General features: G+C 50.9%; 9 protein-coding genes and 1 long non-coding RNA gene across 20 annotated transcripts; 5 read left to right on the plus strand and 5 right to left on the minus strand.

Moving 5' to 3' along the window:
* Nucleotides 1–15,956: 15,956 nt before the first annotated feature.
* Nucleotides 15,957–68,683, plus strand: FERMT2 (FERM domain containing kindlin 2). 5 transcript variants are annotated; one of them, XR_015772882.1, is made up of 18 exons: nucleotides 15,957–16,005; nucleotides 16,999–17,167; nucleotides 36,634–36,867; nucleotides 48,442–48,576; nucleotides 52,133–52,165; nucleotides 52,615–52,840; nucleotides 52,961–53,063; nucleotides 53,481–53,588; nucleotides 55,425–55,559; nucleotides 57,170–57,219; nucleotides 59,354–59,478; nucleotides 60,811–60,917; nucleotides 61,254–61,475; nucleotides 63,762–63,782; nucleotides 64,250–64,374; nucleotides 65,302–65,443; nucleotides 67,301–67,565; nucleotides 67,957–68,683. XR_015772882.1 is itself a non-coding variant. In XM_014257478.2 (17 exons), the coding sequence occupies exons 2-17, from the start codon at nucleotides 17,011–17,013 to the stop codon at nucleotides 67,472–67,474; spliced, it is 2,097 nt and encodes a 698-aa protein (XP_014112953.1). In that variant the 5' UTR covers nucleotides 15,957–16,005; nucleotides 16,999–17,010; the 3' UTR covers nucleotides 67,475–68,683. The 5 variants fall into 5 exon arrangements, 4 of the variants coding, with proteins under 4 accessions (XP_014112953.1, XP_087913508.1, XP_087913507.1 ...); XM_014257478.2 differs by having other exon boundaries at nucleotides 67,301–68,683; XM_088057382.1 differs by lacking the exon at nucleotides 52,133–52,165 and having other exon boundaries at nucleotides 67,301–68,683.
* Nucleotides 68,684–79,864: 11,181 nt separating this feature from the next.
* On the plus strand, nucleotides 79,865–87,031 carry GNPNAT1 (glucosamine-phosphate N-acetyltransferase 1). Of its 2 annotated transcripts, none has more exons than XM_014257450.2 (6): nucleotides 79,865–79,916; nucleotides 82,235–82,422; nucleotides 83,073–83,135; nucleotides 84,278–84,405; nucleotides 85,011–85,072; nucleotides 85,296–87,031. In XM_014257450.2, exons 2-6 carry the CDS (start codon nucleotides 82,251–82,253, stop codon nucleotides 85,441–85,443), a joined length of 573 nt encoding a protein of 190 aa, XP_014112925.1. In that variant the 5' UTR covers nucleotides 79,865–79,916; nucleotides 82,235–82,250; the 3' UTR covers nucleotides 85,444–87,031. The 2 variants fall into 2 exon arrangements, with proteins under 2 accessions (XP_014112925.1, XP_005528628.2); XM_005528571.3 differs by lacking the exon at nucleotides 79,865–79,916 and adding an exon at nucleotides 79,981–80,162.
* A 2,723-nt stretch (nucleotides 87,032–89,754) lies between these two features.
* On the minus strand, nucleotides 89,755–103,988 carry STYX (serine/threonine/tyrosine interacting protein). The gene is made up of 11 exons (XM_005528572.3): nucleotides 103,749–103,988; nucleotides 95,051–95,083; nucleotides 94,248–94,301; nucleotides 93,503–93,600; nucleotides 93,067–93,127; nucleotides 92,248–92,284; nucleotides 91,698–91,737; nucleotides 91,558–91,608; nucleotides 91,021–91,093; nucleotides 90,439–90,532; nucleotides 89,755–90,275 (listed from the first exon to the last, which is right to left on the minus strand). The coding sequence occupies exons 1-11, from the start codon at nucleotides 103,803–103,805 to the stop codon at nucleotides 90,202–90,204; spliced, it is 672 nt and encodes a 223-aa protein (XP_005528629.1). The 5' UTR covers nucleotides 103,806–103,988; the 3' UTR covers nucleotides 89,755–90,201.
* Nucleotides 101,705–107,096, plus strand: LOC148184053 (uncharacterized). The gene is made up of 2 exons (XR_015772872.1): nucleotides 101,705–103,176; nucleotides 106,816–107,096. It is a non-coding gene; the product is annotated as an uncharacterized LOC148184053 (long non-coding RNA).
* On the minus strand, nucleotides 106,432–117,294 carry PSMC6 (proteasome 26S subunit, ATPase 6). The gene is made up of 14 exons (XM_005528573.2): nucleotides 117,168–117,294; nucleotides 116,318–116,397; nucleotides 116,058–116,097; nucleotides 115,668–115,720; nucleotides 113,768–113,835; nucleotides 113,258–113,372; nucleotides 112,623–112,710; nucleotides 111,373–111,434; nucleotides 111,168–111,291; nucleotides 110,980–111,041; nucleotides 109,878–109,998; nucleotides 109,707–109,787; nucleotides 107,457–107,528; nucleotides 106,432–106,926 (listed from the first exon to the last, which is right to left on the minus strand). The coding sequence occupies exons 1-14, from the start codon at nucleotides 117,292–117,294 to the stop codon at nucleotides 106,808–106,810; spliced, it is 1,212 nt and encodes a 403-aa protein (XP_005528630.1). The 3' UTR covers nucleotides 106,432–106,807.
* A 1,770-nt stretch (nucleotides 117,295–119,064) lies between these two features.
* ERO1A (endoplasmic reticulum oxidoreductase 1 alpha) lies at nucleotides 119,065–137,899 on the plus strand. Its single transcript, XM_088057532.1, has 15 exons — nucleotides 119,065–119,193; nucleotides 126,130–126,249; nucleotides 127,514–127,597; nucleotides 129,027–129,065; nucleotides 130,083–130,159; nucleotides 130,251–130,324; nucleotides 130,988–131,108; nucleotides 131,503–131,540; nucleotides 133,507–133,533; nucleotides 133,680–133,772; nucleotides 134,937–135,183; nucleotides 136,041–136,110; nucleotides 136,252–136,338; nucleotides 136,634–136,767; nucleotides 137,507–137,899. Exons 1-15 carry the CDS (start codon nucleotides 119,110–119,112, stop codon nucleotides 137,565–137,567), a joined length of 1,356 nt encoding a protein of 451 aa, XP_087913658.1. The 5' UTR covers nucleotides 119,065–119,109; the 3' UTR covers nucleotides 137,568–137,899.
* Nucleotides 137,900–139,946: 2,047 nt separating this feature from the next.
* Nucleotides 139,947–154,051, minus strand: GPR137C (G protein-coupled receptor 137C). Its single transcript, XM_014257454.2, has 7 exons — nucleotides 153,589–154,051; nucleotides 146,337–146,380; nucleotides 145,449–145,677; nucleotides 142,992–143,141; nucleotides 142,362–142,484; nucleotides 142,153–142,268; nucleotides 139,947–141,277 (listed from the first exon to the last, which is right to left on the minus strand). Exons 1-7 carry the CDS (start codon nucleotides 153,919–153,921, stop codon nucleotides 141,127–141,129), a joined length of 1,146 nt encoding a protein of 381 aa, XP_014112929.1. The 5' UTR covers nucleotides 153,922–154,051; the 3' UTR covers nucleotides 139,947–141,126.
* Nucleotides 154,052–154,265: 214 nt separating this feature from the next.
* On the plus strand, nucleotides 154,266–190,816 carry TXNDC16 (thioredoxin domain containing 16). Of its 6 annotated transcripts, XM_005528575.3 has the most exons (21): nucleotides 154,266–154,354; nucleotides 159,840–160,043; nucleotides 160,995–161,077; nucleotides 161,800–161,873; nucleotides 162,670–162,744; nucleotides 163,042–163,163; nucleotides 163,680–163,770; nucleotides 165,824–165,980; nucleotides 167,031–167,197; nucleotides 167,521–167,581; nucleotides 169,026–169,164; nucleotides 169,850–169,996; nucleotides 170,456–170,515; nucleotides 176,877–177,045; nucleotides 177,370–177,506; nucleotides 181,877–181,961; nucleotides 185,104–185,242; nucleotides 185,790–185,950; nucleotides 187,718–187,908; nucleotides 188,810–189,099; nucleotides 189,429–190,816. In XM_005528575.3, exons 2-20 carry the CDS (start codon nucleotides 159,875–159,877, stop codon nucleotides 189,094–189,096), a joined length of 2,514 nt encoding a protein of 837 aa, XP_005528632.2. In that variant the 5' UTR covers nucleotides 154,266–154,354; nucleotides 159,840–159,874; the 3' UTR covers nucleotides 189,097–189,099; nucleotides 189,429–190,816. The 6 variants fall into 6 exon arrangements, with proteins under 6 accessions (XP_005528632.2, XP_014112921.2, XP_014112924.2 ...); XM_014257446.2 differs by having other exon boundaries at nucleotides 188,810–190,816; XM_088058017.1 differs by having other exon boundaries at nucleotides 154,306–154,354; nucleotides 159,863–160,043; nucleotides 188,810–190,816.
* A 16,881-nt stretch (nucleotides 190,817–207,697) lies between these two features.
* On the minus strand, nucleotides 207,698–212,772 carry PTGER2 (prostaglandin E receptor 2). Its single transcript, XM_005528615.3, has 2 exons — nucleotides 211,917–212,772; nucleotides 207,698–209,109 (listed from the first exon to the last, which is right to left on the minus strand). The coding sequence occupies exons 1-2, from the start codon at nucleotides 212,760–212,762 to the stop codon at nucleotides 208,873–208,875; spliced, it is 1,083 nt and encodes a 360-aa protein (XP_005528672.1). The 5' UTR covers nucleotides 212,763–212,772; the 3' UTR covers nucleotides 207,698–208,872.
* A 6,405-nt stretch (nucleotides 212,773–219,177) lies between these two features.
* PTGDR (prostaglandin D2 receptor) lies at nucleotides 219,178–223,983 on the minus strand. Its single transcript, XM_005528616.3, has 2 exons — nucleotides 222,805–223,983; nucleotides 219,178–219,856 (listed from the first exon to the last, which is right to left on the minus strand). Exons 1-2 carry the CDS (start codon nucleotides 223,618–223,620, stop codon nucleotides 219,590–219,592), a joined length of 1,083 nt encoding a protein of 360 aa, XP_005528673.1. The 5' UTR covers nucleotides 223,621–223,983; the 3' UTR covers nucleotides 219,178–219,589.
* Nucleotides 223,984–237,533: the final 13,550 nt, after the last annotated feature.

A 237,533-nucleotide genomic window follows, 5' to 3' on the forward strand; every position in this document is an offset into this window, starting at 1 on the left:
AGTTTCTGGAGTCAGACACCCTTTGCTTTATTTCACCATGGACAGTCTGGCTGGCCAACTTCAATTATTTTATCTCCTTTCCTAATTAGTATTATCAGCCTGAGCTGAAACATATTTCACATTCCCATACTTCTATTTTGCCTGGTTGCCACCTGTTTTTTTTCCTGATTTCCTGCTGTCCTGGTGCTCCTTTCCCATGTGCTCAGCTCTTGAGCTGCCTCTGCCGTACCTGAATCGTTGGGAATTGATTCTTTTTTTCAAGCTGGGTTCATGAATCACTGTGTCAACTGTTTGCACTGAGTTAGTTAATGTCTATTTGTGTGCCCTCTGCCAGGAGAGTTTATTTGGAATTCCTTGCTCCCCTTTTTATTGTTATTAGCTTGGTGATGAGATTTCTGCTTCCACACATCTTTTTTTCTGCTGAATTTGGACTGCAGGTGATTGACCTGTACAGGGTCACCTCCCCAGGCTCTGACAAACATCTTCAGAAAGCTTTTACACACCAAGGCCCAGTTTGATCTGTATCTAATAATAATTGCCCTCCAAAAAAATAAAAATCCCAGCCATTTCTCTTGTTTTGGCTTTTCCCCCCCTCTTCCCCACGTGGTTTTTGTGCTTTTGTCTCTTCCTCACTGCACTCCAACCTGCTCTGAAGTGCTGGGATTTCATTCTTGCCTGCTGGAATCAGCGTTTGTTTTGTGCTTTTCTGAGCCATCCTCAAGACTTTTAGGGGAAATCTTGGAACCTTCATGAACCCCAAGAGGCACATCCTGCTGCTGTGACCCCCAAGACTTCTTCTGAAAGCTCAGCACCAGCAGATGCCATCTGGATGTGTTCAGCTCCCAGGATGGCTTTGCAATGTTCTCTCTCTGTGTTTGTGTCGCTCTGGCTGCTGCTGTCAGCTCAACCCCCGGCACTGACAAAGCACTTTCTGTCCTTGTCAATGAATTTTGGCACTTCAGCCAGCAGTGGGGCTGGGCTGGGCTCTCCCAAGGCTGATTCCTTGCTCCTCATGTTTCTCCCTCATCTCTGGGGAGCCATTTGACCCCCACTTTGCTATAGAAATCCAATGTTTTGTGTTTCCCTGCGTGCCTTCACAGAAGCTCCAAAACTGCCAGCACAGCTCAGAGTGTGTCAACACCTCTCCTCTTCCAAGAGAAGTCCCAATCCATGGAGAGAAATACCTGGCTATGAAGTTTCAGGTCACCTGGGGGTCAATTCCTGGTGCCACTGGGAAGTAAATTCCAGCATCATCTTTTCCCCTCTCTCCCTCTGCAGCTCTCCAGCAAACTTTGGCCAGTCCTTCCCCTTCAGGAGTGAGAAACTCCCTGCAAAAACGAGCTGTCCCAGGAGCCATCTCTCGTGGTTTTGAAATCCTCCATGATTCATCCAAAAAGAGAAGGGTTTCATTTGATGATTCTGCGAGCATCTGCCACGGATTAACTCCTCTCTTTGTTTCCTAAATAAAATACCAGTTCTTGCAGCTACGCTGCCCTTTCCCTGGGGCCTCACTGATCGTGGCCATGGACAGAGAATCCCAGAATGGTTTGGGAAGGGACCCTAAAGATGATCTGATTCCATCCCCCAGTGGGGCTGAGATGAGAGAGGGGAAGTCCAAACTTCTCTAGCACACTCGAGCTCCAAGGACCACACATCCAGTTTGTTGTTCCTGCTCATTTTGTGGCTCTTCCAGTATCTCCAGAAAGTCAGGATCTCACCTCAGACTGGTCCCAGGCTGTGCTCTGACAGGGCAGCTCTGTCTCACCATTCCACTGCTCTGCTTTTCTGTTCCTGTTCCTCTGCCTGCAAAGCTCAGACTGGTTGGAAGCCAAAGCCATGGGAAGAGGGAAAGGAGAGCAACTCTGCTGCCCTTGGGTTTGTGTCTCGTTCACCTGCTGGTGTCTCTCACACCTCCCCAAAGCTAAAATTGAGGTTGTGCTGCCACCAGAGAATCCCAGAATGGATTGGCTTGGAAAGAACCTCAAAGCCCATCTCATCCCACCCCTCCATGGGCAGGGACACCTTCCCCTGTCCCAGGCTGCTCCAAGCCCTGTCCAGCCTGGCCTTGGGCACTTCCAGGGATCCAGGGGCAGCCACAGCTTCTCTGGGCACCCTGTGCCAGGGCCTCCCCTCCCTCACAGCCAGGAATTTCTCCCCAGTATCTAAACTAAAGCTCCTCTTGTGAAACCTTGCCCTGGTTTGGAGCGGGGCTGCCCCAATCCCTGCCCTCTGTCACTGGGAGTGCAGCTGGGCAGGAACAGCCCCCCCAGCTCCCAGCACCGGCGTTTCCTGCTGGAAATGCAAAATGGCAAAAAAAACCTCTGAAAGATGAGAAGAGCCAAAACATGCACAGATGTTTTATCTTCCCACCTTTCCATCCCACTCCTGCTGTGCTGAGCTGAAAGTCCAAATGAGGAACATCCATACTTCGAGCCTTCTAATGCCAATGTCCTGCTCTGATGACTTTCCAGGATGTTTATGACTGCAGGATTTGTCAGAAAGTTTCACATTCATAATTACTTTTAAGTGACCAGTACTGAAGTTTAAAAATAACTTGATGTACTTTCAGCTTTGCTAGAAGCACTTTCAGTATGGAAATTTAAGTTGGAGTAATTTGCAAAGAGGGACAGACCACTTCCAAAACAAACTCCACTTTCTAGGACAAAGGGGAACGGTTTTAAACTAAAAGAGGGGAGATTTAGATGGGATATTAGGAAGGAATTCCTGGCTGTGAGGGAGGGGAGGCCCTGGCACAGGGTGCCCAGAGAAGCTGTGGCTGCCCCTGGATCCCTGAAAGTGCCCAAGGCCAGGCTGGGCAGAGCTTGGAGCAGCCTGGGATAGTGGAAGTGTCCCTGCCATGTCAGGAGCTGGGACTGGATGGTTTGTAAGATCCCTTCCAACCCAAACCATTCTGCAATTCTAGGATTCCATTTTCCAGTTGCTTTTTTACAGCTGTTTGTTCCAGCAATCCCACCACTACATTCCACCAGTATTTTTCCAAATAGTTTCACAGCTTCTGGGCTCTGTGCTTAGGGCAAGGTGAGATCCTGTTGGAAAAGCAATCCTCAAGGATCTGGGATGTGGCACTGAGTGCTCTGCAGGGAGGGCTCACACTGAGACAGCAGCTGAATATTTTGTGTTTCCAAAGCCTGTTCAGATGGGATGGTTCTGTCTCTTGGCAAACTCCTTGGGAATTCTCCTTTATGCCTTCCAGGCTGCCCCTCCTCGCATGCAACTGAGTGTGGGGGGTTTCTTTTCATATAAAACTGAGGTATTAAAACCCAGCAGGAGATAGGGAGGGAGGTGAGGCTGCTTTGTGGTGGCTGCAGGAAAGGGAAGAGGGCAGAAATGTTCCTCCCAGCGCTGCGTGTTCCACTGTCACGGATCCACCTTCGTGCTGGAAACACCACATCTGCCTGGGGAGGGGAGGAGGGGGAGACAGCCCAGGCAGGAGAGGAGCTGATTAAATCAAGGAGAAGTTTGGCAGCGCTGGGGAACAGCCTGATGTGGATCCAGCACGTGTGCAGCACATGTCAGAGCTTGATGTTCCCAGGCGGAGCCGTGGGCGCGTGTGGAGGGCAGGGAGCAGGATGGGAGCCACGGACCTCCCTCCCACGAGGGCTCAGTTCTGCCACAGCACCCTCTCACTCATGGAATCCTGGAATGGTTTGGCTTGGAAGGGACCTTAAAGCCCATCTTGTTCCACCCCTGCCATGGCAGGGACACCTCCCACTATCCCAGGTTTCTCCAAGCCCTGTCCAGCCTGGCCTTGGGCACTTCCAGGGATCCAGGGGCAGCCCCAGCTTCTCTGGGCACCCTGTGCCAGGGCCTGCCCACCCTCACAGGGAAGAATCTCTTCTCAATATCTAATCCAAATTACTCTCTTTTTGTTCTAAACCATCAACCTTTGTCCCACCAGTTATTCTCATATTATTCTACTCACCGTGAGCACACCTGAGCTGAGGAATTCACACAAATTCTGTCTCAAGGCTTGTCCTGGTGGCATTTAACTCCTGCAGTGACCACACTTGGCCCAGGCACAGTTCTGCAGGGCAGCTCATGCTCTGTGTGCTTAGAGGCATCTCCCAGAGCCCACAGCACAATCTGGCTCCAGGGAGCTGCTGCTCTCTGCTCCCAGGGAACAAGCGACAGGACAAGAGGAAACGGCCTCAAGTTGCACCAGGGGAGGTTTAGATTGGATTTCATTGAAAGTTTCTCCATGGAAAGCGTTTTCCAGCCCTGGCACAGCTGCCCAGGGCAGTGGTGGGGTCAGCAAGCCCAGAGGGATTTAAAAGCCATGGGGATGTGACACTTGGGGACATGGGACAGTGGTGGCCTTGGCAGTGCAGGGGGATGGTGGGACTCAGCAGTCTTCAAGTGCTTTCCCAACCTAAACAATTCCATGATTCTGAGCCTGTCCCAGCCCTGCTGCATCATCTCCAGCTCATTTTCAGTGGGCAGCCTCTGAGGAGCAGCTGATTCCCATCCCAGAGCCACCTAAACCCAGGCACTGATGGCTTAATCCAGAAGGGGCTGATGTGGCAGCTCCCACCCAGCATCTCCAGGCTGCTTTCTAGGGATTATTCACTTCCCTTCCCAAGTCCTGGGGCTCTCTGGGAGTTACAGCTTTGACATCTGCAGCCACAGAGCCTTGGGGGAAAAAAAAAAACAACAAAAGTTGAGGTTTCACTGCTTCTTCCTGCAGTGAATTTCAATTCCAAGTGGTCTCAGCCTGGGAATGCCTGGGAAATCTGCAGCCCATGTCAGTCCCGAGCCCTGCAATGCACCCCCAAAGAAAAGCAGAGTCATTTGGAGTTTGCAGCAAACATTTTGCCAGTTTCTAGTTCTTCATAATCCTGATGGCATTTTTGGCCTCCTTGTGTTCAGGATTTATGGGGACATGTTCCCAGCCTCCTGGGGGAAGCGGGAGCTCTGGCTGCAAGCTGTTCCTGGGTAAGGATCAGGCTGCTCCTGCATTTATCCTGTGCTCTGGAGAGAAGCTGTGTGTGGAATCTGAGCAGGGATGGATTTATTTTGTGCATCAGTTACATCTGCAGCGCTCACTTGTTACTCCACAGCCAAAGCTGTGTTTAAATCAGGCCTTTTAAAGCCTAAAACCTGCTGCAAAATTTCCCCCTCTCCAAACAATTTAGTTAATTAACCAGCTAACTCAGCTCTGGCTGGCTCTCCCTGCAAATACCCCATCCTGAACAAGATTTTTCCTTAGATTTGGATGAAATGCAATGATTGAGTCATGATTTTTTTCCCTGGCTCAGTTGCCGGAGCAGGGAATGTTGTTCACAATACTGCCTGTTGCCATATGCTTTTTTCATCAAGTTAAAGGGTGCAACTTTCTTTTTTGCTTCCCCCTCCACTGACTCACTCCCCAAATATGTTTCTGGTTAGGATGCCTTGTGACTTCTTCCTGACATAAGGTTTTCTAGTTTGCAGGCAGCTTTGGGAATCGCCTCTGTGAGTTCTAAAACATCCCAGCTCCCAGGAGGAGCGTCCTGGAGGGAAGGAGCAGCAAGATGCTCAGCTGCAGTTTGGGTGCTTGCAGTCTTCAGGAGCTCTCCTGCCCCAGAAATGGTTTTTCAGAAGCCTGGAAGCCTCACTCTGATGCCCTTTGTGTGAGGATTGTTGTGCCTGGGAAATGCCTGAGGGAATTTTGAAGAGATTTCTCTCTCCTGGATGCTGTGCAGAGCCAGGAGTTGGACTGGATGATCCCTTCCAGCTCAGGATATTCTGTGATCCTGTGATTAGGTGAATTTGGCCTTTTATCTGTTTGCTTTCAGGAATGCTGTGAGTGAAGGATGGGAGATGCTGCCTGCAAAGGAACTTGGAGGGACAGACAGACAGATTTGTCCCTCCTGGAATTCCCTTAAGGCCTTGTCTTCAGGTCACCTTTTGCTGACCCCCAGAACTTCACCAGTGATGCCAAATTCTCTTGGAAAAGGTGAGTGAGGAGCCATCCCAGTGCTCCCAACATCCCAGTGGGCAGCTCCCATCACATGGCCAAGGGAAGGAAACAACTCCCCCAAAAAAGCAGCTACAAATCATTCCAGTGGCAATTCCTGAACCTGACCCTGCACCTGTCAGTGTGGGGCTGGCTGAAAACCAGTGTCCCCCACGCTTGTGGATGTGCATCCCAAAGTCCTGGAAGAAACTCCTGCCTCTCTTCCAGCTGCAGGAACTGAGATGCCAAGAGTTAAGTGACTGGCCTGAAGCCAGAGCGCCTGGAAACGAGCCCAAATCTTCCCTGTATTAGCTGGGATGTGACCCTGCAGCGTTCCTTGCCCTGCTGGAAATGTCACCCATGATCTCTGGAGCAGCTATCCTGCAAAGAACATCTCCTGCCTTTTTTTTCCCTTCCTTGAAATTGCTTTTCCTCACAGGACAACTCCCATCTGTTCGATCTTGTGGGATGCAGGAGGGCAGGAACGCACCAGCCTCTCTCTTGTAGCGCTTCTCATTTCCTACAGCCTTGCCTGGAAAGTCAACTCTGGGCTTCTCCACACTGGGAATGTTCCAGAGAAAGTTGTTCCAGCTGAGTGATTCTCCTGCAGCACGTCCCTGGGTGGTGGGTGGGTGGCAGAAGACACATGAGGACACAGCAGGGTGGCCCTGCCTGATCCTGGCACCTCTCCCAGGGAAAAGAAATTGGGATTCTCATTCTCCCTGCACTCCCTGCTCTTCCCTGTGCCACCTGAGATGTCACCTGCCACAACCACAAGCAGGTTGGGTGTGGAAAGTGGCAGCTGTTTGTCACCTGCCAAAGCCACCTGAGATGCCAGTGCTGCTCCCAGGATTTGGGTTCTCCCAGGGAGGGGTTCATTCTGCTGGACAGCAGGTCCCACCTTTCCACTGGAATCTCTTCCAGGAAGGACAGGTCATCTATCCTGGATTCTTGGAGATCCAGGAGTGAATCATGCAAGATGCTGCCTAATTTCCACGAGATTTGATGGAACTTTGGGGGTTTTCACTGTGGGTTTTTTTCCCTTATTCTTTCCAGTGCTGCTATCACTGTTTTTTCTTGTCCTGGCTCTGTCACCATCCGGTGTCATCGCTTGAGAGGAGGAGGCAGAGGTGTTTCCTTGCAAGGAATAAATGTTGGAACACACTGGAGAGCTGGAAGCAAAGCCTGGCCACTCCACAGCTTTGCCAGGAAGGACAGGGGACCTGAGGCTTGGAAAAAATACTCTGACAAAACCTCATGGATTTTCCCTTAAAAAAAAATAAATCTGTGTGCGTCAGGATTTTGGTTGTTGGATGGGGCTTCCCTGAATCAGCCAGTGCTTGGTGCAGAGAGCTTTGGGAGCCAGGCAAGGTGATAAATCCCTGACTGTTCATCACTTGACATCCCAGTGTGGGAGAGCAGCAGGGGCCTGGGTTGGGATCCCAAACTTGTCCAGTGTCCCCCGTCCATCCCTGAGAAGGTGGCACCGAACTTCCCGCTTGTTCCTTCAGTTCCTGGTCCCCAGGAGCTTGCAGATCCCAGCTGAGGGCACGACATCCATCACGGGGAATAACCACCCTCCATTCTGATGAGACAAGAGGTGATGGTTTCACACTGCCAGAGGGCAGGGATGGATGCGATATTGGGAAGGAATCCTTCCCTGGAAGGGCGGAGAGGCCCTGGCACAGGGTGCCCAGAGCAGCTGTGGCTGCCCCTGGATCCCTGGAAGTGTCCCAGGACAGGCTGGATGGAGCTTGGAGCACCCTGGGATAGTGGAAGGTGTCACCCACGGCAGATGTGGAACAAGACGGGCTCTAAGCTCCCTTCCAAGCCAAACCATTCCAGGATCCCACAATTCCATGATCTCCACCATGGTGACCTCTTCTCACCTGAACCAATTTCCCCCTCTGTGCCATTCCCCTTCCCAAGAGCTTCCTGATGTCCTGTTAAGCCACTTCAGAGCATTGACCTGATTTTCTCCTCGTCTCCAGGATGTTTCTCATCCTGCTGCCATGGGCCTTGGCTTCTCCTCCCACCCTCTCACGGCCGCGTCTCGCAGCGCATTCCTCCGCGTCGGAATCTCCGCCTTGCTATCTAAGGAGCTGAAGGATATTTCCAACCCAGCCCTGCCAGAAAATACTGGCATCCACCTCTGTCTCCCGTCCTCCTGCACACACATCCAGCTCCTCGAGCGCTCTGATTCTCTGCCATGTTTAAACAACCATCACTGACAGGCAGCTCTCGATCCAGCAGGTTATTTTCTTTCCTGGCTGGAGGGTGTTTTTCCCCCTTTTCCAAGCCCCAGCTGGTTCCTGCAGTTTCCTCTCCTAGTGACTGAGTTGGACTTTTCCTGCTGAGTGTCCTTGCTGAGATTTACCTGCAGGGACTGGAGCAGGGCTGTGCCTGGCATTAACTTGAACTCACCTTTGCAGAGAATCGCAGAATCACAGAATGGTTTAGAAGGGATTTAAAGATCACCTGGTTCCAACCCTGCTGCCAAGGGCAGGGCTGCCACATGAAGCTGGAATGAAGCTGTTGCAGCTCCAGCATCGTCCAGTTCAAGCAAGGAGCTGCCAAAGGGTTTTTCTGGCCAGAGAAGGTGGGAGAGCCCTGCTGGCACAGAGCGGACACAGCAACCACCCAGGACTTCTGTTCCTGGCTTTTAAAAACCCTCTGATGGTGGGGTCATTCCTTCATCCCCTCACACCTGAACAGCCTCCCCAAAGGGCCAGTCCGAGTCTTTCTCCAGGTGATTTGTCCATTGCTTTTTGCCCATCCCTTGTGGAAAGGCAGAAGAGGGCATTTCCTCCCTCTTCCATCCCTCCCTCCCTAGATAAACCCTCTTTTATCTACCTGAAGATGTTATCATCGTTCTTTCTTTCTCTAGGGTAAACAGCCTGAATTCTTTCAACCTTTCCTCACTGGTTACTCTGCCATCCCACCAGGATCTGCTGAGGAACTGGGACTGGGGGTCCTCAGTGGGGCCCTCCACGAGCCCCTCTGACCCTTATTTTGCAGGGAATGTGGGGCTGCACCAGGAGCACCACAGGACCCACGGCTGCAGACACCATGTGCGATCCAGGAGCTCACAAATGACCTCCATTTCACGGGGTATGAGGGATTCCCAACACGATTGCCCATTCCTGACCAGCTGAGAGCCCAGCTCCCTTTCCTAGGGGAGCTGCTGATGGCTTCAGAGTGCTCTGCACGGAGACAAAGTTCATCCCACCCAGCTGATTCAATAACATCAACCTTATTAAACCACTCTGCCCTGCTCTGTCTCTATTTTTCCAGCACTAACTGCATTACCATCCCGCTCACATCCGATCTTTCCGGCGAAGGCTGGAGCTGGAAAAGCACAAAGCCATGTCTGGGCATCATCCACCTCCCCCTTCCCCCAGCACAATAGGTTCCCAAATGTGCTGCAGCACCTTGGGGCATCTCAGGTGTCTGAGGGGCAACTAAAAGGTATCAACGCCTTCCACAGATGGATTTGTTTCCTGATTATGTTCCCCAAATCCCTTTTTTCAGCTCAGGACACCTCTCTGAGAGCCAAAGCGATCCACGGTGGGGAGATGTGGATGTGCCTGGGAAATCTGAGCTTGGAGTCCATCAGGGCACAACCCTGATGCTTCCCTGCAGCCTCCCAGGGTTAATTTCCCTTTAAAAGGAAGCAATTTGGGGTTATTTTTTAACCAATGCTGCACCCAGGGGCTGTTGTGCTTTTTCACAAAGGGAACCACTCCAGCCATCCTGGGCGGCGCCATCCCTGCTCCAGTCGGGATCTGCATCCTCAGGGTTTGTCAGGCACTGCCGTGTGTCCAGCTTGGACTTCTCCATCTGGAAAACGGGAGAAAATTCCTGTGATTCCCTTGGCTGCAGCCATTCATTGCAGGATACAATCAGGGAGTTTGGGTTGAGACCTGTGCTCTCACACATCCCCAACACAGCAAGAAGAGCCAGAATATAGAATCCCAAAATCCCAGAATGGTTTGGGCTGGAAGGGATCTTGAAGACCATCTCATTCCAACCCCCCTGCTATGGGCAGTATCACTGGTTTTGGTTAAAAACAAGACAGCAGAGATTTGGGGGCGCTGAGAACCCCATGGACACCCCAAGAGGTTTTAGGGGACGATGCTGAGTCGCTTCCCCTGGACCTGTGACTTGGGGTCTGGGGCAAATTTGGGTGCTTCACACAGGGTTAAAGTGTCCTTCTCCATCAGGACCGTGCCCCCAAACACCCCACGGAGCCCTGTGGTGTCAGTGCTCTGCTCAGGGACCTGTTATCAGCCAGCTCTCACCGACCTCTGACGTGGGAATCGATAAAAACTCTCCTTCCGTGCTTTTTGGTCTCTGGAAGCGCATGAGCAAAGGCAGCCAAAGCCCAGCAGCTCCGTCCTTGGTGCCCTCCTCCTCCTCCTCCTCCTCCTCCTCTCCTCCTCTTTCTCTCCTCCTCCTCTCCTCCTCCTCCTCCTCCTCCTCCTCCTCCTCTCCTCCTCCTCTCCTCCTCCAGCCTCGCAGTTTCCCGCAGCAGGTGGAAGAACCTGCTGGAAAACCCACCGAAGAGGGTGGGATTTATCCAGAGGGTGGGATTTATCCAGAGGGTGTGATTTATAGGACAGGTGTGATTTATGGGGCTGTACTCGGGGGGGCTTTGCAGCCTTGGAGAGCTCCCTGAACCCATGTGGCTTGCTTCAAGTCCCTTATTCCCGAGGTTTTGGGTGTTTCTGGGATCAGGCAATGGGAACAAGAGCTGGTGTTTCTGCTGCCAGCCTCTCCTTCCTTCTGGCAGGGCTTGGAGGCAGCAGACCCCATCCTTAGGGAGCTCCAGGCCACGTGGATCCTTCTCAGGATGCCACATGAAAGAAAGGTATGGGATTTTGGGGGATAATTGCTCCACAGGTGTGTCCCAACTGCTCTCCACATCTGGGTGTTCCCATTCCCAGAGCTGCTGCTGTCATACCCCTGGTCATGGGGATGAAGAGTAAACCCACCTCTGAGCATTTCTGGGGGACTGTGGGGTGGGGATGAACCCTGGCACCAAGTGGGTTGGTGATGGAGCCAGCATGGAGCATGCCAGTGCCATCCAGAGGGGATGGGTGGTCCAGGCTGGGGCTTCTGGGGATTGCACAGTAGGAAAATTCATCGCCATCCTCACATCCCTTGAGCACCACTGGCCAACCCCATCCTCAGGGCTGGATTTCCTTCTCCAATTCAACAATTTCGGGATTTTTGCCAAGTTTCAGAGCAACACCAGAGCACATCCACAGAGTGGGAGTTGTCCAGCGTGTCTCAGGGATGCCCCAGGCCTCTGTTCCCTAAAAAACCCTGCCAGCCCAGCTTCACCTCCCCCTCAGAGAGGGAAAACTGATGGGCTGGGAGCCAATTTCCCGAACCGTTGGGGAGGGAAGAGCTGGGGCTGGGGAGATAACGGGACGTGTCGGTGCCAGGGCTGGGCTGATGCTGCAGCACTGGGTGGTGCTGGCTGTGGGACTGTCCCTTTGGAATCACACAGGGTGCTGGGAGCAGTTTTCCTCCCCTCCTTCACCACCTGGAGACCTGCAGGGTGCTGGGTGCCAGCACAGGGTGAGTTCCTACAGCTCCACTTCCCATCAAGTGGCTTCCCCCAAGACGGCCTGAACAGCAGCTGAGAATAATTGAGGGTGGAATTTGGGGATTTTTTGGGAGTTTTTTTCCCCCTCCAGTAAATTATTCCCAAATAGATGATTCCCACTATCTGGCCAGAGAAATGTCAGATCCATCCAGTGAATTATTTGGAATTTTTAGTGTTTCTTCTTGCTGAGTAACAGTGGACAAATGATTCAGGGTGTTATTTCTGACACCCCAGAGTCACCAGCCCCACAGATGGTGATTGAGTGTTGCCTGACATTTGGATTTTCTTTGAGCCCCAGCTCCAGGGGAGAAATCCAGCCTTCCAGCCTGCACTTGGTATTTGTAAAGGCAGAAGAATAGGAGGCCTTCTGGAGGTGGATAAAAGCCAGAACGGGAGTGGCAAAGGCTCCAAAAATCTGATGGACAATAGAAAGTGGTTTAATGTGTTGCATATTGTGGGAGAAGAGGGGGTGTGGGAGATGTTTGAGCCTTTGGGCTGTATGGAGGCGATGGTCCAACATCCCTGAGGGTTCTGGAGGTGTCTGAAAGATGGATGTGGACAGCAGCACCTGAGAGGGACAAATTCCTGCATCTCTGTGTGACATTTACCACAGGAAGTCACCAGGTGAGGATGATGAGTGGTCCCAAAACCATCAGTGAGGCACAGGTGATGCAGAGGAAGATCAGCAATGAGAGGGATTGCTGGGCATGGCTCTTGGGAGACACTCGGGCACCAGGCAAGGAGGTGCAGGCATAATTTGCAGCCCTGGGGATGAATCAGCTTTTGGGAGAATTTACCTGGGATTTATCCAAATTCTCCATCACATGGATTCAAGTGTTCAGCTAACAACTCCCTTTGGCTCAAAGAGATGTTTTAGGATGCTCTAGAACCTGCCAGCCCTTCCAGAAGGACACAAAATTCAAGGACACTCCTGACACTGGGGACAACTCACCAGAAAATTATTTGGGGCACGTTGCTTCCTGCGTGAGCCAAAGCAAGAGTCACACTCAGTGGAAGTCACTCCTGGCAGCTGGAAACAACAGAAGGACACAGAAAAAGGCTAAAAGACAAATGACAGCACAGGAATTAATGTCAGCAGGAAACCAGTGACACAGGCCCAGCCAGAGAACCAGTGGAGTGCTGTGTTATGAAGAGCTGACTGCAGAGGAGAAAACCTCCCGGCCTGAGGCTTTGAGAGCTTAATTGACCCTGGAAATACCTGGAAAGAAGGTGAAGAGGGGACAGAGAAGAGCCCTGCAGGGAGGTTTGTCCTGCAGCACCAGCCTGGCAGGCTGCAGTGCACTGTGGCTGATTTCAGGAGCTAGAGGCAGGAAAATGAGAGGGGAATTTGTAGCTCTAGGGCCTCGAAACCTCAGCTTGACTTGCCAAGGAGGAGGCACCTCAATGCAGCTTCCTGCCTCTTATCTCAGCGTAGATATCTCTTGCAGCCCAGGATTTATTCCAGATGCTGCCAGGAGAAGTTGTGGATGTCCTGGAAGTGTTCCAGGCCAGCTTGGACAGAGTTTGGAGTGACCTGATCTATGGGAGGTGTCCGTGCCCATGGCAGAGGGAGACAGTGATCACTTTTAAGGTCCCTTCCAACCCAAACTATTCCAGGATTCTGTTCTATGATTTAGTAACCTTCAAGCATGAAGGACCAGACTGGATGGCTGTGAAAGTGTTGAATCTTGGTCCCTTGCTTTATCCCATGTGGCCTTGGCCATCAGAAAAGGGGCATGGACAAGGACATGGAGTGACAGGATGAGGGGGAATGGCTTCCCACTGCCAGAGGGCAGGGTCAGATGGGATATTGGGAAGGAATTGTTCCCTGTGAGGGTGGGCAGGCCCTGGCACAGGGTGCCCAGAGAAGCTGTGGCTGCCCCTGGATCCCTGGAAGTGTCCAAGTTTGGACAGGACTTGGAGCGACCAAATCAGAGTCACAACCTAGAAAGAGAAAACCTCCCCATCTCCTGCACCTCTTCAAGATCCTCATCACAAATATCCTTCATCATTTCACCACAGGAATACTGGATTAACTCCATGCATGACCCGGGTGGTGGCACATTTGTAGGACATGTAGCCACGACAGAGACATTGCTCTGCCTTTATATCCAGAAAAATAGCAGAGCCACGTCATGTGGATGTTTCTGAAATGACAAAATCAGGGAAGAACGAAATGTGGCCAGGAATAAACAAGGAAACAGAGTTACCCAGCATGTTTCCTCCGCCAGGAGCGTGACCTTGTCCCTGCTGGGAAATGGTCATTTGTAAAAAGGGAGCCTTGGATGTGTCCAAAAGAGGCTTGGAGGCGGAAGGGGATGAAGAGGTGAGGGACTGAAATGTGATGCTCTTTAAGGTCTCTTCCAACCCAAACTATTCTGTGATTCCATGATTTTGTGAAGAGCTTGCAAACCCTATGTGAAGAGTGGTACCAGGTGCAGTGGTGTGGAAGGGAGAATATGGGCTGAGAAGTGCAGGAGACACAAAAAGTGAAAGGAATAACAGGCATCTGCATTTCTCCTTTTTGGTTTGTTTTTTTCCCCTGGAACTTCATCCTTTTTAAGAAAGCAGCTGCAGACAGGGAATATCAAGACCCAGGTGAAGCACAGAGGCGACAGGAGCCTGCTCACCACCAGGTCAGAGCACGTCGTGCTCGGAGCATTTGAGGAAACAGAGCCTTCATTTACACAGAGATTTGGGGAATTTCTCTGTCTCTGTGTATGGAGACAGTCCAGGCACTCAGTCCTGTCGCTTTCCCAGCTCCAGCCACCCAGCAAAGGCATTGAGTAGCAGAGTCCCAGGCTGGTCACCCTGGGAAGAGCCAGTCTGACCGGCTTGCCCGGAGCAGCCAAGCAGGAACGCCAGCTGCTTGCAACAACTGCCCATAACACTTTAAAAACCAAAACAGAAATCATGAGCTAAAAAAAAAGGGACAAAACAAACTGGGGACAGGGAAATTGTAACAGCTTCACCACTGGTTTCCTAAGGATGCCCATGGAGGTGTTTCACTGGAAAAGTGTGCTGTTTCTGCAAAGAAGGAGCAGATGGGTTGGGAGCTGCAGCACGGGCAGGTCTGGTAGGTATCATCCCAATCCCGATGGAAGTGGCCATGCGCTTCGGGACCTTATTTGGCTATTGCTGCTCGTAGGAGAGAGGACTTGTTGCAAACAGTGGGAAGAGCCCTGGGGATGCTTGGCTGGCTCTGACGCAAGAGCTGCGCCGGTGCATTTTTGACCTTGCTTTGCCTCTCGGCTGAGCAGTGCAGCTCAGAGAGCCTCTCCCTCTGCATAGGAAAGGAGCCCCCCGGGATGGAGAGGGGCTTCCTCGGGAAAAGGGAAACTCTGTGAGTAGGTTTAGGAGCAGAAGGAGCCGGCAGCCTTTCCTCAGCGAGCAGCCAGCTGTACTAAAAGGTTACCAGCTCCACGGGGCCGTATCCAATTGCATCAGCTGGGAACCTCGTCCAACACGCCGGGCCGAGAGTAACCCTTTCTATTTATTGCCCTATTGTTTGAGGCTGGAGGAACACGGAGATACCATCTGGGAAAGCTTTGTTGTTACAGACCGGCTCTCGCCTGCGCTCCAGAGTCACCCTCTAAATCACGCTCCAGCTTCCACATTTGGGGGGATGGAATGGGGGTTACTCTCACCAGGGATTGAGGTCCCAGGAGGGTTTGAGGGGGGAGGTCACCTGCTGCAGCATCACCCAATTTCCCTGTGGCAGCATCAGCCATGTTAGCAAAAACCCTTGGATAAAACCTGGCTAAGTCTGCCCTGAGTGACCTCAGGAAAGATTTTGTTAGTATTAAATGTAATAAAGGTATATTAGTTATTAAAGCAGAGGAATAGCCTTTATAAATATCTCTATTATAATGGCGAAGTGAAAAGTGGAAAAATTTTACCATCCTGTTAAGAGGTTTTGTTGCCTATATGGTGCCAAAGCAACCTGGTCTAGTGGAAGTTGTCCTTACCCATGGCAGGGGGCTGGAACCAGATGGTCTTTAAGGTCCCTTCCAACCCAAACCATGCCATGATTCCATGGTCCTAAAGCTCCCATTTACTGGGAATGTGGGAATGGTGTTCATGGAGACAGTGCTGGCAGAGCCATCCCTGAGGCTGCCAGGGCGGGCACAGCTTTGTTGGGATGTGACTTCCCATCACCTGGCACGGGGCAGGATACATCCACAGCGCTGGACCTCAAACCGCAGCCCCTTCTGCGTGTTGGATTTTCAGGAAGCACGGTTGCTTGGCGGGATGTGTGTATCACTGGGTGGAGGAGCTACAGGAAGCGGATAATATTTTTTTTTCCTCCATTTGTGCCGGTTCAGACCCTTTTATTTAAAGACAGTTCCCATTTCCCATATTCACACAGATTATGAGGATGGAGGGAACCAGCCCATCTCCCAGCCTCAACGGGGGCACCGGCTACTATGCCAAGGTAGGATTTTGCAGAACGGGAAGGATTTTTCCTATGAATTTGGGGCTGGTGTTAAAAACACTCCCCAAAGGGTGCAGAGTGGGCACGGATGCCGTGGAACCCACGTGTGTTCGGGAAGCCAAGGTTCCGCCAGCCCAAATGGATGCTCTCCAGGCTGGCTCCCGAATTTCCCACTCTGGATGCCCTGGGACCAGTGGCTACAAGCCAGGCTGGGCTGGGCTGAGCAAAGCCGGGCACAGCTGGGCCAGGATGAGCTGAGCTGGAGTGGGCTGGGCAGAGCCGAGCCGGGATAAGCGGAGCTGGGATAAACTGGGCCGAGCCGGGATGGGCAGAGATGAGCCGGGATAAACTGGGCCGAGCCGGAATGGGCAGAGATGAGCCGGGATAAACTGGGCCGAGCCGGGATGGGCAGAGATGAGCCGGGATAAACTGGGCCGAGCCGGGAAGGGCAGAGCCCAGCCGGGATAAGCGGAGCTGGGATACACTCGGCCGAGCTAGGATGGGCAGAACCGAGCCGGGATGAGCCGAACCGGGAAAAGCCGGGCTGAGCCGAGCTGTTTTGAGCGGGGCCGGGCACAGCCAGGCCGGACCGGGCCGAACCGGGACAATTCCAAGGCAGGCCGGACCGATGCCGGCCGGGCCGCCCCCCGGCGATTCCCGGATGTTGGAGCGGCCCCCACTTGCTCCGTCCTTCGCTTCCATAAAAGGCCAAGGGGCCCGGCAGCCACAGGCGCGTTTTTCCTTTAATTATTATCCCCCTCCTCCTCCTCCTCCTCCTCCTCCCTCCCTCCGCCTCCCGCCCTGCCCGCCCGCGCTGCTCCTCCCGCGGCGGCCCCTCAGGAGCGGCGGCGGTGGCGGCGGGGCAGCGCTGCGGCCCCGTATCCCGCCCCACCGCGCCCCCAGCCCTGCCCCGGGGCGCGGAGCGGGCACAGCCGGGCCCATCCCGCTGCTGATCCCGCTCCCGCTCCGTGCCGGGCGCGGCCGGCGGCGCAGGAGGCCGGGGCCATGGCGCTGGACGGGATCCGCATGCCGGACGGCTGCTACGCCGACGGGACGTGGGAGCTGAGCGTCCATGTCACCGACCTGGGCCGCGACGTCACCCTGAGGGTCACCGGCGAGATCCACATCGGCGGCGTCATGCTGCGCCTCGTCGAGAAGCTCGGTGAGTGCCCCGGGACCCTCCGAGCAGCCCGGCATCCTCTCGGTGCTCAGCACCCTGCTCCAGTACTGCTTTAACTCCCAGCACCCTGCTCCAGGACTGTGCTCCATATCCCAGCACCCTGCCCAGTGCAGTCCCCAGCTCCCAGCACTCCTGACCCAGTACCCTGACCCAGCACCCTGCTCCAGTACCCTGCTTTAGCTCCCAGCACTCCACTCCAGTACTGTGCTCCAGCTCCCAGTATCCTGCTTTAGCTCCCAGCGCTCCTGCTTCAGTACGGTGCTCCAGCACTCTGCTGCAGGACTGCACTTTTGGCTCCCAGCACCCTCTCCCAGTACTGTGCTTCAGCTCGCAGCATCCTGCCCCAGTCCAGTGCGTGAGCACCCAGTGTTCCAGCACCCTGCTCCAGTATTGCGATTTAGTTCCCAGTACCTTATCCCAGCACTGTGCTCCAGCACCATCTCTCAATACTTTGGCTCTCAGCATCCTGCCCCAGTACTGTGTTTTAGCTCCAGCAGCCTCTCCCAGTGCTCTGCCTTAGCTCCCAGCACCAGGGAGCACCCCAGGTCCCCACACCCTGCCCTAGCCCCCCATCCCAGCCTTCCTCCCCCTGCACCTTCCAGCCTCCTCTCACCTCCTCCCCCAGCCAAACTTTACCACCCCAGGGCCTCAGCCCCATCCACCGGCTGCTTCACACCCAGGATTTTACACAGAGTTAGCAAACAGCTCCCTTTTCGGGCTGGGGCTTTGTGGGCGCTCCCAAAATTTACATCAAAACCTCATCCCCAAATTCCGTGCGAGCAAAGCGCTCCCGGGGCCCCGTGGGGTGATGCGGGCGAGGGAACCTCGGGCACACGGCGGTGTCCTTCCCCCCCCTGTGTCTTTTATCGTCTCTTTATGGCTCGGCTGTGTTGACTCAGCGGTGCAGCCCGGGCTGATGGCTGTAATTGCTGAAATAAAATATTAATTGCGAGGTCCCGCGCGTGCCTGCGGCTGTGGGAGTAGCGGAGCTGTCAGCTGCAGGTCCCGCTCCGCTGCGGAGCCCGCGGGTGCCTTTAAAAAACCCATCTTCCCCCGTGCTTAGCTTTTGATTTATTAATTAGCTGGGGTCTCAGGAAGGAAGAGACGCATAGAAATACTCTGGGTTTCGAAAGGAAGCGAGCGCTCGCATCAAAGGGTCTCGTCGTGCTGAACTCCCCGAAAACTCGATTTTATTCTGTTTGTTTTTGGGTTTTTTTTGGTTTTTTTTACTTTAACTGGAAAGTTTTGCTGAATTTGAGTGCTCCGTGGCTGGGGAAAAAGCAAACCAGCTTTCTAGAGGTGATAAAAATGCACTCATGAGTGCAGGAGCGATGCCGCCCTCGGTGCTGGGTGTCGGGAGATGCCGGAGCTGATCCAGGGCCGAAGCGTGTGTGGAAAGCCAGGCATGTCCGCGGGGCCGGAGCCCGGAGAGGACCTAAATTAGCTCCTGACGTAATCCATCCCCCCCGAAATGTTTGCCCGGATCCTCTCCACTTGTTAAATTAGGGATTGTATGAGAGGGAAGGAATGCGGCGGCCGCAGCAGCGTGGGGAATAGGGGATGGAGCTGCCCGGGGGGCTCGGCCCCAGTGCCTCCCTTCCCGGCATGGTCAGATCCATGGATATCTCCGGCTGTTGCCTTCCCTTTCCCCTTGGCTTTCGTCGCCCAGCCAAAGCTATACGTATTTAGTTCTTTTTAATCTTCCTGCGTGTCAGCTCTTCCAGCCCTCTCATTATTTTTATGGCTCTTCTTTGAGCTCCTGCCAGTTGAGCGGGGTGGGATGGGGCTCGTTCCTCATCTTCCCGTGCTCCTCAATGCCTCCCTTCATCCAGCCCTCTGTGCTGCCTCGTCTCCACATAAATTCATTTTGCAATTTTTCCACATTGAAACCCTTTCCCTGTCTTTTTAACCTTTTCCTCCCTGTTGTTCCTCTCTGTTTAATTCCTTACTTCGACGACTTTCAGTGTTAAAAAAAAAAATTTATTCTTCTCCTGCCAAGCAGATTTTGTGCTGTGAGTTTTAAGAAAATTTCCTAAAAATAAAGTTTCCTTGCAGTTCTGTGTTTCCCTGTGGGATCCCCCGTGGGCTGTTCCGCTTGCACACTGCAGGGGGGAGGAAGGAAGGCGGGTCAGTGCCTTGAGCTGGGGTTTGCCTGCTCCATCCTTTGGGAGAAATCCCGCAGGCTTTGGGAAGGAGATTTCTGTGGCCTGCCTGGAGTTTCAGGGAGGTTCCCATCAGTGGGAATCTGCAGCAGATGAGCCACGCTGTGGTTGTAGGGTGCTGGTAGGAGCTCTTCACCATCAGTGAACAGGGGGGAAAAAATGCCTTCCCTCCTCCCAGCAGCAAGGAGAGCTTGGAAAAGGGAAAAATCTTAATTTACATTAACACTTATTGATGCTTGTAGGAGAAAGAGTGCAGTAAATATCCTGTTGGGATGAAGCAGGAGTCCAGCAAAGTCTCTCCTCCTTAACTTCAGGGCTGCAGGTATCCATAAATCCCATGGACTCGGTCCCTGCCTGCTCAGAGCGGCTGCAGTCAGACTCTTTGAGAACAGGCAATTAAAATCCGTGGCTGATGCAGGCAGGGATTGGAGGAAGCCCAAACAGCAGATAGGGATTCTGGTAACTCAAGTGAATTGCAGTGACCTGTTGGCTCCCCTGTTATTCATCACCCGCTGGATTAAGCCACTCCGTTAATTGAGCCATGCCAAGTTCTTGGCAAAGTCATCCCTGAAAAATAAGCAACAAACTGCTGAGGTTTTAGGAGCAGCAGCATTTAGTTGCTCCGTGAGGGCTGGGGTCTGTAGTGGAAACTCCTGGTGCTTTCTCAGGGCTTTTTAGGATTTTTGCCACTATTGACTTACAAACAAAAAAAAAAAAAAAATAAAAAAATAAAGCGTGGCTTAAAATCACTGGGAGTAGAGGAAGGAAGGAAGTGAGCGCAGGTTATTGTTGTTGTCAACTTGAGGCTGTTTTAAACACATGGAATTAAAAAAATCCTGCTTTTTTTGAAACAGCAAAAGGGAGGAGCTCTGTGGGGTTTATGGAATTCAGTGGGATATATGGGGGATGCTCTGTCTGGTCGTGGGAATAAAGGAATAGCTGACAGAAACAGGGCAGGGGGGACAAATGATGTCTGGCAGAGGCACAGCCTAAGACAGATGACCTAAATGTGCAGTGAGCAGATTCAGAAAGTCTGTGGATAGAAGTTTTGTGATGGAAATGTGGATTTCTCTCTGGGATTCTTTTACAGGCAGGATATGGGTGGCAGGAGATTCCAGCTCCTGGGGTTTGCTGGGAGCACTGAGCACCTTTTTGGGCTTGTACCTGAGGAAAATAGATAAGGGAGTGGAAAAAAAAACCCAGCAAGATTTAGAATTATAGATGTCCTTCTGCACCAAAAGGGGTTAAGGATGGGTGGTGTGGTGGCATCCCTGTTTTAGTGACCTGGCATGGGCAGGAGAGCTGACATGAATAAATGTCAGAGCAAACTCTCTGCCTTCAGACAGGCTGACAATGGCAGGCTGTGATGACATCTCCTGAGGCCTTGGGGGTTTTTTTTGTGAATTGAAGCTGGGATAAGGGTTTGTGCAACTTCCATTGTTCCCTTTGGCAGCTCTTGCACTATCTCCTTTGTGTCACCTGGGAGAGGGTGGGATGTCACCTGAGGACTGGCACAGGAGTTATCCCCTGCAGTTTTGGTTGTAGCACTTCAAGCTCTTTTTTAAAAGTGGTTTCAGCCTGCAAATGTGTCTGAGATTCGCATCTGGGATTCACCCCAGGGGCTCTTTTCACCATCAAATAGACTTTGCTGTGTTATCTTCCAAGGATTTCAGCTCCATTCCTTGCAAGATCAATTCTAAATATTAGTGTTGTTCTGCCTGTGAAGTCTCCTCTCCTTAATGGACCCCTGAAAGGTTTATGAATAAAACACTAACAAAGTGCAGCGTCATTGATTTGCCCAGGTTTGTGTTTGAGGTTTTGCAGTGCTTATAAACACTCCAGGCCCTCGTGAGACTCGCTGGGGAAATTTTTTGCCTTGCAACTGGAATGAGCTCTTGGAAACAGCTTCAGGCTATGGGAGAGAAATGCAGAGTCCTTGTCCCAGCCCATTCCTGTTGTAAACACAAGGCAGGAGGGGGCTGCAGGGCTTGTCTTGTAGGTGGCTGGTTCCTTGTGCTTTGGGCTTTGCTGGAATGCTGCATCCAGATCTGGGGACTCCAGCACAGAAAGGACATGGAGCTGCTGGAGCAAATCCAGAGGAGGACATGGAGATGCTCCAAGGGCTGGAGCCCCTCTGCTCTGGAGCCAGGCTGGGAGAGCTGGGAATGCTCACCTGGAGAGGAGAAAGCTCCAGGGAGAGCTCAGAGCCCCTTGCAGGGCCTGAAGGGGCTCCAGGAGAGCTGGAGAGGGACTGGGGACAAGGGATGGAGGGACAGGACACAGGGAATGGCTCCCAGTGCCAGAGGGCAGGGATGGATGGGAGATTGGGAATTGGGAATTCCTGGCTGGGAAGGCTGTGAGGTACAGGTTGCCCAGAGCAGCTGTGGCTGCCCCTGGATCCCTGGAAGTGTCCAAGACCAGGTTGGACGGGGCTTGGAGCAACCTGGGATAGTGGAAGGTGTCCCTGCCATGGCATGAGATGGACTTTGAGTTCCCTTCCAGCCCAAGCCATTCTGGGATTCTCTGATTGCAGCCACACTTGCCAGAATTTGGTGTCTGAGCACTTGGTGCCAGGTGTGACTGGGGGCGTTTCTCCAGTCCGTGCCCACGATGTCACCTGGGCACCTTCACCTGGGACATCCACAGGGACCCATCTGTCCATCAGTTGCCACCTGAGATGAGAAGGATTTCTTCCTTCAAAATCAACACTGGTCACTCCTCAGTGTTGCTTTCCTAGTGCATGACAGCCAGGAGAGGACCCCCAAATGCCATTCAGTCCTCGGGGAGCTGTTTGTGGTCCCTCTGGGGCTGGGGGCTGAGAGCTTGTCCCAAATAATGTCACAAATGGGGGTGGTTTGGGCAGGCGCTGATCCTGCTCCAGATTTCCCTGGAAAATTTCTTCCCAAGCTTTTAAACAGCAAAACTTGCTGGCAGGCAGTGGGATAGTGAGCAGAGAGAGGGATCTGGCACCTGCTGAGCACCAAAGTCCTGCTGCTCCAGATCCAGGCAGCATTTTGGGCTGTTCTGGGTTGGAATTGGTACCCCCCTGGATGCTTCCACTTCAGCAGCATCCTCAAGGAGACCAGCAGAGCTGCTCCCATTCCCTGCATTTCCCCATCTCCACTTGATGAATCCCTTCACTTGTGGCCTGTGCTGATCCTCACCCTCCAAACAGCACATTTTTGGTGCCATTGAGGTGCCAGTGCTGTGAGCACACAGCCCCAGAGGGACCACAAACACACACATTGATCCCTGAGGGGCTGGCTCATTCCTTTACACCCAGCTTGGGACTCCAGGAAGCTCCTGTGTGGGTTCAGATTGATCATGGCTCACATAAAGTCCTCTTTGTGAGCCTCAGTGGAATATTCAGCTGAGCTGCCAATGACCAGAGGAATGCAGGGTGGGGGGAGGTAGCTCTGAGCTGCAGTCACACCAATTAATATTTGTATAATATTTGTATTAATATTTATATTAATATTTCTAGTCAAGAGTAGTGAGGATTCTGTAGGGGCCAAAACAATTATGATTTTATTTTTATTTGTTTGTTTGTTTTTAATTCTGTCAATGTGAAATGTCTGATTTGGCTGGAAAGAGCTCACGGGTCCTGGTGGGAGGGGAAGGAGCAGGGAGTGTGTTGGTGTTCCTGCACATCCCAGAGCCTGGGTTTGTCACACCACAGACAGGAAATTGTTGGGTTTGCTGCTCCCACCCAGCCCAAATCAGTAGTTTCCTCTTCCAGCTCCCTCAGGTTTCGATTTGACATAAGGCACGTGGGGAAGCCAGTGTGGGGAGTGAAAAATCTTAGAAATCATCACATTCAAACACTTCCCCTTTTTTAAACCCCCCTTTTTTTTTTTCCTTACAGTTTTTCTTCCATTTTCCTCTCCATCAGGGCTTGTGTTTCACCCAGGCATCTGCTGAGTCTGTCTAAACCATATAAAAACTCAAAGAAATTGTACTCAGAATAGAATGTCTGGGAATGTTCAAAGCCCTGGTCCATTGGAAGGTGTCTCTTGGAGTGGAATTAAATTGTTTTTAAGGTCCCTTCCAACCCAAACCACTCTGTGATTCCATGATTCAGCAAAACAGGCACCTGAATTTTAACCCTTGGTCTTTGATGTGATAAAAAAAAAAAAAAAAGAAAAAGAAAAAAAGATTGTGGATAACTGAAATTGTGGATGTGGGGAATGTTTACTGAGTTGGGAAAGAAGGGATTATTTGCACTGCAAACTTCAGTTGTTTCAACATCACCAGGGACATCAGCACCACCAGCTCCTGGTCTGGGTGTTGGGGGAGTTTTTAGTGGTGGTTTTCCTGACAGATGAGGGGAAGGAAAGAGATTTACAGCCCTTGAGGAGCTCACTGACTTCAGCCCAGCATACAGCTCTGGGTGTGACTGGGGGGAAAAGTCTGGTGGTGTGAAAACATCTTGGAGAAGCTGCATTTCTTCATTCTCATTCTGAAGTGTGAATTAACTGAGTGCTTAGAAAGGGGCAGAAGAACAAAACTCAGCTGTCAGGATTCAGTTCTGAATGTTGCAGTGGCTGTCAGGGGTTTATTTGGAATTGGAAAAATGCTGAGACCCCCCAGATTCCTGTTGGATGGAATTTTAGCAGAGTTGCTGTAATTTAGTTTTCTTGCCCAGGTTTGCTTTTGACACATTGCTCTCATCCAGGCTGAAGCTTCTGCTAGGTAGAACTGTTGGGACAGACCATGAGAAGTGCCCTGAAAAGCAGAGGAAAGCTTTTTTATTTCTTTATTTTTTATTTCTGGAGAACACATCTTGTTTTTTTTTTCATTCACCCATTTTCCAGCGAGGTTACAACACCTCTGTGGCCGTTCAGATATGAACCCCAGCTGGGAGCTGTGTGCATGGCATGGCCAGCATTGATCCCACTCTTCCAGACCAGCTGGGATCTTGAGAAACCTCCACTTTTTGGTAAAACATTGCTGAATTTGGCCAACAGGTTGAGCACAGCTCTGGGAGGGGATGCACATAAAAACCCAGCCACACCAGCAGCTGCAGAAACCTTCCCCTTTACCTCAGCTTGCAGAACATCCTGACAGCAGCCAAAAAAATCCATCTTGCCAATGGATTTTAAATCTCTTCCCAGCCCATTACACCTCCTTGTCTTGGTGGTTGTTTTGTTTCTCTTCCCTGCTCCCTGCAGGCACATGTACTTTGGGAAGGGTTCATTGCTGAAACTCCAATTCAATTAGAAAGTTGGGTCTTGTTCCTGTCTTGCTCAGCTTTCCTTGCTGGCTGATGCTCCGCAGAGCTTTGTTCAGCTCCAGAGCTTCTGCAGCAGGAATTGTCCCCATCCCTCATGTCCTGCCCCAGGGCTTTAATGCCAGGAGTTGGGCCTGTGGTGGGTGAGGTCTTTTAAAAGTGTTTTGTGTTCGTTAGGGAGCTTGGGGAAACAGGCAGAACCAAAAAGAAATCATGGAATGGTTTGGGTTGGAAGGGACCATCTCATTCCATGCTTCCATGGGCAGGGACACTTTCCACTATCCCAGGTTGTTCCAAACCTTGTCCAGCCTGGCCTTGGACACTCCCAGCGATCCAGGGGCAGCCACAGCTGCTCTGGGCACCCTGTGCCAGGGCCCTGTTCTTCCAGCCATGATCCCACACGGATCTGTAAGAGAAGGACCAGCACTCAGAATTATGGAGTGGGGTGAGGTATCCTCAGGGCTCCAAGATCACTTTCCAGGGATCCAAGCCTTTAACCAGGGATTAACCATCATTAAAACACTGGGGGAATTGCCTGGTGAGAGGTTGGGAATGCAAGGTTGGGAATTCAGGTTGCCCATCATCCTCCTTTCCCTGTCTGATGCATCATCCCTCCCAGCACACATCCCCTGGCTCCTTTGCTGGGTGTGATGTCTTTTTGGCAGGACGAGCTCCTCTGGCTTGCACATTCCATGGGGATGAGTCAGGACTGCAGGCTGCTGTCACCCTGGGACACTTGTCCTTTTTGGAGAGTGTAGGGAGTGTGATCCAGGGCTGGAGGGTGAGGGAGGCTGGGCTGCTCCTCAGGACAGCTCCCTGGAGAAGTCCTTCCCTTCCCTTCCCTTCCCTTCCCTTCCCTTCCCTTCCCTTCCCTTCCCTTCCCTTCCCTTCCCTTCCCTTCCCTTCCCTTCCCTTCCCTTCCCTTCCCTTCCCTTCCCTTTCCCTTCCCTTCCCTTCCCTTCCCTTCCCTTCCCTTCCCTTCCCTTCCCTTCCCTTCCCTTCCCTTCCCTTCCCTTCCCTTCCCTTCCCTTCCCTTCCCTTCCCTTCCCTTCCCTTCCCTTCCCTTCCCTTCCCTTCCCTTCCCTTCCCTTCCCCTCCCTTCCCTTCCCCTCCCTTTCCCTCCATTCCCTTCCCTTCCCTTCCCCCCCCTTCCCCTCCCCCCTCTTCCCTTCCCTTCCCTTCCCTTCCCTTCCCTTCCCTTCCCTTCCCGCACCTTCCCTTCCCTTCCCTTCCCTTCCCTTCCCTTCCCTTCCCTTCCCTTCCCTTCCCTTCCCTTCCCTTCCCTTCCCTTCCCTTCCCTTCCCTTCCCTTCCCTTCCCTTCCCTTCCCTTCCCTTCCCTTCCCTTCCCTTCCCTTCCCTTCCCTTCCCTTCCCTTCCCTTCCCGCACCTTCCCTTCCCTTCCCTTCCCTTCCCGCACCTTCCCGCACCTTCCCGCACCTTCCCGCACCTTCCCTTCCCTTCCCTTCCCGCACCTTCCCTTCCCTTCCCTTCCCGCACCTTCCCTTCCCTTCCCTTCCCGCACCTTCCCTTCCCGCACCTTCCCGCACCTTCCCGCACCTTCCCTTCCCGCACCTTCCCGCACCTTCCCTTCCCGCACCTTCCCTTCCCTTCCCGCACCTTCCCTTCCCGCACCTTCCCTTCCCGCACCTTCCCTTCCCGCACCTTCCCTTCCCTTCCCGCACCTTCCCTTCCCTTCCCGCACCTTCCCTTCCCTTCCCGCACCTTCCCTTCCCTTCCCGCACCTTCCCTTCCCTTCCCGCACCTTCCCTTCCCTTCCCGCACCTTCCCTTCCCTTCCCGCACCTTCCCTTCCCGCACCTTCCCTTCCCTTCCCGCACCTTCCCTTCCCGCACCTTCCCTTCCCTTCCCGCACCTTCCCTTCCCGCACCTTCCCTTCCCTTCCCTTAACGCACCTTCCCTTCCCTTCCCGCACCTTCCCTTCCCTTCCCTTCCCTTCCCTTCCCTTCCCTTCCCTTCCCGCACCCTTCCCTTCCCTTCCCTTCCCTTCCCTTCCCTTCCCTTTCCCTTCCCTTCCCTTCCCTTCCCTTCCCTTCCCTTCCCTTCCCTTCCCTTTCCCTTCCCTTCCCTTCCCTTCCCTTCCCTTCCTTCCCTTCCCTTCCCTTCCCTTCCCTTCCCTTTCCCTTCCCTTCCCTTCCCTTCCCTTCCCTTCCCTTCCCTTCCCTTCCCTTCCCTTCCCTTCCCTTCCCTTCCCTTCCCTTCCCTTCCCTTCCCTTCCCTTCCCTTCCCTTCCCGCCCCTTCCCTTCCCTTCCCGCACCTTCCCTTCCCTTCCCTTCCCGCACCTTCCCTTCCCTTCCCTCCCCTTCCCTTCCCGCGCCGTCCCTTTCCTTCCCTCCCCTGCCCGCACCTGCCCTACCCTTCCCTTCCCTACCTTCCCGCACCTTCCCTTCCCGCACCTTCCCTTCCCGCACCTTCCCGCACCTTCCCTTCCCTTCCCTTCCCTACCTTCCCGCACCTTCCCGCACCTTCCCATTTTGTGTTGGATGAATCATGGAAACCACATTCCTTAATTGAGTTTTCTGCTATTTCTCCTGGTTCCATGGAGTCAGGAGCAGCCAGTGAAATCCTCTGCTTGATGGATGGGGGGGAACAGTTGGCAAAATCAGGTTGTGAAGATCCTGTTTCGAAAAAAAATCCAATTAAAAAAATACTAATCCACCCTTGCTTTCCTTCATTCCGTGCTGAGTAATCCACATTTCTCTGGGTTCCTGGTACAGGGATTTAAAGGAATTCTACACAGCACTGGCAAAGTCCTTCCTGAGCCCATCGGTGCTGGGGGTGTTGGGGAGCTGAGGTGACCTCACCTTTCAGTTCTTCTGGAGAGTTTCCCGATATTCCAGCTGGGTTCAGCAGCACTGAAAAATTTCTCTCCCTCCTCGGGGGTTTAGACAGGATTGGGTATGGCTGTGCAAGCATTTAAATGGAATATTAAGCAACCAAATATCCAAATACCCAAAAAGCTAAAAAATACAGGGAAAATTTTGCAGGAAAACGTGATGCCACATCCATGGAAGTGTTCAAGGCCAGGCTGGATGGGGCTTGGAGCAACCTTGGATAGTGGGAGGTGTCCCTGCCCATGGCAGGGGGGTGGAACAAGATACAATCTAAGTTAATAAACCTTCAAGTAAGCTAATTGAGCAATCCTATTAACACTGGAAAGAGCTTTCTTCCTTGAGTTTACTTTAGAAAAACAGTGGCTTTCAGGCTTGTTAGGATTTGCTCTTCTCCCTGTATCCCATGGGCTGAGCATCTTGAGCCCTGCACTGCCAGGAGCAGCGTTTTGGGATAGTTGGGGCTGATGCATCAGCTCTTCAGGACTCCAGTTACCACCCCTGCCTCATCAAGACACCGACTTTCCATTGCAAAACTCACTTAAAATCCCAATAAAAGGCAATAAAAGAATCCCACTTCTTTTTCCAGCAGCGCCTCAGCGCGTTCCCTCCTTAGCAGCAGACGCTCCGTAATTTCCCTGAGCAAGGACAGGCACATGGAACATCCACATGCAGCATTGCATCCCAATGTGCTCAGTCTCCTCCACTGGGCTTTTTTGGTTTTCCCTTCCCTCCTCCTTTTTTTTCCTTGCTGTTAAATCACTCTGTGCCCCTACACGGGGGCTTTGACGTCAGGACTTTGCCACGAGCGTGTGCCCTGGCACGCCGGGATAACAGGGAGGTCTCCTGAACTGGGTCGTGCTCATGGAATCACAAAGTTTGGAACAAGGCTCCTTTTGTCCCTGTTTGTTTGGTGGTTGGTTTTTACTTTATTAAGTCAAACTGTTTTTTCATGCAAGAAATATTCTTCTGAAACTGAAATTCCAGCACAGGTCCACCCTTTTTTTGGGCACCTTTGTGGATGGGTGTGGATTTTCTCCTGAACACTTGTTTTCCTGAAAGTAAAGTATTATGAAATTTTTGCAGGGGCAGACAGTGGTAGGACAAGGGGAAATGGTTTTGAAGAGAGGAGATTTTTAGTCCCAGCTCATTCCTGTTGTAAAGACAAGGCAGGAGGGGGCTGCAGGTGTCTTGCTCCTTGTGCTTTGGTCTTTGCTGCATCCAGATCTGGGATACTCATAGGAATGACATGGAACTGCTGGAGCAAATCCAGAGGAGGACACGGAGATGCTCCAAGGGCTGGAGCCCCTCTGCTCTGGAGCCAGGCTGGGAGAGCTGGGAATGCTCACCTGGAGAAGGGAAGGCTCCAGGGAGAGCTCAGAGCCCCTTGCAGGGCCTGAAGGGGCTCCAGGAGAGCTGGAGAGGGACTGGGGACAAGGGATGGAGGGACAGGACACAGGGAATGGCTCCCAGTGCCAGAGGGCAGGGATGGATGGGAGATTGGGAATTGGGAATTCCTGGCTGGGAAGGTTGTGAGGTACAGGTTGCCCAGAGCAGCTGTGGCTGCCCCTGGATCCTTGGAAGTGTCCCAGGCCAGGCTGGACGGGGCTTGGAGCAGCCTGGGACAGTGGAAGGTGTCCCTGCCCATGTGGGACTGGATGAGATCCCTTAAGGTCCTTTAAGGTCCCTTCCAACCCAAACCATTCCAGCATTCCATGAAAACAATGGTGAGAGCTGCCCATGGTGGCAGATCCAGGAGAATTTCAGGTCCCATTCTGTGTTATTCCACAGGTGGTGGCTGCTGTACAGGGTGTTTGCCACGTGTCAAGGACACGTGGGAGATGTGATTAAAACCCCTCTCAAGTCCCATTAGCTCTGGGAGCATCAGCTTGTCCTGGCTGCAGCTTTATTACATCAATCTGATGATAATTTTATGGGCTGTTTATCTCCTCATTTCAAAGTATAATTTTTCAAGTGCTGTGACCAGAGGCTGGAGGGATTTTTGTTCCATTTTGAACTTTGCTCTGCAGTTAAATCCCCCTTGGGGGATGGAGGGGACTCTACTCCAGTGCACTCCAGAAAGACTCATACTTTCCTAAAATTACAGATTTTACCCCAAGACAGCAACTGTGTAACCCAGCAAACACACCAGCATTTCTTCTGGACTCGTGATAAATGAAAATAGCTCTGTTTTTAAATTTTTTTTTGCTCCATAATTATCCTGGAAGGAGTGGCTTTGGCATGTGTAAAAGAATCTGGGTTTCCAGAGGTCAGTGGGAGCAGTGAGGAGGTTGAAGGGAGGGAGCAATGGGTTCAGCTGTACAAATACATGAGTGCTACACTTATATATATATATATAAATATATATTTATAAATATATATATATAATCAATATGAATAACTATATATAAAAATAAATATATATATTTTAAGAAAAATCTTCAGTATCTTTGGGACCTTCAGTAACTCTCTTAGCTATTGGCATGTCCAGGGCCAGGAGTTGGGCTTGATGATCCTGGTTTATTCCTGCCAGCTCAGGAGATCCTTCTTCTCCTCCTTCTCCTCCTTCTCCTCCTTCTCCTCCTTCTCCTCCTTCTCCTCCTTCTCCTCCTTCTCCTCCTTCTCCTCCTTCTCCTCCTTCTCCTCCTTCTCCTCCTTCTCCTCCTTCTCCTCCTTCTCCTCCTTCTCCTCCTTCTCCTCCTTCTCCTCCTTCTCCTCCTTCTCCTCCTTCTCCTCCTTCTCCTCCTTCTCCTCCTTCTCCTCCTTCTCCTCCTTCTCCTCCTTCTCCTCCTTCTCCTCCTTCACCTCCTTCTCCTCCTTCTCCTCCTTCTCCTCCTTCTCCTCCTTCTCCTCCTTCTCCTCCTTCTCCTCCTTCTCCTCCTTCTCCTCCTTCTCCTCCTTCTCCTCCTTCTCCTCCTTCTCCTCCTTCTCCTCCTTCTCCTCCTTCTCCTCCTTCTCCTCCTTCTCCTCCTTCTCCTCCTTCTCCTCCTTCTCCTCCTTCTCCTCCTTCTCCTCCTTCTCCTCCTTCTCCTCCTTCTCCTCCTTCTCCTCCTTCTCCTCCTTCTCCTCCCTCTCCTCCTTCTCCTCCCTCTCCTCCTTCTCCTCCTTTTCCTCCTTCTTCCCCCTCTCCTCCCTCTCCCCCTCCTCCTCCTCTCCTCCTCCTTCTCCTCCTTCTCCTCCTTCTCCTCCTTCTCCTCCTTCTCCTCCTTCTCCTCCTTCTCCTCCTTCTCCTCCTTCTCCTCCTTCTCCTCCTTCTCCTCCTTCTCCTCCTTCTCCTCCTTCTCCTCCTTCTCCTCCTTCTCCTCCTTCTCCTCCTTCTCCTCCTTCTCCTCCTTCTCCTCCTTCTCCTCCTTCTCCTCCTTCTCCTCCTTCTCCTCCTTCTCCTCCTTCTCCTCCTTCTCCTCCTTCTCCTCCTTCTCCTCCTTCTCCTCCTTCTCCTCCTCCTCCTCCTCCTCCTCCTTCTCTTTTTTCCCTTTTCTCCTTTTTCCCCCTGTTCTCCCTTTTTCCCCTTTTCCTCTTTATCCTTGCCCTTCCCCATCACTGCTGCCCTGCTCCATGCACCAAATGAGCCATTTTTTTAAATATTCCTGAATGTTTTAGGAATATTTGTCCTCTCCCCTGGTTTTGTTAGTGCTGTGAGTCTGTGCCTTCCCCCTTCTGGACACACAGAAAAGGAAAACCCACCAGAGAAACCACACGAGGTTCCGTCCAATGAATTTTGATGGTTGGTTGTGGTGTTTATTTCTCTTTTTTTTCCATTTTCAGCCTTAAATTTCTCTCCTTCCCAAATTTTTTAATACTTTTACCTCGTTTTCCATGCCTGGAGGGCATGGAAGCAGGAGAGCAGGGTATCCCTGAGCTCACCCAGGGCATTCCCAGCTATTTATTGCTGGAAGTCTCTTCTCCTTTGAAGGACTTTTCCTCCCCCTCCAGCTTCCCAAGAGGGGTGTGGATGCAGCCAACACCCAGCCCAGGGCTTGGAGAGCCCCTTGGAGCTGTGAGGGATGGATTAAGGTGTTATCAGCAGGAATTTGTGTTTAAAAGTGCTTTAATCAGCTGCCTGCACTCAGTGCTTTTTTGTATTTTTTTCAATTCAGTGTGAAGTGCATATTCATTTTAAAATCCAAAAATCACAAAAAAAAAAAAAAAAGTGACCACTTTTATTTTAATTTTTTTATAAAAACACTCAAGGATTTTCAGCCCATCTGCACCAAACTCAGTGAAAAGGTGGAAAACTTGGTTTTGTGTAGATTATCAAATACAAAATACAAAACCATCAAAAATATCAAATACAAAAATGACTTTTTGCAAGAGGAAATGCTTGGTTTGTGAGCTGGTTTCAGTCCCTGCACTGTATATTGGAGACACATAGATAGATAGATAGATAAATATATATATATATGTTTTGTTTGTGTGTATATGTGGATATATTTTTATATGCATTTATTTTGTGTGTTTATCTATAATTATATATGCATATAATTTGGGTTTGTCTCTCTTTTATATATGCATATATATATGGGGTAAACATTTATGTGTATGTTTATATGCATATCTTATATATTTTATATATATTATGTATATTAAAATTATGTTTAAGCATACATATTTGCATTTTCTTATATTTATATTTATATTTATTTTTATTTTTTATATTTTTATATTTATATATTTATATTTATATTTATATTTATATTTATATTTATATTTATATTTATATTTACTTGAGATAATGGAAATGCATTTTGCCACCTCAGCTTTCCAAGTGTGCCTAAAGCATGGCAGGGATAATCCTGATTAAATCCACCCCTGGGAAAAAGCCAGGGAAAGCTGTGGAGCTCATTCTGCTGCTGTGGAAAACCCCCCAGTGGGATGGGTGAGCTCTTTGCTCCAGAGGGGGATGGTCCTCCTGGATTTTTCCTGTGGGAATGCTGAAGACTGGAATTCATTGCTCTAAAAGCCATAATTTATAATTAAGGAATGAGCTGCAACCTCTGCTTCCACTGCCTCTCTGAAGGTAGAGAGAATTCCAGGGAAAACAGCGTCAGCTGCAAATCCTCTGCTTCCAAAAATCCACCAAAAATCCATGATCCAACGCAGGCAGGCTTGCACAATTCCTGCTCTACCCCCTCAAGCTTATGCAGGAGCTTTTCAATTATTTATTATTAACCCCCAGTGTTAAGGTGATGCAGACATTTGCAGTGCCCTGTGGATTTAATCCTGGATGTGGGTGTGAGAGGGAATGTGCTGCCACCCCGGGAAATCCTCTCCCAGAGGTGGGAGCCACAAATTCATCCAGTGGGATTTAACTATGTGCTGGGAATGGAGAAAAAAAGAGATTTATTCTGTCATATCAGGGCTCTGTTGTCCTGAGCAGTGCAGGGAAGGAGAGCCCATCTGCAACAGGGGATATCCCAAAATAACAAGGAAAATAAAGTGTTTATACAGCGCTGGAGACTTGTATCCTACTGCTTGTAAGTCCTAAGCTGGCCCGGAGGAGCTGCCAAGTGACGGCAGAGCTCCTGCAGGAAGGAGCTTCAATAGCTGCTGCAGCAGGAAAGGGACTTAAAAAACCATGGGTTGGCAGAGGGAGAGCGTTTGGGAGCAGCCAAATCCTGGGATAAATGGGATAAATGGGATAAATGGGCTGTCAAGCAGGGCTGCCTCAGTTCTCTTTGCCCTTCACCCAGATTCAGCCTTGCTGCTTGAATGCTGATTGTGTTTGTGGGTCTGTGTGCGACAGCGAGCCCAGAATTAAAACTCACCCCGTGTGCATCCCGATTCAGGCTTACTGCTGCTCGGGTTTTAGGTGGGAATTTAAAGGATGCAGGAATTAAAATTTGTAATTAAAAGTTGTAATTCACGCTGGACAAGCTGGCAGGACGCGGCTGTGGCCAGGCGCCAGCGTGGATTGAAAGCTGAGGATGTTTCAGGTTTGAAACACTTTGCAGAGCAGCCCTTCACTCCTTCTCTCACTGTTTTGTCCTCACAGAGGTCTCTGCAGCTATTTGTGTGGTTTAAGATGCCTCTCACATTCCCAGGACTGTCTGGATGGCTTTCCAAGGGGAACAGCTCCGTGGGTTTTGCTGTACAAAACATCCCGAACGTCCCTCCTCGCTCACGTCGCTGCCTCTTGGCTCTGGGAGGCAAATGCAACGCCAGGTTCTGCCTGGAAAAAAAGAGAAAAAAAAAATCACAGCTGGGTTTGCCAGCCCTCCCAGGCTCCAGAGGTTTGGGTGCAGGCTGCAGGGAAAGGTGGGGGAAGCAAGGGAGCAGGGTTTATTTTTGAGGCCGGGAAGGAAGCGCCGTGCTTCCCTTTCCTGAGGGTTTTTCTGCTCCTGAGCCCAGCCCACGCTCCAGCTGATGCTGACAGCTCCAGCTCCCACATCCCTGCTGCTTCACCTGGGGGTTTGCTTGTCTGGAAGGGTGGCAGTGATTTCTTGTGACCCTTACATGTGTGCAGCTCGTTTTGTAGAATCCTGGGAGGCTTTGGCTTGGAAGAGGCTCCAAAACCCATCCTGTTCCACCCTTGCCATGGCAGGGACACTTTCCACTGTCCCAGGCTGCTCCAAGCCCTGTCCAACCTGGCCTTGGACACTTCCAGGGATCCAGGGGCAGCCACAGCTTCTCTGGGAATTCTCTCTTGGCCCTTCACCACCCTCCCAGCCAGAAATTCCTTCCCAATCTCCCATTCATCCCTGCCCTGTGGCAGTGGGAAGCCATTCCCTGTGTCCTGTCCCTCCATCCCCTGTAAAATAGTCTCTCTCCATCTTTCTTGCAGCTTCCTCAGGCACTGTAAGGCCACAGGTCAACTCAGAGCTGCTTTTCTGCAGGCTGAACAATCCCAATTCTCACAGCTTTTCCTCACAGCAGAGCTGCTCCATCCCTCTGATCATCTTGCTGACCCTCCTCTGGACTTGCAGAGCATCTCTGTGTCCATCACATTCAGCAGCTCAGAGGAGCTGCTGGAGCTACAAACATCACTGAGATTTGCAACCTGTAGTAAACTTCTAAATTCCAGGTCTGGGATCTCTGAGGTGAATTTGTAGTACCTGGAGACTTACCTGAGTACTGATAAATGAGTGGCCAGCTGATAAATTGATAATAATCGATAAATACAAGTTGATTAATATGATAGGTTGTATAATATGAAGTGGCCAGTGACTGGTGGGAAGAGCCTGAGTTGAAATATTCAGCCTTGTTGTGAAGCTGTAACCTCAGCAAATCAGTAACTTGTGAATTGGGACTCTGGTGAAGGTTTATAAACCTTTGATCAGATTTAACCAGGCTGCTGGCATTCCCTGGCCTGCAGGGATTGCTCCAAGCAATCCTGGATCCCTTGCAAAGCACCCGAGGCTCTCCTCAGCATGCAAAACTCAACCCCACAAAGCAGCTGCTAAACATTTGCCAGCCTCTTTTATATATAACTACCCTGTGGGACAGGCACAGACTTTCCCCTTCCTGCTAGATCCAACATCTCACTGTTAATTGAAAGTTTTAATTACTCTAAGGCCCAGAGACTTGTTTTTGTTCCGTGGTCTGAATGGTTAATCTGCAGTGTAAACCCAAATCCCCCTCTGTTAGACATAAATGTTACTGTTTCCAAATGCCTTTGTTTTTTTCCTCCCCCTGATTTTTGGTGCCAGCTGGTTCAGCTTTCAGTAGGGCAGAAGTTGGACTTCATTACCAGAGTCCATTGTAATGATTTCTTGGATTTTTTTCCGGGTAGACAAGGCTTGTGCAAGTTTGCATGCTTTTCTATATTTGGTTTTGTTTAATTTGATTGTACAAAGCTGTTGAAAAGTCCAGCTGAACGTTTCCACTTTCTGCAGTGCTGACTGTGCCATTAAACCAGGAGTTCAAAGGAAAAATCCAGCTCCTGCTGGGTTTTCTCTGTAACCCTGAGCTCAAGATCCTGGTTTGAGATAGGGACAGACAAAAGTTCATTTGTCAACGTTGTTCTCATCTCAGCTGAATTCAGATGTGGCTCCTGGGGATAATCTTCACTATCACAGGATCATGGAATATCCGGAGCTGGGAGGAACCATGAGGATCACCCAGTTCAACTCCTGTACAGGACATGAAGAATCCCAGCAGGATGTTGGTGCTGTGTGTTCCTTGGTACCTTCATTCCCTTTGGTATCATGTCTGCTGGGGATTTACCTAATCCTGGAAATTCTCCAGTTCCCTGGAATTGCTCTTGCCTTTCTGGCTGGTGCCCTGTGCTGCCAAAGGATGGAGACAGGATATTATTATTATTATTATTATTATTATTATTATTATTATTATTATTATTATTATTATTATTATATATGTCAGCTCGTGGTTTTAATTGGGGTTAAACCGGTGTTTCATGGTGAAAATGCAGGATCACAGGGGGATCTGGAGCTGGAAACTGAATTATTCTATTACTAAATATATAGTTATATTACATATCATTCCATTCTCTTTTCCCTGTGTGGTGGAAGGATGTGGCACTCTGTGGTTGTCAGAGTGGAAGATCCTCTGCAGGAATGCCAGGGTAGTGAAAAATATTCCAGGTGTTAGGGAAAATACTGTACGGGGTTTGTCTTTTGGGAGTTAATCATGTTTTGGTTCCCCCAAATACTTCCCAACCTGGAGGTGACCTCCAAGGACGCCATGGTTACATCCCTGCTGGAAGGAGATGTGGCTGTTGAGTTTTCTTGGTTCTTTGGGAAGCAACTTTTAGTTTCAGCTGGGAATTTTCTGGGTTTTTTTTGTAGAAACTGAAAGTCTTGTTGAATTCTCCTCGCAAACCTCCTGGTTGTGTTTTCCATGTGTGCCAAGGTGGTTGTGCCCACCTTTGGATAGCACAGGTGTCCTGGATGCTGGGGAAAAACCCAAGAACGGATAGTTAACCCCAAAAACTCTGCAAAATCTCTGCTGGGGGAGGTGTTGGATCACTTGTGACTCCTTGGCTTCGTGTTCCAGACAGGATCACTCCTGGGCTGATGATCCACAGACACATTGAGTCTCATCTTTATTCCCTCGGTTTCTTCCCTGCTTTTATATCCCATCAAAACATGAAAACAAGCAGTTACTTGTATCCAGAAAGTGCTGGTGGAGTTTTTTTGGATCAATAATTCCTTCTCAATTTTTAAGCACATTTTAAAACTTCTTTTGTCCTCCGAAGGCTCATTCCGGTCCCGCTTTTAACCGGAGGAAAAATGGCTTCTTTGTTGCAGATGTCAAGAAGGACTGGTCGGATCACGCGCTGTGGTGGGAAAAGAAGAAAACTTGGCTCCTTAAAACTCACTGGACGTTGGATAAATACGGGATACAGGCGGATGCCAAGCTCCAGTTCACCCCTCAGCACAAGCTGCTGCGCCTGCAGCTGCCCAACATGAAGTACGTCAAGGTGAAGGTCAACTTCTCCGACAGGGTCTTCAAGGCTGTTTCTGATATCTGCAAAACCTTCAGTAAGTGCTGAAAAACACCCCCCTGGGGAGCTTCCCGGGAGCTTTGGCTCCTGCCTCTCCTCTGGTGCACGTGGTTGTCCTGGAAATCTGATAAATCATCGGTGTTTTCGGGCTTTGAGCACCCAGGAGTCACTTGGGCATCAAACAGTCCAGATGTCCATTTTTTTCCCCTTCCAGATCGACTCTTTTATATGTAAATACTTAAATAACAGGACCAATTGAGCCAAAAAGTGATAAGAAATGCATTTTTTGTGCTGAATTCTCTTCCATGGCAGAGCTGTCCTTGGGTTTGTCTCAGGCGAGGCGGTACCAGCCCTGCTTGATGTTCAGGCTGCTGGTGTTGGTTGTGGTTCTTTTTTTCCCCCTGCAAATTTATGTGCTGGATGAAAAGCAAGCCCTGAAATGGGAAATCTGCCAGCCCTGTGGGTTGTCTTCTAGTGGAAAACCATATTAGAGATTAAGTGGTGATGCTCTGCTGTAAAACTGTCCAGTGGAGGGAAGGAACCGAGCCTTGCTGTCTCCTCTTCACCCTCATTTCCTGGTGGAGGGGAAGCCCAGGAGAAAGTAGGGATCATTCCCTACCAGGCATAACATTTTAGCCATCTTCACAAATTCCTCATCCTAAAACCAGGTGTTCCTTCCTGCCCACCAAAAAGAAACCCAATGGCAGCTACACCCTGAGGAACTCCGGGAAGCGCTCCATATTGGGATTCTCCCCTCCCAAAAGAGCCTGCAGCCCATCCTCAGCTGCAGCAAATCCATTCCTGCTCTCAGAAGGCAGCAGAGGATACTCTTGGCTGACCCAGTTATTTGGGGAGGCAGGAAGAGCTCATCCCTACGTGCCGTGTCCGGCGCACCCGTGGTTTGGTCGGTATTTTTAGCTGGTTACGGATCTTCGCCGTTCCTTTCCTGTTTTGTTGGGGTTTTTTTTTAAAGCATAAATATTGGGCAGTTTCTTCTTAAAATAGAAAAGGCTTAGCCAGCATTATTTCTGAGTGGATTTTGCTTCCCCCACCCCCGTGTCCCGCTGGCATTCGGGATGTCATGCTAGACAGGGAGGTCCCAGGCTCGGACGCTGATGAATCTCTCCAGCAGTGACTCACATCAGGAAATGCTGATATGGTTCATCACGGGACAGGAGAGCTGTCACTGATGCTGTCAGAACCTTACATGGGCCTGAAGCAGCCTTTTCTTCCAACTGCAGAGCTTTTGGAGTATTTGTGACCAAACCAGTAAAATAATCCTGATATTTAAGGGTTTGGGATGGGAGGAAAAACCTCTGGGACAGCAGAGGTTGGAGCTCTGAGCAGGCAGCAAGGACACATCCATCAAGGGTGGTGCTGACTTCCCTTCTGCAGCATCTGAAATGAAGTTCCTGATTTTGGGGAAAGCAGGGCTTTTACTGGAAATTTCACTTTCCTTTGAGTGAGTGACTCTCAGCAGCCTGAGCTGTTTGAGGACAGACACAAACTGCAGTGATGAAGTTGTTTGGCCCTCCCAGATGTGTTTACTGGGAGCCAGATGTTCAGCAGAGCTACTGGGAAGATGATACATGAGCTTGGCATCAGCTGGAGGGAAGAGGGATTGGGATGTGGGGATACAGAAGTGCTGAAGTTGGAGGGGCTGGGATATTCTTTCCAGGACCACAGAGGTATAAACACAAATTATGTACAAATACATTTTATGTTAGTGTTAAAATGCTGATATAGATGTCAAAATAATGCTATTCATATCTAATGTATTTTAACATTTATATATTTAATATATATTATATAAAAACATGTATTATGCATTAATTTAAAAATCATATATTATAAAAATATATACTGCATATTAGGAATAAAATCTTGGCTGTGAGGGTGGCCCAGAGAAGCTGTGGCTGCCCCTGGATCCAAGGCCAGGTTGGACAGGGCTTGGAGCAGCCTGGGATAGTGGAAGGTGTCCCTGTCCATGGCAGGGGGTTGGAATAGGATGGGATTTAAGGTCATTTCCACCCCAGACCAGTCTGTGACTTTGTGATTCTGTGACTCTCCTTTTTCCCTCCCCAGCTGTATTTTTCCTGCCCCATTTTTCTCCATTACCTTTCCCTGCCCTCCTCAGCTTCCCTGCACAGGATGGCTGCAGAGAGCTCTCGTATCCATATTAATTAAGCTAATTGTCTCTCCAAGGAAGGCTGAGCAGGTATTTCAAGGTGGAAGGGAAAAGTCCTTGTTTCCACAAATCCCTTCATTTCTGGGCTCCAGGGAAGTTAGGACAGAGCTGTGCCTGGGAGTTGCTCATGTTTTGGCTGTACCTGTTTGCTGTCTTTGCCCCTGGATCATTTAATTACACACCTCAGTAACTCCAACAAAGCATCATTAATGAGTAATTGAAGTCATTCCTGATGTTCTCAGGACTCTGGCTGGTTGCATTTATAAAATCCTCTCCACACAAGCAGGAACACCCGTGGATGGATTATTTAGGGCTGTCCTTTGCTTCTGTTCCCTTTAAATTGTTACCCAGAGGTGTCACCCTTGCAGAGCGTGGCTGATTTATATAGAGAAGTCTCTGTTCTTGTGCAGAGGGGAGTTATTCCAAAGGGCAGCTCCCTGGGGGGAAGATGCTGGAGCCACTTGCACACCCCTCACTTTCCTGGAGGTCGTGTGAAGCCCGAAAAAAACCCAATCTCATTCCCAGTGGCTGGATTGCAGCCCCTGGATTCCCACAGCAGCTACTCAGGAGGGATAAAGGCACGGATTGACCCCGGCAGGCACGAGGAGAGCAGCGGGCAGTGCATGGGATGGGCAGCCCTCATCCAAAGGCTGGCCTGGAATCCTGCCCAGGAGCAGCTGCTGGCAGGCAGCTCCAGCCTGAAGGGCCAGCTTTGATCTGCAATTAAAGACCAGAGAAAGAGAAAGTAAAACTTCACTTTTTTTATTTCTTTTTTTCTTTTTTTTTTTGGAACGACAGGGATTTGTTCTTCCCGCCTGGCCGGCAGCGGGACACAGGGGTTGGGATGGGATGCTCCCTGCTCTCATCATCCCACTGGGAGATAATTCCTCCCAGAAAACTGCACTCAGCACTTTATTGGTGTGAGTGGGAATATCCTCTTTGAAAGTGGGGTTTGGGAAGGTAGGAGAGACTCAGCCATCATCTGACAAAACAACAAATGGAAAAATCCTTTTCTCCTACATGAATAAAAGGGAATTCTTGGCTGTGGGGACAGTGAGATGCAGCATGCCCAGAGAAGCTGTGGCTGTCCCTGCATCCCTGGAAGTGTCCAAGGCTGGCTTGGACAGAGCTTGGAGCACCCTGGGATAGTGGAAGGTCTGTGGCAGGGAACTGGATGATTTTTAAGGTCCCCTCCAACCCAAACTATCCTGGGATTCTGGGATGGCTTCACCTGATTCCAGCCCAGTGGATGCCTTGCAGCTGCTCATGCTCTTAAGCTGTTTCCTTACAGCATTCTGCCTGTATTTTTTTCCATGTATCCCAGGAGCTCCAAGGGACTCTAGGCAGGCTCTGCTGCTGCTCTGTGAACACGTGGGACAGGAAAAGCAAACAGCAAGATGCAAGTGTGAGAGTTTTTTCCCAGGCCTCGGCGTTTCCTGCCCCGGCAATGCTCCTTCTCCTGGGGACACAATTTATGTTGGAGCTGCAGGGTGAGGGGAGATGCTGTGACAGCAGAACAGCTCCCATCCTTCTCCTCTTCAGGCTGTGAAAATTTGGGATCTCTGCTGCCCTCCAGCCTGAGAAGAGGAGCAGAGGAAATTCTGGTTGATGTTCATGAGAGGACAGCTCAGTGCCAGAGCTGGGAGGAGGCAGCTCTGGGAGGAAACACTCTAAAATTCATGACCAATCCCTCCCTACCCACCCTGAGGCTGTGCAAGACAGAGAAATTCCCTTCAGGCTCTTTTAATTCCCAGAGCCTGGTGGAGCCTCACACCCAGCTCTGTGTGAATTAGTCACCTGTTTTTGAAAACCCAGTCTGGGGAGCATCCTGTGCCCAGCTGTGGCAGTTTCCACATCTTATTCCAGTCCCCAGCTCTCGTTCCTGCACAGGGTGAGGGTGGTGTGATCCTGAGCAGCTTGTGGAGCTGAGGGTGCAGACAGTCCCATGAGGGTGATGGGCTGCTTCCCATCATCCCAAAAACCACCAGGAGGTTCCTGAGACTCTGCAGGTTCTGGGAAGGTGACACCAACCTTCCCTGCCTCAGCCTCCAGCCACCAAATGCAGCCTGAGCCGAGCTGGCGGTGGTATTTGGTGACAGTGGCACTTGGGAGTGGCAGGATGCCAGCCCAGCCCAGCCCAGGGAAGGTGACACCGGTCCCGATGCCGAATGTGACCCTACCTTTTTTTTCCCCTTTCCAAACGCTCCCTGCTCCAGGACAGAACGTCCTCTGACTCCTCAAGTATTTGCAATATTTCCACGCCCTCTGTTGCCAAAAAGACTTCTATAAAAAGCCACTGTTTGTTGTTTCTTGGAGGGGTTTTTTTTTTTTTTTGCAAAACTGAAACCCTTTGTGGACGATGTGCAGCATTCCCAGGGCTCTGTGACAGGCACATGGAGCTGCATCCCTGGCCCAGCTGCTTTCCAGGAGGCAAAGCTGTCTGGACTTTGTGGAATCATAAAATATCCTGATTGGAAGGGACCCACAAGGATCATCAAGTCCAACTCCTGACCTTGCACAGGACAAGAACCCCACCATCCCTGGCCACTGCAAACTTCCTAAACTCTTCCTTCACACCCTGCTGGTAAATAAAGGAGTGTTTTTCCAGGAATCATGGAGTCCTGGTAGATGCACATGAGCATCTCAGGGGGGAATTTGGGGAGCAGCACCAGCATTCAGGAGGAATTTCTTCATGGAAGGGGTGGTCAGGCATGGGAAGATGCCTGTGGTGGAGTCCCCATCCCTGGGGGTGTCCAGGGAAGGACTGGACTCAGTGCTCTGGGCTGGGGACAAGGTGGGGATGAGTCACAGGTTGGACTCGATGATCCTGGATGTCTTTTCCAACCGAAATGATTCTGGGATCTCGGGATACAGGCTGTGGATGCTCAGGAGCATCAGGAGGATGCTCAGGGATGATGTTCACGGGGAGACAGAGGCGGTGAAACACCGAGCATGGATTTGCTGCCTTTCCCTGCCTTGCAGAGAGGTTTGGCAGTGGCACAGCTATTTCTAAATATGTCCAGGGATTGGGTGTGGAAGGAAATCTTCCCATTTCCAGAGCCGGCCAAATTGCAACGTCCTCGGCTTTTTCAACCCAAGTGTTCCGCTGCCAACTGCGGCGTTTTCCCCTTTTATTGCCTGCCCATGCTCAGCTGTCGTGCAGCATCCAGAGCAACCCCAGGAACTGGGGTCAGAGAAATAACCAGATTTAATTACAAAGTGTCTGAGATGGGAAAAAAAAAATCCTCTGCACTCTCCCCTCCCCTGTCCCCACCCCAGTCGTGCTCTGCATGTGGAGGAGCATCGGGTTTTATGTCACCGTGTGAGTCAGTGGATTTTTTCATCCTTACTCTGCTGTTGACAGAGACCCTTTAAATAGAATTCCATCCTGAAGACATTAGGACATGCTGGCAAAGCCAGTGCTGCCTCCTTCCTTGGAATTAGTTGCATTTTTCTTTATGGGAAGGATGTGAGCGGATTGTTATTCTCTTGTTTGTGGGATTAAATTAATGGAGTTTAATTGGGCTGGAGCTGCAGTTCAGCCACTTCAGGGGAAAGGTTTGTAGTGCTGCCTGTGCTCCAGGAGACATTTGGATAACGGGAGCCTGGGGATTTCGTCCCACTTAGGGAAAAAAAAAATCCAAACATTCAAGTGTTTGTTGACTCTGCCTCTCCGATGGCTCTTTTTATTGGTCTTGCAGTAATTCTTGGCTCCATCATCACTGCCTGCATCCTCCTCCTCCTCCTTTTCCTTCTCCTTCTGGCTCTCTCTGGGTTGGTGGTGCTCAATTTCAGCTCTGGGAACCACTGGCACAATTATTCACGCCCCCTCCAAACCCCGCTGACCCCATTTTTGGGTGGTTTTGCACATCACTGCTCCCTTGGCAAATCCATAAGTCAACAGGCACTTGGATTTTCCACCCACAATTTGGGAAGGCTCCAGCAAAACCTCTGCCAGGGTCAGCCCCAGCTGATTGCACACCCCCAGCATCTCCAGAGGCTTTGTGGGATGTCCCAAGAGAGCTGCAGGGCCCCAGGCAGTGAGTGGAGAGCTTGGCTTTTACCCAGATAAATATTTAAGTTCCTGGGCATCTGAAGAACCCATAATAAAAATGTACTGAATGTACAAACCCAGTAAACTCTGCTGGGGGGTGAGGACCTGCTCCACCAGTGTCCAGCACAACCACAGCCTTATCTCCAGGCACTCCTCAAGTTATTTAAGTCCTTTTTTAGTTTCTTTTTTGTTTTGGGTTTTTTTTTCCACCTCTGGTCTGTTTTGCAGAATTTTTATCTCGAGAGAATTTATGTTGTAGATAAGTCGGATGGTTCATTCTGTAAACTTTACACTGTGAAAAACCATCCCCAGAATTCACTCATTCCAAGAAAAAAACAAGCTTTATTTTTGGTTTTAAGTCTGAAATGGAAGAAAAATGGGGTTTGAGGTCTCATTTTTCTACGACTCGTCAGAGTGATGCACAAAGGCTGTAATTTTTATGAGTCATTGGTTGGAGGGAGCAGTGATGCAGTGCAGAGAAATCCCATTTCCCAGAGATATCCCACTTCAAAACACGTTTCCTGAAGGAGGGTGGCTGGATCAGCATTAAAGAGAGGATTTCCCCTCAATGCTGTCTGTGCTAAAAGTAAATTTATGGAGTCTTTATGTTCAAGAATCAAGGAGGTGAAACAGCCCTCTGGCCTTTAGGGGAGCCAGAAATGGGGAAGGAAATTGGATGCTGGAAGCTCCTTTGGAACACTAATTTTCTTTCTACATCAAAATTTTCTTTGTATCTCATATTATTATCTGTATTTATGAGAACTGAATACTGAAAGTAGTGAAAAGTAGGAATTATTTCCCATAATTCCAATTTTTGGGGAAGTTGATCCATACTCAGCCCTTCCAGTCAGTGATGTCATGTGTTCTATATGTGGGTGATGTAAGAAAACCATAAATCTGATTTCTTGTGGGAATGGGAGCCCCTGGATCCCTTGGAAGTGCCCAAGGGCAGGTTGGATGGGGTTTGGAGCAGCTGGGACAGTGGGAGGTGTCCCTGCCATGGCAGGGGGTGGAATGGGATGGGCTTTAAGGTCCCTCCCAACCCAAACCCTTCTGGGATCCCCATCACAACACACCTCGGTGGATAAAGATGCAGCAGTTGCAAGATTTACTTGGTGGATTTAGCGCAAAAAGAGCATAATTTGGGAATTTTACACGCTGTAAGGAAGTTTTTAAATTTTTTTTAAGTCAGTTTGCAGGGTGCAGATGGTGCTTTGTGAAGGAAGAGGATTTAATCCCAGCTCTGGAGTTTGTCTCGGGGTGGGAGATAAATGGGCACAGCTGGGCTGGGTGAGCTGTGCAGGGGCTGGATGAGAAATGAGGGATTACACAGGAAAAAGGGGCCAAGGACTTCCCTTCAGCCAGAGACAGCAGGCACAGGCAGGATCTTGCAGGCAAATGGAAGAGAAGATGCTGCAGGCAGCAAAGTGGCTTCACTCCAGAGTCGTTTCTGGAAAAGTTTCTCTTGGAGATCCAAAGCCGCATTTCTGATCATATTTTGAGCTCCAAAACTCTTCCTTCCAGGCTCAGACCATTCTGTCTCCTTCCCACAGAATCCCAGAAAGGTTTGGGTTGGAAGGGATCTCAAAGCCCATCTCATCCCACCCCCTGCCATGGGCAGGGACCTTCCACTGTCCCAGACTGCTCCAAGCCCTGTCCAGCCTGGCCTTGGGCACTTCCAGGGATCCAGGGGCAGCCACAGCTTCTCTGGGCACCCTGTGCCAGGGCATCCCCACCCTCCCAGCCAGGAATTCCTTCCCAATATCCCAGCTAAACCTTCAGTTTGAAGCCATTCCCAAAGCTGCCTTGGGTGGGTTGGTGAATTCCTGGAGTCTGTGGCGCATCCATGGGGATGCTCCGGAGGGATTTGCCGCTCATCCATGGGATCCATGCTGGGATCCTCGGGCATCCCGAGGATGTGCTGCCTGCTCCATGCCCTGCTGCCACGTGCTGCTTGGAAGCAGCTGCCCAAAACTTGCCCTGGATCCTTTGTATCCCACTGGGAGCATCGGGAACAACTGAGGGGCTATAAAAAGTCTCTTGGATATCAGATGGTCAAGCCCTGGGATGATTCCAGGATTGCTTCCAGAATCTGAGCCTGGCCCGGAGCCTTCTCCTGGCCTCCCTGAGTGATTCCAGCTGAGAGGCTCCAGCACTTGCTAAAGCACCAGAAATAAACCCCAGAGCCTCAGCCTTGCTGCAAAATACCAGGGGAACTCCTCGATTTAGGCTGTGCTGCCTCTTGTCCCCGGTTGTCCCAGCAGATTCCGGCTCCATGAGGTAAGCTGGCTGGGATAAACGGGAATGTGTGCAGCTGGATACGCTCAGGCTCCGGGTATTTATTGCTAGAAATGGTCAAAAAGTTGGGCAGAGTGGGTGGTGGGGGCAGGGATGGGGTTTAGTGGGATGATGTGTGTGGAGGAATAATAAATCAGGGTTAAATGGAAGCTGAAATTAGATTAAGTTTATGTATAAAAAGGAGTAAAATAGATAAATAATATAGGAATAAATATCTGTAAATACAGAGATAAAACTAAGATATAAGTTCAAAAAGTTTACATACAAAATAAATATAAATCTATATATTTTATATCTTTTTATAGATTTAAAATCCATATAGGTATCTAAATCTAGATATTTTTAGCCCATTCAAGGCCAGATTGGACAAGGCTTAGAGAAACCTGGGATTGTGGAAGGTGTCCCAGGCAAGGCCCATGGCAAGGGGTGGAACAAGGTGGACTTTAGGGTTCCATCCAACCCAAACCATTCTGGGATTCAATGCTACAATTGAAATAAATAAGTACAAATATATAAATAAAAATAAAGCTTAAAATAAATGATGCTTTCTAAAAATAAATATATGTCAATATATGTACAGTATTTATATATATATAAATTTCATGTGTAACTACAAGAATATAAATAAATATTAAAATTAATTAATATATTATAAATATATTATAATATATAATTAAAATATAGTATAGCATAATGTAAGTAATATAAGTAATATAATTTTAAAATATAAATATAATATAATTATATTATATATATAATATATAATAATATATAATAATATTATATATTATATTATATTATACAATATAATATAATATAATAATATAATAATAATATAATAATATAATATGATATAATATAATAATGTAATATGATATAATATAATAATGTAATATAATAATATAATAAAATATAATATAATTATATTATATTATATTATATTATATTATATTATATTATATTTATATAACATAATATAATATAATATAATATAATATAATATAATATAATATAATATAATAAATATCTACTATACTATATAATATATATAAATTAATAAAATAAATTAAATAAAAATAAAACTTAAATTAAAGCTAGATATTGGTTTGGGATGGGACACCTACAATATAAAAGATGGTTAAATCCAGAGGTGTGCAACCTCTGGATTCAGGAATGCCAAGGGGATCCACCCCTGAGAAGCACCCGGCTGGGGCGTGTTCCCAGTGTGGTAATTCCCAGTTTGTTTGCAGCAGGGGATGATGCTGGTGTGGGGCTGTGTCCTGTCCCAGGCACGTGCTGGGGACCAAATTCCAGTGTTAATTTTAACCCCGTGCCTGGGAGTGCTCAGGGGACTCCCACTGCTGGCAGCACGTGGTGAGATCCCGGCCCTGGAACTTCTCCTGGGTGGGATAATGGCTGGTTGTGTCCTTCAGCATTCCCTGGGTGGGAAACACAGCCTGGCTGCAGCCAGCTGCTGTCTCCTGATCTCTCCTGAAGCAGGGATGGCACCAGGGGCTGCTCTCCATAGGGCATTCCACAGGGAAAGCTTTACAGCTCAGCCTTTTGGGGTGATGGGTACAAAAAACAGAGCAAGAAACAACACAGGAGCTTCAGCATGGACAGGCAGCTGCAGAGGAGACTCCAGAACTCCTTCCAGGCTCAGGCGTGTCCATACTCTCCAGAGAATCATCAGAGAATCACGGGATGGTTTGGATTGGAAAGGACCTTAAATCTCATCCCATCCCATCCCCTGCCATGGCAGGGACACCTCCCACTGTCCCAGGCTGCTCCAACCCTGTCCAGCCTGGCCTTGGACACTTCCAGGGATCCAGGGCAGCCACAGCTTCTCTGGGAATTCCATCCCAGCCCCTACTCACTCAACACAACCAGGAATTCCTTCCCAATCTTCCATCCATCCCTGCCCTGTGGCACTGGGAGCCATTCCCTGTGTCCTGTCCCTCCATCCCTTGTCCCCTCTCCAGCTGTCCTGGAGCCCCTTTAGGCCCTGCAAGGAGCTCTGAGCTCTCCCTGGAGCCTTTTCCTCTCCAGATGAGCACCCCCAACCCTCTCATCCTGTCTTTTCCCAGTCCAGGCTGTCTTTTGGAGCTCTCCAAGCTTTTTGCAGCCTTTCACCACTGCAGTTGATGGCTCCATGCCCAGGTGAATCCTTTTCCAGGTCAGCTCCCACACATTGACCAAGCACAAGGACTCTGCTCCTGCTCCAGTCCCTCAGAGGTTTCAGTGGTACAACAGAGAGCGGGCTCTGCTTTCCCAGGAAACTCCTTCCCACTTGGAATTGAGTGCAGCAAACCCAAAGTACTGCCTTGGTGGGAAACAAAAATTCTCTTTTTCCTTGCTCCCCGTATTCTCATGGCTTAAAACATAAAGGCAATGGGATGCTCCTTGTTTTAAATGGGTTTTATATTGTTCAGGTTGATCCCAGGCCGGAAAGTGGGAGAGGTTTGCTGTGAAAAGGAAATGCTTCAGCCAAAATCTCTTTTAAAAGTGGGTAAATTACAGGCTTTAAACTTTCCAGTCTAATGTGTAAATAAATGGTTTAATCCAATCTTGGATTGCTCCTATGGAAGTGAGAGGGTCTGGCCTGTTACCCACATGGCTGAGTATGTGTGCTGATTTTAATTTATATTATTTATATAATAGTGTGTATTACTATATAGTATATTATTTATAATTTTATATTATTAATCTGGAAGTTTATTATTTTTATTATTTATATTTAATGTATGAAGGTGTTACTAGGCTCTGTGGCAGGGTGTACCAGTGCTCACGTTTACATTTGAGTGGCTGTGCCTGGGAAATTCCACATTTTATCCAAATGTTATGTTACCTTTCCAGCCAAGGACAGTGCATGTTTCCAACAGGCTTGCAGGGAAAATGCCCTTAACTTGATTTTTAACCATTACAGAGCAGGAAATTCATCCAAGGGAGATATTGGACATTGCTGGATGTGGTTCCTAATGGAAGGATATTCTTCTTTTCCCCCTTATTTCCCCTTCTTTATCCTTTTTTTCCATCCTGCCATTGTAAAAGTGATCCATTTTCCCCTCCAGACATCAGGCATCCAGAAGAACTCTCCCTTTTGAGGAAACCCAGAGATCCATCAAAGAAAAAAAAGAAGAAGTTGGACGATCAATGTGAAGATGACACCTTCGAGCTGGAGGGGCCGCTGATCACTCCGGGGTCCGGTGAGCTGGGAAAAAAACTGGGAGCGGGGTAAAAACCAACACAGCAACTTGGGGCTGATTGAATTTCTTAAAGTCTGTGCAAGAAACAGACCCCAAATCCACGGCACGAGTCGTGGCGGGCTGCAGCACGCGGTCGCACGGATGCATGTCTGGAGCTGGAGCTGTCACGCATTCCCGGGAGCAGAGCAAGCCCAGGCTTCACAGAACCCAGCAGAGCCCGAGTGTGGCCACTTGAACGCTCACATGGTGTTGCTGAGAGCTTTTCTTACCCTGATCAGAAAGGAGTTCAGTGGAAAATGGTTCCTAGTGTAACGTTCCTGGCTGTGCCACCGTTCTACTCCGCATTTACAGCCCAGCAAGGGCAGGGTTTTATTAATTGCTTTATGCCTTACATGAACAGTGTAGCTATGGATTGTGATGTTAAATAAATCCTTTTATTGCTTGGCTAGTCTGGATTCCTGATCCAGAGCAGGATTGGGAAGGGAATTTCTGGTGGAGTAACATCCCTGATGAAGTAACATCCTCGATGGAGTTACCACAGGCAGCAAATTGATGCAAGTGTTTGCAGGCACAGGGGTTTTTCAGCTTTTTTTTCCATGGCTGCTGGAAGTCTGGTGTCTGAAGGCAAATGGCAGGAGTTTAAACCAGAATTTTGGCCAATGGGAGCACTTTATCCCAGATTGATTTGTGGAGAAAGCCACGGTGGTGAGCGGGAGAGACGTGTCTGGCTGCCAAAGCTCTTGGGTTTAAATCCAGCAATCCAAGGGCAGCAGGGCAGCTGTAATTAAAAAAACTACCTTGGAATTGTAAAATTGTATTAATTGATGTTAAATCAACTGCAGGGAAGGTCATGGAGTGTGGTTAATGCCAGTGGTGGCACAGGGCTTGCAGAAAGGAAGGTTTTGGCTGTGCAGGGTGACGTGCACCACAGTTCTGGAACAAGGAAAAATAATCCTCCTTTTGCTCTGATCCTGCTCCTTCTCCTCTCAGCTACTTAAAATTTATTCTGGCCTTGTCCTCTTCCACTCCTGGCTCAGAGAATTTGGGCAAGGCTCCAGTCAATTTTCATTTCCATTTGGCATTTTCATCTTGAAAGTCCATTCTAAGCCTTTCCAACAGCCAATCTTCACAGAGAGCACCTCTGTTAGATTAATAGGAAAGACTTGGCCTCCTTTGGGGGAAATGTATGCAAAAGCTGGGGTTTATTTTAATTATTTATGGCTCTTGCAGTGAGTCACTTGGCTGGTTTTGCTCTCCTTGTGAATGAAATCACTCACAGCAGGTTGAATTCCTGCCTGTTCAGGTGCCATTTGATAAAAGTCGTGGGTTTCATCTGAATAAATCATTTCTGACGTTGTTCCAACATCAGTTTGTGTGCTGAAAGCTTCTGGAAAACCAATTAATAATTCAGGAGGTGCTGATTTCAATGTCCTGGGAGTGTTTTGTCACTGAGCACCCCAAACCTGGCAGTGAAACCATTTAAATCCCGGTGGGCAGAGTTGTCAATACACCCACAGGATGTGTTGCCCAACATTTTCAAAAGACCTGTTGTCACTTGTTTATATAAATTAGCCAAATTTGTAGCTATTTCTGCTGGAACTTTCCATGACACCGCCTGCCTGGGGCAAATTTTTCAAGGCAAGCTTCTTTTGAGATGTTTCAGGTGTTTGGAGAAAGAAATGAGGAGAACAGTGCAGGGGAAGCTTTGCTCTGATGGAGCAGACACTCAGTCAAGGAATGTGGGGGATATTCATGGAAAAACTGGCCCAAAATTTGGGGCAAAAAGTGGGATTTTCTTGTGTTGGTCCAGTTGATGCTCAGCCTTGTGTGCTCAAGCCATGCAAAGGCTGAAGCTGCAGTGAGGGTGGATGGGGAGAGGGGAAGAGCTCTTTTGGGAAGTGGTTTATGGATGGTGATGGGAGTTTATGGCTGGTTTTTGTTGGAGTTCTCTGCTCCAGTGCTGTAACAATCCATGGGGAGAGCACCTTTCTGCTGCTTTTATAATCACAGAACCACAGGATAGCTCAGGTTGGAAGGGACACTAAGCATCGTGGAGTTCCAGCTCCCAAAGTACAGTACCTGGTCTAAAAAGCTGGAAATCATTCCTTGTCTTTTCCTTGCAAATGAAGGTGGATTTTTCCATCCCTTGACCATTTTTTTTGCTCATGCCTGGTTTGCTGGATCTGTCTTGGTGACAGGTCCCCATGGTGCTTACAGGTCCCCAAATGATTCATCCAGGCTGGGATGCCAGCAAAACGAGCAGGAGCATTAAAAGCATCCTTGTTTGGTGGCTTTCCCTCACATTTTCCACCCTCCCAGGCAGTTTAGAATCAGGTTTGTAATTATTTGGAGTTTCCTAGCCGTGATGTTGGCTGTCACCAACGTTGATGCTGCTATTTCGCACCGTTCTTCCTGCTCCTTGAGATGCCCACGGTGCAAAACGAGAGTTCAGAAGGGTTTTTCCATTGGTTTGGTCTTGGACTTTCCCAGTCTAGCTCAGTTTTCTGTCATTCCTTGGCTGTGAGGGTGGGGGGGATGGTTTGGAGCAAAGAGCTGGAGCGTGGCCCAAGGTGGTGGCTCGGGGCAGCAGCAGGAGGTGGCACAAAAAGCCTCCTTGTTTTTGGCATCTCAACTCTGTCATCACCTTCAACACCCTCAGCAGAGCTCTGGGAGGGAGAGCTTGGCTGTATCAAACTGCAGGCTCGTGGTTTAGGAAGGACACAGCCCTTTCCCAAAAATCCAACGTGGTGTTGGACCTTCTGGTTCTGGTGGGCAGATTTGTGCCCAGCGGGTGATGCTGGGTGAGCTCTGCCCGATGTGCAGTGCAATTCCTGGCATTAGGAGGTGGTGGTTGGTCCTCCCTTAGTCTAAAAATCTGGATTTTATATAAAAATTTGGTGTTCATGTGAGGTGAAGAGGGGCTGCTCCATTGAATGGTTTGGGATGGAAGGGACTTAAAGCTCATCTCATTCCATCCCCTGCCATGGGCAGAGACATCTTCCAGAGACCGGGTTGTCCAAGCCCCATCCAAGCTCTCCTGGAACACTTCCAGGGATGGGGCAGCCACAACCTCTCTGTTAAGCTCTCAGCTATTCTGAGCTATGAGATAATGAGCTGGATTTGGTTTTTTTTCCTCTTCAAATCAATAATTTTTAAATGTTTGGTTGTTTTTATATCTGCTTTGAGTCGGTACGAGCTGTGCAACTTGGAAAGGCCTGGGAATTAACGTGTGCTTTGGGATCAGTTTGGCACCACATTGCACCACTCAGCACATTAATCCTGAACTTGTGTGGCCACCTCAGCAAGCTTTTCCATCCGGGAATGTCGCATTTCCATGCCCGGCTGTCCTCGTAACGTGAAAAAAATAACGGGACGTCACTTGAGCTGCTTTGCTGCCACCAGCGCTGCTGCAAACGCTCCATTAGGGTGGTTCAACCTCACCTGTGCTGTTCTGCCCTCTTCCAAAAATGCCCATTTTTGGCTTCTGTCCTTCTCCTGCTCTCCGGGTGACTTTCTCTCGCCTTCTCACTTCCCTCCTTTCTTTCCCTCTCTATAGGCACCGATATTCTTTACATCGGCCCCGTCAAAGGTGAGCTCCACCTCAATAGGACTTTTGCCCTCTGCCTGTGGTCTCTTTGGCTGCACCTTTAGTTTATTTTCCTGCTCCTCTAAAACTTTTGACTTCCAAAATCTTTAAGCAACAGGTAATACCGGTAAGTCGGGGGCCACTCATGTCCCAGGTGCCACAGAAACTCAGGGGGCAGGAGCTTCCCGGTGTGGGAGACCTGAGTTCTTTTCCCATCATTTGGGCTGGAATGAGTTTTCCATCAGTTTTGCTCTTGGAGAAGAGCCGAGAGAGAGAGGAGAGGGACAGGTTTTCACGGGAGAACAAGCAGCGCAGCGCTTTCCCATTGCGGAAAGATGAAAAGGGAAAGTTTTCCGTCGGCCGGCTCCGGGTTTGCGCGGAGCCGGCGTGGCCGGGAGCAGGCGGGGCTTGGCCCTGGGCTAATTCCCGGCTTTTATTCCCCCCGCTGGTAGGAAATATCTATTCAAGCCCAGGACTCTATAGCAAAACGATGACGCCGACCTACGACGCCCACGACGGCAGCCCCCTGTCCCCCACGTCCGCCTGGTTCGGCGACAGCGCCCTGTCCGAGGGCAACCCGGGAATCCTGGCCGTGAGCCAGCCCATCACCTCCCCGGAGTCCTTAGCCAAAATGTACAAGCCCCAGACGCTGCTCGATAAGGCCAAAATCAACCAAGGGTGAGTTCAGGAGCTGAGGATTTGGGGATTTTTTTTGCTGATTTTTAATTGTGTTCTCGAGAGCGTCGTGGCGACTCCGCCGGAGCGTTCCGTGTGTTATCCCGTGTTGGCAATTCACAGGTGGCTGGACTCATCCCGATCCCTGATGGAGCAGGAGGTGAAAGAAAACGAGGCTTTGCTACTCCGGTTCAAGTACTACAGCTTTTTTGACCTGAATCCAAAGGTACAGAGCTCCTCATTCCGCTTGCATTTTGAAATCTCCGTCCTTTGGAGTGAGGGGTGCCTGGATCTCTAACGTGCTGTTGTGTTGGTAAATCTCCCAAAGAACGTGGAAGTTTGAAAATTGGTTGTGTGGGCACCAAACCCAGGATTTGTGCTGCTATGTACCAGGGGTTTTAGGTGTTGCTAGAGGAGCTTAAAGAGTTCTTACAGCCAGTGGCAGAGGATTTTCAGTCTCGTATCCAGGTGTTGTGTTGAGATGAGAGATCACAGAATCCCAGAATAGTTTGGGTTGGGGTGGGCCATAGGGATTATCTCATTCCAGCACCCTGCCGTGGGCAGGGACAGCTTCCATTGCTGGGGTGGTTTGTGTTGAGCTGGGCTCCTGGTTTTCCAAGCATTCCGCGTTTCTGTGCCGCAGTACGACGCGATCAGGATCAACCAGCTGTACGAGCAGTCCAAGTGGGCGATCCTGCTGGAGGAGATCGAGTGCACGGAGGAGGAGATGATGATGTTTGCAGCACTGCAGGTGAGAGACAGCCCCAGACTGCCCTGGGTTGGCTTAGACTTGATTTCGTTTGCAGGCTTCTCTGCTCATTAATCTGATGAAGGAAATTATGGAATCCCAGAATGGTTTGGGTTGGAAGAGACCACGAAGCCCGTCCAGTTCAATCCCCTTCCACTATCCCAGGGTGCTCCAGCTTGATCTTGGACACTTCCAATGATGGGGCAGCCACAGCTTCTCTGGGCAAACTGTGCCAGGGCCTCTCCACCCTCACAGCCAAGAATTCCTTCCCAATTTCCCATCTAAACCATCCCTTCTTCAGTTTAAAATCATATTTTAAGCCTCACCTTGTCTCTGGTGGGAGCTTGGCCTTCTCATGTTGGTAGAAGTTGGATCATTTCCCATCTCCAGATCCTCACTTGAGTTTATGAGATAATCTAAATATTTGCCACTGAATATCCCTCATGAAAAAGAGCTTGACCTGCTTTTACCAAACATATTTATATCTATCTTAACTTTTAGTTCTGTCCTTCTTAACCCATCCCATACGAGCACGGGGTTACTGAACTGTGCCTTTCTGGCTCTCTGCCCCCAAACCAGCTGGGGATAATCTGTGGCTTTCCCAGAACTATTTATTTATCTGCTTTATGAAATACTCAGTGTGATTTGGCATAAATGCTCCACCTGCTATTGACTTCCACGAGAGGGATGACAGGCATTTGTTCTGTGTGGTCTGGCACACCTTGGAGCTGTAGGATGCAGAAATATCCCCCTCAGGAGCAGGGCTGCCTGCTCCAAGGGCCCCTCCCAGGAAAAAAAAAAGAGAGAAAAGCAGGAATATAATGACTCAGTTTACATCCAAGTGCTCCAGAGTGGGTTGGGCACTTCCTGTGAGATTTTATGGATGTTTTGGTTTTCTGGGGTGAAAACAGATGCAAAGACATAGAATCCTACAATGGTTTGGGTTGGAATGGGCTTTAAAGGTCATCTTGTTCCTCCCCTGCCATGGGCAGGGACACTTCCACTATCCCAGGTTGTTCCAGCCCCATCCAACCTGGCCTTGGGACACTTCCAGGGATGGGGAATCTTTTGTCCCTTCAAAAACATCCATAAACACCTGGTGAGAGGCAGGAAAGGGGGTGGGCAGAGGTGCCCAGTGGCAGGAGCAGAGGCCATGGACACAGCCTGGAACACAGGAGGGTCCCTCTGCACATCAGGAAACATCTCCATGGCAGGGGGTGACCAATGGCACAGAGAGGCTGGGGAGTGTCCATCACTGGAGTTACTCCAGTGGTCCTGGATGTGGTCCTGGATGTGGTGGATGTGGTCCTGGATGTGGTGGATGTGGTGGATGTGGTCCTGGATGTGGTGGATGTGGTCCTGGATGTGATCCTGGATGTGGTGGATGTGGTTCTGGATGTGGTGGATGTGGTCCTGGCTGTGGTTCTGGATGTGGTGGATGTGGTGGATGTGGTGGATGTGATCCTGGATGTGGTCCTGGATGTGGTGGATGTGATCCTGGATGTGGTCCTGGATGTGGTCCTGGACAGCAGCTCCCTGCTGGAGCAGGGAGTGGGACCAGGTGACCCCCAGAGGTCCCTTCCAACCTCAGCTCGGTGGAAAGAGCAGCTCTGCCCTGTGGAGTCCAGAGATCTCCTTCAGGGATCAGTGCCTGGAGGCCCCTTGGACTGGAAACATCCAAGATGGTCATTCCTGACCTAACAAACCCTCCCAGGATTTGGTGGCCTCTGCTCCTGGTGTCCCACTCCCCTTCCCAAGCGTGGCAGCTGTGTCACGATGATCCCGCGGGGTCCTGGGCTCACAGGAGCATCCAGGTGTGACCCTGGCCTTGCCTTCCAGTACCACATCAACAAGCTGTCCATCATGTCCTCGGAAAACCACCTGAACCACAGTGACAAGGACGTGGACGAGGTGGACGCCGCGCTCTCGGACCTGGAAATCACCCTGGAAGGTGGCAAAACATCCACAATCCTGGTAAGGGCTGCAGGGAACTTTTCCAGGCATCCAACCTCATTTATTTCTTTTTTTAATTCTAATTCTTACGAGGAAGTTGCTCACACCCCAGTAGTATTTTCTTTAAAATACAGGGATTTTAGATACCAAGGGATAGTTCTGGAAAGAGGGAACCCTGGGCAGCATCTGGAAAAGTCTTGGAGGAGACAGGATCTTACTGATCCTCCCTGCACCAAGCCACCCTCTTGATGAAATAATGGAAAACTAAATATAAATAAAGGTGTTTTTTTTTATCCTGACTACTGACTTTCCCAAATAACTGAGTTTTCCACGCTGAGGTTCCTCTTCCACTGTTTCTAATTCACGTTTTACAGGACCTAAAGCAGCTGCTGGATTTTCAGAACTAATTTAGGCTTATGAAACCCTATTTTTATTAGACTGGATTTTAGCCTAGGTCTGTATTTCAGAGCATTTGGGATTTTTTTTTTTTTTTTTATTGAAGTCGTTTTAACACTGGTTTTCCACCTTTAAAAATATAAAGCCTGAAAATTAAAGGACATTAAAAAGACTCAGTCCTGTCAGCCTTGGCCCAGCACAGCTTTTCCAGACATTTTGCACATTTAAACCATCTCTTTCCAACCCTAAAATCTCTGAAATTTTCCACTTTTACACTTCATATAATTTTTTAAGTGTTTATGACAGGTCTTTTTGAAGCTCCATCCATCCTTAGATGCTTTATTGGCATTAACAACAGCAGAGCTTTGCAGTATAAACCAGAAATAACAAATTTTTATCACCAAGACATATTTTCTAATTCCTTTTGCAAAACCAGATTTGAAGCACATCACTGAGGAACAGTCCCTGCCAGACAGGGGTGAAGAGGACAATGATTCATCCAAAAAAAAAACCCCATCCCTTTCCATAGGGCTTTGTAGCAGGAGCCATTTCCAGATGCATTCGAGTAATTGAATTTGGATAATGGGCAATTACTGGATTGTTTGTTTAGATTCTGCATTTTTTTTTCCCCTGTGGTATCTGTAAACAGTTTCTCATTGCAGACTGAAAGTAAACTGTCTTGCTACTGGAAGCTCCTGGAGCAATCCTCCCTTTGCCTGTCCCTTGAAATTTGTTTTTATTTCCAGTTTCTGGGAATTGCAAGTGCCACCCTGATGCAAAAAAAAAAAAAAAAAAAAAAGGGAGTTTAAACTCAATATTTAAAAAATTTTGGGGCGGGGGGAAAAAACAAATCTTAAAATCTTAGAATTCCCTTCTCCAGTCAGTTCTCATCAGAGGTGCCTCTTCCCCTTTTGTTTGGAGCATCAGGAATAACTGAAGGGAGGAGAAAATTCCCTGTGCAAACGCTGCTGCCGTGGCCACCGGTGACCCCGGGGCTGGGAATTGGCTCCAGCAGCAGCAGGAATTCCTCAAAGGAAAATCAAGCCTTGTCCTCTGCTTTCCAAACAGCAGAGCTGGGCCCTGCATTTTTCACTGCTCTCTTCTCCTGGGGCTTTCTCAGGAGCAGTTTCACGACCTCTAAGCCCTGATGGTGCTCCTGGTTTTCTCCCCTGCACCACATCCCTTCCCTCCTGATCCCACTGCTCCAAGTGAGTGGGATAATCTTTGATTTCCAGGGTGACATCACTTCCATCCCAGAGCTCGCCGACTACATTAAAGTCTTCAAGTAAGTGCTGATGGGAAGAGCTGCTTGTGGAACTGGTAATGGCTGTGAATAATTCATGGTCCTGCCTCTTAATCTCCTTCTTTTTTTTTCTTTTTTTTTTTTTTTATCTCCCAGCCTTACGATACTCAAAATGTTCAATATTTAAACTTAAACAAAATTCAAGGTGTTTTCCTGCTCTGGTGCATCCCATAGCCAACAGTGTGTGCTGGGATGTTTCTTTTAACACATTTAATGCCCAGGAGAGAACAAACCATACTAAAATGAGGAGTGAAACTTAAAAACCTCCCTCAAAGATTTCTCCTGGTCTGCAGGAGGCTGGAGGAATTCTATCCAGCCAGGATCCCGGTCTCTCCATGCCAAAAGGAGCAGGTTAAGTTGATTCTGCCCCTCTCCCAGCTTGCTCAGGATTTAGGGTTGTTTTTTTAGCTTGCTTTGACTCGGTTGGTGGTTCATGGAGACCGGGAACGGCAGCGTCTGGACTCGGAGGAACATTTTTGGCAGCCACGACCGTCTTTTGCAATTTATTGCCTGCTGCAGTGAAAGTTCTGGAAGCTGGAAACACTTGATGGGATTTCACAGCAGAGCTGTAGGGTGGTGGGGGGAAAAAAACCACTGCAGACAGTGAAGTGGCTCTGGAACAAGCCTTTATTTTATGAATTGTTTGGTTCTGGAGCCAGAACCTGGCACTCTGCTCTGAAAACTCCTTCTCCCTCTCCGGAGGTGAATTAACGAGGTCTCTGCCTCTGTCTGGGCTTGTGGTCTGGATTAACTGGGGCAAGGTTTCAAGGCTGTGCCCAGCCCCTCAGTGGGTGTTTCTTCCCTCCCTTGAACAAACAAACAAACAAAAAACTTGTTCTTCCCCTTGATCTGCTGATTTGCCAATCAAATTAGGCACCACTCCGGGAGCTAATTGCCTGCACATTGGAGTGCCAGGGGATGGAGCAGCCAGAAGCTGCTGGTTCCTCACTCAGCCCTAAACCCTGGGGTTTGAGGCTGTCAGATTGAACACACAATTCCATTTGCTCCTAAAAACGGGGCTCAGGTGGTATTTTAGTGCCAGAAATCCAGTGTAAAAGGTGCAATGCTTGGAGCTGTCCCAGCTTTGGATGTGCTTCTTGTCCCACTTCAGCTGGGGAGGAGGATTGGGGGAGCATTCCTTGTATTCCATATATTTAACCCCTGTAAATGTGTCCCAGTGTGTGCCTGGTGTGGCTGTAGAGGTTTGGAATGGTTTTCTCTCCCCTGCCAGCCAAGTTACTGCTCTTGCCAGCTAAAATCATAGAATTACAGAGTGTTTTGGGTTGGGTTGGACTTTAAAGATCATCCTGTTCCACCACCTGGATAGTTCCACCTTCCACTATCCCAGGTTGTTCCAAGCCCTGTCCAGCCTGGCCTTGGGCACTTGCAGGGATCCAGGGGCAGCCACAGCTTCTCTGTGCCAGGGCCTCACTGCCCTCGCAGGGAAGGATTTCTTCCCAATATCCCATCTAAACTACTCTCAGCACTGTTTCTGAGATGAAAATACAAGAAATGCATGAGAGGCTGCAGATCCAGCCTTAGAATAAGATTTAGAACTCAGGAAGGTTAAAATACTCCGATACTTGGAGCTCTGTGAAGGCTCTGGGCTTGTGTTGGGATCAGTTCAGGGTGCTTCACTTCTCAGGGCCATCGGTTCTCCTGCAGAATCAAACAAAATCCATGTTTTCTGTAGAAAAGAACGGAACCTTTTGTGCTCTGGAGTGTTTAAAAAGAAAACAAGGAGTGCACTCAGGCGTGTGCGTGACTGACACGTCCTTGGAAGTGCTGCTTCCCCTCAGAGCTGTTCCAGTTTCATGTGGTGGCTGGAGAGGCAGACTTTGCAGTGCTTCATCTGTTTTATAGCACAGTCCTCCTGCTCCCCCCACCTTGCCCAAATTATCTCCCTGGGATTGAAGAGTCCAAACTTGGAATTGGAGCTCAACTCCTTGAGCCAGCAGTGAAGGGATGGCTGAGCCCCCAGGCTGGGTGGGAATAACCCAGGCTGCTGCCAGCAGCTTGCCAGGGCTGCAATTCTGAGGAAATGCTGAGGTTTCCTGGGAAGCAGCTTGTTTGAGGAGCTCAGGCCAAGTGAGATGTCCCTCCACGTGTCCTGCAGGCCCAAGAAGCTGACGTTGAAAGGCTACAAGCCCTACTGGTGCACCTTCAAAGATACCTCCATCTCCTGCTACAAAAGCAAAGAGGAATCCAACGGGACTCCTGCTCACCAGATGAACCTGAGAGGTAAGAGAAGCACGAGGTTGGGGTAAGAGAAGCTGCTTCTTATTCCAGGAATGGGCTGCTCCTCCTGTGTCTTGTTTTCCCGCTGCTTTATCGCCTCAGAATTCCATCCCAGGGTTGGGTAAAGGTGTGTGAAGGAATGAGGTGGATGGGATTGATATCGTGGCACAGATTTGGAATTCCAAATAGTGGCTACATGTGATCCCATGGGGAATCACCACCAGCCCCCCAATAGCCTGGGAAGAGAGCTTGGGGAACCATGGAATGGTTTGGGTCAGAGGGGACCTTCCAAACCTTGTTCCAACCTTCCGCCTGCCCTTTCTGTCAGTTACCCAAAGGGTTGCATGGCAGAAACTGGAAAGAGCAGACCACTTTCTTCCTCTGCTGCCTTTATTTCTCCCCCTCTCCCCGCTGCTGCTTGGGAGCTGCCTCACTCAAGAGCTGAAATTCCTACGGTGGCTGCCTGTCCTTGCGTCAAGTGAAACATTCCTGCTCCGGCAGCCGCGGAGCTGCCGTGAGCTCGTCTGTTCTCCCCGTGGAGGCAGGAGCAGGGGGGATGCCAGGCGACCTCAGGCTGCTGTGGGAGCGAGGCCTGGCCCCCAGGACCTTTCTGGGAGCTTTTGACAAATCTGCTGTGACAGCACTTAGCAGAAATCTGGGAGGCGGCGCCCGCGCTGCCGCGGCTGGGTCGGTTCCTCACCCCCTGTGTTTACACAACCACTGGGAATTCTCTCCAGGCACCAGGAGCGGGATGCTCACACCTCGCTGCTGGCTGCAGCAGCCAAATCATGGAATCCCTGAAAGGTTTGGGTTGGAAGGGACTTTAAAGCCCATCCAGCTCCACCTCGCTCCCACGGGCTGGGACACCTTCCACTAAACCGGGCTGGTCCAAGCCCCACCCAGCCTGGCCTGAAACACTTCATGGCATCCCATCACTCATAAATAACATAGAGGGGTTTCAGGGTGAGAGGCAGCACCCGTCCAGTCACCTTTTCCTGTGCTTTCATGAAGATTTTGGGATGTTTGCCAGCCACTGGATCCATTTCTGATTCCAGGCAGGATCCAGGAGTTCTGTGGGTGCGTGTTCGCTTTGGCTTCATTGCTTTCAGATCAGGTCGTGCTTTTCCCCCTGTTTTCCTGACACTTGGAAAAAGGGACATCTGACACAGGTGTGGAGGGTTCATCCCATCAGTGGGACAAACCTTCGGCAGCACTGAGATGCCTCTCGAGACCCTTGAGTCAGGGAGCTTGGCTCTTTTCCTATTTTCGCTTTCTTTGCCACTTTTTAAATCACAGTTCCTCACACCCTGCTAAACACCATCTTCCTCACTGCAGGATGTGAAGTTACCCCTGATGTGAACATCTCTGGTCAGAAGTTCAACATCAAGCTCCTGATTCCTGTGGCGGAGGGGATGAACGAGATTTGGCTGCGCTGCGACAACGTAAGTTCATCTCTTGGACTGGCCACCTCTTTTCCCTTTGCCCACCATCCTGCTCAGGTGCTGTTCTTTAAAAAACAAATAGAAAAATCCTCTCACCTGTCTAATCTCAGCATTCCAAATGTGCTCCAAGTCACCTGTGAGATCGGAGCAGAAAATTCAGCCTTGGCTTTGTCGTGTGGTTTTTGGCCACACGTTGGTTTGGTTTCTGCCTGTCTTTGTGCATGTTGGAGTCTCCTGAGGCTGGGAGGGGGAATGAGGGCTCCATGGGGTGTTTTTTGAGGGGCCTGCTGGTCCCCCATGGCTGTGACAGACACATGTCCCTGTTTTGGGGGGCAGGAGACGCAGTACGCCAGCTGGATGGCCGCCTGCCGCCTGGCCTCCAAGGGCAAGACCATGGCCGACAGCTCCTACGGCATGGAAGTGCAGAACATCCTGTCCTTCCTGAAAATGCAGCATTTGAACCCAGACCCGCAGCTGATCCCGGAGCAGATCAACACCGACATCAACCCCGAGTGCCTGGTGTCTCCTCGCTACCTGAAGAAGTACAAGAACAAGCAGGTGGGTGCTGCTGTTGGCGTTGGTTGGGCTGGACACGCGTCCCGGCGGCGGCTGGTGTTTAACACGGCGTGGTTTGGATGGTTTGGATGTCCTCACTCACTGGGATGCACGTGGGTACTAAAATGAGGTGGGACTGAAGGGTGTGGTTTGGATCCAGCACCTGGGGATGGCGCCCAGCACCGGGATTCTGCCGCGTGCTTTGTGAAGTGCACAGGCATGGCGGGGAACCTTCGATTGGAAATACATTTGAAATTGGGTTCTGTTTATTTTAAACACATTCCGGGAATGGTTTGGCCCCAGCTGCCCCATATCTGCCCGGTGCTGGGGTTAAAACCCCTTCCCCTGCACAGAATCCATGGAGAAATCCACGGGATCAGAGGAGTTGCAGTTGCTTGCAGTGCTTTATCCACACTTGGCTGTAACACGGTTTGCATATTTCTCTCTTTGCTTTTCCACTGCTTCCAAATGCCAGTCCCTGGAACATTGCTTTGGTTTTGAGTTGCTGTGACTCGTGCTTGAACTCCATCCACGCTCCATCTGATCCCTGCCTGACAGGGCTGAACTGTTCCACACTGGGGATAAAGGATTCTCTCAAAGAGAATTATATGTCAGAACAGCAGCAAAAATAAGGAAAGCATTGCTCCGTGGCCTTTTGGTGACTTAAATCCTTCAGGCTGCTGGCTGGGGCTGGATATGATTTCTCCAAGCCCAGAAGAAGGCTGCAAGTCAGAGAAGCCGGAAAAATATAACTTTTTATTGGCACAGCACGATGATTTCCTGGCAGTAGAGTTACATTTTATATAGCCCTTATTATTCTCCTGAATAAGCCTTTATATCCACTTGGATGGAGGAGAGGCTGCATAAATAGACTATTTTAACATATATATAGATATATATATTAATATATCTCTAAAATACTTTCTAGATTTCCGGTAAAACAGAGGCACCTGGGAAAATATTAGCTTGGAAAACTTGCTTACTGTGCAGGCATCCTGGTTTTAAAAATAAAATCCATGTAATCGTGGGGATGGGCACGATGGGGATGATCCCAGCCAGGATGTGGCCATGGTGTGGACACCAGGCATCAGCTAAGCAGCAGATTTAGGATTTTCCCTGGTGGCCAGAGGCAAAGCTTGGAGCAGCAGAGGATGTTTGCTGAGAGGAATGAGGGATAGAGGCTGCAGGAATGTCAGGAATTCGACCTCAAGGGTCCTTCTGTGGCCCCGGCACATGGAAGGAGGAGGGGGAGGAGGAGGCTGTGCAGCCCACAGGAGTGCTGGAATGAGGATTGGCGGTGGATTTATGGAGGCTCTGGGTTCTCTCCAGCCCCAAACCCACTGGGGTGATGTTTGTCTCCACATGCAGCAGTGTAGGGGTGGCAGGTTGGGATTGGAAACACCAAATCCTAAATAAAAATAAACAAAAACCAACCCAAAACAAGGATTTTCAGGGTTCCAGGTGCCCTGCCAGAGTTTGGTGTCAGAGCCAGCAAGGGTAAACACATCCCTGGGAAGCGCAGCTGATGTTCCCTTCATCTGCTTGTTATCCCAAACAACATCCCAATCATTTTTCCACATATCCCAAATAGAAGGATCTGCTGAGCTCAGAGTGAGCTCCTGAGCTTCCTCTCGAGCTTCCCCAGCCAGAGAGTGGCCTTGAGTTTGTGCAGACGTGGAGAGGAAAGTGAGGTCAGGAAGCCACGTCTGAACTGGCAGATTCACCCTCCCCTCACCCTCCAGCAGGACCACAGAGCATGGAATATCCTGGGTGGGAAGGGATTCACGAGGATCAGAGTCCAGCTCCAGGCCCTGCACAGACCCCCCAAAAATCCCACCCTGGGCATCCCCGGCAGCGCTGTCCAAATGCTCCTGGAGCTCCAGCAGTCTCGGGAATGTCACCATTCCCTGGGGAGCCTGGGCAGTGCCAGCACATTCTGAGGAAGGAACCTTTTTCTGAAATCCACCCTAAACCATCTCAGGACCAAAACCATCTTTCCACAATGCCAGGGCCCAGCTGGGATCACTCCAGTGCTCCAGCAGGGCTGGCACGAGCAGCAAATCTCTGCTGGCTTGTCCCTGCTCACATTCCCTTTGGCTGCTTTTCCACCTAAGGAATTGTGCATGTGGTTTGTTTTGGTTTGTTTTTTTTTTTTTTGCTTGAACTTTGGTTTGCAGTTAATTTACACTTTTTCTTTGCTTTGTTGCCATATTTCTGATTGCTTTTTTTTCTTTCTGCCTCCTTTTCTTTTTTTTTTTTTTTTTTTTTATTTCGCCTTGCCATCTTCAGCCAGGCTATGTAAGAGATTTGGTAAGTGACAGCAACAATAAAATTAAGATAAACTTAAAATAAACTTAATCTAGAACCCCTTTGGTTTAGAGAGCAGCGGTGAAAGCACTAACAAAACCTGCACCCTCCCTGTGACACTTGGGCCCTGGTTGGTTTTTATAACGGTCCCCAGTGATTTATGGGGTGAAACTGGAAACCCAACTCCAGAAATTTGCCTTGTTGTTCGCTCACATCTTAAAGTTCCCGAGAGCATGAGTGGCTCTTTGCCTCCAGACAGCTCTGATCTGTATTTGCTTTCCTGTATCTGGAGATGGGAAGCTCCACGTGGGCTCGGAGCAGGCAGAGCTGAAATAAAAGCTCAGGGGAGGAATTGCTGATTATCTGCACTCAGATCCTTGGGGGCTCCCAAGCCGCTCCCGTGCGCGTGACAGCGGAGGTGGCACCGAGGTCCCCTGTCCCCTGACCCCGCTGTGTCTCGCCGCCCACAGATCACGGCACGCATCCTGGAGGCTCACCAGAACGTGGCCCAGATGAGCCTCATCGAGGCCAAGATGCGCTTTATCCAAGCCTGGCAGTCGCTGCCCGAGTTTGGCATCACGCACTTCAACGCAAGGTGGGTGGGGCTGCAGGGCTGGGCCCTTTCCTTTACCCATTTCCTTAATGGGTACAGGGAGTGGGTTAAATATCCTGGAATCATCATGGAATGGGTTGGGTTGGGTTGGATTGGATTAGGTTGGGTTGGATTCAGTTGGGATGGATTGGATTGGATTAGGTTGGATTGGGTTGGGTTGGTTGGGTTGGATAGGATTGAATTTGATGGGTTGGACTGGATTGGATTGGATTGGGTTGGATTGGATTAGGTTGGATTGGGTTGGGTTGGATTGGGTTAGGTTGGTTGGGTTGGATTGGATTTGATGGATTGGATTGGATTGGATTGGATTGGATTTGATGGATTGGATTGGATTGGATTGGATTGGATTGGATTGGATTGGATTTGATGGATTGGATTGGATTGGATTGGATTGGATTGGATTGGATTGGATTTGATGGATTGGATTGGATTGGATTGGTTTGGGTGGGTTGGGTTGGGTTGGACTGGATTGGATTTGATGGGTTGGATTGGATTAGGTTGGATTGGGTTGGGTTGGATTGGGTTAGGTTGGTTGGGTTGGATTGGATTTGATGGATTGGATTGGATTGGATTTATTGGATTGGATTGGATTGGATTGGATTGGATTGGATTGGGTTGGATTGGATTGGATTGGGTTGGATTGGTTTGGGTGGGTTGGGTTGGACTGGATTAGATTGGATTGGGTTGAGTTAAATTGGGTTGACTGGGTTGGAAGGGACCTCAAAGATCATCTCATCCCAGCCCCCAGCCATGGGGAAGGACATCCCTGTGCACATCCTTGGCCGGGGAAGTTGCGCTGCAGCTGAAGTTAAAAACAGGAGCTGCGCAGATTTATACAAATGATTTTACAAATAAGCTCCACTGCTGGGTTTATGTGCCTCACACTGTTTTTATCAATCCCACCACCAGGTTCCAGGGTGGGAAGAAGGACGAGCTGATCGGCATCGCCTACAACCGGCTGATCCGCATGGACGCCGGCACGGGCGACGCCGTCAAGACCTGGCGCTTCAGCAACATGAAACAGTGGAACGTGAACTGGGAGATCAAAATGGTGAGATGGTGTCTGACACCCTGTCCTCTCCCCCTGCTCCTGTCAGTGAGACAGGCACCACTGCCAGAGTCCTGGAATCCCAAATGGCTCGGGTTGGAAGGGACCTTAAAGCTCATCTTGTTCCAGCCCCCTGCCATGGCAGGGACACCTTCCACCATCCCAGGTTCATCCAGCCTGGCCTTGGACACTTCCAGGGATCCAGGGGCAGCCACAGCTTCTCTGGGCACCCTGTGCCAGGGGCTCCCAGCCAGGAATTCCCAATCTCCCATCCATCCCTGCCCTCTGGCACTGGGAGCCATTCCCTGTGTCCTGTCCCTCCATCCCTTGTCCCCAGTCCCTCTCCAGCTCTCCTGGAGCCCCTTCAGGCAGTGGTGGAGTTGTGTGTGACCCTCAAGAAAAAGCCCTGAATCTCTCCTGCAGCCAGGAATTATTTTCTCCATCCTCTGAACCCCACACAATTAAATGAAGTGAAACCTCAGCCCTGATGCTCAGGCTCCATCCTAACCCACAATACAAACAGACAGGGCCTTCTCCATACTGAAATCCCTTTCATTTGCTGTACAACTCAGACTTTCATGTAAATAGCAAAAAAAACCCCAAGTAGGTACTTCCCCAGCCTCTGAGATGGGCTTTTCCCCTGCTGTTACATTTGGATGCACAAATTTTTGGGCTCCTTTTTGGCAGAACACACAATTAAAATTGCCAGGGATACGTGAGGGCTGCTCTCCTGCAGTTTGCAGCTCATTAAGAGTTGCTGGAAAAATTATTTGGCTTCACCCTCTGCCTCAGAGTCATTGTTTTGACTCAGTTGCAAGCCCTGATATCCCAATTATCCAGCTTGGATACTCTGCTGGGAATTCCCATCCCTCCTGCAGAGCTGTCAGTGATGGGGGGACAAAAAGAGAATGAGCATTGGTAAATGAATGGTTTGTTCAAAATTAGTTCCCCCAGCCACCATAAAGTATTTCTGTGGCCAAAATTCGACTTAGGAAACCAAGGAAAAGGAGAAAGAAATCCCAAATTTTGACAAGTCTGTGCCCAATCCATGTTTTTCTGGAAGCAGGAAAAGTGTGGCCACATGCTCAGCATGGAGAGGTGGAAATACAGGGGGATTGTTTCTGAGTCATGGGGGAATACAAGGAGTAATGGTAATTTAAATAAATAAATGAATGGATAAATAAATAGAAAACAATAAAAAAGGAAATAAAAGGTATTTCAGTATCTAAATATTTGAATAGGAGTCACAGGATATTTAAAGGTGGAGGGAACTCATAAAGATCCTCAAGGCCAAATTACCGTTCACAGAATCCTGGAATGGTTTGGGTTAGAAGGGACCTTAAAAATCAACTCATTCCAACCCCCTGCCATGGCAGGGACACCTTCCATTGTCCCAGGCTGCTCCAAGCCCCATCCAGCCTGACCCTGAACACTTCCAGGGATCCAGGGGCAGCCAGGCTTCTCTGGGCATCCTGTGCCAGGGCCTGCCCACCCTCACAGGGAACAATTCCTGCCCAATATCCCATCCATCCCTGCCCTCTGGCACTGGGAGCCATTCCCTGTGTCCTGTCCCTCCATCCCTTGTCCCCAGTCCCTCTCCAGCTCTCCTGGAGCCCCTTCAGGCCCTGCAAGGGGCTCTGAGCTCTCTCTGGAGCCTTCTCCTCTCCAGGAGAACATTCCCAGCTCTCCCAGCCTGGCTCCAGAGCACAGGGGCTCAAGCCCTCGATCTCCTCTGGGCTCACTCCTACATTGGCACCACAGAATTTTGCTCAGGCATTAGAAAATCATCTGAACAGCCAGAAAAATCGGGGAGAAGGGAAGAAGCAATTCCCTGGGGCTGAGCTGTGTCTGCCCGCGCAGGTGACGGTGGAGTTCGCGGACGAGGTGCGCGTGTCGTTCATCTGCACCGAGGTGGATTGCAAGGTGGTGCACGAGTTCATCGGGGGCTACATCTTCCTGTCCACGAGAGCCAAGGACCAGAACGAGAGCCTGGACGAGGAGATGTTCTACAAACTGACCAGTGGCTGGGTGTGAGCCCCGCCAGCCTCGCCCCACAGGAACCCCCATGGCCATATTCATGTTTAACTTTCCAAAGCTGTCCTTTGAGATAATGCTGCTTAATAAAGTAAGCTTGAAATGTATCTTTTTTTTTTTTTTTTTTAATAATTGGATTTTTTGGTTGGTTTTTTTTGTTTGTTTGTTTTTTTGGGGGTTTTTGTTTTGTTTTGCATTACCAGACCAGTTAATCTGTGTGCACTAATGAGCACTTCTGTTAATTTGCTATAACCAGACCATGTCTGGGCAGGGTGACAGTGCAGATCCAGACTCTGATGGGCAGATCAGGATAAAGATTTAACTGACTTTAAAAAGCCAATTTTTGAAGAGAACTCTAAGCCATCTTCTTGTAAAGCCATCCAGGGCTAACCTATATGAAGTCTATTTATCATGTTTAATGCATGAGTGTTTTATTTCCTTTTTTTTGGTGTTTTTATTCTGTACATTTGACCTGTTTGAAGTCGTCCTGCTCCCAAGCAAAGCTGCCATCTCTCCTCTCACACTACACCAGGACTCTGAAGGTGCCTGACATGACTTTGAGGATAGTTTTGTGTGGCCTCGAAGATGTTCTTCTGTTAATCTGTTATAGCTTGGTTTTATTTGTTTAACTTGCCTTTTGATAATCATTTATATTGTCTTTTTTTTTTTTTTTAATTTTATTTGTACACCATATTGTATTATGACACTTTTAGTATTCACCAGCATAGTCACTGTTCTGCCTCTGATATGCAAATTTTTTCATTACGATATGAAGTAAAAGGTTTATGAAGTAAAGGTTTTTGTGTAACTAATGTAAAAAAACCACAAATTTTATAAAGTTGTACAGTTTTTGTAACTAGTCTCACAAACCAGCTAGGATATTGCGTAGATCAGCAGTAACTGTAGGATGTCTGGAAGGGGTACGGGGACGAACCAATAAAAAACCCACAAAAAATACAATTTCAGCCCAATAAATTTTGATCTAAGTTCAAGGGGATTCCAGAGCTGTGCCACAACACCCTCAGTAGCTGATCCCTGGGGCCAGGACTGCCAGGTTCATTAAGCCATTCCCACATTAATGCTAACGAGGAGGGATCCCGTGCCCACCTAATGCCAAGGAAAAACCAGTGTTGTGTTCCCGTAGTCCGTGGTATCAAGACTATGTTCAAATACATTTTATTTTAAATAAAAGTCAAATCTTTTATTTAACATTCAGCTGCCACTCCTGGTTTTTGGGGTCTAACTGTGCTGTGGAAAGGCCATAAACACCTCCTGTAGGATGGAGCCATCCAGTGCCAGCCTTGGGCTCCCTCCTGCTGCCTTAGCCCAAGTTTGCTGAAACAAATGCCACAAAAAAAGCAGCAAAAAATTATAAAATTCTGGAATGGTTTGGGTTGGAAGGGACCTTAAAGCCCATCTCCTTCCACCTCCTGACATGGCAGGGACACTTCCACTATCCCAGGCTGCTCCAAGCCCTGTCCAGCCTGGCCTTGGACACTGCCAGGGATCCAGGGACAGCCACAGCTTCTCTGGGCACCCTGTGCCAGGGCCTGCCCACCCTCCCAGCCAGGAATTCCCAATTCCCAATCTCCCATCCATCCCTGCCCTCTGGCAGTGGAAGCCATTCCCTGTGTCCTGTCCCTCCATCCCTTGTCCCCAGTCCCTCTCCAGCTCTCCTGGAGCCCCTTTAGGTTCCCTGTAGATCCCACTCCGTGGCCAGGCAGTGGGAAGCAGCCCAGGGATTCAAGGAATCAAATCTAAGCCAAACTCCTAAACTGTGTCCCCAGGTGTCACATCCACAAAGCTTTTACATCCCTCCAGTGACTCCACAGCTACCCCGGGCAGCCTGTTCCAGTGCCTGACCATCCTTTCCATCAAGGAATTTCCCCTAATACCAAATCAAAACCTCCCCTGGACAAACTCATCTCCCCATTTCTGCACTGGTCCTTTCCCAGGCTGCACCCTTGCTCCATAAAATCCAGGATAAGGGGTGGCCTGCTGGGGCTGGGAGATTCCTCCCAGAGCAGCAGGGGTGGAGCAGCAGCCAGGACGTGCCAGGGATTCTCCCAATCCTGCCCCACGCCCGCGGGTTCGTTCTTTGGGATGCAGCAAGCCCGGGCAGCTCCGAGACACGCGAGCAAAGGGCGGCGAGCACGCTCCTGGCAGGGAGCGCCAGGATCTCTGGAACAGCTCCAAAGCTGGGTGTGTGATGGGGATGGATCCCTGGAAAATATTTCCCTCCTATTGCCCAGCCTGAGGTTAGGCAGGATGGGGAGGTGAAAAGATTGGGAGAAGATGCCCTCGGTCCATCCGTCCCCAGGCACCTCGGCAGGGCCCGGCCCACAGCGATGGGGCAGGAAACACCGAGCAGAAAAGCAGAGGAGGTCGGGGAAGGGCCACGGGAAGGTAGAGGCTGCTGTCAACCACAGCCCTTCCCGAGGGTGGGAGCTGGGAGAAGCCCGGTGGGAAGCGGTGCTGGAGCTGCAGGAAAGGATCCCAGGGGGTTGGAGGTGATCCGAAGGAGACTGCTGGGTTTTCCAGGATCTTTCCTAGATGAAAACTTCCTTTCTCCTTGGATGGAAAGATGTAAATGGTAATGAGATGTTGGAGAGGAGCGGGGTAAGAAATGATGTGGTTTTCCTAAAATCTGGAGAAACAGCAGATAAAATATGGCACAGATGGGAATGGCCACGGGCTGAGGATGGACATGGGTGAGAAGGAAAGGAAGTGTGAGGAAGGAAAAGGGATTAAGCAGGGAAATGGTGAGAGCTGGAGCTCATGGGAAGGGAAGGATGATCCACCCCAGGGACACGCAGCAGTGAGGACAAGGAGGTTTGTGGTTTGCTCCATGATCCTGAGCCAAAGGAAAACCAGGATGTGGTGGGCACAGAGGGTTTCCAGTGATGTGGGAGTCACAGGCCGGGTGGGTTTGGGGTGTCTGGGCATCAAACCCAGCAGCAGAGGATGAGGAGGGTCTTGGCAAGTCCCAGTTCCTGCAGGACTTCCCATTCTTCCAGAACTGGAAAAAGACACAGAAATTTATTTTGCTGACATAGGGAAATCTGGCTGTGGTTGTTTCTTTTGGGTAATCGAAGGAGTAATCCAAATTAAAACCCAACCCAAAACCCTGGAGAAGCCACCCGTGGGTGTCCCCAGTGCCCGGGGTGACTCAGCCAACACAAACCAGTGGCTGTGCTTGGGAAAGAGGAATTATTTCCAACTTCCAGTGATGGGGAGGGACATTCAAAACCAACAGAGCTGCTCAAACCTCGGTTTAACAAAATAAGTGACAGAGATGCCTGAAAATGGGACAACTCCAGCCCTCCAACAAGAGCAGGGCCAGGGGGACGATGTTCCTCCCTTGCTGACCCCGCTGCAGGGCCTTGAGGAGGGGAAAAGGAAAAAATAAATCACTTTTTGGCAAGGTACTGATGCAAACCGGCTGCCAGGCTGAAAATGCACCTCTCTGAATGCAGCACGGGATTTGGATGCCTGTGTGAGGCAGGCATGGCCTGGGGGGTCGGCTGGGATTCCTAGGGCGTTTTAAATCCCAAGTAATTTAATACCGCGCAGATGGGCGAGTGCCGGAGCGGGATCGGAGCGGGATCGGCGGAGTTTTGGATGCGGGAGAGGTTTGCACAGATATTTTAAAAACACAGCAATAAATGAAATATCCCTGCAGCAGGGAGGGGGTGAGAGCTGGGTATGGAGATATCCTGCTGACAGGAATTGATGGAAAAGGGACATTTGGGGAAGCTGCTGGTTTGTGGGGAGGGCAAGCACTCCCCATCCTTGGAAATTTTCAAAGTGGATGGGACTTGGAACAAGCTGGATAGTGGAAGGTGTCCCTGTCCATGGCAGGAGGTCAGAAAGAGATGATGTTTAAGGTCCTTTCCAACCCCAAACGTTCCGTGACTGCGATTCTCTAACACAAACTGATCCCCAGGCACTCCAAAAGGAGCGGGGTTATTCCCTACCCCCAGGACATGTGGGTTCCCAAAAGCCCTCCTGTGGATGGCCACCCCAGGGGCTTTCCTGTGGTGGGCAGGAGCTGAAAAGATTAAAATTAATCCTTAAATTAATCCGTAGGAAACCCAAGGCAGATGAGTCACCCCAGTGTCTCGAAACTGGAGACTTTCCAGCCTCCAGGCTGGGAAGGGGCTCCTGGGTGGCCACCAGCACTTCCCTGGCTGTGTGCAAAGACATCTCCCAAATTCCCAAGCTCACACACACCAAGGGGGAATGCGAGAGCTTTATCCCACCTTGCCCTGCCTTGTCCAAACCCCTCCTGGGGTTGAGCATCCCAGGGCTGGGATCAGCAGCACCTTTTACCCTGAGCTGCCCCACAGAGGGACCCTCTGAGGGCACTCAGGACCACCAGGGATTTTCCTGGAATTGATTAGGGATGCAGGAAAGCCAGACCTGGCGTCGCCAGAGCCAGGATCCAGCACAGCAGCGCTGGAACCGCACACGGATGTGGATGTGCCTGCTTCTGTCTGGCTCAGACAAACCTCATTTCCCAGGTGTATTATCCCTCATCTCCGATGCAGGAAGGGACGGTGAGGACCCAAAGCCCTCCAGAGTGACGACACCAGGAGCGGTTTAATGGGCCTAATTAAATTCAGGCGGATCGGTGACCGCGCTCATGCGGCTCCAAACCTTTCTGGAGACCAGTGGGGGTTTTATTTGTTTGCTTTCAGTCTCACAAGAGCCCCGAGGCACTAAAGAGATAAAAGATCCATAAATATCTGCTGGATGTTATAGATCTGAAACAAATAAAGTGCCCCCACCGCTCGCAGCACTTCCCGTAAGCACCAGTGCAATGCGGCCCCTGCGCCTGCTCCCGTTTCCATCGGCATCCCAGCCTTCCCTTTGAAATCCCCTGCATCCCTCCAGCTGTTCCACATATTTCAGGCTTCAGCCTCCCCCCAGAAACTGCTCCTTTAAGCTCTCCCGTCTGCTTTTCATAATTCCAGGATGCAAACGGGGACTTTTCCCAGGCCGAAGGTCTGCGATCCCTCGGGATGCAAACCTGGAGCTGCAAACTGATGGGCTGTGGGGGGAGAGGGTGGGAAACACCAGTTTAAGAAGAACTTGAAATCCCAACATGCCAAATTCATCCCAGGGAAGCTGCCAGGGAGCTCACATCAGTGTGATCGGCATTTGGTCTGATCTGAGGAAGAGGCTGCATTTCAGGAGTTTTTTTTAGCTTGACACAGGAGCAGCAAAATATTTCCCGAATTCCCAAGTGACTCGGAAAGGCCAATCCCATATTTCACAGTGGCTCAAATAGGCAGGAACCTGTCAGAAACTGAAATCATTCAGAAAATTTTCCCTTTGATCCCCAGCTAAGACAAAGAGTTGGTAACAGAGCTCCCCTGTGCTGTCAGCTCCTGGTGAAGCTGCAGATTCCCAGCTGGTGGGAAGCCTCTGCTTGCAAAACTCCCACTCCCCCTCCTCTGAGAACGCAGCAGTTTGAGCAAATAAAGCATTTGCTCTGGGTTTTATTTTTGGCTTTTGGTCAACAGCTGGCCCGTCCCTAATGAGTGAGCTGGGCTTTGATTTCCTGCCTGGAGAAGGGGGTGAGAAATGGGAGAGGATCTGGGTTAGAAATTTGACTCACACCAGTGATCCCAGCTGGGATTTACTCCCATTAGTCCTTTGCCTGGGGACACGTCCCAAAGAGAGGCACTGGAACAGCTCAGGAACAAGCATGAGGGGCCACAGGGGAACTGCAGGGGTGCCCAGAGAAAGTGAAGCTCTCTGATCCCAGGCTGTCCAAAGGCACCGCACTGCCCTCCAAACTGGGCTCAGGGAATGGGGTAACAGTGGCTCTGTTGTTCCCCTAGTGCCATTTCCTCATCATCATCACAGGATCCAAGAATAGTTTGAGGTAGAAGTGGCCTTAAATCCCACCTTATTCCAATCCCCTTCCACTATCCCAGGCTGCTCAGAGCCCCATCTGACCCGGCACTGAAAACTTCCAGGGATGGGGCAGCCACAGCTTCTCTGGGCACCCTGGGCCACCTCACCACCCTCACAGCCAGGAATTTCTTCCCAATATCCCATCTAGACTTGCTCTCTTTTCCACATCTTCTTTTGTTTCAGAGCATTTGAGGCCACTGAGCTCAGGTTTGAGCTCTCCTCCATCGGTGGGAGATGGGATGCTGGTCCCAGTGGGGTGAGCCCATCTAATTCCTGCTCACTCATCCTCATCCCGCAGGGGCATCCCAGGACACTTGGGAAAAACCCAAATCCTGATATCCCTGGTGGCTCTCAGCAGATTTAGGCAGGAGGGCAAAGAGCTGCTGTGACCCTGAGGCAAGAGTTTTGTGAGTTCTGTGAGTTTTGTGAGTTTTGTGAGTTCTGTGAGTTCTGTGAGTTTTGTGAGTTTTGTGAGTTTTGTGAGTTTTGTGAGTTCTGTGAGTTCTGTGAGTTTTGTGAGTTCTGTGAGTTTTGTGAGTTTTGTGAGTTCTGTGAGTTCTGTGAGTTTTGTGAGTTTTGTGAGTTTTGTGAGTTTTGTGAGTTCTGTGAGTTCTGTGAGTTTTGTGATTTCTGTGAGTTTTGTGAGTTTTGTGAATTTTGTGAGTTTTGCTTTTCCCCTGCCGAGGCAGTAAGGGCAAGGAGAGCTCTTGGGAATGGCAAACCTGGGAAGAAGCCTGCCCATCCATGCAGAGAGACAGGGCTCTCCCAAGGCCACCTCCAGCCCCCAGCCATGCTGTGTCCCACCCTGGGTGGCCCTCTGGAGGGACCACATCTGATCCACATCATCTCCCAGCTGAAAATCACGTGTCAGGCCCTTCCAAGGATGCAGCCGGGGGCTCTCTGGAACTCAGGGCGAGCCTCAGGATCTGGCTGACGGCCGTGGGCAGCTGCTTTATCTCCTGAATGTTTTTCCCTTCCCATAAACAGGAGGAGAGGGTGGGAATGTGTCTGAGACAGAGAATGATGGCAAGGAGGGAGAGGGGTGTAAATCTTGCGAAGCACTGAAGTGCTGCATCCTGGCAGAGAACTGGAGTGAGAACAGGGAATGTGGCTGGTGGGGGAATGTGCAGGAGATGAAGTCAGGATACCTGGCCCCAACTGCTCCCCCAGCACCCACATTGTCCCAGATGTCCACAGGACCTGGAAATGAGAGCACCTGGAAGCTTCATGCCTCAAATTGTCCTTCAAGCCCTCTGTGACCAAGTCAATCCAAACGACGCTGTTAATTAGGCAGAGTTCAAAAACAACCCTGAGGGATTTCCTGCCTCCTCTTCCTCCCCTACAACTGTGCCACAAGGCAAGAGAAAGGAGGAAAAGCTTGTAAAGCAGAATTAAGGGAAGATGCTCCATGGAGCATCCCTGATTAATCATTTTCCTTTCATTTTGAGGGGCCCTCATCCTCCCCTGGTCCACACACCCCAAAAAGCACCGCTCACCTTTCCCATCCCATGCACACAGCACATGTAAGCTCTGCGAGGTACACTGGGCTTCATTCAGTTCAGGTCTCTAAATTCCAGGGAAGCACCCAGGCAGTGGCAGGGATCTCTCGTTCTCTGCACGGTTGCAGGAGCAGCTGCAGACACGGAAGAAGCTGAAATCTGATGTGTAATAACTCCACCTAGAGGGAAAAAGGACTGGGAGGGAGAGGCCACGGGTGAGCACAGCAGGGCTGAGCACATTCCCGATCCTGGTGGCACAGAGGAGGCATTGCTGCCTGGACACAGGGATGGCCATGGGACAACACAGGCATGATCACAGAATTGTGGCATCACAGAATGGTTTGGGTTGGAAGGGACTCCAAAGCCCATCCAGTGCAACCCCCTGCCCTGGGCAGGGACACCTTCCACTATCCCAGGCTGCTCCAAGCCCTGTCCAACCTGGCCTTGGGCACTTCCAGGGATCCAGGGGCAGCCACAGCTGCTCTGGGCACCCTGTGCCAGGGCCTCACAGGGAAAAATTTCTTTCCAATCTCTAATCTAAACTTCCCCTCGTTCAGTTTCCATGCTCTGTCCCTTGGGTGTATCTGAGACCATCAGTTCCCAGGGATCCCATGGCTGGCTCCAATCCCAAAGCCACCTGTCCCTTTCCACCCCCAGGAACAGCTGCCCCTCACTGGTCTCACACAGAAGATTCTTCAAGTCCTTCCCTTGGGACAGTCACCTATATCCCTTAAATATTCCCCAATACCCATGGAAGAGGAGGGCAAGAGATCAGGGCTGTATTTCCTTTGGAGAAGCTTCAATCCTGAATTTATTGGAGCTCACAGAAACAACCTGTGGGAAACACAGCACTCCTTAAGTGTCCCACTGATGGGACATCAGGTGACTGCAGAGGCAGCCACTGGGCAAATGCCATCTTGGTGCCACCCTGGTGGAAAGGAAAAAAGTAAAAGCTGTTAGTTACTCACAAATCCAGGAAAGCAGCTTAGGGAATCCACAGTGTGCTCATTTTGTACGGGAAGATGTGTCATCCCAACTGCTCTGCCTGTGGCTGATGGGAAAATGTCCTTTCACCCCAAATCTCCGGAGTCACCTGCAACATGCACACCCCTGTACCTGCAGCACTTTGGGATCAGAAGCACCATTTGGGCTTCATCCCCCACTTCTCACCCTGAGGCCAGATTCGTGCTAGATCTGATCCCAGCTCCCATTTTTTGGGATCAGCTGATACTATTTCACTTCCCATAAAACAGCCACATCCAAAGAAGGGTGAAAGCCAAAATTAAGTTTCTTGTTGGAGCTTTTTTTGTTGTATTTTTTAAGCATTTACTTGGACTCTGAGCCAGGATATTGGAGCATTAATAAGGGGAGATGTTGTCAGCTTCTGGTAGAGATTTTCTCCTTGAAAAAAGAGTGAGTTTGGGACATGGGCAGCAAAGATGGGAAAACCTGAAGACACCAAACACTTCCAGCCTCCATGGATGGCAAGCTGGGGCTGCAACACCCCTGTGGCTCCAAACACTTTCTGGGCAGTTAAATTACATTTGGCTGCTTGGTTAAAGATGGGATAATTATTTCCAGCGAGGCAGACATGCTCCAGATGCACTTCTCCTTCCTTAACTGTACTAACACTATCCCAAACCCCAAGGAAATGCCATTTCCCATGCCCAGGAGGCCATCTGGCTGGCAGCAGAGCTTTGCCAGGTTTCCTCTTGACTTTATTAAGCTGGAGCAGGTATTTAGTTCCTCATTATCTGTCTGCAGGAAACACTTGGGGAGGCAGAGCAGCATCTTTCTCTCCAGGAGATAAACAGGATCCTCTGCAAAATCCAGGTGCCTGGAGCTGGTTTGTGAAGCTCTTCAGACATTTCCACCCCTGAGGATTTGTTTGTGGCTGGATGCATCCCTGTCTATGAGAGGTTAGAAGAACCAAAGAGGCCGATCCCTGAGTATTCCAAGCCCTGAGCCTGCTTTCAAAACAGAAAAACACTTTTATTGTGGCAAGGATTCCTCCATTCTTCCTGCTTTGTGTCATGAAGCTGAAGGAAAAGGAGAGCACTTTTTCTTCTCTCCTCATAAAGCAGGGTGTGTCAGGCTCTGACATTTACATCAAACAAGTGCATGGCTCCCTTCCCATCTTCCTGGCTGTCCCACGGGCATGGATTTGCAATTTCCATGCTGGCAAATCCGGAGCGGCCAAAGGAGATCACTTTGCTGGAGTTTTGGGATTTTTCCGCAGCTGCAACAGAAAATGCCACAGTGGAACCGGTGGAGAAATGTGGAAATGAGGAAATTGGTGGAAAGGTGTTATTTCAACTTTCCCCTTGGTCTTCAGCAGCCAAATCCTGGCCTCAGAGAGAGCAGGGAGTTGTGGATCCTTGTTGGCCTTGGAATGGATTACAGAATATCCTGGGTGGGAAAGAACCCCCAAGGATCAGAGTCTAGCTCCAGGCCCTGCACAGACACCCCAACAATCCCATTCTGAGCATCCCTGGGAGAGGCATTCACACACTCCTGGAGCTCCAGCAGCCTCAGGAATGTCACCCAGCACCCTCTGGATGAAGAACCCTCCCCTAATATCCAACTAAACTCCCCTGGCACAGCTCCAGCCCTTCCCTGGGTCCTGTCCCTGCTCAGCAGAGAAGCAGCAAAACCCATTTCAAGTGTGGACTCAGCAAAGTGGCTGATCCCTGATCCCATTTTTCCCATTCTGGGAACACCAATCAATGTAATTGAGCTGTTGGAGTGAGCCCAAAGGAGGCCACCAATCTGATCAGAGGGATGGAGCAGCTCTCCTGCAAGGAAAGGCTGGAAGAACTGGGATTGTTCAGCCTGGAAAAGACTTCAGGGTGACTTAATTGCAGCATCCAGTGCCTGAAGGAAGCCTACAAAAAACATGGAGAAAGACTATTTACAAGGGCTTGGAATTACAAGGAAGGTTTTCTCATACAGATCATCCCCCTGCTCTGGTTTAGACTCTTGCTACAAAATCCACATGCAAAAAGGTTTGTCAGCACCTGTGGTGGGAAACGGGACAGCACTGGTTTCCAGGGCTGACAAACTCAGCCTTGCTGGGGCACAGCAAGAGTTTTAACCAAAATAAAGGATTTTCCCCTCATTTTTCAACATTCCACTGCCACACAGTGGAGATCAGAAGTTGGGATACACAGAGGACACTGCTCAGCTGTTAAATCCCACAGGCCAGATGCACCTTCTGGGCCAGGATGTCCCTCCACAGCGACTGTTGGGATCAGGGAGGATGCACCTGGGTAAGGATTGTCCAAAATTCGCTGCATTCCTGCTGCAGGTCCAGGACCTCTGCTCTGAGCCTCAGTGGGGAAAGCTGGGCTGACCCCATGTGGTCATGGCCTTGTTATGGCATGGTTCTGGTTTTAAAAAGCATCAACTTTCCACTTATTCAGACAAAAATGTAAAATCTACCTCAAATCCATAAAATCTTTCCATCAAGGGAAAAGGCACTGTGGTGAGAGTTAAGCTAAACCTCTGTCTATCATTTTTCACGCCATGGAAATGTGTCCACCCTCCCAGTGTCCCTGCTCAACCAGGCAAAGCGCCACAATATAATATTCATTTTTAGCATGGATGGGACATTCCCAATCCTCTGAATCCCTCAAAACAAACGAGAAGGGTTAGGAGGGGAAACTCACACCCAGTTTGTGCCTTTCCCTTGCAGCAAAAGGTTAAATATTGTAGTGGTTCATCTGGCTGCAATCTGGGAGCTTCGCCCCCAGATTTTGGGTGTGCCTGGACCAAGGGAGGTTGGTGTGTGTCATCTGGTCACTTTGGGCCTGAAGAAGTAAAAAATAAGGAATGTTGATTGTTTCCACGGTTACAGAATGATTCATTCTGATGATAAAATAACAGGGGAGACACATGGAAAATGAAAATCATGTCTCAGAAGTGTTTTGTGTCATTTTTGCGTTCACAAGTTCTCCTGCTGCAGGCTACATGCGTGCCCTGACCTCAGCTATTCATAAAAGCGTCTCTTGAGATGATCCCAGTGTTGGGTTTTTTTACTGAAAAGGAATTGAAACCTTCAATCATAAAGTCTGTCAGCCTTGGAAGATGAACAAGGCCCACCCCAGCACAGTCCTGTCCAAACAGAGAAATGGAACCTCCAAAAACAATCCCACTGAGATAAAAATTATCAAAGTGAGGGCCTGGAGGACCAGGACAAGAAGTGATGGCTTTAAATTGGAAGAGGGTGGATTTAGATGGGATGTTAGGAAGGAATTTTTCCCTGTGAGGGTAGTGAGGTCCTGGCACAGGGTACCCAGAGAAGCTGTGGCTGCCCCTGGATCCCTGGAAGTGCCCAAGGCCAGGCTGGACAGGGTTCGGAGCAGCCTGGGATAGTGGAAGGTGTCCCTGCCCAGGGCAGAGGGTAAAACAAGATCATCTTTAGAGGTCCTTTCCCACTCAACCCAGTCTGGAATTCCACGATCTGGTAATTCCAAACCCATCAAACGGCTCAGCCTTGGTACCCCTGAGGTGCCAAAGAGCAAGGGGGGTGTGTATGTGTGTGTGTGTGTGTGAGCTGAGGTCTGTCGTGCCTCGCTGCCCTCCCCCTTCTCCTCGTCGAGCCCACTGGGGCTTCTGAGAGGGTGAAAAGACCCTTGAGGTGACGGGAAGAGAGGCGGTAGCGCCCAGCCTGGACAGGACCCACCATCACCACACGCCACCTCCCGCCATCTTGGCGGCTCTCTGAGGGCGGGGCGGGGGGCGTGGCCTCTCTGAGGGGGAAGGGGCGTGTCCACAGCGCCCCCTCCCAACCCGCGCGAGGGGGCGGGGCGGGCCCAAAGGTCGCGAGGCCGGAGAGGCGCCGAGGGGGGGCGTGGCCAGTGGGCGGAGATCGGCGGCGATTGGCCGCGGTTGGCGCCGGGCGGCTGCGATTGGCTGAGCGCTAGGAGGGGGCGGGCGCGCGCGCGCGCCGGAACCGGCCCGGCCCCGCCCACCCTGCCACGTCCGTGCGGCGCGTGCGGCGGGGCCGGCGCGCGCGGGTGAGTGCGGCCAGGGGGCCTGAGGGGCTGCGGGAGGGGAACCCTCTGAGGGCTCGGTTTGCGGAGGGGTCTCACCCCTGAGGGGCTGCTCCAGCCCGGGAGCGCTGTGGGGACACCAGCGAGGGGCTGCGCGTGTGTGGGGGGGCGTTGATATGACCGCCCCGAAAGTCTGCGTGTGATGCAACCGGATGCTCCTCCACCGAGGGGCTGCGGATGGAGTGAGGGGGTGCCCTCAGTGGGCCATGTGTGAGTTGAGGGGTCCCCTCTGAGGGGTTGGTTTGGGGAAGGGTCCTACCCCCGAGGCACAGCTTCAGCTGAGGGGAGCTCTAGGGACCCCCCGAACGGCCGTGTGCGGGGTGAGGGGGTGTGGGACCCCCCGAAGGGCTGTGTATGAGGGAAGGGGTTGAGGGGATCCCCTCAAAGGGCCATGTGTGGGGCGGGGGAGCACCTCGAGAGGTTGGTTGTGTAGTGGGTTCTGTCCCAAGGGTCTGCTTCAGCTGAGGAAAGCTGTGAGGACCCTCCAGGGGCAGAGCTGGGCTCTGTCACCCCGTCCCCCAAAACCGGGGGGCTGGCAGAGATCTGGCCAGGCACCCCCTGACCCCCCCAGGGGCTTTGGGGGTGCCCTCCAGCAGCTCAGGGACACCCTGCTCCCAACACATGGGGATCCTGGGATGCTCCAGGGAAAATTCACTGTGCACCAGGAAAAGCTCTTACTCTCTGTACCTTAATCCCTTTTCTTTATTATTATTATTATTTTAATTGACATTATCCTAAGTCACATTCCTGCCTCGAGAAAATGAGCGTAGCTTACAGGTCCATCCTGCTCCAGCTGTGCCAGAAGTAGTGGGGAAATGACTCTTAGTTGATCACTAATTGCTCATAGAGCATCAAAAATTTTATTTTCTCTATGTGCTTTTCCCTTGGTGTGCTGTAACCCTGAGCTGGAGTTTGAGGTTTGCTTTATTCTGTACAGACACTGTTTGAATGTTGATATGGACACTTGGGAATTCTGGGGGACAGAGGAAAAGCAATGTTGGACTAGTTGAGGGAGAAATCTGTTGAAATGTTTCTCTTTGTAATTCATCTTTCCTGCTGCTTCATTTTGAAAATTCACATGGGATGAGAGTTTGCGTTGCTGTTTAATTGCTATAACAGCAATGTCTTTTACTTTTATATGCAAAATTAGCATGAGAGCTGGGATTCAAAGGCCACTGTGTACCAGCAGGTGGCATAGAAAAAGATTATGTGTTGGTCTTTTTAGTTCAGAAATTTCAGTTGGGTTTCTGGAGCCACTTTCACTTTTGAGGTTCATTACACTGTGATGCTTCACAGCAAACATTCTGTTCTTTCTCTGGGCTGTGAGGTGCCTTATTTTAAAAAGTATCATCCCAAACACTTTTTTTTCTTTCTGCTGTTTATTTGGCCTGACCACTAGTGTGTGACTGCTGTATTGTTTGTGGTGCAGCTAAGGCAATCTGAAGATTTATAAAGAAATTTGAAGTTTTCATGAGCTCTGCTCATACCAGAACCCTGATCACGTATTCACAGGGGATAGAGTAAGAATTATTTTCCTTTATAATAGAATTCCAGGTTGGAAGGGACCTTAAAGCCCATCTCATTCCACTTCTGCTATCCCAGGTAGCTCCAAACCCTGTCCAAGCTGGCCTTGAATGCAATTAGGAAAATCCATCCCCTTGTCACCCAGAATAACCCCCAGCTCCCCATTCTCTAATCATTAACATGTATCTCGCTGTCCCCTTGGCACTGGGGCTTTCCCTGTTAGTGGACACTGTGGGGCTGTGCTTGGCAGCTGGGCTCTGTAAACAGACACAGCAAACAGGACAGCCCAGGAGAGGCAGGTTGGGCCGTGCCATCACCTGCTGTGGGATGTGGCACCTTGTGCCCGAGAGATTAAATATCTGTGGGGTGGGACTGGTTGGAAAAAAGCGCATTATTGCCACTGCAGGTTTTAAGTTGAACAGGAGCGCAAATGATGGTTGGACAGGTTGTTGGGAGGTTTCTTGAGGGTGATGCTTTCCTTTCCAGAGGGCCATAGATGTTAAATACCCTCCTCAAAGCCTTATCAGGCTGGATTTTTCCAGGATAAACACACAAGCTCCGTGTGTTGACTCCAGCTGACGTGTGCCGTGTCCGGGTGCACATGCTCTGTTAACCTGGCAGGTGAAGGCTGAGCAGATAAAGTGAACAGCAGTGTATTCACCTTTCTTGAAATCCCTGAGGACAATCCCATGGCATGGTACAGGGGGAACAACTGATTTAGAGACCGAAGCATGCCTTACCCGTTTAATTCATTGCAGATCGCCGTTTGCAGCCATGATGCCCGTGGCCACCGTGATGCCCGATGACACGCCCATGTTTGACCCCAGCATCCTGCAGGAACTCGACTGGAGCGAGAACACCACGACCTTTTCTCCTGCTATTTCTCCCCTGGATCCAGGGGATGGGCTGGTTCTGAGACCACTTTGCACAGCTGATTTAAATCGAGGTAGAATCCTGCTTTATCTTTGCCAGAAATGACACTGGGGGGCTGAGTTGGTAACTTCAATTTCTGCAGGAGCTCGCAGTAGGTTGGGATTGTTTGTTTTCCCTGATTTATTTTTATCAGTAAACAATTTGATGGAATTTTAGAACATCCTGAGTTGCAAGGGACCCACAGGGATCATAGAGTCCAACTCCTGAACCTGCACAGGGCACCCCAACAATCCCACCCTGTGCCTTGTCCTAACATCCCTCGGGCTCTGGTAGCCTTGGGGCAGTGACCACATCTCTGAATTTGAGCTTTCGGCATCATGGCTGGTGACCCTAAAAATTCAGTTTACTGTTTTAATCCTAAAATTCAAGTAAAATCTTCCAAATAATCCACAGGTTCCCATTCATCATGGTTTTCAAAGCAACATGAACAAGCGCCTTGGTGCATAAATTCTCCTTCAGTTCTGGAATTTGGATAAAAACTTTGGTTTGGACTCATTATTCCAGGCTTACTTGAGCTTTAGCCAGTCCTTCAACATTGTTCAATCCCATTGTGATGGGATGGTGCCTCTCCAGACAGCTGTGTTGGATTGTTCCCTGCTGTTTGGAGCTGGCTGTGTGTCTGTCCCTCACTGAGAGTTGTTTTCCCCCCTCCTTTCCTGATAGGCTTTTTCAAGGTTCTGGGTCAGCTGACGGAAACCGGAGTTGTGAGCCCGGAGCAGTTCATCAGTGAGTGCCTCATTATTCCTTGGCATTTCTATAGGGGTTGCAGGGAATCAGAGGATCCTGATGCTGACAGCAAAGCTGCTCAGGTGTGAGGCTCCTGATGCCAGAGGGAGGGATTAGTTCAGCTCCCCTGAGGGAGCCCTTGGCACTCAGCCTTGGATCCAGTTGCAGCTATCCCCAAGGGCTGCTTGGCTGGGACAGGCTTAAATTGTGAAACTGGTTTTTAGACTGAGCTTTAGATAGCTGGGAGCATGGATTTTTTGGGATGAATTTGGGTTGCTCCAAGCCCCTCCAGCCTGGACTGCAACACTCTCCAGGATAGGGCAGCCACAGCTTCCCTGGACAGCACAGCCCCTCATCACCCTCTAAGGGAAGAATTTGTTCCCAATATCCCATCTAACCCTGCCCTCTGGCACGGGGGAGCCATTCCCCTGGTGCTGTCCCTCCAGGCCCTTGACCAAATCCCTCTCCAGCTCTCTTGAACCTACTTTAGGTCCCCTTTAGATGCCACTCCTGGGCGAGACAGGTGGGGGGAAGCAGCCCAAGGATGCAGGGAATCACAGGACCTAAGCCAAACCCACCACTAATCCATGTCCCCAGGTGTCACATCCACACACGTTTTAAATCTCTCCAGGGATGGAGAATGCACCACTGCCCTGGGCAGCTGTGCCACAGCTGGAAAACTGTTTCCATTAAATTCTTCTCTGTGAGGGTGGGCAGCTCCTGGCACAGGGTGCCCAGAGCAGCTGTGGCTGCCCCTGGATCCCTGGAAGTGTCCAAGGCCAGGCTGGATGGGCCTTGGAGCACCCTGGGGTAGTGGAAGGTGTCCCTCCCCATGGCAGGGGGTGGAACTGGATGAGCTTTAAAGTCCCTTCCAACCCAGAGCATTCCATGATTTGCTGTTTTTAGCACCCATGTGCAGAGCTGATCAGCAAGGAGGGTTCTCTGGGCAGATAAGGAAAATGAGTTTGTGTAATTCCTGCTTTTTCATGGGTTAGTCTGGCTCTGGGGCTTTCATTTTCTGGGCTCCTGGGTGCATCATTCCTGTGATCCCAGAGTGATTTGCAGTCAGAGACTGCTGCAGACTTAACTGCAGTTCACTGTCAGCCTGAACTGCCTGTTCCACTCTGTGCCTGCTCCCACAGAAACCTTTGAGCACATGAAGAGATCTGGAGATTACTACGTTACCGTGGTGGAGGACACAAACCTGGGGCAGATCGTTGCTACGGCAACGCTGGTTATAGAACATAAATTCACTCACTCCTGTGCCAAGGTAATTCCTGCAGCTGGGAAGGGAGGAAAAGATCCTGTCCCTGACTCTGGGAGTGTTGGTTTTATGGGGTTACTGTGTGCTGACAACCTCAAGTTTATCAGAGGAGGTTTAGGTTGGATATTGGGGAAAATTTCCTTGTGGAAAAGGTGGTCCAGCCCTGGCACAGCTGCTCAGGGCAGTGCTGGAGCAGCCATCCCTGGAGGGATTTAAAAGCCATGGGGATGTGGCACTTGGGGACACAGCTCAGTGGTGGCCTTGGTAGTGCTGGGGAACAATTGGGCTCAATGGTGTAGGGCTTTTCAAACCTTAAAAATGGAAATATTCAAAAAATGTATTTTTTAAAAGATCAAATATTTTGTGTATTTAAAAAATATATCACATCCTCAAGTGCTGAGTTGATAGCAAACAGAACTTTGGATTTTCCTGAGGAAAAGGAGCACTTGGAGATGTGTCCCATTGTCCCAGTGAGCTTGTGAAGGAGTCAGACGTGGTTCTGACAGAGCAGATGGCTGAGGATCTCCGTGCTGGGAGTCCCAGCCAGGCTGTGAACACAGGGAGCTGGAAGGGCAATTCCAGGACTAACAGACACTTGCCTGTGCTTTCAGAGAGGCAGGATAGAAGATGTGGTGGTCAGCGGGGAGTGCAGAGGGAAGCAGCTTGGAAAACTGTGAGTATTCCCCACCTGTGCCATTCAGCAAGCCCTTCCTTACACCTCACACCTTCCTGCCAAGCACCTGGGAAGAATTCAGCCAGCAGGGATCACCAGCTGGGAATAAAATGATCTGCAGGAAAACACGGAGAGTGCTGTGAGCCCTCAGTGTTGTGATAATGTAACTAATTAAATATTCACTGACCCAGAATTTAACTCCTGATTTTTTTATCTTTTCCAGACTAACGTCCACCCTCACCCTGCTAAGTAAGAGACTGAACTGTTACAAAATCACGCTTGAGTGTCTGCCCAAAAATGTGGATTTCTACAAGAAGTTTGGCTATTTGGTATCTGAAGAAAACTACATGTTTCAACGGTTCTTTAATTAACAATTTCTAGGTGTTTTGGGTTCTTTTTTTTTCTTGGAAAGACTGTTGGTGGAGTGCTACAAACATTCTCTCCGTGGAAAATTTCTATAGTTTATTGCTGCAAATGTAACAATCCCTATAAATAATGAACATCAAATGTGTAAATCATGGGGGAAAAAAAATTACTGAGGTTTTAGAAAGGGTCCTCTGGGTTAGAAAATAAGTTTAGAACTAATTTTTACTACTGTGGAGTCGAGGTGAAGCTTTTCTGTTCTAGCTGAATTACAGAAGGACTCGTTAAAGGGATGGTTTTTAACCAAAGGTATATATTTTTATCTCAAATTTTTTCTTGCATTGTATTTTTCTAAAGGTTTGTGCTTCTTTTCTCAGTAGCCAAAGGACAGCCCCTGGGACTGCCCTGGCTGTGCTGATGGAAGGATGACGTAGCTGGGGAAGGGATGAGGCTTCTCTTATGCAGAATTAGTGACACAGAACAGGCCTTAGTTCTGGTTTTTTCCATGACATCTCATGGAAGTGCTGGTGGTGCATCAGAAGTTTTATAGGCACTGTTTTCCAAGACTGGATCTGTTACTGTTGGTACAGGTTAGGGAGAATCCTTAAAGGCTGTGCTGAATTCCCAGTCTAAAAATGGATGTGTGCTTCTCACTGCAGGGCTCCTGCACTTTAGCTGATAACTTGGTTTTCAGGATAATTACTTTTTTCTGACATAAAAACCCTAGACATGGTTTGCAGCAGGGCAGAGGGTAACTGGGAAACTGGAATGTCTGAAGGAATGTGTCCCAGATGGAGTGGGATTCTGGCTGTCAGTGGGAAGGGGATTGGGATGAGCAGATTCAGCTTCACCTAAGGGAGCTGGGGGTGTTCAGCCCAGAAAAGCCTTAGAGCCACTTCCAGGGCCTAAAAAGGAGAGGGCAGGACACAGGGAATGGCTTCCCACTGCCTGAGGGTAGGGAGAGATGGGATAGTGGGAAGGAATTGCTGATGTGAGGGATGTGAGGCCCTGGCACAGGGTGCCCAGAGAAGCTGTGGCTGCCCCTGGATCCCTGGAAGTGCCCAAGGTCAGGCTGGGTGGGGTGTGGAGCAGCCTGGGATAGTGGAAGATGTCCCTGTTGGAATGAGATGAGTTTAAGGTCCCTTCCAAGCCAAACCATTCTGGGATTTACTGAACACTCCTGGCACAGCAAAGCAGGAGAGAAATGCCCCCCTTCTGCTCCTGAGGGATTGCTGCTGCAGAGCTTCCCTCTTGCTGCAAGATTGGATCAATGATTTTAGCACTTTCGCCAGGGGTGAAAAGCAAATAACGTCCAAAGCCCCGGTGCCAACAGTGGTGTTTTGTGTGGGGAGTGACAAATCCCACAGCCATGAATAGGGCATTATACCCAGGCTGGGCTGTTTGTGGGCAGCCAGGCCCTCCACACTGTCCTGCTTTGTGCTCTGGAGAGCGACTCTACAGTGCTGGGGGCTCTGCTTGATCTTCCTGAGGGTTCTCCACTCCATCCACTGTCTCCTTGGTGATGTCTGCTTTATTTATTGATTATTTTTTTAAAGAATAGCTTTGTTTAAGCTGAATAAATGATTGCTACCTGGATCTGGACTGTTTTTCATGGAGTGAGGATGTGCTTGTTGAGCAGCAGCACCTGCTGCAGTTACCTGTTCCCCTTCCCTAGGCTGAAAAGAACACTTTTAGCAATTCCATGTGGATTTCTCTCCCAGGAGAAAGCAGATGTGCTCCTCTGACACCTCAAGCCCTGACTCTTGTTCTGTAAAGCAACTCCTGCTTTCTGCTGGCCCAAGTGACTGAGATGGATTTTTTGCCTTTCAGAGTTTTAATTAATTCAGAATTTCTACCGATTTAAAGTGGATTATTTGAATTACATGGTATCTACACCACCTAAAGAGCCCCAGGCCCTCATTAAGAGTTAATGAGAAGATCAGAGTGAGGAGCAGGTGCTGTGGCCCCGCTCAGATCGTTGTCAAGCAGCTGAATGGGGTTGAAAGCTGGGGTTTGTGGCTGCAACACAATGGCCCTGCTGGGCACAGCCCCCTCAGAGCAGCTCAAGAGCTCTTTGTTCATCCCAGAGGTGACATTCCCACCCCTCTGGAAAAACTGCAGCAGCTCCTGTGAATTTATCCACAGTGCAACAGGCTCAAGAGGGAAAAGCAAAGGCCCCTATCTATTTATTATGTATATATAAAAATAGATCTAAAATATAAATATGTATATTGTAGATGTAGATATAAAATCTATTATGGCTATGTATTTTATGTATATATAAAATCTATATATGACACATAATATATACATATTTTATATATATACATACATCTAGAGAGACTAGACATGTATATATGAATTTTATATATGACCTCCTTGAGGCAAACACCAAACCTTTCATAAATGTTTTCCCCTGGGAAGCTCTTCCCTGGACACAGAAGCATCTGGGTGCCTCTGTTTTAGATACATAGAATTATATATAGTTATGTAGATCTCTTTATATATTTCTATATAAATATATATAATCATAGAAATAATATAGATATAAAACCAGCAGTATTTGGACACATGGTTGATAATACTTGAGAATCTCAGACTGGTTTGGGCTGGAAGGGACCTCAAAGCCCATCTCACTCCAGCCCTTGCCCTGGGACACTTCCACTGTCCCAGTTTGCTCCAAGCCTTGTCCAACCTTGCCTGGAACACTTCTTTTTTGTCAGAACCAGCCCTAACAGCACTACCAGCTTCTCCAGAGGTTGAATGTTACCTCCTCCCTGCAATTAAATTTTCTGCCTAAGACCTTTCCCACCCTGAGGGAGAGATCTCCAGCTCCTTCACTCTGCTTTCCCCCCTAAGCTGGAAAAGGCAATTTCAGCCCCTCACTGAAGAGCTGTGGATTCCCAAAAATTTGGGCGTTGCAGTTTTGTGTTTGTACCTGGGAAATCAAACATAATAATTCACCCTCCAACTTCTCTTTCCAGTGCACAGTGAGGGACCCTGCTTCCAATTCCTGCCTTTAGTTCCACCCCTAAAAACAAATATTGAAACATCTTCTGGCAGAGAAACTACAGCAGACAGACACAGGAAGTTTTAAATAGACAGCTTAGTAATAGATCTGAGGAAAATTAAATCTCAGAATCCCTTAGGATCTGACAGGCAGACAGACCAGAATGACTGTAAAAGGCACCAGGAGGGGTAATGCCAGGAAAAAAAACTGGATTGATGAAAAATCCTTCGTCATGGAGCTTGTCAGTAGGAAGGGAGTGTTCCCAGGACCCCAGAGAGAACAGACCCAGACACAGAAGAGTCTGGAGAGATGAATCAGTGCCTTCCATCTGTGTTTCATCCCTCCCCTTCCCCAGGGACCTGAAATAGAGAGGGAGTTGATGTTTCCCAGCCCAGTTCCAGCAGCAGCTCGGTGTCTGGGGGCTGTGCAGGGCCAGGCACAGCCCCACTGCTGCCATGTGGGAATGCATTTCCCAACAGCCCCAGAGCATTCCTTACACAGGATCAGTTCAGAGCAGGAACAAACCCTCTACAACTGCAAAACCAGCAGCACAGGACACTGGACACTGACACAGTGCACTTCTCCAGGAGATAAAGCACTTCCCTTTTTCCAGCTGAAAAGTTCCCAAGGAAAGCATCAAACTATTTATTTATTTATTGCAGACTTTTCCCCCCCTGAAGAATGACTCTGCTCCATCACAGCTGTAGATGGCACAGGGTAGCAGCAGGAACAGGAATGTGCTGCTGGATGCTCTAATCCCCAAATCCTGAGCCCATTTTTCCCCTGGTAAAACATAGTCTGCTCACCAAACTCAGACTTCCCAAAAACACAAGTTTTTCTAACAGCCTTGTGCCTGTTTTCTAACAGCACAGTGCTCCCAAATCGTTCCAGCCCTGGCTTTTAGGCAACAAACATTGGGAATAAAGCAGATGCAGAACCAGGACTGTGCTTGCACAACCTCTGTGCTGCTGAGACAGGAGAGTTACAGCTGCACAAACCACCCTGATCCCCAATCAGAAAACCTTAAAGCACCAAGAAGTGTTTCCTTAGCTGAGTCTAAGATTTTACAAGAGCTGAGCTGAATCCTTTAAGTCTTGATTCCATCATGGGCAGTGCCCTGGGCCTCAGTTTTCAAAGAGTTTTCAGTTTTCAAATCAAATTTTTACCTTTAATTATGCCACTACTGCCTTGCAACAGCAACTACTCCTTGAAAACCAGTTTGAGGATGTTCTAGATAGTTCAACTTGAATTACCCTCTATGTTTATATTCCCACAGCACATTTCTGGTAAATACATACTGAGAACAAGGTGAATTTTAGCAAACTTTTTCTTTACTAAAGTCTCTTGTTATAAATTACACAAATAACTTTATAAACAAATCCCCCCCTGCTTGTATTTTGTTTAAAGTAATAACTTTATATCATACAAATAAAGAAATTTCAAGTATGAAAAGTGCATTATTGCAATAATACCTCTTTGCAAGTCCAAAAATCTTGGTTTAGAATAAAACTGTAAAGTGTAAAAAAGGAGTAAAACAATCAGTGCCATCTATTCATTCAAGAAGTCCAACATCTTAAAAATGATGCTTAGTGTGTTGCAGAGGCAGATTTACATCTGAAAGCAACATGTAATTGAAAAGAAGCTATGTGTGTTCATCGTTTTGCATTAATTTGTGTTTTGTTTTTTGTTTTTCCCCTAGTTTCCTTCACCTTTCTTGGCAGGAATTCTCACTACAACCAGCACTTGTCCTCAGCCATCACCCGTTCTGTGCTGCTGCCACCTGCATGGTGCCAAGGTCTTCATCCTCCTCGTGCATCCGCTTCAAACTCCCTGCAGGAGGCAAGAGGGAACTTCAGCCATGGAAAACCAGGATATTTAAACACTTCACATTAAAGTTTAAACTAAGAGGCTTGAACACCAAAGAGTTTGGGATTCTGCTGCTAAAGGTTTGCTTAAAAATCACCTCATAGCCCCGGTAGGAGAAGCTTCTCACCTGTGCTGCCAGGTGGGACTGAGAGGGATCTCTCCAGCTGCAGAGGTGACATCATCTGGATGGTTAATTTTGCTAGATAGATGGCTTCATATTCCTGGAAAGGTCCAAAAATGTTGATTGGAATTACTTTGGCATAAAGCTTTGTAAGGATGAGGAGGGCTATTTCAGAGAATATCTCATATTCAGGCACAGATTTGGGAGGAGGAGAATTCTTTGTTGCTTTGACATGAATGACAAAAACCATCAGCAAGTCAGAGGAAAAGAAAAGTTCAAGGATGACTAAAGAAATGGATTTAAGGAACAAACAACATTTCCTCTGCAGCTCCTTCAACACCAAATAAGACATTTCAGAGCCTCTTAATCACTGCACAAACCAGGATTTTTATTTCTCCTCCATTCCTGGATTTGCTTTGTCCAAAGCTTCAGTCTGAGGAACTGAGGTGCCCACTCATCTTCCTCCCAAGCTTTACTCCTGCTCCTGACATTTCCTTGAAGCATATTTGTATAAATGTCTGTTTGGCAGGAAGATGATTCATTAAATGGCTTTTCAGTTATGTTCAGGAATAAAAAAAAAAAAGTCACCTGAAGTTGATGGACAAATCCAGCATTAGGATTAATACAGAATCTTCTTTCTTGGACATAAGTAAATGCATCCCTTAAAAAGAGGAGAAAACATTTCAGTGAAAAATACATAAAAGTCTCTGTGTCAGTTTGAGTCTTCCTTCAGATTATCAGTTCTTCAGAACCTCTAAACTCTGACCAGAGCTGGTTTTTACAACTGCAATTGCTTGGCCAAAGCAGGAAGCAGCAGTTGTACAATTCTGTTTGCCCACCCCAATGCTCAGCTCATTTTCCTGTTCAACAAAGGCTCAGAACAGCCCCTGGGGCCTCTCCCAAGGTTTCATCCATGGATAGAGGCTGGTGCCCTAATTATTTTTTTAAAAAAAAAGGTGTAAACACAATTGCAGTGAAGTAAAATGGAATAATTTTATTATTCCAGTCCCTGCTAAAGTCTTAGGTAAGGCACTAAGACTGAGTGAAAACACAACAGTTTCTCTTCCCTCCAAAATCATTATTCACTCACACCACCTGAATTAAAACCTGAATAGCTCTTCTTACCTGTACTTCACCCCAAATGTTTCCATTATGTATGCAATAACTAAGGCAGCACTGGAAAAATAAAACCCAAACAAATAAATATTAGTAAAATATCTTTTAATTGTTTAAAAATATTCATATCAGGATGGATCATTTCCTACCTTCTAGAAATCCCTGCGTTCCCATGGACAAGAACTTTTCCTGAGAAGATAAAAAAAAAAAACAAAATTAATCATATTTGTATAAATTGAATAAAATTCTTTGAAATGTGGTTTTCCCTTGTTATGGAGAACCAGGCAGCAGCAAGGCACATCCAAGAAAAACAGGTGTTGTCTTCCTTGACCCTGAATTTCTAACTACACTCTGTCCTTTGGGTTACAGGAACTGGGATTCCTGCTCCTGGGAGGATTCAGAGTGACAGAATGCAGATTTCAGCTCCTGCATTAGACAGGGGACAAGAAAACTTCATACACAGAACTCAGCTGTGTTTCAAGTGAAAAAACCCCAAACCCCGGAGGTTGATTTTCCAGTTGGAGGCAAAAGGAAAGAACAATTACTCTGAATTTGTCTAATGGAGTTCAAATCAAGCATAATAATCCCCCCAAATTTAAGAAAAGCTCCTATTTGAGAGCTTCTAAAACATATCCCTAAGTTCATTTTAAGGCTTTAACAATACTTTAATAAATGAGGGAAAAATTAATTTAATTTTACCTCCACTTTGTAAACTTCCATCAATAAATTCTTTAGTCTGAAAAGAAAAAAAAATACAAGACTCAAACTTCCAGATTATTTTAAGTGCAAGTAGTAATAACACCTAAATTGGGTATAATTTTTATATCAGTCTTTATTTACAGTGACAATAATGCACTTTATGTAGACTTAAACCTCACTTCAACTGGACATATGTATTTCTTTTAATAAATAAATTTAATAAATAAATTTCTTTTCTTTTTTTAAAATTATTCCTAAAATTGTCAGTACAAAACCACTGAAGGCTCTGCTGGGTTTTTTGGTGGAAGAAGGAACAAAATCTTTTTGTTCAGTTGCAAATTAAATTAAAATAAATATACAAACCCACAGTTCAAAACCAGGGGTTTGTTCCAATAATGAGCATTGTTTAATTTACAAGTTACTTTTTAATTCCTCTGCAGCAAATATGTTTTAAGACACTATAAAACTTAGTTAATATTTTGAATTTGATGCAAGAAATGTAAATATTCTTGGGCTCAAATAGAAGTTTCCCCCAGGTCAAGGGGCCCCAGAATTCCCTCATAACCAAATCTGTTTTGAGGCTAGTCTTTTTTAATTTTTATTTCTTTTTTTTAATACCATAAAAAGAAGCAGCTCTTAAAACTCCACCTGTTTCCATACTTGTAAAAAGGAGTTAATTGCACTTATTAAAGTGTCAATAATAAAGTCAAGAGCTGGCAGCACTTCCAGCTGCCTCAGGCTGAGAATCCCAAATGTCAAAGTGGTATCTGTTAGTTCAGGAAACTCTTGGGCAATTCCCTTCCCAATCCATCTACTCACCATAGGGAAAAATCGGATTATATTCTCCACTGGATTATCTGCAATATCCAAGACTAAATACCTGCAATGAGAATTTCCTGTGAGTACACAACACCACGGAGTTGCTGCTCCTGGGAGCTGCTACAACCCCTCCACTGCAGGAGGAACCCAGCACAACCCCTTGGCTTTAATTCCTGCTCTAAACTCCAGAAATTCAACCAAGAACCTTGTGAGGAAAGGACCCCCTGACAAACTTCACCTCAAACTGAAAACAGTTACTGCCAACTATGGATAATTCTAATTTACAAACTCCTTCAGGATGAATAAAAATTCATGGTTTGGATTTAAAGTCTTTCTGCATCCCAGCACTATTTTTTTATTTTTCAAATAATTCTGACAACGTGAAAGTATTTGGAAAGAACAGAAGGAAAACAAAGGAATCTTGATAATTTCTCACCTAAATAACTGCTGGAAGTTTGGTTTAATAAAATTTGCTTCAATGTTTTGCCGTATGCATATTACATGGGTTATTCCATGTTTCTGGAGTATAGGTAGCTGTGGAAAAAGAAAAAAATATCTTTTTAAAATTATACATCATCTATTAGACAGTAATAAAAAGAAAAGCTGTGCTTAAATACAAAATAGGACTTCAGCAAGGAAATTCTGAGCTGGTTTTCTAGAATTCAAAAGAAAAAATGACAATAAAGGAAGGTGTTCAATGAACTTGTTCGTCTCTCCCCACCTTTCAAAAATTTCAAGTCCCTAAATAAGGGAGGAATTTGCAGCCAGCATTGGATTCTTGCTGAAATCAGACCATGAAAATAAGATCATTTCAACCATGAGGCAAATTTGCAAAGCCAAGCTGTGCCTGAGCAGTGCTTGACTCTACTGTAGATTTAATTTTCCTTGTTTTCATGTCTATGTGCAAGTGACCAGTTCTATTTGTCTTGCAATGCTTTAGGAAAGGAAATAGGAATTGATAAAGTGTCTCAAATGGTTTAAATTTTTTAAAAAAATACATTTAAGACTCAATTTTAATACAAATAGCTCAGACCATCCCACAAATGCACCACATATTCCTTCCACTCTGGCATTTTTCACGTTCCAGCACCTCTATAGATACACTCGAGCAGATCTCCACAGTAACAAATCAAATCACCACAGCAAAGCTTCCCTGTGAGAGAATATTCTGAAAATCATACCTTGCTTTTCATAGCTGAAGAATATGGGCCTAAAAATAACCCAGGTAAGATTTCCTAGGAGAAGAACAGACATTTAATACCAACTCCAAATGATTTGAAGTAACACATTTCACTCAGACACAAATAATTTATATATTACTGAAATGTGTAATCAATGTCATTTATAGGAGGACAAGGAAAAAAAAATGGTTTGGCAAGATAAAAGAAACATGATCTTGGTGCTGGAGATCTTGTTTTGGAGCAGGAACAAAGTCCTTGGTCTGGACTAAGTTCCAAGTTGATTCCTGAATCTCACCCAGCCCCAGATCAAGTGGTTTATAACCCTCAAACGTGGTTTATAATCCTGTTTTGTAATTAACTCCAAATTGCTCTCAAGAAGAGAGATACACACATGGAAATTCTTCAAGCTTTGACCTAGCAGTGGGAAAATATCAGTTTTTAACCATTTATGGTTAAAATGGACACCATGGTAGGAAAATTTTAATTGTCCATCCCACTGGAGAACACTTCCAAGTTTAAGGTAGAAGGCAAAGCTCTGATACATTTTTAGTAATCATCTAAAATCACTAAGAAAGACAAAAATGTGATATTTGGAGAATTTCTGTTTTAGTACCTGCACAGAGATGCAAACACACATATATTCCAAGCTAGCAAATCCTCACCTTAATTAACTAATTAATTCTGTCTCCCATGGTGCTGCCTGACACTTTACAGGTGAAGACTGATTTTGATACCAGCTCTTTTTTCTCCCCATTAAATGCTCCATGGGTTTTTCTAACTAATACTAAATAGAAGTGTCCTACCTGCATCTCTCTCCTCATGGGATAGGTCCAATCCTTAAAAAAAAAAAAATAAAAAAAAATTATATATATACCACAGAGAAAAACATTCAGGCAGAGATGTGTACATGCATTTTATAGAAAATAATCACAAGTTCTGTACAAGCTCCCTGCTACCTTTCTACATGGATGCCAGCACCACCCAAGTGCAAGGAAAACTACTTGGAAGGTTAATGTAAAGAAACCTTGAGTATTCTGCAAAGAATCTTTAAGGCTGGCAAAGGTCCTTATCAGCTGTACATCCACACCTCAGCTTTCTACTAAGAAACTCGGAAGTGACGGGGGGGAAAGAGAAAGGAAAAAAAGCTTTAGAACATTCAGTACTGGTCGGAGAAGAATTCCTTTGGCTGATGCATTCCTGCAGCCACTGAAGTAACAGAAGATAACAAGTGGAGCAGGTAACTCCCTTAAAATCCACACTGCCTCACCTAACCCACTCTGACTGAACAGTCAGGATTCAACTGCAACAATTCCAGAAATCTCTGATGACAGCAAGCCATTAGTGAGTCTCCACTATTCCCCATCCCACCCAGTAAATAAAACACCTGTGTCCATGATCCTGTTGGGCACTTTCAGCCCAACACCCCCTTCCACAGAAGCCCAGACCCCCAGGACTGGGAGGGTTCAGCTCCCATTCCCAGCTGAGCATTCACCACCAGAACTGCCCAGAGCAAACGCCAGGATCAACATTTCCATCCTCTGCTCCATTGTGAGCTCTGCCAAAGCAGAGCAGAAAACTGCTCAGGCAGAGACTATTCCTGTCTTTCCTTCCCTACAACTCCCACTGGCCTCTATTAACAGGCTCTTACTCATTCCTTGACCCTCACACATGAAGGAGTTGGAGCTGAGATCCCAGTTACCATCTGGAGGTAAAATAAAAAAAAGGGAATAGTCAAATATATCCAATAGGCTGCATACATTTATTTACATAACTCTGTTGTTTGATTCACACACACACCAGCAGCTAAGAAAAAAACTTCCCCTATGTTCTGATGTCCTCAAAAGTATGGGGAAGTTAAACTCCAAATATTCCAGCTGGGAAGGTAGGGTGAGATTACAGCAGGAAGAATTCCTTAAATTGCAGCACCGTTCACCTCAGCACCTACACTTGTCCCAGTAGCATTAATTTCACATTAAACACCTTTTTACCAACACAACAAAAATCCTGTGCTTCCCTCAGACACCCCCACGGTGCACAGGGAGGATTTTCCAGCTCTTGGTAGTGGAATTAAGGAGGATTTTGGTATCAGTAAAGTTATTCTGGAAAAGAAAGCAAACAAACATTAAGCCAATCCAGACAATCCTTTGGATAGCACCTAAAGTGGCAGCACAAACAGGGAAATAAAATGCACTGAAATGGGCTTTGCTGAAGACACACAAGTAGCTAAATTACTTCTGCATGTTCCAGCTGGAATAATAAACTCCTGGAAATAGAAAGGAGAAATGCTGTGACAAAAGGATGATATTTACAGAACTGTATCCTTTGAAGGGTGGACTGAGAGGGTTCAGCACAAGGCTGCTGGCTTGCTCTGTACACAAAAGCAACATTCACCCCTCTAAAAGCCAGAAAACCCCAGGATTGTCCAAGTTCAAAACCAAGCCTAAGAGCAATAAACACTGAAAAACTTAGGCTGCGCTCTAGGAACATGAAAGTACTTTACTGGGTTTATTACTGTTTGTAGAATTTAGAAATCTTAATCTGGAGCACAATGAAAACACAAATCCATCACTATTTTGGATTAGCAACACATTGCAAATATTCCTTTCAGAGGCAGGAATTTTTTAGCTCAAATAGCTGTAAACTGTGCAAAATAAATAGGTAAGAACTGAGCAATGCAAGTCCAAAGGGAACCAAATCCCAAGAGACAGCACAGATGTTCTGAACAAGAAAAAAAATATCACTACAGGCCCCAGACATTGGTCCTCAGCACCCTCCAAGAAGCCAAAAAGGAACAGTTTCCAATGGGATTTAGCAAAATGACTCTCTGAAAGACAGTGTTTAAGGAAAACATTTAATCTGAGACAAGTACACAAACTACTGAAAGAGTGATTTTGGTGACTGCTGACAGCTCTTCAAGGCTTTCAAAACCAACAATGCCAGATTATTCAAATGTTATGCGAAATTATGTAAAAAAACCCAATCTATTAATGGAGACTGAAGCCAAGCACAGGTCCCATTTTAAGGAATACATTCATCAGCCAGGTTTTCCACACTGTCTGGAGCACCCAGCAGGCAAATAACAACTGAAAGCTTCTCTTTTGATCAGATCAAATGCAAGAATTTTGCTAAGAAAACAAAGGGTGATGCCAGAGGTGGAGGGAAGAACAGCATTCCTTGCTGCCAAGGATTTGGGAGGTTCTCCAGAACAAGTGACAACTCACTGGAAGTCTCACTCATCAATACTTGCAAGACACCAAAGAGATGGAGTGAAAAAAATAATCCCTAGAACTCCAAAGTTTTTAAGATGAACCATTCCCTTCTGACAGATCTCCTCAAACATGCAGAAGGGGGAATAAGGCACATTCCAAAGCCCTCCCTTCCCCATCCACAGCCAATCTCCAGCTGAAATAAATGGAAAATATGAATTAATAGGTAAGCTTGTCCATGCTACAAAAAGCTTTGTGATATCCAAACTACATCACAAGCAGCTCTGCCAACAGTTTGGGTTATTTAGTCCCTATTTTGCCACAGCAACACCTATTCTTCCTTAGAACAGTTTAATGGCAAAAAGTGACATGAAGTTTTTTTTGTAAGAGTGATCTTGTCTAGGACTTAATCTAAAAAAATTATATTATGATTTTTTAAATTAGTTTACCAGTCCTGACATTGAGACTCTGTACCAAAGCAAAGAATGTGGTTTTTAAACACAACAGCCAAGCTGCATATGCCTCTCCAGAAGGAATGCAGTGAAATGGATCCACGTGACACAGCTTAACTGGTCCCTCACTGACAGCTGAAGTCTGCAGACCCATCTGATTTTCACACATAAAAGGTGCAGCCCCAGTCTTTGTCAAAGCTCAGCTCTGGCTGAAAAGTGAGCCCAGTTAGGATGGTTCAGCTCCTGCTGCCTTATAATTAATAGAGCCTGCAAACCACAGGCTGGCCCAGGTGAAGGGAGAAGCTCCCAGAGATGGCGCAAAAACCACCAGGAAAAGAAATCCAATTAGTAGTTAGAAGAGATGACATCAGGAAGCCTCCTCTAGATTTTCACTGCTCCTTTTCACCTGCTCAGCATCACCCATCCCCTACAATGACTCCTGCTTCCCAGACCATCACTCAGATCCTTTGGAAAAGCTGCACACAGCTCCCAGTAAATCCTCCCTGACCACTCCAGGTGTCCAACCCTTTCCCAACTCCCAGACAGCCTTTTTGTTGTTGATTTATAGCATCACTTCCCTCTCCACACAGATTTCTCTTCATGTCACAGTTCATCCCAGCAGGACACCTGCAGGATGGATTGAGCACCTCAAAAATCCAGGGCTGTCAGAATCCTCTTGCCTGAAGCTGTTTCCCTCTAACACTCCCAGCTTCTTCTCCAAACCTGCTACAAGTTGTGAAGTTGGAGCAGCAGAAACTGTTACGGCAGCGCCAGCCAGGGGCTCTGACCTGCTCCAGTTCCTGCCTCTGCTCTGGCCAAGCGAGCTCCTGGCTCTGTCTTTAAGCATTGCACAGGAAATTCAAATTGCAGCCTGGCCCTGTTCTATCAGAGCACTCAGAGGGCAGGATTACATCGGCTGCCAGCAGCACCATCATCCCCCTGCCCAGGCTGCAGCTTGGGTTGTGGCTGGGTCCTGCTCCCACAACGATCACCTCCACACAAAGGTTTAATTCCTGGCAGCTTCAAGTGTCATTCACACGATGAAATGAGATCACACCTTGGGTTTGAGAGCGTTTTACACGTTATTTTACATAGCCCAACAAAGTGGAGGAGAGGGATGTTATCATCAAAGACAAGAATCAAAATCAGTATTTGTAAAATGGAACGACTGCAGAAGAAATCTTGAAATAGTAAAGCAGTAGCAGAGCACGCTCACTTGCCACATTTTAATAAGAAAGCAGACAAACTAAATGAGGCACTGAAAGAATATTCAAGGAAAATATTTGAGTATCACCAAAACCTGTCACATCTATCACTGTGAAACGTGGTACTTAAGAGCCTCAAAATTAGCTACAAACAGGAGTGAAGTGAAAGGTTGTGTCTTCAGTTTCAGTCATGCTTCCTATTCTTGGACAGTTATAATAAAAATATGGGGGTTACTATACAAATAGAATTATTTCAGTTGGAAGGGACCTAAAACAACCTGATGATGGCAGGCCCAAATATATAATTTTTTTCCCTAGATAAAAATCGTGGTCCAAGTATATAAAATACACAAAATTAAACCAAATCCTTTAATTCCCTGAAGGCGTGAGCGTGGCACTAACATGAGCAGAGCTTAAGGAATGTTTGGACAGTGCTGCTATCCCAAAAGTGGCTGAGGGCTGGAGAAAGGGGCAGGAGAAAGGGGGAGGTGACATTGTCACCCTGCACAGCTGTTCCATCCCATGGCCACCACACTCAGGAAACGATGCAGGGATGGAAGAGTTTTACAGGGAATTCTGTGTGTCTGTCAAGAGCACTCTGACAGCGGGAAGGCACCACCAGAGACACTTTTGCTATTGAAAATACAAAGGAATACAAAAGCAGGAAGGTGGAGAAGAGGAATAACAGCAGGTGGGGATGACCAAGCACACGGAGGAAGGAAGGAATGAAGGACAACAGGGAAAGAAATGTTATTTTAGCAGAGAGAAACACAAGCCACAGAAAAAGGATAAAAGGTCAAACTAAAGGAAAAGTAGAAATGGAAAGTAGAAAGAAAACAATTCCTATTTGTCCCATTCTCTGACACTGGTCCTAAAGACACCTCATGAAATACCATCAGCACACAGGATCAGCAGCACTGATAAAAACTTTCATCAGACTTTTTTTTTTTCCAATAAAATTGGAAATAAAGCAGTGAAGGCAGAATCCTTCAGCTATCAGGAAGCACAAAGCCAAGTGCCTGGAGTGCCACACACACTCAGATTATCAGAATTGTTTAGAATGGTGCAGGAATGGCCTTTTTCATGCCACTCTTTTTTTCAATTCATGACTTGGGCTATACTGAGACAGTCCTCGTTTAGCTAAAAAAACCCAAACATGCTTCTACAAACTGCTCTGCTGAGCCTGTATGGATCCCACCAGGCCTTGCCTGGATGGGAGGCACAAATTAATCAGGACTGAGAGACTGCTGAACTTCAGCTGCCACAGAGCACTTTTTCTGATTTATGCAAAGCAGTCTGATAGTATCCCACAGAGTTGTGATCAAAATCTGTCACCTGATTTACATTTCCCAGCACAACACAGCATTTGTTCTCCATTTTTTGGGCTCTATTATGTGGGCAGGTAAAATAATACTAATGATACAGGCTTCCTACTTATTTTAAAGAGTCTGCAGAGGAGGGAAAAAGCTGTGTTTTAAGGGGTTTATTTGTGTTGCCTATCAAAAGTGAGAGTAAAAAAAAGTTTAATAGATTTGTTCCACCTTTAGATGGGCTGCATCACTTCATAGTTAAAAAAAGAAGTCAGAAATACATTAGCATTTCAGACTAAATATAGCTGTCAAAAATGTAAATTTCTTTTTAAGAAAAACCCCATGTGCTAAAAAGAACTCAGCTTTTATGCATAATAAAAAGGCAGATATGTCTGCTTCGTCAATAGGCTGCTAATTTAATTACAAAACCCATGGAGAGTCCTAAAAAAATTCTAAGTACATCATGAATACTTGGTTTGCTCAGCCTGATTGCAAGCAAATATGTTTTAACAAAGAAATAAACTGGTAATTGTTGCTGTGTTCTCATTATATATATATCCTAGTTCTTTTCTTTTTCATTTAAAATTTAATGGGAAACTAATTTCTATTAAATTCCTTCAATTATTCCAGTCCTTACTGACCTTCTTACCAGAAGTACTAAGATATCTCAGTATTAATAAGCCAACATGTACTAATTGTTATTAACCTGCCCCTTTTTAATGGGTTTTTAGCCGTATTTTTTCCTCCCAGTATAAACATGTAACACAGAACCTCTCAAATTTAAGAAAGTTTGAGACCTGACCTTGGAAAATGTGCTGATTTTAGGAAAAAATAATATAAAAATCCAAGCTTAGAAATGGTTCCACATCACATCTAATCAGTATTACTCATAAAACTGAGATATTCACTATCACCAGACTGTAAAAGAACACACAGTTCACAAACATTCCCAGTATAAACCAGAAAAGCCTTGCCAGAATGACGAGTTCCAGGTTTTCCAGCATTTCCCAAGCTCCCAAAAGTATGAACAGCCAAGAGGTTTAAAAATCCAGCAATCTCAACCACCACACTATGGATTAGGGACAGGGCAAACAACATCCAGGCTGGAAAAGTGACCTATTTATCCAGAGCACATCCCTGCAGCCTGCCCTAGTCAATCCAGACTGCTCTCTCCCCTCAACACTTCTCCTGTGCCAGGAAGGAATGGGATGTTGTGCAGCCAACCAGTGATTTGGCTTTAATTTTATTTATTATTAAAGCTGTGACATGGTTACGAGTGTCAGCTGGGAAAAGGGAGCTGGGGGTGGCACTTGGGCTGAGTTAAAGAAGTGACAAAGCTGCACTTTTGAGCAGCAGGAAGTCAGCCAGGGATTCCCCAAGTTCTCCCTCCTCCCTTTCCCAGTATCTTGAAATCAAATCTGCCAAGCCAGCATTAAACCATCCATCGCCAACTTCCTGAAATATTAGGGATTACTCCTCATTAAAGAGCCTCCTCGCTGTAATGCACAAGAATGGATCTTCTGCCTTCCAGGAAAATCTAGATTTTGTGGGCAGAATGATTTTAGTTTCCTCAGTTTGCTTTTCCAAAGCACTGTCCTAAGAACCGGGCTTAAGTCTCCTACACTTTGCTTTTAACAAGTTACTTCCACAAGAACTTTGACATTCACCACTGGCTTTCACTTTGCTTTTTCCCCCCACATACTCCAACTATTTATCATCTTGTATTCAGAGCTTGGAATTTATTTACACGATCTTGTATTTAGATCAAGTCAGAGGCAAATGTAGTATATTGAAAATAAATTCTTAAAGTTTTTAGAATCAGCTCTTGAAAACCCCCACTATGTAAAGTTCTAACACATTACACATCATATTATTTAGAGCTAGCCCACCAAAAAAAGCCCAAAATAAAAGCTACTCTGAAAGACACTATATTACAATCTCAGTTTCCATCAGTTAAGAGTTGTTAAGACTGGCAGTGAGCTCTGGTTTCATTTTTATTTTAACTCCACATCCCTCTTTAGCCATTTTAGATGAAAAGCCACACAGGCTAATTTAGTTAACCATTCTCAGACAAAAATGTGGATAACACAATTTGTTTCTCCAGGAAGAAAAGATATTTTAAAACAAACAAATTATAAACCTCACAGGGTGGTAGATGATTTGTGTTGAGATACAAAGTGATTACAGCTTTGTGAGAACAACGAAATTACTTGCAACACCTCCAGAGCTCTGAAGCGATGGGGAATATTAAATCTTAACAACAAAAATAGAACAAAAAGAGTCACTCCCATATTTCAGGTAATTTAGCACCGTAACAGCATTAAGCAATGCTGTTCAAACAGAAATAAATGCTGATGTTTAGAAAATGCACGACAATCTACAGACGTCTGAAGAGCTCAGACACTCAGCTTCCCTCACGAAGGCTGTGACATTTCAAATTAAATATCTGAGGCCACCAAAGTCCGGCGGGGGGGACACTCGGGGGGGGTTTGTGACACACAAAAACAAACGAGCAGCGTCCAGGGTCAGCGCCGGGGAGTTCAGCCAAGTTCAGAAATCAGACACCGCACTGCCCCGGCTCCTGTGACAGCGCACTGCTCAGTCTGAGCGCACATTGCCACCTGTCCTCGTCCGCAGAGAAGTCCTGGCTCTGGAACACCGTGAAAATACCTCCCCGATGGACTCACCCGAGCGCCGGATCGCCTGTGGAGGGCTGGGGAGAAGGAAGGCACCGAGGGCTCGGCAGGGACACGCAGGTACTCCCTGCCGGGGCTGCTCACACAGCGGCACAGGGACACGGCTCGGGGCCTCACAAAGGCAGGGGGACACGCAGGGGGAGCGAAAGGGCGGGGAACAGCCAGGCTGTGACACACGGAACGCAGAAAAGAGGACATAAAATAGAGTGGGGGCCGCTACGGGTGGGCAAAAGCCAAAGGAGATGAAGAGGGGGGATCCGTTCCCTGAATATGAGGGTGGCGAGACTGCCCAGAGCAGCTGCGGCTGCCCCATCCCTGGAAGCGCTCAAGGCCATGTTGGACAGGGCTTGGAGCAACCTGGGATAGTGGGAGACTTCCAGGCCGGAGGCACCGGGAAGGGCAGATGCCGGAGGGCCGGGGGTCTGCGACGGCCACAGAGCTCGCAGAGCCCGGCAGCAACCAGGGGAAGGAGGATGCGATCGGTGGTCGCATGGGGTGTCACCAGCACAGGGCGGGACACGGACCCGCGGCCTGCGATGGATCCCAGCGGGGATCCCACAGGAAAGGGCGCGGGAGACACCGCAGGGCGGGCCGGGCATGTGCGGGGGGCCGGGACCGGAGCTCCCGCTCACCTCAGAGTCCTCTTTGGCCTGCGGCAGCGCGGGGAAGGCCGGCTTGGCGAGCTCCATGGCCGGGCGCTGTCCGGGCGGGGCAGGACCCGGGGCAGGGCGGCTATTTGGGCAGCGGGGCCGCGGGCTCCGGCTCGGGAGCGGCAGGAGATGGAGGCGGCGGAGGAGGAGGCGGCGGCGGCGCGCTCACCCGCTCGCGCCCGGCCGCCATGCTGCTGCTGCTGCTGCTGCCGCCTCTTCTTCCCTCCTCCTCCTCCTCCTCTTCCCACCTCTTCCTCCGCCCCCTCTTCTTCCTCCTCCTCCTCCTCCTCCTCCCAGCCTCCCGCCCGCCCCCGGGCCCCGCTCCCCCGGCCCCCTCCCCGCTCCGCCCTCAGCGCTCTGCCCTCCCCTCGCGGGCAGCTGCCGCCGCGGTTCGTTTAATGCAGTCGCGAGCCCAAATTCGGGCTAATTCACCCCAAAGTTTCAGTAACGGGCGCTTCGCCTGTTAACGGTGAGCAGGGCCCGGCTCGGGCGCGCTCCCGCCATGGCGCGGCCATTATCGCTCCCTGTGCCCTCCCCTGACATTCCCGAGGGCTCCTTCTCCTCACACACCCGCTTCCATCTTGGCTTTATCGCCCGTGGGAATGACGCTCACACTTTATGTGAAATGCTGCCTCACATTTTAGCTGGCAGCGCCAAGCGGGTCATCTCTGGGCTGCCCAGGGAGGTGGTGGAGTTCCCAGCCCTGGAGGTGTCCACGCCTGGACGTGGCCTCGGTGCTCTGGGCTTGGGACAAGCTGAGGATCAGTCAAGGTCGGACTCGATGATCCCACAGGTCTTTTCCAAGCTAAGTGACTCTGAGATCTCCAGTCGGCTCCTCTTTGTGGAGGAGTGATCCCCACAGACACCTCAGTGTTGGTGCAACAACCTGCTTTTGTGCTTTTTGACGTCCTGTGCTTTGAGAGCTCCAGGAGAGCTGAAAAGGAGCTTTAGACAAGAGATGGAGGGACAGGACACAGGGAATGGCTTCCACTGCCAGAGGGCAGGGATGGATGGGATATTGGGAATTCCTGTCTGGGAGGGTGCTGAGGCCCTGGCACAGGGTGCCCAGGGAAGCTGTGGCTGCCCCTGGATCCCTGGAAGTGCCCAAGGCCAGGCTGGCCAGGATTTGGAGAAACCTGGGATAGTGGAAGGTGTCCCTGCCATGGCAGGGGGCTGGAATGGGATGGTCCTTAAGCTCCCTTCCAACCCAAACCAATTTATGATTTAATGAGATTTCACTTTAAGCTGGTGGTTTTCATTCCTTTGTTTTTTGGTGTCACTGGAATTTCTGAGGGAAGCTTAGTCAAAGCAAGCAAAGTCAATGGGCTGGTTGCTTAAATAAAATTGGAAGCGTCCTTTTGGTAATACTAGCCCTGGAATTTTAGTCTCAGTTTTTAGTTCTAGTGCACCTTTCTGCTGTTTTTGCTAAATAAAACTCTGAGAAACCTTCAACAATCACATTTCAGCAATCATTCCCTCAGCCAGAGGCTCAGCTCACCATTTACATCACTCTTCTGCTCAAAAATAGACTTTTATTTCACGTTATTTTATTTCACTGTTCCAGGCTGTACGAGCTGCACTCAAAAGGGTGTTGAAACAAAACCTGAGATTTGCATCTTTACACTCCTGACACAGCCACAACAGGGAGAAAGACCTGTAACAGCCATATAAACGGGGAAATATTGTTGCCTGTCCTGTTTTAATTATTCTAGACCTTACACCATCTATTTTATCTGTGATGGGAAAGGAAATAAAACTACAGCTGTTAAAATTGCCAGGGAGATGCTGTGTGTTTCCTGGGAAGTCAAGAGCTAATCTAATGTACTTGCCTGTCAGCTGAGCAGGCCCAGAGTAATCCAATTAGGATAATTAGAAGTAGCCAGAAGTGCAATTTAGTGCATTGCTGTTCCAGTCCAACATTCAGGTGAGCTGCACAGTGCAGTGGGTCTGTGTGCACCCCTCAGGGTGGAACTGCTTGGAAAATAAAAATAAAAATAAAGCAGATGCCCTTAAAACCACCACCACCTTGTTTATTTCTTAAAATAAATAAACAACAGCTCAGGTAAATCCTCTTTCCAGCATTCAGCAGCAAGTGAGTGTGCCCAGGTGGGCAAAGAGGTCAAAGGCACCTGGCTTGTGCCAGCCACAGAGTGGCCACAGGAGCAGGGCAGTGACTGTCCCCTGTGCTGGAAAGGACAAAGAGGGGCTGGAGCTTGTCCAGAGAAGGGAACGGAGCTGGGAAGGGTCTGGAGCCCCAGGAGAGGCTGAGGGAACTGGGAAGAGTTGCTGGAGAATTCCTGAGGGAGCTGGAAAAGGGGCTCAGTCTGGAGAAAAGGGGAAACAGAGGGAATTTCTGGCTCTGCACAACTCCCTGCCAGGAGGGGACAGCCAAGGGAGGCTCTGCTCCCAGGGAACAGGGACAGGACAAGGGGAAATGGCCTAAAGCTGTGCCAGAGGAGGTTTAGATTGGATATTAAGGAAAATTCCTTCATGGAAAGGACTGTCCAGTCCCCACCAGTCCCTTCTCTCTCCAAGGGTTAGGCGGCCTCTGTTTGGTATAGGAGGCACAGGACTCCAATCCTCACATCAGAGAAAAGTTGCTCCTCAAACTCAGAAGACACAGAATTCACCTCTCTGTGAGAGCAAGACACAATGTCCACCAGGATAAACAGATTTAAACAGATTTTATTCATAAACTGTTTGGGGAAAGGAGGTTTACTGATATACAAAAAGTCAAGAAATGAACTGACTTCTGTTTGTGAATCCCTTCAGGCACATTTATAAATTCCCACCATAATTGCTAAGAGAACAACACATCTCCATACATTTTTACTGAGCCTGGGCTGTAATGAACACTGCATTTCAGAATTGTACAGAAAACACACTCCTGTAGCCAACTTGCAACTAGCATTCCCAAAATTACTAGCTACATGCTACACAAACACCTTACAATGATAATCAAGAGGTACATTATTTCTCTCCTTGTTTTATGCATTAAACCAGTAGGATGTGTACAATCAATCAAAAATTCTATGGTTAATTTACACAGGTTTGTAGTCAAGCTTGGACTCCAGCTTCTTGGAATCAGCCACTTTCCTGACAGCTTTCATGAAATCTTCCTGAACTACGAAGTCATGATCAGCACGGATTGCAAACATCCCTGGGAGGGAGGATTTAACACAAGACAGAACAAGAAGTTTCACTCAAAATCAAATGAAAACAGATCTAGGTTACACTGTCTGCATGTGGGCTTTCCCATGTCTTGGATGCTGGCAAGAGGGAATTCCCCTTTCTGAACTAGGGGATTACTAAAAAGAAAACTTGTTTGAACTCTGAGTGTGTATTTACTGTGTTACTCAGCCTGCCCATTCAGGCAAACCCCAAGTGCACAAATTTTCATGTGAAAAAAGCATAAAACAGCATCAACTCTCTGAGCAGACTGGTACCAAGAGCCCTGAATTCTCTACAAAGAGGAGAAAAATGGGTACAATCCCTGTTTCTGGAATGTATCTGGTTCTGAGACAGTGGGACACATCATGATCAGCCAACAAGTGGCTGGCTCAGATCAGCTCACGTGAAATGTTCCAGCAGAACGTTTTTGAGCTCCTGGGTTTAATCCACAGAGGAACAGCTCCAAGATTCAGCATTATGCAAGATTTAGCACATCCAAATGAAGAGTTAAGGAATTACCTGCTTCAGTACAGACGTTTCTCAAGTCTGCTCCGTTGAAGCCATCCGAAAGCTTCACGATTGCTTCATAATCTGTTCATAAAACACCAATGCCCGTTAGGAATAAATCACCCTTCCCATTAGGAATGCCAATAAAATACAGATCCAGCTACCAAACTTGGATTTCAGTGCAAACAGAGAGCTACCCACTGGGCTGATAAATTAACTGGAATCAGCAGCTGTATCAGCCCTTCCATTAAAACAGAAATGTGCGGCAGCCAAAAGCTCATGTTATACAATTAAATCCCTAAGTTACCATCTTGTGGTTACAACAATCAACATGAAGTGCAAAAGCTCCATCAAAGCAATGTTCTTATCATTTAAATGCTTTAAAAACCCAGAAAACTTATCTCCAAGTGGTCATAAATCAGTCCCTTTCCACTTCCAACACTCCATCTAATAAAGGCACTTAGTGTCTTAATATATTAAGCCTGATATTTTATGCACATATATTTACTGAAGGAGTGGCCATGGTTATAATTCAGTGGAATTCAATTTCTAAACCACTCTTGAGCCTCCGGCAAGTTCTGATTTTTGCAAGGCTGCTCATTAAAATTATCAACTCCCTGGAAAACTTTTCAGTTTCCCTTCTGTATAAAATTCAAAACATTTAAACTGAATGTTTTTATCTCAAGAATCTAAAAGCTCCTAAAGAAGAGAAGTTCTTCAGCTGTATTTTAATTCCATGTAGTAGAATGTCATATAAAAAATTATTTTCATAACTGGAAAGTTAAAAAAACATCAGGAAGGAGAATGAACAAACTGGAACAGCGCAAGGTTTGTGAGCTTAGGGTTCTCAGCAGACACCAGGATTGAAGCAGGAGAATCTCATGCTGGAACTTGAGCAAATCCTTATCTTTGGATTTTAATCCAATTTCCACCTCACTCTGCTGCTAAATTCAGGCCTTCCTTTTGGGCTATCAAAGCTGAGCATCACAGTCTTTCCACATCACATGCAGGAATTCAGCAAGGGCCTGACACCTCACCTTGAATGGCACAAGGAATGACCCCAGCCTCTTCCACCCCAGTGCCAAAGACACGGGAACAGCATGAAGCAGAATCCCAGAATCCTACAATGGTTTGGGTTGGAAGAGACCTTCAGGATCATCTTCTTCCAAGCCCTGCCATGGCCAGGGGCACCTTCCACTTGCTCCAAGCCTCATCCAGCCTGGCCTGGAACACTTCCAGGGATCCAGGGGCAGCCACAGCTTCTCTGGGCACCCTGTGCCAGGGCCTGCCCACCCTCACATCAGGAATTCCTTCTCAATATCCCATCTAACCCTGCCCTTTGGCAGTGAGAAGCCATTCCCCCTTGTCCTGCCACTCCATGCCTCATACAAAGTCTCTCTCCAAGAACTTTACCTCAGGTTCACGATTTGCTTTGGAGCTCCTTCTGTCTCTTAGCCGGCAGTCACGTGCAGGTTTAAGCCAACACTGCTGCTAAGAAAAGCAATGCCCACCCCTGGCCCTCCCCCAGCTCGCTCCTGCTGTCCCTGGGCTGAGCTGCAGCTGTTGATGCAGCCAGATGGTGACCGGGATCAGCTCCAGGGGCTGCAGGAATCGCTGCTGTCAGCACAGAGGGGGCAGGGGTGGCACGGGGCCCTGGGGCACTGCTGCACTCCCAGGCAGCCAGCACTGATTTAAAGGCAAATCCCAGCCCCAGTTTCCTCCAGGAAAGCTGGGAGGAGTCACTGGGAAAGCAGGACTCTGGGCAGCTCAGAGTAGCACAGTCCTTAAATAAACCTTCCCCATTTTACCCTATTGTTCCCCCCTTACACTCCTGAGAGAACAATCCACATCACTACCAGACAATTTTGCTTATGCCATCTCCAAACTCTGAGGTTTCTCCCTGACTTTTAATGATTGTTGCTTTCAGACTTCTTCATTAACAATATTTCTTTCACTGAGGGGTGAATGAAAACACTCTTTACTTGCACTCAGCTGTTCCATTAGAAACAGAAACTGCCTGATGAGAACCACGTTGATTTTCCAGTTTCCAGCTGGGCTCCAAGGGTTTATATTGGGTTTTCCTTTTCAAAGACTTAACAACAGTTCAATCAGGATGCATTAAAAAATAAAACAAGTAGAATTCCAAGAGGGGAAGCTGTGTGGGCAGCGTCAAGGTGGGAATACAGTCAGAATCACTGTAACAACTCACCCTGTTCCCATCTCTACAAACAGCAGCAGGAATGACATCCAACTCCTACTTACCTATCTCACCGTGTTTAGTGATAGGACCTGCATGAATCTTCAAAATATCTAATCTGGCTTGTTCATTTGGTAGATCGATATCTAGGAAGAATTACAGCTTCAATAAAAACAGAAACCCACAATTCCCATGGATTACATCCTCCTTCCAGCCACTGGGAAGCAGAAACTCACGGATTTTTCTATCCAGCCTTCCGGGCCGCAGCAGGGCAGGGTCCAGGGTGTCAGGTCTGTTGGTAGCCATGATCATTTTAACTCTGTGTAGAGTGTCAAATCCATCCATCTGATTCAACAACTAACAGGGAACAGAACTTTGGTTTTTAAACAACCCCAAATCTTCCCTGTCTGATTTGTTTTCCTGCCTAAGTATTCTTCATCAAGATGAAAAGCTCTGAAGTTAAAAAAAAATCCTACAAGGCCTTGAGCTCCCTGAATATTCCATCCCAAGCAATGAAGAGCTGAAAAGAGACACTGAAAATGCTTTGCCCAGAGAAAAGGACATTGAGCAAAGCTGAGCTCAAACGTGAAACACTTGACTAAAACAATGAGACAAAGAAAATATTGCAAGGACTAAAGGAGCCAGTGGCTGCCTGACACATTTGGATTGTAGAGCACCAAGGCCAGGACATTCCAATTAGACTTGAAGAACAGCCTCTGGAATACTAATCCACACACAGGAGGGCGTTTCATTGTGAACACTCAAAGCACTTGCTCTTTGATCACAGTGATTTAATTCTCTGTGGAAGGCAGACACATTCTTTTGAACCAGGCAAACTGTTTGCAAACACAGGCCAAGGAAGGTTCTCATTAGCTTCAGAATTCCTAATTGTCACCAGTGGTTTTAATATTCTCTTCACACAACCCAGTTTATCAAAGCAATTAATACAGAAACAAAGAAATACAAATGCTCCTCCTAGCTTTGAAAATCCAGCTGAACAGTCAAAATATGTCATGGACTTTTATAGTCTTTGGGACTAAAAGAGACAGGAAACAGGGTTCTCTAAACCTTCAAAGATGCAGGGAGCAGCAGTAAGCAAATGAAAATATCCCAAATGATTTCAGCAATTTAAAAGATTCAGTTTGTCTCCACACTGAACTCATGGCTGAGTCACCAGGATGTGCAGCTGCCTTTTGTAAAAGCAGCACTTAGTTCACTTCTAGTTTGAGATTATTAACCCAGAAAAGGTTCTGCAAAACCAGATCCCAGGTAACAAATCACACCTGTATTATTATTTAATGTGGCTGTTCAGGCCACAGTCAGGAACTGGACACTCACCTCCATCAGAGTCCTCTGAATTTCTCTATCAGCTGACGTGCCTTCAGAAAAGCGGCGCCCACCTGCAGCACACCAAACCCATCAGCTCTGCTGCTTGATTTTTGCCTTTTAATCAGGGGGAATTGGCTTTATAGCCAACTCCAGCCCTGAAAGGAGAGCCCAGCCACCCCTCAGGCCATGAGCCTTACCAATAGCATCGATCTCATCCATGAAAATGATGCAGGGCTGATGATCTCTGGCATAATTGAACATCTCTCGGATCAGCCGAGCGCTCTCGCCGATGTATTTGTCCACAATGGAGCTGGACACCACCTTGGGAAGGACAGAGGACTGGGATGAGGAGACTGAAGAGCAAACAGACCCAACATGTGTGGGGGCATTGCCATTACACACCTTGAGGAAGTTGCAATCCAGCTGGCTGGCAACTGCTCTGGCCAAAAGGGTTTTTCCTGTACCTAGACAGACAAGAAAGCTGTTTAATTACTAACTCAACACTGCCTGGAGGGAAGGAAGGAGGGCAAAAGGGAGAGGGCAAAAGGGAGAGGGCAAAAGGGAGAGGGCAAAAGGGAGAGGGCAAAAGGGAGAGGGCAAAAGGGAGAGGGCAAAAGGGAGAGGGCAAAAGGGAGAGGGCAAAAGGGAGAGGGCAAAAGGGAGAGGGCAAAAGGGAGAGGGCAAAAGGGAGAGGGCAAAAGGGAGAGGGCAAAAGGGAGAGGGCAAAAGGGAGAGGGCAAAAGGGAGAGGGCAAAAGGGAGAGGGCAAAAGGGAGAGGGCAAAAGGGAGAGGGCAAAAGGGAGAGGGCAAAAGGGAGAGGGCAAAAGGGAGAGGGCAAAAGGGAGAGGGCAAAAGGGAGAGGGCAAAAGGGAGAGGGCAAAAGGGAGAGGGCAAAAGGGAGAGGGCAAAAGGGAGAGGGCAAAAGGGAGAGGGCAAAAGGGAGAGGGCAAAAGGGAGAGGGCAAAAAGGGAGAGGGCAAAAGGGAGAGGGCAAAAGGGAGAGGGCAAAAGGGAGAGGGCAAAAGGGAGAGGGCAAAAGGGAGAGGGCAAAAGGGAGAGGGCAAAAGGGAGAGGGCAAAAGGGAGAGGGCAAAAGGGAGAGGGCAAAAGGGAGAGGGCAAAAGGGAGAGGGCAAAAGGGAGAGGGCAAAAGGGAGAGGGCAAAAGGGAGAGGGCAAAAGGGAGAGGGCAAAAGGGAGAGGGCAAAAGGGAGAGGGCAAAAGGGAGAGGGCAAAAGGGAGAGGGAAAGGGAGAGGGCAAAAGGGAGAGGGCAAAAAGGGAGAGGGCAAAAGTGAGAGGGCAAAAGGGGGACGGCAAAAGGGAGGAGGCAAAGGGGAGAGGTCAAAAGTGAGAGGGAAAGGGAGAGGGCAAAAGGGAGAGGGAAAAAGGGAGAGGGAAAGGAAGAAAAAGGAAGAAGAAAAAGAAAAAAGGGAAAGGAAAAGGGACAAAAAGAGAAAAAAGGCAAAAGGGAAAGGAGAAACCAAAGATGAGATAGAGGAGAAAGAGAGAAGAGATTAAAAAGGAAAAAAAAAAAGAAAAAGGAAAAAGAAAAAAGGAAAAAATAAAAATAAAAATGGAAAGAAGGAGAAACAAAGAAGGCTCTTGCCAGTCTGAAAGCAACAACCAAACATTTGTTGCCCTTTGCTGAGACTCACCAGGGGGGCCATAGAGCAGGCAGCCTTTTGGAGGGATAATTCCCACACGCTGGAATAATTCTGGGTTTGTAAGTGGCAGCTCAATGACCTGTGAAGGGACAGAAAACACACTGAGCCTCTGAGTTTTAAAACAGTCAATGATGCACCTGCCAGCCTGTTTCTCATGTATCTGCATTCTTATTTATTGGCAGCATTTTTGTGTGAGAAATAGTTTAATAAGGAAATGTCAGAGATCCTGTAGATTCTATAGATCCACTCTCCTGCCCTGGCTCTGCAATGGCTGCTTCCTGTCAATGCTCTTTGCTCAAATCACATCCCTACTTCCCAATTCCACTCCCCAGAGCAATCCTGGTAGCTTTTGAGCAAAAATCCAGTCTGCTTTGCTCCCACTTGACTTCAAGGCACTCCCACAGTCTAAAGGGTCTTGGATCCTTTAAACTCTCTTCTCTAACAGATTATCTTCATTTTAATCCAAATCCAAGCACTTTAAATGAAACATGGAAAGCACTGATCTGAGAGGATCCTTGAACAGCCCCAAGGTGGTGGAGGACAAACATCAAAAAGGTGCTTTTGCCCTGAAAAGCTTCACTGAGAGCATTGTTTAGGATCTATGGGGGGTTTGAGGCACTGGGTACCTCCCGTAATTCTCGGATTTGTTCTGACAAGCCTCCAATCTCAGAGTAGGAAACGTCTCCTGGGTCTTCATGAGACATGTTATAAACCAGTGGATCCACTTCCCTGGGCAAGTATCTGGAAAACAAGAGTTGAGAGGAGATATTTTTATTGTGTAGATACATTTATAAATTCATAAAGTTATTCCCATAAATTTTACAGCAATATGAACATTATTTCTTCCCTTCCCAGTTTACATGCTGAAAAAAACAGAACAACCCCCAAACCTAGCAAACTTTTTAAAGTTTTAAAACACAGCTTAAAACATGGCTGAAAATACTGCAATTATTTTTCTAAAGAACCAATTTCTTTTTAAATCATATAAAACAGACATACAAGTCTTCCCTCAGAGTAACAGTCCTTATTTAAGCACTGCTTTGCAGGGAATGTTTACAAAATACTGCAGAAGTGATTATTCAAGTCTCTGTGTAATGTTTTTCCTCCTTTTTATGGTAAGAAGAGCAAAATCCTACCTCATAATAGTCAGAGTGGTCATGTCCAGAGCAACTCTCGTCCCTGGCTTCAGCTTACTCTTGTCAAGCTAGTCCCAAAAAAAGGAATTCTGTTAGAACCCCACTCCAACACAATCCCTGATTTTAGCCAAGATGTCCATTGGAGTTTGCACTCCTTTCTGCATCACACACAAGAAAAAAACAAGGCTAGAGAGTGACACACCAAGCAACCATTAACTTACCTCCACTACTTTTAAAATAAAGACTGTTTTCTAGTCCATCATCTATTTTTAATTTTACTGCTGTCAATCTGACTGGATCAGTGGGATCTAATCCTCCCCTCTGCTCCACACAGGAACAGCTGTTTCAGAATAAATAAACAACCCTCACAAAAAGTTGAACATTTTCCTGTGTCATTACCTCCCCTCTTTGAAGTCAGATGTTCAATTATTGCTCTTTCACCTCAGATGCCTCCTCACCTGCCTCAGCAACTTTTGTCTGCTTATTCCATTTTGATGGGATTTTTAAACACATTCCAGTACACCCTACTAAATTTTGCTGGAATTAAAAGAGGATTTTGACAATCCTTTTCCAGGACTGCTGGAAGTTTCCCCTTGTCCCTGCTGGGGGATTTATAAGGTCCCTTGTCACGTGGGTTCTTGACCCTCTGGAAGGGTTTAGGATCAAGCTGTCCTCCCTCCTTTACTGGGGTCACTACTAAGGCCCCTCTTTCCAGCTTTCTTATCCAAAAGAACTTTGTAACAGCTTGGAATTCTCTCAGATTCAACTCTGCCCAACAGACTGAAGTTATTTTGAAGTTTATTTGTGAGAAAAAAAAAACAAAGAGGAACCACTTGACTTTCTTAACTAATGCACTTGAGATAGGGAAGTAATTTTGCTCCCACTTAAACAGCCTTGCTCTCCTCCCTCCTGAGCAGCAGCAGCTCAGCCATGAGGGCTTTGATCAAAAACTCGTCCTTCTAGTCTGGGAGAAATTGTTTGTCTTTGATATTTTGACATTTTGAAAACAATCAGGGCTATTTTATTTTATTTTTTTTTTGAGCCTCTGGTAGCAAATCAAGGATCTTTTAAGATAAAAGAGTGCTTTTAGTGAAGAATAAACTCCAAAGTGCTGGTTCATCCAAGGACAACCTTAGGATTCCTTAGGATTCACCTCTGTTTCAACACAGAACAGCAAGATTACCTCACATGCCCCAGAGAGGAATGAAGTTTACTTATGTCCCAAAATTCTGCACTGAACATCAGTTTCTCACCAGAAAGATGAAAAAAATTAAGATGTGGATAAAGATAATGGCCTTAAACAGACAGAGAATAGGTTTAGATGGGATATTGGGAAGGAATTCCTGGCTCTGAGGGTGCTGAGGCCCTGGCACAGGGTGCCCAGGGAAGCTGTGGCTGCCCCTGGATCCCTGGAAGTGTCCAAGGCCAGGCTGGACAGGGCTTGGGATAGTGGAAGGTGCCCCTGCCCATGGCAGGGCTGGAATGGGATGAATTTTAAGGTCCTTTCCAACCCAAACTATTCCATTTTTATGATATACACTGAAATAACACGAAAACTAAAGCTCAGCACTGTGACAGCAGCAGTGACATTACACAATTACCAATTTTCATCATAATTAATTTTCAGAGAGCCCAAGATCAGGCAGAAGGACAGAATTTTGACTCAATAAAAATCATAAAACACATGCAAGATCCTGGGAACGCTGTGGATTATTTTGTCTCCACCAGGAACTTACACTGCTACCACTACACAGGGAGAAGGAAGCAGGTACCAGTGTAAAACAGTGATGTGCACATTAAAGAAAAAAACACCCCACTAAGAACCCATGAATGATGAAAAGCAATGCTAATATTCCAGACCAAAGCAGATTTTTAATGAATATTCACACAGACCAATTACCTGACGGCGACAGCCAACCACGTATCTTGGTCCATTTGTAGCCTTCACAATGACTGGAGAAAGAAAATTAGAGAAAAAACCCAAATTTACTCAATTCACACTCTGAGTTGTGATTCTGAACTATCCAGTGTGTTTTTCTGACAATAATCTGATCACTAATACTTTAATTCTTTACTTCTCCATAACTAACAAGATTTAAACTTCAAAAGCTTATTATTTTGTTCCATGCCAGGATGGACAGGGCTTGGAGCAGCCTGGCAGAGTGGAAGGTGTCCCTGCCCCTGGCAGGGGCTGGAATGAGATGGGCTTTAAGGTCTCTTCCAACCCAAACCATCCCATGGTTCCATGATTTTCACAATCTCAGAGAATATAACAGTTCAGTGTACTTACACTTCTCCTCTGTCAGCTGTTTAAGAACTTCACCAACAATCTGTCAAAGAGTAAATACAGCATTAGCCTCAAGAGAAATTAACACTGCAGGACTCAGACACACTGTAACCCATCCCTAACCCATCAGTTCCTGATGTCAAAGCCCCTGTTTGTTTTACCTGGACTGTTCCCACTTTCTCTTTCATTGATGCAAAAACTTCCAGACAGATTCACTGTCCACAAGCAGCACAGGATGCCAGCTCCTCGTTTCCCTCACGTACCTGCCCAACGCTCTGCAAGGCCTTGAGATCATTTTCTGACTTCTCATACTGCTTGGTGAGTTCTTTCAGCTGTTCTCTTACTAGAAGAGGAAAGAAACACGGGATTTTGTTAACCTTCAACCCCACAAGAGCACGGGACCAGAGCCTTTTCCAACAGCAAAGCTGCAGGTAGAGTGAGACTGGGGGACCAGTAAGGACCCTTGAGCTAATGTGGAGAAGGGAACAGAGCTGGGGAAGGGTCTGGAGTAACAGGTGCTGCTGAGGGAGCTGGGAAAGGGGCTCAGCCTGGAGAAAAGGAGGCTCAGGGGGCCCTTGTGGCTCTGCACAACTCCCTGACAGGAGGGGACAGCTGGGGAGGGTCTGCTCCCAGGGAACAGGGACAGGACAAGGGAAAACGGCCACAAGATGTGCTAAGGTAAGTTTAAATCGGGTATCAGGGGAAATTTCTTCACGGAAAGGGTGGTCAGTCATTGGGGAAAGGCTGCAGAGGAAGATACTGGAGTCTCCATCCCTGGAGGTGTCCAAGGAATGATTGGACGTGGCACTCAGTGCTCTGCTCTACTGACAAGGTGGTGACAGTCACAGGATGGTCTCGCTGACGCCAGACATCTTTATAAACTTAAATGATTCCGCGATTCTGCGATCCTCCGGAGCCGTCCCAAGGGCACCGAGACCCAGCCGCGGCGCTGGCAGCGCCCACCCCCGTCCAGCCCCGCTCCCCGGGGCCCGGCCAGGCCCATGACGAAGCGCGGGCAGCGCCGCGGCCACCGCTCTCCCTTCTCTGGGCTCCGCGGGGCGCTCAGCGACGCCCACCCCCCATCCCCTCACCGCCCGCCGTGCCCGCGCTCACACTCCTTGAGGCGGCCGTCGATCTCCTTGTGCTCCAGCAGCTTCTTGCGGTAGTCCTGCAGCGCCTTGTCTCTGGGGTCCGCCATGATGAGCAGCGGCCGCTCGCAGGGAATGCCGGGAAGGGCCATGGCGGCGGGGGGCGCTCCCGCCCGGCCCTGGGCGCCGCGCAGCGCCCCCTGCCGGCGCGGCGGACTGCGGCTGTCGCGACACGCGGCTGCTGTCGTGAGGGGCCGCGAGTGTCGCTGATATCGACTGCGATGGGCACGGGCTGTGTCAGCGCTCAGAGGCCGAAGCGTGGGGTAAAGAGCGGCCGCGGAGTGTGGGTGGAGGTGGAAGTGCGAGGAGGTGTGGGGAGACCTTATGGAGGTCAAGGAATCGTTGAATGGTTTGGGTTGGAAGGGACCCTGAAGTTCATCCCTGCCGTGGCAGGGACACCTTCCACTGTCCCAGGCTGCTCCAAGCCCTGTCCAACCTGGCCTTGGACACTTCCAGGGATCCAGGGGCAGCCACAGCTTCTCCGGGAATTCCATCCCAGCCCCTCCCCACCCTCCCAGCCGGGAATTCCTTCCCAATATCCCATCCATCCCTGCCCTCTGGCAGCGGGAAGCCAAGAAAAATGTTGGGGTTTTGCTCCTGTCCCTTGGGGTGTCCCCATGGCTCTGCAAGGGAGCCAAGTCAAAGACCAGCAGCTCCCCCAAATCCTGCTTGACCCCAGGAGCTCATCCTAAAGCGTATTCCAGGGAAGGCTGGGGCATGGGAAGCGCTTTTGGCTGCTGTCACTGCTGGGGAGGGATCAGACACCTTTTCCTCATGCTCTGCCTCAAAGTGGATGTGCTTTCATTGAAACCTAGAAGGTTTGGTGTCCGAGAATCCCAGAGTGATTTGGGCTTAAAGGGACTTCCATGATCTCATGGAGGTCAAATTATCTCATTCCAACCCCCTGCCATGGGCAGGGACACCTTCCACTATCCCAGGTTTCTCCAAATCCTGTCCAACCTGGCCTTGGACACTTCCAGCATGGGGCAAAATAATAAGCTTTTGTAATTTAAATCTGCTTAATGATTTTGAGAAGCAAAATATTAAAGTACTGGTGATCAGGTTATTTGCAGAAAAACACACTGAACTACAACTCAGAGAGTGAATGAAGTAAATTGTTTTTGTTTTTTTTTCTCTAATTTTCTATCTCCAGCCATTGTGAAGGCAAAAAATAAACCATTATACAAATGGACCAAATGGCTTGCTGTCTCCATCAGATGATTGATACGTGTGAATATTCATGAAAATTTGCTTTGGTCTGGAATATTAGCATTGCTTTTTATCCACTAGCTCCTTAGTGGGATGGTTTGTTATTCTGTAATGCGCACATTACTGTTTTATATTTTTAAATAAAAAACAGCGCGCAAGTGTCGCTGTCCCTGGCTCTGGACTCGCTGTCCCCGGCCCTGCCCTCACAGTCCCGGGACCTTCCTTCACTGTCCCCGGCCCTGCCCTCACAGTCCCGGGACCTTCCTTCACTGTCCCCGGCCCTGCCCTCACAGTCCCCGACCCTGCCCTCGCTGTCCCCCGGCTCTGCCCTCGCTGTGCCCGGCTCTGCCCTCGTTGTCCCCAGTCCTGCCCTCACAGTCCCGGGACCTTCCTTCACTGTCCCCGGCCCTGCCCTCGCTGTGCCCAGCTCTGCCCTCGCTGTCCCCCGGCCCTGCCCTTGCTGTCCCCCGGCCCTGCCCTCGCTGTCCCCCGGCCCTGCCCTCGCTGTTCCCCGGCCCTGCCCTCGCTGTCCCCCGGCCCTGCCCTCGCTGTTCCCCGGCCCTGCCCTCGCTGTCCCCCGGCCTTGCCCTCGCTGTCCCGCCCCGTGCGGCTCCGCGCGTAGCCGGCGGCGGCCGCGCCCCGGGCGGGGCGGTGCGAGCGGGGCGGCCCCTGCGGTGCTGCCGGGCCCGAGCGCGGAGATGGCGGCGGGGATCGTCCTGCTGGGGCTGCTGGCACTGCCGGCCGCGCTGCCCCGCGGAGCCGAGCCACGCTGCTTCTGCCAGGTGGGCACTGCCCGGGCACGGGGTGCCAGCGGGATGGCGGCTGGGCTGGTCGCGGGGGAGCTGAGGGGTTGGCATGGGTTCAGTGGGCAGGTCTTGGGGTGCCCAGCGCGGGAAACACTCTCTCTCTGCTGGGGACAGTCCGGAGCAGGGCACGGAGATGCTCCGAGGGCTGCAGGAGCTTTCCTGTGTGGAAGGCTGGGAGAGCTGGGAATGTTCACCTGGAGAAGGGAAGGCTCCAGGGACACCTCAGAGCCCCTTGCAGGGCCTGAAGGGGCTCCAGGAGAGCTGGAGAGGGACTGGGGACAAGGGATGGAGGGACAGGACACAGGGAATGGCTTCCACTGCCAGAGGGCAAGGATGGATGGGATATTGGGAATTGGGAATTGCTGGCTCTGAGGGTGTTGAGCCCCTGGCACAGGGTGCCCAGAGCAGCTGTGGCTGCCCCTGGATCCTTGGAAGTGTCCCAGGCCAGGCTGGACAGGATTTGGAGCATCCTGGGATCATGGAAGGTGTCCCTGCCATGGCAGGGGTGGAACAAGATAAGCTTTCAAGTCCCTTCTAACCCAAACCATTCCAGGATTCTGTGGTTCTCTTCCATACCATCTTAACTGCTCCCATCAGAAAAGGGGAGTGCTCCAACTTGTTGAGCATTTCTTCCTCAGCTCTCCAGGTGCCTCTCCTGGGATGTTTCAGTGATATCATTGCTATCCCTGGGAACTGCTTTGTCCCCTCTCCTGCCTTGCTGTTCTCCCAGCTCTGCTGTCTAGGAGAGAGCATGGCTGCAGTAAGCTCCTGCCACCCTGCCTGGCCATACCCAGGTGTGAGCTGGGCTGCTCTGCTCCCTAAAACTCTTCCAGGGTTAATTCTAATGTGCCAGGTGTGTCACTGTGCACTCAGTGCAGCTTCTGTTGAGGTACAGTAATGAGAGAACTGGGTACAGTTGACCAAGCATCTGGATTTAAGGAATAGATCACTCTGCAGTTCCTTCTGACACAGCTTTGCACAAGCAAAGTGGCTGCTCCAGGATCCCTGGAAGTGTCCAAGGCCAGGCTGGATGGGGCTTGGAGCACCCTGGGATAGTGGAAGACGTCCCTGCCATGGACATAAGATGGTTTTTGTGGTCCCTTGCAACCTGAATAATTCCTGTGATAAAGCACATTTGCAAGATCAAGGAGTGAAGATGTCTGTCACAATGTCTTTAGTCCTTTATTTTGTTGCCTTTAAAAACAGGAAGTTTTTATAAAGGCTGCTCTTGCTGTATTAAATTTCTAGTCCTTAAATGTGGGTCAGGAATTGAGAGTGGAGAAAGAACACAAATGGAATTACACTTTTGGCTTTGGCTTTGCTGTCTGGAGTGGCTCTTGACACTTTCAGCTTCCTGTGGAAATGGTAAATAAAAGCTCTGCTGATAAAGCATTGAAAAACATGCATTTAGATGCTGGATCTCTGCAGGGTTTTTCCCTGCAGCTTCCTGTAAGCAGAGAAGTTTGTCTCCTAAGGATTTAATGTTGAGTCAGGAGCATGGAATGGGATAAGGAGGTGTAACCACTAACTGAACTGGCATTCTGGCATGGCAGTGACAGTATCTTTTCCTTGGGCTGGAGGAGCTGGTGTGGTGCTTTGTGCAACACACTTTTCATTCTGTGGAGCAGCTTGGTTTTCCCTACAAATGTTTAGGTCAGGATTTTTTATTACCTTTAGGAAATGGTGTCATGTAAGGCAGCATTTCTCAGCCTTTCTAACCACCAAACCTTTTAAATCACACCTGAGGGCTGCCTCATCTTTTGGTTAAAAATAATCTGCTGATTCTCTTGTGCAGAACTGGTCTGGTGGTTTTTATTTGACACCAAAGAAAATATAGGGCCAGCCTTAAATGATCTGGTTTGCCCTCCTTTGTTTGGCTCCTTGAAGGCCTGGTACAGCTCTTGGTTTCCTCCTGTCAACCATCTCATGCTGCCTCGTGAGCTTCTCAGGTGAAGAAGCCTTGATGTGGGGTGTCTGGAAGAGCTCTGACTTGTCTGTCAGCCCGTGCTGGGACACTTGACAAGGGCCACTTTTGGGAGTGCTGCTCCAGCAATATTCCAAGTGCTGACTTCAGCAGGCTGTGATTCTGGAATGGGTGTTGCACTCCTGTCTGTCTGCACCTAGGGCAATGCCTCACCTGCTTTTTGTCACTGTTATTTGATCTCCCTCACAGTCCAAGCAGTCCTGAAACTGTTTATTAGGAACATCCATCTGTTGCTACAAATGTTTGTGTTTCAAATATTGTTTTCTGCTTTCCAAGCTCTGATTAACATTCCAATATCAAAATCCCCTCAAACTTTACAGACAGCTCACCCCCCCTCGAGATATTCCTGTTTGCATCACAGCTTTAGTCAGCCATGGATTTCTTCTGTATATTCCTGGTAATTATTGTTCATTTGCTGTTTACAGGCTGATGCAGCTGCATTAAGGATGTGCTGCAGGTGTTTGGCAGACGGGGATTTTGCCAAGATTTCCGGTCTGGCCGAGGGCTGGTTCCCTTTGGGAATGTTTCTGTGGGCAGGACGCTGTCATTAGGGGTGAGTCTGGGTATGGAGAGTTTCCTCCTTGGTACCTGGGCAGGCTTTCAAGCTGTCCTTGCATTCCTCTTGAATTGGTGTTTGCTCGGCAGCCTCCGGGGCAGGAATTCATTCCTAGCACAGTTCCCAGTGTCTCTGGGGTAGCTTCAGGAAGTTTCCAGGTAGAGAGAAGCAGATCTTTGGAGGTACATTCTGCCCCTCTGCTCTGCTCTGCTGTGGTGAGATCCCTCCTGGAATGCTGTGTCCTGCTCTGTGCTCCTTCCAGAGCAGGAGGGATGTGGAGCTGTTGGAGCGAGTCCAGGAGGCCACCAAGATGATGAGAGTAGCTCTCCTGTGAGGAAAAGCTTGGGAGAGTTGGGATTGCTCAGCCTGGAAAAGACAAGGCTTCATGGTGGCCTAATTGTGACCTTCCTGTACCTGAAGGGAGATGACAGGAAAGATGAAGAGAGAGGATTTACAAGGGATGGAGGGACAGGACACAGGGAATGGCTTCCCACTGCCAGAGGGCAGACAGAGATGGGATGTGGGGAAAGAATTCCTGATGAGAGGGTGGGCAGGCCCTGGCACAGGGTGCCCAGAGAAGCTGGGGCTGCCCCTGGATCCCTGGAAGTGTCCAAGGTCAGGTTGGACAGGCCTTGGAGCATCCTGGGATAGTGGAAGGTGTCCCTGCACATGGCAGGGGGTGGAACTGGATGAGCTTTAAGCTCCCTTCCAACCCAAACCATTCTGGGATTCTGTGGCAGCCCTTCGGGCCCTGTGGTTTGGCCCCATCCTGAGGCTTCCATGTGAAATTCGCTTCTGAGCGAGTTCTGGAAAACCTAGTCCTTGTTTTCTGGGCAAAAGATGGGGATAAAGCACCTGGAATGGCAGGTAATGTTTCCAGGGCATGTGCAGGAATGACTGTCTGCCACCAACTTATTCCAAGTGCACTGGCAAGGATGAAAGGGAGATAATTTCATAGAATCATAGAATATCCTGAGCTGGAGGGGACCCACAAGGATCATCAAAGTCCAGCTCCTTTGTGCCAGGAAACTTCTGCTGAGGGAGCAGGGAAGGCATCTGCTCATCATCAGCCTGGGATTGCTGTGGCTTGTCCAGAAGAGCAGGGAAGCTCTTCACAGGATAAACCTGACCTCTCAACCTCTGTGGCATTCCCTTCCCTGTGCCCTGTTGTGGCTGTAGTGGGAGATGCAGGATAAAGGTTTCCTTTCCTGCCTGGCTGTGGTGTGGGACATAGCGAGAAGAAATCCCGAAATCCACTGCTCAGGGCATGTTCCTGTGACACTCAGGGGAGCAGAAGGAGGTGGGAAGAGCAGCCTGACAGGAGGCTGGGATGGAGGGGAAGGAGGTTGAAGCAGAGGCCAAACCCAGGGATTGCACAGTCCCTGGTGTCGGTGTTCCCAGCACACCAGGTGGGTCCGTGGGATTTCGGGATTGCGAGCACGTCGCCATCAGAGCTTACTCAGCACCCGGAGCCGCTCCTGCCGCGTCTGTCCCGGCTGCTCCTTGCATCTCTTCCCAGCCCTGTCCCTCAGCCAGGTTCTCACACCCAGGGCGGGTGGAGCAAACCCCTCAGCTGGGTGATTCACGGTGCCAGCGAGCGCACGGCACGTGTTGGGGACTGGATCCATCCATGGTTTATCTCAAACAACTGCTCTCATTGGCACATGAAGATGTGGGTAAATATTTTGTTTGTGGGGTGGCAGGAAGTGTTTTAAGGTACCACCCACTGGAGGGCACATCTGACACGTGCCAGAGCTCAGCTGCTCTGGCAGCAGGAGGTGAAGTCCCAAAGTGAGTCTGGCTGCATCCAGGGCTGAAAAATGGGTTCTGGGATGGTCATGGAGCAAGAGGGAACCTCTGAAATGAAAACCAAATCCTGGCAAATGATCTGACACTGGCACTGAGTTTCCAAGTGGCTCAGCTTAGAGCTGTTTGCTGGGGGCATCACTGAGGCTTTCACCAGGGCTCTGAGGAGCCTCAGCTCTGGATGTTCTTGGTGCTGCTTCTCTTCTGTGCTCCTTTGGCTGTGAGCTTTGCTAGGCTGGGCACACATAGGCTGGGGAAATTGCCCATTTCTGCCCAGTCTGACTGAAATCCTTGGAGGAAGAAGGATTGAGCAGAGGTGGAGTTTTCCCAGCACTTCTCCTTTGCCCCTTGCCCCCATGGATGTGTTCAGGGTGACCCTGAGGCTGATCCCACCAATAAACTGGTATTTGGAGAGCTCCAAAACACGACCCCAATCCGGTCCTAAGGATTTTGGGATCATCTGCAGTGCTTCACTCTGGGTTATAATCAGGATGAGGTTGGTTCTGGCTTGAATTGGTCACCAAAACAGACCTGGCCCAAATGGTGCTTCCAGTGGGGGCTCCAAGGTGCCCCCTTACTTTGGAGTGACATCTTTGTCAGGTGTGGATACAGAGAGCAGCTGAAGATTATTCCCAAATCTTTTTGTAGGCCACTTTTAGACCCAATCTTTTAAGCTTCCTGCCTTGAAGGATACCAAGATTCCAGGAAATAAAAATGTGGTTGGTTGGTGGCTTGCTGCGGTTTGTTGTTTTGATGTGTGTTTTTTTTAATGTATATATAATTTTGAAACAGCTTTAAATTGGGTAACTGGATTAGCAAATTGCTACTGTTTATTTTTACAAGGGTGATTCAGGTTAGTGGAAATCTTAAATCACTGTTAATCTTCATTACCGTGCAAAATGCAGGACAGAATTCAGTAAATGTGTGAGGGTGACACACTGAGCTTCAGTGTAAACACTTAAAATATGAGTGAGCCTCCAAATCATGCTGTCTCAACAAAACAGAGTTATTCCAGCGGGGTAGGGAATTCTGGCTATTTTTTCCCCCACCTCCCCATTTCATGTGACTCTGTGCTCCATTTCTGCCATCCTCCTCTCAGCTCCATTTCCATGGTGGTAAATATAATGGTTTTATTTAAGTTAATGTGCAGCTCTTGCTGAATTATGAGGAGCAGCTGAGGGAGCTGGGAAGGGGCTTAGCCTGGAGAAAAGGAGGCTCAGGAGGAATTTCTGGCTCTGCACAATTCCCTGGCAGGAGGGGACAGCCAGGGGGATCGGGCTCTGCTGCCAGGGAACAGAGACAGGACAAGGGGAAATGGCCTCAAGTTGCACCAGGGGAGGTTCAAATTGGATATTGGGGAAAATTTCTTCATGGAAAGGGTTGTCCAGCCTTGGCACAGCTGCCCAGGACAGTGGTGTCCCCATCCCTGGAGAGATTGAAAAGCTCTGTGGATGTGGCACCCAGGGACATGGGGCAGTGGTGGGGGAATGTTTGGACTCAGTGATCTTTTCCAGCCTGAATGATTCCAGGATTCAGTGATTTCCTCAAGGACTCACTGGGGGTGTGGGGGAAGCAAAACTACTTCTGTATTGAGCAACTTTGTCATCAGCCAGTAATGGATGTGTCAGGAAACCACAGCTGAATTTGCACTGCTTCTTTCTTTGTGTTTTTTCTTCTTCTTCAGGGCTTGCACAAAGCCTGTTGAGCTGTTCAGGATGATGCAAGAAGGATCCATCAGATTTAGAACAGATGTTTTCATGCCAAATGGCTCTCTGAGATGAGCAGAGGGACTGCTGCAGTTAATCACAGAATCATGGGATGCTCTGGGTTGGAAAGGACCTTAAATCCCATCCCATTCCAGCTCTGCCATGACAGGGACACCTCCCACTATCCCAGGTTGCTCCAAGCCCCGTTCATCCTGGCCCTGGACACTTCCAGGGATCCACGGGCTGCTCTGGGCACCCTGTGCCAGGGCCTGCTCACCCGCACATCAGGAATTCCTTCCCACTATCCCATCCATCCCTGCCCTCTGGCAGTGGGAAGCCATTCCCTGTGTCCTGTCCCTCCATTCCTTGTAAATCCTCTCTCTCCATCTTTCCTGTCAGCTCCTTCAGGTACTGGGAGGCTGCAGTTGGGTCAGCCTGGAGCTTTGTCTTTTCCAGGCTGAGCAATCCCAACTCTCCCAGCCTTTCCTCACAGATCTGCTCCATCCCTCTCATCAACCTGCTGTGGTGCTGATCAAATCAAACCCTGTTGATTAACAACAAGGACTTTCTCTCAGGGCTGTCATTGTGTCATTGTTGCCTAACTGGTCCCATCTGTGTTATCCTACAGGAATGCTTCCTGAGCCTCATCCAGGAGGGATCCTGAGCTGGCAGCCCATGGCTCACAGCTCTCACAGCAGCCATATCCATTCTGCTTAAACTTAACTCACTGGGAAAAGGAAATGAAATGATGAATTATTTTATTGTCTGCAGTATTAAAACGTTCTGGCTGAGTTGTTTCTATTTGATTTATTATTTTTGATGTTTCAGATTTTGATTTTATTGGTTTTTTTCTCCCCCAGGTTACTGGTTATTTAGATGACTGCACCTGTGATGTAGAAACCATCGATACCTTCAACAACTACAAACTTTTTCCTAGACTGAACCAACTCCTGGAAAGTGACTATTTTAGATACTACAAGGTAATTTTCTCTTACAGTAATTGTATTTCTTTGTGTGCTGCTGTACTTTTTTTTTTAAATCTCCCATGAACTTATTGCTGATCTTTTAAAAATCAGACCCCTGCATTTTAACCCCAATTTTTTGCAATCAGTAAGTTGGACCCTTCTGTTATGAGGAGAACCTTAACAAGATGCAATGTACTTCTAAGAGGATTTCAAAGATATTCTCTTATCCATTTTCCTCTCTTAAGCAACACATTAATGAGAGGACTTCCTTTGGTGAGCTGTGATTTAAAGATGTTGATGACCAGTGATCCATAATGAGAGGATTCACAGTGACTCCCCACTGACATGGAAAACCTGGATTAGTTACAGACACTCAGGTTCACTGATGGCTGTTGCTGCCAGACATTCCATGGATTCGATTCCATGAGCTGGATTCTGCTCCCATTCAGTCAGATTTATCCCCCCTCTCTCCCAAACTTACCAAATCTTGTTAAATGTTCATTGTTTTGGAAGAATGATACTTGTTACCAACTCACAAAAGAGAAGAATTGTGATTTGATGAAGAAGCTCATGTCCTTTCCCCTTTCAGGGTTGGGATTTGTAGCAGAAATACTGAGATTGGTCTGAATGAAGTGTAGAATCCTGGAATTCCAGAATGGTTTCATCCAGTTCCACCCCTGCCATGGGCAGAGACACCTTCCATGATCCCAGGCTGCTCCAAGCCCTGTCCAGCCTGGCCTTGAACACTTCCAGGGATCCAGGGGCAGCCACAGCTGCTCTGGGCACCCTGTGCCAGGGGCTCCCAGCCAGGAATTCCCAATCTCCCATCCATCCCTGCCTTCTGGCAGTGGGAGCCATTCCCTGTGTCCTGTCCCTCCATCCCTTGTCCCCAGTCCCTCTCCAGCTCTCCTGGAGCCCCTTCAGGCCCTGCAAGGGGCTCTGAGCTCTCCCTGGAGCCTTCTCCATTCCAGGTGAACATTCCCAGCTCTCCCAGGCTGGCTCCAGAGCAGAGGGAGCTCCGGCCTTCAGAACATTTTGGAATTATGGAAATGTCTGTGTGGGAAAGCACCAGCAGAAAGATCCAAGCAAGGATTAAAAGGATAACCTGTGCTGATAACAAGGTTATGAGTGATGTTATCAATCTGGATCAGCAAGGAGCTGCTGGTGTGTGAACAAACAAGTGCAGAACATGGATTTCTGTTGGAAAATGGAGAGTGGAAGGTTGGCTTGGCTGCATGGGGGAGCTGTGGTATTGAATAGGGTGATGTGTTATTTGCAGGTAAACCTACAGAAACCTTGTCCCTTTTGGGATGACAACAGTCACTGTGGAATGAGAGATTGTGCTGTACAGCCCTGCCCCTCTGTAAGTACCAAATCCATTCTTTTACATATTCTCTTTTTTTTTTTTTTTAATTTAACTTTTTCAGACCAAGAGGAAACAGCAGACAAGTGACTGAATCTTGTTATTTTACTTATAGGAAAAACTGGGGCTCTGATGGATCTTTCATGGGTGCAGCAACACAATAAGAAAGGCCAAAATACTAAATTCTGAAAGTTTTAAGACAGGCCGGGATTTTAATAGCTGACCCTCTGCAAACAGCCAAAAACTTCTCCTGGTCCTTTTTAAATTTTTTTCCATTAGTAATTAGTTTTTAGGGCAAATCCATTATTGTTTTTGTGTTAACTGACAGAATTTTACCCTGTTTCTTATGAGCTGCACTGTGATTTAGTTTTGGCTGATGAATTTGACTAAGAACTTTGCAGCCGTCTTCTTGTAGGAGAATGGATCCTATTTCCACTCTTGTCCCTCTATCCTGGACAAAAGGGTTTTATTCCCTCAGCTGTAAGAAAACAGCCCAAAAAGAAGGGGGTGAGAAGATGAGGGAATCACAACTTGGTGGCTGGTGGTCCCTTTGGGGACATCTCATGTTTTGGTGTTGACAGCCAGCACAGACTGTCTTACTCCCTCTTGGGTTCTAAAATAGAATGATGATGGTTTTTTTTTTCACCTCAAAATAACCCTAAATGTTGTTTAAATACTTTTTCTTCCTTAAAAAAAATCTATTTTTGGTAGTGATTATGACTAATGTGATGGAGTTATGTTACAATTACCTAAGTTTTAGCTGAAAGTTGTCCTTATTTTAAGAACTGACTGTCCCTGCTGCTCTTAATTATTTTTATTTGGGTCCATTTCACCCTGAAATCAATAAAAATAACTCTTAACTGCTTAATTTTTCTCTTTGCCATCACAGCTTTTGCTCTTGGAGAAGTGATTGTATCACCTTCCTACTCCTGGAGAAAATGGAAGCTGAGAAGAATTTTGGGGCTGGTTGTGTGGGGCTGGCAGGGCTGACATTCCATGATGGAATGGTCAGAGGGAAGTTTGGAATGTCATGGATCAGGAGCTTCTGAGGAGGCACCTGGGCTCCTGCCAGGAAGGTGATGCCAGACCTGGACTGACCAGAGGCATCTGCAGCTCCTCTGGAGTTTGGCTTCCCCAAATTCCTGCTCGGATAAGCAAAGCGGAACCTGATGTAGCAGCTGTGGAAGGCTGCAGACCTTTGGAGAAGAGGAATCCTGCCAAAAATAAAAAAAAAAACCAAAATAAACCACTAGGAACATTGCTTTTCCTTGGTCTGGGGAGGAGTTGGGTGTGTTGCAAGCTGGGCTGAGTGTTTTGGTCACCTTCTCACCTCTGGCAGCTGTGGTGACATCCCAAACCTTTCCTAAAGATAGGGCTGAGAGGTTCTCAGCAGCCCCAAGTGTGACACGGGCTTTGTTTTGTCTTTCAGGATGAAGTCCCTGATGGAATCAGATCTGGAAGTTACAAGGTGGGTGTGTCTGAGCACAAAAGGTGAGGTTTATTTTGTGGTCCAGTTTTGTGCCATTGAAGTGATAAGGTTGGAAAAGACCTCTGAGAAAAGACCTCTGGGTCCAACTGTCAGCCCACCACCCCCGCGGCCATCACTAACCCATGTCCTCAAGTACCACATCCACGTGGTGTTTGATCATTCCAGGGATGGCAACTCCACCACCACCCTGGGCAGCTCCTTCTAATGCCTGGAAACCCTGGTGATGAAGAAATTTTCCTTAATATTCAACCTGAACCTCCCCTGGTCCAGCCTGGGGCCGTTCCCTCTCCTCCTGTCCCTGTTCCCTGGCAGCAGAGCCCGACCCCCCCGGCTGTCCCCTCCTGCCAGGGACTTGTGCAGAGCCACAAGGGCCCCCTGAGCCTCCTTTGCTCCAGGCTCAGCCCCTTTCCAGCTCCCTCAGCAATTCTCCAGCCCCTTCCCAGCTCCCTCAGCAATTCTCCAGCCCCTTCCCAGCTCCCTCAGTAATTCTCCAGCCCTTTCCCAGCTCCCTCAGCCTCTCCTGGTGCTCCAGACCCTTCCCAGCTCTGTTCCCTTCCCTGGACACGCTCCAGCCCCTCAAAGTCTTTTTTGTCATGAGGGGCCCAGAACTGCCCCCCGGATTTGAGCATGGGTCAGTATTTGTCAAGATGCTCTTTAGGCCTAAATTTTCACTCTTCAAGTGCTTGGGATGCCACAGAGCCTCTGAGGTGGCTGTCTGGAGCCAGGTATTCCTGACATCTCTCCAAGAGCAGATGTCACCAGGCACAAAAAGCTCCTATGGCAGCGCCGGAGGCTGCCCCGAGTCCCTGCAGGACTCATCAGCATTGCACAAACCTTTGGATATCTGCAGCCATCCTGTGCAAACACAGCCTGGGGTGAATCATGAAAGGGTTTCTGGGGCTTAACCTGGATAGTGCATTGAAGGCTAAATTAAAACAGCAAAAAAAATTACTTTTTAATCTTCACCCCTCCCCACCCCTTTGCTTTCCAACCCAGTACTCGGAAGAAGCCAATAACCTCGCTGAGGAATGTGAAGAAGCCAAGAGGCTCGGAGCTGTTGATGACTCTTTGAGGTTTGACTTCTTTTGCCATAATCCTACCTTTTCTTGAAGGAAAGCTGGGATCAGAGCTCGCTCTGAGAGTTTTCCCCCACGTTTTTTGCAGCAAGGAAACGCGGCAGGCAGTGCTGCAGTGGGCACAGCACGACGACTCCTCGGACAGCTTCTGTGAGGCTGATGGTACGGGCACCTGGGGGAGCTGGCAGGGCTGCAGTGGGGTTTAAGCACTTCTGCAGAACTTTAAATCATGGAATAGTTTGGGTTGGAAGGGATAGAAAGGACCTTAAAGCCCCCTGCCATGGGCAGGGACACCTTCCACTATCCCAGGCTGCTCCAAGCCCCGTCCAGCCTGGCCTTGGACACTTCCAGGGATCCAGGGGCAGCCACAGCTTCTCTGAGCAACTGTGCCAGGGCCTCACCACCCTCCTAGGGCAGAATCTCTTCCCAATCTCCCATCTATCCCTGCCCTCTGGCAGTGGGAACCCATTCCCTGTGTCCTATCTCTACAGTTCCTGAGGTGGAGCTCCTCTCCCACTTCACTTCGCCTCTTCAGGTCCTGGAATGTTGCTGTGAGGTCTCTACACAACCTCCTCTTCTCCAGGCTGAGCAGCACCAATTCCTAGCCAGAGTGTAATATTTTAGCAAAATAGCATTTCTGTTCCTTTCCACCACCCCAACCTCAGTATTTTGAAAGTAATGCACAAATATTTCTGATAAAGCTTCCTTGCTGCTCAGGACCTTGCTGTGTTTAGCAAGGTGGCCAAGAGGTGGCTGGATCAGCCCTGGAAAATGTCATTTTCCCTCAGGAAATGGTTGTCACTGACCCAGCACTCTGCTTCACAGACATCCATTCTCCTGATGCTGAGTACGTGGATTTACTCCTGAATCCAGAACGTTACACTGGCTACAAGGGGCCAGATGCCTGGAAAATTTGGAACAGTATTTATGAAGAAAACTGCTTCAAGTAGGTGCTTTGGGGGACAAGTTCCACAAGCCTGAAGGTGCTGCTTTGTGCAGAGGGGCAGAAATGAATCCTCATCCTCCTGTCCTTGCTCCAGTGCCTGTGCAGGGTGGGATACACCAGGGACAAGTCATGTGGCTGTCCCAAAGGAAGACACTTGAGTCTTCCTGCCTGTTTTTTTCTAAAAAAAAAAAGAAGAAAGCACCACCAAAACCCCACAGAAACTCACATTTTGCTCTATCCTTTCCCTTCCTGAGCAAAGCTAAAGCATGGAAGGGGATTTTAGATCCTCTCAGGCTGTTTGACAGCAGAAGTAGTAGCTCTGCTCTGTTTGTGCACACAAGAGACAGTAACTTATTTACATCTCTTATTTAAATGATATTATTTCCCCTCCTAGGCCTCAGAATGTAAAAAGACCTTTGGCATCTGACACAGGTGAGTCATTTATTTATGTCACTGAATGGGTTAGTAGTGAACTGATCCCAGCTCCAGGAACAGTAAATGTTCTCTGGGCTCCTTCTCCTGCTGGATGAGAAATACTTTGTAGCTCTTGACCAAGTGTAGAATTTTATGGCACCTGGAAGTGGGTTTTTCTAGCACTGATTGTGGAAAAAGAATGTCTGATCTTCTAGTCCTGGGAAAAAAACGTGAATTTTGGAGGGACTGGGAGCAGGGCTGACCCCTGAGCTCTCCCTGGGTGCCTGGTGTCTGTACTTGGCAGTGCCAAAGCGTCTGTGGTGGACTGAAATGAGAACCTGGCTGGGATCCTCCATGGAAAGCACCAAGAGCAGCTCTGCCCTAGAGCCAAGCCATGAGAACATCATCAACCTCCAGGAGAACCCTCTGCCACCATCTCCTCATTTCCCCCTAAATTATGGAGGTGTTTTCCCCCCCTGCTTTGACCCTGGTGTGAAGGAGTGGCTCTTCTCCTGCTGAAGGAGATGTACAATGTCCCTGGAAATATCAGGTTTTACTTCCTTTGCAAATATTGATCCCTCCTGCGCTGGTCAGGTTACTCAGCACCGTTGCTCATCCGGTGTCCTCGCTGCTGCACTCGGAGTTTTCTGTGTTCAGAACATTTCCAAACCTCCCTGGAGAGGAGTCTTCTCTTGTCAGAGCAGATGAACAGAGCAGTGCTTGTGCTTTTGGAGCTTTATTTTGGTTGTATGTAATGCTTTCATCCTCTTTTTCTCTCTCTCCCTCCACCATTTGTGCTTTTTTCCACCAGGAGATGATGGAGGTGAGTGGCACTGTTTGTTTTTACTGATAACAGAAACAAATGGGGTGTCTTTATCCTGCTCTCACAGGTTGTGCCATCAGATAAAGCACCTGGTTAGCAAAATTATTAATCAGGAAAACCAGAAATTAGAGTCATGGCATCATAGAAAATCCTGAGTGGGATCACAAGGATCATGGAGTCCAGTTCCTGGCCCTGCACAGGCCCCCCAACAATCCCAGCCTGGGCATCCCTGGGAGTGGTGCCCAAACACTCCTGGAGCTCTGGCAGCCTCGGGAATGTCACCATTCCCTGGGGAGCCTGGGCAGTGCCCAACACTCTCTGGGAGAAGAATCTTTCCCTGAAATCCAACCTGAACCCCCCTGGCTCAGCTCCAGCCCTTCCCTGGCTCCTGTCCCTGGTCAGCAGAGTGAAGAGGAGATCCCTGTGACCTCCCTATCCCAGCCATTCCTTACATGAAGGGCTTAAAAAAGTCCACCAGCATTTATTTAATAGCACAAGTCCAGTTTGAAGGCAATCACTCAAGTGTGAGAAGCCTTTGGGAACAGGAATTGTCCTGGGTTTTTCTTTCAGTGGTTATTACTGAGAGAGCTTTGAACAGACTCATAATCCCAGCAGGCTCTGGAGCTGTAGGAGCTGTGTGTCCTGAGCTCCCTCAGGCCCTGGGAAAGGCTTTCCCTGGAGTTCTCCATTCTCCACAGCATCTTTTTGTCTCCAAACCATCCCCAAATCCTGATCTCCAGATCACTTCCATGCACAGAGCAGGGAGAGTGAAACCCTGACTTGTGGGATTCTACACGCTTGCTTGCACTCCATGGTTTTTTTGGTTGGTTGGTTTGTTTGTTTTATAAAAATATCCCTCTCCTCACTCTGCCCAGAAGAGGAAAGCAATCCCTGATCCTTGTTTTTGCCAGCACTGGGCTGTTCTGCCCCCCCAGCCCCCTGGGGAAAGCCCACGTGCTGTTTTGAGCTGCTGCCATGCCGTGTTAGAGAATCATCAGTCACAAGGAGGGGCAGGAAAACTCTTTTCATGCTCTTTCCATCCTCCTTTCCCGATTTCTTCAAACTGGAGTGGGCAGAGGGTCCTCTGGGGGCCTGGGAGGTGGATTCAGGACATCAGGCTTGGGCTGTTCCCTCACTGATGGGTTTTTCCTTTCTTTCCAGGACACACATTTTACAAGTGGCTCAAAGGTAATCCTTGCTCTGAACGTGGTTGCTCTTCCTGGGATGGACAGGAAATGGCCATGGAGTGGGTGGTGGGATTAGATTCCTGCCTCACAGCCAGGAGAAATTCCAGTGGGTGCTTTCAGTGTCTCAAACTGCCCTTTTCTTTGCAGGGGTCTGTGTGGAGAAAAGAGCTTTCTACAGGCTCATCTCCGGTCTCCACGCCAGCATCAACGTCCACCTGAGCGCCAGGTACCTCCTGCAAGGTAAATCCTGCTTCCTGCCCCAGCTTTGCTGCCTCTCTCCAGAGCTGACACTTGCATGGCTCTGCTAAATGCTGCTTGGAGCCTGTTCCAGCAGGATTCAGGCCTGTTTGTGCTCTCCCAGCAGGGTTAGGGATGCAGTTGTCACGTGCCTCCAGGTCTGACAGGGGCTGGGCCAGGCTCTGTACCAGGACTTCCAGCACATATTCCCTCCGTTCCTCCAGGGTTATTTTGGAGTGGGTTTCTATCTGTGGATCAAGGCTGTCCCCTCCCAGCCTGGTTTTATGATGGTCAGTTCAGCAATAACCTCACCTGGACTGGGAAATGCTTGGCTGGGCTTTCCCAAGGTCATTGATCCATTTCCAGCAGCCATTTCCATTTCCTTCCCATGCTCTGGTCCATAAATACCTGTGAGGAATCCCAGTTTCAACCCTGGGCTTGAAAATCAAGGTATTAGCTGTTGGAATTTGGGCAAATCATTTAGATTTAACTAAATAATTATATTTAAGTGTCTACAGCCTACTTGGACCTCACCTCGATGTGAGTCAGGCCAGGTTGGAATTGGGAGCTGGGATAATGTGGGAGACATCAGAGGCAGGAGATGATTTGGGGCTGCAGCATCAGCTTGATATGACTTTTATATCTTCCACTGTATTTTATAGAATAATCTTAAATACATGGTAAAATAAGCAACAGAAATATTCTTTGTGGGCTTGAAAATGGAAAATAGAGGCCAGTTTGCTCCGTTCTTGTTTTTCCATATCATCAGGAATTCTCCTAAGGTGTCCTCGTTCATTAGGAAGTTTCAGGAATTACCTGCAAAAAGTCTGCAGGAGTTTTGTGTTTGCTGGGGTTAGTTAGTTAGTTTGTGAGTTAAAATCATTTCCAGGGAAAATTTCTTCACTGGAAGGGTTGTCCTGCATTGGAAGGGGCTTCCCAGGGAAGTGGTGGAGCAGTGGAACCTCCCTGGAGGTTCAAGGAACGAGTGGATGTGGCGCTCAAAGGTTGGACTCAGTCAAAGGCTGATCTTGGAGATCTTTTCCAACCTTAATGATTCAGTGGTTTTGGGTCAGTGACTTGGAAAAGCTGGGATTTCCCTGGCTGGAGGAGATGAACCAGAACTAAACCCCTTCCCCCTTTGCCTTTGGGGTTTTTTTTCTGTCTCAGATACGTGGTCGGAGAAGAAATGGGGCCCCAACATCACAGAGTTCCAGCAGAGGTTTGATGAAGTCCTCACCAGTGGGGAAGGGCCCAGAAGACTCAAGAACCTCTATTTTCTGTACCTGATTGAGCTGAGGGCCCTCTCCAAAGTGCTGCCCTTCTTTGAGCGCCCGGGTTTCCAGCTGTACACCGGGAATAGTGGCCGGGATGCAGAAATGAAACACCTGCTGCTGGAAATCCTCCATCTGGCCAAGTAATTGCACTCAGTACCTGGGGACAGTGGCTCTGGCACCATCTCTGAGTGTGCTGAACCTGTCACATAGAGCTCCTAGAAAGGCAGGTTCTGGCCTCTTTCCTGGAGTGATTTGTGCAGTAGAATCGTAGAAATATGGAATGGTTTGGGTTGGAAAAGACATTTTTAAAGGTCATCTACTCCAGCCTCCTTGCAATGAGCAGGGACCAGGAGTGAAGTTTTGCTGGGAACACATTAATATCTGCATGCAAATTGCAGAATTTGGGTAATTAGTCCCACAGTTTAATTAGTCCCACAGTTTAATAGCCTCAGCTGCCTTTTGGATTTAGCAGAATTGAATTTAATAACTGCCTACGTGTCAGCCCTAAAATTGGCTACCTGTGTGACTCATCTGTGGGATACCAGGCCTGGCTTCGTGTTTGCAACTAGAAAAACATCCTAAATATCTTGGTAACAGAGGTTTGGGCTGTTGGCTGGAGTTTGGAGTAAAAGGAATGGAGGATACTGGAACCAGACAGAAATGAGTGTCTCCTAAAGTGATCCATGTTTGATTTATCTTGTCACCCTCCTGTGCTTCTGTCTGTCAGAAAATACTGAAATTGCTTAAAAACCATTGAGCAATTGCTGAAAATGTCTCCAAGGTGAGATGCCAGCTCAAATTGAAGAGAGGATAGAATCCCAGGATGGTTTGGGTTGGAAAGGACCTTAAATCATCTCGTTCCATTCCTTGGGATTGGATGGCAGATTAAAACACCTCTGGAGATGTCCAGTGGCTCCTACCTCTGTTCATCCCCAGCCCTGACTGCAGCCATAGGACCAACCAGGGCAGAAATCAAACTCTCACCATTCCCTTCCAGGTCCTTCCCTCTGCATTTCGATGAAAACTCCTTCTTTGCAGGGAACAAAAAGGAAGCTGATAAACTAAAGGTAAATTCTGCCAAGGACCCCACTGCAGGAGGCTTTTCCCTACCTCAGTCCCACTGAATTCCAGGATTAATTCAGATTAATTCCTGGAAGGAGCCCTAATTAGTGCATCACCATGACCAACATGAATGTCTTTTCCCCCAGGAGGAATTCAGGCTGCACTTTAAGAATATTTCCAAGATCATGGACTGTGTTGGCTGCATCAAGTGTCGGCTGTGGGGGAAGTTGCAGGTGAGATTTGTCAGCAGTGTCTGGGAGCTCTGGTGCTGGGACTGGTGTGGATGTGGTCCTTGGATACCAATCAGCTCCTGGATACAGCTCAGGGCTGCTGATTCCTTACCTGTGCAGGCAGCAGGAGGCAGCTGATTCCAGCTTGCTCAGCCTGGGAAAGTGGGATAACCCAGGCGAGGGGAGGGGTGCAGAGCCTGGGTTAAGTGAATTCCTCTTGCCCTGTTTAGATGATGTTGCCCAGGTGGAGGGAGGGTTGAATGCTGCTGTTGAAGGATCCTCTTTGATCCCTGCACAGACACAGGGCCTGGGCACAGCGCTGAAGATCCTCTTCTCAGAGAACCTCATCGAAAAGATTCCCGAGAGCGGCCCTTCCTATGGATTCCAGCTGACCAGACAAGAAATTGTGGCCTTATTTAATGCCTTTGGAAGGTGAGTTTGAGACTTTTCCCCTCTGATTTTGCATGAGCTGCTGTGTTACATCCAGTTTCAGCTCTAATTTCAGTCAGTTCTCAGCAGTTTTGCTGGGGACTCTTGCTCTTGGCATAGTCTGGTACCAGGTGTTGGTATGGAGTACAACAGTTGGAATGATTTAAAATATTCTTTGTACTCTACCTTTCTGTAAGGAATTCAGGGAAGCATTTATGCTAAGATACAAAGGATTTCATCATTTTGAAGGGACTGTGTGACTCTGTCCTGGGAGCACATTGTCCCTGGCAAGGGCTGCTTTCCTTAGGCCTCTCCAGCAGTTCATTCCCAGATCATGACTGAATTTAACAGGGATCCATCAGTCCAGCCTCTCTGGATGAGGAGTTTTTGTCAGAAAAGGAGGATAACGAGGCCTTTAGGAGGGGATTTCAGGACACTCTGGTTATATATGAGCTCTTTGTGATCTTGAGGGACCAGGAGTTTCTGGCAAACAGGTTTTTCCAAGGATGAATTCCTTAACATCCTATTCCACTGTGATTCCCAGTGTTTGCTTTAAAAAGAGGCAGGGGAATTAGTGAAGGGCCTGGTTGTAACCTCAACCTAATTTAGCTGGAATCCCAAATCTTCTCTTCCCAAGAGCTGCTTGAAGCTTTGCTTGATACAGCCCCTTTCTCCCAGATTTTAAATAATTCACTGCATCAATGTTGCTGGAACGTTTCCCTTTTGCTTTCCTTGCACACAGGGTTTCAACCAGCGTGAAAGAACTGGAAAACTTCAGGAATATCTTAAAAAACATGCAGTGAATTCAGTGGAGAAAGAGAGACTTGAGGATAAACACCATCATTCCACCACTCTGATTTAAACCATGGAAACCACTTGCTGGGGCTCCTGTCCCATGATTGTCTGTAACCTGCTGAGGAGATATTTTGTACAAGGGGAAAAAAAAAAAGCTATATTTTTTTTTTGTATAAAAGTGGGGACTATATGCAAATTTTATTTTATATATTGGAAGATCATTTGGAATAACTCTTTGAAATATTGCTGTGCTATTTGGATGGATCAGACCCATGGCCTTGCCTCTGGAAGCTGGAGGTAGGGCAAGAACTGTGCCAAAGAATAAACTGGGGGGAAATTCCTTGTCTGCTCCATCATTCCAACCAGCCCCTCACTCACAGTGTGTCTACACCAACTTCTGCTGCACAAAAAAAGAACTGCAAGTGATTGTAGGAGCTTGGGGTGAATTCCTCTACTTCAGATTTCCTCTTCTTGTGGGAACAGACAGTTCCTGCTGCTCCTTGCACCTGCTGGAGGCTGGGAAGATGCTGAGGTGGGAAAGGATGTGCCCAGCACGGGGCAGAGCTTTTGGGAAAGGGCAGAGGGTCCCTTCTGGCCTGGGCACAACCCCTGGGGTGAGACCCTCTGCCCCATCCACCATCCAACACTGCAGCAGGGACAAAGGACAGGCTTGGGTGTGGACAGTGCTGCTGGAAACCCACCCCAAGCCTGGATCTGTGTGGAAACCCCTCTGCTTTCCACCCTAAAACATGGGAAGAGCAGGAAGAGGCAGCATGTTTAGCTCAAGGCCGTGTGGATGTGGATAAACCTGGGAAAGGAATAAAGGAAGCTCCAGGTCTGGAGGTGTGTGCAGCTCTGTGCTGCTGGGAGAGGACAAAGCACAGCCAGAAGTGTCTTGAGCAGCCCTGGGAGCTGGTTTGAGCACATGGAACCTCACTAGATGGAGACACAGAATCCCAGCTGAGCTAGGAGGGGTCCACAAGGGTCACTGAGTCCAGCTCCAGGCCCTGCACAGACCCCCCAACAATCCCACCCTGCACATCCCCGGCAGCGCTGTCCAAACGCTTCTGGAGCTCTGGATTCTGTCACCAAGAGTCTTTCCCTGAGATCCAACTGCCCTGGCACAGCTCCAGCCCTCGGGGCTGCAGCCAGAGACACAGCAGAGGATAAAGCCCCTGTGCCACCCCCAGCCCAGAGCTCCCAGCCCCGTGGCAGCAGAGGAATGGGATGTGCCAGGTCCTGGTAGGGCACAGAGGACCATAGGTCCACACCTGGAGCTGGCTGGGTCACCCTGGGAGCCATCCCAGCACAGAAAGTCCTTTTATTTTAAAATTTATTTCAACAGAGTAGTGCTTGGTTACAGTTTAGTGAAGAACAAATAGGTACATTCATTGGCCACAGCTCCTGGGGCAGCAGCTGCTGCCCGCCTGCAAAGCCAGAACACTGTTAAACCATACCAAAAAAATCCCAAAATCAAAACAAAAAAACCCAAAAGAAAGTTTAATGAAAGGCAACTATGCATTAAAAAAGTCCTTGTAACTTGTCAGCTATAAATGTCTTCAGTAAAACACGGGACCAGCCCCGGGAGGAGCGGTCGGTTCGGAATCCACCGGACAAAGGAGTAAAACCCAAACGCTTGGCCAGTCGCTCAGGGGTCCATCAGCAACGAGGCTCACTGCCCTGACCTGCCATCCCAAATAATCCAGGAAGATCGTAGTGTGGGTGTGTGCTTCAGTGCAAGAGGAACAATGAGCCTGTAGCCCTTGGATTTTGTAATTTTTTTTAATTTTTTTTAAATTTTTTTTTTTTTTTGCACTACACTCCTTTCCCTCCAAAGTAAAACTTAAAGTGCTCCTAGTGCTTTGGAATTTAAGCAAGAACAGGGGCCACGAGTGTCACTTGCTGTCTTTGGAGACTTATGGGAGCAGAAGGAAGGGTGACAGTGCCTGGCCCTTCAGCAGCTTTGCCATAAGCCAAGCAGGGATTGAGATGGAGCAGCCTGTTCCTGCCAGGAGACAGGGGAGCAGCCAGGGTGGAGCTCTGGGTCGGGGACTCGAGCAAGGTGTGTGCTGAGAGTTGCCATCTTTGCCTTCTCCAAAACAAGCAGGACTTGCTCCCTTTTAGGGCCAGCAGGGAGTGCAGGAGGTGAGCACAGGGACAGGGTGGGGGCAGTGGGACAAGTGACCCTGAGCTGAGCACAGCCCCAGGGGTGAGGATGCCCCAGGGCTGGGGTTTCTCTCACAGAAAGGGCCCCTCCAGCTCCCAGGCTGTTGTCCCAGCACAGCAGTCGCTGTCCCCCAGTGTCACACCGGGGCTGGAGCAGCACGAGGCAGGTTAAAACCAGCCCCAGGTGGATTTGCCCCACGGTCAGAGCAGCTCCCTCCGTGCACCGGTGCCTTTATCCAAAACTGCTCTGCTCATCCCCACAGCTGGCTCAGGGACAAGCCAGGAATAACACCAAGCCTCATCTCCAAAGAGCCCAGGCCAGGTCAAACTTGGCTATTTTGGTTAAGGAAAGACAGAGGGACCTGTCCCAGCCTGACCCAGCACTCCCACCCTATGCACTCCACAGCTCTGGGAGGCCCCAGCTCCACGGGGAGGGCAGAGCAAGGAGCCCAAGGATCAGATCCCTGTGCTTTCTGCCCCTTCCCTCTGCAACAGCAACGTTCCACAGGCAGCCCCCTGCACCTCAGTGGGGACCCAGCAGTTCACATTCACTTCAGGTTAAAACTCTTGGTTATCTGCTAAATGCAATTTAATACTGAGGGGGAGGAGGGGAGCCCCACTGTGGGCAAGGAGGGGGAGCAGGGCCGCTCCCAGCACCCAGGGGGTGCAGCAGCCCTGGATTCACACACGGTCCTGCACACACACTCCTGCTGAGCCAGCTCCAGCCTCTCCCTGTCCCTCTGCCACAAGGCCAGCAGGAACACTGACCTCACCCAGGCAGGACAGGGCAGCAGCCAGGTGGGAGCAGCAGGCAGAGCAAGACCCCTCCCGAGCCCCGAGGCTTCACCCAGCCCTGCCAGGTGGGAATATGGCACAGTAAACTCGAGCATCCAGCGCCGGGGGCCCTGCCTGGACAGAGCTCCCCACTCCCAGGGAGGCAGGATGCAGAGTCCTTCAGGGAACACGTCTTTGCAGGAAGACGGTGCCTCTCCCAGCTCTGGATGTGCAATTAAAAGAGTAACTAGAACAGTCTCAGGCCAAACACAGCCCGAGCAAGATTCGTTCCTTCCAAGTGTGCAGATAAAAGTGCAAATATGCATTTGATGTTTCTTTTCTAGTGAGGAAGCTCTGGTGCATTTAGCTGCCAACATCTTGAAGACCAGACCAAGGGAAAAAAAAAAGCTTCCAGAGAGTTCAGCTTCACTTTGCTACATGGTACCTTAAAGTCACAGTTCTCTGACTTAACTGCCTGCAGCCCTGGGCTCAGTCCCGCGCGCAGCTGCGGCAGGTAGTGGAATGTTTGTGTCATGAGTTAGATGCTTCAGGGGGAGAGGAGGAAAAGAGGAAAACCAGGTTACAATCCTATACACGAGTGCCACTCTGGGAAGAGAGGGAGCCTCCTCAGTTCTGTGGGGCAGGGTGGGAGCTGTGGTGGTGCTGGTTGGTCTCCGAGCCGCCAGCGGCGCAGAGCAAGGGCGCGCTGTCCGCGGCGCTCCCGCTGTCGGTGCCAGCCAGAGAGCCGTAGAAGCCCGAGCACTGAGGGGTGGCCAAGCTGCAGGAGAGACAGAAAACACAGACTGAGGGGTGGCCAAGCTGAAGGAGAGGCAGAAAAAAACAGGCAAGGACTTTTTAGGGATGAATAACTTGGCTCCTCCAGACTTCTGCTTCCAGCACTGGTCAGGGTGCTGAAGTTTGGAGGTACGGTATCCCCAAGGAACTTGGCTTTGATGAGACAGCTACAAGGAGAAGAGCACCAGGCCCCACAGCACTGGTCAAGAGGAGCCAGAACCTCTGAAGTGCTCACTGCACCCCTGGGCAGCAAGTGAGGGACTTGGAAGTGAAGTGGAACGGAAGTAAATTGTTCCAGGCCAGGCTGGACAGGGCTTGGAGCAACCCGGTGCAGTGGAAGGTGTCCCTGCCCATGGCAGGGGGTGGAACTGGATGGTCTTTAAGGTCTCTTCCAGCCCAAACCATTCCATGGTTCCACGATGACAGGGCTGCCAGGATGCCTCAAAGGAGTTTTGCTGGGGATACCTGACTGTTCTCCCCCACACCAGCACTTCTGCAGAGCTTTGTCCCAGCTCCCTCCCAGGACTTCACCAGCTCTCACTTCCCAGTGGAGAAACCCCTCTGGAGATCATTTCAGAGCCCTCTGAAATGGATCCCAGCCCTCCTGGATGAGGTCTCCTCTCTGCAATCACCACCTGTGAGCACCATCCACATCCACCTCTGTGAGCTGGTCACTTCTCCCCAACAGAAACAGCTCCTTGTGAGCTGCACAAGGGAACAAAAGCTCTGCCAGAGGCTGCCTGCCCCATCTATCTTGCCCAAGCTGCCTCTTCCATCAAAGTTTTTCCTAGGAGGAGAAGCCAGGAGCTCTGTTGCTTCCCCAGAGGGCAGCAGAGCAGCAGCACAACCCTTCCTTACCCTCCTTCCCTGGCCCCGAGCCGTGACAAGTCATCATCGCTGTCGTAGCGCCTGGGATTGTCAAAGAAATAGGCCCTGGAGCTGTAGCTGTGGCTGTTGACCATCCCAGCTGGAGTCTGCCAAGGAGAAAGGAGTTAGGCCAGAAGCAAAACGCTCCCAAAAGTCACCCCAGGCATCCTCCCAGCACAGGGGGGGTTGCTCAGGCCTACCAGGTTCTGGCTCAGTCTCTGAGCACGGAAGAACAGCACCACAAAAGTGGTTGGCACCAGCTCCCAGAGGAACAGGACCACTCCAAACACCACGTACTCCTCGCTGCTCACCTCCACGTGCACCTGTGGGCACAAGGCAGAGGGGTCTGTGTCTTCCCAGCCACCCACAGAGCTCCCAAAAGCTGCAACTGGGGGTGCAGAGGAACCTTTCCAAAGGCAGCAGTCCCTAACCCAGCACAGTGACCTTCACCTGGCTGGTTTGGGTGAGCTGGTTCTGCTCAGAGGGTGCTACCAGGCCACTGGGAGCTCCCTGCCCACACCAGCAACTCTCCCTCACACACAGCCACGCCTGATTAAGCATTGCTGTTCTGCTCTAGTTGAGTTGTCCCTCCTCTCCCTCAAAAGAAGAGTTGGCAGGCTGAAATGGAAGGGCACAACAGGGAATCCTTCCTGAAGAAGTGGCTGGGGAGAGAAGGACTCAGGTTTGCTGGGTGGAAAGAGCAAGCAGAGCAGAAAGGCAGCTCATGTGGGGGTTCAGCTACCCAGACACCCCCCAGAGCCCCCTGGTCACCCTCACAGGAGTGACTGCATTTCACTTCACCGGCTCTGGATTGGGGGTCACACACTCACCTTGTCTGAAAGGTTGTCCCAGCCATAGTTGAAAGGACCAGGAACATTGTCTGGAGATATGGCCACAGCTACCAGGTTATAGCAAGCCCTTGAGGAATACAGGAGGGCCACTACAGATCCCACCAGAATAGCCTGACAGACAGATGTTCCCTAGGACAGCAAGAAATAAAAAGGGTTTTAATACAGAGCTGTGATGTTCTTCCCTGTTCCCTTAAATGCACGAGCAGCTGTGCAGGCAAGAATGACCCAGAACATTTGTATGTTGTTGCTAAAATATTCAGAGCTGGGTAAGAGCTTTCTCATGTGATGAGTTCATTGCAGGAGCCACACAGCCAGAGCTGCCTGGGAGCAGGGAAGGATCTGAGGCACTGGAGTGTCCCTGGCAGGATTTTATCAGCCAGGTCCGAGCTGGGGGCCCAGGGAGATGCTGTTCCACCCCCTGCTCTCCTCTGGGGATCTCCACAATGCCAACAACCAAGCAGCAGGAAAATCAACTTCTGCTTTACAGCCCAGACTCTGCAGAGGTGTTCACCCAGCCTCTGCTGCACCCCAACACTGCACACAGTGTTTGTCTAGGAAAGAAGCTCAAATATTTGGGGTGGCCAGAAAGACCCAGAGCTTGAACCCCAGTAGCTGAAGGGAGCCCACAGGAAAGATGGAGAGAGAGAACATTTACAATGGCCTTGAGGGACAGGTCAAGGGAATGGCTTCAGACAGAAGGCAGGGTCAGATGGGATTTTGGGAGTAAATTCTTGGTCTTCTCTGGCCCAGGGTGCCCAGAGAAGCTGTGGCTGTCCCTGGTTCCCTGGAAGTGTCCAAGGCTGGATGGGGCTTGGAGCAACCTGATCTAGTTAAAGGTAGCCCATGGCAGGGCAGTTCCCATTGGAACTGGATGGGATTTAAGATCCTTTCCAACTCAAACCACTCAGGAATGAAGGGACAAACCAGGTTTTGTTAAATTCACCCATGAATCCCTTTAGTAGCTGCTGGGAGGCACCAAGTCACAGTGAGGGGGCAAACACCCCCCAGCACCTGAGCTGTGTTTTTGTGTTTAAGCAGAGAATCTGCTGGGGAAGATCATCCCACTGGCCTGCTCCACATCCCAGCTCTATTTTCCTGGATTTGGAGCTCAGGACAGTGTCCTGAGAGAGGTGACAACAGACAAGTGACAGCACTGAAGCCCAGCACACATCCTGCTGTCACTGGAAGCTGAGCCTGTGGTGCTCAGGCCAGCACAGTGAGGCACAAAGGCTGCTGAAGCAAATCTCCAGCTCACAAGGACCACAGGACAGGAGCTGGCCGCAGTCCAGCCTCCTTCCCACAGCTCCAACGTTCCCATCTTCTTCTGTGTGGCTTTGAGTTCAGGGCCAGGACAACCTTCTGGGGCACCTGGCTAACATTCCTGCTCATCCCCACCCTGTTTCTGCAGCAATTCCCCACACACAACACCAGGGGATGCCCCCAAGGCAGGGGAGGGAGGCAGAGACCCTGAGCAGACAGTCAGGGTGAGTATCCAGAGGCTTCCCTGGAGCAGGTTGTACCCAGCCCAGGAGCAGCCTCAGGCATGTGAGGAGAGGAAGTTCCTGCACTGGGGGAACTGGGTGAGTTAATGAGTGTCCAGAGCCAGTCAGAGCTGGACACCAGGACCCAGGCCAGCAGGGATGTGAGCAGCTTCTCTGCCCCTGCCTCACTGCAGGTCTGGATGTAACCTGCAGCCTCTGGACAGCTGTCACAGGAGCCAGGCAGGACACCAGACCCAGCCCACAAATCCTGGATTCTGGGAAGCCACCAAAGCCCTCTGCTGCTTAGGGAGACAGACATCTCCTGCAGAAAGCCTCAGCTTCAACTGGCTATGCTCAGGTGCTCTGGTTTTTCCTCTAGATGTTTGCAGGCACTCAAGTGGACACTGAGTGCAGCCTCCTGCCGCACTGCTGGTGGCTTTTCCACTTCCCTATCTGCTGGAAAAGAATGTGTGTTCATTCCCTTGCCTGTCCTGCTTTGGGACAGGACCTACAGCAACTTCTCCTCCCATTCCAAAATGCTCATCTCATCCTACCCAAGCAGAGTCCAGCTAAAACTGGATTTCTGGGGGATCCCCTTTGAAGGGAGTCATGACACACCTGCCACAGGTAAAAAGCACACAGCAAAAACTGCATCTGCTGCTCTCAGAGAGCCCTCTCATCAAGGCAAACCTGGGATTTTCTGTGCCTGAAAAGCAGAAGCAGCTCACAAATCTATTATGCCAAATCTGCGGACAAGTTATTCCCCTAAAACATGCAGGAAACGTCACTCCCACAGCAGGAGCGTGCACTTTGTGAAAGGGGGGGAATCCAAGAGCTGCCACCTCCCCACCGGAAGGAGAATTTGAGCAAGAGCAGCTCAGGTGCCACCAGGCCAATGAGCACACCCAGCTCCAGCTGAGCGGTCCCAGTGGGAATTCCCAAGGAATTTACCCACCTTGGACTCGAGGTAGACGTTGGCTGAAGACATCTTTCCCAGTTTGCACATGCAGCAGGCCAGGGAGATGGCACAGAGGATGAAGAGGCTGTCATTGACCAGAGCCCGGGCCAGGACCGTCCACCTCAGCTGCTTCTCGGGGACCTCGCCGTGGATCAGCATCGCACAGGTTAAATTCACAACGAGGAACAGGAGGCTGGTGAGGATGGAGCCCAGGTACAACACAACCCTGGAGAGATGGTGAGGGGAAAAATGGTCAGGGAGACAAGGCCAGGTTCATTGTGCACGTCACTCCTGTCTCAGCAGACCCTCCCAGTGCTCTGCTTGCTGGGAAACTCTGGCATTCCTGCAAATTTCAGGGGTTGTCCCGGCAGCCCAAGGCTGCAGAGGATTTGTTGGAGCTGCTCTCAACACATGAGCAGCGTAAGCAGTCATGAGTTACAAGACTCATCTTCTGACAGTCAGGTTCTTATCTTGCAGATTTTAAGTGTTGCTCCAGCTCTGCATTAACTCCAGTCAATAAGCCATGAGTCATCACAACCACTGCAACTCCTTTATTGAGAGCCACTGGAGCTTGCATTTTCCACCCTGGGTTTCCCTGGGAAGCACCTGGGCTGCTCAGACCTGGGGCTCACCCATTGCTCCAGCCTTGTTCTGCACATCTTCCCTGGGACAGCTCAGAGTGACCCTAAGAGTCCACCCGGGAAAACTGGGATGCTTGAGCTCCCCTGAAATTCCCAGTCCTGCTCCAAGGTCCAACTCTGCTCCTTTCTCAGAGCACAGGTATGGAATTAGAGCTCTGCTCAGCTTTTGGGGCCTGACCCTCCCATTCCCAGCCAGTTCCCCTGGGACCAGCTCTGAAGGGAAGGCCAGGACAGCAGCACTTACTTGTACTTGTTGAATTCAGCTGCACATTTCACTTTGAATATGACCTGGAGGAAAGATTTGCACAGGTTATTTTACATGGCCCACAGCTTCCTTTCAACTTTGTCAAGAGATGAGCAGGGAACCAGAATCCCACTGGACATTTCCAAGGACTCTGGATTATTTATGAGCACCAAGTCTTGCTCTGGACCCAAAAGATTGGTACTTTTTTCTTGTACAAGCCCAGCCCAAACACAGGTTCCTAACGACCATAAACGTATTTGACACCCCATATGTGACAAGCACTTTAACACCACACCTCAAAGCCTTCAAGAAAAGAAGGGAGTTTAGCACTTAGAAGTCATTAAAATCCTTCAAAAATACATCTCCTTTTCCCAATGTTTTGGGCTGTTTTAGGACCTCAACCATGCTGGATTCCCATAGAATCCAGAGGAGTAGGGACAGTTTAGGAAGGTGCAGATAATCCCAAGTCACAGCTCAGATTCCTGAATTCACAGGAATTCACAGTGAATTCCTGCTGCAAAGGCACAGGGAACCAGTGCTCACACTGGTCAGGAGCTGGGTTGTGGCCAGCTCCAGGTCCAGACCCCCTCAGAAAGGATCCCAGGGGTCACATCCAGCCACAGGCAAAGCTCATGTCCTGATCAGAGACTTCAAAGGAACCTGGGAAGAGGCACAGACACATCCAGAGTGATCCCACCTGTACTTGTGGGATCACTGCACAGGTCTGGAGTTTCTCTTCTCCCACAAGGAGCCTTCCCTGTCAGCAGTGAAGGATCACTCATCTCCTCCCAGGCTGCTTTTATCCTGGTGGGATTCCTTGGCTCCTGCTTCCAAGTCAGCACTGAGGCAGAAATGGCACATGAGCTTCAGGAATCGGGCTGCTGCCAACAGGATTTCCAGAGACATTTCAGGATCTGAGGGTTGTCTGAGGCACTGCAGTGGTTCCAAGCATTTCAAAGGACATTGGACAGCTTCAGTGATTCTCTTCCAAGAGCCACTTCCACTGCCTGGCTCCTCTTCCCGAGGCTGAGGGAGGACGAGCTCAGCTTGGTGGGGAATGAGACATGGTTCTTCAGCAGAGGGAGGTATCCAGGCTCAGGAATGTTCTCTGTCCTGGCCCACAGAGGTACAGGAGTGTGGTACAGTCCCCTCTGAGCCCTAAAACTCATCTCAGTTACAGGAAACTGGGCCTTGGAAGGGCCACGTGGTGACTCCAAAACAGAAATATCCCTGAATCCTGCCTTGTTTGTCTTGTGGGTGACATTCAGGCACTTTGGGAGTGTCATGGAATCACTGAATCACTGAGGCTGGAAAAGCCCTCCAAGATCATCAAGTCCAACCACTAATCCAGCACCACCACATCCACCACTAAACCATGTCCTGAAGTGCCACATCCCCAAGTTTTTTCAACACTTCCAGGGATGGGAACTCCACCATTGCCCTGAACACCCTGTTCCAACACCTCACCACCCTTTCAGTGAAGAATTTTTTCCCCAACATCCAGTTAGGATCTAAATATTCCCTGGCACAACTTGAGGCTGTTTCCTCTTGTCCTGTCAAAATGGGAATCGGTGACATCCAGCTGGGAAACTCCTGGTTCAGCACCCATTCCAGCAGCATGGAAATCCACTGAGGGATCTGCACTCCTGCTGTGGCTCTGTCTGTAACCTCAGCCTCTGAGCAGCTCTGCAGAGTCCCTGGCTGGTATTCCAGCTGGGAATGTTGTGTTCTCAGCAGAGAACAGCCCCTCAGCTGAGCAGGGAAGTGCCCCTGGCTCACAGGAAGATGCTGTTTTAGGCAGGACACTCTTCCCAAACCCTCCCCTGCAGCCCCAGGGATTAAGGCACACAAAGCTGAGTCAGGGTTAAGAGTGCAACAGCAATTTGAGCCTCACGCTTGGCCTGCTGCCACGGAAAGCAGAGGGAGACCACAGCTCCAGCCTTATACTTTTATTAGCCCCTGGACAGTTATTCCTATAACTTCAGGAAGGGAACAGACACCCCTGCTTTTGGTTATTAAGGCTGATAAGTTATCTGAAGGTTGATTTTCCTTCCCAGGGACTGGGTCAGGAGGTGCCACCAGCAGTGGGCACAGGGTGTCTCTGGGTTCTTATCCTTGAGACGAGCTCTGAGCCTCCTGCACGGGGCTCTGCCGCTCTCAGTGCCCAAGGACAGCTCAGGCAGAGGGTTCTGCTGTGAAAAATCCAGCACAGAGAGCTCAGGAGCAATCTTGTTCTCCAGAAAACCAGGAAAACAGACCCCTAATGCACCCCAGCAGGTGCATTAGGCCGAGCTGTGAGCAGCAATCCGTGCAAACAGTTCCTTCAACTCTGAGCTGAGCCCAGCTCCAGAAGTCAAGCATGAAAACAGGGAACAGAGGTCTCAGCAGAACTGGGAACATTTACTCCTGAACAAGCCCTTTACAGCAGTTTGGAATACTCAGGTGCCTTTCCAAAGCCATGGATCCCTTGAGCACTCCACATCAGCTGAAGGTGAGGCTGAAATGAGCTGCAGACACCAAAGCTCTCCGTGATGCCAGAGGCTTTGGGTTTGTGATGAGTGGATTCATCCCACAGAAGTGATTTCCTTGCTCACATCACAGCCCAGAGAGTCCTAAGGGTGTGTTCAAGAGACACACTCACCCTCAGAAGGTGCACTGGAGGTGTCACAGCTGCTAAGGGAACATAAGTGACACATCCCAGATCCTACAGATGAATCCAAGGACCACTCCCAGTACCTGCACAAGGCAGGATCTCTACTCTAACAGTGAGGCATTTAGGCTGGACCAAAACCAAGCTGGTCTCAGCAGATCTGAAAGATCCAGGAACTTGTTGCTGTCCACTGCAATCAAATTCTTGTTTGCTTCATAAAGACAACACGGATTTGGGCTCTGCAGATACAAGACACAACCCTGCCCTGCACCAACACAGCTCAGCTGCAGGAGCATCCCCAGCCAGAGCCCTTCCCTCACCACGTGAGATAACAGGAGCACAGCAGAGACTGTTTTGGGATCACACCTTGTACCAAGTGTGCAAGCCCCCGCTTCAATCCACAGAAGAAAAGCTGCAACTCTCCATGAGGATCTCTCACCATCCTCATATTAATATCCAGATCATTCCATGCCATCATCAACACAGGCTGCAATATTGCATGCTCTGTCCTTTCCTAGAATAGCTGGTCCCCAGCAGGGCCACCTGTTCATCTGGGAAACATGGGAATCATCAGCTCTGGGATGGAGCAGTTTGGAGTTTCAGTGATCCCTCACCAGCTGTCCCTCTGAGGCACAGGGCACTGCCAGGTGTCTGCTACACTGGGAAGGTGAAAGAGGGAAATGAAGGATGGAGATTTTCCCAGTTTTCCATCTGAGAAGGTGGAAAGTAAGGACAGTAAGTAAGTAAGGTGGAAAATCCAGGACAGTAAGGACAAACATCTCCCAGGCTGGATGCTCTCCCAATGCCTGTCTCCAGCACAATTAGAGCAGGAAGGGATGAAAGGGGCTGATGGAGCACTTAGAGAAACCCAGGCAGGTGAAGAGCTCTGGCCACACCATCAGCCCCACCAGGCCAGCATTCCTTACTCATCCCTGTGCCAGCTGCTGATTCCCAGGACAACCAGGAGTGCCAAGGGCTCAAGAAGGTCTTTAAGATCAAGGTTGTTGTGGCTGCATTTCACAGAATCATTTGGGTTGGAGAAGACCTCCAAGGCCATCAGGTCCAAGCTGTGCCCCATCCCCACCTTGTCACAAGCCCAGAGCACTGAGTGCCACCTCCAGGGATTCCTTGGATACCTCCAGGGATGGGGACTCCAAACCTCCCTGGGCAGCTCCTTCCAATGCCTAACAACCCTTTCCATGGAAAATTTTTCCCTAATATCCCATTTAAACCTCCCCTGGCACAGCTTGAGGCCATTTCCTCTTGTCCCCTGTTCCCTGGGAGCAGAGCCCTGGCTGCCCCCTCCTGTCAAGAAGTTGTGCAGAGCCACAAGGTCCCTCCTGAACCTCCTTTTCTCCTGGTTAAATATCCTGATCTCTCCCCATGTATTTCCATTTCCACAGTGCTCCTGACAAAGACCTGGGGACAAGCAGGAGTGGCAGACTCTTGGGGAAGGTGCCATCATTCAAGCAGCTGGCAGCACAGGAGCTATTCCAAAGGCAAGGCAAAGGAGCATCCTGGGTTGGATACCAGAGCCATTGAGGCAAGACTGGGAGTGGATTTGAGGAATTCTGACCTGATGGGACTGTGAACTCCAGATTCCCAGGAAAAGACACCTGGTACAAGCTGAAGTAGAAAGGAAGAGATGCTCCCAAGCTAAAGGAATGTTCCAGGTGGGAAAAGTATCCCAAGTATCAACATGAGAGCTGGAGAGGACAAGAGCATGGAATGAAAGGACACAAGAATGGCTTCCCACTGCCAGAGGGCAGGGATAAATGGAATATTTGGAAGGAATTCCTGGCTGAGGCCCTGACACAGGGTGCCCAGAGCAGCTGTGGCTGCCCCTGGATCCCCAGAAGTGTCCAAGACCAGGCTGGAGCAAGCTGGGACAATGGGAGGTGTTTCTGCCCATGGCAGGGGGTGGAATGAGATGAGCTTTAAGGTCCCCTCCAACCCAAACCATTCTGGGACTCTATGAAACAGAAATCCACATCCCACACTCATTCTGTCAGGTCTCTGCATCCCCTCAGGAATCTCAGGGGCCAAGATGGGATAGGAAGAGGACAGCCTGTCCCCACGGAAAGGAGGAACACCAGGCAGTTTAGCAAATTTGAATTTCAGCCCTTGAACAGCCTGGAGTGTCAAGTAATACCAGTTCTCCATGGGTATCTGTTTCCTGGAGCTTCTCCCCCTCCACCATTCCAGCCTCAGCCTCTACACAGCCTGAGGAGCTCCGTAAATCAAGCCAGATCAGCTCAAATAACAGCACAGGCCATTTTCTTCCCCAGATGCCATTTCTCCAGCATCTCCACAAAGGAGGCTCTGTGCACAGGGACAATGAGCCAGGCCCTCAGCACAGCAGCAGCCCGTGCTTTTAGCCGAGGACATCTCGGATCAGGATGCCACCCCCAGGACAGCAGAAGCTCAGTGTCTTTCCACAGGCTGCTGCCAAGTGGCCCTTAAAAACTGGGGATGGATGGGCACGTCTGCTGGAGTCACACCAGTAAACACACCAGTCACCTCCAGATCATGGGAGCCAGAAAAGCTCCAGAGGCTTTCCATTTTTTTCTCCAAATCTCTGGAGCTTCACTGCTAAGGTTTCCCAAAAACCCCACGGAGTGATGGATACCCCTCCTGGTTGTTCCAGGGAATTGTCAGGCCCTCCCTGGAGCTGAGCAAGCAGACCCATTTTCATAAGTCACTTTATCCTTCCCCACTCCAGATTCAGAGCTCTTATTTCCTCAGACAGGATTTCCCTTGGCTCTAGGTCTTCAAGGAGAAAAAGTGGGATATATATACAGAGTTCACTGAAAAACAGATATCGTGGGAGGAGGAGAAGCCTGGGAATCTATTTGGATTTACTTTAAGAGGACCTTTAAACAAGCCTGCAGAGAGGCAAATCTGCTGTCAAATCCAGTGACCTAGAGGAAAACAGAAATCCAGCCGCTCTGTGGAGCAGAGCACAGAATCTCTGCCTTTCAAGGGACGCAAACCCCTCGTGGCTGGAGCAGTCAGGAGGTCAGGCTCCCTCGAGCAGACAAGATGGATTTGTGCACTCTATGCACCATTTGTTATTCCACTGCCACTCCATCAACAACACCTCCGACAGCTTTTGCAACAGGCAGCTCACCCCCAAACCTCCAGGTGTTTATTGGGGGGGAAAGAGAGGGGGGAAAAGAACCAAAACAGTGGAACAACCCCACTGGTCCGAGTATCACATGAACGTCGGTGTCCTGGGGAAAATGAAATCATAACTCCTGTGGGTGACACATCGGAGCGACGGAGTGATTTCGCTGTGTGCTAGCGTTTCCTTTGTGAGGCTGGGGAACAGCTGAGAGCTGCAGAGCAAAGAATCCCAACAACAACAACAAAGCTGGAAGGAAAAAGTGGTGACTTGTTTCATAAATAGGCAGCGAACCGGGAGGCAGGCGAGCAGAGGGCTGCTCACGAGAAACTGGAGCAGAAACAAAATATTCAGGAGGAGGATGGGGAGGGGAGAGCCAGGGCTTTAGGAGATAAAGGCAAGTGGAAGGACTAAGAAAAGGAGGCTAAAAATCACAACACGAGTGATGGGGAAACCCAGAAAAGCAGGGACACAGCTCGGTGACAATAACAAGCGGCTCCGCACTGTCCCAGCAGCGATGCTGGTGCTGGGAAAGGGCCCCCCTCGGTTGCCCCGGGCTGCTGTGTGAGGGATCTCAGGTTTTTTTTTTGTCTGACAAGCTGCGGAACAACAAGCCCGGCTCGCAGTGAAGCGATGGAGAGAAGGAGGGAGCGCAGCAACAATAGCAGAAGAGGCTCTGGCTGGTGACGTAATGGTTGGCATCACTCCAGGCCAGAGCAGCCCCTGCTGCTGCCACTTTCTGGTCCCCTTTGCAGAAGGGAAATCAATTAAAAAAAAATAAAATATATATGCAAAACAGTCCCTCAAGTGATGCCCCCACACACAAACACCCCGCCGTGGGTCTGGGTCGCAAAGAGGAAAACCTCACCTGGGAGCAGGGCATCTCCCTGCACCCCCCAAATCCCAAATTCAGGGCATGTGCCTGCCCCCCACCCCCCCACGCTGGGGTCTGCAGTCAGGCTACAGCCCTGCACCCCAAATCCCTGATGCTGGGATTCTGGGAACACTTTTAGCTCACACCATCCCCCCCAAATCCCACCCCGCCCCCCAAGCTTGGATTCAGGGCACAATCCCCGTGCTTGTCCCCAAGCCTGGATTCAGGGCACAATCCTTGTGCCTCCCACCCCCGAGTTTAGATTCAGGGCACAACCCCTGCATCCCCCCAGCCTGTCCCGAAGTCTGTAGCGAGGGCTGGATTCAGGACACAATCCCTGTGCTTCTTTCCAAGCCGGGATTCAGGGCATAGCCCTGCATCCCCGCAGGCTGTCCCAAAGCCTCCACCGAGGGCAGATCCCCCAGGATCGCCTCCCACCCTCACCGGGATGCTCTCATCCCCATCCCAGCCCAAAGCCTCGGCTCCAGGGCGCTCCAAGTTTGGAGAGCCGGCTGAAGAGGAGCTTCCAGCCCCTGCTGTCCCGCATGGTGGAGGTTTGGGAAAGGGAATTTTGGAGGGGTTTTTCCCAAAAGGCAAAACTTACCTCGGCGAAATAGAGGTTGAGGAGGCAGAGGCTGGAGAAGAGGAGGCAGCCGGGCAGGCAGTACAGGAGCCAGTGGGCGAAGGGCTGCTGGAGGCGGAGGGCCTGCAGGGAATTCTGCAGGTAGAAGGAGAACAGGGTGGTCCTGAGGGCTGCCCAGAGCAGGCAGAGGAAGAGGCAGAGCGTGTGGTAACTCAGCCGCCGCTCGCGGTAGTAGAGCAGCAGCCAGAGCTGCAGGTAGGCGAAGAGGAAGAGCGCGGCGTAGAGCGCCGTGTGGAGCACGGTGAGCCCCAGCTCCACGGCGTAGGGCACGGCCGCCCCCTCAGCGAGGGCCATGGGGCAGCGGGAGGCACCGACCCCCTCCCTGCCTTCCCTCAGCCCCGGCTGGACACCCCCATGCAACAAAGGGGTGCGCCCCCCCCTTTTCCCTTTCCCCCTCTTCTTCTTCTTCTTCTTCTTCTTCTCCTTCCTCTCCTCCTCCTCCTCCCTCCCGCCCGCCCGGCTGCACCGCCCGCCCGCCCGCCGCCAAACAACTCCGTGCCGGGGACAGCCGGCTGAGCCCGCTGATTTGAGGGGCGGCGGCGCGCGCTCCCCATTGGCCGTCCTCTGGCCACGCCCCCCGCCGCGCCCACCCGCCGCGCCCACTGGCCGACACCCCCTGTCAATCACCCGCGCGACGCCCCCGCCGCGCCGCCGCTTTGCTTCTTGGGTTGGCGACGCCGCCCGCCCGCCATCCCTCCTTCCCTCCTTCCCTGAGAGGCGGCGAGGGGTGAGAGAGAGGGACGGGATGGGGTGGGATGGATGAAAGGGATGGGAGAAAGGGATGAGAAGGATGAGAGAGGGGAGCGAGGGGCGAAGGGCGAAGGGCGAAGGGATGAGAGGGCCGGTGAAGGGATGAGAGGGGCGCTGAGGGGAGCGCTGAGGGGCTCCCCGGAGGAGCCGGGGGGATCGGGGCAGCCCCGCAGCAGAGTCGGGCTGCGGGATCATCCCCGCTGCGCTTCAGGCCATGTCCGGGTGTCCCTCACGTCTGTTCCATGCAGGCGGCCATCCCTGTGGATGCAGGGACAGCTTCGCACTGCAAAGAGGTCTCGGCTCCGGGTCGGGGCTCCGAGAGGCCTCGCTCGGCTCAGGGCTCGCCTTCCCCGGCTGGCACAGACCCAGCCGCGCTGCTCCGGGCATCCCGGCTCTCCCAGCCGAGCCGCCGGCCCGAGGGACAGCCGGGGCCCGGGGACGCCTCGGGGCGGGTCGCTGGGCCAGCACCGCGGAGCAGGGATGAGGACGTGGGCCTGAACGCTTGGGACAGCAGGTAGGTGACAGCCCTAAGCCGCTCAGTGATGGGCATCCAGCGCCAGCTGCTTTCCAGGGACTTGACGGGGCTGGTTCCCAAGGACAGGCTGAATGGGGCAGCAGCAGCAGCAGTGGGTGATGCTGGTTCCAGCAGGGAAGTGGTGGAGTTCAGCAGGTGGTGATTCCAGCTGATGCCCTCAGGGAAGTGGTGGATTCATCATCCTTGGAAGTGTTGGTGAACCATGTGCGTGGGGCACTTGGGGACAGGGGTTAGTGGTGGGCTTGGCATTGCTGGTTGGACTCGTTGGTCTTTGAGGTTTTTGCAAGCTGTATGATTCCCTGCTGCAGGCTGTCTGCTGTGCACGGGAACCACAGCCCTCCTCTCCTGGCATGGGCAGAGAGAACGGCTGCAGCGTGTCCCTCCTGCGGCCTTGGATAGCGAGTGAGCCCTAGCTGCTGGGAAGTTGGACCTGGAAGTGAAAATGAAAGTGAAACTCTTCTGGAATCTGTGGGATAAAAGGCAGTGTGGGAGCATGAAAAATCTAGGCAAAAAATCCTGCAAAAATCCAGGCAAAGCACACTGGGCAACGGGCTGGGATGCACTTGGATGTTCCCAGAAAAGGATCCCTGTGCTTCAAGGTGCTCCCACAGCTGACCCTGCAGGCAGTAGGGAGATGGAGTGAGTGCAAAGGGCCAGTGGTTATTTCAGTCCCATAATTGCAGGCTCATCCCAAAGCTCTGATGAAGCACTCTCTCTGTAATTCCAGATCCAAATGCTGGGGAATTGCAGCTCTACCACCCTGCTCAAATCAGTTGTGACCAAGAACTTGTCTTTGGAAAATTTGAAAGGAGTTGGGTTGAGCTCTGTGCCAGCAAATTTGGTAATGATAATGAACCTGTGATAATTCTCATAGGTTTGTGATAATTAATTTGTTGGCTGTGTAGGAAAAGTGTGGAGCAGGGAAGGGAAGTGTGTAGTGAAAAATATGAAAAGTCAATACAATTCCAGGCAAGGAATCATGAGTTGGGTTGGAAGGGACCTTGAAACTCATCCAGTTCTACTCCTGCCATGGCAGGGACACCTTCCACCATTCCAGGCTGCTCCAAGCCCCATCCAACCTGGCCTGGAACACTTCCAGGGCTCCAGGAGCAGCCACAGCTTCTTTGGGAATTCTGTCTCAGCCCCTCACCACCCTCCCAGCCAGGAATTCCTTCCCAATATTCCATCCATCCCTGCTCTCTGGCAGTGGGAAGCCATTCCCCTTTGGGGAATGGTTGGATATGATGATCTCAGAGGGCTTTTCCAACCTTAAGGACTCTGTCAATTTTTCTGAATCACCTAAAGGATTTGGATTTGTTTGCATGGACAAAAATGCAGGAAGAGCCATCAGTGTTCCTCTCTGCCTTGCATTTTGGAGCAGCAGCAGGAGGGATATTTGTGCTGGGACATCAGGTGAGCTGGAGAGAGAGCTTCAGCCTGTCCATCCTACTGCAGCTAAGGGATTGAGTCAGCTCCACATGGATTTAGGGTCTGGTTTGTGTCCTCCCTGCCAGGAAATTTGGGAGAGCAGCTCACTGGTTAAGTGCTGCCGGAAGGGCATGGAAGGCAGGTGAGAATCCTGCCAAAAATCTGTGCCAGTGGGGTGTGGGGTGAGTGTCCTGCTGCAAAGAAGGGCCTGATGTGTGTCAATCAGCACAGGAGAGCTTGAAGTGGCTCCATTTAGGAGCATCCTGAATGCTCCTGGTTTAGGAACACCTACCTAGGGAGATAAAACTTACCAGCTGAGGGCTCTGCACGCTGGGAGAGGATGGAATGGGATAAATGAACAGGGAGCAGCAGGGTAATTTATTTCTGGGGAGACACTGGCACAGAATTCCCAGAGAAGCTGTGGTTGCCTCTGGATTCCTGGAGGTGTCCAAGGCCAGGTTGGGTGGAGCTTGGAGCAGCCTGGATAGTGGAAGTTGTCCCTGCTCATGGCAAGAGTGGACCTTTGGTTTTTAAGGTCCCTTACAATCCACGTCATTCTGGGATTCTGTGATGATACTTGGAGAAGACAAAGTGTAGATTTTGCATCACTGGCATGAAAGTCCAGGCTGGTGGTGTTTCTCCTGAGTCCAGGGAAGCCCATGGATGATGGAGCTGGTACCAGCTGGCTGTGCAGTCCATAATTCCAGTAGGACAGCAGTTCATCCTTGTCTTGTGACTCTTCAATCCCGCCCCACAGCACCCTCCCTTGAGGAAGCTCAGCTTCCTCAGTGGTAAATCTTGGCAGCTGAGATCTGTCTGAGGAAAAGTGTCAGGGAAAGCAGCTGGGATCAGAGGTGATCCCAGCCCATGGATTCCACTGCAGGATTCCCAAGCCAAAGTGATGTGGCACAAGCAATTTATGCCCCCACAAGAGTTTAGGCTGCCCATCTGCTGGATTTGGTTTCACTTCAGGTCACCTACAGTGACCTTAACCACCTTGTCTGGCTCTGCCTTGGAATTATGACAGTGGAAACGTGAACCAGGTCATTCCATCAGTGCTGTGCTAGACTGTCCCTTGTCCATGGGCTTAAGGTTTCCCAGCAGTGACACAGAGCTGGTTCACACATCTGTGGTATTTTCACACATCTCTGGCAATCCTGCAAGTGTCAGTGGTACAGGGTTCTGGCTGTTTCCAGCCCTAGGGTGTTAATTTTCCATTGATGAGAAAGAGGTGACAGAGGAAATGGCCTAAAAGCTGAATATTCAGGTCTGGGTTGATGGGGAGCAGAGGGAAGCTGCTGGGCAGGATGGGGTGATGAGGAGGTGAGAGGACTTGAGCAGGGAAGGGGCAAGTACATATTTTTCACTGGACCCCAGAATGGTTTGGATTAGAAGGGACCTTAAAGGCCCATCCCATTCCAATCCCCTGGCACGGCAGGGACACCTCCCACTATCCCAGGCTGCTCCAAACCCTGTCCTTGAACACTTCCAGGGATCCAGGGGCAGCCACAGCTTCTCTGGGCACCCTGTGCCAGGGCCTGCCCACCCTCAGAGCCAAGAGTTCCCGATATCCCATCCATCTCTGCCCTCTGGCAGTGGGAAGCCATTCCCTGTGTCCTGTGCCTCCACCCCTTATCCCCAGTGCCTCTCCTGGAGCCCCCTTAGGCACTGGGAGGGGCTCTAAGGTCCCCTTGGGGGCTGGAGTCATGTTTTAAGCTGCTGACCCTCTCCTCCAGGTATAATCCTGTGACATCTTTGAGTCCTTGAAGGTTGCTCCTCTTCCTTCCTTGACAGTAAGCTCTCCCGTTTGACCTGGGCTCGTTCCCACGTGCCAGGATTGTTTTTCCATCCTGCCGTAGCCAAGTTTGTCATTTAATAAACATCTCCCTCCCAGCCCGATCCCTGTCCCCTCTGTAAGCCAGGGGAACAGATGGGAGGGCACAGGACCAGAAATGCCTGACACTGCCCAAAGCTGGAAAGGAGACAGCTGGAGATTGGGAGATGAAAAGGAATTAATGTGTTTCCAGCTCTGTTGCACCTTCAGGCCTGATCCAAACCCCTCAGCTCCTGGAGAAGGAGCCTGTGAAGGCTGTCAGTAATTCCTCACTCCTGGAGCATGGCAGAGGGTTTTTCCCTGCTTGTTTTTGGAGTGTTTGAGCTTGGGCTGGTCCCAGGGCAGCCGTGGTGAGCTGACATTCTCTGCCAGGGTGTTGGAGGGAGTGACAGCCCATGGACACAGGGGTGTTTGTTGGGGGAAGCAGCTGCAGCTTGTGATGCAAATTCTGTGTGGATTCAGTCCCAGCTTTGTCCCTTTGTTGAGCTGGGAGCAGCCACACTCCAGCAGCAGGGAGAAATCCCTGAGGAGCAGGCTGGGGAGGAATGAAGTGGGAAGAAGGTGGCTTCTCATCCTTTAACCTCCTCACATCATCTGCCATGGCCTGAAGTGAGCAGAATCACAAAATCCCAGATTGGTTTTGGTCGAGAGGGAGCTTAAAGATCATCTTGTTCCATCCCAGGGGCAGGAACACTTCCCACCAAAATCAACCTGTTCAGGAAAATTCACACTTAATAAATGTATTCTCTGGGAAAGTCAAGGTGGCTGCTAAGAAGTGGCAAAATCAGTAGCCAGAAGCAGAAAAGATTTTACAGAATTCTTGTCTGACTTATTGCTATGCATATTTTAGGTCAAGGGTAATCTAATTTTTTAATTAATCCTTTAAAGGTTAAATTGTATAGAACATCTGATCACAGAGTAAAGAAAAAACCCAGCAGTATATATAAAAATAGCATCCATTTAAGTTACATAAATCCTTATAAATATAAGAGAGAAATCAGTTATTCTATAAAAAAAATAATTCAGAACATGTGTTCCTGAAGCAACAGCAGAACATCCTCATGCTAAGGACTTCAGCTAGAAAATCTTTATAAATATACCTGCAAAATTCTTCCTCACTCTGACCAGAGATGAGTGTCAGAAGATGCAGATTTCTATTTTGCACTGAAACAGGAGCTCTCCTATTTGCTGTTTGGTTTTTTGGCAACCACAACCTGTCCTATCCCTTTGCAAACACCTTTCAGGGCCACATAAATTCTATTGGCATCCTCGAAGCTTTGTAGCAGGAATTGAGACAGTTTGGGTGGGGGTTTGTGGATGGTGCTGTCACTGCTTTGCTGCCTGTGCATGGAATTTTTGTTTGACTCAAAAGAAATAAAGAGGAGGGAGGAAAACCAGCCCTAAGCTGAAAGCACTCAGGGTCTGTGCACTTGAAAGTGCCACTCAGAGGGAAGAGAGTGGCCTCTGGTGTCCTCTTTGCAGTTCTCTGAGTCACCTGTGGCTTGAGTGACTAATTCATAATATCCTCAAGATGTTTGTGTCATATTAATAATAATTTCCACTGTTGGGAATTACAGTCATGTAACAGAGACTAAAACAGAGAAACACTGTATTTGAATGTGTTTATATATATATTTTAATTTTTTAAAATTTTTTTCCCCCCAGTTGTGATTCTCCTGTGCCTGTAGGTGGGAACAGCCATGTCAGCCCAAAAGGATGGATGGGTTTCTTCCTTGGTTTTCCTTCTCTTCTGTGCCTCCTCCATCCCAAAATGTGGAAGTGCCAGCCTGCAGCAGGAGCCGAGCCCCCAGCACTATTTCAGTGGCTTGGAAGCTGGAAAAACATCCCTGGCTTTTTTCACCCCCAGTGGTAGGTGTTTAATGGGAGTTTCCATCAGCCTGGGGGCTCAGCAAGGCTTGGGTGAGAGCAGAACAATCACAGAATCATGGAATGGTTTGAGTTGGAAGGACCTTAAATCCCATCTCATCCCATCCCTGCCATGGCAGGGACACCTCCACCATCCCAGGGTGCTCCAATCCCTCTCCAGCCTGGCCTTGGACATTCCCAGGGATCCAGGGGCAGCCACAGCTTCTCTGGGAATTCTGTCTCAGCCCCTCACCACCCTCCCAGCCAGAAATTCCTTCCCAATATCCCATCCGTCCCTGCCCTGTGGCAGTGGGAAGCCATTCCCTGTGTCCTGTCACTCCATCCCTTGTAAAAAGTCTCTCTTCATCTTTCTTGTTGGCTCCTTCAGGCACTGGAAGGCTGCAATTAATTCACCCCAGAGCCTTCTATTTTCCAGCTCTCAGCCCTTCCTCTAGCAGAACTGCTCCATCCCTCTAATCAACCTGTGGCCCTCCTCAGTGAAGAGGCAGTTCTTGAGATTTTTAAACCCAAAGGGGTTTTGAAGAGCTGGTTGAGAGCTGTGTTTGTGCAGTTCCAAGTGCTCCTGACAGGCAGAGACCTCTTGGGTGGGTTCTTTGCTGGCTGTGTCCTCAGGCACAGTCCTTCAAACAACTTCATTCATTTTCGGGATTCTTTTCTGGAGGTACTGTGGAGAAGAAAGCCAATTTCCCAAGGAATTTTCCCCTCTCCCATAATACCTGCTAGAAAAAGGAGAGTCCCTGTCACGAGGGAGAACTAAAGGCTGTCATGGATTAGGAAAAGATCCTTCACCTTGCTTTTGTTCTTCATGATCCCTGGGTGTGGTTTCCCAAGGAATGTGGGCTGAGGAACATCTCCCACACCTCAGTGTGTGGCAGGAGGATGCTCTTCACCCTGAGGACTTGCAGAGGATTTTTTTTTTCTTTTGTGTTTCAGTTTCTCCTGGTGCCCAGCCCTTCTTGGAGCAGATTGAGAGCTCAGCTGAGGTTCTCCAGGACTATGGCATTTCCGTGGTGAAGGTAAATGGGGTTCAGGGATGGAGTAAGTAGGAGATGAGCAGGGAAGGGATGGGCACAGATCTTTCATAGAATCATGGACTCACAGAACAGCTTTGGCTTCCAGGCACTTAAAGCTCATCTCTTTCCACCTCACCTTCCATGGGCAGGGACGCCTTCCACTATCCTGGATTGCTCCAAGCCCTGTCCAGCCTGGCCTGGAACATTTCCAGGGATGGAAAATCCACAACTTCTCTGGGCAGCCTGTTCCAGTGTCCATGTTCCGTGATGGATGAGGTTGGTTGACTTCTTTTCAGCTCAGTGCAATAAATATTTCATACAACGGAATTTTTAGCTGAAATTTCATGCAGATTCACGTGAGGGAACTACAAATTCAGGCAGATTTAATTAGACTTTAAGAAGTGCTTATATATTTATATTTGGATTTATTTAGTTTCCTCCAGCTACATATCAAGCTCAGTAAGGAGGCATTGATCTGTCACTTTGAGTGTGCTGGGCAGATCATGGGGTCTTTTGATCCCATTTGACCCAGATCAGCAGGCTGAGCTGGAAAACTGAAGTACAAACTCCACTCTCCATCTCTGGTCTCCATTTTGGTGGATTTTTCCCCCCACCAGAAGGTTTGGAAAGGCTGGATTTACACTCTTGAATGGAAGAAAGCTTTAGGGGGTGTGTGTGTGGTCATTGTGGGGCTGAATCTTTAATTACACATATTTGCTGTCTAGGTGAATTGTCCCAAAGAGGATGTCTCAAGATACTGTGGAAAAGAAAATGCATTAAGGAAAGCCTTCCTGTTCAGGTGAGGGGCATTTCTGGGCACTGCACTGGGGTTTCTTTCCTGTGCAAATGTTTGAAGGAAACTCTGGCAGCGATCAGAGATGTCTGTGGAGGAGTGAGAGGAGCCATGAGGACAGCAGTGATCTGCATAGTTTAGCAAAAAGTTCTCCCAAAATTCCAACACAGGCAGAGGAGATGCTTTGTCCTCAGTGTGAATTCTCCCATCCTGCCCCAAGTTCCTTGGAGCAACAGAGGGATGAGCTGTGGAACAAAACCACAGGAGAAACCCTCCATCAGTGTTCTCCTGTTCCTCTGGCCTCCCACCCCCAGAGCTATACTCAGGCCATGAGATTTTGGGATTAGTGCAAGAAGGAAACACTTTTTGGTGCTCTCCTTGTTGGTGGGGTTAACTCTTCTGCCCTGGATGGGCAGATTCAGCCCCTGGTCTCTCCAGGGGTTGTCATCTGGAAGCTTTTCCATGTATCAGCTCAGTTCTCATTGACTGTTACACTGATAATCATGGAACAATTAAGGTTGGAAAACACCTTTAAGCTCATCAAGTCCAACTATTCCAAAGACCTTTTGAGATCATCGAGTCCACTCCTTCCCCCAGCACTGCCAAGGCCACCGTGTCCAGCAGGAACCTGCTCAACCAGGCTTGAACAATTCCCAACTCGGATCAAAGACATCTCAAGTGTGTTCTGCCATTTCTCCATCATCCTCCCTATCCTCTGTGCCTGCCTTGGCTCCCTTTTCCCGTGTGATCCATGCAGTGAATCTCTCTGAGTTCCTTTGGTGCCTCTCTCTTCCCTCTGCAGAGGAAACCGACTGATCCGAGAGTTCCCCACCGACGCCCTGTTCGACGTGAACTCCATCGTCGCCAACGTTTTGTTGTGAGTCCAGACCACATCCCACTCTGAAATCCTTTTCCTTGCTATTCCCATGAAATGCCAACCCCAGGTATTCCAGAGGCTGCTCTCAGTCAAGCTCCTCTCTTCATTATGCTTTGACCGTTAAACTTTTTCCTTTGATACAACTCACCAGCACACGCCTGGGCACCTCCAGCTGGCTGTGAATCCTTAATCTGCCAGCAAGAAGCTGGAATTTTACCCTGTTTTTCCTATCGTGGTTGTGTGGCTGCAAATTTACTCTTCAACCAGTTGCTAATGAGGTTTCTTCTGCCTCCTCAGTGCCCTGCTCTTTAATGAAGTTAAATACATCGAAGCATTGGCAGACCTTGAGAACATTGAAAATGTGTTGAAAGGGAAGTCCAACATGGTCTTTGCCTATGTACCAGCTACTGGGACAGCAGGTATGGATGCTCAGCTTTCCATCTTTCCTCTCTTCCCCCAACCTTTTTTGGGTAGAATATCCAGGAGCTGAGTTTCTGACCCAAATCCTGCAAATGAAAACCTGAAAGGGCCACCCAGCCACAGATCCCTATTTCCTGTGGAAGTCTTCTATGTTTTGCTTTGTTTCCAGAGGGATTAGTTGCACCAGAAAAGTTTTGCTGGCAGCATAAACCCTGAGAGATGGACTTGGAGAGGGAAAGCAAGGCAGTGGTTGCTGTCTTAAAAATAATAAATCCCTGGGCAGGTCTCTGGCTGTGCAGTGGAATGGATTCTCACACAGCACCTGTTTGCTGGGGATCAGAAATGGGATCCAGCTCCAGTTGCTCATTTCCCTTCACAGTGTGTTTTCAGACAGACTCTGTGACATTGTACCAAGAGTTTCTGAAAGCCTGGGAATTGATATTTATACCTGGGAAGGATGAAACAGGAGATGTGGAGGGATCAGAGCTGAGTTCACCTTGCCTTTCCCCTTCCAGAGCACAGAGCTGTGATGGAGGCAGCTTTTGTCTATGGCACCATCCACCAGTTTGTCCTGACAACTGAGGCAGCACTGCTGAAAGCCACCAGGTACATCCAGCCACACCCCCACCATGGAGAGCTGCTCCCATGCACTGTTTGCCTCACTCCTGGTGTCTCAGATTCCCAAATCACCTCTGGGATGGCATTAGGATATTGTGCCAAGGTGCACAGTCAGATCTGTTTTCCAAAAGCTGCAGGTTTCGTTCCTGGCCTTGGAGCAGCCTTGCTGTTTGTGGCTGTGTCGGGTGGGATTTCACAGGAGAAGAGCCCCCTGTCTCCTTTCCATGGATGATGGATCAAACCTCAGCCATGAGTTTTCAGGAGAATTGATGTTAGAGTCCTAAAGCACTCCTGCCTTGTGCTGTGGTATCCAAGAGCTAGAACTGCAGCGCTGCTCATGGATTTGGGAATCCCCATCCCATGGCCTCAGTGGCCACTGCCTTCCTGTTGGGATTTACCTAGCCATTCCTCCACACCTTCCCACGCAGGAGGAGCAGCTTTAGAATGGCAGATCCTTCCATGTGACTGCTGAAGTGACCTCCTGCAGTCAGGAATGTGAGGGAGGAAGTGGGAACACGGCATGGGGTGTTGCTTCCTCAGCCCACAGTGTGCCCAGCTGGCCAAGAGGCCAAAGGCACCTGGCTTGTACCAGCCTGTGGCTACAGGCCCAGGGCAGAGATTGCCCCCCTGTGCTGGCACTGCTGAGGCCACACCTCAGATCCTGGGGGCAGCTCTGGGCCCCTCATGGAAAGGTGGTGGAGTGTGTCCAGGGAAGGGAACGGAGCTGGGAAGGGTCTGGAGCCCCAGGAGAGGCTGAGGGAGCTGGGAAGGGGCTGGAGAATTGCTGAGGGAGCTGGGAAGGGGCTGGAGAATTGCTGAGGGAGCTGGAAAGGGGCTGGAGAATTGCTGAGGGAGCTGGAAAGGGGCTCAGCCTGGAGCAAAGGAGGCTCAGGGGGCCCTTGTGGCTCTGCACAAGTCCCTGGCAGGAGGGGACAGCTTGGGGGGTTGGGCTCTGCTGCCAGGGAACAGGGACAGGAGGAGAGGGAACGGCCCCAGGCTGGGCCAGGGAAGGTTTAGATTGGATATTAAGGAAAATTCCTTCCTGGGAGGGATTGTTTTGTCAGAATGGGCTGCCCAAGGCAGTGTTGGAGTCCCCATCCCTGGAGGGATTTAAAAGCTGGGTGGATGTGGCACTTGGGGACACGGCTCAGTGATGGCCTTGGCAGTGCTGGGAGAACGGTTGGACTGGGTGATCTCGGAGGGCTTTTCCAACATTAATAACTCCATAATGATTTACCTGGGATTTTGTCACGAGTGTCAGCAGGGCAGGCAGCAGGGTGGCCCTTCCCGAGGTGCCATTCCATCCTTGCAGGATTCCGGGGAATTGTGCTGTGGCTCCCACTAGATGGCACGGTTGTCATTGCACAGGAATGGCCTCAATTCTCCTTAAAGCAGCGCCACCACCTCCCGAGCTGCCGAAATGGTGGGAGCTTCTCCAACAGGAACAGCTTCCAGCCAGCCCAGGCAGCAGGATTTGAGGTCTTAATATTGCACTTTGCTCTTCCATGGAGAGCTCTTTGAAATCCTTATCAGGAAGGTGATCCCTGTTTTGGGGGTAGGGAATGGGTGCATTGGAAAAGGAAAGTGACTTCCCAAAGTTACCCACAGATGAACAGCAGTGAGGGTGTCACAGCTAACCAGGGACACCTTCCACTGCCTCAGGTTGCTCCAAGCCTCATCCAACCTGGCCTGGAACACTCCCAGGGATCCAGGAGCAGCCACAATTCATCCTCCCAGCCAGGAATTCCCAGTTCCCAGTATCCCATCCATCCCTGCTCTCTGGCACTGGGAGCCATTCCCATCCCTTGTTCCCAGTCCCTCTCCAGCTCTCCTGGAGCCCCTTTAGGCTCTGGAAGGGGCTCTGAGCTCTCCCTGGATCCTTCTCCTCTCCAGTTGAACATTCCCATCTCTCCAGCCTGTTCCACAGCCCTTCCAAACCCTGAGCCTGAGGATAATCTGTGAAACACATCAGCAAACCTGGTCCTTCTGCCAGGGCACTTTGAACCCATGCTCAGGGTGGGTTTTGTTTCCTCTCTCCCAGCCATGACGACCCCGATGTCTCTTCTGCCTGGCTCTTGTTCTGCCACTGCCAGCAGGTCACAGAGCCAGCCCAGCCCTGCAGGAGGACAGCCCTGGCACAGCCCCTGACCCTGCTCAGCATCCACAGGCACCTCAAGCTCATGGGGGCTCCGTTGGTGGTAGGTGAAGGAGGAGCTGCTGGGACCCTGGGTGGGAGGGCAGGGGGGATGTGAGGATGAGGGAGGTGAGAGCAGAGAGAAAAGCTGAGTGTGGGAATCTGCCCCTTCCAGGCTGGGTCCAGGCAGGGAACACCTGGTGCAACTGCCTCAGCAATTCAGGGCTGGCCAAAACATAAATAAAACTATTGAGGGCATTTTCCAAATGACTCTTAAGTACTGCCCAACTCAATATGAAGCTTGTTCCAGTGCTCTTGGTAAAGAAACCTTCCTGATATTCTGTCTAAACCTCCCCTGATGCAGCTTTGTACCATTTCCATATGTTCTATCCCTGGAGATATCAGTGTTTCCCTCTCCACATCCCCTCAGGAAGCAGTGGAGAGCAATGGGGTCATCTCTCAGCCTCCTTTTCTCCAAACTCCACAACCCCAAAGTCCTCAGCTGCTCCTGTAGGCTCCCTGCAGGAGTTTCAGCACCCTCTGGAATTTGATACCAGTCCTTCACGCCTTGGTGATCACGAGGAACGGGAGATTCCTTCCTGTCTCCTCCTTCCATGGGGCAGAGAACTTCAGCAGCCTCCTGTTCCCAGTGGTCATCCCTGCCCATCCAAAAGGATGAGTAGATGAGCTGGGAGTGCTCCTTCAGCCATTTTCCTGGATTAGACCCATGGAGGGAAGGCACTTCATCAAGCACCTCTGTGCTGTCATGAAGCAGCACGTCCTAGCAGGAAGGGAAGGATTCCAGCTCTTGCATGTTGTGGCTGGGATTTTCAAACTGCCTCAGGGAATGGATGCCAGGTAAATAAAAATGAGTGGGGATTTAACATCTGGAATTGCTAAACCACAAAAAAACCCACATAGAATAAAGCCCAGGTTTTTAACTGGGAAGGTCGTGACATGTGGGAACAGTTTAACTGGAGTTGTGTGGGTTCTGCTTCCATGGATGTTTTACAATTGGGGTTGGAAGCTTTTTCCTGAGAATTTCTGTGTCTGGGTAAGAGCTGAGGTACCTTCATCTGAGATGTGCTGCAGCATAACCCTGGCTGTTCTCCAGACAGAGGTTGCTGAGGATCCAGAGAAGATCTCCACTGTTCACTTGCAGCTCGGGCTGCCCCTGGTGTTCATCCTGAGCCAGAAAGAGACCTATGAGGCTGACAGGAGGACAGCAGAGTTTGTGGCCTGGCAGCTCTTGGGGAAAGCAGGAGTTGCCCTTTTGTCCAGGTATTTCTCTCAGGTGTTTTGGGGTTCTCCTTGCTTTCTGTGGGGTTTCTGAGCTGGATTATCCCAACACCAGGATGATATTCAGTGGACTCAACCATACTTGGATGAGAGGCAGTAAAACCAGGCTATATCCAGGGTGTTTCATATTTAAGGATGTGTCCAGAATTGTATTAATTTGGAAGTGTTCCTGGCTTAGGGGTGGAAAAATATTCAGACTAAGAGGGATTTTGGAGAGGAAAGTTAGCATTGATGGAATTAGGGCAGAAAGAGGAGAGGTGAACTTCCATGTCACACCACCTAATGTTCATTTTGTGTTTTGGAAGGGACCTCGTAGATCTGAATGTTCTGCACCGGTCAAACATCGCCCTCAAGACACCAGAAGAGGTTGGATGCTGGATTTCTTTATTGGACAACCCTTAGCTCTGGACAGGGTGGTGGGATGTTGCTCATCTCTGGTGTTAATTTGACAGCATTCCCTGAGGCTCAAGGGGAAGTGTCTTTCCCAAGTTTCGCACGTGTGCATCAGATTATCCAGAGAATCCGTGGATTTCCCATCCCTGGAAGTGCCCAAGGCCAGGTTGGACAGGGCTGGGACAGTGGAAGGTGTCCCATGGCAGGGGATGGAACTGGGAGATCTTTAATGTCCCTTCCATGATTTGGGTGCTGCAGAGCCATTGTGCCTGCTGGGAAAGAGAAAATAATGAGTTTATTTTGGGTTCAAAACATTGAGTGACATCTCCACTACACCTTAAGGCAACACAAGGTTGTGAACTAAATCCAAGTTCAAATTCCCCAAAGATCTGGACTTCTGAAGGCCTTAGGAAAGGCATCAGAAGATGGGAAAGGGACTGAGTGTGAAACAAAGAGCAAACAACCAAAGGTCTGTGCTGAGCTGATGTAACCCAGTGCCTCTGGCAGTGAGCTGGGAAAAGGGCAGGGTGTGAGTTAAATGAGGTTGAGCAAGATGAGTTAAACTCTGAAGGGACCTGACCCAGCTTGTGAGGCAGGCTGGAATTGGGTGCTGGCAGATGCCAGGGAGCACACGATGGCCCAGATTACCTGAACTGTCACATCTGTGATTCCAGCTGCAGGATCAGACCTGAGCATCCCCTGAGGGTTTCCCTTGGCCTGCTGAGAGATGTGCATGTTGGGTGGCTCTGGGAGTCCGTGGGAGCTGCCAGCACTTTGTCATTTCTCTCCTGATGAACTCCCCATTTTCTCTCCAGTGCCTTTGTCTGAACTGGTGCCAGCACTGGTTTTAAGCTGACAAAGTCTCATTTCTGAGAAATCCATATTGCTTTTTTGCTTCTTTCCGTGGGTTGGCAGTTCCTGTACACTTGAGAACATTTCTCCTGGCTGAGCTCCATGAGATACAGGATTTTTTGTGCTGGTTTCCCAGGCTGGGATGGGCTCCTCAGACCCAGCCTGACCCCTCTAATGAGGGGGACATCCAAGTGGCCCCTGTACTTCCCTGCTCTCCTTCCCTGCTTGGCCACTGGGATTTTTCCTGCAGTGTTGGATTTGAGTAAAGTTGCTGGGAGATGGGGAGATGGGGCTGGTGTTCACTTTCACCACAGGATCCCTCATAGCCACATTTTACTTCCTCACGAGGAAACCTCAGCCTGGAGCAAGAAAAACTCATGCACAGGAGAAATTGGGTCAAAGAAACATAACCCAGACATTCCCCTGTCTGGCAGCTTCAGGGATCTGTGACATATCCCAAAAATAAGGAGTTGGGAGATGGTGCCCCATCAGCCTTGAGTTTGGTCTGCAGACAAAATAAGCAGAGGGGGATGTTGTGCTCCCTCTGATTTATTGTTTTCCTCAGGGAATGCCAATCCAATACCTGGTCTTGGAAGACACTGATGAAGTTATAACCCTGGTGGAAGATAAGAACAAGGTCAAACAAATCCAGGAGGATGAGCAGCAGGAGGAGGAAGATGAGGATGAGAAAGAGAATAATCAAGGTGTGCAATTAATCAGTGAAAAGCTGATTGTCACCAGACAGAAGGTGCAATCAGCATCAGACATGGCAAAGCACTAGAGAACACTTGCAAACCATCACAGTCACCTCATGGTGGCCACAAAGTGACTCTTTCATCCTCTGAGGTCACTGGAAGATGGCAGACAGGTCTGATTTTCAGTGGAAACACCAGGGAGAAAAATCAGAGCTGGTAGAGGAGCAGTTGCTGTCTGAGGGACAGGAATGTGCTTGGATGCACCAGCTCCAAAGGCATGGGGGGTTAAAGGGCACCCAGCACTGTGTCCTCAACAAGCATCTGAAAATTATCCATCCCTTTGGAGGGGTTTGAGACATGTTTTTGTAAGAGCAGACTCAGACCTCTCTCCTCCAGGGAGAAAACTCTGGTCCCTGCAATGCAGAATTGAAAATGCATTTGTTCATTGTGCAAAAAAGGGGGGAAGTATCCTAGAGGAGCCTAAAGAGAATTGTTCCAATCCAAGGGCAGAGCTGGTGTGAAGTGGGATTAGGGCATTTTGGGGGTTTTGTCTGTGTGGCTCCTCCTCTCCCCGTACAAGATTTAACTCACCCCATGTTTCTGCTGAGAGATTCTGGGTTACAAAATCGTGCACTGGGGTGGCCCAGGAGGCTGCAGTTCCCCTTGCCCTGGACACAGCTGTGATCCCTTGCAGATATTCAGGATGACCAGGTGGTGGAAGCAGTTTCCAGGGACAAGAAGAGAGAGCTGCCCCTGGAGCAGATCCTTGTCCTGACAGAGGAGAACTTCCACTCTTCCCTCTCGGAGGCTGCCCGGACAGTGGTGCTGTTTTATGCCAGCTGTGAGTATGAAATGTGGTCTGGCTGCCTCTTCTCTAAGTTTGGGATGCTCTCTGTGATTTCCATGATCCTGGAGAGATCCTGGAGACAAGTTTTGGCCGTTAATCCGTGCCAAATCCTGTCCCATGAGCATTAATAACAATCAGGTTAAATCAGTTCTTCTCATTGGCTGACTACAGCAGATATCAATCTGATATCTAGAGATTTTTAACTTTCATTTTATAGGAAAAAAAAAGTGGGACAAGAGGGGAAGTTAATGTAGCATGGACTCATGGGCTGGCCTGGACACTCTGCTGGCTGCTGAAGCATAAAGTTCAATTTTCCTTATTTATTTCAAATCTTAAAGAGCTTGAAGCACCTGGGGATGCAGAGATTGATAATGTGACATTGTCAGGGAGCAAGGTGGGGCTGGCTGTCTCCTGGCTGTCCCTCAGGGCTCTTTCCCCTCTCCTGTGTTTCAGGGGAAGCCGTGTCCCTGGCAGTGCTGCGCTCTTACTCCGAGGTGGCCGCTCACCTGAAGGGTAAGGAACCCCCGGGCTCAGGGCTTTCACCTGCTCCTGTCAGCAGTAGGAATCAAGACATTGATGGTGCCTCATTCCCTCAGCTGGAATACACTCATTTTTCCTCCTCAGACTCCTAAGGAAAGTCATATCCACACCAGCTTGTTTAGGAACATCCCTTTGTGTCTTATTTAGGGATCTTTGCAGAGTCTCTGCTCCCAAGGAAAAAAAACACCAGGACAGGAGGAAATGGCCTCAAGTTGCACCAGGGGAGGTTTTGGCTGGATATCAGGGAAAATTTCTTCATGGAAAGGGTTGTCCAGCCCTGGCACAGCTGCCAAGGCACTGGTGGAGTCCTCATCCCTGGAGAGATTTAAAAGCCATGGGAACGTGGCACTTGGGGACATGGGACAGTGGTGGCCTTGGTAGTGCTGATGTTACAGATGGGCTCAATGATCCTGGAGAGCTTTTCCAAGCTAAAGAATTCCATGATTTTATGATCCTGGAAACATTCAAGGCCAGGTTGGATGGGGCTTGAAGCAACCTGGGATAGTGGAAAGTGTCCCTGCCCCTTCCAGTCTAAATTACTCTGTGATCCCATTTGGTGGGCACAGGGGGAATTTGGGAAGGGCCAGGGCAGAGCCCCAGTGCCAGTGGGTGACAAAGAGCAGCAAACAGCAGGAACTGTGGCCTGGAACATGGAAACAGGGTCCTGTTTGTGCCCCTCAGGGCCCAGGAGATACCCTACACATCCATGTGCTGTGTGGCACCTCAGCTCTGCTGGAAAAAGGAGCTGTGATTATCCCTGAGGAAAACAGGACAGACAGGTGTGGGCAGGCCCAGATCCAGTGGGCTGGACAATGTCAGGGGGAGAATTGACAGTGATGGTGCCTCCAGGGCTTGCAGAGTGGCTCAGTTGTGTGGGAATTCTCCCAGGTGGCCACAGAGCTCCATAAATAACACAGTGATGATGAACAATCAGCAGCACTTAGAGCCAGCACATCAGGGAATCTGGGAACAGAGGCAGGAGGGAGGGATCCTTCAGGAGGGTTTGTGCAGTGTAAGCCCCACATTCAGGCCCTCAACCCCATCCCACTCTGGTTTGTGGAGAGAGGCGAGTTCTTACATGGGCTGAATCTCTTCCAGAGGTGCCTTTTTTCTCTCCTTGGCTGCAGGGGACACTGAGGTGGCTTCATCCCACTGTGGCAGAGTGGGGAAGTCAGGGAAAGAGCTATTCCAGCACCTCTGGAGGTGGTTGGTTCCTTCTCCTGTTTTTTTCCTCCATCAAGGCTCATTTTTCCAGCTCCCTGGGACTGGGCACTGCAGGATTCAGCAGTGGGGACATGAGTGGAGTGTGCAGAGGACCCTACAGATTTCTGGGAAGCAGCTGCAGTGGGAGTTGGTTACAAGAAGCTCTCCTGGGAATGCTGCAGACAGTGCTGAGGGCTGGAGGAAAGCAGCTCTGCATTCGTGGTTTGCATGAAGGGAAAGTCACTGGCAGCTTTGATCTGGACTGAAATCCCAGGAATGAACAGGAAGGGACAGGACAAATTGTTGTTTGAGATATTGGGGTTGGTGGTGGTTTGGGGTTTCTTTTGGACTTCCCCAGCAGCCAGACCAGCTAAAGGAGCAGCACAGGAGGGTCTGTGGGTAAAACCTGGCCTCTTCCCAAGTCAGTGGCCGGGCCTTGGTGGGTTCTGCATGGCCAGGATTTCACCATGTGCATTCTGAATCACTTGATAACAATCTCAGGGCAGGGAAGCAGCCACAGGCAGATTCTCAGCAGAGATCATGAACTGCCTGGGGTCAGGGCCTTTCCTCTGTGATCACTGAGGTCTCTCCAAAGACTCCCAGGCCTGAGGTGACCCTATGGAATGACTCCAGTCTGGTTTCTCTGCCGTGACCTCGGAGCAGACACACAACAGCTGCACTGGTGCATCTGGAGATCCTTTTTCCCTGCTGCTAAAGGAGCCTCAGGGAGCTGGGAGAACCAGCTAGCAGAGGAGCTGGAAAACCTCAGAGGATGCTGTTCCCTGGGCTCTCAGTGATGGCTGGATCAGGACTGAGAATAGAACGTGGGGCATGGCTTGGGACACTCTCAGTTCCCCAGAAGCGCTGGTATTCCTGCCTGCCCCGGGGTGGAGCTTCCTTCCCAAGGGCTGGGAATCCACAAGCAGCTGTCTGAGGAGTGACTCACCCATGCTGGAGGCACATCTTGAGTTGCAGAAGCAGGTCCTGCTCCTGATGCCAATTCTTTGTGCAAAATGGCACTGAGAATAGGCCATGTGTGATCAAACACACCGGAACGGAGGAGGCTGGAGGCTGCAACACCCCGTGAGTCATCCCATACCAGATGCTCAGCGCATCCTCACCGAGTGAAGTTTCCAGCCCTCAAGTGTTTTCCATTTATTGAGAGATCCAGTTTAGCAGGAGACAAAGAGGAGCATCTCTGCCTTGCTGAACTGAGCATGTTTCCTACCCTTGGGGCAAGAATTCCCCAGTCCCACCGGGGCTCACTGCTGCACCTCTGGTTTGCTTTTGCAAGATGGGAATTTTTGGAAGCAGCAAGGTTTAGAGCAGGGGATGTGAAGGTGAGACAGTGCTGAGCATTTCTTGGGTGGGTTATTGGCCTTTTTTGCAAAGAAGATTGGAAATCTGTATCTAAGGAGTGATATATTGTGATGAAAAATTGTTCTGCTTCCTCCTCTGTGCTCGTGGGGCTTCTTGAGTTGTAGCTCAAAGGCAGGAAAATCAACTGCATGATTTAGCAGTTTATATGTGTGGAGCCTGATGCTGCAGTGAGGATTTCAGGGTTTGTTGTGTGGTGTTTTCCAGGTAGTTGTCTCCATTCTGTATTGGATTCTTCCTCTTGAAGTGCAGCACTTTGTAGATAATTTCTATTTCATGTTGTAGCCTTTGGAGCAGCTCTTCAAGTGAGCTGGTTTTTTAATGAAATCATGGAATTGTTCAGGTTGGAAAAGCGTTCCAAGGTCATCGAGTCCAACCATTGCCCCCATCACTGCCAAGGCCATCACTGTCCCATGTCCCCAAGTGCCACATCCACACGGCTTTTAAATCCCTCCAGGGATGGAGAATCCACCACTGTCCTGGGCAGCTGTGCCAGGGCTGGACAAGCCTTTCCATGAAGAAATTTTCCTTAATATCCAGCCTAAAATTCCCCAGCCTGAGGCCGTTCCCTCTCCTCCTGTCCCTGTTCCCTGGCAGCAGAGCCTGACCCCCCCGGCTGTCCCCTCCTGCCAGGGACTTGTGCAGAGCCACAAGGGCCCCCTGAGCCTCCTTTGCTCCAGGCTCAGCCCCTTCCCAGCTCCCTCAGCAATTCTCCAGCCCCTTCCCAGCTCCCTCAGCCCCTCCTGGTGTTCCAGGCCCTTCCCCATCTCCATTCCTTTCCCTGAACATGCTCAAGCACCATGCCAGCCCTGCCTTCCAAATAATTATAAGTTCAAATGATAAGTTCATGGGATTCCTGGTTTTTCTTGCTCCCTATGGCACTGATGGTTTGTCTTGTCCTGGTTTTCTAAGACCTCTAGGACAGAGGTTCTTGCTGTTGCTGGGTTTAGTAGCTTCTAAAACCAAAGGACAAGATTTTGTGTTCCTCTTTTACCTTTCTTCCCAGTCAGCAGTGACCACAGGGCTGGACAGTCCTTTGCTGAGTTACTCAGTTGCTGAAGGTTCTGCTCGTTCAGTCATGAAGAAATGGTGCAGGTTGGGGTGGGAGAGGGACCATCCTGCACCAGGGGTTTTTCAGGCCAGATGGGGCTCCTTCAGAGCACATGGTAGATAATTCCCTGAGCTAATATCCAAATATTAAAATTCATCTTTGAAAGAGCTTCAAGCAGCCTCACAACTGGATTTGAACAGGACATCCAAGCCCCATGTCCATGAAATTATTTCCCAGAGTTGGGCAAGACACAAGATGATGTGGTAAGAGATGATGAGAACCAGCTATACTGGATCAGAGGTGTGAAATAAATCTGAGGTCAGCCTTTCACTCTGAGAACTTCTTGCAGAGTCTGGGAATGACACAAACCATTTCTGCTCTCGTGGAGTGTTTTGACAATTGCTGTCTGAGTGGATTTGCAGGCCCTTCACTTGTTCCCATTCTGTAAAAAGCTTCCCGCTTTTTCTGCACAAGAGTTTGATGCAAGGCAGAACAGCAGCAAGCTCCTCATCTGAACTGCAGTGCAGAACCTCAGATGAAGGTTGCAGAAGATGGTCCTGTGGGAGGCCAAGGATACAGGGATAAGGAGAAGGAACTTGTGCTGAGGTCACCTCTGCCTTCACCCCATCTACAGAAATCCTCATGGAATCCCAGAAAGGTTTGAGTTGGGAGGGAAAAAGCTCCATCTCATTCCACTCTGTGCCATGGGCAGGGACACTTTCCCCTTCCCAGGTTGCTCCAAGCCCTGTCCAGCCTGGCCTGGAACCCTCCCAGGGCTTAGGAGGTCCACAACTCCCGGGCAACAAGGGTTTGTGCAACACTCAGCTGTGCTGAGTTCTCAGGAACTTGTTTTAGGTCAGCCCTTCCCAGCCTGGCAGGGGTTCCTGCTTGACCCTGCCCCGTGATCTCACTGCCCCCTCCAGAGCCCCCTTGACGTGTTGTTGGATTTTATTGTTTCTCTCTCACTGGTGATTTCCCGACAAAACTTGTTTTTTTCCTCAGGAGGGAAATCTTCCAAACTGCTCCAGATTCTCATCTGCTTAAACCTTTCCAAAAATGTGTTTCCCAGGCTGGCTTGCTGGGCTCTGCAGAGATTTCACCAGGTCAGAAGAACATCATTTTCTTCCCATGGGCTGCAGATGTTGCTGAGTGTCCATCCCTTTCCTGCAGCACTGGTGGTACCTTTGCATCATTCTTCTCCTTGTGGAATGCTGCTGTCCTTACACTTTGCCTTTCAAATTGCTTTCTGCCCCTCTAGGCTTGAGATCAAAACCAGATTGGATGTGTTTTATTCCATCAGCCAGGCCTTTAATGAAAACAGTGATCAGAATCAGACCCAGGACAGGGAGAGAAGAAAAGCCTGGCTGGTTTTTCTTGAGAAATCCTCACCATCTGTCCCAACCCTGGTTCTGAAGGACTCTTTGCCATGGTCTGTGTCCATGTGTGTACTTGTCTCTAGGTTTTATCCCATCTTTCCCATGCAGCTTTTGAGTCCTGTTCAAAGAAATTTAGGGAAGGAATGAAGATTTCTGAGATAGAGCATTCCTGCTGTGGTCATGGACAACTGCACAGTGTCCTTGGTCAGGCCCCTGAGGCAGCTGCCAAGGGAAGGGAGGGAGTGAAACTGGTCAGGATTTAGGTCAGGCTTAGCCATGGACCAACAGCAGCAGCTTGTGCTGGGCTTCACCCAGCCCAAAGATGAAAGAAAGATCCCTGGAAGTGTCCAAGGCCAGGATGGACAGGGCTTGGAGCAACCTGGGATGGCAGAAGGTGTCCCTGGTCATGGCAGGGGGTGGAACTGGATGAGCTTTAAGGTCCCTTCCCACCCAAACACTCTGTGACTCCATGGTTCTTTGCTGAAGGAAATGCTGGAGTTGCACAAACCTTGGGCACTCAAGGAACCAACTTTTCATTTGTTTCCCGTCTTACCAATCTCTTGAGTTTCTTCCATTGGTGAGACCCATAAAAAGCCTTCTTAGGACATTTCCCAGGACCCACAATTGGACTGACTGCTCTGTAATTCCCAAATGTTCTTCCTTTCCCACTCCCTTGCTTGTGAGACCCCTTCCTTAAGGTCCTACAGGTGTGTGCTCATGGCTTGGGTGGGATCACGGAAAATCCAGAGTTGGAAGGGATCCACAAGGATCACCAAGCCCAGCTCCTGGCTCTCAGCACAGCCCCAAGAATCCCACAGGGCAGTGGATGGGAGCATCTCTCTTCCATCCCCTTTAACTGGTCCAGGTGCATTTGGCTTCATGATTGAGGTAGAACAGAGATTTTTCAATATTGAACAACTTAATAAATGCAAAAACCTTGGCTGTATCCTCCTCCTCCATCATGCCAACCTTTATCTTCCCTTTTTCCTATAAGTGAGTGCCTACATTATTTCTTTCTCTTGGCCTTATTCCTAAGGTATTTCCAGTACCTTTTCCTACTGCCTTTTAAGCTCCTGGACAGCTGTCTCAGGATTTTGTGGTGTTTTTTGAGTCACCAGTCAGATGTGAATGTCTCAGGGAATGTGTGATTTCAAGAGGGAGATGGGCTGTACTCAGAGGGATTGTATATTTGTGGCTGGATTTTGGTGGATTTCTGTCAGCATTAATACAAACACAGACAATAATAATGAATAGCTCTGTTCTCCAACCAATTTAATATTGTTTTTAATTTTTCCTATCATTCCTGAATACTCCTTTTCCACTCTAGGAACCCTGGGGGTTTTGCTGTCCCGAGTGAACTGCTGGGACTGGCCTGGCCTTTGCTCCCAGGAGAATGTCACCCAGTTCCCCACCATCAAGATTTACAAGGAGGGACAGCAGTCGGTGACATACGATGGCATGTGGGGAACAGAGGAGCTGAGCAGCTTCATCCTGCTGTGAGTGACAAACCCCCACAGGGTGACACTGGCACATCTGCCACCTCCTTCTGCTGTCACCATCCCTCTCTTTTTGCTGGAATTCTTTCTTTCTTATTTTTAGTGAGGATCCCAATGCTTTAAGTTTGGCTCAGGCTGTTCTCTCTTGGCTGTAACCAGCTCCAGCACCTCTCTGGGACTTCCCAGATGATAATTTTTGTCTCTAATGAGGTGTCACACTTGCCCTATTGTGATGGGGCCTTGTTGGATTGAGGTTGATTGTTGGTTCTTCATCCCAAGAGCAGAGAAGACAACAGCCCAAGTTGTTTCTCTGCCTTTCCACAGGAGCCGAGTTCCCTGCCCGCTGAAGCTGACCACGATGGATGAAGCAGAAGGATATTTAAGAGGGGAGATTCCATCTGAGCTCTCATCCCATCACCACACCTCACTCCTGGGAGTTTTTAGCACAGACACCAGCAAAGGTTTGTTGGGAATGGTGGGTTAAGCCTCATTCCTGGTGGGACAGGGATGCTTCCAGCTGTTGGAAGTTCACAGCACATCCTGTCTGGCACTGCCTTTTTCAGTTTTTCCACGAGAGGTTAGCAGGTGATTCCAGGTGTGGGATTTCAGATCCATACCCTGGCTCAGAGGACATCCAGCTGCCAGCTGTGTTTGCTGCACCCATGTGGGAGCAGAAGCTTCCCAAGCCTGTTGTCCCTGTTGTATCTCCTGCCCCTTACCCACAAGGGTTTGGCTCTCTCCTCTGTATGAGTCCCTTCAAAGCAGTTTTAGGCTGGAATTAAATTCCCTCTTAACCTGGTTTAGCCCAGATCCATCAGCCTCTTCCTCTAGCCCATGTACAACATGTCCCAGCATATTCTTCCTTAAAAAAGGAAAAGATCCACTCTTGGATCTTGCTGACTTCTCCTGAAGAGGGAACAACCCCAGTTCTTGTAACACACAATCCAATACCTTTATTTTAATTTTTTTTTAACAGAACAGCAAGGTAAAATGAAGTTTCCTGCATCAGAAGGAATGAAATGTGAATAACTCAATGTAATCCTCTTGAGGATTTTGGAATGGGTGGGCAAAGAAATGAAAAATGTTACCAGGGGAGAGGGAATAAATCCAGTCTGGAGACAGAACACCAGGCAAATGACAATCATGGAATGGTTGGGTTTGGTTTAAAGCTCATCTTGTTCCATCCCCTGCCATGGCAGGAACACCCTCCACTATCCCAGGCTGCTCCAAGCCCTGTCCAGCCTGGCCTGGGACATTTCCAGGGATCCAGGGCACCCTGTGCCAGGGCCTCACAGTTGGGAGCCGAGATCTTCCAACCCCACAGACTCCCAGTTGCCAGCTTCCCCTAGGATTTGCTGCCTTAAAAATAGGAGAACTTCTGATCTTGCTTAAGATCAAACTTTCAGATTATTTTCATTTTAAATCTCCCTTGTGCCTCTAAGCTTTGGTTTAGTGCAAACCAAGCTACTTTCTCACGTGAGAGGGTCCAGAGGGAAGAGGTCAGGACAGAATGCCTGGAACCAACTAGAAAACACTTGGGTTGTGTTCCCTGAGCCAGCTGACAGCCAAATCTCTGCCTTCCTCTGGAGATCTAATCTGGTAAATACAGCAGGAAATCCTGCTGATCCCAAAAAACATCTAATCCAGCCCAGAGCAGCTGTGGCTGCCCCTGGATCCCTGGAAGTGCCCAAGGCCAGGTTGGACAGGGCTTGGAGCAGCCTGGGATAGTGGGAGGTGTCCCTGCCCATGGATGGGCTTTGGGGTCCCTTCCAACCCAAACAACTCCATGATTCTACAGAGAAGCTGTTCATTTCCTTCCATGCAAACAAGAGCCTTGGAGGCTTCCAGACAGCTCTTTGTGGATCCTGTAGGATTGCCTCTTCCCTCAGGACACATTCCATCTGCAATCCAGAATGGCATCCTCAGGCTGGGCTAACTCAGCCTCAGGGAGATGGAATGTGGGATGTCTTCTCCACCCATTTCCTGGGGGTGCTGGAGCTGTGAAGCAGAACAGCCTGAGGGAGCAGGAACCTGGAGCCAGCTGTTCTGGCATCAAACCAGGCTGGAGTCAGGAGAACCACATTGCTCCTCTTACCAACCTGCAGGTTTATCTGGAATTCCCAATTGTTTTCTCGTGGCAGAATTGCTGCTCTAACCCCGAGCAGCAGTGAGCAATGTCATTGCCATTTCTAGTGAACTGAAAAGGAGCAATGAGATGTCCTGCTAAAAAAAATCCTGGATGTTTTCCAACCCTTAGCATCAGGACTATGTTAAGAAGCCCTTTGGAGGGTCTGAGCTAAAAGAGACTTGGTGGAAAAATCCTAAATAAAATTTACTAGGAGGAGGTGAATGTATTTTGAGGGCAATGAACGAGTGTTCTCCTGGAAACTCAGAGAACTTTTAGGACAGAAATTTGGTTTTGATGCAGAAACTGGGAGCATCCTGGGAAGTAAAACTGTCCTAAACCCTCAGGGATAAATATCCCTGAGCCCTGGTGCCTCACAGGGCTTGGCAGCATCAGTGGAAGCCAAGTGAGGAAGGCACAAGAGATGCTACAGGAGCTGCTGTGCTGGAGAGCACGGTCAGAAAATGCCTCCTTCCAGAGAGATAAAAGGGTGGGGCTCAGATCCTGCTTCCCAAAACTCTGCAGGGATTTTGGACCCTTCCTCATGTGGCAGCTCAATTCCTTCTTGTTCCCAAGTCAGTGAAGTTGTGCTTGTGCAATTCAGGGCAGCTGGGATCCCAGCTCAAGGAATGTGCTGCAGAGCATGAGCAGGACCCTCAGGGAATTCAAATCATGCTTTCAGGAGGGGACCAATTTCCTAGGAAATATTTAAATAGATTTTTTTCAAGTGCTTCCTGTCTGCAGTGGAGCTGTGTGAACTTGGGGGGGGTTTGGGTACGAAGCAAAGAACCTGTCACTGGAGAAATATGGGCTGGTGTGTGGCTCTGGATCTAGTACAGCCAGAAATAGGGAAAAATTTGGAAGTGTGATAGGGAGGGAGGATCTCATCAGGTCAAGGAATAAGCCTGGTATTGCTGGAGGTTGTCCTGACTTAGGAGGGAATTCTTGCAGCCAGGGCAGTGCTTCAAGACAAGCTCATATCTCAAGTGAGGATTTAAAGCTTGGTGGAGGAATTTGGGATGGTATCAGTATTTCAGCACTGATAAAATCAAGTAACCAAAGACCAGAAGAGCTGGAAAGCAACATCCAAGAATGGTTTCTCTGTAGCAGCAGCTGGAGAGGGGCTTTGGATGATGGCCTGGAGTGACAGGACACAGGGAATGGCTTCCCACTGCCAGAGGGCAGGGATGGATGGGATATTGGGAAAATATTGTTCCCTGGGAGGGTGGGGATGCCCTGGTAGAGGGTGCCCAGAGCAGCTGTGGCTGCCCCTGGATCCCTGGAAGTGTCCAAGGCCAGGCTGGACGGGGCTTGGAGCAGCCTGGGATAGTAGAAGGTGTCCCTGCCATGGAAGGGTGGAACTGGCTGAGCTTTAATGTCATTTCCAACCCAAACCATTCAGAAATTCTATGATAATGACTGAGCCACTCCTTAAGGAACTCCTTCCATTTAGAAAGGAAAACAGCTTAAATGAAATCTTATGGGCCATGTGGGAAAGAGTGGAAAATCCAGCTTTGAGTGTAGCTGCAAAACAGGAATCAAAGAACCAAAAAGTGACCGGTTGTGAGGCAGCTCCATCTACTGAGCTCTGAGTCACCGGTCCCAGGAGCTTGGGCTGTGCTGTGACAGTGAAATGTTCTGAGGAGCAGTCACTGGTGTGTGACAGCAATTTATATCATGGCTGCATCTGAGATACCCCCTTAAGTCTCAGGAAAAACCTGGCTTCTCCAAAGAGGGAGATTTCTCCCTCTCCTTGGGTCGGAAGAGCCGATTTTGTTGCTTTCAGTTGCTCAGTTCAAAGGAGGAGTTGGGTGGTGGTGTTGAAATCCTCCCTGTTCTCACCCCACCTTTGGCAGCAGCTGTTTGGAGCTCTGATCTCTGCATTTCACAAGCTCCCCACCATGTCTTGCATGTTCCCACAAAACTTGGCTTTCCCATGGATCCCCTGCCTGAAACCACAGCCAGGCTGGACAAGGCTTGGAGCAACCTGGTCTGATGGGAGGTGCCCCCACCCATGGCAGGGCGTGGAACAAGATGAGCTTAAGGTCCTTTCCAACCTAAATCATTCTGGAATTCTGTGAAATTGGAGGCTTTTTATCAGGGAATAAACCAGCTCTGCAGTCAGCTTTGTTTTGGAGCTGTGCTCTCAGTCTCAGCTGTGACCAAGAGAGCCCAGCCTGGTTTTTCCTTATCCTGCAACAGCCCCAGTGTGCTGGAAGGAGCTGGATAAACCAAGAGACACTTGAGGGAAATGTTGGTTTATCTCCAGGCTCTTAGCCCTACTCCAGTAAAGCCATCATCCATCATTTCTCAAAGGTCACTGGGATTTATAAGATTTCTGTTTAGACTTATAATTGGTCTCCTGTTCCCAAGAACTCTTACAGACTGTAAGAACTTAAAGACATTTCATTTTCCAGCAGTGCCTGTGTCCTGCAGATCCTGGAGGCTCAGTGCTGGTGGCTGAAGAGCAAACACTGTTCTCATAATGGGAATTTTCCCCTGATCCTTGCTCTCTGCCTGCTCCTCCTCCCATGGCCTGCAGCCCCGAGCTGCAGTAATTTCTTGTGAGCCTCTAATCCTGCTTTAGTTCCTGAAAGTCTGCTCTGGCAGGATGTTATGTGTGCAAGCATCGATCAAGTTTCCAGGAAAAAAACCCTCAGCACTTCTCTTTCTGTGGTTTATTCTTGTACCTTTGTCTTTTTCCAGCCAGGGAAGCTTTTGAAGAGGCAGGAAACGTCCTAAGTGGCCACGTAAGGATGGGGATGTATTTTGAAGATGATGCCTTGGCTTTGTAAGTGGTTTCTCTTTTCCTTTGGGAAGAATTCAAGCTGATCTGCACTTAGTGAAAGTGTCACTGTGCTGAGTGACAGCTACAAGTGACTTTTTCCTGCAGGGAGATGGGATCAGGACTCATCCAAAGGGATTTGTCACCTTGGCTCTGCCACTGATTCTCATGGTCACCTTCCTGCTGTCCATACTCACTCTGGGTATTTTCAGTCCTTCAGCCCTCATGGATGTGATTGTGTTCCTCCCACAAACAGGAACAAACCTTTCTGAAAATCAAAAACACACTGGAAAAACTACACCATCAGTGTGTGAGGGGGGGAAAAAGTCCTGCCTTTCTCTTTCCATGAGGAAAAAATGATGGATAGTCACTGCAGTGCCTTCCCTTGCTCTGGTGGTTGCCCCCAGATGCCAAGAACAGCCAGAAAAGAAGCTTGGGCTGGGAGTGGAGTGGACATTGAGTCTGGGTGCTGGAAAATGCTTTGGAGGCTGAGAAATAAATGCTGTCTTGCCATGGAGCTGCATTCCTGGTGGAATTGCATCCCCTGACTTGAAGTCAAATGGGAGTTAATGAGATCTTCCATGTGTCATGAAGCCTCCAGCAAGGGGCAAAGTCCTTTGGGTTGGAGTGTGAGAGGTGTTTCAGTGCTTAGAAATGCAGCTGGGTCCAGGGGGAATCTCCAGCTTGCTCTGGCATCTCATTTCCATCAGGAATTAGTTATCAAGGCAGAGTTAAAAATCCCAGGAGGTCCTTGGCCTGTTTTCCAGGTGTGGGTTTAACAGCCTGCAGTGCAGCAGGGAATTATTTTCATTAGTTCCTCAGAGGTGTGATGCATTCCTGATGAGACACGGGCATTTTTGTGGTGAGCACGGAGAATAGAAATGCAAACACCTTGGGAATACATCTCTATTAACCAAACTGCTCCAGGCATCAGTCAAGACTTCTCTTCCCTGAGGATTTCAGCCCAGCTGATAGAAGGAAAAAAAGGCAGAGGATAGGGTGATCTCTCAAGGTACCAGGAGAAGAAGCCTGTGCTCTCTCAGAGCTGACACATGCAAGAATTCACCTCCCTGCTCTTGCTCCAGGAGTCTGCAGCCTGCTCCTGTTTAGCAGGAATATTTAGTGCAGTTTATATTGATAGTCCTTCTGCCCAGTTTGGATTTTGGCTGTGATTTGTGGATGAAGCTACTGTAGCTGATGGGCTTCTCAACTGTAAGCAGAAAGTAAACACTTACAGGAATTCCTGATGCAAGAGCCAGGCTCACTTCCCTTCTTCAGAAAATGAAAAACCATTCTTCAGCTCAGTGCTCAAGGAGAAAATATTTGTGGCTCCTAGGTCACAGAAAGCTGATTCCCCTTTTGTGCATCCTGTGGACCTTTTCCAGGGAAAAAGGGCTACAGGATACACAAAGGGTGTTGTCAGCAAAGCTGTTTGCTCAGCAGGCACCTGCTGGGCTGGTCCCTAATGAAGGGGAAAAAGGCATTGAGGGAGAAATGCTTTGCATGAGGTCCTTACTTATTTCCACGTGGATGTCAGAGATTCCTGCCAAGTATTCGTTTGCAGATGGTTTTGATTGAAATGCAAGACTTGTGTTACCCACTGAATGGTCCTGCTGTATAAATAGAAAGCTGTGGTGAGCACAACACAGTACCAGGAAGAGGAGAAGGGATTTCACCATAGAGTGCAGCTGGGGAATTTGGTGATTTTCCTGGCAGTATATAAGATATTTCCTTATGGAATCACAGAGTAGAACCCCAAAATGGTTTCGATTGGAAGAAATTTTAAGTCCCATCCAGTTCCACCCTTTGCCATGGGCAGGGACACCTTCCACTATCCCAGGCTGCTCCAGGGATGGAGCAGCTTCTCTGGAATCCTCTTCCAGCACCTCACCACCCTCACAGATGCTTTTCAAAGGCTGCTGAACAAGGTGATGTATTTTAGATACAGGGAACAAGAGTCCTCACTCCTCTGAGCCATGACCAAGGCAAAGAATCTCTTTAAAACTCACAGAAGTTTAATAAGTTCAAAATCCCTGAATTAAATACTTTTTAGGGTTTTGGCAGACTTAATCAACTGTAAATACATCAGCTCACAGTGAAGTTTGCAGTGGATTAGTCCCAGAGAGATAAATGCTGTGATAGAAGATGGGAAAGGCCTCCAGAAGAGTTGGACACCATGGAAATTAATTATATGCAGTTCCCTCCATTTTCTGTGTCACTGATGACCTAAAGAAACTCTTCCCTGTGAGGGTGGGCAGCCCCTGGCACAGGGTGCTCAGGGCAGCTGGGGCTGCCCCTGGATCCCTGGAAGTGTCCAAGGCCAGGCTGGATGAGCTTTAAGGTCCCTTCCAACCCAAACCTGGGAATTCTCAGATTCTTTGGTGTCACAGCCTTTGAAAAATTGCCAGGAGCCTTTGAAAAACAAACCAGACATGCCCTCAAAACCTGCAGAGACAGCTGATTTCCCCTGTCACACCCTTCCTCTGGGCAGTGCCATCTGGAGCCTCCAGGGCTGAAGTTCCTCAAACTTCCAGAAAATTGGTGTCCCCCCTGCCCTTTCATTGCTCAGACTTCTCCTATTTTTGCTTTTCCTACTTTCTCAGCTTTTTCTTTGAATCCCTTGAACCCTCTCACCAGAAGGGTGTTGTGGAATCAAAGATAATCTGGCTGCTCCACCAGGAGTGGGTGGGTGCAGCCTGTGTGTGTTGCTCCAGTGTGGGGCTTGGACTTCACCAACATTTCTGGGCTCGTTCACTGAGACAAAAATTGGATCTGCTGGAGGTTGTTTTGTTGTGGGCTGTGTCCCTTGGATGGAATGTGAGCCCTCTGTTTGCCTTGGCTGGGGAGGCAGAGTGAAGCCCTGGGTGGGTGTTTGCATCACCCAACCATAAGTGTAAACATGAAGGAGAAGAAGGAATAAAATCCCAGAATCCCAGAATGGTTTGGGTTGAGGGGACCTTAAAAATTCATCCCATTCCACCCCGTGCCACAAACAGGGACACCTTCCACTACCCCAGGTTGCTCCAAGCCCATCCAACCTGGCCTTGAACATTTCCAATGATGGGACATATCTCCAGGAGCATGCCAGCTCTGTGTGCAGCACATTTGGGGTGTGTCCAACCCCTCTGTGCCCATCCCTCTTTTTCAGATCCCAAAAATACTCCGTGTCCCCCCCTGCTCTCCTCCTCGCCCGCAGCGGAGGCCGGAGCGTGGAAGGCATCACTCTTTCCAAACACAGCGTGCAGGACATGGTGCAGATGATCAGATATGAACTGCTGGACATTTTTGTGAGTAAAAATAAAACCAAAATGTCCTTTTTTTCCACTGCAGTCATTTGCAGAGCTCTGACTGTAGCGTGGAGTTCTGCAGAACGGCCGTGTCCGCTCGTTATTTTTATCGTGCCGAGTCAGTTTTGAAATTTTATGACTTGGAGCAGGGAGTCTGGACAGAAATCTGCTGTTTGCTGGGTGGTCTTGGAGCAGGAGACCCTGGAGTTGAGAGATTGGTCTCAGGGTGACTCACCTGCTGCAGCAGTGGCTTGGCCTCCCACAGGCTCTGTTCCCTATTCCCAGGGCTTTTTCCATGTGCCTTTTGGAGCCTTGCTCTGCTCACATCTCCAAGCTCACAGCTGCTCCCACAGACTTGGTGCACTTGGGTTGGGCAAAGACATCTCCAAGTGCACCAAAATCCCAGCCCTCTTCCAGCTCCCCACATTCCACACGGACACTGCAGCCTTGTTTAACCCCTGCAGCCTCATGTAAGAGCAGAAAGTGGAATTTTCTCCTCTTTTCTCCTCCCCATAACCCCCGGTTTCTTTTTTGGGACGTCCTGCAGCCAGAAATCACCGTGTCAAATCTGCCCCAGTACTTGCAGCTCGGAAAGCCCTTCCTCATCCTGTTCAGTGCTGGTAACATCAGTCAGATGGAAAGAAAAGAAATGCTGAAGCTGGCAAAAGGAAGACCCCAGCAGGCGTTTGTGGCTTGCTGGTTGAACCTGTGAGTGTTTGAAAATCTCTCCATTAACTCCCTCTGAGCCTTGCAGGGGGAAAAAAACAAAACCCTGAGACTGCAAATACTGAGAACACGAGCTGGTAATGTGATTATTGGGTCTGAAATCATCAGGAGTTGGTGGGGGGGGCAAAGCATTGAGCAATGGTTCACTCAGTGTTCTGGGCAGCTGCAAAAATTGCCTGACAAAGTAAAATTAGTAAATATTTAATTGATTGCAGAAATGGTTTTCAATAGAGGAAAATGTTCTCTAGTGCTTGTCGTAGCTTGACCTTGGGTCTGGTGTTACTTGTATTTATGTTGCATGTGGGAAGAAAAAAAAAAATGGAAATTTGCCCTCCTGGAATGTCTTATGGTGATTTTCCATCAGCAATTAGAGGGAATGACTGGTCATTGACTGCTGAAAGAAAGTTTTCACAACCAGAAGCCCTATAAATGAAACTTAAAAAAATATTCAAGCAACAAAATTAATTCGAGACCTAAGAAATAGAAGACTGTAGGAAAGGGGATTTTTTTTTTTTTAATTTTTTTTAATCCTCCTCTTCCTAGTTGCATTTTGAATTTTTATCCTCTGTTTGTTTTGCCCAAGCCCAGAGAAGCCTCAGTGGCTTAATCATAACGTGCTTTGAAGTCTGGGAAGCACCATCCAGCGTGGGCTGGAGTTGAGCTGAGGGGGAAAATGCACATGTGCTCAGAGAGAAGGGGATTGGGCTGCCAGTAATGCAGCAGAAACGAGAGCCCTGGAACTTCCCCACCTACACATCTGCCTTTGCTCTGAGACACAAAAAACCTTCCTGTGCCAGAGCAAAATGGCACAAAACACACCAGGATCCCAGAGTGGTTTGGGGTGGAAGGGATCTCATCTCACCTTCCACTGTCCAAGATATCCCATCCAGCCTGGCCTTGGGCACTTCCAGGGATCCAGGGGCAGCCACAGCTGCTCTGGGTACCCTGTGCCAGGGCATCCCCGCCCTCCCAGCCAAGAATTCCCAGTTCCCAATATCCCATCTCACCCTGCCCTCTGCCACTCCCTGTGTCCTGTCACTTCACGTCCTTGTCAAAAGTCCCTCATCCTGGAGGGAGGTCCTCACTCCCAGGGCAAGAGCCAGCTCAGACCTGAAGCCTTAAAATAGTGCTGGAATGTCCCAGCACCTTTTTGGGGTTTGCTGTCCCTCTGTCTCTATGTCCTGTTTTCACTCTCTCCATGTCACTTGAGGAATTTGCCTTTCCATCCCTGTGGAATTGCTGTTTCTGTGGGGCAGTGGCAGCAGCTGGGCTGGAAGGAGCTGGCAGCTGTCCCTGCAGGCAGGGCTGGCCCCTGGGGGGCTGCAGGACCTGTCCCACTCTTGTCCCACCAGTTCTTAGAAGCTTAAGGTGGAGAACATTCCCACCTTCCTACAGAGTTTGTCCTGCTCAAGGATTCCTTCACGCATCCAGGCTGTTGTCTGCTCTCTCTCCATTGGATCCTAACAGGTTCCTTAAGCACCAAGCTCATTTACAGTGCTTAGAAATTCTGGAATGGCTTGGGTTGGAAGGGACCTCAAAGCCCATCCTGTTTTTCCATGGGCAGAGGCACCTTCCACAATTCCAGGTTGCTCCAAGCTCCATCCAGCCTGGCTTTGAACACTTCCAGGGATGATGCTTCTGCAGTCCCACCAAACTGTGCTTTGCTGGATGTGACCCAAGGACTTTGGTGGTTTTTTTTGACTCTCAGCCTTGTTGTGCTGCCAAACCTAAATCTCCTCTTCCCAACAGGAAGAAGACTCCAGTGGGACACGGGATCCTGAGGACGTACTTTTCCACCACGCCTTCCTTGCCCGTTCTCCTCTGGGTGAACCTCCATGCTGGTGGCCAGGTATTCAAGTTCCCATCAGAGCAGTCCATCACTGAGATGAACATCTTGTCGTGGCTGGAGAAGCTCCAAGCAGGACTGGAGATTCCCAGCAGTAAGTGGACACAGGTTTACAACGTTCCCGAGCACACACTGTGAGCTCCGGTCTGTTTATGGGAAGATACTACGTGCAATAAATTGTCTGCCCTGGAATTTAACGATGGAAAAACCAGCTCTGCTTGTTAGAGCTGGAGAAGTACAAAGAGTCCAGCCAGGAGAGAATGCCCACACTCCCAAGTTTGCTTTGGGACTGTTTAATGCTCAGAGCCAAACGTGGATAGTTTGGAATTGACATCTTTTCCCTGTGATAATCCCCAAATCTGGCTGTGTTTTCCCATTCCCAACCACAGCTTGCTAATAAAAAAGCTCCCAGCTCCCAGCTGTCAGTGTAAGAAGTAGCTGCTCTTTGGGCACCTTCCTGCATTTCTTTTTGGATGGGAAAGGATGAGGAAGCTGGTGTTTTACCGGGGGCTTTAGGGCATAAAGGCTTGGCTTGTGCTGTGAAGCTTTTCACTGCATCTCTGCTGTCTTCATCAGCCTGATCAGGCTTTGGAAGAAGCCAGAATGGATCTGCCTTCCTCAAGGGAGCTGGAGAGGGACTGGGGACAAGGCATGAAGGGACAGGACACTGGGAATGGCTCCCAGTGCCAGAGGGCAGGGATGGATGGGAGATTGGGAAGGAATTCCTGGCTGGGAGAATGGGGAGACCCTGGAATAGAATTCCCAGAGAAGCTGTGGCTGCCCCTGGACCCCTGGAAGTGCCCAAGGGCTTGGATCTTTAAGGTCCCTTCCAACCCAAATTGTTCTGTGGTTCTATGAACTTTCAGAAAAGATTTTTAATTTTGTATTCCTTAGAATGGGGTGGGGGGAAAGCCATAATTCCTCAGAGAGGGAAATATCCATGGAGGTGGGGCAGAACTCTTTCCCTACTAACCGGGGCTGTGTTTGCTGCTCAGGTACCTTGTCTGAGGAAGACTGGAAGCCACCACTCCCTGCTTATGACTTCCTGCAGATGATGGAGCCATCCGTGCCTGAGCTGTCCCCCCAGCCCGGGAACACCCCGGACCCGCCCAAAATTCCCGGTGGGGACACTGCCAGAGGGGGAGGGGACACTGCCAGCCGGGAAGAGCCATCCCAGGAGAGCACAGCAGAGGAGTTCAGTTCCCCTGGGAGGGACCTGCGGGGCACAGCTCCGAGGCTGGCAGCGAGGGACAAACAGGGCAAGAGGCACAGCGAGCTCTGAGAGGTGTGGGACTGCCCTGGGAAACCTCGCACCTTCCCAGCCTTTTCTCCAAGGAGAGAAGTGGTTTCAGCTGTCAAGGACTGCTGAAGGGAAAGGCCACTCCCTGCAGCAGAGTGCTGGGGGCTTCTGATGCCAGGGACGTGTCTGTGCATCCCACACGTTGTTCCCTGGCTGCTGTTGGGAGCTCACTGAGCAAAAAGCTACGCTGGAAAACACAGATCAGCCCTGCTCTGTAGATTCCCCAGGTCTCAGAGTTGCTTCAGTTGCCCCTGAGCAGGAAGGGGTGAGTGGTTCCAAGATAAAAAGCCCATTTCTCTCTTCCCTGCTTGCAGGAGAAGCTCTACTGATGTGTGACAGAAAATCCTGCGCTGGAAGCGTGTGGAGCCAGCATTCCACCACTCCAGGGCTGCTCCAACCAGCTCCCAGTTGTGTTTACACCTGACCCAAATTCCGTGAGCGTGTTCATCCTCAGGGGGAAGAGGGGGATCTGGTCGAAGCAGATTTATTCCAGAGGCCAGAGCTCAGGTCACACAACAGTCCTGGATAGCTGGGACAAAACTCTGCCAGCAAATCCCAAGGGTGGGCAGGTTGGGAGATGGCTTTCCTCACTGCTGGCATTTTCTTGGTCACAAGCCCAGGGGGTTATTTGCAGCCTCGCTTTGTCTTTGCTCTCGGTGACAGCGGCGAGGTTGGTGCCTCCTGAGCCAGGAATGGTGCAGGGAGCAAGGTCTGTGGAAAGCTGAGTGCTGTGGAAGAGGGGAGGGAGATGAGGGGCAAAGCTGGACCTTTCCAAGGTGGGATGGAGCTGCTTCCCATCCAGAACTTAAGTGGGGAGATTGAAAACCTGGGGAAGTGAATTTCCAGCCTCTGCACATCTCCTGGGGACAAGAAATGGCAGGGGGTTGAAAGCAGATGGGTCTTTAAGGTCCCTTCCAACCCAAACCGTTCTCGGATTCCATGATCATCCCGCTCCTTTCAGCGAACATCTCCCTTCCACAGCACTGCTGGGATGTGCTGGGAGGGTCAGATCCTCCTCCTACTCCTTGGGGCTCTGGGAAGAGGGAAAAATGCTGGTAAGGGGCTGCTGAGAGCGTTGCAAACTCTATTTCTCCTTCTGCAAGCAGCACACATGGCTGTGAGTCTTTTGAACTACCCAGAAATAGATCATTAGTCCTGGGATCTCCTGGAAGCCCTTAATTGAGAGAGACAATTTTTGGACTGAGTGACAGGCTTTGAGCCAAAATGTATGTATTTAAAGGAATGAAGTGCAGCCTGCTGATCAAAGGCATTATTCCCAAGGGAAGGGTGTGCACAGATCCTTTGTGTGTTCCCATCATTCCTGTGCTCCATAAGGTCCTTACGCTGCTGAATTCCATAAACTCTACATTGGTCATTTCCCATCCTGTCCCTGATCAGCAGCGTGGAATCCCAGAATGGGTTGGGTTGGAAGGGACCTCCAAGCTCCTTCCATCTCATCCCACCCCTGCCATGGGCAGGGACACCTCCCACTATCCCAGACTGCTCCAAGCCCTGTCCAGCCTGGCCTGGAACAGTTCCAGGGATCCAGGGGCAGCTTCTCTGGGTACCCTGTGCCAGGGCCTCACCTCCCTCAGCCAAGAATTTCTCCCAATTATCCCATCTATCCCTGCCCACTGGCAGTTTGAAGTGCAATGATTGGGTTTTTCATTGCATCTTAAATAAACTCCATCTCCAGAAGGCTCATCTGCATCTCCTTTGGGTGGTGGGAGCAGGATGATGGGGTGGGTACCCCTCATCAGCAGGATCCTTGTGGAGAGGAGCATTCCCATGTCCCTGCTCTTATCCACGTGTCCTTTTCCAGGCACAGCCCTTCTCCCGCGCGGGACTGGGGCAGGAGTTTGTCACTAGGGGTCAGTGCCACATCTCCATTGTGGCTTCCCAAATCCCTGCCTCTCCCAGTGCTGCTGGATCGAGGCTGGAGGTCGGGAACAGCTTCCCAGTAGGATCCTGTGGGGATGCTGCTGCACGAGGGGCCGTGCCTGGCTTTGCTGGCACCATCCCAAACATCACCGTCAGCTCCCAGGCTGGGTTGGGATGCCCAGAGCCCTGATGCTTGCAGGTGCCAGCACAGACTTGGGAAGGGATGGAGTTATCCATGTCCCATCACTGCCAGAATCCAGCTGGATGGGCAGCTGTGGGTTTGCAGCTCATGGTCCTGGACCACATCAGGTGGCTTTGAGTTTATTGGGGTTTTATTTTTCAATACAAAATATCTTTTCCATTGTGTAGCCCAAACAGGTGCTTGGGGAAATCCATGGAGGCAGAAATGTGCCAGGTTATGTATGGACAGGGGGGAAATGTTTGGGATACTGAGGGCAATTTGATGGGGGTCTGCATCCCAGAGTTTCCTCATCCACCAGAGGAAATGCTCCAGCATTTGGTTGTTTCCAGCAACAACAGCTCTGGGGGCAGAATGGGGTGGACAGAAACACTCTGAGGGTGTTTATGGAATCAGCCATGGCGTGGTTTGGGTTGAAAGGGACCTTTCAAAGGACATCCAGTCCAACCCTGCCAGGGACAGGGACCCTGGACAAGGCTGCTCCAATTCCCATCCAGCATGGCCTGGAATTACAGCCTTGGGTGAGAAGTGAGGCAGAGGAGGGCAGAGCTCGTGTTCTGGGGGGCAGCTGTAAGGGACAGTGTGATTCCCAGGAGCCTGGAGGAGCAGGATCTGTCCTGTCCCAGGAGCCTGGAGGAACCTGCAGGAGCAGGATCTGAACTGTCCCAGGAGGCTGGAGGAGCAGGATCTGTCAGGCACACGGAAGGAAGGCAGCAGGGTCTGCGTGCTCATCAGCCTCCCTGTGTCGATGCTGCTGCTCAAGTGAGGTGAGATCACCAGAGACACTGATGTTATCAGCTCCTCTTTCATTTAACAATAAAAGCCGTGTTTGTCTGGATAAACCACAGCTCTGCCTCCCTCGGGGGTGCAGGCTCAGCTGAAGATTTCCTGGCTGATATGGGTCAACAGCAGCTTCAGACCAAGCTCTTCTTCTGGTGGGACTTCATCTCAGTGGACATTTGGATGTGCTTCAGGAGCCTTTCAGGGGGTGTTTAAGTTATCAGAAGTTAAAACAAAGATACACACGCACGCCCAAAAAAGGGTTATGTGCTTGTCCTGAAAGCAAAACAATTTATTGTCCAAAACAACAGGAAATTCTCTGTGCACTCCTTGTTGGCCCTTTCCAACTCAGGACATTTTGTGATTCTCTGCTGTGTCCACCCTTAAAAAAATCCCACAAATCCAGGCTGGCAGCAGTGCTCACTACAGAGGGAACATTGAAGGTGTCTGTTGTGTTTTCCATGTTTAAAAGCTTTTAGAGGGAGTGGTCTTGGAACTGTGGCACATTGGAAGCAGTCATGGCATTTCTTCCAAGTTTTTCTTCCAAGTTTTTCACCCTTTGAGCAGAACCAGGGTGGTGAGAGACAAGCCCTTGTCTCAAGGAATGTGGATTTTCCAAACTGGCTGTGAATTTCCAAATTCCCGGCCTGTCCTGGACCACTGATGGGTGGCCACAGGCCCTCCTGGCAAGCCTCATGCCATGGCCAGGCTCTGCTCTGGGATACAGCTGCAGCAGGGAGGAGGCAGGACAGGACATGGTCCCCAGGAAGGAGATGCTGCCAGGCAGGAGCAGGGCCACAGGAAGGACAGATCTGCCTGGACAGATTCCAGCAGCACTGCCAGGATGTGGAGCAGGACAAGACCTGGTGAGCTGGCTCATGTCCCCAGGGCTCATCAGTGCTGGGGACAGGGAGGCTGGCAGGGCTGGGGGACACTGAGAACCAGTCCCTCCATCCCAGCTGGTGGCTCAGCCTGGCAGAGATGCTTTCCCTCCACGGCAGGTTCCTCTCCAGCTTGGCTGTGATCCCTGCCCTGGAGCACCTGCCCCTGTCCCAGGGCCCTGTGCAGAGGAGCCATGTCCGGGAATGTTTGTCCGTGGTGAGGCTGGGCTGCTGCCGAGGGTGTCTGGAATAGCCTCCTCCAGACCTCAGCCCTCCCCTGGGGACATCCAGGGTGATGCAATCCATCCTGGTGCCCTGGGTGTGTTCCCTGAAGCATCCCACAGCTGCCTGCTGTGTCCATCATTGTCCCCACAGCAGTGTGTCCCCTCCCAAAGCAGCTCCCCGGGCCCACACAACGCCCCTGCTGCCTGTCAGTGTAGGGGGACCAAACAGGGACAATCTGGGGACAGACAGACAGATGTTGGTCCAGGGGTGGGATGGGAAGTAATCGATGCCCTAACAGCAGAGTTGGAGCTCCCTGAGGAGGGTGCAGGTGGAGCTGGGGTGAGATAAGGGGTGCTGGCTGAGCAGGATGGGGTTCCTCACCACACAGGGTGGCTCTTCCACCTGGCACTTCCAGTGCTAAAAATACAAATGGCACAGGAGAGTGCCCCAGGAGAGAACCCCAGGAGAGAACCCCCAGGAGAGAACCCCAGGAGAGAACCCCAGGAGAGAACCCCAGGAGAGAACCCCAGGAGAGAACCCCCAGCCCCCAACCTGTTGCTTGCAGGGTGGCCAGGATGGGGTCTCCATCTCTTCTGCCCCACGCCCAGCATGGGCAGGAGTTGGGTCTCAAGGACACCGCTGCCTCCATCCTCCTGGATGAGGATTGGGATGGAGCTGGGAAGGTCAATCCAAACCAGCTCCTCAGAGAACACCTTCTGCTCCACCTCCAGCCCATCCTGGCACTGCAGCCATGGTTCTGCTCTCCTGCCCCATTCCCAAACCAGGTCCATGCAGGGTCCTCGTGACTCACACTCAAAGTCCAGGCTGGAAGAGCAGCAACCACCATGGACCATCCCACTGTAACCTCTTCCCAGTGCCTTTCCTGCTGCTCCCCAGAAGCAGGAGCCCCCAGGGTTCCATGGAGGGAGCAGAAGTGGCACTTTGGGACATTGCTGTTCATTGTCCATTGTTCTCTCTTGGCTCGGCGCTGCCCACGTGGAGACGGGGAGCGATAAGTGGGGAGAGGGCAGCGCTGGGTTCCTGCTCCCTGACAGGTTATTTCCCGACCTCTCCTTAGGTAAACTCAGCCCTTCACCTCCCTGAGAGTTTGCTTTGCTCTCCCTCACCCCTCCAGCGCGGCGTGGGGCCCAGGAGAGCAGCCTGGCTCTATTAATAACCCACGGAATTGCCAAATCCCTCCTGTGTGTTGAAAGAGCGGCTGCAAGCCCGTGATTCAGCTCAGGATGGTTCCCCAGCTCTGCTCCAGCCCTGCAGGGCAAGCTGGGCTCTCCAGTGGGGAGGAGAGATGGGGAAGAACCCATCAGCTGGGATTTCTTGGCTTGCTGGAAACACAAAAGGTCCTACAGCTAAACTTGGTGGTGTTCTCTGCACTGGCCACTGCCCGAGCTCGCTCTGCACATGGATCCACAAAGAGTAAAATCCAGGAGCCTCAGAGAGGTGTGGAATCATGGAATCCTGGAAACATTTAAGTTGGAAAAGACCTCTAAGATCATTGAATACAACCATTCCCCCAGCACTGCAAAGCCAAATCACGTCCCCAAGTGCATCCACACGGCTTTTAAATCCCTCCAGGGATGGAGAATCCACCACTGCCAGTGCTTGGCAACCCTTTCCATGAAGGAGTTTTCCCTAATATCCCATCTAAACCTCTCCTGGAGCAACTTGAGGCCATTTTTTCTTGTCCCCAGGGCTGAAGCAGGCTCTCACAGTTGAAATCCATGGTGTCCTTATCCCATTTCTCCATGAGCAGTCCTGCCTGGAGGAGAAGGGAGAGCAGAACCTTGATGCAGTGCATGGAGCATCTCCTCAGGCTCCTGCTGAGTCTGAAGCCTTGGAGCCTCCTGCAGTTGGGCTTTGCAGGGCTGCAGTGACTCCCTGCGGATCCTGGAGCTGCTGTGGGGACATGGGTGGGAGAAGTGACCCCTGGGGAGAGGTGGGATCCTGGGTATGGAAGCACAAGGGATGCTGCAGCTGGGAGAGCTCAGCTTAGCAGGGAGCCCCAGCTGTGAGCGGGGCCAGGCACCAACACCAAGACAAATATTTGGAAAGGCAGTTGCTGCCCAAAAATAGCTGGAAAAGCTTTCAGGAGCAAAGCTGGAACAGTGCCTGTGGTCTGCAGCCACAGTCCCCCAGCCCAGGGCAGCTCCCAGACACAGGGGACAGAGATGGGAAAGGGGAATCACCGACATCTGTCCATGAATTACCTCTCCTATGGCACTGGGGGGATCTGTGGGGTTTCTTTGGAGACATCCCATCCCACGGGCCTGGAAGCTGAATAGGGGAGAAGTAGCATCACCCTCCTTGTCAATACAGGGATGCTGAAATGTGGGTGCCAGCATCCAGATCGTCTCATTTGCTCCCAGGAATCAGCACCTGTGGATTCAAAGGGGCTGTGTGCTTTTGGAGGGCACCAGGTGACAGAGGGACGGAGCAGATTCCCCACTGCAGGCACCCAGCTTGGAGCTCAGGAACCCTCTGAGCCAGAGCTGGCTGTAAATCCAAGCAGGCAGCAGGGACAGGCACCAGGATCTTCTGGGTGGGATTCCTTGCTGGGTGAATGTGTCCAGAGTCAAACCCTGCCTCTTCCTGAGCCATGCCTGGGGTCCTGCATTTCTCTCCTGCTGAATCTCCAAATCCCTGCACACTCCCCAGGAAGGGCACAGCCCCCAAAAGGACACGTGGTGGCTGACAAAACCCATCTCCAGGTGCTGGCAATGAGCTAAGGGGACAACCAGGAATGGGCATGACCGGTTTGAGTCACTCAGCCACTGTCCCCTCCTGGGTCCCCACCCGGGTGACACTCACTCCTTCCTCCTCCTTTCAAGAAGAGCATGAAAAGATGAGCTGGCAACTCTGCCACACCATCCTCAGGGGCTCTGGCTCCCGAGGGACACCAGCTGAGGACCCCAGAGGGACAATCCCAAAAGCTCCAGGTCTCTTTCCTCTCCTTGCCCTTCCCTTTGGGCTGGGGAGGAGGCAGCAGTGAGGCTCCACAGGCTCCAGCTGCAGGCAGGATCCTCTTTCATTCCTCCCCCTTCTCTGAGCTCCTCACTGGAGTCTTCCCAACCAGGGATGCACTCAAAGCGCTTTTGGAGCTTAATTAAGTGCTGGCTTAATTATAGGGCTGGCTGTGACATTCCTGTGTCCCTGCATCCCACCTGGCAGTGCTCCATGCTCCCACTCATCCCCATCCCTGGGGCATCAGCAAAACCCAAAATCCATGAATAAAAAGCCACCAAACCCCAACCTGTCTGTTTATCCTCACTCCACGACTTCCAGTGGCACTGGAGACAGGAGTTGGGAATGTCTGTGGCTTCCAGCTCGGACATGATGCCACAGCCTTGGATTGTGGGATGTTGGAGCAGGGTGGGAGATGGGGAGATTGGTCCCAAAAGGTTTGGAGATCCCAGCACCGGTGCTGGGAATGGGTCACCTCCGTGTGGCACCTGCAGCAGAGACCCCCATGGTGAGGGTGGCATCCATTCTTCCCTCTCCCTGTCCTTCCAGAGGCTTTTATCCCAGTTTGCAGCTGGTGTGTGCAGCTTGCTGGGTCCCTCACTCCACCAGGACTGGGATGCCCAGCAGGGACTGTCCCCGCTGCTGGGAGTGGGAAAACAGGGATCTCTCTGCCTGGGAACGCAGCAGCTCAGGAGAAACCCACGGAGAATGAAATGGGAGGGTGGGAATGTGATTCAGGCTGTGTCAAGCCGGGGCAGCGCTGCCCTGGCTGGAGGAAATCCCTCTTGATTCACGGCCTGGGAAGTCCTGTGGCTTTTTGGGACCGCGGTGACCCAGCGGTGCCACCCCACAGCACAGAGGGCTGGGGGTGATGGGACACTGCCAGGTGCCAGCGTCGCTGCCCCTTTGGGTGGGAGGAGGAAGGAAGGCAGTGAGATTCCAGGGATGACACACAGGTCACCAAAATGCTGCCTGGGCTGAGTAAGAGGGAAAGCTGGAATTTTTTTCCCCAGCAGGGATTTCTCTTTTCCTTTCTCACAGCCAGCAGCGTTTTAAGGACTCTGCTCCAGCTGGGACAGGTCTCGCATGTTTCACTTTATCTGACTTGACTTTGCAGTCTGGTTCCCAGGGAATGGGAAAGGCTTCCCAACACAGCCCAGGCTCCTGACAGCAGAGCTCCAGCTATTCCCCCTGTCCTGCCGTGCCAGAGGGGCTGCAATTCCCAGCTTTCCTCCCTGGTCCCCACCCATGGATAAATCCCTGGATACCCCCCAAGTACCTTGGGGTGGGATCCCTTCAGAAAGGGGCTGGGTTGGCTTTTGGGAACCACCATCCATCACCAGCTGAGATTGTTCTGGCTTCCCTTGTCCTTGGACCCGTTCCCTAAATCCCGGCTCATGTCTGCTGGTGGAGACAAGCTACAAAGAGACCTTCACCGTGAGCCAGCAGGGCCAGCCCTGCACATTCCTGTCCCCAAACAGCTGCCCAAGGAGATCTATGTCTTTAGGATATGAGTTAAAGCCATTTAATCACAGGCCTCCTGTTGTCCATTTCCTTTGGACCTCCTCAGCTTTCCATGATTTTTTTTTTTTTTTCTTGAGCAACATCCCTGTGAGATCCCGGGGATGGTTGGGAATTGAGTCATTGGATACCAGGACTGTGTAACCCTGCTCTGCTCTCTCCCACTCCGTGGATCTTCCCAGATCCACCATAGTCCAAACTCCTCTGTGCACCCACCCTCCTGTGTAGGGAAATCGAGTGCTCCAGTGGTGCTGGGAACATCCTGCAGCTTGAAATCCGGGATATGGATCAGGCTGGGAGAGCTGGGGGTGCTCACCTGGAGAGGGGAAGGCTCCAGGGACACCTCAGAGCCCCTTGCAGGGCCTGAAGGGGCTCCAGGAGAGCTGGAGAGGGACTGGGGACAAGGGATGGAGGGACAGGACACAGGGAATGGCTCCCAGTGCCAGAGGGCAGGGATGGATGGGAGACTGGGAATTGGGAATTCCTGGCTGGGAGGGTGGGCAGGCCCTGGCAGAGGGTTCCCAGAGAAGCTGTGGCTGCCCCTGGATCCCTGGAAGTGTCCCAGGCCAGGTTGGACAGGGCTTGGAGCAGCCTGGGACAGTGGGAGGTGTCCCTGCCATGGCAGGGGTGGAATGGGATGAGTTTTAAGATCCCTCCAAACCAAACCATTCCAGGATTTGGATTCCACGATTCTGAGATAGTTTTCCTTGGACTTACAGCCAGGTCCATTTTCCTGCCCAGATGGAGAGAGGTGACTTTCTGTCCCTCCCAGCCCTCATTCCCAGCCGGCAGAGCTGACATTGGTCACTTTATTCCCTGGAGAGCTCAGCTCTTGCTCACCCCTCCTCGCTCTCCTGGCCATTGCCCTCTCACAGTGACCTCTGCCTGCCCTGTCCTGCTCTAACACCCCCAACATGAGGCTCTGTGGGATTTTCCAGACCACAGCAGCTGTTGGTTTGTGTTGGGAACATCCCACAAACTGGATTTTCAGCTTGTCCCCTTCCATCCTGGCTGTCCCCCCTGGGATGTGGCTCCCTGTGGGACACACCCAGCTCCCCTTGGCTGCTGCCATCCCCTCCAGACCCCCTGGGAGAGCAAGGACAGCGACCTCACAGCAAGACAAGGACACTCTTAAAAAGGATTTAGACCCTCTGTGAGGATGAGAATCCCACAGTGACTCCCAACAACTGGGGATCACCCAGAGGAGAGCAGGGACCCTGATGGCAGGACAAGGATTTCACAGTGGCTCCCTAAGACAGGATCTTCCCTGCAAGGATGGGGACCCCAAAAGTGTCCTCTGTTCGATGTGGACTGCCAGCAGCCTTCCAGGAAGGGCCCAGCATGTCCAAGCAGGGGTGAAAGGGCAATTAAATAGGATTTTAAAAATGTGCTGGGCACTGTTGTGTGAAGGAAAATCTGAGAGAAAACACACCCTGCAAGAAGAAATCCTCCCTGGCTTAGCACGTCCTTCTAAAAACACACAATGACTTCAGAAAAATGTGAGAAAACACATTCTCTCTCCCCAGAGGGACAAAACCAGAGAAAAGCAGCAGTGTGCTGGTGTTTGGTGTCTGGCCCTCAATCCTTGTCCTGGCAGGGGGTGGGGAATGTGCTCCAGGGGCTTTGGGTGGGCAGGAAGGGCTGTGGGGGCACTGGCAGCAGATACCCCTGAGAGCATCTCTGCAACGCCCAAAAAAGTTGCCAGATGCTCAATATTTGCTCCAGTGCTCCCAAACAGAAGGGATGTGCCATCCCTGGTCCCTCCAGCCCCCTCTCAAAGGGAGATTATTGATTATAAACCTTGTAAATCCTGATTGATTCCAACAGCTGCTGCACGTTAATCCCAGTCATGAAGAATTAGGGGAATTCTAATTCCTAATTCCTCTAATTAGAGGAGCTCTTGTGAAGCTCTGGGGAAGTGTTTGGCTCTGTGGGAGCACTGGCTCCTTGAAGCTGAGCCCAGTTTCTCCGTGCTGCAGTTGGAAGTGGCACCAGTGGGATGCACTGGCAGGAAAATGCCGTGCCCGGGGAGGCAGAACTGGCCTGGTTTGAGCAGAAACTCCAAGAAGGAGGAAAGTTCTGAGCAAACCACTTGGGGAAGGACCTCTCTGAGGGGGAAAGAGCTGCTTGAAGCTGCCCTGGATGTCCTGGTGTTTGGTTTTGATCCCTGAACCCTCTCAGGCACGACAGGCGTTCTGTGTTTTGCTGTCCCGGGATGCTCCCAAACCCCTCGGCAGCACCAAGCCTCCCGTTCTCAGAGCATCCTGCAGGGAATGCTGAGGGTTCTAGGGCTGACTTGGCTGCCAAAACTGGGGAATGCAAAAGGTAATGAACGGAGGGATGATGGCAAAATGCCACACACTGAGAAACCAGCCAGGCACAGCCATTCCAGTGGTCAGACACACCAGGACAGAGCCTGGAAGCTTTTCCCTTGTCCTCTTTCCCCTTTTCCCTTTGCCCTTTCCCCTTTTTCTTCGTCTCTCCTATTCCCTTCCCCTTTTCCTTGTCCCCTGTGCCCTGTGCCCTCTTTCTATTTCCTCTTTCCCCCTTTCCCTTTTCTCTTCCTTTCCCCTGACCTACTTCCCCTTTCTTTTGTTCCCTGTCCTTTGTCCCCTTTCCACCTTCTCTTGCCCCATTTCCCCTTCCCCACTTCTCTTCCCTTCCCCCATCCCCTTCCCCTTTCCCTTGTCCCCTGCCTTCTCTTCCTTTCTCTTTTCTCTTGCCCCCTTTTCTCATCCATTCCTGACTCCCTTCCCCTTTCCTTTGTTCCCTGTCCCTCATCCCCTTTCCACCTTCTCTTGCTCCATTTCCCCTTCCCCATTTCTCTTCACCTTTCCCTTGTCCCTGTCCCCTTTTCCTTTCCCTTTTCTCTTCCCATTTCCCCATCCTCCTTCCCTATCCTTTGTCCCTGCCCTCTTTTCCTTTCCCTTTTCTCTTCCTTTTCCCCCATCCCCTTTCCCTTTTCCCCCATCCCTTATCCCCCTTCCCTTCTCTCTGCCCCCCTTTCCCCCATCCCCATTTGCAGAGCCCCTGTGCTCGTCCTTCTCCCCATTCCCGTCCTCAGCAGACAGGAGGGATTCCGGGATCAGCCCCAGGGGAGCCCCTCATGCCGGGGATGCCGATGGATGACCCGGGGTGCAGGAGGAAGCAGGAGCACTCCACAGCTTTCCAAAACTGCTGCCTGACGTGATCATTCCAAGACGATGAGCAGCTTCCTCCTGGCAGAGCCCCTCAGCAGGGCACGGGCTGCTCCTGCCTTCCCCAGGCATTGATTTGCTGGCAGCAAATCCCGAGGATCCATCCTTGCGGATCTGCAGCTCAATCCAGGGCCCTTGGAGAGACCTCCCAGCTCAATTCCCAGCCCCAGTCGCATGGAAAAGCTCTGGAGCAGAGGAAACAGCAGCTGCTCATGACAAATAAAAGTTGTCTCGTGTACACATCCACTCCCCATGACAAACCCCATGGCTCTGGTAGCACGAATGTCCAGGGATAAACAGGCTCCAAACCTCCCTGGAACAGCTTCTTGTAAACACAGACTTTTCTTTTTAACTCTGTTCAAAACTCTGTCTGCTTTGATGTTTCACATCTGTGCTGGCCCTCGGCGTTTCCTCCTGCCCCCACATGAGCAGATTGATAAAACCTTGTCCTTGCTGCTGTGTTTGGGGTAGGGGGGTCCCAATAAACGGGATCCAGAGTGGATTTATCCATCCATCCCAGTTCTGCTGTGCTGCTTACCCAGCCCCTTCCAGCTGCAGAGAATGGGTTTGGGAAGGGTGATGTGCTCAAGGAGCTCTGGAGAGTTCTCCCAACACCATTTCCAGCACCATGGAGGGGAAACTGAGGCAGAGAAACCATAGATTCCCAGAATGATTCGGGTTGGAAGGAATTTTAAAGCTCATCCCATTCTATCCCCTGCCATGGCAGGGACACCTTCCCCTTTCCCAGGTTGCTCCACGTCCAACCTGGCCTCCAACACTTCCAGGGATCCAGGGACGTGCCGGACCTGAGGGCTGGAATTTTGACTATGGCAGGAGCTCACTCCCAACCCATCTGCCCAGAAAAACAAGATTTCCAGGTGGTTTTTTCAGAGAGTTTTTCATTCAGCCACAAAATGGCACCTCCTGCATCTGGGGCAGGCCAGCAGGAGCCACAACAGAACCACAGCCACAGCTCTGACACATGAAACCCTACAAAGATTTATGGCCTGGCTTGCTTGGAAACCCCAGGACCTTTGCTCTCCTCCTCACATGAGCTCAGCTCACGAGGCTGCTGATGGGGTCCTGATTTTTTCCTAATAAATGTGAGGGGTTTTTTATTTTTGGGAGAGGTCACAGGTTCATCACAAGGGGCAGGATGATGAGAGATCCAGCCCGCTCCACGATGCCTCCAAGCTTTTACGGCCCCTATAAAATCCAGATGCTCGATGGGAGTTTGACACTGTTTAGTCTCTTGGTTTGGAAGATTTAGGTCTCTTTGGGAACAGCGCTGGCAGATGGGCAGCATTTCCCTGTGGATTTGATGGATATTTACACATTTTAGGGAAAGCCATAAAAAAGCAGCCGGGCATGGAAAACCACCCTGACGATTTCCAGGAGCGTCCCCAACACATCCCTGTTAAACAAGGACACCAGGTGACACTTCCAAACCTCTGGAAAAGCCCCTGGGCACCGAGGAAAAGCGACCCCATCCTCCACCAGCCACATGGAGAGCAGGGAGTGAGGATATAAATTCCCTCACACCTCATCTGGATGCTCTTAAGGGACAGGGCTTGCTCTTGTGAGCACAAACAAGCGGTGGCCTTGGACACCCGCTCCCTCCCCGAGTCACTGCCGCTGTATTTTTAGCTCCACATCCCAGTCAGGCTCATAAAACTTTCCCTTCTTTCTGTTTTCAGTCACTTGTGGATCGTCTCAGAGCTCTGGATGGGTTTTTCACGGTCTTTCTGGTTGGTTTTCTGGTTGGATGTCCCCCAGCTGGAGGGGGGCTCCTTTGGCTGTGTGTGATAAAGGATGGATCAGGGAAGAGCAGGGATTTGGGGATTCAGGGATACAGAGATTCAGTCTGCAAGGAAAAATGAGCAGCAGGAAGGCTGCAGCTCCATGGAATCATGGAATATTTAGGTTGGAAGAGACCTTAAAGCCCACCTTATCCCAACCTCTGACAGGGTCAGGGACACCTTGCACTAAACCAGGATGTTCACGCTGGTTTTCTTGTGTCAGAGTAAGAGAAAAAAAACAGAGTTACACCAGAAAATGTAGTTCTAACTCTGTCAGAGTTACACCAGAAAATGTCACAGCCCTTCTAAGCGAGGAGGTCACACCCACAGCTAAAAACAATTTGTTAGGCTTGAGAAATGGAGAGTTTATGGCAATCTGGGGAAAAGTCATATGAGCCCTTCACTCCCTTGCAATGCTGAACCCAAAAGCCAGGGTGAAAATTGTTGTTATTATTCATATATTATAAAAAAGCTGGAAAATTCAAGGCTTTGCTGGGAGAGCTGGGAGTGTTCACATGGAGAAGATTCCAGGGACTCTTAAACTCTTTTAGAGCTGATCTCTTTGGACTCTTCAGGGCCTGAAGGGGCTCCAGGAGAGCTGCAGAGGGACCTGGGACAAGGGATGGAGGGACAGGACCCAGGGATTGGCTCCCAGTGCCAGAGGGCAGGGATGGGTGGGATACTGGGAATTGGGAATCACTGATTGTGAGGGTGGGGAGGCTGATGCAGGAATCCCAGCCCCTGGATCCCACTGCAGGATTCCCGAGTAAAACTTGGAATTTATGCTCAGATAAAAGTTTTTTTCTGGATCTCTTGGGTGTATTTGGTTTCACTTTGGGTAATTCTGCCCAGCCCTGCTGCTTCCAAGGTCTCGTAACCCCTCACAGGGACAGGGGACAGGCCAGAAATTATTAATTTTGGGCTCTGATTTTCAGCCTGTGAAGTTTGGGATACCACAAAAAACCCTGGAAAAGGCTGATCCCTCTTTTAGAACGGGATCATTCTGATGTGGGGTGACCTGAAGGCCTCAGAGGAAAGGTTTCACATGAATATGTGGGGATGCAGAGGTGCAAAACCAGCTGCAAAAGCAGAAGGCAGCTGTGGTAAAGCCAAATGTGACTTCTTCCCATGTCATGGGAAGCCCTGGAACCACGGCAGAGCCAGATGGGAAGCCCAGCCATGCCATGTCCCCATAAGTCACTTCCTTGGCTAATTAATTTAATCCAATTTAACAAGGATCACACCCCCTGGAGCCCAGGGAGGGTTCCTGTGCCTGGAAAGGCAGCTCTGCTTTGCTTCCAGCATCCCAAACAACTGGAGCAGCAATTCCAGAAGTGCTCTGCAGGAATGCCTGGCTTGGACACACCACTGTACCCATCCCATCATCCCATCCATCATCCCATCCCATCCATCATCTCATCCCATCCCATCCCATCCCATCCCATCCCATCCCATTATCCCATCATCCCATCCCATCCCATCATCCCATCATCCCATCCATCATCCCATCCCATCCCATCCCATCCCATTATCCCATTATCCCATTATCCCATCATCCCATCCCATCATCCCATCCCATCCCATTATCCCATCCCATTATCCCATCCCATTATCCCATTATCCCATTATCCCATTATCCCATTATCCCATTATCCCATCCCATCCCATCCCATTATCCCATCCCATCCCATCCCATCATCCCATCCCATCCCATCTCATCCCATCCCATTATCCCATCCCATCCCATTATCCCATTATCCCATCCCAATCCCATCCCATCCCATCCATCATCCCATCCCAATCCCATCCCATCCCATCCCATCCCATTATCCCATTATCCCATTATCCCATTATCCCATTATCCCATTATCCCATCACCCCATCATCCCATCATCCCATCATCCCATCCCATCCCATCATCCCATCATCCCATCATCCCATCCCATCCCATCATCCCATCATCCCATCCCATCATCCCATCCCATCCCATCCCAATCCCATCCCATCCCATCCCAATCCCATCCCATCCCATCCCATCATCCCATTATCCCATTATCCCATTATCCCATCCCAATCCCATCCCATCCCATCCATCATCCCATCCCAATCCCATCCCATCCCATTATCCCATTATCCCATTATCCCATTATCCCATCCCAATCCCATCCCATCCCATCATCCCATCATCCCATCATCCCATCATCCCATCATCCCATCATCCCATCATCCCATCCCATCCCATCCCATCCCATCCCATCCCATCCCATCATCCCATTATCCCATCCCATCCCATCATCCCATCCCATCCCATTATCCCATTATCCCATTATCCCATTATCCCATTATCCCATTATCCCATCCCAATCCCATCCCATCCCATCCCATCATCCCATCATCCCATCATCCCATCATCCCATCCCATCCCATCCCATCCCATCCCATTAACCCATTATCCCATTATCCCATTATCCCATTATCCCATTATCCCCTCCCCACCCCCTCCCCATCCCATCCCATCTATCATCCCATCCCAATCCCATCCCATCCCATCCCATCATCCCATCATCCCATCATCCCATCATCCCATCATCCCATTATCCCATCATCCCATCATCCCATCATCCCATCATCCCATCATCCCATCCCATCCCATCCCATCCCATCCCATCCCATCCCATCCCATCCCATCCCATCCCATCATATCCCATCATATCCCATCATATCCCATCATCCCATCCCACCCCATCCCATGCCCACCTTTGTAGGGTGTTCCCAAATGTTTCCCACATTTCCTGACCCCCCTGAATGGGGCTGAGGAGCTTTTGTAGCTGCTGGTAAAACCATGGTAAAGCCAAAAGAGCCAAAAAATGTGAATTTCCTTCCTGCTGACAGCACAGAAATGTGGAGGAGATGTTCCAAACAAGCCAGGAAAGGAGGGAACAAGAGGGAAGTGCTTTTCCTTTCTTCTCTACTCTCCCAAAATTCCCATTTCCCAAAACCATTGTGTGGCATCACCATCATTTGGGGATGGAGAGGGGTTATTGACAAGGGTGAAGTGGCAGAATAAGGGGCTGACAGAGGTTAGGTGGGATATTGGGAAGGAATTCCTGGCTGGGAGGGTGGGGAGGGGCTGGGATGGAATTCCCAGAGCAGCTGTGGCTGCCCCTGGATCCCTGGAAGTGCCCAAGGCCAGGCTGGACGGGGCTTGGAGCAGCCTGGGACAGTGGAAGGTGTCCCTGCCCAGGGCAGGAGTGGAACTGGCTGAGCTTTCAGGTCCTTTCCATCCCAAACCATTCCATGATTCTACAGCAGGTTTTGGATCAGATCCCCACTCTCTGCATCCCTCCAGCCACTGTGGAAAGTCTCCCCATTTTTAAGAAGTCTGAGGGGCAGCTGATGCCCTCTGTTATCTCCAAGGAACGGCTTCTCCCTCCCTCCCCTCCAGCAGCAGATTCCCAGATGGAAATGCAGGATTAAAGACCTGCCTGGAGCTTCCCTGCACCAGCAGGTTTCCGGTGTGGGAATAAAAAACTCATTAAGGGCTGGCACAGACAATGAAACGAAACTTTGTCATTTGTGCTTGAGCCCAGCAGACGCTGACGGAGCTGACGAGAGGCAAATTAATTTGCCTTTTCCAAAGGCTCCTGCACGATGTTCGTAAAAGCAGCGTTTTGTGCAGGCTCATGGCTCAGGGTGCAGAGATTCCCGCTCCTCCTTGTCCTCACAGAGCCCTGGTGAAGGCTCTTTCCTCCTCTGGAAGCAGGGAAGGGAGGAGTTTTTTGATTCCAGAGATTGGGGGTAACCCCTGGGCAGCAGCTCAGGATGAGTTCTTACACAGGGACTCAGGTTTAAGGGGTTCCTCTCCTTGCACACACCAATTTCTCTTTTATTTTGGCATTAAATTTGATCCAAACCATTTCCCTGAGCCCACCTGCCAGGATTTCTGCCCTGATGGTCGGGAGAGTGACTCCCCTGCAGCAAAAAGCAGATCCCAGGGGTGGATGCAGGGAGGTTCTCTCCCATCCCTGCATTCCCTGATGAGGAGCCATAAACCTCCCAAAAACACAAACATGGTAATTAGTGGTCAGCAGAGGAGCTGGGGGTTGGCAGCAGTGAATCCTCGGATTTTGGGAGAATCCTCCCCTCAGGTTGTGCCTGCTGGGTTCTCTTCCCGCCCTGTCCCCTTCCTTGGCACGCTGGTCCCCGCAGGATGTGACCTCCTTGCCATTTCCAACACTTCCCCCTTTTTATTTTAAATTTTCTTTGGATCCTTTGCACTCCAGGCAGCCATTCCCTCTGGCTTCGAGCAGAATTAGGCAACTGGTCCCGAAATTCCAACGTGAGCAACCAGGTCATGACCATCCAGATAAATAAAGCTCAAGGACCCAAGGCTCTTCCCAAGGTTTTTGGCTCCTTTTCCAGCTGAGCACACCCTGAGACACGATGGGAGCCCCAAAACTGAGCTTGGAATGTGCTTTTCCTCCTGCTGTGTGCACGGATGAGGGAATAATTTGGGAAGGGACAACTGTGCCCTCCAAGTGCTGGAGCCAAATTTGGGTTCCCAAGGATTAATGACATTCCAGAGGTGTGGGGAACACCCCAGCTTCACCCCCAGATGTGGGCAGGCACATCTGGAAACCCTATCCCTAAAATTCCACAGCCTTTCCAAAGCCCCCCAGCCACAGGATGCTGCCAAAAAAACCCTTTTGAGCAACAGCAGCCCCTGGCTGACATCTGCCCACACGCATTTGGGAGGCCAGAAAACTTCCTGTGGACTTTGGCTGCCTGACAGAAGTGAGCTCAATTCTGCCTTTTTTTAGGGTGGGTATTTTTGGGGGGTGTGTTTTGATAACAGGTGGGAGCTTTCTCTGCCTTTCCCTGGCTGTGGGATGGGCAGGTTTTAGGGAAGAGCTCAGAGGTGAGGGGTTTCTGTAGCTCTGGTTAAAAAATGCCATTTTACATCTGTAAAACACAGTTTATTGTCACTTTTTAGGAAATTGGAGGCGCCCATCTCCCCCTGCCAGCCTCTCCTGCTGCCCTCTCCCCCCATTCCTGTGGTTTCATCCCACATCCAACACATTTCCTCCAGGAGCCAGATCTACCCTGAGGAGCATCACAGGCACAAACCCACGCATGATTCAGCAGGCTCCTTTGAGAGATATTTATTATTTAAATAATAACAATTATTTTTTTTACTCACAAACCACGGAAAAGCCCCAAATCTCAGCACCTTTGGGCTCCCTGAGCAGAGCTGCAGCTCCCAAATGAAACTCCACACTGGGAATTGCACAAGAGCCACTGGGTGTGTTGGATGCTGCTCAAATGGGAGCCACAAGAAAATTCCTAATGGCAGTGGTGACCTTGGGATGTGGAGCTGGATGCTCCTCATCCCAGTGGGAACAATCCTGGAGTCCCAAAGAGCAAGAAGAATCCCAAAAAACAAAATAGTGGTGTTGAAGGATGCTGCCCAACGGGGCAGGATTGCTGACCTGGGGGGTTTTATTTTAAATAAATATTTTTCCCAGCCAATGACAAACCCAGACCCCACCAGCAGCACCACCCTGGATGTGGGTGAAGCTCATGGCTGTGACCATTCCCCGGTCAGGCTCTTTAATCCCTTTTCTGGCTCTTGGAAAAATCACGGGGCAAAGGGAATTTCCAAACGGGTGCTGAGGAGAGGCTGCTCTGCTCCAGCACAGCGCCAGGGAAGTTCCAAAATTTGGCTTTTTTAGTGCCCCTCAGGGACCCACCGGTGCCTAAAATCTCAGGGGTGTGGGACAGACAGACGGACAGACACGAGCACACAGACCTGCCCTGAAAAAGTGCATTTCTTTAGGCAACCAGCCTACAAAAAGGGGGAATTTTTGAGGATACACCACTCCCTTCCTCTCCTTCCCAATCCTTACGGATCTGGGGGCACAGTCTGCTGTTTGCAGCCACCCAGCCCCATCCCCAGGAGCTGTAGCCCTGCCCGCATCCCAAAAAACCACAGAGACCTTGCTGGGAAGGAATCTGTGCTTCCCAACACCCCCCAGCCGTGGGGTTATGGCAAAGCCCCCCGAGCTTCACCTCCCCAGCAGGGCTGAGCCCTTCTCCAGGTGGAAACAGGGTGACAGCAGCACCCAGGGGTGTTCACCAGCCCTTCCCACCTTGTGGGAGGCCACGGGGGCTTCCCCAGGTGTGACACCTGCGCCACCCCCAGCTGGCCCAGGCTGCAGCAGACACGTCTCTGGGTGAGCCCTAAGGCAGAACACCCTTTGCCAGGAGGCAGGATTCTCCAGGAACCACCGATGGATTTACTGCCCGCAGAGCTCCGGCCGTGCCGCCAGCTTTGTCACGGCGGACGAGGCGCTCCGGCCGTCGGGGCTCAGCTGGCAGCACAGCACCGAGCGCATCAGGCGCAGCACCGGCGGCCGCAGGATGGCGAACACCCAGGGATCCACGATGGAGTTGATGGACAGGAAGCGCAGGGCGAGCAGGTCCCACTCGTGGTCGGCCTCTTCCCCGCCCGACTTGTTCACGTAGGCGCGGATCTGCGAGATCGGGGGGAGGGTTGGCTTGGGAAGGAGCTTAAAGATCATCTCGTTCCACCCCGCTGGTCTTGCACTGCCCCAGGTTCATCCAAGCCCCATCCAAGCTGGCCTGGAAGCCTTCCAGCCACAGCTTCTCTGGACAAGCTGTGCCTCACTACCCTCACAGCAAAGAGGTTTTTCTCAATATCCCATTTAAACCTCCTCTCTGTCAGCTTGAATCCATTTCTCCCTTGTCCTGTCACTCCAGGCCTTTGTAAAGAGTCTCTCTCCATCTTTCCTATAGTTCCTTTCAAGTACTGGAAGGTCATAACTAGGTGACCCCAATTCCTTCTCTTTTCCAGAGTGAACAATCCCAATTTTCCCAGCCTTTCCTCAGAGCAGAGCTGCTCCATCCCTTTAATCAATTTGGTGCCTCCTCTGGACTCACTCCAACAGTTCCAGGTCCCTCCTGTGCTGGAAGGACCCCCGAGCTGGACACAGCACCACAGTGGGGTCTCACCATCACCCCCCTCAACCAGGGAGAAGTCACAGGGAGAAATAATCCCGTGCCTGGGCCCCCAAGATCTGGCAGCTCTCTTGGGGCAACTTGGGCTGTCACAGCGGATTTGCTGACTCCACGGGTTCAAATGAACTTTAAATGAAAGCCAGCCCCTTCGTTTGGAGCCACAATTAAACTGCTGGAGGAAGTGGCGTCCCTCACCTTGAGACCACACGGGAGTAATAAACGTGGGAGAGGAGAGGATGAGGGGTGCTGGACCTTGCTGAGACTGCTGACTCATCCCAGCCCTTCCTGGAAGGGTGACTCAGCACTCCTTACTCACTCGGGTCACCCACCACCCCCTCGCTCCGGGCTGGGGAGCTGCTTTGGATGGGGATGGGCAGCAGGAGCATCCCTGCCCTGCCCGGGATCCGCTGGGTACCGCCCGCGCTGGCCGCCTTTCCAAACCCCGCTGAGTTTTGGGAAGGAATTTGTGGCCCCGTGGGTTGGTGTGTGCCCTGACTGCTCCAGGGAGGAGCGGTGGCTGCCGTGGGGACAGGAGAGAAAGTGTCACCCCCAAGGAGGCAGCTGGGTTTGAGGCGCTGCCAAAGCGCAGCCCCACAAGGGAGCCGGGCGATGGGAAAAGGGAAGCTGGCTCTGGATAAAGCTGGATCTGCCACCACAGGGCCCATGGGATCCCGGCCAGGGCCGCTTTCCCAGCCCCTCTGCCCCTGCCCACGTGTCCCCACCGAGGGGTTCCACTTTGTACTGACCACAGCAGCCAAAGCAGGGCTTTTTTGGGACACAGGAAGAGCTGTCCATCATGTGTGGGTTCATGGTCAGGACTCAAGTGTCTCTCAGGGCACTGGGGCTCCTGGGATGCTCACAAGCATCTGGACATTATTCCTTTGTCCTAAAGCACTGGCTGGGCTGTATCCTGTGGTTATTTCCCTTTCCCTTAGGAAAAGCAAGGGAGCATGAAGGAAAGGCAGAGTCCATTCAACACCAAGAGTTGGAAATTAGCACTGGCTGTGCTCCCAGCCTTGATGGGGTCACTTCTAATGGCACCAAACTGACCTCGGGGGGCCCGAGGTGCTGCGGAGCCATCGATGCTCCTGGTGGAAAAGCACTTGGATGGATGAAAAGCGGCCCTTGGGAGGGGAGAGCCCAGACAAGAGTCAGGGCACTTCTCTCTCCACTTCCTCACTTGGCTGTTCTGATCCCGGATTTCTGCCTCGTGCACGGATGGCACATCCCTTGGGATGACACGTGCTGTGGCCACTGTCCCATATCTCTGTTCCCAGAAATCTCTCATCTCTGTGCCTTGGTGCTGTTGTAGAGAAGCAGAAACCGCTGTCTAACAGTGAGGTGGGTGCAGCCTCCTGCATCTCCAGCTCCATCCACAGAAATCTGGGATAACTCATCCCATCCAGCACGGATACCCACTGTCTCCAGCCCAGGGCTATCCTCCAGCCCGTCTCTACAAGTGTAATTGGTTGTTTCATCATCCCTCACACCTCTACCACGAGATCCTGGGAATTGCAGCGATGCCATGGTGGTCCAGGGGACCCCCAGCTCCCTGCCGGAGCCACATGGCCTGGCCTCAGAGCCTCTGTGGGGTGGGAGGGCACCTCTGCTCCTGCCACCCTGTTGTCCTGTCACTCCGTTGTCCTGTCACCCCGTTGTCCTGTCACTCCATCCTCCTGTCACCTCATCCTCCTGTCACCTCATCCTCCTGTCACCTCATCCTCCTGTCACCCCATCCTCCTGTCACCTCATCCTGTCACTCCATCCTCCTGTCACCCCATCCTCCTGTCACCCCATTCTCCTGTCACCTCATCCTCCTGTCACTCCATCCTCCTGTCACCTCATCCTGTCACTCCATCCTCCTGTCACCCCATCCTCCTGTCACCCCATCCTCCTGTCACCCCATCCCTCCTGTCACTCCATCCTCCTGTCACCTCATCCTCCTGTCACCCCATCCTCCTGTCACTCCATCCTCCTGTCACCCCATCCTCCTGTCACCTCATCCTCCTGTCACTCCATCCTCCTGTCACCTCATCCTGTCACTCCATCCTCCTGTCACCCCATTCTCCTGTGGCCCCCTTCTCCTGTCACCCCGTCCCCCTGTCACTGTTTTCCTGCTGGCACTGGGGATGCAGGGAGCGATTCCCCCGCTCCCCAGCACATTGCCAAGCTCATGGCTGAGCTGGGCTCTCCCAAGCAAAGCTTTGACCTCAACCCCCGAGGTTTGGCCAGCAGAGTTGGGAGAAGCTTCATAAAGAGAAACGCGGGTGCTGGGGAGAGTGGGACACACGGCGACACTCACCGTGAAGGGCAGGGAGCAGATGACGAAGATGATGGTCATGATGGAGAGCAGCAGGAGGTGGTCGATCTCCTCGGCCATGGAGAAGATGCGGCGGCCGCAGCCGGAGGCCGTGCGGGGCTGCTCCAGGGTGGTCACCCTGCGGCTCCTCTGCCCGCGCCGGTGCATGCGGGCCAGGTTCACCATCACGCTCAGGTTGCAGAGCAGCACGGCGAGGATGAGGAAGAGGAGCAGCGTGGCGTAGAGCAGCGAGAAGGTGACGTTCAGCCCCGCCAGCTCCGCGTCGCTCTGGTGGGAATCCAGGTGCATCTGGATGAAGCACCAGGTGCCGGGGCAGTACTGCACGTAGCGCCCGAAGCCCAGCAGCGGCAGCGAGCAGAAGGCGGCCGAGAAGGTGTAGATGGCCGGCAGGGCCACCAGCCCCGTGCGGGGGCTCAAGAAGCGCTCGTAGAAGTACGGGCGCCCCAGGGCCAGGCAGCGCTCCAGCGCCATGGTGAAGAGGATGAGCATGGTGGCGAGGCCGAAGAAGCTCATGGCGAAGCCGAAGTAAAGGCAGATGTGCCCTCCGCGGGCCAGGGCGGTGAGGGTGAGGTTGCGGTGGTAGGAGGCGAGCACCAAGGGGCTGACGGAGCAGGTGCCCAGCAGGTCGGTGACCACCAGCGCCAGCACCAGGACGTGGAACAGCGCGGGCGGGCGCTGCCGGTGCCCGCGGCGGCCGCGCAGGAGCAGCCCCAGAGCCAGGAGGTTGCCCAGGAGCCCGGCCGAGAACATGAGGGCGCTGACCAGAGGCCGAGCCCCGGCCGGCAGCGCTGCCCCGTCGCGTCCGCACGCCCGGCCCGTCCCGTTCATCCCGCGCCGCCGCCGCCGCACGCCCGAATGCGCCCCCGGCACCGGCACCGGCACCGGCACCGCCCGCCCCGACGGCACCGCCCCGCCCGCCGCCCCCGGCACCGCCCCGGCCACCCCCGGCACCGCCCCGGGCCCCACCGGCACTGCCCCGGGCTCCTTCGGTACCTCCCCAGCCACCCCCGGCACTGCCCCGGCACTGCCCCGGGCCCCTTCGGTACCGCCCCGGGCACCTTCGGTACGGCCCCGGGTCCCCCCGGCACCGCGCCGGGTCCCACCGGTACCGCCCCGGGCACCTACGGTCCCGCCCCGGGTCCCCCCGGTCGCGCCCCGGGCCCCTTCGGTACCGCCCCGGGCTCCTTCGGTACCGCCCCGGGTCCCCCCGGTACCGCCCCGGGTCCCCCCGGTACCGCCCCGGGCTCCTTCGGTACCGCCCCGGGCTCCTTCGGTACCGCCCCGGGCCCCTTCGGTACCGCCCCGGGCTCCTTCGGTACCGCCCCGGGTCCCCCCGGTACCGCCCCGGGTCCCCCCGGTACCGCCCCGGGCTCCTTCGGTACCGCCCCGGGCTCCTTCGGTACCGCCCCGGGCCCCTTCGGTACCGCCCCGGGTCCCCCGGGCACTGCGCTCGCAGGGATGGACGGAGAGGAGGCGGGGGACGCACACGGACAGACCCTGACCGGACCGAGAGTGCCGGTACCGGTCTGGGAGCCCCGGACACGGCCAGTCCCTGTGCGGGTCTGAGAATCCCGGACACGGCCAGTCCTGGAGCGATCCCATAGCTCCGGTGCCGGTCCGGGAGTGCTGGGCCGGCCCCGGGACCGCTGGGACAGTCCCCGGTGTGACCCAGCCCTGGCTCCGGAACGCCCAGCCCCGCTGCCCGGCCGGGAGCGTCCCTCAGGATCGGCCCCGGTGTCGGTCCAGGAGCCCCCGTGAGGCTTCGGGGGTCCCCCCACACGGCCGGTCCCTGAGCCAGACCCGGAGCAGCTCTCCCGGCCAGCCCCGGTACAGTCCCGCTGTGGCTCCAGGAGCTCTGTCCCAGTGCTAATCCAGGAATCCCGATGCCCATCCAGGTCAGACATTCCCAGTAGTGCTCTGGAGCCCGGAGGCACAGCCAGCCCCAGCGCTGGCTCCAGGAGCCCAAAGCTCTCTGAGCCCCAGCAGAGCCCAGGTGAATTCCCATGGCTCAGAGGAGCCCATGGAGAACTCCCTGCCCCATGGCTGGCACCGTGCCATGTCCCCATTGTCCCCCTCTCCTACATCAGAGGTCCCCAAAGGGTCTGTCTGGCCAGGAACTTGAAGCCCACCCAGTCCCACCCTCTGCCATGGACAGGGACACCTTCCACCATCCCAGGCTGCTCTGAGGCTCATCCGACCTGGAACACATCCAGGGATGAGAAATCCACGTGCTCCGTCCCAGTGGCCTCGGATGCTCTCTCCATCCTCCAGGACACCAGCCCTCACTCAAGCTGCCTTTATTTAAGCACTTGCTGCTTCACAGGTTACTTCCAGAATGCCTCAAGGACAGAGAATCGTGTACCTCCTGTGGCCCTGGGGCTGTTCCAACAGCTGCAACAATTTAATTTTTAATTTTCTTTAATTACTGCAGCAGGGATGGCTCCGGCACGGACACAGCAGGTTGCAGACACACCAGTGGGTTTGGCTGTTATTTTTAAAACCACGCTGTTGTAACAGGAACTTCGTCAAGGAAATGCGGGGCACAGCAAACCGAGCTGCGGTTTGTGACAGCACCTCCATTTCTGAGGGGCCACTCCTCGTCCTGGCTTTGCTTTCCTCTCTCTCACAGCCCAAGGACCTCTTCAGCGTGCTGGGGAATGAGGGGGAGGTGGCAAAGCCGCAGCTCCAGCTCTGCTCCCGCTGTCAAAGCAGTGGGTGAAACGGAGGCGACCGTGTTTTCACCATCCCAGACCACCTCAGCTCAGGAAAACACATCCCAAGAGCTCTCCCAACTTCCAGTCCTGACCCAGCACAGCACCAAAGCCATGGTGGGAGCCGTCCTGAGAGCCCTGGCACCTTCTTTGTGCCACCCACAAATCCAGCTGAATTTGGAAGATTCCCAAATTCACCTGAATCAACGGAAGGAATCATCCACTGAATCCTGTCCTGATCCCTCCAGGCAGCTGCAGTCTGCCCATCCAGAGACTTTTCCGGACCCCGTAGGGTGGCTGCTCCAAGGCTTTTCCCAGCCTCCCACTCTTTTCTGGCATTCCATGTCACAGCTCAGGAAGGGGTTTTGGCTTCTTCTGGAGCTCATTTTCCTGGCAGCTAATGGAGCCTTAAATGCCCCTCTGGGGCTTCAGGCTTCTCCACTGACAGTTGTCTCTGATGGGATTTTTCTGCAATAATAGGAAAATTGCTGGGCTTTTGTTTTTTCATTCCCTCTTCTGAGCTCAGAACCAGGAACAGGCTGCGTGGTACAATCTGTCCTGCCTTGGGAAGGGTTTGTTTTCTTCCCTTTGCTTCCATGTTTAGCTCGTGTCTTGCCTCTGGCGAGGGCCATATCAAATCCTAGAACTATTTAAGTTGGAAAACTCCTCTAAGATTGAGTCCAACCCTTCCCCCAGCATTGCCAAGGCCACCACTGACCCATGTCCCCAAATGCCACATCCTCAAGGTTTTTAAATCCCTCCGAGGATGGGGACTGCCCTGGACCATGCCAGTGATGAAATTTTCTCCAATATCCAATCTAAACCTCCCCTGGTGCAACCTGAGGGTGTTTCCTCATGTCCTGTCCCTGTCCCCTCCTGCCAGGGACTTGTGCAGAGCCACAAGGGCCCCCTGAGCCTCCTTTTTTCCAGGCTGAGCCCCTTCCCAGCTCCCTCAGCAATTCTCCAGCCCCTTCCCAGCTCCCTCAGCAATTCTCCAGCCCCTTCCCAGCTCCCTCAGCAATTCTCCAGCCCCTTCCCAGCTCCCTCAGCAATTCTCCAGCCCCTTCCCAGCTCCCTCAGCAATTCTCCAGCCCCTTCCCAGCTCCCTCAGCAATTCTCCAGCCCCTTCCCAGCTCCCTCAGCCTCTCCTGGTGCTCCAGACCCTTCCCAGCTCCATTCCCTTCTCTGGACACGCTCCAGCCCCTCATACATCCTCTTAAGGTTTGTTGGCATTGTTTTCCCTCAAAGAAGATTTGCCAGAGTGGAGAAGACACTCTGGGCTTGTAGGAAAGTTTCCTGAACTTCACAGAGGGGGCTCAGCCTCTGGAATTCTGGAATTCTGTGGAATTCTGGAATGTCTGTGGCTGGGGAGGGTGTTGGGATCCTGCTCCGCCCCTGATGGATTTTAAAGGATGGCTCTGGCCCCAGGGACAGGGACGAGTCCATCCCTCCTGTTTATGGCGAGTGAATTTCATCCCTTTTTAACCAAACCCCCACCCTGACTCGTGTTTACCAAATCCAACCAACACTTCTCTTCCAAAGCCTTCCCATCCTTTATCTCCCGTTCCAGAGCCTCACTCCCCAGCCTGGGAAATCAGGCACGGCAGCTCCAGGTTTTGGTGCCTTTTTATCCTGCACCAGCACCCAGTGGAGGGGTTAAAAAATAAATGAAGCCTCTCCTGGGCTGGCTGGGGCTGGCCCTGGCACTGCTGCCTGCCCAGGCACGTGCCTCAATGCTTCCAGAACAGCTGAAAAATGCAGGCAGGCAATAAAAAAATAATAAAATAAAAAATAAAAATAAATGGGCTCTTTGCAAGAACGAAACAATTTGTCGGGAAATGAGCTTGAGCAAAGTTGTGCCTGGATTTCGTGAGCTGGAAAAGAAGAAAACAACAGCCCTGAGAGTGATTTGTGTCCAGGCAAGGAGCGGGATGCAGGGAGAGGTGATGCTGCGGTGCTGCCGGGTGACAGCGTGGGACAGGGCAGCTGGCAGTGCCGGAGGGTGACAGGGACATAAAACAGCCCCCAAAAGAGCATCGCTGGCGCTGAGCTCCAGCCTCGAGAGCCGAGCGGAGTCTCTTGATTGTCTCCATCAAGCGCCAGGTCCGTCCCTTTGGGAGCGGCTGGCACAGGAGCGAGCTGGCACCGAGGGGTCCCGAGGGGAATGACTGAGCAGCGGAGGAGCCTGGGGGCAGCATCTGATCAGGATCTGATCTGATCTCTCCACAGCCGCTCTCCCCTCCTCAGCTGCAGCTCCCTCAGCCTTTTTTGGAACCTTTTTTGGTTCCTATTTAAGCAACATTTACGACCGACCCGCTCCTTGCCGGGATTCCTCGTTTCAATCCATATTGAATCGATATTTCCTTTTCTTTTGATCGTTCCCAAGCTCAGTACGGAGGGGACCCAAGCTCTGCCACAACTCCCGAAGCCACAAACTCTTTGAGGCACTGAGAAATGCGGTGCCCGAAGGAGCGGCTCGGGATGGAGAGAGAACACCCGTGGTGTCCCCGCTCCTGGGGCTCGGCCAGCCTGGCTGGGGACGTGCTGCCATCTCTGGTGGGGACAGTGACACGGCAGCTCCGGCCTCGGGAACAGCGGGGAGCGAGGATTTACCCTCCCGGAGCCCGCCCTGGCTGCAGCCCAAACCTTGGCTTGGCTCGCCCGGAGGCAGCAGCGGCCGCCTGGAGACTCCGAGTCTGTTCCCACAGCGGGCAGGACACCAGGAAGGGCAGAATCCCGATTAAAAGTGCTGCCCAAGCCAGAGGAGCGTGTCAAGGTCGCTGGGAAAGGTGTGGTCCCAGCCAGGGATGCTGCGGGGATGGAGAGGAGTCTTTATTGGCTCCATGATTTATTTCCTGAGATGATAAAATCATCTTGAGGCTCAGGTGGAGCCTAATTTTGCACTTCAATAAAGAACTTGATTTGGTTTGTGTCAGTTTAATCACTGATTTCCGTGGATCATGATTGCCCTGGGATTTAAACACACAAATGGTGGGGCAGGGACCTTTCCTGGACCAGGGACCTTTCCTGGGCCAGGGACCTTTCCAGGGATCTCTCCTGGATCAGGGATCTCTCCTGGATCAGAGATCTCTCCTGGGTCAGGGATCTCTCCTGGATCAGAGATCTCTCCTGGGCCAGGGATCTCTCCTGGATCAGAGATCTCTCCTGGATCAGGGATCTCTCCTGGATCAGAGATCTCTCCTGGATCAGAGATCTCTCCTGGATCAGGGATCTCTCCTGGATCAGAGATCTCTCCTGGATCAGGGATCTCTCCTGGATCAGAGATCTCTCCTGGATCAGAGATCTCTCCTGGATCAGGGATCTCTCCTGGATCAGAGATCTCTCCTGGATCAGAGATCTCTCCTGGATCAGAGATCTCTCCTGGGTCAGGGATCACTCCTGGATCAGGGACCTTTCCAGGGGTCTCTCCTGGAGTGAATCCTCACAGGCACCACAGGCAGATGATGCCCTGCACACCCAGAGCTCCCCCAGCTCATGCTAACGCTGCATCCACGATCTTGGAAATCTTATCCCAGCTCAGTGATCATCCCATGATTCTGCACCTCTGATTCTCCCAGCCTGACGGTGCCTTCTCCATCCAGCAGAGCACAGATCTGTTTGGGGGAGGAGATCCCGGTTTGGGGGAAACAAAAACAACACCAGGATTTTCCAGGGCCGTTATCTCATCCGGCTGCAGTGGAACGGATCCCGGGAAAGCCACGGAGCAGGCTGGGAGCTGTTGACTCTGCAGCCCCACGTGAGCCATCTCCAAGTCAATACCATGGCAGTAACACGAAACCAATCCACGAACCAACCCTCATTTCCTTCTTTCTCCTCAGAAAACCCCGAGGAGAGGCACCGAGCCGGCAGCTCAGCCCCCAAAACCTCCCCAAAAGCAGCTCTGTCCTTTCCTCCAGCTGGGAGAAACAGCCAGAGCCAACCCCAGCAGGTCACCTCCAAAAACCCCAAGATATTGTTCCTTCAAAAGCAGAATCTGTTTGACATGAAGAGTAAACATCACGTGAGAGCGGGCAGGAACACGGCTACACCTTGCAAGGCTTAGCTAAACAGAGGAGAGAAATACTCCCTGTCTCCTCCAAGGGCACTAAACAGTTGGTCATCGTAATTTTTTTGGCCTAAATGGTCACTTGAGGCAAAAATTAAATCCAGTTAATTCGTGTGGTTGAGCGGAAATGGATCTTCCATTAAAACAATCGCTCTCCTGCACGCTCACACTGAGTTTGTGCATCCAGGGCTCTGTGTTCTCTCAATTAATGCTCTCATTAGGGCTCAGGACAATCATAAATACTGAATTTAAATAATTACAGCACAACAGGTACGGCTGAGGAACACAAATGCAACATCAGCGCTTGGAGATTTTCCAGGGAAGAGCGAGATAAGGGTGGATAAAGCACAGCCCTGCCCTGGGAACATCCTGGGCAGGGATGGAGGGTGTGCCAGGAGGGATTCCACCTGCATCCAGCTCTTCCTCACACCATGCTCTTCAAATTTCTGAGTCCCTCACCCGGTCTGGGGACACCCCAAAGCAGCTGTGGATAAACCCCCTCGGCACGGAACGGGATCGTGCACAGGATGAGGTGATGAAACTCTGAACCACTTTTATTCCATGGGGACACACCCACACTTCTCCTCCCTGTGCCCTGAGCCTCACTCCAAACCCCTCCTGCCTTCCTGGAGCCGGGAGCTCCCCAAACCCTCCCCGGGTCGGAAAATTCCCAGATCCGCGGGAACCCCGCTCCGGCTCCTCTCCGGGGCAAAACTCAGCCTGGGGATGGCACAAAACCCCTTCACAGCGTCCCGGACGCTGTCCCTGCCCGCCACCACCCCGGGCCACCTCGGGATGCTCCAGGGCAGGGATGCGGGGCCGAAGGCTCGCTCCTCATCCTCGCCAGCAGCCGCGCGGATTCCGCGGCAGCGCCGCGCTCAGGGGATGCCGAGCCGGGGGGGATCCGTCCTGCACCAGCCCGGGGGACAGAACTGCCCCTCTCCCGCCGGGCTGGAGCCCTTCAGAGAGGCTCTGCGGGACGTGAGCCTCCGGCACACCCTGCGCACAAAGGCGCGGAACACCGAGGTGCGGAAGATGATGAACACCCAGGGATCCACGATGGAGTTGACGGAGAGGAAGCGCAGCGCGCTCAGGTCGGCGTTCTCGTTGAAATCGGCAGCGAAAGCCCCCATGTACGCCCGGATCTGAGAAATAAATTACAGGAAATGAGAGAAAATTAGGGAAATTAGGGAAATTAAGGGAGGTCTTGCTACGGTGGGGGTAAAAATATTCCCGTGAGGGCAGCGGAAGAAGTTGTGACCCCTCGGTGTCCCCATCAGGATGTGGGGTGGGGGCTGAGGATCCAGCTGGGAGCGGGGCTGGGTCACGGATGGCTCAGGGATGGCACATCCTATCAGCACAAGGATGTTAGAGCTGGAAATGAGGTCCCGGTGAGCAGGAATTTTTCATGGATGAAGGAATTGGCGGGTTTGTCTGTCCCCTTGCCATGGAAATTGGACCCGGCATCCATGGGATAACTCAGCAGGGATTCATCCTGATTGAGGAGGGGGTGGCCCAGGGCTGCAGGTGGCTGGTAGCTCACGGTACGGCTCCAGAGGTGACAGAGGTGACAGGAAGAGGATGTGGAAATTGTCACCAAAGGCAGTGGCAGCACCCATGCACACCCCCCACCCTGATTTGGGGATAGCCCCGCCCGTGGCTCCAGCTCTTCCAGGGTGATGGGAAGGTGGAAATGCAGGATCTGGACTCAGGGAGGGGGAGAAAGGGGCAGCAAGGGCTCGTTCCTGCCGGGGGTGTCCCATCCCTGGGGGAGGAGTGAGGGGATTTCAGTGGGGTTCAAAGGGAGCTGGATCTACCCAGCAGCTTTGGGACACGGGGGTGGGAATGGGGGGATTTGAAGGGTCTGATGGGGTGGGAATGGGGGGATTTGAAGGGTTTGATAAGGGGGGGAATGGGGGGATTTGAAGGGTTTGATAAGGGGGGGAATGGGGGGATTTGAAGGGTTTGATAAGGGGGGGAATGGGGGGATTTGAAGGGTTTTGATAAGGGGGGGAATGGGGAGATTTGAAGTGTTTGATAAGGGCGGGAATGGGGGTTTATTAAAAGGTGTGATAAGGGGTGGGAATGGGGGGATTTGAAGGGTTTGATAAGGGCGGGAATGGGGGTTTATTAAAAGGTGTGATAAGGGGGGGAATGGGGGGATTTGAAGGGTCTGATGGGGTGGGAATGGGGGGATTTGAAGGGTCTGATGGGGTGAGAATGGGGAATTATTGAGGGGTCTGATGGGGTGAGAATGGGGGTTCATTAAAAGCCAGATAAGGGTGGGAATGGAGGATTTTGAAGGGTCTGATGGGGTGGGGATGGGGAGTTTTGAAAGGTGTGATAAGGGTGAGGATGTGGAATAATTGAAGTGTCTGGTGGGGTGAAAATGGGGAGTTATTTAAAGGTGTGATAAGGGTGGGCATGGGGGGTTTTGAAGGGTGTGATAAGGGTGGGGATGAGGAATTACTGAAGGGTTCATTAAAAAAAAAGGGGTTCATTAAAAGCCAGATAAGGGTGGGAATGGGGGATTTTGAAGGGTCTGATGGGGTGGGAAAGGGGAATTTTGAAAGGTGAGATAAGGGTGGGGATGGGGGGAGTTTTAAGGGTCTAATGCAGTGGGAATGGGGGGTTATTGGGGGTTATTGGGGGGTTATTGGGGGGTGTGATGGGGTGGGAATGGGGGGTTATTGGGGGGTTATTGGCGGGTGTGATGGCGTGGGAATGGGGGGTTATTGGGGGGTTATTGAGGGGTGTGATGCACTGAACTGACACCCCCCTCCCAAACCTTAAACCCCTTTGGGGCAGCCTCGGAGGAAGGCGGGTGGTGATGGGGTGGGTGTTATTCCAATGGAGTTAAAGCCTCCAACTGATCCCTGGGATGGGACACTCAGATGGGACTGAAATAATCACCTGACCCCTCCAACCCCTCTGGGACAGAGAGGTGATGATGGAGGGGCTGTTTCAGGGGGTTAAAACAGTGAACTGACCCCTGGGGATGGGATATCCCAGGGAGGGGACAATGGAATGACCCTCCCCAGGACAGAGTGGTGGGGTTGTTGTGGTTATTCCAGGAGGATTAAACAATGAATTAACTTCCCCCATCCCAGGATGGGTGTTGGATATTATTCCATGGGTGTTAAAACAACAGTCAGATCCCTGGGAGAGGGTGGGGGACCCTCAGAGCAATTACCTGACCCCCCAGCTCTGGCACAGAGTTATTCCATGTGTGGGGGGTTATTCCATGAGAGTTAAAGGATAAACTTCAATTTAAATAAATTTATTTAATTCATTGAAATAATTTTAAATAAAATTAATTCATTGAAATAAATCAAGGACTGGGGATGTGGTGCTTTGTGTTGAGGGTGGGCAACCTCCCAGAATGGGATAGTGGAGACAGGGGGGAGCTTATTCCAAGGGGATTAAAGGAATAACCTGACCCTTGGAGAGGCTCCTAGAGGGTGGCAGAAGTGGGTTACTCACAGGGGACTAAAGCAGGGAACCCCCCCAGCACCTCCAGGTGGTTCCAGAGTTTATTCCAAGGGGCAAAAACAACCCCTGACCCCTGGGAGTGGGTGGTGGTGATGGGGAGGTTATTCCAAGGAGTTTTAGGCATTGATCTTGTCCCAGTAAGGGAGGATTTAGAAGGAGGCACAGTCTTGGCCCCTGGGAGCTGGTGGTGTTGTCAGGGTTTATCCCTAAATCAGTGCTCTGACTCCCCCAGGACTGAGTGGTGCTGCTGGGGGGAATATTCCAGGGTTCTTACCCCCATGGACAGGGTGAGGGACAATTCCAAGGGGGCCAATCCATCGATCCAACCTCCCTGTGAGAGGATGGTGCTAAGAAAGGATATTTTTTCAAATGGATTCATGGCACGAGGGGGGACAAAGCGACCACCCACTCTCCCAGGGGCAGGGGATGGTGAAGGGGATATTCCAAGGTGCTTTAACAACGGCCTGACCCCCATGGACAGGGTAAGGAACTATTCCAAGGGCGCCAAACCATCCCGGTGAGAGGATGGAAAAGATCTTTCGGCCAGGGACCGAAGCACCCCCCACCCTCCCCGGAGCAAGGGGGCACCGGGGTTACTCACGATGAGCGGCAGAGAGCAGACGGTGAAGAGGACGGTCATGAGCCCCAGCAGGACGAGGTGATCGAGCTCCTCCATGCGGGGGGCGGCGGCGGGGGGCTGCCCGCGGCGGGGCTGCCTCCGGGCCATGCCGTACAGGTGCCTCATGCTGCTCACGTTACACGCCACGATAGCCAGCACCAACAAGCCCATGAGGCTGGCGTAGAGCACGGGGAAGCCCAGCTGGCTCGGACCCCCGCCGGCCATGCGGATGAAGCACCAGGTGCCCGGGCAGTACTGCATGGGAGCCCCGAAACCCAGCAGGGGCAGGGCGCAGAACAGAGCGCACAGCCCCGCGGCCGCCGGCCCCAGAGCGGCTCCCAGGCGCCGGGTCAGGTGCCTCCGGTAGAAATAGGGGTGACCCAGGGAAAGCCAACACTCCAGAGCCATGGCCAGCAGCAGCAGGGTGGGGGCCAGCCCGAAGAAAGCCATGAGGAAGGCGAAGAGCTGGCAGAGCACCCCCGGCTGGTCCTCGCCGCGCCCCCCCGGGCCCAGCTCGCTGAGGCTGCGGTTGTAGGCGTAGGCTGCCAGCACCATGGGGCTGATCAGACACTTGCCCAGCAGGTCGGTGACCGCCAGCCCGCTGACCAGCACGTAGAACGCCGACACCCGCGGCGGGCGGCCCCCGGGCGAGCGGGAGCGCCGGCGGTGCTGGCCCAGCAGCAGCAGAGCCAGGACGTTCCCCAAAAGTCCGGCTGCGAACAGAACCGAGCTGGGCACGGCCGACTGGCCGCTCTCGATGTGGCGGCTGCTGCGGCAGCGATAACCCTCGGTCTCCATCGGGATGGGCTGCGAGGGATGCTCCGCTCCGCACCGGGATGTCCCGCGCTGCAGCAGGGTGAGAGAAATGGTCCCCGCAGCACCGGGATGGGATAAAATCCCGCAGAGCACCGGGGGGATGGCCCGCAGCCTGCCGGGGTGGGATGGGATGCGCTGGGATGGATGGATCGCACCGGGATGCCCTGGGATGGATGGATCGCACCGGGATGCCCTGGGATGGACGGATGGATCGCACCGGGATGCCCTGGGATGGACGGATGGATCGCACCGGGATGCCCTGGGATGGATGGATCGCACCGGGATGCCCTGGGATGGATGGGTCGCACCGCGGCTGCCGGAGGTGACTGTCCCGGCTGGGCCGGCTGTCCCTGCCGCGGAAAGAGGGAGGAGGGAGAACGAGGAGGAGGAGGAGAAGGAGGAGGAGGTGCAGTACAACAAGGCACGGCCCCTGGGACAGCCCCTTCTCGCCGTCGGGGCTCGGCCGCGGGAGGGGGGGAACCGAGGCTCCCGGGAAGAGGGAGGGGAAGGGGCCGGGGGTGGGTGCGGGGGTGAGGGGCTCTGGGATGAGACACTGGGGGGAGGGAGCTGAGCCCCTCGGAGGGGAGGTGCCGGAAAGGGGACAGGGCTGAGCCCGGGGGGGTTACGGGGGGATCTGGCTCCAAGCACGGTGGGGGGAATTACGGGAGAGTCGGGGACTCTTGGAGCCCTTGGAGGGGGTGACAGGGCCGAGCGCTGGGGCTGAGCCCCCGGGGTGACAGGGAACGGGGCTGGGGCTGATTCCCTGGGGGTATCACAGGACAGAAGCCAGCCCCATGCAGTGGAAACCCTGCCCGCCGCAGGAGGGTGGGAACGGGATGATCGTTCCCATCCCTCCCAACCAATCCAATCCCGGGATTCTGATACCCCAGCAGGTGCCACATCTACCTGAGCCCACCCCCAGGTGTGCCGGTACCGCTGCTGCCCCCCCAGCCCCCGGCAGGGCTCCTCTGTCCCACCAGCAAACCCCGGGAGAAGCCCCCAGAGCTTCTTCCAGGAAAAGCAGTCCCGACCGCAGCAAAACACACACAGCGGCTTGCAGGATGTGTGTGATGATGAATAAGCATGAAACCCTGCCCGGCTGCTTTCAGCCCACTTTCTGCTGCTCGGGATGAGTGTACACGAAGCACAGGGAAGTATCAAGATGACAGCAGGGGTGGGAAAGGAGGATTCAGGGGGCCAGACATCATCAGCAAGGCAGGTTTTAGTAGATCTTTTAGCTGCAGATTTTAGGCTGTAGATCTTTTGGCTGGTGATTCCTCCAGCAGTGAGGGCAGGGACTGTTTGTGGCTGTGCAAGTGAAAGTCCCAGGGCTGGAAGAAATCAAGATAAAACTCGTTACAGCTCAGCTCTCACCCACGGTTGGTGTTGAAGTGCTGCCCTCATTAGGGCTGAGCGTGAACCCAGAGGCTGCTTCCTGCCTGGGGCCCCGGGGAAGAGGAAATTCAGCCGAATTCAGCCTGCCCTGGGAAGCAATCCGAATGATATCCTCCAAAAAACTCCTGGAAAACACCCCCTGCCTTCCTTAGCTGACCCCGCACTCGACTGCTGTCGGCTCCCAATCCCAGCAGCAGGGAACAGGGGAAAGGAAGCTCTGGAGGGATCCCTCAGGTTTTCCCCAGGATGAAGATTGGGAAGGAGATCCCAGCACCTCTGGAGATCTGATTTACAGGGAGCACAGCTCCTGTCCTGATTCCTGGAGGAATTGGTGCCATCCCTGCTGTGATGCCAGGGAGGCTGGCACAGGGTGCCCAGAGCAGCTGGGGCTGTCCCTGGATCCCTGGGAATGCCCAAGGGAGGCTGGACAGGGCTTGGAGCAGCCAGGAATGGTGGAAGGTGTCCCTGCCCATGGAACTGGGTGAGCTTTGAGATATCTTCCAACCCAAACCACTCTGAGATTCTGTGATGACGCCAGGGATGGGATCAGCTGAGGTGACCCCACATCTGCTCTGATGGGGAACAGAGACTGAAGTTCTGAGCTGCTGGAAATTCCCTTCACAGCCACCCATTCAATGCCTGGCAAGAGGAGGAGGAAGAGCTGTGACAAAAGCCAGCCCCTTCTGGAGGTGGCTGCTTGTCCCTGGTTGCAGCAGCTGTGGCTGGAAACTCCGAAGGACCAGGGGATGATCCTGAGCTTGCACAGCTCGATGGGGAAAGCCTGGGATGGAGAAGGGACTTTTTGGGGATGTCTGGCCGTGGCTCTGATGCTCTGGAGCAGGCACATGAGTGCAGCTGTGGCTGGGGGTGTCAGGGCGATGTTTCACCTGGTCCCCATTCCTTCCCCTGCTGCTGGAGGATCTGGTGCTGAGGATGGGGAACCTCAGTGCCCATGGTTCTCTCGACAAGGATGGAGATCCCTCAAGCCAGGCTGGGGGCTGGGATCGGTGTCCAGCCAGGAAAGGAACCACAAATTCACCTCCCTCCTCCATCTCCTCTGGGACAGAACCCAGCCTGGGCAGCCAGCTTGCACCAAATCCCCAGTTAGCTCTTCTTTGGGTTTATTTGCATAAATTGCAGCTATTAAGGGTGGGGAAAGGAATTCGGAGAAAGTCTCATCACCACGGATGACGAATCTCTCGTGTCTGTCACGCTTCCGACGTGACCCTCTTCTGGCTGCTCACATTCCTGGTGTAGAGGAGGAGGGGTGGAAAAAAAACCCGGAATAAAAACAACCCAAAGCGGAAGAAAAAAGCAGCCACAAAACCCAGAGGCAAATGAGGAACTGGAAAAACTTGAAGCATCCACAAGGAATTTTATTTGGGGTTGGGTTTTTTTTTTATTTCTTTGGGTTTTTTTTCCTCCAAAACTTTTGCTGACTCCCTGCAGCTCCTCCTTGGCAGATTTTGGTGAGGAGCGCCCTCTCTATCGCTGTGCCAAGTTTTTTCCAAGCCTCTTTTCCTAAAGAGCCGCTGCTGCCCAGAGGAGCCGAGTCCTCCTGCTCTTTGTCAGGGATTTTTTCCCTCCAGCTCAGCTTTCCCTTTGGAAGTGTTTGTCCTGGTGTTTGAACAGCCTAATTTAGAGCCTGCAAGCCGAGGAGGCTTTTGGAGGGATGCACTGAGAACTGATCCTGCTGGATATTCCTTTGTTGGAGTCTGAGACACAGAGTGTGTGCCCTTGGCTCTGAGATCCAGGAGAACACTGAATTTCATACAACATGAAATTTATGTGTGTGTTTTCATGGTGTTACATGAAAACAACTGTTAAAGTTAGATAGAAAAGCTAAAAGTGTGTGTAAATTAGAGAGTTTTCTTAAGTCACTGGGTGAAAAAGTTAGAGTTTAAACTAGTTTAGAGAGCAGAAGACAAGATGGAAGATTTAGGGTGTTGTTTCTTTTCCTTCTTTCTTCTTCATTTTCATTTTCTGGAGGGTTTTGGGTAGTAGGAGGTGATTGGACAGAAAATGTCACAGTGCAGCACACAGGTCATTGGGTCATTAAGAAAAATAATCCACATGTCTATTGTTAATTGGGTAAAAATAAACATAAATATAAAAAGGCTGCACAGTTTGGGGCCATTTTGTGCCATCAGAACCCAAAGTGTGCCAGGCTGCAGTGAATTAAATTTGTGCAGAGAGTCTGGAGAGACCTGCCAAGTTCTGTGCCGACATCCTGATAAACACGAGAAACAAGATCCCAACGAGCTTTGGAGTTTCTGTCCTGACCCAGAGATCTGAGATAAACAGAGGGAGGATCCTAAAGGAGCTCAGCCCAGAGGGGACTGAGAAACCCAGGAGTGAAATTATATTCCCATGTGGAGCAAACCAGGCTGGGAGAGTCCTGCAGGGAACAGCTCCATCCTTGGCTGGGATCGCCTCTGCCAAACCCATCCCAGGCTCGTTCCTCTCCCTGGGGACCCTTCCCTTCCCTTCCCTTCCCTTCCCTTCCCTTCCCTTCCCTTCCCTTCCCTTCCCTTCCCTTCCCTTCCCTTCCCTTCCCTTCCCTTCCCTTCCCTTCCCTTCCCTTCCCTTCCCTTCCCTTCCCTTCCCTTCCCTTCCCTTCCCTTCCCTTCCCTTCCCTTCCCTTCCCTTCCCTTCCCTTCCCTTCCCTTCCCTTCCCTTCCCTTCCCTTCCCTTCCCTTCCCGCACCTTCCCTTCCCTTCCCTTCCCGCACCTTCCCGCACCTTCCCGCACCTTCCCTTCCCTTCCCTTCCCTTCCCTTCCCTTCCCTTCCCTTCCCTTCCCTTCCCTTCCCTTCCCTTCCCTTCCCGCACCTTCCCGCACCTTCCCGCACCTTCCCGCACCTTCCCGCACCTTCCCGCACCTTCCCGCACCTTCCCGCACCTTCCCTTCCCGCACCTTCCCTTCCCGCACCTTCCCTTCCCTTCCCTTCCCTTCCCTTCCCTTCCCTTCCCGCACCTTCCCTTCCCTTCCCTTCCCTTCCCTTCCCTTCCCTTCCCTTCCCTTCCCTTCCCTTCCCTTCCCTTCCCTTCCCTTCCCTTCCCTTCCCTTCCCTTCCCTTCCCTTCCCTTCCCTTCCCTTCCCTTCCCCTCCCTTCCCTTCCCCCCCCCTCCCCTCCCTTCCCTTCCCTTCCCTTCCCTTCCCTTCCCTTCCCTTCCCTTCCCTTCCCTTCCCTTCCCTTCCCTTCCCTTCCCTTCCCTTCCCTTCCCTTCCCTTCCCTTCCCTTCCCTTCCCTTCCCTTCCCTTCCCGCACCTTCCCTTCCCTTCCCTTCCCGCACCTTCCCTTCCCTTCCCGCACCTTCCCTTCCCTTCCCTTCCCTTCCCTTCCCTTCCCTTCCCTTCCCTTCCCTTCCCGCACCTTCCCTTCCCTTCCCTTCCCGCACCTTCCCGCACCTTCCCGCACCTTCCCTTCCCTTCCCGCACCTTCCCTTCCCGCACCTTCCCTTCCCGCACCTTCCCTTCCCGCACCTTCCCTTCCCTTCCCTTCCCGCACCTTCCCTTCCCGCACCTTCCCTTCCCGCACCTTCCCTTCCCGCACCTTCCCTTCCCTTCCCGCACCTTCCCTTCCCGCACCTTCCCTTCCCTTCCCGCACCTTCCCTTCCCTTCCCTTCCCTTCCCTTCCCTTCCCTTCCCTTCCCTTCCCTTCCCTTCCCTTCCCTTCCCTTCCCTTCCCTTCCCTTCCCTTCCCTTCCCTTCCCTTCCCTTCCCTTCCCTTCCCTTCCCTTCCCTTCCCTTCCCTTCCCTTCCCTTCCCTTCCCTTCCCTTCCCGCACCTTCCCTTTCCGTCCCGCACCTTCCCTTCCCTGCCCTTCCCTTCCCTTCCCTTCCCTTCCCTTCCCTTCCCCTCCCATCCTGTCCCTTCCCTTTCCTTCCCTTCCCCTCCCTTCCCTTCCCTTCCCTTCCCGCACCTTCCCTTCCCATCCCTTCCCTTCCCTTCCCTTCCCTTCCCTTCCCTTCCCTTCCCTTCCCTTCCCTTCCCGCACCTTCCCTTCCCGCACCTTCCCTTCCCTTCCCTTCCTGCACCTTCCCTTCCCTTCCCTTCCCTTCCCTTCCCGCACCTTCCCTTCCCGCACCTTCCCTTCCCGCACCTTCCCTTCCCGCACCTTCCCTTCCCGCACCTTCCCTTCCCGCACCTTCCCTTCCCTTCCCTTCCCTTCCCTTCCCTTCCCTTCCCGCACCTTCCCGCACCTTCCCGCACCTTCCCTTCCCTTCCCGCACCTTCCCTTCCCGCACCTTCCCTTCCCGCACCTTCCCTTCCCTTCCCGCACCTTCCCTTCCCGCACCTTCCCTTCCCTTCCCGCACCTTCCCGCACCTTCCCGCACCTTCCCGCACCTTCCCGCACCTTCCCGCACCTTCCCTTCCCGCACCTTCCCTTCCCGCACCTTCCCTTCCCTTCCCTTCCCTTCCCCTCCCTTCCCTTCCCTTCCCTTCCCTTCCCTTCCCTTCCCATTCCCTCCCTTCCCTTCCTTCCCTTTTCCCTTCCCTTCCCTTCCCTTCCCTTCCCTTCCCTTCCCTTCCCTTCCCTTCCCTTTCCTTCCCTTCCCTTCCCTTCCCTTCCCTTCCCTTCCCTTCCCTTCCCTTCCCTTCCCTTCCCTTCCCTTCCCTTCCCTTCCCTTCCCTTCCCTTCCCTTCCCTTCCCTTCCCTTCCCTTCCCTTCCCTTCCCGCACCTTCCCGCACCTTCCCTTCCCTTCCCTTCCCGCACCTTCCCTTCCCTTCCCGCACCTTCCCTTCCCTTCCCTTCCCTTCCCTTCCCTTCCCTTCCCTTCCCTTCCCTTCCCTTCCCTTCCCTTCCCTTCCCTTCCCTTCCCTTCCCTTCCCTTCCCTTCCCTTCCCTTCCCTTCCCTTCCCTTCCCTTCCCTTCCCTTCCCTTCCCTTCCCTTCCCGCACCTTCCCGCACCTTCCCGCACCTTCCCGCACCTTCCCGCACCTTCCCGCACCTTCCCTTCCCTTCCCTTCCCTTCCCTTCCCTTCCCTTCCCTTCCCTTCCCTTCCCTTCCCTTCCCTTCCCTTCCCTTCCCTTCCCTTCCCGCACCTTCCCGCACCTTCCCGCACCTTCCCTTCCCTTCCCTTCCCTTCCCTTCCCTTCCCTTCCCTTCCCTTCCCTTCCCTTCCCTTCCCTTCCCTTCCCTTCCCTTCCCTTCCCTTCCCTTCCCTTCCCTTCCCTTCCCTTCCCGCACCTTCCCGCACCTTCCCGCACCTTCCCGCACCTTCCCTTCCCTTCCCTTCCCTTCCCGCACCTTCCCGCACCTTCCCGCACCTTCCCGCACCTTCCCGCACCTTCCCGCACCTTCCCTCACCTTCCCGCACCTTCCCTTCCCGCACCTTCCCTTCCCTTCCCTGGGTCCTTTCCAGTTGTTCCCAGGTCATTCCCAGACTAAACAGGATTTCAGCCTCTCCGTCTTTTCCAGCCGGCAGGATTTGAGGATTCGCAAAATCTTTTATCCAAGGATGGGGAACCCTCTCCTTGGGAATATCCCGGGAATTTTCCTCCCTTAGAACGGTTTTTTGGTTTATTTTTCTTTCTGGGAAGATGCAGCGAGCATCTTAACCACTCCCAAACCCCCCGATTTAAACAGATAAATGGGGATATAATTAAAGTGACAAATAAAACGTGTCCCCCCACCCCGAGCGGGACAGCCGAGGGGAGATTTCAGGCACCGATTATTTCCAGCTGCGGGCTCGTCCCGGAGGAGAATTAAAAAAAAAAATCCCTGGGAAATTGGGAATTGTAGTTGGGAATTGCCCCGACAGCCTCGGGGGGATCCCGGGGGCTGCAGCCGCTTCCAGAGGCATCGCATCCCGCCGGGGAGGGGAAAACGAGAGCCGGAAAAGTGGGAAAGAGCGCAGGAAGGGGGCGATGGAGCCACATCCATCCCGCCTCTTGCACAAGCCCAGCCCGGGGTTTGTCCCAGCCCTGCGATGACGGGAAAGAGACGGGAAAGTGGTTTTGGGATCGCTGGAGGCTCCAGCACAGCAGAGGGTGAGGCTGCAGCAGGAGGGGAGGGATCCGGACAGGGAATGGGAGCCGGGAATGGGAGAGGGGAATGGGAGAGGGGAATGGGAGAGGGGAATGGGAGAGGGGAATGGGAGAGGGGAATGGGAGAGGGGAATGGGAGAGGGGAATGGGAGAGGGGAATGGGAGAGGGGAATGGGAGAGGGGACATTGGAATTCGGGAGGGAGAGCAGGGAGGGATCACCCCTGGGATGGGGAGGATGGGGGGGTAGGAAAGAGGAAAAGGAAGGAAAAGGGAGAGAGACTCGAGGAGAGGAGACTCGAGGAGAGGAGAGGAGACTCGAGGAGAGGAGAGGAGACTCGAGGAGACTCGAGGAGAGGAGAGGAGAGGAGACTCGAGGAGAGGAGACTCGAGGAGACTCGAGGAGACTCGAGGAGACTCGAGGAGACTCGAGGAGAGGAGAGGAGAGGAGACTCGAGGAGAGGAGACTCGAGGAGACTCGAGGAGACTCGAGGAGAGGAGAGGAGAGGAGAGGAGAGGAGAGGAGAGGAGAGGAGAGGAGAGGAGAGGAGAGGAGAGGAGAGGAGAGGAGAGGAGAGGAGAGGAGAGGAGAGGAGAGGAGAGGAGAGGAGAGGAGAGGAGAGGAGAGGAGAGGAGAGGAGAGGAGAGGAGAGGAGAGGAGAGGAGAGCTCTTGGGGTCCCGGTGTGTGTCCGGGTTGGGGGGCTGCAGCCCCGATCATCTCCTGTGGGTCCCGGCTCTGCCACCCCTGGGTGTGTGGGACTTGTACCTGCGCAGGGACCACCGGGGGGTGCCGGGGCACAGCGAGGGGTCCCGCCGGGGTTGGGGGTGCTGTCCGTGGGTCCGTGTGTCCCATCGGGGCCTGCTGCGTGTCCCGGTGCGGGAGGCAGCCACCGGGATCACCGGGACCGGCCCCGCTCCCCGCCCCGTCCCGCTCCTCCCCTCCTCTCCATCCCGGCAGCTGGCAATGTTCACCTGGAGAAGGGAAAACTCCAGGGAGAGCTCAGAGCCCCTTGCAGGGCCTGAAGGGGCTCCAGGAGAGCTGGAGAGGGACTGGGGACAAGGGATGGAGGGACAGGACACAGGGAATGGCTCCCAGTGCCAGAGGGCAGGGATGGATGGGAGATTGGGAATTGGGAATTCCTGGCTGGGAGGGTGGTGAGGCCCTGGCACAGGGTGCCCAGAGCAGCTGTGGCTGCCCCTGGATCCCTGGAAGTGTCCAAGGCCAGGCTGGACAGGGCTTGGAGCACCTTGGGATAGTGGAAGGTGTCCCTGCCATGGCAGGGGGTTGGAATGGGATGATCTTTAAAGTCCATTCCAACCCAAATCCATTCTTCCTTCCCTCCATCCTTTTCCCCTCCATCTTTCTGTCTCTTTTTTCCTTCCTTGGGGAAAAAAATCCCCAAAAGATTTGAAGCTCAGTTAAAGGGAAAAAAAGTCCTGAACTAAAAAAAAACACCAAAATCTGGGGAAACATAATGATAATTAAATCAAATCGGGCTGGGTCATGGCTTTAGGCACGGAAAGGTTGTGAACCTCCCACATGTGGGAATTTCCATCCCTGTCCGTGTGTCCATGGAGCTCCTCTGTGGAGCTGGGAGGAGCTCCCAGATGTGCCGCCCATGTGTTCCGCGATTTCCCATTGAATTTCCAGCCCTCTGTCCCCATTCAGCCGGATCGCTCAGCCCTAAAATCCCTTTTAGCCTGAAACGCCGCCGGGGCCGCATCCGTCTTCAATTTAAAGAACAAATCCTCCCTCCCGCAGCCGGAGCGGGTCCTGCCGGGCCCGGGTGACCTCGGAGCTGCTGGGTTTTGGTGGATTTTGGTGGATTTTGGTGGATTTTGGTGGATTTTGGTGGATTTTGGTGGATTTTGGTGGCAGAGGATGCAGGGGATGCTTGTCGGGGTGGAATAAACTCCTCACCCAGCTCCGAGAGGTTCCGAGGGACAAAGGCTGGCAGGGGAGATGGAGCTGGGGATGGGGATGGAAGAGGATTTGCTGGGAGAAGCTGTCAGGGGCAGACAAAGGCAGGAAGAAGATAAATGCAGGGAACGAGGCTAATTGCTGGGATTAGCCACCCCCGAGCCCTCGGGGGCTGCAGGGGTCAGGGCTGGAGGCCCCAGGAGGTCAGGCAAGGAGAGAGGAGCTGGAAAGGTGCTTTGGGGGCAGGCTGGGATTTGTTAGAGCCGTGGGAAGGGCTGAATCCCATCTCTCAGGGTGTGCCATGGGATCCCAGCTTCCCCAGGAGCTGCTCTAGGGGAATGTGTCCCTGCCCATCAAACGAGATGGGATTTAAGGTCCTTTCCAACCCAAACCATTCCGGGATTCTATAAATCCCTGTCCATTTCCAGCTGGGGAGACGCTGGGCAGACTCCAGCAGCACCTAATCCCTAATCCATGCAAGAATTAAAGCCCAATTCTGCAGCAAACTCTTGATTCTGGCTGTAAACACCCGAGGAAGGGGCTCAGACCTGCAGCAGCTCAGCCCAGCGTGCGCTGGGCTCAGAGCCCTGGGATGGGGCAGGATCAGACCCGTGCTGGGGAGCTTTAGGTTGGATTTCAGGAAAGGTTCTTCCCCCAGAGCACTGCCCAGGCTCCCCAGGGAATGGTGACATTCCCGAGGCTGCCGGAGCTCCAGGAGAGTTTGGACAGCGCTGCCAGGGATGGCCAGGCTGGGATTGTTGGGGGGTCTGTGCAGGGCCTGGAGCTGCCCTGGATGATCCCTGTGGGCATTTCCAGCTCAGGGAATTCTGTGATTCTCCTCTGGAGCGTGCTGGGGACAGGCAGTGTGTGTCTGCTGTGCTCTGCTGCGGGGACAAACACCAGGCTCCTTGGAGACGCCGGCTCTGGGCTGATTTTATCTCTCCCTCCTGAGGGATGCACAGACCCATCCAGGCTGCTCTGCCTGCAGATGCAATCCCCTCTGCCAGGGAATTTGCTGGAGCCTGGACCAAATAAGGAACTCGTGGCTAATCTTGGGGAGCAGGAATCAGCGTCAGGCATGGTTGGGAGTTCCCTGCAAGCTCCTCACGCTCATCCGGCAGCTGCCGGAGCAAAACCAGCTTTGCAGCAATATTTAGAGAGAGAAGAAGGAAGGAAGGAAGGAAGGAAGGAGAGCCCCAGAGATTAAAAAAAACAAAACCTTTTCTTTACCTTTTTTGTCTTAAAATACATGGTAAAACCTGCAGCATTTCTTTGGGCTGGGGCTCAGATGTCTCAGAAAGTTTTCCCAAGTGGGAGCGGAGTTTTCATCCCGTGAGTCTTCAGCTCCCTGGGGTGCTGGGAGATCTGAGCTCCACTTTCCAGCTGGGAGGACAATCCCAAGATGGTTTGTGTTGGAAAGAACCTTCAATCTCATCCTGTTGGCTGCTCCAAGCCTCATCCAACCTGGTTTTCCTTCTCTCCATGCACTGAAACCTTTCCCCACATTTCTGCTCCAGCCAAGTTGCCCAGGGCTAAGAAACCTCTTTTTATAAAAATCCTGTTTTTCCATGCACCCCGTGGTGCTCTGGAGCCCACAATTCCAACTCTCCCTAAGGAAAACCCTTCTCCCACAACACCCGTGATGTCCTGAGCAGAAAGATCCGTGCTGGGTCACAGCTGGAGGGAGGAAAATCACCTGGAGCATCAGTGGCTGTCCTGGAGGGTGCATCTCAGCAGGTCCTGGATCCATCGGGAGGTGGGGCCATCCCTGGATCCATTGGGAAGTGGGTCCATCCCTGGATCTCTGGGGCAGTGGGTCCATCCCTGGATCCCTTAGTCCATCCCTGGATCCATTGGTCCATCCCTGGATCCCTTGGGAGAATGGGACCATCCCTGGATCCATTGGGAAGTGGGTTCATCCCTGGATTCCTTGGGAGATGGGTCCATCCCTGGATCCCTGGGGAAGTGTGGGTCCATCCATGGATCCCTGGGGCAGTGGGTCCATCCCTGGATCCATTGATCTATCCCTTGGATCCCTTGGGCAGTGGGTCCATCCCTGAATCCCTTGGGAGATGGGTCCATCCCTGGATCCCTGGGGCAGTGGGTCCATCCCTGGATCCATTGGTCCATCCCTGGATCCATTGATCCATCCCTGGATCCCTTGGGAAGTGGGTCCATCCCTGGATCCATTGGTCCATCCCTGGATCCCTGGGGCAGTGGGTCCATCCCTGGATCCATTGGTCCATCCCTGGATCCCTGGGTCAGTGGGTCCCTGCAGTAGCCCAGGACGAGGAGGTGCTGAGTCATGAGGCGAAGCTGAGTCAAACAATTAAGAGCAGAATTAATGAGAAGTGTTCCCAAAAATGGAGATGTGCAGAGCCGGGTGCTGCGCTGGGGGGACCTGCCCTGCTCTCAGCTCCCTCAGGATGCTCCTGGGAAAGGAAACAGCCCCAGGGATGGCAGGGAGATGGAGGCAGCAGGAGAAATCCCTCAGGATGGCCTGAAGGGATGCAGAGCCACCCCACAGGAGGGGCACGGCCACCCAGAGTTCCCCTCTGTCCTTGGCACAGCCCAGAGTTTGTTCCTGCTGGGCTCCAGCTGGGGCTTCTCCTCCTCCCGAGGGCTGAGCTCAAACCCACGGCTGTGCTCACATTCCTGGGCCAGGGGCAGCTCCTGGGCTCTGCTTTTATTCTGTCTGCTTTCACAGAGCCTCAGAAATGCTGCTGTCACTTCTGGCTGCTATCATCCAGCAGGTTCCACTTACTAAGGATGGAGGAATTTTCTTTCTGTCCTTCCATGAAAGGAGGGGGCAGCCAAGTGGGAGTCGGGCTCTGATCCCGGGGAACAAGAGATAAGAAAGAGGAAACAGCCTCAAGTTGTTCCAGAAGAGGTTTAGACTGGATATTAGGAAAAATTTCTTCATGGAAAGGTTTGTCCAGCCCTGGCACAGCTGCTCAGGGCAGTGCTGGAGTTCCCATCCCTGGAGGGATTTAAAAGCCATGGGGATGTGGCACTTGGGGACATGGGGCAGTGGTGGCCTTGGCAGTGCTGGGGAATGGTTGGACTCGATGATCTCAGAGGGTTTTTCCAACCTAAACAATTCCATGATTCTGGGGGGGCTCAGAGACATCTCTTTTTCTCAGGACATGAGGCCAAAACACTTTTTGGTGCAGCTCCAGGGGCCTGGAGCTGCAGAACCCTCTCCTTGCGAGAGCCCTTTCCTGCAGGAACCTCAGGGATGTTTCAGGCATGGATTTGTGTCCTGCCAAAACACCTGACCTTGAGCGGGGCTGGTTTCCGATATCCAAGGGGGAGAAATGCTCCAAGGGCTTTATTCCAGTGACCCACCAACCCAGCTGGCAGCGGGACTCTGCTGCCCGAGCCCGTGCCAGCTGAATCCCCGCTCTTATCCCAGCCCTGCTTCCCTGCAAACATCCCAGAACGGCCCCGGTGCATCCTGTGAGCCTTCTCCGTGTGCTGCAGCCCCCAGGCACGTTCCCATGGCCGGGAATCACGCTTCCCCTCCTGGCTGCCCCAGCGTTTCCTGCTGCTCCCCTTATCTCTGCCGGCTGCGGGGGCTCAGCGATCCCAGCGCTGCCGGCTTTGGGGGATGAGGCTGCCGGGATTTCCTGCCTCAGCAGCCTCTGAGCCAGGGATTCCTCTGCTTTTCCTGCTGGGAGCCCAGGGGAAGGTGAGACTTTGGTAGGACAGGGAGGTGCCGGGCCCCCTCCGGGAACCACATCTGGCAGGAGTGTGACCGGTGGTTTGTCCTGGTTTTCCCAGTTTAGAGTTGGGAGTGTCTGCTGGGTCGGGACAGATCCATCCTCAGCCCCAGCCCGGATCTTTCCCCATTTCCATAATGCCAGCACATCTGGTTCTGCCCAGAATGCCTCCCAGGAAACGGCTCTGGATTGTTTGTGTGCCCAGGCTGGGAGAAGGGATGGACCCTGCAGCCAGAGGCTCTGCTGAGGCACATGGAAGTGATTACAGGGATCAGTCCCTGCGCCACCTCCTTCCCAGCAAAGGGTGTGGGCCAGCACAGCCTGTCCCTGTCCCCATCCATATCCTGTCCTCAGCCTTCATCCTCAACCCCAACCCCATCCCTATCCCTATTCCTATGCCCATTCCCATCCCAGTCCCTTTCCTCACCTTCCTCTCCATTTTCTGTTGTCCATCCTCATCCTTGTCCCAACCTCATCTATATCCCCATCTCCATCCTTGTCTCCATCCCAATGTCCATCCCCATCCCTGTCCCCATTCCCATCCCTACCTTTACCCATTCCCGTCTCCCCATCCCTGACCTCATCCACATCATGGTCCCCATCCTTATCCTCATCCCATTTCTTCCTCATGCCCATCCCAATCCCTGCTCCCATCCCCCACAGGGATGTCCATGCCAGCAGGACCCTGCTCCCAAGGCCAGGCCAGGACTCCAGCTCTTCCCAGGTGCATTTTTTTTTTACCTGACTGCTGCCAGTTTGGCTCAGGGAGTCGGGAAAATGCATTTTTTAGCATCCTAAAAAGCCTGGCAGCTCCTCCTTCCCAGTCCAGAAGATTCTCAGAGCCTGTGGTTTGGATCTTCA

Source organism: Pseudopodoces humilis, chromosome 7, assembly GCF_049639895.1.
Source record: "Pseudopodoces humilis isolate 2021_Gansu_Grassland_sample_001 chromosome 7, ASM4963989v1, whole genome shotgun sequence".
Classification (NCBI taxonomy): domain Eukaryota; kingdom Metazoa; phylum Chordata; class Aves; order Passeriformes; family Paridae; genus Pseudopodoces; species Pseudopodoces humilis.

What these genes read in the sequence shown, in the direction of transcription:
- FERMT2 (XM_014257478.2), top strand. Translation starts at nt 17,011, where the DNA reads ATGGCGCTGGACGGGATCCGCATGCCGGACGGCTGCTACGCCGACGGG. An exon ending in AAGGCCAAAATCAACCAAGG is followed by an intron (nt 52,841 to 52,960) that starts GTGAGTTCAGGA and finishes GGCAATTCACAG; the next exon opens with GTGGCTGGACTCATCCCGAT. An exon ending in GCAAAACATCCACAATCCTG is followed by an intron (nt 55,560 to 57,169) that starts GTAAGGGCTGCA and finishes TTTGATTTCCAG; the next exon opens with GGTGACATCACTTCCATCCC.
- GNPNAT1 (XM_005528571.3), top strand. Translation starts at nt 80,095, where the DNA reads ATGCAACCGGATGCTCCTCCACCGAGGGGCTGCGGATGGAGTGAGGGG. An exon ending in GTGCCCTCAGTGGGCCATGT is followed by an intron (nt 80,163 to 82,234) that starts GTGAGTTGAGGG and finishes AATTCATTGCAG; the next exon opens with ATCGCCGTTTGCAGCCATGA. An exon ending in GGGAAGCAGCTTGGAAAACT is followed by an intron (nt 85,073 to 85,295) that starts GTGAGTATTCCC and finishes TATCTTTTCCAG; the next exon opens with ACTAACGTCCACCCTCACCC.
- STYX (XM_005528572.3), bottom strand. Translation starts at nt 103,805, where the DNA reads ATGGAGCTCGCCAAGCCGGCCTTCCCCGCGCTGCCGCAGGCCAAAGAG. An exon ending in AGGCCAAAGAGGACTCTGAG is followed by an intron (nt 95,084 to 103,748) that starts GTGAGCGGGAGC and finishes TTTTTTTTTAAG; the next exon opens with GATTGGACCTATCCCATGAG. An exon ending in CTTCAGCTATGAAAAGCAAG is followed by an intron (nt 93,601 to 94,247) that starts GTATGATTTTCA and finishes CTTTTTCCACAG; the next exon opens with CTACCTATACTCCAGAAACA.
- PSMC6 (XM_005528573.2), bottom strand. Translation starts at nt 117,294, where the DNA reads ATGGCCCTTCCCGGCATTCCCTGCGAGCGGCCGCTGCTCATCATGGCG. An exon ending in ACAGCTGACAGAGGAGAAGT is followed by an intron (nt 115,721 to 116,057) that starts GTAAGTACACTG and finishes TTCTTTCTCCAG; the next exon opens with TCATTGTGAAGGCTACAAAT. An exon ending in TGGTTGGCTGTCGCCGTCAG is followed by an intron (nt 113,836 to 115,667) that starts GTAATTGGTCTG and finishes TTTTGGGACTAG; the next exon opens with CTTGACAAGAGTAAGCTGAA.
- ERO1A (XM_088057532.1), top strand. Translation starts at nt 119,110, where the DNA reads ATGGCGGCGGGGATCGTCCTGCTGGGGCTGCTGGCACTGCCGGCCGCG. An exon ending in TATGAAGAAAACTGCTTCAA is followed by an intron (nt 131,109 to 131,502) that starts GTAGGTGCTTTG and finishes TTCCCCTCCTAG; the next exon opens with GCCTCAGAATGTAAAAAGAC. An exon ending in CGCCAGGTACCTCCTGCAAG is followed by an intron (nt 133,773 to 134,936) that starts GTAAATCCTGCT and finishes TTTCTGTCTCAG; the next exon opens with ATACGTGGTCGGAGAAGAAA.
- GPR137C (XM_014257454.2), bottom strand. Translation starts at nt 153,921, where the DNA reads ATGGCCCTCGCTGAGGGGGCGGCCGTGCCCTACGCCGTGGAGCTGGGG. An exon ending in ACGTCTACCTCGAGTCCAAG is followed by an intron (nt 143,142 to 145,448) that starts GTGGGTAAATTC and finishes TTGCTGTCCTAG; the next exon opens with GGAACATCTGTCTGTCAGGC. An exon ending in AGAGACTGAGCCAGAACCTG is followed by an intron (nt 142,269 to 142,361) that starts GTAGGCCTGAGC and finishes TCTCCTTGGCAG; the next exon opens with ACTCCAGCTGGGATGGTCAA.
- TXNDC16 (XM_014257446.2), top strand. Translation starts at nt 159,875, where the DNA reads ATGTCAGCCCAAAAGGATGGATGGGTTTCTTCCTTGGTTTTCCTTCTC. An exon ending in ATCGTCGCCAACGTTTTGTT is followed by an intron (nt 162,745 to 163,041) that starts GTGAGTCCAGAC and finishes CTGCCTCCTCAG; the next exon opens with TGCCCTGCTCTTTAATGAAG. An exon ending in GAAGATGATGCCTTGGCTTT is followed by an intron (nt 181,962 to 185,103) that starts GTAAGTGGTTTC and finishes CCTCTTTTTCAG; the next exon opens with ATCCCAAAAATACTCCGTGT.
- PTGER2 (XM_005528615.3), bottom strand. Translation starts at nt 212,762, where the DNA reads ATGAACGGGACGGGCCGGGCGTGCGGACGCGACGGGGCAGCGCTGCCG. An exon ending in TCTGCTCCCTGCCCTTCACG is followed by an intron (nt 209,110 to 211,916) that starts GTGAGTGTCGCC and finishes CCGATCTCGCAG; the next exon opens with ATCCGCGCCTACGTGAACAA.
- PTGDR (XM_005528616.3), bottom strand. Translation starts at nt 223,620, where the DNA reads ATGGAGACCGAGGGTTATCGCTGCCGCAGCAGCCGCCACATCGAGAGC. An exon ending in TCTGCTCTCTGCCGCTCATC is followed by an intron (nt 219,857 to 222,804) that starts GTGAGTAACCCC and finishes TTTATTTCTCAG; the next exon opens with ATCCGGGCGTACATGGGGGC.